Below are 287,731 nucleotides of genomic sequence, written 5' to 3' on the forward strand. Positions count from 1 at the left end.
TGATGCCACCACCTTGTAGTGCGGCTGGTACAATTGCAGCATTTAACAGGCTCCGGGTTTGGTACATGAATAGGAAGGATTTAGAGGGAAATGGACCAAATGCTGGCAAATGGGACTAGATTAATTTAGTCGAGATGGACCGAAGGGTCTGATTGCATACTGTACATCTCTATGACTATCTATGCAGCAGTGAGCCAGTCTCAAATATAATGAGTGTAACCAACTTATAAACTGTGCAAGGGACCCCACTTTGAAGAAGGCATACTGGACTCGAAAAGGTATCAACCTTGTTCCTCTTTCCACAGTTGCTGCGTGGTTTCAGCACTTTCTGTTTCTATTTCTGCTCTTTTCTTTCTGGGTTGATCTGGAGATTACTGTCAGTTTGTGTGTCTCTGTGTGTGGGAGGGTCTAATAAAAGAGTTTATCCTCCTTCAGGATCTGCTGTTCTGCCTGGAGCGTGGGTGCACTTTCCGCGGATTGTGTGAATCCTCTGCTGTTTGTGGGAAGTGTATATTTTTCCTGCTGCAGCCCCACATGATCCGGATGCGGAAGGTGAGATGAGTTCAGACGTGGTACTGGTCCTGGAAGCCGCTGATTTTGCAGCAAAAAAGCACAAACATCAGCGGCGCAAAGACCCGGAGGGGACCCCATACATCAACCACCCACTGGGTAAGGGCAGCTCAGAACCTGAGATCATATCCCAAAATTCAGTTCCAACCCCAAACCCAGCTCCAATCTTAAACCCAAGTCAAACCCTAAACACGGCACCACTCCCTAAACCCAGTTCCACTCCTAAAACCCAGCTCCACTCCGTAAACCCAGCTCCAATCCTAAAACCCAGCTCCACTCCCAAAACCCAGCTCCATTCCCAAAACCCAGCTCCACTCCCTAAACCCAGCTCCACTCCCTAAACCCAGCTCCACTCCCTAAACCCAGCTCCACTCCCTAAACCCAGCTCCAATCCTAAACCCAGCTCCACTCCCTAAATCCAGCTCCAATCCTAAAACCCAGCTCCACTCCTAAACCCAGCTCCATTCCCAAAACCCAGCTCCACTCCCAAAACCCAGCTCCAATCCTAAACCCAGCTCCATTCCCTAAACCCAGCTCCACTCCCAAAACCCAGCTCCAATCTAAAACCCAGCTCCAATCCTAAAACCCAGCTCCAATCCTACACCCAGCTCCACTCCCAAAACCCAGCTCTACTCCTAAACCCAGCTCTACTCCTAAACCCAGTTCCACTCCCTAAACCCAGTTCCACTCCCTAAACCCAGCTCCACTCTCTAAACCCAGTTCCACTCCCTAAACCCAGCTCCACTCCCAAAACCCAGCTCCAATCCTAAAACCCAGCTCCAATCCTAAAACCCAGCTCCAATCCTACACCCAGCTCCACTCCCAAAACCCAGCTCCAATCCTAAACCCAGCTCTACTCCTAAACCCAGTTCCACTCCCTAAACCCAGTTCCACTCCCTAAACCCAGCTCCACTCTCTAAACCCAGTTCCACTCCCTAAACCCAGCTCAACTCCCTAAACCCAGCTCCACTCCCTAAACCCAGCTCCACTCCCAAAACCCAGCTCCAATCCTAAACCCAGCTCCACTCCTAAACCCAGCTCCACTCCCTAAACCCAGCTCCACTCCCAAAACCCAGCTCCACTCCCAAAACCCAGCTCCACTCCCAAAACCCAGCTCCACTCCCAAAACCCAGCTCCAATCCTAAAACCCAGCTCCACTCCTAAACCCAGCTCCACTCCCAAAACCCAGCTCCGATCCTAAAACCCAGCTCCAATCCTAAACCCAGTTCCACTCGTAAAACCCAGCTCCAATCCTACACCCAGCTCCACTCCCAAAACCCAGCTCCAATCCTAAACCCAGCTCTACTCCTAAACCCAGTTCCACTCCCTAAACCCAGTTCCACTCCCTAAACCCAGCTCCACTCCCAAAACCCAGCTCCAATCCTAAACCCAGCTCCAATCCCAAAGCCCAGCTCCACTCCCAAAACCCAGCTCCAATCCTAAAACCCAGCTCCACTCCTAAACCCAGTTCCACTCCTAAAACCCAGCTCCAATCCTAAACCCAGCTCCACTCCCTAAACCCAGCTCCACTCCCTAAACCCAGCTCCAATCCTAAACCCAGCTCCAATCCTAAACCCAGCTCCACTCCCTAAACCCAGCTCCACTCCCTAAACCCAGCTCCACGCCCAAAACCCAGCTCCACGCCCAAAACCCAGCTCCATTCCCAAAACTCAGCTCCAATCCTAAACCCAGTTCCACTCCCTCAACCCAGCTCCACTCCCTCAACCCAGCTCCACTCCCTTAACCCAGCTCCACTCCCTTAACCCAGCTCCACTCCCTTAACCCAGCTCCACACCTAAAACCCAGCTCCACTCCCTAAACCCAGCTCCACTCCCAAAACTCAGCTCCAATCCTAAACCCAGTTCCACTCCCAAAACCCAGCTCCACTCGTAAACCCAGCTCCACTCCCTAAACCCAGCTCCACTCCGTAAACCCAGCTCCAATCCTAAAACCCAGCTCCACTCCCAAAACCCAGCTCCATTCCCAAAACCCAGCTCCACTCACTAAACCCAGCTCCACTCACTAAACCCAGCTCCACTCCGTAAACCCAGCTCCAATCCTAAAACCCAGCTCCACTCCCAAAACCCAGCTCCATTCCCAAAACCCAGCTCCATTCCCAAAACCCAGCTCCAATCCTAAAACCCAGCTCCACTCCTAAGACCCAGCTCCACTCCCAAAACCCAGCTCCACTCCGTAAACCCAGCTCCAATCCTAAAACCCAGTTCCACTCCTAAAACCCAGCTCCACTCGTAAACCCAGCTCCACTCCCTAAACCCAGCTCCACTCCGTAAACCCAGCTCCAATCCTAAAACCCAGCTCCACTCCCTAAACCCAGCTCCACTCCGTAAACCCAGCTCCAATCCTAAAACCCAGCTCCACTCCCAAAACCCAGCTCCATTCCCAAAACCCAGCTCCATTCCCAAAACCCAGCTCCAATCCTAAAACCCAGCTCCACTCCTAAGACCCAGTTCCACTCCCAAAACCCAGCTCCACTCCTAAGCCCAGCTCCACTCCCAAGCCCAGCTCCACTCCCAAAACCCAGCTCCACTCCCAAAACCCAGTTCCACTCCCAAAACCCAGTTCCACTCCCTAAACCCAGCTCCAATCCTAAAACCCAGCTCCACTCCCAAAACCCAGCTCCACTCCCAAAACCCAGCTCCAATCCTAAACCCAGCTCCAATCCTAAACCCAGCTCCAATCCTAAACCCAGCTCCACTCCCTAAACCCAGCTCCACTCCCTAAACCCAGCTCCACTCCCAAAACCCAGCTCCACTCCTAAACCCAGCTCCACTCCCAAAACCCAGCTCCAATCCTAAACCCAGCTCTACTCCTAAACCCAGTTCCACTCCCTAAACCCAGTTCCACTCCCTAAACCCAGCACCACTCCCTAAACCCAGCACCACTCTCTAAACCCAGCTCCACTCTCTAAACCCAGCTCCACTCCCTAAACCCAGCTCCACTCCCTAAACCCAGCTCCACTCCCTAAACCCAGCTCCACTCCTAAACCCAGCTCCACTCCCTAAACCCAGCTCCAATCCTAAAACCCAGCTCCACTCCTAAACCCAGCTCCATTCCCAAAACCCAGCTCCACTCCCAAAACCCAGCTCCAATCCTAAACCCAGCTCCACTCCCTAAACCCAGCTCCACTCCCAAAACCCAGCGCCAATCCTAAAACCCAGCTCCACTCCTAAACCCAGCTCCACTCCCAAAACCCAGCTCCAATCCTAAAACCCAGCTCCAATCCTACACCCAGCTCCACTCCCAAAACCCAGCTCCAATCCTAAACCCAGCTCCACTCCTAAACCCAGTTCCACTCCCTAAACCCAGTTCCACTCCCTAAACCCAGCTCCACTCTCTAAACCCAGTTCCACTCTCTAAACCCAGTTCCACTCCCTAAACCCAGCTCCACTCCCTCAACCCAGCTCCACTCCCTAAACCCAGCTCCAATCCCAAAACCCAGCTCCAATCCTAAACCCAGCTCCACTCCCTAAACCCAGTTCCACTCCCTAAACCCAGCTCCACTCTCTAAACCCAGTTCCACTCGCTAAACCCAGCTCCACTCCCTAAACCCAGCTCCACTCCCTAAACCCAGCTCCACTCCCAAAACCCAGCTCCAATCCTAAACCCAGCTCCACTCCTAAACCCAGCTCCACTCCCTAAACACAGCTCCACTCCCAAAACCCAGCTCCACTCCCAAAACCCAGCTCCACTCCCAAAACCCAGCTCCACTCCCAAAACCCAGTTCCACTCCCAAAACCCAGCTCCACTCCCAAAACCCAGCTCCACTCCCAAAACCCAGCTCCAATCCTAAAACCCAGCTCCACTCCTAAACCCAGCTCCACTCCCAAAACCCAGTTCCAATCCTAAAACCCAGCTCCAATCCTAAACCCAGTTCCACTCGTAAAACCCAGCTCCAATCCTACACCCAGCTCCACTCCCAAAACCCAGCTCCAATCCTAAACCCAGCTCTACTCCTAAACCCAGTTCCACTCCCTAAACCCAGTTCCACTCCCTAAACCCAGCTCCACTCCCAAAACCCAGCTCCATTCCCAAAACCCAGTTCCAATCCTAAACCCAGCTCCACTCCCAAAGCCCAGCTCCACTCCCAAAACCCAGCTCCAATCCTAAAACCCAGCTCCACTCCTAAACCCAGTTCCACTCCTAAAACCCAGCTCCAATCCTAAACCCAGCTCCAATCCTAAACCCAGCTCCACTCCCTAAACCCAGCTCCACTCCCTAAACCCAGCTCCAATCCTAAACCCAGCTCCAATCCTAAACCCAGCTCCAATCCTAAACCCAGCTCCAATCCTAAACCCAGCTCCACTCCCTAAACCCAGCTCCACTCCCTAAACCCAGCTCCACTCCCGAAACCCAGCTCCACGCCCAAAACCCAGCTCCATTCCCAAAACTCAGCTCCAATCCTAAACCCAGCTCCACTCCCTCAACCCAGCTCCACTCCCTCAACCCAGCTCCACTCCCTTAACCCAGCTCCACTCCTAAAACCCAGCTCCACACCTAAAACCCAGCTCCACTCCCTAAACCCAGCTCCACTCCCAAAACTCAGCTCCAATCCTAAACCCACTTCCACTCCCAAAACCCAGCTCCACTCGTAAACCCAGCTCCACTCCCTAAACCCAGCTCCACTCCGTAAACCCAGCTGCAATCCTAAAACCCAGCTCCACTCCCAAAACCCAGCTCCATTCCCAAAACCCAGCTCCACTCCCTAAACCCAGCTCCACTCCCTAAACCCAGCTCCACTCCGTAAACCCAGCTCCAATCCTAAAACCCAGCTCCACTCCCAAAACCCAGCTCCATTCCCAAAACCCAGCTCCATTCCCAAAACCCAGCTCCAATCCTAAAACCCAGCTCCACTCCTAAGACCCAGCTCCACTCCCAAAACCCAGCTCCACTCCGTAAACCCAGCTCCAATCCTAAAACCCAGTTCCACTCCTAAAACCCAGCTCCACTCGTAAACCCAGCTCCACTCCCTAAACCCAGCTCCACTCCCTAAACCCAGCTCCAATCCTAAAACCCAGCTCCACTCCCAAAACCCAGCTCCATTCCCAAAACCCAGCTCCACTCCCTAAACCCAGCTCCACTCCGTAAACCCAGCTCCAATCCTAAAACCCAGCTCCACTCCCAAAACCCAGCTCCATTCCCAAAACCCAGCTCCATTCCCAAAACCCAGCTCCAATCCTAAAACCCAGCTCCACTCCTAAGACCCAGCTCCACTCCCAAAACCCAGCTCCACTCCTAAGCCCAGCTCCACTCCCAAGCCCAGCTCCACTCCCAAAACCCAGCTCCACTCCCAAAACCCAGTTCCACTCCCTAAACCCAGTTCCACTCCCTAAACCCAGCTCCAATCCTAAAACACAGCTCCACTCCCAAAACCCAGCTCCACTCCCAAAACCCAGCTCCACTCCTAAACCCAGCTCCACTCCCTAAACCCAGCTCCACTCCCTAAACCCAGCTCCACTCCCTAAACCCAGCTCCACTCCCAAAACCCAGCTCCACTCCCAAAACCCAGCTCCACTCCTAAACCCAGCTCCACTCCCAAAACCCAGCTCCAATCCTAAACCCAGCTCTACTCCTAAACCCAATTCCACTCCCTAAACCCAGTTCCACTCCCTAAACCCAGTTCCACTCCCTAAACCCAGCACCACTCCCTAAACCCAGCTCCACTCTCTAAACCCAGCTCCACTCTCTAAACCCAGCTCCACTCTCTAAACCCAGCTCCACTCTCTAAACCCAGCTCCACTCTCTAAACCCAGCTCCACTCTCTAAACCCAGCTCCACTCTCTAAACCCAGCTCCACTCTCTAAACCCAGCTCCACTCTCTAAACCCAGCTCCACTCCCTAAACCCAGCTCCAATCCTAAACCCAGCTCCACTCCCTAAACCCAGTTCCACTCCCTAAACCCAGTTCCACTCCCTAAACCCAGCACCACTCCCTAAACCCAGCTCCACTCTCTAAACCCAGCTCCACTCTCTAAACCCAGCTCCACTCCCTAAACCCAGCTCCACTCCCTAAACCCAGCTCCACTCCCTAAACCCAGCTCCAATCCTAAACCCAGCTCCATTCCCAAAACCCAGCTCCACTCCCAAAACCCAGCTCCAATCCTAAACCCAGCTCCACTCCCTAAACCCAGCTCCACTCCCAAAACCCAGCGCCAATCCTAAAACCCAGCTCCACTCCTAAACCCAGCTCCACTCCCAAAACCCAGCTCCAATCCTAAACCCAGCTCCACTCCCTAAACCCAGCTCCACTCCCAAAACCCAGCGCCACTCCCAAAACCCAGCGCCAATCCTAAAACCCAGCTCCACTCCTAAACCCAGCTCCACTCCCAAAACCCAGCGCCAATCCTAAAACCCAGCTCCACTCCTAAACCCAGCTCCACTCCTAAACCCAGCTCCACTCCCAAAACCCAGCTCCAATCCTAAACCCAGCTCCACTCCTCAACCCAGTTCCACTCCCTAAACCCAGTTCCACTCCCTAAACCCAGTTCCACTCCCTAAACCCAGCTCCACTCTCTAAACCCAGTTCCACTCCCTAAACCCAGCTCCACTCCCTAAACCCAGCTCCACTCCCTAAACCCAGCTCCACTCCCAAAACCCAGCTCCAATCCTAAACCCAGCTCCACTCCCTAAACCCAGCTCCACTCCCTAAACCCAGCTCCACTCCCAAAACCCAGCTCCACTCCCAAAACCCAGCTCCACTCCCAAAACCCAGCTCCACTCCCAAAACCCAGCTCCACTCCTAAACCCAGCTCCACTCCCAAAACCCAGCTCCGATCCTAAAACCCAGCTCCAATCCTAAACCCAGTTCCACTCGTAAAACCCAGCTCCAATCCTACACCCAGCTCCACTCCCAAAACCCAGCTCCAATCCTACACCCAGCTCCACTCCCAAAGCCCAGCTCCACTCCCAAAACCCAGCTCCAATCCTAAAACCCAGCTCCACTCCTAAACCCAGTTCCACTCCTAAAACCCAGCTCCAATCCTAAACCCAGCTCCAATCCTAAACCCAGCTCCACTCCCTAAACCCAGCTCCACTCCCTAAACCCAGCTCCACTCCCTAAACCCAGCTCCAATCCTAAACCCAGCTCCACTCCCTAAACCCAGCTCCAATCCTAAAACCCAGCTCCACTCCTAAACCCAGCTCCATTCCTAAAACCCAGCTCCACTCCCAAAACCCAACTCCAATCCTAAACCCAGCTCCACTCCCGAAACCCAGCTCCACTCCCAAAACCCAGCTCCAATCCTAAAACCCAGCTCCACTCCTAAACCCAGCTCCACTCCCAAAACCTAGCTCCAATCCTAAAACCCAGCTCCAATCCTACACCCAGCTCCACTCCCAAAACCCAGCTCCAATCCTAAACCCAGCTCCACTCCTAAACCCAGTTCCACTCCCTAAACCCAGTTCCACTCCCTAAACCCAGCTCCACTCTCTAAACCCAGCTCCACTCCCTAAACCCAGTTCCACTCCCTAAACCCAGCTCCACTCCCAAAACCCAGCTCCAATCCTAAACCCAGTTCCACTCCTAAACCTAGCTCCACTCCCTAAACCCAGCTCCACTCCCTAAACCCAGCTCCACTCCCTAAACCCAGCTGCACTCCCAAAACCCAGCTCCACTCCCAAAACCCAGCTCCACTCCCAAAACCCAGCTCCACTCCCAAAACCCAGCTCCAATCCTAAAACCCAGCTCCACTCCTAAACCCAGCTCCACTCCCAAAGCCCAGCTCCGATCCTAAAACCCAGCTCCAATCCTAAACCCAGTTCCACTCGTAAAACCCAGCTCCAATCCTACACCCAGCTCCAATCCTACACCCAGCTCCACTCCCAAAACCCAGCTCCAATCCTACACCCAGCTCCACTCCCAAAACCCAGCTCCAATCCTAAACCCAGCTCTACTCCTAAACCCAGTTCCACTCTCTAAACCCAGTTCCACTCCCTAAACCCAGCTCTACTCCCAAAACCCAGCTCCAATCCTAAACCCAGCTCCACTCCCAAAGCCCAGCTCAACTCCCAAAACCCAGCTCCAATCCTAAAACCCAGCTCCACTCCTAAACCCAGTTCCACTCCTAAAACCCAGCTCCAATCCTAAACCCAGCTCCAATCCTAAACCCAGCTCCACTCCCTAAACCCCGCTCCACTCCCTAAACCCAGCTCCACTCCCTAAACCCAGCTCCACGCCCAAAACCCAGCTCCACGCCCAAAACCCAGCTCCACGCCCAAAACCCAGCTCCACTCCTAAAACCCAGCTCCACTCCTAAAACCCAGCTCCACTCCCTAAACCCAGCTCCATTCCCAAAACTCAGCTCCAATCCTAAACCCAGTTCCACTCCCTCAACCCAGCTCCACTCCCTCAACCCAGCTCCACTCCCTTAACCCAGCTCCACTCCTAAAACCCAGCTCCACTCCTAAAACCCAGCTCCACTCCCTAAACCTAGCTCCACTCCCAAAACTCAGCTCCAATCCTAAACCCAGTTCCACTCCCAAAACCCAGCTCCAATCCTAAACCCAGCTCCAATTCTAAACACAGCTCACCATACAAGAACAGAGATATTACTGATATTTATTAAAGTTTGTACAAAAGCAGATTTATTTTTCAAGCGGGATATATACAGGGCTATGGGCCAAGGTGCTGGATAATGGAATTAGAGTAGTTGGTGCTTGTATTTGACCGGCACAGGCATGGTGGGCCAAAGGGCCTTTTTCTATGTTGTAGATCTCTCTGACTTTAAGGTGTTTGGTCCATTCATTGTAGGACTGTTGAGTACTGCCTCTGCTGTTATCCCAGAATCTTACAGCACTAAAGGCAGACCTTTGGTCCATTGTGAATATGCCAGCCCAGTGAGAGAGTGCCAATTAGTGCCCACCGCATCCTGCCCCTTTCTCTGGCACTCTGCATGTTTTCAGCCTTTCAGCATTTATCCAGTTTCCTTTTGAAGATTGTGATTGAATCGGTTTCTACCATTCTTTCAGGCAGCACATTCCAGATCGTCATAACTTGCTGAGCCCTCAGACATTGTCCTCCACTCTAAACTGGTACTTATGGGCGGCACGGTGGCACAGTGGTTAGCACTGCTGCCTCACAGCGCCAGAGACCCGGGTTCAATTCCCGACTCAGGCGACTGACTGTGTGGAGTTTGCACGTTCTCTCCGTGTCTGCGTGGGTTTCCTCCGGGTGCTCCGGTTTCCTCCCACAGTCCAAAGATGTGCAGGTCAGGTGAATTGGCCATGCTAAATTGCCCGTAGTGTTAGGTTAAAGGGGTAAATGTAGGGGTATGGGTGGGTTGCGCTTCGGCGGGTCGGTGTGGACTTGTTGGGCCGAAGGGCCTGTTTCCACACTGTAAGTAATCTAATCTAATCTAACATCATCAGACATCAGTCATTACAAATAGTTGCTGCTGATTTCAAACATACTTTAAAACCTTTCTTTCACCAGGTTACCTCTATATGTTCCTAACTCCTGTCAGCCGAGTTCCCTCATTTGTCTTATCCACTTGTGTCTCTTTTTCCCCATTCTGAATTTCCTTGACATGAAGGATATTACATAAATATAAGTTATTGTTTTTGTGTGCTATAATGGACATTAGTTTTGCATTTGCTGAGTTTAAAAGTTAGAACATAAGAACTAGGAGCAGGAGTAGGACCTTCAGACCCTCGAGTCTGCTCCGCCATTTCACACGATCTCAGCTGATCTCATGTCAGCCTCAGCTCCACATTCCTGTCCCTTCCCATTACTGTTTAACTTGTTACTAATTAAATAATGATCTATCTCCTCCTTAAATTTAATCAGTGTCCTGGTGTCCACCCTCTGATTCCTGATCCTCTAAGAGAAGTAATTCCTCCTTATCCCTGTTTTAAATCTGCCACCCCTTGGCCTGAAATGATGACCTCTCGTTCTACTGTCAGAGTTATACAGCATGGAAACAGACCCTTTGGTCCAACTCGTCCATGACAACTAGATGTTCTAAATTTTGCCAGCATTTAGCCCAATAATTCTCAGTTGCCCCATAACGAGAAACATCGTCTCTATACCTGTTTTGTCATTTCCTTTTTAATATCTTATATATGTCAATTAGATCTCCTTTAATTCTTCTCAAGTTGATTGACATATGGACTCAGTGGGATTCATTGTTTTTCTGTTTGTTTAAAGGTGTTGCCCGAATTTTGGCCCATGAAGCTGGAATTACAGATGTGGTTGTCTTACAGGTAAAAATGGGGAGGGTTCTGATGTATCTGCATTGGGTTTATAACTGTTCAGTGTAACCAGTCTGCCTGTGTTTATAATCCATACATATTGTCTCCTACTCTGCACAAAAGCAAAATACTGCGAATGCTAGAGATCTGTGACAAACACCGATAAACTGGAGAAACTCAGCAGGTCAGGCAAGCATCAATGAAGAGAGAAACAGGTTTAACATTTCAGCTCAATGACATTTCATCTTACTCTTACTCACTATTCCAGCACAGCCCTTTAAAATTTTCACAAGGTTCAATCAGGGCATTTATAGAGTCCTAGAGATGTACAGCATCTTTCGGCCCAACCCATCCATGCCGATTAGATATCCCAACCCAATCTAGTCCCACCTGCCAGCACCCGGCCCATATCCCTCCAAACCCTTCCTATTCATATACCCATCCAAATGCTTCTTAAATGTTGCAATTGTACCAGTCTCTACCAGGAATTTGACAGTTCTTTGAAATGGAAGACTGTGCACCATGATAGAAAGTGGTAGGGGAATGGCATGAAGTGAATTGTTCATTCGGACAGCCAGTGCAGAAATGATGGGCCAAATGGCCCCCTTTCAAGCTGTAACAATTTTGTGAAATATCATTATGTGAGACACCAGCGCTGACCATGCTGCACTCCCTCAGTGTCACCTTAGATTGTGTGCTTGAGTCCTGAAGTGAAGTGTGAAAATTCAAAAGTGAGCCTTTATATTCAGAGCTGAGCATGTTAGCCACAGCTCACTGGAGCCAAAACAACAATTGAATCATGATGTGTGTAACAATTGAGATTTATCTTTCTTTTTCTTTCTGGCAAGGCCGCACTTCTGCACGACACTGTTGAAGATACAAACACTACATTTACAGAGATTGAGGAAAGGTTTGGAGAGAAGGTGCGGAGTATTGTTGCTGAAGTGACAGATGATAAATCTCTTCCAAAGGAGAAACGGAAGGAGTTACAGATCCAACATGCCCCTCACTGCAGTTACGAAGCTAAACTGGTGAAACTGGCAGATAAACTGTACAACTTGAGGGATCTCAAAAGCTGCACTCCAGCAGGTCAGCAATGCAATCCTTTTTATTTCTCTCCCATCAGGTTCCCAGCGCATGTCTGATTGTTATTGGGTTCCCAGGTTTCCAGTGTTTCTTCTTTAGCTGTCTCTGCAGGCAAGCACAGCCTGGTTCCCAGTCCCTCCCTGCACGTTGTGTGAGTTTGGGTTCAAAACCCAATTGAGCACACACCTAGACTGGCAACGCAGTGCACAGGTGGAGGAATGCTGCACTATCAGAGCTGTTGACCTTTGGGAAATGCACTCAGGGTCCTCCCTACCAATTATGGTGGCTCAGATAATGGTGATTAGTTAAATCCATGAGAAACCATAGGCATTATGTCTTGTGGGGAGGGAGAGAGAGAGAAATGGTTATATAGCACCATTCCACATCAAGGCAATGACCCAAAGCCTCCGTGAACTATCACAGCCTGCTAGGGAATTCAGCCTGTGAGGTTGGCACCAGTTAACAGCATGGAAATAGGCCCTTCGGCCCAACTTGTCCATGGTATCAAGCCAACTGAGCTAAGTAATCCCCACAATGGCTCAGATAATGTTGAAGACTCCGTGGTATTATTTGAAGAACCAAGATTAGCCCCAGGGACTGGGCTGAGGAATATAATGGGAAAGCTCAGAGGGTTAAGTAACCTCGTGGGAACAGGCCTGACCTTTGCTCTGTTGAATCCTTCCTCAGGATGGACGGAGAAACGCGTTGAACAGTATTTCATCTGGGCTTCCCAAGTCATTGCTGGACTTCGAGGAACGAATCAGACCCTTGAAAAGAGCCTGGATGCACTTTTCAAAGAAAGAAATATTCTTACTGGATAATGAGATTCTGTTTGAAAGAGATTAGATTTTGAGATGGAAGATCGAGCAGTACTTTACCATTGGGTCTATCAGTGTGAAATGAAGTTGTAAATGACAAGGTAACAATCTCTAAATTTAAATATTCAAGAATGTACTTTATGATCAGATTGAATTTCTGACATTTTCGTTGGAATGAATATATTTTTGCTGCTCATTTATCTTGTTTCTGTGAATTCCTCTCTGTTTTATTGTCTTGAAAATAAAGTGTTTTTGTCCTGTTGGGCTACCATTCTTGTATCATCATATTTTTAATTAATCTGACCTATTTTGCTTCTAAATGATTAACTTAGACATGTTTCAAATTGTATCTTGTAATTTTCATAGCAGGTACACTTTATAGGGGAGGGTATTTCTCAATTCTTTTAGTCCAACACATGGAAATCCATCTCCATGTTTGAGTCTTTACCTTGAACTATTAAGGAATCCACACAAAAAGAATTTCAGTTTGCCTGATATGACAGCACACTTATTCTGTAGGAAGACTCTGCACTGTACAAATTCAGAGAGCTTAGGCACCCTCTTAAAGATCCAAGGCCACAAGACCCTCAACCAACACACAAACACCTCAAGAGGCTAGACTCGTCCAGTTAAGTAGTAACGAGAGCTGCTAAGCCTTCTGAAAACCAGAATCTCACAACCCATTCTGGCAATGGCTTGCACAGTTCTGTTGAGGTAAATGATGAAAATCTCAGCTGCCACTGACAGGTTCACCAGGTTGAATTAACAGCAAGTCTGATTGGTCGTTAATACTCTGGAATGTCTGCCTGGCTCTCACAGGATCTCTACATGCAGATGTAGCATTTTGAACCTAAAAGGACATTGCTCACACATTAGCGAGTTTTGAGTAAGATTTGTAGCTCACGTTGAAGCGCTGGATGTAGGTTTGCTCGCTGAGCTGGGAGGTACATTTTCAGACGTTTTGACACCATACTAGGTAACATCATCAGTGAGCATCCATGAAAAACTGGTGGCATGACCCACTTTCTATTTATGTGTTTAGGTTTCCTTGGGGGTGGTGATGTTATTTCCTGTGGTGATACCATTTCCTGTTCTTTTTCTTAGGGGGTGGCAAATGGGATCCAAGTCAATGTGTTTGTTGATAGAGTCCTGGTTGGATCCAACCAGAACACATAAATAGAAAGTGGGCCATGCCACCAGTGCCTCATCCGGAGGCTCACTGATAATGTTACCTTCCAGCTCAGAGACCAAACTACATCCATTACTCACATATTTTTCTCAGCAAGGATATCTTCCCCTCACCATGGGACAGCACAATGCTCAGTGCGTAGCACTACTGCCTCACAGGGACTCAGGCGACTGTCTGTGTGGAGTTTGCTCGTTCTCCCTGTGTCAGAGTGAGTTTCCTCCGGGTGCTCCTTTTTTCTCCCACAGTCCAATGATGTGAAGGTCAGGGTGGATTGGCCATGCTAAATTGTCCATAGTGTCCAGGGATGTGCAGTGGATTAGCTATGGAAAATGCAGGGTTACAGGGCTCGGGTAGGGGCTGAGTCTGGATGGGTTGTTCTTTAGAGGGTCGGTGTTGACTTGTGCTGAATGTTTCCACACTGTAGGGATTCTATGATTCTAAGGGTAATGCTTAGTTTGAGTACTATTTGTTCCTAACAACAAGGAATCTATTATTTTAATTTACTCGCACCCCTTGCTCCTGGTGGCAACTTGCAATTTGAGGCAGTTTTTTCCTGTTATTCACCTCCATCTGTTTTTGTGCAGTGTCAGGGCCATTTTCTGTTATGATCAGTTCATTCCTCATATAGTGCATAAATATTCTAGTGATTAAGAGCAGCAAGAGCGGGAACAGGCAGCCTGAGGTGGCTGGCAGGAGCAGGAACAAACTGCACTGGGTGAAGTTGAGCCCAGAGCCAGATAGGTCGAGCCTTTGTGAGGAGTGCAAGCCCAGTATGGCCGGGCGCTTATGAAATGTGTTGTCGAACTGTTAACTGTGTTTCTTTGTTTTTCCACTTTTTAGTAAGAAAGACTGTAATGTTCAACTTTTAAATTTTGTTTTCCTTATTTTTCTGCTTTGTATCTAAGACGCTGTACCTAGGTACAGTCAGTTCTTCTTTCATGCGATAGTTATGTTCTTGTGCAACCCCTTATTGTTAGAAATATCACACTTTAGAAACAGCACTTAAAGTGTTATCACTGTAAGTGCATTACAGTCAACACAGGTTTTAAACATTTGCGCTATAGAAACAGCATCCCCAATTCGTCAATCGCATTACAGCATTGATGAAACACACATTGTAACAGAACAACCTGTATCTTTGTACCTAAGGTAGTGCCGTTAGTGGCGGCTTGTAAAGTTTTCACTGGACTCATGCGAGTACAAGTGACAATAAATATAATTCAATTCAAGCCTAGTCCATACCACAACTACCATCCCTACAAGGGAAGAAATACAAAAAACATGTTTTTCTCATGCAGACACATCAAAACTTTTCGTCAAATGATTGACCGATGCTTTCAGAAATTTGCAACACCAGTAGTGTAAAACTTCATTGAGGACAAACTGATGAACCATAACATGGTAGATTGGAATCAGGACACATCTGCGAGTCGCCTTAGAGTCATAGAGATATACAGCATGGAAACAGACCCTTCGGTCCAACCTGTCCATGCCGACCAGGTATCCCAACCCAATCTAGTCCCACCTGCCAGTACCCGGCCCATATCCCTCTAAATCCTTCCTATTCATATACCCATCCAAATGCCTCTTAAATGTTGCAATTGTACATTTAAGTCGGTTGTAACGGAGAGATTGAGGTCGAGTGCAAAACTGAAGAGGAGAAAGTGAGGTCTGCAAATGCTGGAGATCAGAGTGTGGGGGGTGGGGGGGGTGAGTGTGGGAGGGGGGTGAGTGTGGGGGGTGGGGGGGGGTGAGTGTGGGGGGTGGGGGGGGTGAGTGTGGGGGGTGGGTGAGTGTGGGGGGTGGGTGAGTGTGGGGGGGGTGGGGGGTGAGTGTGGGAGGGGGGTGAGTGTGGGGGGGGTGGGGGGTGAGTGTGGGAGGGGGGTGAGTGTGTGGGGGGGGTGAGTGTGGGGGGGGTGGGGGTTGAGTGTGGGAGGGGGGTGAGTGTGGGGGGGGTGAGTGTGGGGGGTGGGGGGGTGAGTGTGGGAGGGGGGTGAGTGTGGGGGGGTGAGTGTGGGGGGTGGGGGGGGTGAGTGTGGGGGGTGGGGGGGGGTGAGTGTGGGGGGTGGGTGAGTGTGGGGGGTGGGTGAGTGTGGGGGGTGGGGGGGTGAGTGTGGGAGGGGGGTGAGTGTGGGGGGGTGAGTGTGGGGGGTGGGTGAGTGTGGGGGGTGGGTGAGTGTGGGGGGGGTGGGGGGTGAGTGTGGGAGGGGGGTGAGTGTGGGAGGGGGGTGAGTGTGTGGGGGGGTGAGTGTGGGGGGGGTGGGGGTTGAGTGTGGGAGGGGGGTGAGTGTGGGGGGGGTGAGTGTGGGGGGGGTGAGTGTGGGGGGTGGGGGGGTGAGTGTGGGAGGGGGGTGAGTGTGGGGGGGTGAGTGTGGGGGGTGGGGGGGGTGAGTGTGGGGGGGTGAGTGTGGGGGGTGGGGGGGGTGAGTGTGGGGGGGGTGGGGAGTGAGTGTGGGAGGGGGGTGAGTGTGGGGGGGGGGGTGTGGGGGGGGAGTGGGGGGTGAGTGTGGGGGGATGAGTGTGGGGGGGGGTGAGTGTGGGGGGTGGGGGGGGTGAGTGTGAGGGGTGGGGGAGGCCTACCTTTCCTGGGGAAGCCTGCACTCAAGACTCGGGTCACCGGAAGCGCCGGCCGTGACCGCCGGAAGCGGTTGTCCCGGGACAAGATGGCGGGCCGCTTGGATGCTCCGGAGCTGCCGGATTTCGACATCTTGAAAAGACTGGCCCGGGATCAACTCGTCTATTTACTGGAGCAGGTGAGGGAGAGGCTGATACCCCCCCGGGAAGTGGGGATGGGGGGTTTTGGGGGGAGAGGAAGAGGAAGAGGAGGGGTGTGACCCCCTTCCCCGCCTCCAGAAGTGGTATTTTATGGAAATAAAAACACAGTGAACTGTGACAATTCCTTATTTCCATTTATTCTCCTGTTTAATGGAATTTCCATGTTGCCAGTTGCCGGGAAAGAAGGATTTGTTTATTGAAGCTGATCTGATGAGCCCTCTGGATCGCATCGCGAATGTCTCCATCCTGAAGGTCAGTTAATACTCACTTTATACTGTCCCTCAACCTATCCTGCCCATATCCTTCATCACCCAGGCCATGGCAGCATATTCCTCTCCCCTTCCTGCAGCCCTGAACACAAACGATCACATCAGGATGCTTTTATGGATCACCTTGGTGAGACTGCTCTGGATCCCATTCCTGTCTGCCTTATTGCACTCGACAGAACTCTAACAATGGAAATCTCTGTAGCTGCTACACTGTCAGCTTTCTCAATTCCTTAGGGCTCCTTCCTTAGCCAATATCCGAAGGCTCAAGCTCAGTTTCAACTCTCTATCCCATTACTCAATCTTGCAATTATCCTTCTGTTGGGAGGCTTCCCAGCTGTTAACAAGTCACGGCTGAGCAGGAATTTTCTTGTATTTGAAATTTGGACTAAATCATTCCTCACAGCTGCTGCCAGCATTTCTGCAGCCTTTGCACACCCATCAGATGCCATTTTTAATTGCTTGCTCCATTTGTACCTGTCAGCAGTGATTTGGGGGTTCTCTCCATCCCATGCTGAATTTAAAACCTTTCTTTCTATCTACTGCTAATACTTTATTCTAACCTGTCAACACCTTTCACCCTGAAGTGCAGCACTGAGGGAGTGCGTACAGTATCAAAGAAACCCTGCAGTGCAGATAAAAGCTATTTGATTCATCAAGTCTGCACTGACCCTCGGGAGAACATTCCACCCAGAAATTTCCAAGGATAACCCACTCGCCTGCACATTCCTGGACACTTCAGAATAATTTAGCAAGGCCAATCCACCTCACCTGCAAATCTTTGGAATGTGGGAGGAAATCCATGCAGACATGGAGAGAATGTGCAGGCAGTTGCCTGAGATTGGAATCAAACCTGTGTTACTGCTACCTTTATGAACAACAGTATTACATTCTCCACCTTTGTATAAAGTACTTTGATTGGCCTGATTAGTTTCTAACAATGCAGATACTTACTTAGACAGCTGAGAAGCTTGCATTTCAGCAAATTAGTTCTAATTTGTGAGTCATCTCCATCTGAAATATTTAATCTTTCTTCTCTTTTATTTCTGTATTTGCAACGTGTTTCTGGTTTTATTTTGATATGAATTTAGTTTATTACTGGCAATTTAATGCTGGTAGAATTAAGTATGCAGCAAGAAAGACTAACAATTATTATTCTGTTTATTTCACAGCAACATGATGTAGAGAAGTTGTACAAATTGGAAAATAAAATGGTTCAGGGAGTGAGTGACCAGTGAGTATTACTCAGTGGGAATGGGGAAAGGTCATTGTGTGAAGGAGAGAAGGATAATGAGCATTGTTCAACAGTGAGACAATGGATTTTGGGCAATTGCCAGGTATTGGAGTCTGTGGGTGATTGCCAAGGGGCTAGAGAGCCTGCGGACAATTGGCAGGAGAATGGAGTCTGCGGGAAGGAATGTAATGTGATGTGAAGTTTGATTTCTATTGATTAATGAATGGTTCCTGAGTGTTTAACTGGTCTTCACTACCTGTCTCCTTACACAGACTGTGTTTCCTGGTCCGACCTCGGATAGCCAGTGTGAAGCATGTTGCAGGTATGAGAGCTCACACACTGTCTTGAATATGCGTATGAGAGAGAGCGATTTTGCACAGTGAGTTGACCTGGAGTCCCCATTTGTGCATGACCACTAGCAAGTGTGAAATGATGTTAATCCCCACAGTTTCTCTCACAATCTGCAGGGAATCACTTGGTAATTTCCTCAGTCATGTCAGTTTGGTTGTTGTCTTGGGAAGTGTCAGATCTTCGCATTTACAGTACAACCAGAAGGTGGCGCAGCATGTTACTAACTCACCACCTCGCCTCCACAAACTCAACAATATACTCTGCAAAGTCACCTCTCCCTTCTAAAATGTTGATGTTTCTTGAGAGTGCTATTATCTAACAAGTCAGCATTTGCAAAAGCAATTCTGAAAATGAAATAAATAAAAGATCCCCATGATCCAGAATTATACATACGGCTTCAGAGTCTAGCCTTCAGTAAGGACAAAATTTGCAATTCTGTAGTGCCTTTCTCACACTTGCTGTGTTCCAAATTGCTTCACAATGAATTGCTTTTGCCATGTTATTATGTAGGAAATGCAGCAACCACTTTTCACATGTCAAGGTTCAACAAAGAAAATAAGATAATGAATTTTTGTTTAAAAATGAAGAATCATGGATGCTGGAAATGTGAAACAGAAATTGCTGGAGAAACTGACTGAAAGCGGGTCGCTGGACCCAAAACGTTAACTCTGCTTTCCCTCCACAAGTGCTGCTGGATCTGCTGAGTTTCTCCAGCCATTTCTGTTTTTGAATGAGACTAACAATAAATGGCTTGTTGTGATATTTGAGGGTTACTGGCTGGTTTGTCCAACAAACCCACCTGCATGCTTCAGTTAGTACCACTGAGTCTTTTAGATCTTCCTGATAGGCCTCACTGGGCTTTGGTATAACTTTCTTTCTTCTTTATTCTTTCAAATTAGATGATGAGGGTTTTTTCTCCATGTAATTATGTTTTCAGTATCCTTTACAATTGTTGTGGAGTTTTGCTTGACCCTATCTTCATGCACACTGCCTTACTGTTACATAAGTGATTCTTTCCTCCGTCTCCTTCCAGAAATCGTCAACGCAGACAAAGCTAGTGCAAGGCTGCGCAAATACAAAATCATATTCACTCCCCAAAAGGTGAGCAGAACACCCAGAGCTCAACATCATGGCTGTGCTGGGTTGATGAAGGTTGCAGCAGAGCTGTATATGATTGGGAAATGTAAAGGTTCAGACCGGGGCGCTTGAGGTTAAATTTCAGCTCAGACTAGCTAATTTCAGCCCCTTTGAGGAGCAAGAGAAAATTCCAACCAACTCCTTGCTCACAGTCTTTTTGTAGTGATGATTCCCAAATTGCTGCTTTTGGTTGTGAGTTGATGATTCAGGTTGCAGTGAGTGACAATATTTGGCTTCCTGGTACTGGCCCCCAACCGCATTTATCTTCTCATTTTTTTATCAACGCTAGTTGAAGATACAAGGCAAAGTTTGGTAAATCTATACAGAACAACCTCTATTATCTGCATGAGATGGGCAGGGAGCATTTTGTTCAGATAACTGATCCGATCATAAGCAAAGGAAGCATTTACTGGACCTTGATCTTGTTCGGATAATTCAAAATTCGGATAATTGATGTTCAGATAACCGCGGTTATTCTGTCATGCTTTCACAAGACATGCATTCCATGGATCTTTGCTGTCTCCAGAGAAAGTTGCTTTGGTTCATGCTTTTTATTTTTATTTATATTCAATCACTAGATGTAAGTGTTGCTGACTTGGCCAGCATTCAATGCCCATCCCTAATTACCTCAAGGATAGTTACAATTCAACCACATTGCTGTTGGTCTGGAGTCTTAAGTAGGCAAGATTGGGTAAAGATGTCAGATTTCCCTCCCTGAAGGCATTAGTGAACCAGTTGGTTTTTACAACAATCAGCTGTGGTTATGTAGTCGTCTTTAGGCTAGCTTCTTAATTTAGATGCGAGGTTTGGAATACTGTGATGGACAATCAGCAGGTCCTGGAGTCTGGGATTAGTAATAAACACTGGCCTTACCACTGAAATCCATGTTACTGTATTAGAAACCATGTTAGAATGTGAAGCTGGTATGTTTGAATGTCAGAGCTGAGTGTGTGTTAATGTGGAGATGGGAATAAATGTGTATGAACTAAGTATACATCACCTAATTGGCATCACAGAATCATGGTTGAAAGATCACAAAGGCTAGGACTTCAGTGTGGCAGGGGATTTGACATAATTGCATGACAGGAAGCAATGAAAAGGAAGCAGAGTGACGCTGTTAATTAAAAATAGCATTGGTTCAGACCTGAGAAATTAACTTGAAAAATCAAAACACAGAGTCAGTTAAAGTAGAGATAAGAAGTAGTAAAAGGTAAAAAATCACTTGTAGTTTTGAGGCCCCCTAAATAAGCTTTTATAAGTTTTTACATCTTGAGCATTTATATTGTGTAGTGACCTTTCTGGCTTTGTATCAAAAGCCTTCTGGATATTCAAATACAGTATAATGCATCCATTGATTTCCCATTTATCCATGGCACATGCTACTTCTTCAAAGGATTACAATAAATTGGTTAAACATGGTTTCCCTTTCACAAAACCATATTGACTCCTGTTCCTGAGTCCAAATTCCCATATTCCTGTGTGTTATAATCTCATAGAGTTACACATCATGGAATCAGACTCTTCATCCAACTCATCCATGCCAATCAAATATTCTAACCTGATCTAGTCCATTTGTCAGCATTTGGCCCACATCTCTCGAAGCCCTTCCTATTCGTGTACCCATCCAGAAACCTTTTAAATGTTGTAATTGTACCAGCCTCTACCACTTCCTTTGGCAGCACATTCCACACATTCACCATCCTATGTGTGAAAACGTTGCCTCTGAAGTCCCTGTTAAATCTTTCCACTTTTTTTTCCAGTTCTTCATGTGTGAGACTGTGCTTGAGGAGGAGGGGATCTTTGGAGGTAAGCAATTTCTCAGCCTACTTTGTATGTTAGAAATCTGACGTAGAATTGTTGGGGTCAAGCTCTTTGAACTCTAAGCTGACTCTCCAGTGCAATATTGAGGGAGGACTGAGCTGCTGTTTTTTTTCTTAGAAGATATTAAAGTGCCACCTAGTTTGACTATTCCTGTGATTCTGCTTTACAAGTACAAATGGTGGTGCTGGAAGAAGAGCAAGAAATTTTCCTAATGCCCCAATCAACATTGCACCTTTATTCAAAACCACCCAAAGAAAACTCAATAATGAATATATGATTATGCATCTCCTAGATGTTTGAGATTGTGCTGCTTGCTTCAAAATGTATTCTTCAGCTTTGTGATCAATTGCCACACAAATGCAAGTATTAACATGGCTTTCAAAAAGCCAACTCAAGGAGACAAAGTTTGGAAGCTCCTGAGCTTGGTTCATTTGGTTACAAAGACAGACGCCATGGCAACAGTTACATTTTCTCCAGGGTGGAAAAATAAGAAAGGAAGGAAAGAACTTGTATTTGCGTTGCACCTTTTGTTATTTTTGGGGCATACCAGATGTTGCAACGTAGGCAAATTTAGAAGCTAGTGTGTATGCAGCAATATCCATGCACAGCAATGAGATAAATGACCAGAATCCTTTTTTAATGTTGGTTGAGATGTAAAATTTGGTCAAGGCACTGGAGAGAAACTCTTTTTAGCTCTTTCTTCAAAAGGGGCTCCATACAGGTAGGCGGGGCCTTAGTTTAACATTTCATATGAAAGACATCACTTTCTGACAATGCAGTACTGCTTCATTACTAGTCTGGACATATCTGTTCAGTTTCTGGGTGCAGTTGAACCTGTAAGCTCTTTGACCTGGGAGAAAGTGATCCAAGGCTGATGTTTAATCTAGATACGGTGTAAAGTTTCCCTGTTGCCTTTTTCCATTGTAAGTTCCTATGTCCACATTTATAGCGCAGCATCACTTCTGGTGGAATGGTGCAGGTGCAGTGTGACAAGTTTACATAGTAAATTCCACGGCAAATGATGAAAAGTAAAGTAAGGTTCGAATGTGTTTCTTCAAAATGGAAATGGAATTACATCTGCAGGCCCAATTTGATTATATGCCACCCACAGTTTTACTTCCCCCGATGACTGCACATGGTTTTGACTCATTGATTGTAACACAACAGTTTAAAGTTAAAGAATATGAAAGCCCTGGGTTAGGGGCTTGGTGCTGTGAAAGGAGGAAGATGACTAAATTGATTCATACCATCTTTAATTTTGTGCTTTGTGTTGGGAAATTTCAGACGTAACCTTTGATGAGTGGGCCTTTTACCTGTTGCCTTTGGATGATGACATCATCAGCATGGAGTTGCCTGAGTTTTTCCGTGACTATTTTTTGGTAAGTGATAGGCTTTATGCTGAGGGCCTTCCAGGTCTTCCCAGCAAATATCTGCCTCGATAACAATTTCCATTTCTTGACGTAGGAATGAGGAGCAGGAGTAGCCTCTGGAGCTGGCTCGATTTGATCTAATTGTAGCAGCACATTTGTATTCTCACTTATGCCTGACAACCTTTCATCCCTGTGCTTACCAATTATTTTTCTACCTCTGCCTTAAAAATATACAAAGACTCAGCTTCCACAGTCTTCTCAGGAAGAATTCCAAAGTCCTCAACCCTCTATGAGAACACAATTACCTCATCTCCTTTCTCAAATGAGTGATCTCTGATTTCTGAATAGTCACCCCTAAACCTAGATTCTCCTACAAGAGAAAGCATCTGATCCGCATCATTCCTGTCAAGACCTCTCAAGGTCCCTATGTATTTCAATCAAATCTCCTCTTACTCACTAAACTCCAATAGATACAAACCCAACCTGTGTCACCTTTCATAATAAGGCAACCTGCCTATTCCAGATATTAGTGTGGTAAACCTTCTCTGAATTGATTCCAACACATTAACATCCTTTCTTCAGTAAGGAGATCAATACTGTACATGGTACTACAGATGAGGTCTCACCAGTACCCTGTATAACTGAAGTATCACCTCCCGATTTTTGTAATCGAGTCCCTTTGCAATGAATGATAACATTCTATTACTTACCTAATGACTTGCTGTACCCACTGTATACAAAGTTTTGCCATTCATGCTCTAGGACTCCCACGTTCTTCACCTCAGAACTCTGCAATCTCTCACCATTTAGACAATTTGCTTTTTGTTCTTGTCAAAATCGACAATGTCATATTTTCCCACATTTGCACCTTTAGCTTCACAGAATGTGCCAAGCCACTTTACAGAAGTAATATCAAACAAAATCTGACTCGGAACAGGTGACAAAAAGCTTTAATACTTGGGGGTTTGGGGTTTAAGTAACCTCTTAGGGGAGGAAATAAGGTCTTGAAGTGGTTTTGAACTATCTGTCTAAATGTAATGAAGTGTGTGGGTCAGTTGGTAAAGTCACTGTGCCAAGTTATTGAGCCACTCAATCTACACTAACTTGGAATTTACAGCCTGAAACGTGCCATTTGTCAAGATTTTATGTTCCATGTAAGCCTTCTCCTACCTTCCATCTCAATTTATAAGTTACTTTTTTTTTCTTCCCTCATGTTCCCTAAACTGGCCTCATTAGACACTCTGATATTAAATACAATGGTTCAAGGAGCTTCACCACATTCTGAAAGCAGTGAGGGATAGGAAAGTAATATCATAGTTCAAGGTTGCATTTTAAGATGGCTGTTGCAACTGGGGTCCAGTACCATATATTTCCATGTGTTTGCCCTCAGGAGGGTGACCATCGATGGATCTGTACGGTGGCAAAGGCTCTACACTTGTTGTACTCCCTGTTTGGACCTTTCATAAAGACGTACGGAATTGGCAGATGTGCGAAGGTAATAGAACATGAAATGAAAATGAATTATTAATTGGACAATTCATCTGATCACCTCTGTGGAACCATTAGTTTCCTAATGAAGAAAGGATGTGGAAAGTGGCTGGTTAGAATTACACGAGCCTATTCATCTTCTGAACCTTGTCATTTGTGTCGGTGAACTCGTTCCGTATTGAATTGTTACAGCCATCAGTCAGTGTTTCTTTGAAATCAAGGCTGCAGAGATGAAAGGTCACTATGTAATTTTGAGTTGTGTTCTTCCCTCCACACATGTACAGACGTAGCAGGGTTTGAGAATTGAACTATGACTAAAGTGCAAGTCCAGATAATGCGCTTTATTCCTGCACAGACTATAAAAAGGTAAAGGCGCTGAGTTAAGTTGACTGTGAGACCTTCTATTTTTGCGATATTGGCCGTATCTCCATCTCAGACTTTGGGAAGGAAACTTTCCTCTTGTAATTTATAAGGATGCTGCATGAATTCACTTTGAATGTGGTCTCTGACCGCTTCCTAGTGTTTTCAGGTCCACAGTATTCAGCATCTTTAATTCAGTCATCCACAGACATTTCTGAGTGGCTTGTGTGCAAAAGGGCCAAATGGCATATTGTTTTGAACTTTTGACTGAGTCTTGTTTGGATAAAATAAAGGAACACTTCTCTATCCAAGTTGCGATTTACTTAACCGTTGGAGTAATTGATGGAACAGTATAAAAGGAGCTTTACCATCCATATGATTCCATGCTATACCTCCCCTGAGAATGTTTAATGGGCACATTGTAGAGGGAACTTCCTTCTATGTCTAACCCAGTGCTGTAACATTTTCCCCTTAGGCTGTACACACACAAAACCATTCCAATGTTCCACACACAGTCATTGGTGTCAGCACCCCGCCAATGGCATTGAATTCTGGTTCCAGAATTCACTGCTGTGCATAGGCCTCAGAGTCCTACACTTGCCAGTCCTGGAAGCGTTTGATAAGACAGTGTAGAGGGATCTTTGCTCTGTTTAGCCTTGTGATATATCTGCCCTGAAGTACTTCACACTCAGCACATTCTTCCCCCATTTTGATGAATGCAAAATTACTATCAAACATGCAAAATTACTGTTTTGGTTTCTGATTATTTTAATCTCTTCCCTCTCTTTTTCCCTCTGGATTAGATGACCTATGAGCTCTGGAAGGAGATGGTGGAGGATTCAGAGAATGAAATTAAACCACGTCAGGCTGAGATTGGTCGAGTTTTCTTTCTCGACCGAGGTACTGCAATATAACAAAACTCAGCAATATGCAGAAAAGAGTCCTGAAATTGGAGCAATGATTGTCCAGTCAACCTGGGGCAGCTTGTTTGAGCGATGTATCTTCCTGCCTGTACAGCAGGCACTGACCATGGCTGAGATACTGTTCCACTGGCTCCTCTCTGGTATCTATTCAGGGACGTTGCTTGGGTATAAGGGTAGGAAGGCTGTCTGCCTGTAGTGAGAAAGCATTGTAGGTGCAGCAGACTCAGTATTCGGCCATTGTTCTAACACAGTGATTAGCATTGTTGCCTCTAAGCCAGAGAGCCAGCTCGATTCCAGCCTCTGGTGACTGTGTGGAGTTTGCACATTCTCCCCGTGTCTGCATGGGTTTCTTCTGGGTGCTCCAGTTTTCTACGACAGTCAAAAGATGTGCAGTTTAAGTGGATTGGCCAAGCAAAATTGCCCATAGAGTCCAGGGATATGAATGCTATGTAGATTAACCATGGGGAAATGCAGGATTACAGGATAGGGTTGGGGGGGTCACAATCTGGATGGGATGCTCTTCCGAACAATGGTGTGGACTCAATGAGCCAAATGGCCTGCTTCCACATGGTTGGGATTCTGTGATAAGTCAATAACACAGTGAGCAGTAGGGAAACCGACTGTTTCTCAACAGTTTTATGTTGCTGTTTGCGTTCTTTCACTTTTTTTCATTTAACCCAAGGGGCATAACCTTCTCACTTCCCTGCATGATTTGCTGGATAATCATCAGGTGCAGGAAATGTTGGTCCTAAGGGGCACCAAGGACAGTTGTGATGCATATACTTGCGCTTCTCAGAACATTTCTAATTCCCTGACTTGTCAGGTTCCTGTACACAATATTTTGGGGGTTACTATTGACCACAAACTGAACTGGATCAGCCATACGCGTACCGTGGCTTCAGGAACAAGCCAGTTACTGGGAATCCTGCAATGAGTAACCCGCGTCCTGACTCTTCAAAGATTCTACAGAGGGCAAGTCAAGAGTGTGATTGAATACTTCCCACTTGCCTAGATGAGTGTATCTCTGACATGTCTCAAGAAGCTCATCGAAAACAAATGAGTCTATTTGATTGGCACTTCCCACCTCCAGCATTCACACCAGCCATGTCTGCCATCCACAAGATACACAGCAGCAACTTGCCAAAGCACCTCCTTTCAAACTTACTCTACAGCTTCTTCTGATGAAGGGTCATTGTACCCAAAACATTAACTTTGCCTTCTCTCCATAGAGGCTGCCACACCAATTGAGTTTTTCCAGAAATTTCTATTTCTGTTTCACTCTAATAAGAACATAAAAACTAGGAGTAGGAGTAGGTCATCCAGCCCTTTGAGCCTGCTCTGCCATTCAGTAGATCATGGGTGATCTTCTTGTGGACTCAACCCCACTTACCCGAGCTCTCATCGTATCCCTTAATTTCTTTATTGTTCAAAAAACATCTACCTTAGCTTTAAAGATATTTGCTGAAGTAACGTCAACTACTTCACTGGGCAGGGCATTCCATAGATTAACAACCCTCTGGGTGAAGAAGTTCCTTCTCAATTCAGTCTGCTCCCTCTAATCTTGAGGCTATACTCTCTTGTCCTAGCTTCACCTGCCATTGGAAACATCCTCTCTACTTCTATCTTATGTATTCCCTTCATAATTTTATATGATTCTCCCTCATCTTCTGAATTCCAATGAATTCAGAATCAACCTAGTGAACTTCCTCTGCACCCCGTCCAGTACCAGTACATCCTTTCTCAAGTACTACATATTAGGACAAGCACAGCAGATACATGGGAACATCACTACCTGCAAGTTTCTTTCCAAACTACACATCATCCTGCCTTAGCAAGGCAACAGCATTATAGTTCTGTCATTGGGTAAAAATTCTGGAACTTCCTTCATCACAACCTTGAGAGTGTATCTGCACCACATGCTCTTCAGTGGTTCAAGAAAGGTGGCTCACCATTACCTTCTCAAGGGCATTTGGAGATAGAAAACAATGCTGTTATAGCCAGTGACTCCCAAATCCCACATTATACATGAAAAGAATCACAAGTCAGCATTTTAACCTGTTGAACCTGAATTAATACAGTTCCTGGTGTAGGTCTACCTGTAAATGGGTTATGTATCGATTATTATAGCCTTACTATACTTTGAATTTGAATCCATTTGCTTTGTTTGCAGATGTGGATTATGTGACTCCCATGTGTTCTCAAGTTGTATATGAAGGACTTGTGGATGATGTGTTCAGAATAAAATGCGGTGAGTGTCCACTTTATTGCTTTTATTGATGGTGTATTAACAGCAAATGTATTTTTAGAATTGACTAGAGCTGAAGGCAGGCAGAGTGGGAGTGAAATGGTAAATAGTGATCTTCACTTCTGGGATTTGTGAGAGTGATGTGCAGCCTTTTGCATCATTATAAGGTAGTTGTAACTATGGTTTAATGCCTCATCACAAAGGCTATAAAAACAAAGTGCTGCAGAAACTCAGTAGGTCTAGCATCATCTGTGGGGAGGGGAACGGAGTGAAGGTTACAAGTTTAATATAAATCTTTTTTGGAACTGAAGAGAGGTGGAAATGTGATGGGTTTTATACTTTTAGAGAAAAAGGAATGATCTGCTGAAAAAGAAGGAATATTGGGAATAATTGTGTGCTGAAGTATCTGTTTCGGGACTTGAACCTATGAGATTTGACTTAAGTCAGAATATTACCTACCAAACCAGTATGGTCGAACAGGCTATTAACACTACCGTGGTGATTTTATTGAAACACATATGATCCTGTGAAAGCTTGGTAGAATGAATGTTGGCATGACATTCCCTTTTGTGGTAGAGACCCGAATTAGAGGGTACATTTTAAGTACAGCAAACTTTGTTTTAACAGGCATCTAATGAACCAGCAGTTGCGACTAGCGGCAAAAATTATATATCTCAAATACTGGAAGATCTTCGTAATGTCCAAGTAGTCAGAGGGTGTGAATGAAAAGACTGTCTGCCGTTAAGTTTAATTGAAGGCAAAGTTGCATCATTATTAAAGTGATTTATGTGCTGTAAATAAAGTCTAACAGCAATACGTATACCCCCTGTATTATATTTTAATTACTTTGGGTGTGTTTTTGCATTGTGGACCTCTTGATTGACTGGAATATTTGATCAGCTGTCACACTTCTGGTCCCATAGGTGTCAGTTAATAAAACGTTTGCTGTATTAAAAATCTCCCTTTTTAAGATGGAGATGGAAGTTCTTTTCACAATGAGTTTTAAAATGTGTGAAGTTCTGTTCCCAAGAAAGCACTGAAGGCAGGGTAATTGATTTTATTCAAGGCGGGGTTTAATGGACTTTTGGTAGACAAGGGTTATAGCGGCAAGCAGGAAAGAGGAGTTGAGACAGTACTCAGATCTTTCATAAAACAAAACTGCAGATGCTGGAAATGCTAATGAAACAAAAGCAGAAATTACTGGAGAACGTCAGGTCTCTCAAGATCTGCGGAGAGAAAGAGTTAATGTTTCAAGTCCAAAGCTCCTCCTCCAGAATGGTTTATTGGAACATTCTGAAGAAGGATCAATGAGCTCGAAACGTTATCTCTTTCTCGCCGGAGACGCTGTCAGATCTGCTGAATTTCGCCAGCAATTTCTTATAATCTATCATGATCTTATTGAATGATAGAGCAAAAGTGAAACGTTAAGTGGCCTAACCCTGCTGCTAAGACCTACGTTACTATATTAATACAACACAAGATTAAGAATGGTCACTCAGGTAGCGTACTGGGACTCTGTTGAGGTGGAGAAAACCGTATCATCGCTCCGTCAGTGTTTTCTGGAGAACAGGAATACAAGAAGAATGTGTGATTGAAAGTAATTGATTTCTGAGTGTGAGACTATTAGGCCTTTGGATTGGTTACGATGGTGGACAGTTCGTTATTGTCCTTGATGCAGTCCCTCATTTTCAGCCTGCAGATGCATATAACTGGCCTCCTCTCTGGAGAATTAACTGTGGAATCTGGTAAATTTCAGGAAGTGTGGACTTTGGCTCAGAAGTGACTTCGTTGAATAAAAGTGTGAAAGTGTTGCTGAACTCTCAGGATAAGGTGAGTACAAAAGTGAAAAACCTTTCAGCAGTGAAAAAGGTCATTAATCGAACTAACGCAATCTCCAGAGTCTCTTATCATTTGTTTACAGTCTGAGCTGCTTTTTTTTTGTTTAGTAATGTGGCAAAAAAATCCCATTTTTCTCACTTCCCAGATTCTTCCTTTATTGTTTATAAATGTGCAAGGTGCAGTCTGCCAAATTTGTAATGGTTTTGTACTGTTAATTTGTTCTGATTGAATGTTGTCAGTGCAGGTGTTTAGCAATGACTAATGTTAGTGCCGTTACCTCATGAGAACAAATCCTAAATCACTTCTCCAGTTTGTAACAGCAACTTGTAGCCCACAAGATGATGTAGAGGAGTTGATAGCCTAGTTCGATTATCTCTATTGATCCAGAGAGATCTTAGGACCTGAGTTCAAATCTTGCCATGGCCAATGGGGGAGATTCGATTCAATTTTTTTAAAAAAGTCTGGAATTAAGAGTCTAATAATGAACTCACTGTTGATTGTTGGGAAAAACCCATCGAGCTCAACTAATATCTTTTAGGGAAGGAAATTGCCTTCCTTACATGGTCTGGGCGACATGTAACTCCAGACCCGCCGCAATGTGATTGGCTCTTAACTGGTCTGTGGGCAATTAGGGATGGGCAATAAATGAATGAATAAGAAAGCAAGTGCACTCTTCACAATGGTGGGGGAGGGGTGGGGGGGGGCGCGGATTTGAGATATAAAAATAGGCAGGATAGACTGGAGTTTACGAGGTTCAGGGGTGACCTTATGGAGGTTTATAAAATCATAAGGTGTATAGATAAAGTGAATAGCATGGGTTTTTTCCCTAAAGTGAGGAAGTTCAAAACGAAGCGACATATTCTTAAGGTGCGATGAGAGTTTTAAATAGGACATGTGGAGCGATTTTGTTTTACACACAGAGTGGTTCATGTGTAAAATGAACTGCTAGAGGAAGTGGTGGATGCAGATACAGTTACAACATTTAAAAGACATCTGGACAATTAGGAAAGGTTTGGAAGGATATGGACCAAGCACAGACAGGTGGGATTAGTTTAGTTTGGGAATGTGGTTGGTGTGGACTAGTTGAATTGAAAGGTCTGTTTCCATGCTTTATGACTCTATGAAAGTATTGCTGCAGCTGGTAGTTTGAAGCAAAGTGGAAAATGCTCAGAATACTTATCAAAATATGCTGGTGGCATCCATAGAGAGAGAAGCAAGTCTGTCGGATAACGGGCTAAGTATTTATACCAGCCAAGGGAGCTGATGGTGTGAAAGTCGATGAACACCACAGTATGTTGAACGACAAACAAATCCCCAGGCAATAATTTTCACATTTTGAACCGATGATTGTTAGGTTGATTGATATAATGTGTGTTAATTGAGGGACTGGTTTGGAAAAGAGCAGTCAACTGTTCGAAAAAGTTGCCAACTATGTATTTGAGAAGGGAGCTGAACATATTCTCTCTGGACATACATTGCATGGAGGGGAGATGGGGTTTTTGGGTGATGCTTCTGTCCAGTAACACTCATTTCAGACAGGAAATGTCTCAGTGTCTGTGGAACATTTATTCTGTGCATTTCTCTCCCACAGGAGTTTGCATGGGGCTGAGGGATTGTGAGGGGTAGGTTCAGACAGGGTCAGTGCTTCAGATGTGATGATGTTTTTATCAGCTGTTTATGAAGGTTTGTATTGACACAAGCATTACACTGACACCTAAAGTAGCAATCCCTAGTTAAGATGAAATTTCCAAAGAGGAATTAAATTGATTCCGAATTGTATAGATCTGTGAATTGGGCATACTTATGATGCTAAAAGCTATTCTTTATTTATGTTAATCTTTCCATTAATTTTCCTTTCCATTAATTTTCCTTTTCATTAATTTTCTCTTTTTTTTCTCTTCTCAAATTATCCTGTGTGTTTATTTATATTTTCTGCTTCAGCAGCCTCCTTGACAAATTATTCAATAACTCTATTACCCTTTGGTTACCCTAAGGTTGGGGTTCAGCAATCAAGCTGAGCAGCGTTTACTTGTGTGTTTTTAACTGTTGCAAGTAAATTGATTGTTTATATGTTGCTACTTTTACAGGTTTTCAAAGAGATTCGGAATGAGCATTTCTCCAATGTATTCGGTTTCTTAAGTCAGAAAGCAAGAAGGCTTCAGACACAGTATGATGTGAGTATCAATGAAAGATAGCTCTTCAATCATAGTAATGCCATCCTGTGCGAGGCACCTTTTGTCTTTTGAGAAATATTGTACAGATTACAATTGGTGGTATCCCTGCTAAATTATTTTAACTAAACTCATGAGTTAGCACCTTCAGGAAGAGAGCACAGAAAGATTTGGCACAAGTACATTGTGTTTACATGGGTGAATTGCCTAATTTCTTCTTTGTTCAGATCCAATAATCTAGATCCCAAGTTTGATTGATGGCTCAGTCAGTGCAGCACTGTCCTGTCAATGATGCAGAGCAGGCAATTGCAGCTAGATTTTTAGCCTTTCCTATTCATAACTGGGGGAGTGTTCAGCGCCATGAGTTAGGCAGGATGAAAAACAAGACAGGGCTCACAGTCCAGATGTGCAAGGAATAACAATAAGCCACACATCCCTTCAAGCCTGCTTTCCCATTCAATCACATCGTGGCTGATCTGATTTTAACCTCAACCCTACATTCCTGCACATCCCTTTGGTCATCAAGAATCTATCTACCTCTGCTTTAAGAATATTTAAAGCTTCTGCATTCATTGTCTTCTCAGGGAGGAAATTCCAAAGACACTCAGTCCTCTGAGGAAAAAAAATATTAAATGTTTCCTCACCTGTCTTAAATGGGTGAGCCCTTATTTTTAAACTATAACGTCTCAGATCTAGACACCTGCGCAAGAGGAAATATCCTTTTGACATACACCCGGTCAAGTTCTCTCAGGATGTTATATGTTTCACTTAAGTCACTCATGACTCTTCCAAAACTCCAGAGAATTCAGGCCTAGCCTCTGCGTCCTTTCCTCATAAAGCAATCTGCTCATTCCAGGTTTCAGTCCTGTAAAGCTTCTCTGAACCACTTCCAGCACTTTAACATCCTTCCGTAAGTACAGTGACCAGTGTACTCCGATGTGGTCACACCAATGCCCTATATAACTGAAGTGTAACCTCTCTACTCTTGCATGCCATTCCCGTCAAAATAAAACATAAAGTTCTATTATCTTTCCTGATTACTTGCCCTACATCCATACTAACCTTCTGTGGTTCATGCACTTGCGAGAGTCTGTTATTTGTGGACAAAATCGAGCTCGGCAGTGGTATCACTCAAGATCCCAAACTCGCTGACACCCTGAGTTCAGGTTCACTCTTGAAGAAGGGTCAATTTGTCTGCAGATCAAGGAGGCAGCTTCCCACTACCATCCTAAGGGCAAATATGGATGGGCAATAAAAGCTCCCCCTGTGGGTAATGCCAACATCCTGTGAACAATAAAGAGGTGTCTGAGGGTTTTTACTACAGAACTGCACCCCACAAAAACAACTTTAATTTATGTAATGTCTCAACATATTTATTTCCCCCTTCCCCAGATATATCACAGAGTTACAAAATGTGATTTGACACTGAGATATTAGAATGGGAATAGGATGTACAGTGGCAGTTTTTAAGGAGTATCTTAAAGCGTGAGAAACAGAGAGGAAATTCCATATCTACTATCGGTGAATGAGCTCGGGGGTTGATCAGAAAACTGGTCTTGGTGTGAGTTACTACAGCAAGATTCAGCATCTTCAGGAGAGGAGTTGAGAAAATCAGCAAAGAATAAGGGGCTATTTCATTGTAGGTATTACAGATCTGGCTGAGAGTGACTCCTTTTCACTATTGCATGCAGAAACGCCAAGGGATGGACATTAAACAGATGAAGGATTTTGTATCTCAGGAATTAAAGAACTTAAAGCAAGAGCATCGATTATTGAGTCTTCGTAAGTACCCGAGAGTCTAGCCTGGAGTTACATAAGAGAATTGTGCCACAGGTGATTAACTGCTGGTGGGATTCACACATCTGAGTCAAAATATTGAAAATATTGTGGCTTTAATCTTATTTGGTACTGGAGTACAAAATGTGGATTGAAGCACTATTAATTTGCTGAAGAAATGCTGCGTCATCAGAGGTGAGACATTAAATTGAAGTTCCATCTTCCTTTCAAGGCCCTTTCTTTATTTGGAGCGTAGAGAGTTCCAGCAGCCTCTTAGACATTTCTATTTGTTATATTGCTATGCACAAACTGGCTATTCTGATTCCCATATGGTAATAATTATCCAAGTTTCAAATGACTTGTATTTGAAGCATTTGGGATGCTGAGAAACATGAAAAAACATAATGGTCCAGGTTTTCCAATGGCCAGATACAAGTAATTCTCCTATAATGCCATAGTTGTGTTCCAGCGAACCCTTGCTTAATAGAAAATCACTTAATATAAATAATGGGGCCTGTGGGAAAAGTGGGGCTTGGGGCAGCCCAACAAAAAAATATCACTCATGATCGCTCAAAGATCACCCAAAAGCCTAACACAAAGTATAGCACAGCCTGAATGAATGTATAAATAATATTACCAACAAAACGAAAGTAAATTGAACACAGTACTTATATTGTTAATGCGGGGACAGAGGATCATCATTATAAGGTACACTCTCTCATTCCTGTTAAGCGAGCTATATCATATATTCTGTCCTTACGCTCAAAACGCTTTATAATATCTGGCTTCTCTTCCAGTGTTATAGCCTTTCTTTTGCATGCACCACCCGCAATTTTATCACCAGGACACTTCTTGCTAACATTCTTATCACTAACTCCCTCCACTTTTTCAAATAACCTAGGAGTACAGTCAGTCTGCTATAACACGGTAGTTCCGTTCTCAGGCAATCCCATGTTATAAGAAAATCACATTATAACCAATATCTGCTTTAAAGGTTCGTGCTTTAGAAACAGTGTCCCTATTTCATTAATTGTGTTATAGCAAATTCACATTAACAAAACATGCATTATAGCAGAACGACCTGTAGTCATTTCAGCAGCATAGGTGGGAGTTGTGTGTGTGGACCCTGCAGAATCCCTGATGTAGGGATTGCCTGGGAAGTTGATTCCGATTGGCATTCCGCTGTGTCTCGACCACTGTAAAAGAACTGTTTAAGTCAGCAAATTTGGCGGGTTCTTCTGCAGCTAAACAATTAGCTTCCAAGAAAGCTATTAAATATCCACTCCAACTCTTCAGTATGTACAGAGCCAAAAGACACCCGGACCTATTCCCAATACTTGACAAATGCGTACCACCACCTCCACAGACACACACACCTCTCCAGACACTCATGCTCACTCTCTCCAGTTGTTGGATTCTTTTCCTGAGGTTTCGCACACGAGATGCAAATCGCGCACATCAACATCTGCAAACTGTTAAAGTTTAATAAAGCTTGTACAAGCTGGGTGACCCCCTTTGGCCCTCTTCGCAGGCAAGCGAAATTGGGTCAAAGTGAAGCCCTGAACAAAGAAAATACATCCCCTTTATACAAGTCAGTTGGCAATGCTACAGATGCTTAGCCACTCCCTTATAGTCTCATGCCACTCAAGACAACCCCTCAGTCACTCACAGTCACATGTTACCCCAGGTACAATGGCAGGATGAGGTCATCTTCTGAGATAATGCAAATGCTAACACGCTAATCCTGAGGAATCCTTATGCAAACGATTTCCTGACTCAATGTTTCCCCAAGACAGTGCAGGTGCGACATACATTTGGCCAGAAAGCATTTCTGGATAGTAAAGATTGAATTGATAGTTTAACTTGACAATAGCAGGCGAGTAATAGCAAATGACTGTCTAAATGAAGTGTAAATTACAATGTATAGTCACCTGCATTCTGCATGCTTTTGTGAGACAGAGTGTCACACCCACCTACCTCCAGAATGTTCAGTTTTGTGGTCTAACTCTTTAATATTACATTAATGTCTAGAAAGATATTCCTATTTAATCTTTTAACATTACACAGTCACATCCTGATTGTTTAAATAATGGAATAGATTGAGGACTGCTGTGAAAAAGGAGCTGTGGTTTCCCTTCCTCTGACTATTTTGCTGTCTGAGGGACCTGTTAGATTTAAAGTAGAGTTCATGATTCTGAAGAAGCCCAGGTTGGAACCTCCTTTCAGAAATGTGGAGCTTGCTCTTAATGTGAAAAATTAGTAGAGTGGCAGCCTGACTGTGGTTACCACACCTGGGGAAATCTGGCTCATTAGAAATACAGATCTTTCCTTTAACCACTAGTTGAATCCATTTTGAGGGCATTTCCCAGCAGTGAGTATTCACATGGTATAGTAATGTCCCCTAGTGCCATTAGTTCCTTGGATTCCCGTCAAGATTTCAGCTACGAAAACGAGAACTGTCAAAAGAGTTTTTATTATTTTAAGTCATGATAGAAGTGTATGTTTCCTCACCTACTGTGAGGTCTGTTGTAGACAAATCAGTTGAGGTTGATTGCTATGATCAGTCAATAATTATGTTTTTGTTGCAGCTAGGAAGGTGTGAGGTTAACTAGATGAGCCTCAGCAGTTTTATTTTGTTCTTGGCACTTCTATGTTTGATTATACGTGATTTGGTACTGAGTGATAATGAGACCGGAGCATGGTCTGGTCATCCCTAGTCTCAATGAGGCTGTAATTAAAGGATTAGCCCAGACCTTCCCTGCTGCTCTCCTCACCTTCCCCCCCCCCCCGCCTCCCGCCAACCCTCCTGGTCAATGAGAAAGAACCTCTGCTGGAGAATTTACATAGGGGAGCTGAACCAGCAGAGCTTCTGAGGTGAATATTCGTTTTCAGTCTTATTGTTTTTAGGAGAGGCAAAGAGCAAGTTGGGACAGCTTGGGGCAGGCAAGATATACATGTGGGAAGCCACTGGAAATAATGATTTATGTCAGATGAATTAGACGTTACATTTTTGAATTGTTTTTAAGGTTCAGATTTTCTTTCTGCCCCTAAACAATAGGACCTCTAAAATAGCAGATGAAATAACCTCCTATATTTTATAATACAGGAATTGCTAGGCAAAAAAAACTAATATTCAACTTGTTTACCTTCCACCATCCTGATGATCACAGGATACAGTGATAATGGGAGTTATTGATCAAACACAGTGATCAGTATCTGTCAGTGAGTTTACATCAGACAAGAGATGAGGAAAATGCTAGAGAGATGTGGCAAGAATAAATTCAAAGTCATGTGTTCATCCTGAGCCTGTTGCCCTGCCACACATCATGACTCGAGTTGCTCATGTAATGGATCTCTGTGCCATTTCATGCAAGAAATTTACCTAATTTGAATGAATCAACACAAATTCCTTATGCTATGCCCCTAGGGAGATAGTTCTGTGAATTAACAACCTGCTTGCTAAAGTATTGTTCTTGCAGCATGTATGCTGTTCTTCTGTTCTGGACAAACTCTATGTCAGCGACTAATACTTTTTTGGTTTGTTTTTCTTTTAGATATTGGAGCATGTGAGTCAATTATGAAGAAGAAAACGAAACAAGACTTTCAGGAGCTGCTGAAGTCTGAACATGGTGTGGATCACAGAGAATTCTAACCAGTGGGCAGCAACTCAGTTACCACAGGACAGCTACTTTGTTGTAAATTAAGGATTCAAAGTCAAATGGTGGGGTCTGCAAAGTATCAAGATGGTGGCCAAAAAATAGAAAAGAAATAAAACAATTGAGGGAGCAGTGATTAATAAAGCATTTAAAATTGTAAATCAAAGATGAGAGAGAATTCCGCAGTCTGGAGTTTCCAGACAAAGATTGTGGGTCAGGCTGCAGTGTGACGAATCATAATTTCTGCATAAAATCACAGAGAATCTAAGAGACTTATCATTGTGTTGAAATTATTGATGATATTGTTAGTACAAAGGGGCAAACTATTATTTGGAACCGCATTTCACATATTAGGACAATTCTGGGAATTTCTTTATATCAGAAATTAATAGATTTTTAAAATTCCAATGGCAAATTGCCGATTGTATCATAGGAGGGACAACTTCTGATACCAGGAATGTCTCATTTTAGGAGGTAACATCAGGAAGCTATACAGATAACAGTGAAGACGTTTTGTTGTATGTCTGTGCCTTTTGCAAGCATTCTCTTGTCAAAGTGTATCCAGGTTTAACTTGCCTTTCGTTCGTTTCCTAGTTTTCTGAAATTCTTTCATGTGCTTTTCGTTGGTGTTTTGTTCATGGACTGACTTTTCCTCTACAGCGCTATTAGAGGGATTTGAGATCCGAGAGAGCACCAACTGTGTTGAGGAGCACATTAACCGGCAGGTACATTAGTATACAAGGTTTTCAGTCACTCATTCACCCTGAAGTGCAGCTATTGAGATTGAGGTAGTCGTGTTCAGAATATACAAGAAATTATGTGTGTGTAAAAGTGTATTGTAACAGTTGGAATGGGTATTATTAATTGTGAGTAATTATTGGATAATATACCAGTACTGGGCAGGTCACTTCATTTGCAGAGGCTCTGAGAAACATATTTCAGAAATGGTCATTCCTCACAGTAAAATAGCTATGATACTGTATTTTGTGGATTGCCTGTAATTGGTATTTCCATAGAGTGTACACTTGGAAAGTGTACTAAAAGTGTGCTAACAATCTTTTGCATAAGACCAAAACTTCAGTAACGATATGTTAGTGAAAGCACTGTTTAAGTAACTAAACAGACCAACAAGGTCCCAAGTTTAATTCCCATTCCATTGTGAGTTGCTGAGACAGGTGGTGAAAGTTGCAGTGCCATTGGAGAGATGTGAACCTGGCTGTGTTTTGCCCCATAATTAGCTCAATACCCAACCACCACTTGCGGTTAAGACGTACACACGTGAACGAACTACTGGAAGGCAATTTAGTTGATGTATGGTTGGTTGGGAGGCAAAAAAAGTGATTTGCAGAAGAATAACAAACTTCTGAGCCTGGTGTTTTATGTCTCCAAACTTTACAGGCAACTGTTACCACCCACATCCTGTTTATGCCTGAATCATTTTGATCTTTCAGATTTCGCCACTTGAGAGTCTTCGACTGATGTGTCTCCTTTCACAGACAGAAAATGGTAAGTTTGAAGTCTAAATGAGCACCCATGTCCGTCCAAATCTTAAAGACGAGTTAGAGCACAAGCAAATTATTTTGGACATTTCTTTTTAATTGGCCGTTTAAGTTTCCCTGCTTTATATATCTGGATCTTTTCTCTAATGAAGGATCCTTTCCTGAAACATTCCTCTATCCATTCTCATTCGAGATGCTGACAGGCTGTCTTGGCCATGTCACATTTTCTGTCTTCACTTCAGACTTTGTTGAAAATCACACAACACCAGGTTATAGTCCAATAAGTTTAATTGGAAGCACACTAGCTTTCGGAGCACTGCTCCTTCATCACGTGGTTATCGAGGACACAGTTGTAAGACACAGAATTTATAGCAAAAATTTACGGTGTGATGTAACTGAAATTATATATTGAAAAATACCTTAATTGTTTGTGGATTCATTCAGACTTTGCGTTTGCTATTTTTCTTCTGATGATTTTGTGTGTTTGTGTTATTTCCCCTCAGGATTGATTTCTAAGGATTATCGGTCATTGAAAACTCAGTATTTGCAGGTAGGCAAAGAAAGATATCACTGATACAGCAGTGATCATGAATGTGAGCTATTTGGATTACGTTTTGTCCTTGGGCTGTGGGCAATATTGAGACAATGATGGTGGGCCTTCATCCTGTTGTCCTCCACTTGAACATCAGTCTGGATTATTTGTTCAAGTTCCACTCCTGGAATTTGAATTGTCAACCTTTTGATCCACTACTGTGAATGCTTCCCACTGAGCTAATTTTGATGCTATGGACTGAGGGAAAAATATTTTCTATTATGCTGCTTAGAGGCTAAAAATCATAACTTTATCTTTTGTCAACTGTCCTTTCTTGAAGATTAGGAAGGAATTTTCACAAGCATAAGAGAAACACCTATGGATTAGGGGATTGGAGGAAAGCTAAAGATGGAGAGGTCACAGGTTGACAGCTAGAAGGTATGAAGTGATGACGAAAGGAGTGGAAGAGATCAGGAAGAAATGTTGCTCAACCTGACCATACAGTCATATCCAAAAAGACAGTGGTCTCTACCTCTACATTTGTCCTGCAGTAGCAATAATGGAGGATATATTCCTTTAAAGTTCTGGAGGCATCAGTATTGCAATAGGATCTGCTTCAATGGATCATGTTGACATAGTAGTTAAATCACAATTGTCTAGAGTACATTATGTAGAACTGCTGTATTCTATCAGTCCCAAAGTGGACTCCTCACTTTGCAGGGTTGCCAGTTCATTTATTCATGGCGAACTGATATATTAAACCAAGGGTGAACGTGATATCCACACCTAGAGTCTTTGATTGATTGATGCATTATATATCCAACTATGACATTGACAATGTGTTCTGACACCCAACCCAGGCTTAATGTGATTGAAGCAAGCAGTGATATTTACTCCACAGCCGACCTCCGTCACCATCCATTATTGATCACCTTGATATGGTGTAAATATATGTCAGCTCAAACTATCTTGTCTTCATTGACTATAAAGAAATGGGTTTTACAATTCCTGATTTTTTGAACTGGGACATGGTCTGTTAATAACACAAATTCATCAAGATCTTCATGATTGTGGGAAATTTGACTTCTGGTGTAATGCAGTGATCTCTGAAACCAGACTGAGTGGTATCTGATTGTACAAGGGACAATTTCTAATTAAAGCTTTTGTGGGATTTGTACCCTGACTGTACATTTTATTATAGTTGTGTACAGTATATCCAACCACAATTAACAGACCGCTTCCCTTTGGCACTTTACTCGCCTGATCTGTAACTCTGTTCGCATTTATTTCTGTTCAGAGTTATGGTTATGATCACATCCTTACGTTCGCCAACCTGAAACAAATTGGACTGTTAACAGAACAACAGCCTGGAGAGACATTGACTGCAGTGGAGAGCACCATGGGAAAGCTTGTGACGGACAAAGCAGTCGGTAAGGGGACACTGGAAACATAAGATGGTGATATACCAGACATTGGGAGATCATAACAGGATTATTTAATGATATTCTAAACTCTAAAAGACTAAGTCGTTTTATTACATGCAATTTAATGTTCTTCATTACAACAGCGACTGAATTGCAAACATGTTTCAGTGACTGTGAAATGTCTTGTAATCTCCTGAAACCAAACAGTGAAACGATTTACTTATTTTTACCTGTATGGCCATTGGGTGAAGTTAGGATTGGGCTTGTGGTGACTCTCATGATGAAACAACCCACCATCTCGCATGCTAAATGTATTCCATAGCTGTCTGTCTGTTTGGTTGCAAAATTCAATCTTGCCAATGACTACAAAGCTGTGAATAGTACAAGCTCAAGGCAGCTATAATCATTACATCACAGAAGTGTACAATACAAAAAAAAGGCCCTTTATCCCATCAGATCTGTGTCGGACAGAAACAACTACCTAACTATTCTAATCCACTGTCCCATTTGTGTCACCATACATTGTAATTCCAACACTATGTTCCTCTGGGTCCCATTTCTATTGCACGTATTTGCAGGTTTGTTTCTGTGGTAATTTTACATAATGACTGGAAATTAAATAGAATAATTTATTTTCAGGGAAATTGACTGATGCCTTTTCATCTCTGGCCAGGAAAAGTCATTTCAGAGCTTTGAGCAAACGACTGAATCTGGTAAGCACTAGAAGCTGGGGGAGGGGGGTGTTTCCCTGCTTTCTTGACCAATATTTATCCATCAATTAATATCGCAAAAATAGCTGGCCATCATTACATAGTTGATTTGTGAGCTTCCTGTCTACAAATTGGTTGTCAAGTTTCCTAAATTGCAATGGTGACCACACTTTGAAAATATGCAATTGGTAATAGGGAGCGTGAGATGTTCACTGGTTGTGGAAAATGCTAAATAAATACAAGTCTTGCATTTGTTTTCACTTGAGAACTGACCAATTCCCTCAGCGGGATTACGTTTGGTTTGGTTTGAGCTGAGTTGGGTGATACTTTATGCTATTAAGCTGGGAAGGTCACTGATCACTGTTCAACAATTGGATTATATACATGAGGATAGGGTTCAGCTTAGTTGTGATGTTCCCCATGGTGAAACAGCCTGACAAAATTCAGTGTGATTTCTTACTCCTTTAACTCATTAAATGGATTGAACAGATTTGATGATGGTTGTATTGCAGGGAGTGTATTTAATGAGTACAATGATTTTTTTCAATTTGATATTTTAAATCTACTTCTGACTGAGGAGTATAGCAGTTATTGTATTTCTGTTTACTTGTTTTATTTTCATTAAATTTGTCTGTGCTTCCACATTATGGGAAATTCACTGTACTCCTCTTTATTGACTTTTGTTTCTTTATTTTTTCATGGGATATGAATGTTGCTGGCAATGGCCCATCCCTGATTACCCTTAAAATGACATTAATGAGACATTGCAAAGGACAGTTGAGTGTGTGGATCTGGAGGCTGAGAAAGTTCCCTAAAGGACAGTGAACTGTTTTTTTTTAAAATGATGATCAATGATAGTTGTCATGATCATTGCTATTGAGACTATCTTTATATTCTAGATTTATTAATTTTAATTCAAAATTCCACCAGCATTAGTCAGGGACTGTGGATTACTAGTCCAGTGATTTTACTAATATGTCACAATCTAGAGCAAACATGGCATAGAATGAGCTGGTTAAAGGCCTCTTTCACTATTCTGATCATTTCAACTGACTTCCAGTGGAAGAAGTAATGGTTTAGCCCTGTTACTCTAATTATAAATAACAGATCTCCAAGACTCAAACGTGGATATGTTTAATGAAACTTGGTATACAGACAAGGTGTGGCTCACAAAGAACTCGTTAGCTTTTCTGAAGGCAAGCACCTAGGATCTGGGGATTTTTAAAGGATCCATTAAAGTTGAAAATTAGGGGGGATTGACTTTTTCCTTTTAGAAAATTTAGTTATTTAATTTAAATCCTGTTGATTAGTTTGGAATGTTATGGGTTTCTCAGCTGCTGTGGAGGATATTTTCACAGCTGTCAAAATGTGAGCAGAGTTTCAAAGCAAGTTGTTGGATGTAAAATTGAATGAAGTCTCCTCAGTGAAATGTAGGCTTACAAAAAAAACTTCTTTCTTCGACTTTGTAGTTACAGAGAATATACTCAGGCAGGGAAAGGTTTCAAAGAAGAGCTGAATAATTGTGATAATATTAAACTAACAGACCATGATAGAAATGTGCAGTCTACTGAGACCTGCTTCATTTTTTCCTCGTGTTCTCATGCTGTTGAATTCAGCATTTTCTGTCCCTTTCCAGATACCCCGCACTGAAGAAGAGTATGATTTGAAGGTTCCACGGGATATGGCCTATGTATTCAGTGGTGCATACATTCCATTGAGCTGCAAGATTATAGAACAGGTGAGTTATGTGCACTCTAATACATGACACAGAAATGTTAACGACTACACAGGAGAGAGAATAAACTCACTTGTCTTGTACTTGAGTGAGACTACAATGAAAAATAATCTATTTAACTAAATTTAAATGAAGCTGGGTATTTAAGCAATTTATTTGATTGTTGTTAAATAAGTTGATTTAGTGGGGTGTAAATATATTTTCTGAACATTGATTATAACAGCAAGCACAAGTTGTAAATAAAGAACTTAGTCGTGAGTGTACTTTTTGTATGTGTCTATGACCATCCTATTGCTAAATTACTTTGTAATACATTGTTGCAATATCATCCTCAGCTTCAGAATCAAGTGCTTTCAACTCGTGCGTTGGTGCACACTGTCAGAGGCATTGCCTTCAACCAGCATACCCTTCAACATGCTTTATCTCTCCCATCTTTTCCTCTGATGTCTAGTCACTTCCTTTACTTCTGACCAACATGTTGTTTCTATTTTATGCTGATCCTTGGAGTATTTTGCTGTGATGCAGGTGCTATATAAATGCATGTCATGCTGTTTTTCTCTCTGCCCCATGTTGTGTATGACAGCTCTTTATATTGCATCAGGTGCTAGAGCGTGACAGCTGGGCAGGAATGGAGGAGGTGTCACGATTACTAAACAACAATGAATTTATCACTATAGGTAAGACTATGAATGGTTCAGATTTGATGGCATGCTGTGCTCTCTCCAAAGTTCCATTAGCAATTGCATTGTCTTTTGTTCCTCCACCTTGTGGTCTCAGCCCTCTTCTGAAGATGCTGAGGGTTGCTGGACAGATTATTTTCTTTTTATCCATTTGTGAGATGTGGGCATTGCTGGTTGGATCAACATTTATCACCTTTCCCAAACTGACCTGGAGAGGTTGGTGACAAGCTGCCCACTCGAACTGGTGCACTCTGTGTAGGAAGACCCACAGTGCCTTAACAGAGAAAGTTCCAGAATTTTGATCCAGTAACAGTGAAGGAGCAAAGATAGATTTCCAAGTCAGGATGATGTGTGGCTTAAAGGGGTACTTGCAAGTGTCGGTGTCTTATGGACATTGACAGCCTTGTAACAGCTTGCTGAAGCTTTGTGTATGGGGATACCACAGGGACCGGATATCTGAGTATAGACTTGCATTTCCTCAACAGGAGAGTAACCTGTGATGATTTCCCAATCGAGGCTTGTACATAAATAATTAGTCATCATCTTTTTGTTCTTTCATAGGATGTTGCCAATTGCCATTGAACTGAGTGGCTTTCCAGGAGTAAATCAACTTGTTTTGGGTCTAGAGCCACTTAGAGGGAAAAGATGACAGATTTCCTTCCCCAAAAGGAAGTTAGTTAAGTGGATGGATTTTTACAACAATTAAGATAGTTGATTTGGTCATCCCTACTGAGATTAGTTTTATATTCAAGATTTTTAAAAATTAATTGAAGTTAAGTTCCACCAGCTGCTGTGGTGGGAATTAAAGCCATGTTGCCAGACCATTAACGCAGGCCTCTATCATTAGTCCATTGACAGTGGAATGGGCAGACAGCTGGCAGATGAAATTCAATGCAAAGAAATGGGAGGTGATTCATTTTAGTCAGGGGAACATGAGTAGATAACATAAAGGGTACTACTCTAATGGGGGTGTGGGTGTACATGCCAATAAAGGTGGCCAGACAGGTGGAAAGGGCAGTTATAAAACATATAGTATTCTCAGCTTTACTATTAGCAACATAGAAATTTCAATTGTGAAGATAGATTGGAGAAGTTAGGATTGTTTTCATTGGAGCAGAAAAGACTGAGATCAGGTCTGATAGAAGTATTCAAACACAGGACAGGACAATATAGTTAGGGAGAAACTTCCCACATGCAAACGGATCAAGAATGAGAGGGCAGCGATTTTAAATAAGTTGCAAAAGAAGCAAAATCAGTTTTAGAAAAAGCTTTTATCATGCAGTGAGTGATTAGTGTCTGGAGTACACTGGCTGAAAGTGTGGTTAATCAACGATTCCTTATTACCACCGTTTTCTCCCCTAGTGTAAATTACTGATAGAACTGTAAGGCATCAGATGCAGCGTCAGTTTCCAAATCAGCTGAGATTACCATGAAGCTTCCACCTTCTCAAGCTTACTCCTCATCTGAGATCTGTTGACCGTCAGGTTAAACAAAAACAGTCCTCTTTAATGAGAGGGCTGCTCTATTTTCCTCTGGGAACATGGCAACTTTATCTTTTACATTGAGAGATGGAAGGATTTGGAGGCAACATATACTTTGTAAGAAGTGTTGTGATATAATCCCAAGTTGTTGCACTGTTGATAATGTATTTAAAGTGCTGTTCTTGGTTTTTTAATAGAAAGATCCATGGACGCAGGGTATTCTTGCAATGCGCAACGAGTCATTCTTGTGGTGTTTCTTGGAGGCTGCACTTTTTCAGAAATTGCAGCGCTAAGGTTCCTGGGTAAAGAGAAAGGTAACACTAATTATCTGATATCATGAATTATTCCTGCACTTCTTCCAGTGACATTATTGTATGATTGTTCTCATGAAGCTGCATTTTAAATTTTAATACAAAAGCAAAATGCTGCAGGCTCTGAAGCTCAGATTAAAAAAAACAAAATGCTGGTAATATAGAAAGGAGCAGAATTCTGATGAAGCATCACTAATAGAAACATGCTGCATCACGAGCTCATTATTTCCAATATTTTTTGCTTTTATTTTAAAAATGTATTTGAAATATTGAACTTCTGTAATGGAGAAATGACAGCCTTGTCAATCCAAAGGGAATATACTTAGTGCCAGGATTGTCAGCAAGACCAAGAACTGACCTCTCCTGTTGGTTCATTGCACGATAAGAGCCAGAAACCTCTGGATTCAGTCTCTAGGCTGCACAGAATGAATTCATTTCAGCATGAAGAGGGATGTAATTGGCCATTTCCAGTGGCAGAGGCTTGGTTACCAGCAGGGCACAGATTATAGATAATTGCCAAAAGAGCTACAGACAGCATGAGGAAGTTTTATTTACATGTTGAGTTCTGTAGGGTTAAAGCAGATTCAGTAAGACTGAAAAGTGAATAAGATAATTAGATTAGATTAGATTCCCTACAGTGTGGAAACAGGCTCTTCGGCCCAACAAGTCCACACCGACCCTCCGAAGAGCAACCCACCCAGACCCATTCCCCTACGTTTACCCCTGACTAATCCACCTAACACTATGGGCAATTTAGCATGGCCAATTCATCTAACCTGCACATCTTTGGACTGTGGGAGGAAACCAGAGCACCCAGAGGAAACCCACGCAGACACGGGGAGAATGTGCAAACTCCAAAATGTTATATATCAATAAGAAAATTGATGGAAAGAAAAGATGCAGGAATTTGGGGAAAAAGTGGGATTAATGGGTAGCACTACAAAAGATCTAGAACAGACACAGTGTACCAAATGATCACTGTTCCTGGAACTGAAATAAAGTATGCCATGCTCCAACTCCTGAGGTGATGTTCAGCATCTCCCACTGGAAGATGTGCTGTGCATATTGGGTGTGGGTGAGTGCTATGTCTTCATGCATGAGAGAGGTGTGTGAGGGAAGGGCCATCTTACCTCTTATTTCCCTTGATGTCACAGCAGATAGCCTGTTAATGCTCACACTCATGTAACACATTTCAGACTGCTACAGCCAGTTGGCATTTTTAAAGTTTAGGCTTCGATCAGACCTGAATCGAGGCTTCAGAAGAGGAGCTGGAGAGCAAAATTGCATTTTGCTCAGTCACTTGTCAAGGGGTAGATAATATTTGACTCCAGCCAAACCTATTCTTTCTCTCTTTCTTTTCCCCACAGGATTCAAGTTTGTTTTTGTTACCACAGCAATCACAAACAGTTTTCGGATGCTGGAATCTCTGTTAGAATCATAAAAATGGAGCAGTGTCGTCAATATTAGAACTACAGAGCGATGAAACAAAATTAAACCTAACAGTAGACCCAAGAGAGGAATTTGCATTAATCTCACTGTAAATTAACTGACTGAAGTCTAATGGTGAAACACAGGAATCATCAACATCGAACAAAACCATGGCCACATTCTGAGATTTAAACCTTTTCCTGTGCTCAAAGTTTTTTGAGGTACTTAGCCTATAAAATGGCTATACACAAAATATGATTTGTGAACTGGGTCTGTCGAAATCAATCTCATGATTGCTCGGGCAAAGGAACTTGACTGTGGGGATAACTTTGATTTGGGGAAGGTCAGAATGGGTTCTAGCTTAAGAGGAAGAAGTAAAGAATGTTTAACACATTTGCCTTGGCAAGAGTTGAATTCACGTTGCATTGGATCAGTTTTGAGTTTGGAGATTAGAGGGGAAGAACTTGGTTTTATGCAACGCCTTTCATGTACCTGAAGCTTTTATTTTTACAGCTAATCACCTACTTTCAAAGTCTAATTACTTGCTGCTGAGAGGATATGGCAGTTAGTTTGTGTAGTAAGCTCCCACAAACAGCAACAAGATCATACCAAAATAATCTGACCTGGTATTGGGAATTCTGCATTAGATTCACTTCTCCCCATGACTAGCCCTCAGACAGCCAAGAACGTAAACCTTGTTCGTTAGTCTCCCATTCAGACCCAACCAGTTTGAGTGAAATATATTTGGAAAACCAGAATTAGATTTCTTAAGGAATTGTTAAATATTAAAATTGAGAGTCTTGAGAGAAACAGAAGCTGTATTAATAAAAGTAGCAATGTCCAGCAGCTGCATCTGAAGAACAAAAAAAAATTCATGTTTTGCATTGGGTGTCTGACAAAGGATTGGAAATGGAACATTCAGCATTTTCTTTTGAAATTGGATATGAGATTTGAAACTTCTTTATTGTGAGGAAATGTTTCTGCACAAGAGCAAAACTATGGTTCTGTGAATTGTGGAGAGTTAATTTTAATTCATTTTTATGATATGCCAAAAATGCATGATCTGTCGGGCTGGAACTATTCTGCCCTGAAAACACATGGAACCTCTGTAAATACCTGTGATTTGTGTTTGAAGGAACGCATTTAATTCAAAGACTCTAAAGTTTAAAATGTTCAACTAAAGTATATTTTAGATCTTGAACTTTATCCTCTACTGTCTCAAAAGCACTAATTCCTGGATTTTGACCTCTGGTTCCTCGATAAGTTGATATGGGGGCCTGTTAATGGCAAACATCAAGTATGATAATTTGAGGGGTGTAAGTGAAAAGAATTTAGCAAAGCCTGATAAACACCTGTCTGCACTCATTTTACATAGGATTGGTGAGACATAGTAGCAGACAGCCTGACTTTTTTCCTTTCCTGTGTCCTAGGGTGTTTGACATCAATGGGAATCTCCTCAGATAATGTCCTGACTTTGACCAGGTTACTCAGGGCAGTTTGAACATGAAAACTGGCTGATTGTGTTACAGAAAACCACAAAGGGAGAGGTTGTTTGTTCCATTTCACTGGTACTCTTCAACTGAAGCACTTCCCTTTTAATTTAATTTTCCTGCCCCTTGTACAGTATATATTTTTACATTCCTCTGTTTACAAGTTCTGTGTAATTTACTTTAATGTGGTATAATTGTAGGTACTTTAGTAACTAATGTCTGAAAGCCTTTTTGAGTTGGACTGTTGCAGTTCCTGGCAAAATCTTCAAGTATGTAACATTTATTACTAGTAATATTTGAAAGTTTTGGTTATTGAGGATGTGAAATTTCACCTGTACTGTGAAGATGTGCACTGTACATAATGTGTTTGTGTACATAATGTATAATAAATTTATTTTTAAAAGTGCACTTGTGCAGTTGTGATTTAACATCTGAAATTCAGGTTTTTTTAATGTCTTCAAGCTTTTTTTTTGTCTGCTCCAAAGCCATGGAGTGGAAACAGGCTGTTCGATTGCTGTGCACCTTATGTCTGATTTTACCCTCTGCCTAGTAGGTGTCATGGCTTAATGACCCATCCAAAGGACCATATATTGGAGACATGTAGGATTTGCTCAGTATGATGTGAAGCCTGGTTTCTGTGCTTAGCTTTCAAGAGTGAAACTTTGAACCATCTGACTCTGAGGCAGAAATGTCAGCACTGAGCTGATGGAGCTTAGATGTTGTCTGTCCAGACTACAACTCATGTACATTTCTATGGATGCTGGCTGCCCTCAAGAAAGGCCTTAGTCTTCAAATATTGGTCATAACCATTGCTATTGGTAGGCTATTCAACCACCATGATCCTTAAATCACTCAGAGCTACAAATAGCATCAGTTCTTTACAAAAAATCAAAATGTTCATGATGCATCTGTCATATTGCAGAAGACATATGAAAGATATCAATAAAGTACAACTAAACACTAGTTTTGGAGGTAAAAAGATTGAATAAATCTTTCCGGCTGGTCTCGCTCGTCTGGAAATAACTTGATTCCTCTAAGATGTTAGGCCAAAGACATACCAATCTGAAGCATCTTCTATAAACAACAGTAATTGATCTCAAGTTAATCTCTGCGTAAGTTCCCAAATGCAATTTTTTTATTTTAGTCACTTGTGGGCTTACTTTTTTCTGTAAATCAACAATAGTGAGTAGAGTGGGGTTTTTTTTATTATGTTTTATTAAGCTCTGTCTCTTGATTAAATTTTAAAAATATGAAATATAGGTATTTATTTAGCCTGGAGCAGTGTCTTTTTTGGAGCAGTAAGACTGCTGTTTTCTGGGTCTGTAGATTGTTAAAGTGCAATGATGGCCTTTAATAGAGTGGTGTGCTCTTCCAGGCAGATGTGGGAGATTAGGCAGAGTTTCCATGTTACTGACTATTATGTCTACAGGAAGTGTGTTTTGTTGCAAATCCTATCGGATCGCATAGATCAGTAGGAGCGGCAGTTAGAAGCAATGCGGAATTTACAGGAGCTAGGGTGCGTAATAGATGGCAGTTGCAGGGAGGGAGATAAACCGAAGATACAGTCAGGTAGCTGGGTTACCTCCGGGAAAGGAAGGAGAGGGAGGCAGGTTGTGCAGGAGTACCTTGTGGCTATCCCTATCTCAAACGAGTATGCTGTTTTGGAAAATGTAGGGGAATATAGCACAGGCAGCCAGGTTTCTGCTACTAAGACTGTCTGTAACGAGGCATATGTCAGGTTCCAAGCGATCGACCGTGATAGGGAACTCTCTAGTCAGAGGCAGAGACAGACATTTCTGCAGCTAATAGCAAGAAATCAGAATGGGGTGTTACTGCCCTTGTGCCAGGATCAAGGATATCTTGGGGAGGGTGGAGCATATTCTGAAAAGGGCAGAGGGACCAGCAGGAGATTGTTGTATACATTGGAACTAACAAAATAGGAAAAGGTTAATATTCTGAAGGGAGAGTAAAGGAAGTTAGGCAGGAATTTAAAAAGGAGGTCCTCGAGGGTAGTAATATCTGGATTAGTCCCAATGCCATGAGCTAGTGAAGGTATGAATAGGAGGATAGAACAGATGAATACATAGCCAAGGAGCTGGTACAGGGGTGAAGGGTTCACATTTTTGGATCATTGGAATCTCTTCTGGGCTTGAGGTGACCTTTATAAGAAGGACAGATTGCACCTGAATTGAAAGGGGACTAATATACTGACGGGGAGATTTGCTCGAGCTGTTCAAGAGGATTTAAACTAGTAGGTGAGTGGGTAGGACCCAGGGAGATCGTTAGGAAAGAGATCAGTCTGAGACTGGTACAGTTGGGAAAAGGAGTAAGTCAAACGGTCAGGATAGACAGGAACAAGCAGAGAACAAGGTAGGTCTGATAAATTAAACTGCATTTATTTCAATGCAAGAGGCCTAAGAGGTAAGGCAAATGAAGTCAGGGCATGGGACTGGGATATCATAGCAATTACACAGATGTGGCTCAGAGATGGACATGACTGGCAGCTTAATTTTCCAGGGGTATGGACACTATAGAAAAGTTGGAAAGGGGCAAGAGAGAAGCAGGAGTGGCATTTTTGATTAGGGATAACATTACGTCTTTACTTGGAGGATATTCCTGGGAACACGTCCAGGGAAGTTATTTCGGTGGAACTGAGAAATAAGAAAGGGATGATCACCTTATTGGGATTATACTATAGACCCCCAAATAATCAGGGGAAATTGAGAAACAAATCTGTAAGAATAATAGAGTGGTTATGGTAGGGGGTTTTAACTTTCCAAATGTAGACTGGGACTGCTTTGATGGAAAGGAATTTGTTAAGTGTGTACAATAATTTTTTCTGATTCAATATGTAGATATAGCTGCTACAGAAGCTGCAAAACCTGACCTACCATTGGGAAATAAGGCACAGTAGGTGACTGAGGTGTCAGTGGGCAACATCTTGGGGCCAGCGACAATAATTCTATTAGTTTTAAAATAGTGATGGTAAAGGATAGACTGGATCTAAAAGTTAAAGTTCTAAATTGATAGAAGGCTAACTTTGACAGTCTTAGGCAAGAACTTTCAAAAGTTGATTGGGAATGGATGTTCGCATGTGACGGAACAGCTGGAAAATGGGAAATCTTTAAAAATGAGATAATGAGAGTCCAGAGACAGTATGTCCCTGTTAGGGTGAAAGTGCTGGAAAAGCATAGCTGGTCAGGCAGTATCTGAGCAGCAGGAGAATCGGCGTTTCGGACATAAGCCCTTTCTGATGAAGGACTTATGCCCAAAAAGTTGATTCTCCTGCTTCTCAGATGCTGCCTGACCAGCTGTGTTTTCTCAGCACCAGTCTTCAACTCTGATTCACAGCATCTGTACTCACTTTCTCCCTGTTAGGGTGAAAGGCAAGGCTGGTAGGTGTAGGGAATGCTGGATAACTAGAGAAATAAGAATTTGGCCAAGGCAAAAAAGAGGAAGCATTTGTCAACTACAGACAGCAGAGATCAAGTGAATCCTTAAGAGTGTAAAGGCTGTAGAGTATACTTGAGGGAAATCAGGAGAGCAAAAAAGGGACATGAGATAAATTGATGACACCAAAATTGGAAGTGTAGTGGACAGTGAAGGAGATTAACTCAGAGTACAACGGGATCTTGGTCAGATTGGCTGAGTGGCAGCAGATGGAGTTTAATTTAGATAATTGTGAGATGCTGCATTTTGGAAAAGCAAATCAAGAATCTGGATGGGTATATGAATAGGAAGGGTTTAGAGGGATATGCGCAAAGTGCTAGAAATTGGGACTGGGTTAGGTTAGGATATCTGGTTGGCATGGACGAGTTGGACAAAGGGTCTGTTTCTGTGCTGTACATTTCTATGACTCTATTAGCCACCCTCCAATCCTCTTGCACCTACCCATGGCTGCAGATGATACAAATATCTCTGCTCGGGACCCCGCAATTTCTTTCCTAACATCCCACAAAATTCTGGGATACACTTGACTAGGTCCTGGAGATTTAACCACCTTAATATTTTTTAAGACCTCCAGCCCTTCCTCTTCTGTAGTGTGGACTGTTTTCAAGACATTATTTCCTCAAATTCTTTAGACTCCAATTCTTTCTCCATTGTAAATGCTGACGCGAAATATTTGTTTAGTATCTCTCCTATCTCCTGTGTTCCAACATGGATGACCTCATTAACCTTTAAGGGGTCCTATTCTCTCCCTAGTTATTCTTTTACTCTTAATGTACATGTACAATCGCTTTGGATTAACCTTAACCTTATTTGGCAAAGCTCTCATATCCCCTTTTTGCCCTCCTGATTTCCCTCTTAAGAAGGCTCTTACACCTTTTAAACCCTTCAAGAGATTCACTTACAGATTCATACAGTGCAGAAAAGGCCCTTTGGCCCATCGAGTCTGCACTGACATATCTACTACAAAAGGTGTGCTAATTCGAATTTTTTTCACTTGTTCAATATTCTTGAATGTTATGATATTTGAAGGTTATAAGGTTTCCGGCCTCTACCTTCCCAGCCAGTGCATTTCGGATTCCCACCACTCGCTGAAAAATAACTTTTTTTTCCTAAATTCCCTCTGAATCTCCTGCCCCTTACCCTAAAACTGTGCCCTCTCATGATTGATCCCTCAACCAAGGGGTACAGCTACTGTCTATTCACCCAGTTAATACCCTCAAAGTTTTATACACCTCCCCCCTCAATCTTCACTGCTCTAAAGAAAGATATCAAGGGTTAAGAGAATAATGTGTTAAAATGGTACTGCGGTAGATCAACCATAAATGGGAGGAATTGAATGGCCTACTCCTATTTTCTGATGGTCCTCATTTCTTACTAAAATTAGACAGTACCTTGAACATAAAGTCTGACTCTTCCCAGCTGCACCTGTACATGGCCTTGGTAACACCACACATGGAGTATTGTGTGCAGGTTTGGTTTGCTTATCTAAAAAAAATATGCTTGCCGTACAAAGAGTTCAGAAAAGGTTCACTCAACTGATCTGTGGAATAACAGGTTTGTCATGAGAGGACAGATTGGGTTGGCTGAATCTGCATTTACTGAAGTTTGTAAGAATGAAAGGGGATCTCATTGAAACTTTAAAATCCTCTCTGGGCCAAACAGATTAGATACAGGAAGTTTCTTTCCTGATGCCTGGCGTGTCTATAATAAGGGTCATGGCCTCAAGATATGGGGGAGACAATTTTGAACTGATATGAGGAAAATCTCTTAACTTGAGGTGGTGAACCTGTGAAACTCTGCAGCACAGAAGGCTGGGCAGACTGAGTTACTGAATATGTTAACAAAATAACATTGTGCAGACCAAAGGGGGCTGGAGGGAGGAATATGGTGTTGACATAATTCTAACTTCTTTGTTTCTCACTTAAATATAAATAGAAATCAACTCTGTCACGTGCATTTCTGATTCAAGACAGGTAAGATCATTGATGAGGGAGCTAATTACTGCAGACGCTGGAATTTGTACAGAAAACAGCCAATGCTGGAGATGATGTGGAGGAGCCAGTGTTGGACTGGGGTGAACAAAGTTAAAAATCACCCCAGGATATAGTCCAACAGGTTATCTAGAAGCACTAGCTTTTTCACCGCTGCTCCTTTATCAAGTAGCTGTGGAACAGGATCATAAGACACAGAATTTATAGCAAAAGTTTACAGTGTCATGCAACTGAAATTATATTTTGAACACACCTTGATTGCTGTTAAGTCTTTCATCTTTTAGAATGGGTTGCATGTTTCGATTCATTAATATGTAAATCCCACAATTTCTTTCAAGTCACATTCTCAAGATAACTTAAGGTTTTATAAAAAAAAAGGTTGACATCTCCGCTCAGACAATGCATTAAAGATGTGAGGTTAAAGTCTGTCTCTATCCCAATCTTGAGTCAGACTCAAGTTGGAATTTATAAATTTCGGAATTTATAAAATATTACTGGATTGACTGCCTGCTTTTTGAGCAAAATAGAATATTTCTGCAAATGTAAATTCACCCCAAAGACTTAGGTGTGCGTATATGTGCATGACAATGTGTTTGCGTGTGTGAATATTTGATAAAGTGTGACTATAATGGAGTATAAGCTTGTGAGAGGATGAGAAAGGGTCTGCGTGAGTGTGTATATAATGTAGTGGGGTCACCTGTAGTGTGACACGAACCCAAGGTTCTGGTCGAGGCCATCCTCATGAGTTCCGAATTTGGCTATCAGCCATTCTGCGTTGTTGCGTATCCCAAAGTCCACCTTGGAGGACGGTCATTGGGAGACCCGAGTGCTGGACATCCCAGCGTCGAAAGGGGCTGACTAAACTCCCGCCCCCCGACGGAGGGACCGCGCATGCGCCCACTCGTGTGCGCCTCATGACGTAACCTGTTATAGCCAATGGGAGCTTCCAGTGGGCTGGCGGTTGGAAAATTTGAATCGAACGAGAATAACGGCCGCAACGGTCTAGAAGCGAGCAGTTGGAGAGCCAGAGACACCGGAGGGTAGGGAGAGAGAAGCCCAGAGACACCGACACACCTAAGGGGAGAGACACTGGGACATCCAGAGGGTGAGAGCCTGGGAGGAGGACACCGTGATTTCCCGTTAAACTGACCTCCCGTTGGGGAGCGGACCCGGCAGAGCCGCGGGATGGTGAGAAAAAGGTAAGTGAGTGAGGGAGGGAGCCAGCACTCGCAACCCCCACCCGTTCTACCCCACTCCACTCGGTCCCCCAACCGGGCCCCCTAAAGCGGCCCCCAACCCCTCAACATACCCCCAGATGCATCCACCCCACCGATACCCCCAAGTACCCCATCCCTCCGTTACCCCCCAACGTACATCCTACCTCCCGATGCCCCCAAGCATCCCCTGCCTCCGATACCCCAAACCCCCCCCCCCCCCGATACCTCTAATCCCCCACAAATACCCCATCTTCACCTAACGTGCTCCCAATCTCCACCAATTCCACCCCCCCTTTTTTTTTGGTATTAATTGTTCTGCTCGCTACTGCTTTTACTGCAGCAGCATTTACATTTTGTTTTAACAGCATGTTCTCTCAAAGCTAAGTTGAATGCTGTACCTTAAGATTTCAGATGTAAAGTTGAACTTGGAGTAAAACTGGGTCTTGGTTTTTTTTTCGTACTGTTTGAAATGGAGTCTTACACTGTTGGATTGCAAATGGGATTATTTCAGCAGACTGTGACCTTGATGTCAGCAAGTAGAGTCCTGGCTTTATAAAAATTTAAGTTACAGGAAACAACAGTGTCTGGCATTGAACACCAGAGACTTGCCTTGTATTTGGATATGGCAGTTACAAAGTTATCGTCATTGTCAAAGTGCTTCAAGTGACTATCATTATTTTTATGATGTGGAGGTGTTGGACTGGAATGGACAAAGTTAAAAATCTCACAACACCAGGTTATAGTCCAACAGGTTTTTTTGGAAGTAGCTGTACTAGCTTTGGAATGCTGCTCCTTCAGCTACCTGATTAATGAACAGCACTCCAAAAGCTAGTACTTCCAAATAAACCTGTTGGACTATGTGTGGTGGTGTGTGATTTTTAACATTATTTTTATATTCACGAACTGGATGGCACCTGTGGTTTAGCATGAGCAGCAACTGTCCAATATCACCCTGTAATGTTAATTGGACAAGTTCTAGGGAACTGGAAATGTGTTGCTGGAAAAGCGCAGCAGGTCAGGCAGCATCCAGGGAACAGGAGAATCTGCAGACCTCACTTTCTCCTCAAGTTCTAGGGAACTGTAAAGTAAGCTTGGTGTTTTATGTAACCGCATGCAGCTATTGGTATTGAAATGTTTCAAATTCGACAGCAAAGAAGGTGTTTACTCATTTTAACTGTCTTTAGATTTAACATTTTGCATTGCTTTGCATGTCATTCTTGCAATTTAAAATTTTATTTATCAATAGTAAATTGTTTACATTTCCATGTTTCTTCTATAACATGTACCATATTCTCTAGAACATTTTATATAGTAATCAGCAATTTTTAAAATTCTGCTTCTAAGAATCAAAAATTCACAAAAAAAAGTCTACACCAAAGAGAAGATCTAACGGAAGCTATTTGACCTGTCATAAATTTAGTCTCAAGAACTGCACATGCTTTAAAAAAAAAAGGAGGGGTGGGAGGAAAGAAGGGAATGCGGGAGGGATGGGTTGATGGAAAGAGGCAGGATAGTGATGGGCTGAGGAGAGAGAGGGTGAGGGCATGGAATATAGGCACCTGTGTGGAGTGGGAGGGAGAGACTGGTACTGAGGGCATGGAGGAGAAAAAGCTAGAGGAAAATGATGATAGAGTGTATGCGGGGGGGGGGGGGGGGCGGGGGGCTGGTGACTTGCGGTGAGGTAGAGGGAGGAATGCATGGATAGGAGGGGGGTTGTCATAGAACATTACAGCGCAGTACAGGCCCTTGGACCCTCGATGTTGTGCCGACCCTTTTAGGAGTTTTAGGATCCCTACAGTATAGAAACAGGCCCTTCAGCTCAGTAAGTCCAGACCCATTCCCCCACCTCTCCATTCTATATTTGCCCCTCACTAATGCACCTAACCTCCACATCCCTGAACACTATGGGTGTTTTTTGCATGGCCAATTCACCTAATCTGCACATCTTTGGATTGTGGGAGGAAACCAGAGCATCTGGAGGAACTCCATGCAGACATTGTGAGAATGTGCAAAATCCATACAGACAGTCACCCGAGGCTGGAATTGAATCTGGGTTGCTGGTGTTGTGAGGCAGCAGTGCTAACCATTGAGCCACCGTGCCACCCCAATAAGGAAGAATGAGGGGAATTGAATGGTGGAGCAGACATCATGAGCCAAGTAATCTTCCCCAAATTTGGGTGGCCAATCTTTATATTAAAAATCAGCAAAATATGGTGTTTGCTTTTTTATTGTAATCCATCATTGTAATTAAACTCACGGTCATGGTTGTATATTTAGTAGTTTTAGCTCTTTTGCACTATTCCAACCATGTTTTGTTTGGCTAAATGTTCCAGCCAGTGAGATTCCTCTCTCTGAACTTGACGTTTCTTTCGAAAGCAATAGTGTCGATAAAACAATGCCTACAACTCAGGCTCTGCTTGGCAGCAACGTGTTTGCTTTTCTGACCTTAAGTCCTGCACTGAAATATAATGAGCACTGTTTTTCATTTGTTATAAGACTTTGTGTGTGCTTTTCTGATGATGCTGTTTTATTAGATTTTCTGTATTGATTTGAGATGTAAGTCAAGTTTATTGTACAAGTCACACTGGTATTTTGCTGTTCTGCAGTGATGCTCTGGCCACAGAGTCAGTGACATGTCTTAATGGAGCACTTGCCCATCTACGGAATATCTGGGAAGAGATAGGGATTCCAGAAGATCAACGATTACAAAGAACTGAAGTTGTTAAAAAGCATATCAAGGCAAGAGCAAAAAATTATCAGAATTAATTTTAGCTTTACTAAAACATAAGATGCATCCTTTAACTGTTCAAACCCAAGGAATTGTTGCAAATTTTTAATCTGCCTTTGTTGCATTCTAATTTCAGTATCCATTTACCTTCCAGCAGTGAGTTACACTATCACAGAATGGTCCTTCTGTGATTGTAGCTAATTTGTTTTGGCTCCTTTCCAATTGCTGATGAAAAGTTAGAAATGGACCAGATAAAAATTACACCGATTTCTTAAGCTGCTTTATTTTACAACAGCATGTAAATACTCAGATTATTGAGTGTTAGTAAATATTTGTTGGTGGGTTCTGGGCTTCAAGACTGATTTATCCTTTGCTGATCTTACTTGCTGTCCATAGTGAACTGATCAACCTGCATGTATTCTTTAATCTGTTAGATGCATCTTTTAATAAAACAGTTTTGTCAAAACGAATTGAACCCTCATTGTCCGCAATCAATTTCACCTCAAGTACAAATTGCAGCACGTGACTTGTACTCATTTTTCCATTTTCATATAGGGCTTATTGGATATGATGATTGCAGAGGAAGAAAACCTGAGGCAGAGGCTGAAAAAGAGTATCGATATGTGCCAGAAGGAACTCCACGCTGTGTGCCAGGAACTCAATTTGGCTGTTTACTTGGTAGGATAAATTTTACTACAAACCACTTCTTTGGACAAGGAAAAAGGATAGAAAGATAGCTTATTTTCCACTCTTCGCTAATTAATAGTTTAAACTTTGTATATGTCACAGCCAGAAGAAGATTGCACAATGCTGCAATTGGAGAAAGATCTGCGGACACGATTGGAGGTTCTTCTGAAGCAGAAGAAAGAAAGGATGCTGAAATTAAAGAGCCTTAAAGATCAAGATGAGGAACTTTGTGACATTCTCTGTGCAACAGCCTACCCCATTGATGCTGACGCTGTCCCTAGTCTTGAGCAACTTGATGCATTTCAAGAGCATATTGCTTCACTTAATGTAGAGAAGGTGAAGAGAAATTTAAGATCTTGATGCAGCTATCTCCTATATAAAATTAAAAATTGTTTTTCAGGCAATTTACTAAAGGCTTTTGAAGTATCCTATTCATTTCAATATAAATGAAGTGACGCCATTGAGATCTGAACTGTCTACCTTCTCAAACAGCTATGGATGTTAGATCAATTGAACCTCTCAACTGATTTACTTTCCCAAATTTGTTCCTAATTCTCTTTGCGAATGTGGTGAGCTGCTGTTTTGAGCATAGCAGACCATGTGGTGCAGGTACACTTAGTGCTGTCATGGAGGGAGCTGCAGGATGTTGGCATAGTGAGGGTGAAGACAATGATTATCGTTCCAAGTCAGAAGAGTTTGTAGCTTGGAGAGAAATGTGCAATTAGTGATTATTCTGTGGGTTGGGGTCTTGTCCTTTCAGCTCAGGCTTCTCTATTAAGGCCTGTGGGCCAGAGATGAAGAGCGCAAGGTGGATGCTCAAATGGCATTGATGGAGTTGCAGCAGGCAAATGATTTTGAGAAGCTCAGGTGGAGTTGGGGTTGCTTTGGGTATCCAAGCAGGGAGGGACAATGGGAGAAGCAGGTGAACCATGAGGGAAAGCTGGGAATTGAGAGAACGTGGTAAGTGTGAAACCAGGGGCACACACCCACCATTTCCCTTTTATAAAACTTGCATTATAATTTAACCTAGCTTACAAATTACTATCTGCCTATACCATATATGTTAAACTTGTATGTAGTTCAGGCAGAACACTGTTATGTTGAGTGATAGATGTGTTTTTCTTTCCGTTTTTAGGAACGTAGAAGAGCTGAGTTTGTTGAAACAAAGAGAAATATCATTCTTTGTATGGAGGAACTTGACCAACTGCCAGACACCAGTTTTGAAAGAGATATTGTGTGTGAGGATGAGGATGCTTTCTGTCTGTCCAATGAGAATATTATCGGTCTGAAAACACTTCTTCAACAAGTGAGTAAATGAAATTGGTTGTTCGTAGATGTAGTTCTTTCACACTTGTACTTTCATGACATCTGTGCTTTAGTGAATTATTCCTTTTTGAACGGTAGAAAATTGAGATCACCCAAAGTTCATCAGGTAACAGATGACTTCAGTGAAAACAATGCTTAAAAAACTTAGCAGGTGTCAGTGCCCTGTGCGTGGATTACATTTACCTTGTCAGTATGTAGTTCTCAATCCGGTCCTTCCGTGATTTGTCTTCTGCTAACTGTAGGTCTTTTATGTAAGCAAATCTGGGATGTTTTCCATCTTTGTCTGGACTCAGTTACAAAATAAGGCATTCCCTAATTCAACGTTGTGTTGACAATTTCTTAAGTTGCAAGAATGACTGGTATGTTAAATGAAAAAGTAAAGCAATTCAATTGCTCTTGTGTTGAATTCTAGTCACATTATCAAAATGTCTTCACTCTGCATCAAACCAGCAGCAGTGTCCTCTGAATACAACTCAAAAATGTTTAAAATTCAGATTTTTGCATTTAACTTGTTGGCAATGTTATGGATAAGGAATTAAATATGGAAATGTTGTCATCTAAGTCTCTGCTACATCTAAGAGCTTCTACGGTGGAACACAAATGATCTCTGGCAGCATCCAAGGAGCCGGAGAATCGACGTTTCGGGGTGGATGAAGGGCTCCACCCCGAAACATTGATTCTCCTGCTCCTCTAATGCTGTCTGACCTGTTGTGCTTTTCCAGCAACACACTCTCTCTATTCTGACCTCCAGCATCTGCAGACCTCACTTTCTCCTACCAATGATCTCAGTTGTGTCCTTGTGCCTGACAGGAGTATGCCATAATTAATTGTGATGTATATTTTTCCAGTTGGAGGTGAAGAGAAGTCAGAATGAGAGCAAATGCTCAGAGCTGAGAAATCAAATAATTAACCTGTGGGACTGGCTGCAAATTTCGCAAGAAGAACGTGATACCTTTTCTGCAAACATGGTTGGTTCCAGGGCTAAGACAATGCAGGCAGTAAGTGTTATGTTTGTGTGTGAGAGTGTGCATAGTTGGATATTGAAATTATGCTGAACATAGATAATAGGATGTCATTGCCTTTATTTCTTTAAACACAAATTCTATGTTTGAATGCAAATATTCAAAACTTGCTTTCTATGTTGTGCCACATTGTGAAAATGGCATATTGCTTTAAACCTTGCAGCAACTTCACAATGTTCATGTTAATGGTATCTTCACAGCAGATGAATTAGACCTATCACGAATACTTGCTTTAATTGGAAATAATCATATCAACCTCTGAGCTGTTAAAAATATGCCTAGTTCCTTTAAATTTTGAAGCTTTGAGAGATTTTATATGTCAAATTTGAATTTTTTTTCTTTTATTCAAACTTAGCTCTCATTTCTTCTATAATAGGTTTGATGTTGAACACCTTTCAAGATCCTCTCTTTTTTAAAAAATATTTCCTAACCTTTAAATCTCGTTCATTGCGCGCGCACACCCAGTGCATATAGTCCTAAACAATCCCATTTCACCCAGGAATCAGTCTGTTAAACTGTCTGTAAAATCTTCCAGGTGTGGTCTTACTACACAGATACAGCCAGATATCTCTGCTCCTGTACATTAATCCTTATGAAGACCAGCATGCTATTTGCCTTTACCACTTGCTGCATCTGTATGCTTGCTTCCTGTGACTGGGGTAAAAGAACACCCCAGGTCCTGTTGTGGCATTATGGAACTCTACCTTTTTTTTTGCTACTACCTAAGTGGGCAACCTCCCATTTATCCACATTATACTGTATCTACCATGTAACTGTCCAAGTCACATTGAAGCTCTTCTGCATCATTCTCGCAGCTCACTGTCCCACTCAGCTCTGCTTTGTGCAAACGTGGAGATATCCTATATCCACTAGTCACTGTCTGCCACTCAGACAAAGAGCTGTTTATTCTTACGTTTTGCTTCTTGTCTGCCAACTGATTTCTCAATATATTTCAGACCCATGTACTTTAATTTTACATACTACTTTCTTGTGTGAGACTTCTGTTCTTATCAGGTCTTATCAAAAGCCTTCTACCAGTTCAAATAAACTGCATCCATTGTCTCCTCCTTATTCACTCTACTGGTTACTTACATCCTCCAAAACAATTCTAGCAGAGGCAAGGATTAGTTAAGAACAGTCAGCATGATTTTAAGGAGAGATCATGTGTGAACAACTTGATTTGAATTTTTAAGAGATGACCAAGTGAGGGCAATGCATTTAACATAGTCTGCTTGGACTTGTATCAAAAGCCTTGCTGATGTTCTGCCTGGGAGATTGATAGCGAAGCTTGATGTCGTTAGGATCCAAGGAAACTTTGGTTATTTGGATCCAGAAATGGCTGAGTGGCAGGAGGCAGAGGGTGATGGTCAAGGGATATTTTGTGACTGGAAGTTTGTCTAATGGGGTTCCACAGGGATTAGTGTTGGGGCCTTTGCTGTTTTGTGATATGTATAAATGATTTAGACTTGAATGTAGGATCGTTGATTGGTAAGTTTGCAAACATGAAAATTGGTGGGGTAGCAACTTTATATGGAGGATAACCATGGAAGATATTGATGGGTTGATCAGTGGTGATTGCAATTCAATTCTGATAAGTGAGAGATGATGCATTTGGACAGCATCATCAATGCAAGGGAATATATGATGAATGGTAGAACCCTGGGAAGCACCAAGGATCAAAAAGACTTTGGTGTGCACATCCATTGTCCCTTAGGTAACACAGATGGATGAAGTGGTTAAGAAATCATATGGGATATTTGCCAAGTTGGTTAGAACACAGCTAGAGTATTGTATGCAGTTCTGGAATCCAAATTATAGGAAGGATGTGATTACTCTGCAGAGTGTACAGAGGAGATTTACTAGGTGTTGCCTGGTCTGGAGAGTTTATGAAGAGAGATTGGACTGGGGTGGTTTTCCTTGGAGCAGGTGAGATGGAGGGGATATAAAAATGAGATATATAAAAATTGAGAAGCATAGACAATGGTAGACTGGAAGGAATTTTTCCCCTCTGTGGAAGGATTAATGAGCAGAGACGTAGATTTAAGGAAACCCAAGGAAACTCAAACATATAAATAGAAAGCAGGCTATACCCCCAGTGCTTCATTTGGAGGCTTACTGAAGATGTCACCTAGTATGGTGACGAAACTTCTGAAAACTAACCTTCCAGCTCAGCGAGCAAACCTAAATCCAGTATATTTACAATGTGAAGGCATACACAGCTATGGGCCAAATGCTGGAAAATGGGTTTAGAATGGGTTAGGTACTTGTTTCTGAGTGCTGACTCAATGGGCTGAAGGGCCTCTGTGCTGTAGACCTCTGACTGAGAGTTGTCGGATATGACTGCCCCTTCCTAAAACCATGCTGACTCTGTCCTCTTTCATTCCTCTCTTCAAAGTGCTCTGCTATTCTATCTTTTTGTAATGGACTCCAGCACCTTTTCCAATCCTGATGTTAAGCTAACTGGTATATAATTTGTTGTTTTCTCTCTACCTCCCTTCTTAAATAGTGGACTTCCGTAGACTCTGGAGCAGAGTAGTAACGTAAGTTTGGAGGTGGCCACCATTTCTAGGACAACTTAAGTAAACTAGGATGCAGATTATTAGACCCTCAGGAAATATCTTTCTTTAATCTTAGTTTCCTCAGCACTGTTTCCTTAGTAATATTAATTTCTTTGAATTCCTCCTTTCCTGAGAACTCTCATTTTTGGGTTGTTATTTGTGTCTTCCTTTTTTTTTGAAGGCAGTACTGAAAAATATATTTCTGTTAATGCTAACAGAAGCCCTGCCCCCGTACTACAAAATCTAATCTTTTGGTATTTGGATCCTTAATACAGGTTGTTCTGTGATAACGTGTTTTGTCAACATGAATTTGCTATAATGCAATTGAATTGGGGACACTTTCTAAAGTGTGAACTTTTAGAACATTACCAACATTTTTAAGCACTGCTTCTAAAGCATGATTTTTCTATAATGCAAGGTTGTACAAGAGCATAACCATACTGCTATAGAAGAACTATCTGTATGCAATAACTTTGTTTGGGGAATCAGCTATTTCCAAAACTGTTAAGTACTTTGAAAGAAATTAGTAAATAAATTGCAGATATATAAGCACTTGTTGACACTTGCAGACTGAAATCTCAATTCCTTGCAGCTTTTAAATGTTTTTTTTCCAAATGTTCCCATTTAATGAACTTTTACCAAATTTATTGTCATATTATCCAGCAGGGTTCACTGGAATGTGACCAGGATTGAGACACTTGCCTCCTGTCTCAGTCTGTATTACCACACTGAATTATGCAGAATTTGTCAAGAAAATTGATCGAAGTAAAATGCAATAATGGAAACTCAAATCTTTAAATTCCATTCCATATTTTATTGAAGAGCAAACCACAGTATTGAATTAAATCTGATGTTATATAATGTATTTTGTGGTGCAGTTGCAGACAGAGTTGGAGCGCCTCGAGGTCCTGAAACAACACAACATGAAAAATGTGATTGAATCAGTCAGACGAGAGCTGGCAACACATTGGGAGAAATGTTTCTTTAGTTCTGCACAACGGCAAGAATTTGCTCCATACTATGATGGTTTGTTTAGATTTACACTTATTTCAAGTAAATAGATTTAATACCATGGCAGGGCATAGATGTGATGTCTCTTAAATGTTATAGTGCCTGAGATCTTTTCTGTTTGTGTTTCTATGAGCTGAGATTGTGCTACTTCCATTGATGGGTATTGCAATACTTGGTAAATGTTTTTTCTGTGCTAACTGCTATTTCTGGTTTATTTGTTCAATTCATAAGCTTTTTCTGAGTGGTAATCCAAGAGGTGATTGCAGCCATTTGATTGAAGGGTAGATCTTTCATGTACTTGAAGAATTTGCCTGGAGCCAACCATTTAATTCCAATTCTACATGTGATGTATATTTCAGCACTGTTCCAACCAGATTATTATGAATTAATAAGTGCTAAGTGGTTGGCTTTCATGAACTTTGCCACGTTAGTAGTTAAGGCGCTTTCCTGTTATGTTCTGTAAATTTTAGCATCGCTTCCAACTGGAACAGACACTGAAATACATAGAGCATAGAACAGTACAGGAATGGACCCTTTGGCCCACAGTGTTGTACTGAACATGACACCAAATTATACTGATCCCTTCAGCCTGCCCTTGGTCCATATTCCTCCATTCCTTGCATTTTCACGTGCTTATCTAAAAACTCCTTTAAATGCCCCTATGTATTTTGTAAGTTTGAGAGAGTAACTTGGTGTGGGGTTGTCCACTGATAATGGTAATGTAAACTAATGAGGCATTTGACACTCATTCCATTTCAGTTGGAGTTCAGCAGGGCAGAGTTGAACTGAAGCTGCAGTGTCCCTAGCCTTAACTGGATGGGGATTGAAAGAAGGGACACTATTTGAAAGGAATTATCAAATTTGTAAACATTAGACAATGGGTAACCAAGTTGAAACTGAAATCCAACACTCAAGTGGAAATTTAATTTTGTTTGTGTTGTAAACTTTGGATTTAATTTATATCTTGATTACAAAAAACCCTCCCTTTTCTGAAAAGAGGACTATACTGAGGAGTTATTGCAGCTACATAACCTGGAGCTTAATCGACTAAAGGAGTACTACCAAACACACCAACAACTCTTTGAGGGTATCTGGAAGTGGGAAGAAAACTGGAAGCTTTATCTGAGTTTTGAGGTGAGAAACCAAAACCCTTACACAGTACTACTTGGATTCTGTGATTTACGAACATTACACTGTGGTGCTGCTGTTACTCAAACTATACCACTGTTGAATTCTTGACCAAGGAACAAAATTAGGGGTTAAGTCAGTTCAAACCCATGGCTACCACTTTGAGTGGGGCACACTGTTTTAACTGTGTTGAGATGGATAGCAAATTATATGAAAATAATTTTTAAAAAATTTTTTTTACAGAAGAAAGCAGCAGACCCAAACCGGTTCACCAACCGAGGGGGGAATCTGTTAAAAGAAGAAAAGCAGAGAACAAAGCTTTGCAAAATGCTACCGAAAGTATGTAACTATGATGTGTGTCTGTGTTGAATGTGACATGTATAAAAGTTATGACTCTCAAATATTCCATTAATGATACTAATGACACATTTTTGTACCTAATTTTTAATGTTATAGCAATAGGATTGTATCACATCAGGTCTGTTACACACCCATTCAAAACCCTGTATAGGTTAACTGCTAAATTTAAGTTCTTTATGATTTAATATGACAATAATATGGAGTGTTTTTTTATGATAAATGAACTCTTTATTTTCTTGCCTGCTTACATCTAATTTCAAAAATCTGAGATAGTAAATGTAGGAGTTACTTCTATGATTTTAATTAGAACATGATTTTTTTTTTCTTGCACATGCCTTTGTCTATCCCTTTCAAATAAGTTCAACATAAATGGTAAAATTCTTTTCATTTGGTTCCATGCCCTTTTTTTTGTTTTCATTTTTCTTTTTGAAGCATTTCACCTTTCAACTGCCCCATTTTTATTTTGTTCTTGCTGATTTCCTTCTTGGCCAGCTTTAGTTTCTGTAGTTGTTCCACCTTGCTTTGGAGTACCTGCTTTTATATTGTGCCCTTTTTATCATTTTACGCACAGTCAGATCATCTCCAACCATGTAAACTCAGGTGACAGCAGCAGAGGTTCTTGCAACCTGTTCTCCATAAATCCTTTTAGCTTCAGTAATTTGCTAAATCTATGATGTAGTGCCTCAGAGGCCAATTTATGCTTATGTGGTGACTAGTACAGAATGCAATGCTCCACATGGAGTCTAAGCCTCTGTAAACAGAAGTAATTCCTTTTGTCTTCCAACTGAAATATTTCACTTTGCCAGTCTTGGATATAAAATACTTTTCCTCCATGGTGAAGTTGAATCCCAAGTCCAATAACAGTATCAGAAAGTGGAGGGTGGCAGAGGGGATGTTGTGTGGTGCTAGAAAAGTGCAGTTGGTCAGGCAGCATCTGAGGAGCAGGAGAGTTTAACGTTTCGAGCTTATTCTCGAAATGTTGACTCCTGTTCCTTTGGATGCTTCCTGACCAGCTGTGCTTTTCCAGGACCACACTTTCTGACTCTGTCCAGCATCTGCAATCCTCCCATTCTTCACAAGAGATGTTGTGTCCAATACTTCAAATATAAATCTGTGAAAAGCAATTTTACGTTGTTTCGGAAATGAAATTGCTGTCTATTTTAGCTGGAGGAAGAGTTGAAAATTCAGATTGCTGCTTGGGAACAGGAACATCATTCGCAGTTTCAAGTTAATGGACAAAATTTCATGGGTTACGTGACAGAACAATGGGAACTGCATAAATTGGAGAAAGAGCGAGAGAAACAAGAGCGGGTGAGGTCCAGCTTCAAGTTAACTTTCCGTGGTTGTACTGCAATATAGATTGTTACCTGAGTTATTCTTAGATCTCTGTTAATGTTCTGACTTAATTCACCTTTTTAAGAAGGGCTGCAGAGGAACAACATTCCTTTCCTTCTGCAAAAAAGAAATGAGATGGTTAATCTGCAATATGGGATGTACTAATATATATAGGTCTAATGATAACACATGTAATGGCTAACAATTTTGTCTTGCATGGGTTCATTGGATTGACTTGAGCTGCCGGAGGGGTTCAAAAGGTCCCTTTTCACAGGGCCTCGTATCTTTTCAATATCTTTTCACTTTCCAAGATGAAAAGAATCTGTCCTGTGGAAACATTTTCCCATTTGTCATCCTTTGTTATATCTAATCTAAAATTCAAAGATGATCAGGTTGTGTAAAAGTTCCCATCAACTGTAGTTGTCATACTGGGTGTTAAATGGATATTATCTGTATTGCAGCAACTGAAAAAGAACAAGTTAATTGAGGAGGAGATGCTGTATGGCAGTGCCCCCAAAACCCCAAACAAAAGAAGGCTTAATGCACTGAATACCCCAGGGAAATTGCGAAAGGTAAGAGTATTTGGCTACTGTTGGAGGTTGAACCCTTTCCCACCCCATCTATGCATTTTCATATACTCCTAAACCAAACACCTATGAATGCTGGCGTTCTGAAGCAAAAAGAAGTTGCAGGTCTGGCAGCATCTGAAGTGTCACTGGACCTGAAAGGTTAACTGTGCTCTCTCCCCACAGATGCTGCCAGACCAGCTGAGTTTCACCAGCAGTTTTTCATTCCACATTCTCTTCCCCCTCTCTCATAACTACAAGCCTGCTCTTAGCTTTGCTACAGCAAAGCTATCAGGAACAAAATATCTCCCTTAATGATGCTGGCAAAAATTCTGTATTTGCGAATACCTGTCTCAAACACTGAACTTGTTATTGGGTCAGTAAAATTGAGACATGCGTATTCTGATCGGACCCAAACCCATGAGATCTAGGGACTGAACTACATTATATTATTTGAATTACTCCACAATATCCATGAGCAAAAATGGTAAAGGTTAAACTTATTTATGTTTCACATAAATGTAACTAAAAAATCAGGTGTTGCATGTTCGAGAAATTGCATAGCTTGGATTATCCAAGAGCGCTGGTGCTGTTATTCTGCATTGCTTCTGCTGGGGCACAAATCTAAGCTTTGTGTGTGTTTATAACTATAAATTCCATGTTGTTACTAAAACCTAGTTCTGTGCTATTGCTTTTTTTTTTGCCCCACAGACCATACATTAACACTTCTTCCTTTTTCTGGCTTTGTCTTAGCTAAATGGTACGTCAATCGCCAATGCCACCCCAAACAGCACCCTTCGCTGTGCCATTGGCAGTAGTGTTTGTTACTCACCCATCTCCCGACCCCCACTATCAGGACACAAGGTCAGTCATCTGTCTGCATTGTTTTTTTTCTAGGCAAATGTGCAATTGGTAACTGTTTATGACTAAGCTTATAATTAAAGGAGTCAATTGTTAGGATGTATTTAATTGCTTTTAAAACAAAAAAATGACATCAGTTCCAAAAGCTTTTTGCCACTTTTTTTTTTAATGATTAATTTTTAATATATTCTTTGCTCAAAGTTCCTGACCGTATTCATTTAAATTTTTTTCTCATCCTGCCGTGAGGGTCCTGATTATTGCTAGGATTTTATTGCATAGAAATCAGATTTTTAAGCATATAACCTAAGTATTTTTCAATATATGAGGCTACTCAGTGCTGGTTCATTGTTTGGGAGTCGCAGTCAGGTCTGGTTGAACTAACTTTTTAGATTATAACACTGAAGCCGTAAGATTCTCTCTGATGTTAGCTGAGACATTGGAAGAATCCTATTTGAGGCAATCGTAACCTAGATATTTTTAATCTTGTGTTATGTAAAATCCTTATTACACAATCTGACCATAGTATAAAATTGACTTGTAAACTAGCTATTATAGTGTACAAAACAGAACAATTGCATAAGGATTGTGCAACTGCCTTTTGGCATTGTTTTCTTCTTCGTTACTAAATTTAATGACTGAAAATGCTTCAGTAAAGTAAATCTTGTCTGTTTTCAATAAAGTTGTCAAGTTTTCATGGATTATGTTTTGTGGCCTTGGTTAAATGCTTTTGATTCATTTTTATTTGATATGATCTATTGTGAAAAAAATATTCACGATTCTGATTGCTCTCAACATTTCGCCCTATTGTTACATCAGTTTAAAACAGTTTCTCCTGAAGTTTGGAAGATAATCATAATTTACCAGACAGCTTAGATGAACATGGTGGAAAAAATATTCAAGTACAAAAAAATGACTTTAGTGACCATCTGAGTAACTGTGCTACTAATGCTATTGATTTTAGTACTTCCACTCTAAATCTTTTTCTTTTTTTTTTAATTTTAAAGCCAGGACAACCTGTGCGCACACCAGGATATTCAGCTACAAAGCCCCCTCGTCTTGGCCTCGTTGAAAGGAATAAAGAGAACATTTCTCATCTCAATGCAACAGCAATGAGTGGTGCGTCCACCGTCTCCACCCCACAGCATAATCTCAGCATAAATTCAGTTGCCACCACATATTCTGAGTTTGCGGTAATTTCATTTTTGCAGTCATCTACCAATCGCTGTGGCAGCACACAGTTAGCAATGGAGGTCAAAGTAGAATAAAGCTTTCAATAACGCACATTCTTTTGATCCGTGTATAAAGGACACCTCCCCTTCCCTGTACAATTCTTTTGTATGCTTATTTTGAATCGCTAATAACATTAGTTTCCATAGCTATCAGCTGATTACCTTGGGAGTAAGGAATAATCTTGCATGTTGGATTTATATTGTGTTCTGAGAGAATGGAAATGCATTGTCCATTTAGCTACAGCTTTGGAGCAAATCATCGATTCCCCCCTGAACTTCAGCTCTGACTAAAGTGCAATATGTGTCAGGATTATTATGGAGTATGTGCTAGTGTACTTGTGTGCACATTTACTGCAGCCAGTTGGCATAAATCCCTGCTGAACCGTGTTAGTATGTTAAATTGATTTATTCTTCATTCTTGGGGAACCCATTGTTAATTTTTTTTTTTGCTAGATTTGTTTTAAGATGTCCAGTTGTTGGTAAATGATAGTGTAAAACATGTGTAACATTTAACTTTTAATTGAGTTGAGAGACTTGGGAAGAAGTTTATGCATTCCTCAAAGCAGTAAACTATCCCATTATTTCCAATGTTAGTTACTCTAGGAATCTTGATAACATATTTTATTCTGTGTTTGTAGATGGATTCAGCTCCACAGTAGGAGCCTGCACAAATGTACAGCAGCACCTTTTCAGGTCGGTACGGTAATCCACTATTGAGGATTCCAAACTCCATGTAGTGAGAGCAAGAGTATTAAAGCCATCAGTTGAACAGTTTTCGTAGCTCTCTAGATTCAATGTGTTCAATGTAATTAGAAAAGTTTTATGGATCTGAGTTCATGTAATTCTTAAGTTGAAGATCTGGCTCCTCAACTTGAAACACAACTAGAAGCATTAATACCCCGAAACTAACTCACAAAGTTTTTCTGTGTACAGTTACTCTAACAGCTGTTCTGGATGCTGCTTTCTAAAACTGTTTATTTAGAAATGTGCAGGTAAACCTTTCAATTTTAAGATTTATTTCCTAAATAATTTACTATGTTCCAACTAGGACAGTTGAGCATTCGGTTAAAGTTCATAGTTCCTGACTGTGTGCTGCCATTTTGTTTTATTTGCTGATTTTGTTTAAAACCTACTTGCATGAAAACTGTTTTTATTTGTATTGTTTGTATTTGCATATATAACTTTGCTGCCAATTTAGCATTCTTGTGCTGTGGCTATTCTTTTTTAAACTAATATATGCTGAAACAGTAGGAGTAAATATGCAATAATAACTTGGCCTGTCTTCATTTTTCATCCCTTTTCATGTAATTCCTATAATTGAGAAATAAGATAATCTGGTTTTAAGTGCTAATTAGCATGCACTGAGGGAAGTGAAAATTTACACAACCAGTCTACAATTTTGTGCAATGCATGTATCAGGCATGTATCTTTTTACAAATTCTCCTCAAATGTGCACTTATGCCTCTTTTGGGATAAGATCAGTGCACATTTCATATCTATACATGTGTATGTTCTTCCTCTTCATGGCAATCTTTTGTTTAACATACCTGTGTTTAACATCTTTAACATCTGGGTTCAACTCCGTGTGAACCCAGATGATTCTTGATGTGTTCTGACTGAATGCAAAGTGATAAGCTTTGTTCTTCCTTCTGCTTTGTTTCTTTGCTCTTCACCTCGATGGATTGGTTGTGTAGTGCTAGAGGAATTAATAGCTGCATACTAACCAATCTAACCACGCTAACAAATAGCTTTGTTTTGCCTTCACAATATGTCTCTCTTCTCATTCTGTGCACTGAGCATGTTAAGTCAGCAAAGCTTTTACTTAGGTTTCTTATTTCAATTAAATCAATTCAAATTTAGCACTTACCAAAGTTTGTTTTTTGTATTAGTACAACCATAGTAGTTAATTATCTGGAAACATTGCTCCCAACGATTGGTAGATGGTACTGCTTTCATAGTCATTTTGAATCCTTTACTTGTTTGGATAAGTTATGCACCTGCAGAGACAACAGTTCCTTTATTGTTTTCCAACGTTGCTTCACAACTGAATTATTGCTATTGGACTAATGCAAAGTGAATCCAGTGTGGCAAATGATTTTAACTACACTATATGATTGGGCAACTAAAATGTTATTGCTTAAAATATAGATAAAACGTGATCTAGGGTTGACACATACTTTTTAATGCTTCACTTGCTTGAGTCAGTGAGTGACTAATGCATATATTCCAGAAAGAAAGCAGTGAACTGATCTTAGTCAGCTTTGTGGTAAGGGTACTTTTATTGATGACAATCTTCTGCGTTAGAAAGTGAAAAATCAGCCTGAATTCCAACAGATGAATGTAGGGACATGATCAGGCATCCTTTTCAAGCCTATTTCGTGACTAAAATAGACCATAGCTGGTCTTTATCTCAACTCCATTTACCTTCCAGAGGTTTCCAATACTACTTAATGTGGGAGAAAAACTGCTCATTGATTTCAATCCTGAGGAGGGAAAGATATTCCTCCTGTAATTTTTAAGATTTATGCTCCCTTGTTAATAAATTGCCTGACCAGAGGAAATGTCTCTCTTTGTGTCTTTTCCTTCAAACCTCTTCTTTTCCAATATCTCCCATTTTATCATCCCTGGACCCAAAAACGCAATCCTAAGTTTTGGAAACCTGTCTGTATAATTTAACCTCTAATGTAATTCTAGTTAATCTGCCTGGTTTGCCCCTCCAGACCAGCCTACTGAGTCTTAGACATGCATGTCTCTTTCAGTTCAGGAAAGAATAGTACAAGGGAATGGATGGGGAGAGGATAAGAAATGAACTAGAATTATAATAGAAGTTCATTTCATTTTAGTTACCACAACTGAATTTTAATTAAGCAGGTGTCAAGTTTCAAACATTGAGCTCGCATTTTGTTTTAACTTGTCAATAACTGTGTATTTTCTACCATATTGTTGTCTGTTTGTTCTTGCGAAACTCATGCCCCCTTGTCCAGTGTAAAATGTTTTATAGTCACCAAGTCTCTTCCTACTAGAAGGAAAGCTTTTGACTCTAACACATTTTTGGTTTGGTTTAAAAACTATCCCACATTTGCCACTGTTCACTCAAACCTGATTCGTTCTCATATGTTGCAATATTGGGGGTATTGTTCCCAAGTAATTGCTTCAGATTAATTAATAGAAATTATGGGATTTTCTTTTAATAATTAAACAATTTAGTTACAGGCATTAACAATGTTTGCACACATGCTCAGTGCTAGAGCCTCTAAGGACATTCTTGGAAACTGACCTACACTGCCTAATGTTTCATGTTCGTATGTTTTTGGGTTATACCATTTGCTGTTCTGAACAAAACTTATTGCTATTCCCCACTTGTATTCACATTTGCTATCTTTTTTAACTTTTCTAATGCATGACATGAGTACTATCCAAACTCCACTCTATTGAAATGCTGAATCCTGTTTGGCATAACTGGAACGGTTTTGATGCTTGCTTGCTAAATGATTTATCTTAGAAATTTAGCAGAGAATGACCTGCCTTCTGAGCATGTTGTGCTTGTTTAATCTCTCAATCACATCTGCCTCTGCATCCCTTTTTCTAGCGAGAACTTTCAAAAGCTTCCAAATTTGACCATCAGTCACGAATTCTCAACTCTACAACCAGCAACATTCAAACCTGACCTGGCAGCAAGAAACCAGTGGGGAGTTGGACTACTCCAGAAATTACACCTGCATGTGCCTAAAATGAAGTCTGCATATACTCTGTATAATGTGTTGTGATCGAACTGGCATGTTAGGATGTATTACTTCAAACTCAAACCGAAAATGCAGATTATGTGAAAAATGTAGCAGATGACCACAAGTAATACAAATGTTTTCCTAAACTGTACATAGCTTAAATAAAAGTCATTGTCAAATGGGAATTAATAACCATGAGCATAATTTTTAGGTAAACTTCTAATGTGAAGAATTTCAAATTTTCCTATTGAATAACCCTCAACCATTGCACTACATTTGAAGATAAACTCAAAATATTAATATTCCAAATGTTTTAAGAAGTTGCTTTCTTGAAACACTGAAGGAGGTAGAAGGATAAGCAATTAGGAGATTTCAGAGCTCAACTGCAAAAGTATTTTTACCCACTAAACTATCTTGTCAAATTTCTGTTTTAATTACTGTACTAAAGTTGCATGCCAGTACTTTCTAAAGTTAGTGATCTATTTTTTTGGTCATCGATCTATCTAATCACTTAATTTGCAGTTTTAAAGTAGCCTGCAATAAATTACTTTTTAATTCTGTTGTTAATCAGAAAACCCCAAACCCTTTACGTTGGTACTAATTGTATTACTTTCCTAATTCACCGTGTTGTGTGTAATACTAAACTTAATGAAACCTTGTCAAGAACTTGATGGAGCCTGTAAATGTTTTCTGTCTTTAAACTTTTATATCACTGATAGCAAAAATGAACTCCAACAGTATAATTGACTATGCCAACCAAACAGTTGTGAATTAGATTAATGGAAAGTAATGACGTTGACATTAATGTTAGATCCCATGCAGATTAATATTATATATTGATACCTAATAGGCCGATAATTCTTAACATATCCCTGGTTCCCTGTGCTTGCATTTTTCACATAATCAGCTTTCATGATCCTTTTGTGCCTAGTTTAAAATAATTTCTGCAGATTTAGATTGTGTAAATATTATTTTATTAAGCTAATCATGAAGTTTTGCACCTTTTTATATTTTCTCTTATTTATTCATATTAACTTTCTTTTTAATAATTTACAAATTTTATGTAAAGTAGTTATGAGTGATGAGAAAAGTTTTTAAACACTAACGATAACATTAGGGGTGTCACAGCTGCAGAGCCGTTGCTGCCAAATAGTGTAATATTCTCTGGGATGGCATTAACTTATCTACTATTTGAGAAGATTCTCAGTTTTGCTGTATATTGCATATGCTTTTCTGTATTTGGTTGAATTAATTCATTAGTGTAAGTACAATTTATTGAATCTTGGGAGTGAACAGTCTTCTATCATAGAGGTTTTCATCTTCAGTTAACTTAAAGGGGAAGGAAAGCCTAGGTGGAGTTCTATATTTTTGAGTAATCTCTCACTTTAAGATTTTTAAAATATGTAAAAATCATTTATTTACCAAGTTTCGATGGAGCTGGTCTGGTGTATGCAATTACTGTTAAAGTATTCGGCAAATTGATAGAGGACAACCCTGATCCTGATGTATCTTGAGGCCAAAAGAATAATTGGATTTTTAAAAAATGAACTGGAATGACCTTAATATGTCACACTTGTCAGTTAATGTATAAATTGCAAATTAGGTTGCTTAAAACAAAATATTTATCTTGAATTCCATATTTTCTTAGCATTCCATCTGGAACTGCAGACAGGTCACAAGAGCTTCAAAGGATGTTGACCAATTTATTTTTGCCTTTCAGTAGTGCAGTCTAACTAGAAAATTCAGAGCAGCTCCATCAAAAGCTTTTGTCAAAAGGCAAGTTGGGTATTCACCAAGCCTTTTTCTTCAGATGCTGGTAAAACCAGTGATCAAAAATGTATCCCATTCTTGTTGAGTTATAATTTATATATCCCCATTATAGCAGCAAATATATAACATTGATGATTTAAAACCACTTTATATGAACAGATCCTTTGAAAAATTTACTCTCCATGAGAAAAGGATGTGGAAAGAGGTATTTGTTCATGATTTACTGAAAATGAGTCCTGTGCTCATCTGAAGAAAACCAAGGCAATTTTGAATAGTTTAATGATTTGAAAATTTCAGGTTCAGAGTTGACTGCCATGGGCAGAATCTGTAGGTAAGATGGACAAACAAAGTTAGTGCTTTTTTTTTGGAAATGTCTCCATGCAGCAATGAATCATGTGTCTCTGTTTTAATTCAAGATCCATTGAACTTTACAAATCATTCAGATATTTTTCTGCCAACCGTAGAAATTTGAGCAGTTCCTTTTTTGGTTTTGTAAAGACCATAAACATTTTTCTGTAAAATCTATAAACTTCCAATGAGTAAAGGTACCCAAGAAAAGTTAATGTAATTAAATCAAACTGGGTGCAAAGATGTGTACATATCATCTAAGATGGGATTGCACCCCACCATGTTTATACAGAACAACCTAAGCTACAGCAAGTACTTTGGAACTCTATGCCTGTAAGGACAGGGTGGGAAATCTTTTTTGTGACTTAATAAAGCTCTAAATGTTAGCAAATATGATGTCAGCATTGTATGACTACTGGTTTGAGCATACCTTTAAACTGTACAATGTCTTGAATAGTCAGTTAAACTGAAACTCATCATTTGCACATCTAAAGTCTTGTGTACTATTTATATCTTGCTTTTTCCCCACATCAGCCGAAAACACAGCAAATCAACTGTTGCCCTTATGCTTATTGTAGTAGTATTAATTACAAAAAGCTGAAATACTGTATCATTTGTAATATTGTCATGTGAGCCCAAACATGTAATCTATGTACTTGCATTTGAATGCAATTCAAGGCGGCTGCCCTGCTCTTTGAATTTCATTCAGCATTTCCCATCATTACTGTAATTTCTGAAGAGCTAACTTTCAGCACTAATTCACAATGCGTCAGTGTATGAAAAAACATCATTGAAATGTGTGGTGTCCTAATTTTATCTGTGCCATTCTGATGTAAATGTCAAATTATTTCTTGCCATTTCAGCAGAGAGAATAGGTGAAAGTATGCAAGTATTTAAAAGTTACAACAGTATACAGTAGGGACCAAGAAGTTTGCACAAGTATATAGGGAATAGAACTGTATGGATTATTGTAAACTATTTAACGTTTTCATTTGAGATGTGTACATTGCTGGTAACAGTAAATATTGTCCATCCCTAAATGCTTTTGAAATGGAATGAGCGAGTGATCACCTTGAGTCATTGCAGTCTGATGTAGGAACGGAGTTCAGACCCGTTTAAATGCCCATAAAGAGGGAGAGTCCACCACTGCTACTGGCAGGGCATTCCATGAACTCGCGACTCGCTGAGTAAAGAATCTACCCCTAAAATCTGTCCTATACCTACCACCCCTTAATTTAAGGATATGCCCCCTCGTAATAGATGACTCCATAACGTGGCAAAAGGTTCTCATGGTCAACCCTATCTAAATCCCTAATCATCTTGTACACCTCTATCAAATCATCCCTAAACCTTCTTTTCTCCAATGAAAACAGTCCCAAGTGCCTCAGCCTTTCCTCATACGATCTTCCTACCATACCAGGCAACATCCTGGTAAACCTCCTCTGCACCCGTTCCAGTGCCTCCACATCCTTCCTATAGTATGGCGACCAAAGCTGCACACAATACTCCAGATACGGCCGCACCAGAGTCTTATACAACTGCAACATGACCTCAGGGCTCCGGAACTCAATTCCTCTACCAAGGAAAAACCATTACGCCATATGCCTTCTTCACCGCATTATTTACCTGGATGGCAACTTTCAGAGATCTGTGTACATGGACACCAAGATCCCTCTGATCATCCACACTACCAAGTATCCGACCATTAGCCCAGTACCCCATCTTTTTGTTACTCTTACCAAAGTGAATCACCTCACACTTGCCTACATTGAACTCCATTTGCCACCTTTCTGCCCAGCTCTGCAACTTATCTATATCCTGCTGTAACCTGACACATCCTTCCTCACTGTCAACAACTCCACCGACTTTCGTATCATCCGCAAACCTACTCACCCAACCTTCTAGCCCCTCTTCCAGGTCATTTATAAAAATGTCAAACATCAATGGTCCCAAAACAGATCCTTGCGGAACACCGCTAGTAACTGCACTCCAAGATGAACCTTTACCATCAACTACTACCCTCTGTCTTCTTCCAGCCAGCCAATTCCTAATCCAAACCTCCAACTCACCCTCAATGCCATACCTCCGTATTTTTTGCAGTAGCCTACCATGGGGAACCTTATCAAACGCCTTACTAAAATCCATATACACCACATCTACCCTCCTTAGTCACCTTCTCAAAGAAAAATTGATTTAATAGTATTGGAGCAGCTTGGCTAGATAGAGGTGTTGCACAACAGAGTCTGGATTATTGTCTAATACATTTTGTTTGATGTAAATTTATTTTTTAATTGTTGATTCATCTTCATATGTGCTTTTCAATACATGGTTTTCTGATGAACTACCATGGAGTTAATCCTCTTAACTTCCAATAGTTTTATTCGGTTAATCTTCTCGGTTGGATTTTAGCAGTCAGATACAAAAGAGTTGGGCCCAAATATACAATCCACTTGATGAAGGCGCAGCTGTTTAAGCAGTCATTTCGAACTCTTATCAATGCTCATTTTATTAGGGCAAAAGTCTCCAACTCCGAAGGAAACACCTTACAGACATCCTGCAACTCTAATGTGTGATGGGTGTACTCTGGTTTTCTACGTTCCACTGTTGCCCAAACTAACACTCCCACTGCTCACAGCATGCTTCATGTGACATTGAGTCTCTGTTTCTCCCTACCAGTAAATCTGTTCCCTATAGACAGCCCCATTATTGTTAGCCCAACAAGATTCCAAACTTCCATTCTAATTTCTAAATGGTTGTAAAATGTTGCTCATTGTTGATCATAGAGAGGTAAAGGAGCATATGTTAGTTTAGATATTGATATATTATAAATGTAAGATAAAAGGAACAGTTTTTAACAAAGATTTAAAGGGTGTCTTAAATATTTAGCCAACTTAATTGCTGCTGTTTAATGGTCATCTGGGACAAGTTAAAAGCTTGCTTCTTTGAGAGTAATCATTTGGCAATGTCTGCAGCTGACAGCTTTTCAGCATATCATTATCCAAAGCCATCTGATCTCGGTAATGTAAGTGAAAAGCACCCAGATCTTGTTTAGTTTTCCTTCTTTGAGCTGTAATGTGAATCGATTAAAGCTGTTTTGTGGCATACTGGTGTGTGTGTGTCTCCTTTCAGTTAGCTGTGTATTTCCTTTTTAAAATCCACATTTTTAATCAGAGATTGGAATTCAATCTTGTTGGCAGCAGCATAGAAAGCTGTAATGTATCTGACTGAGGCAGAGAGGCAAAGCCCATCCAATGATATCTTCCTTCATGTCTTGTGAATGCAAGTTTATTTAAACCCTGCCCCAAAGCAATCAGCCAAATTTTCTTGGTGTTGGTAACAATGCAACTGTTATGTTGCTAAACTGAGTAACAATGTATGAACTAGGTGCAGGAGTTGGCAATTTAACTCCAAAGCCTGCTCTGCCATTTGATATGACGATGGTTGGTCTTCTCTTTCCTACATACTCTTAACCCTTCAACACATTGCTAGAATTCAAATTATTGTCACACACTCAAGTACAGGGATATAGTGAAAAGGTTGCAATGTCATTCACAGCACCATCTTAGGACAGCTACAAAATCTTTGGTAAAAATTAGAAAAATACATCTGTTAAAAGTTTGATGTAAAGTAAAGTAGTAAATTAGTCTTTTAGCCATGGGCTCCACACTCGGCTCAATCTCTTGATCACTCTGCTCTGTGCTACTGTCTCACCATCTGCTTCACCACAGCTGCCAGAGTTCAGCTCTAGTGCTGCTGTGGCCTCCCCAACCACTTCCATTATGCCACTGACTGCCAGAGTCCTGCTCTGTGTCACCTGCTTTTGCTGGCTCAATGACTAAGCTCCCTCCAGTAGAGAAACAGAAAAAAAACCCTAAAAGGACAGAAGAAAATTAATTGAAGTGATGAACTCTGGCACAGCAGCCTTACTCTGCTGTCATCTTGGACTTGGTTACTAATTTAAAAATCTGTCTCTCTCTTAAATTTACTCAATGTCCCAGCATCCACCACACTGTGGGAGTGAATTCCACAGATTCATGACCTTTTGAGAAAATTAATTTCTCCTCATCTCTGCTTTAAATCTGCTACCCCTTATCATAAAGCTATGACTCCTACTATCTCCCACGTGAGAAAACCACCTCTACATCTACTTTGTCAATTGCCTTTAGCATCTTGTGTTTGAATTAAACCTGAGGATCAGTGACTGTTATGTGGTATTTCTGGTGCTGGTAGCAAAAAAGCAGTGCTGGAAGGACATCATGGTGGCATCAAGGAGGGGTTAGTAGTGAGAGATGCAACTCTATTGGTGAGTCCAATAATGGTGGGGAAAAATTGCCCAGTGGTGAAAATTGGTGCCTGAATAGCAGCAACTTCAACTTTGGTTGGGGCAGGTGTAGGTGACAGTGAAGCCCACTTCTCCCCCCAGACACACACCCCTCCCACACCCTATGTAAGGGGACCAAAATTGTATGCAATACCCCTAGTTATTTACACTGTCCTGACTTGCATAGATACCAGCCACTTCATTGTCACTGAAGCAACATCTTGGAGCTCTCTCCTTTAATTGTACCATGGGTGCACCTGCATCTCTGGGGCTACAACAAGTCAAGAAAGTAATTCATCATCACCACCCCCTCAAGGGCAGCAAATGATGGCCGTTTCAGTGACACCCCCAAGTTTAAAACAAGGATGCTAACATACTAAACTCTTTTGAAGAAGCAGGAAGTTTCTGATAATATAAAATTATTTTGGTTAATAACCAGGTTTTCTTTCTCCATTTATCTACCCAAAAGTTGTTTTTTGGCAGACAGGAATGTCAATTTGCCATTATCTGTTTTGAAGTCAGCAAGACGAGTTGCCATCGTAGCTTAGTTACATTCATTGAATTGGATAATGAATAAGTTGGGTTTTAGATTCCTCATCTGTTGTTACTGGAGCCAGGTAGCCTTGTACGTTGACTAGTTCCTTTTGCATTATTGATCCAGGGATAATTCACTGCATTGTGCCTTGTACCTAGAAGTCTGGGATTATAAAATGATGAAGCTTGAGGGGCCTTTTGGTCAAATGTTCACAGACTGAAAATCTCAAGGGAATGATTTGGTGTGAGGTCTAAATTTAAAATTGTATTTTTAAATCCCAACAATGGGACTGGCTGCATTGATTAACCACAATCACTGTCATGAATGACATGTCTCTGAGTTTGGATTTTACTCTTTTTCGGATGAAAAGTCGATCAATAATCTCCTCTCTCACTCTGTGCAAATCACTCCTCAATGTTCTTGGATTAACAGTAGTTGGAAGAGAAAATCGCTCCTGCTCACTATACTTCCTGGTGAATTCACACACTGAGCAAGGCAAGTGACACTTGACTATAATGCACCACTTGATCGAAAAGCTCAGTGATGCACCTCGGCCAGTCTATGCTTGATGATCGAGTTGAAAACAACATGCCAGAAGACACTTTAGTGTGGAGACAGCACCTCCAAGGAAAGAAGTAAGGATAAATTGAACAGCGAGAAAAGAACAATTTAATTTAAATGTTGCTGACAGTAATTGTGTCTCATTGTGTCCCCTGAAAGTGGATGTGTGAAGTCTGACCTGAGCTGAAGCAACCTAATCCAAAAGGAGTTGTGGGCTCCCCTCAATATGAGATTCAGAGACAACCCTTCGATCATAGGGGAAACCATGAGTTTTCACTGAAGCTTTCAGGGATGATGTAGGACATTCTGTGTTTTAATATTCAAGGCTGCCCTACTTTGATGAATGTAAGAAAAGAGACTGTAAGTACAGACCACCTAGTTATGTTAATGCTAATGTTTTGTCATATCCATGTTAATTCAACATGTGTTATCTGTTTTTTTTCGTGCTGTGTAACACTTCAGGCTTTCCAGCATGAGTAACCTGACTGTTGTGTTATGAAGTCAGGCTCACCTTTGAGGTAAAATGCTGGAAATATTGATCGTTGTTTCAGCGTAGTGAACCTTTGTCATAACTTATTGAGTTTTGAGGTGCTAGTTCCAATTTCAGTCTATGAGCATTACCAGGTCTTGTTTAGGCTGGCTGTATGTGTATCAGAGGGTGTCATTCCTACAATATCAAGTGGGCTATCTATCTCTACTGGTGAAACACATTCCTCAACAATTCATCCGCATTGCTGCAGTCATTGACCTTCCTTCCCAAATGCCATGTTAAGAATCTCCAATATTCCCTTCTCCATTAAAGTGGGTTCAAGTGAGGCTATGCGTGATAGGGTGAATCAGCAAAGCTGAGTTGGCAGCTTTTTTTTCAAACCTCTCCAAATGTTTATTTATCTGTAACTTAACAGGAGAGATGGAACACAGGTTACTGACTCACTGCCAGCCAATTTATGCCGAAATCCCTTCTGACAATATCTCATCTGCGACTGAAACCCTGTTCAGGCTCATTTCCCATTTTGAATGTTGGCACCTTCAGAAGCCCTTTCGTTCCAATCCATTGGAACGATCCCAGAATTTAGCAAGAGGCTCACTCAACAGAGCCTCTGTTTCTTAGGCAATTCATCCCAAATAAAATCATCAGTCCTGATTATTTTGGCTTGAAGTGCTTTATTTAACGTGTTGTCCTGCACCTGAGTGTGCATGCATCTAGTATGACAACCCTAGATCATTAAGTAGGTATACTGTTTCTCTGCAGCTGCCGAACAGAAGGACACAGCTGAAAGATCAAGATCGGAGCTGGGATGATGTGAAACCTGTGGATTGAGGGCAGAATCCCCCTGGAATGGGGATAGGAGGAACAATGGCAGCTATATTGTCCCTTGTAGTCGCCTTTATGTTGCTGGTGAGCCCACCCAGTACAGGTAAGAGTTTGTGACTCAATGACTTAACCTGATCCAGCAAAGTACAATGATATACAGGCTGTTGGGATTTGAAATAACAATGTACATGTGTTCTTATATGTTTGTATATGTTCTCATGTTGTACACAAGTGTGTATTTTGTTTTTAAACAAGTGAAATTTTGTGGCGCAGCTCTGTTTAACTGTTAGTGGTCCCTAATGGGATCATCATTCAGAAAACAGAAGGTGGTAAAACTGGAGTGGGACAGTTATAATCATGTCGAGTATTGAATTGTCCTTTGAAGATTGGGCTACTTTGTCAAGTTAAGGATGACCAATTGGAAGTTGAAAGTGGGACGAAATGTTCACTTTGTTTTTCACTAAGTGTTCGCTGCTGAATGTTGAACTTTAAACTTGCAGGTAACAAGATGAACTTGTACGTGGAAGTGTTAAAGGATCTCACACGTTTATTAGGAGGAGGAAATACGGAAGGGAGAATGGAATCGATCGCTGTCCATGGGAGAGCTGGTATCAAAAGTTCCCAAAACATCCATGCTGTCATCTCCAGACTGATTGGAGGTTTCAGAACCTTGAGCACTTTACGTCAAAATAATCTGCCTGCTTTCCCTACCAAACGTACGCTGGATAGAAAGAGATTCTCTGCATTTCTGTATAACATCTCGTTATACTTGCAAAACAACAATCTCCAAGATCCAGCAGATGAAAACGTCATGTTGAATGGTCTTGACCTTGGCGAGCTGGAGGTTGACCCTCCACCCAGGGCCTTGCTGGAACTGAAGGACCTCTTCGTGTCATTGAGGGCCAGCAGGGACCTGGACAGTCTCATCGAGTTCCTGCAAATTATCTTGGATTTTATCACAGAGCATCACCTTTTCAGTTGGCTTTTCCAAAAGCAGAACTGGGAGAGCCTTATTGGTCTGATTGAGACAGTTTTCCAAACATTATTAAATGGGACTTATGAACAAGCCAGTGCTGGCATTCAGGAGCTAATGTGTTCACTAATGGGACAGGGTGACTGTGCCATTGAAATGGAGTGGCTCAAAAGTCTAGGCAATTTACTTGACCTGACCAACTGGAAGCCAGTAGTCAACCTCCAGTCCCATGGTCCACCACATAGGACTGAAAGATGGAACAGGTCTCCAGAGACCGGGAGCAGTAAGACTCCTGGCCCACAAAGCTTAAACTCAGCACAGAGTGTCAACAGCATGCACAGTCTCCTTCAGATTCTTTCCAAGCCCAGTGGCAGGAGGAGTGGGTCAGAAGGGCTACTTTCAGCCAATCAATCACAATCGATGTGGAGTGAGGACGTCCTGTGGGATGGCCTGGAAGAACTCAAACAGAACATTTTACAAAAGGTCGGGACATCCGTCTACACGAACTTTAAAAGGCAAGTGTCACGAATGACAGGTTCTTTGGCACAGGAAGTCACGTCTGTTATTGGAATGCCTCGAGCAGACCATGATGGGAAATGTTCTGTCGGTGAGTGACATGTCAGCAGAACTGGTGTTGTCATAGAATGCACACAGTCAGCTCTGAGCATATTCTGTTATTCTGTCTCCAGTTCCCTTTCTCGACAACTCACTCCTTGCCTCAATAGTCCCTTGTGAAAAAATATTCTGTGTCCTAATATTCAGAAACATTTCTCTAACTTTCCTCATCCCTTCACTGATGAAAGAAGGACCTGTATCTGTCAATCATCTCTCATGACCATTTCAACCTGTGATTCAGAAAAGTAGTTTTGATGAAGGGCCCTAAAACGTCAACCTTTTTTCTCTCTCCACAGATGCTGCCAAATCTACTGAGTTTCTCCACTTTCCGTTTTAAAGTTTAAATACCCACACTGTTGTAATAGAGGAAGCATGTCAGCCAGTTTCCACACAGCAAGATCCCATAAATGTGGGAAAAATAATCTGTTTTTGTGGTGCTGCTTGAATGATAAATTTAGGCCCAAGCACTGGGGAAAGCTCTCTTGCTTTTTGTAGTAACGTCATTGAGTGTTCTATATCCACTGAGTCAGGTCCTCCGTGTTATGCCCATTTGAAAGATAGCACCTCTGGCATTGCCTAACTCCCTCATACTGTGTTGTGAGTATTGGTCTGGATTAGAGGCAGGCTCTAATTTTCCTAAATTTATGTCTCCTTGCCGCTGGTTCACTTAATAGTAGGAATAGTTTATTATTGTTTGGCTTCTCTGATCGCGAGTAACCTCAACTCAATCCCACCTTTCTGACCCCACCGTTTTGATCTGCGCTTTGTAACTGTAATTTCTCATTCCCAGTACAATTCAAGGGAGTCCTTGTTGTCTCCTTTGCTCTGATGTTCTCCCTATATCCAAATGTGAGGTTTCAAAAAAATCTTAGCCATTGTACATTTGAATATTTCATGATCTGGACAAGCACTGCAACTAAAGCTTCAAATTTCTTGCTTCCTTTACAGGAGATCTAAGACAGCTTCTTTTATGGTAAGGTTTCTTCTTACGCTCTGTTTAGTATTTTAAAACAACCGCACAAACCTGACCTGAAAGTTCTCCAGCTACCTGTAACATACTTAAATGTTCCACAGCAACTCTGAATCTGAAGATAGAAACATGGGATTCACTGAAGTGAGAAGTTTGAAACATAAAATGGCAAACCACAAGGATCTCACTCTTTATTCCAGACCTGATGGGTTATATGGCCACAATCATATATCTCTGCTTCACTATCAGTCACGAACCCTGTTACATTCAATAGCCCTTGCAGTCTCTGATTCTATCTGTAACCACTCATGCCTTCAAGAACCTCCTTGAAACCTGCCTTCCTTAGCAGCTCCACACACCTTCCCCACAGTGACCCCCACATTTCTTGGGGCAAAAAGCCTTGGGATGTTTCATTAAATGAAGGTTGTTGCATTACCTCCAGTAATGACCTTCAGGGAAGGAAATCTGCTGTCTGTATGTGGTCTGGCCTACATGGGTCTCCAGACCCACAGCAATGTAGTTGACTCTTTAATTGCCCTCTGAAATAACTACTCAAGTTCAACTGCAATTAGGGATGAACAACAAATGTCAGGGACACCCACAACCCACAAAAGAACAAAGAGAAAAAGGTGGTAGCAGTTCAGTCAGACATCAGCCTTTCACAGGCTGACTGGAGAAAACACCAAGTTTCAATAAAATATTCCTGTCCCTGGCTAGGAAATGATTTCAGGGTGTGTTGACTCGCAGCCTCAACCAGTGGCTCAGAAGAAGTAAGTAAACTCCATGAGCAGATCAACTGCTCATTTGGCCTGGATCCAATGCCAATTTGTGATTGCTTGTGTGTTGAGATTTAGTAGATTTTTTTGGTTGGTATTTTAAGCTTGGAGTTGCTAAATATCTATATTTGCCAATGTCCTGGAAGATTTGTTGTTCTTCTTCCATTAACATTTGCTTGTGAATATTAATGACCAGTAGAGTGTTCATTTTGATTCTTGTATTCCTCTATTTCCATTGTGGCCACACCATTCACACCTTCCATTCTTTCATAGAGTCATACAGTGTAGAAGCAAACCCAACCAATCCATACCAAACATAACCCCAAACTAAACTAACCCCACCTGCCTGCTCCTGGCTCATACGCCTCCAAACCTTTCCTGTATCTTTTAAACATAGTTGTGCCCACATCCACCACTTCCTCAGGAAGTTAATTTCACATGGGAACCACCCTCTGTGTAAAACGTTTGCCCCTCATGTCTTTTTAAAATATTTCTCCTCTCAGCTTAAAAATTAGTCCCATTGTCCAGAAATTCCCCCGTCCTAGGGAACAGACAACTACCATTAACCCTATTCATACCCCTCACTATTTAATAAACTTCGATAAGGTCACCTCTCGACCTCTTACGCTCCAGTGAAAAAAGTCCAAGCCAATCCAGCCTTTCTTTATAACTCAAACCTTTCAAATTGGCAACATCCTGGTAAATCTCTTCTGAACCCTCTCCAGCTTAATAACATTCTTCCTGTAACAGGGTGACCTTATGCTGACCCATAGATGAACCCATTGTAAAAATGCCCCAGTGTGTTCCTCTTGGAGTGTTAGGACCTAGATCCTAGCTTGTTTTTGTTTTGTTTCAAATGCAGGGGGATCAGAAATAATATCTCCTGGAATATTCCGATACTGGGATTCAGCTCTCAAGGAGTTTTGACCGAGACACCTTTTTTAGCCTGTAGCCGCCTGAGTGACAAAGTCCGAGACATGCGAAGAAATTCCCATACAGTGTCCAAACGATCTGGGGAAACTGTTAAAGGTGACCATGACTTTCCTTACACCGGAACTTTGGAGGCTGCCTGTAACGACTCCATGCCCAGACTCCCAGGGATCTCCAACTTCACCATCTATCTCTACTGCAACCTCTTCAACCAGACCACAGCCGTAAGCCAGGCCCCACCAGACCTCCGGGCTGCCTGCTCAGATGCTGCCTGGTACTTCTCCGCAGTTCAGGAGGATCTTTACTGGGTTCAGGTCTGCCGCCAGTTTTACACCTCGGAGTTCAACTCCACTGTCTGCAGCAACGTCTCCCTGTTGAGCCGGCAAGACTTCAACCAGCTCTGTGCCAGGCTGCAGAGCGGGTCAAGGAAACATGGCACCTCTGCCAGGAATTGCGGCAGATTGTCAACCAGAGTGAGTGTAAGCTCAGAGGAGATCCAGGCCTGTCTGCTGGCCAAAGGTGCAGATTATATCCACAGACTTTGTTCGAATGACACTTTCCTGACCAGTGTGGTTGGTGACAAGAGGCTGATCATGAATCTTTGCAGACAGCGAAATGGACTGAAAATGGAAGCCATCTCTTTAATCATGGGTGATCAGAGTGGGACTGATTTTGTCAACTACCTTTGCTCCCAAATGAGATCCTTGAAGAATCTCAGTGTGGTTGAGCCCTGGATTATCCCAGTCTGTTCATGGCTCACTACTAACTCTGAAGAAATAAACATTGTCAATAGCGAATGTCACTATATATTTCAGAATTCCAGTATAGAAAAGACTTTGATTCAGGAGTGCATCCTTCACCTGGGTGTTGAGTATATCAGGGAGCTCTGCTTCAACAGGACGTTCCTGAAGGATCTGTCAGGAGCTGGTGCCTGGAGCAGCCTCGTCTGTGCGCACACCATCAGGAGCTTAGAGGGCCTGCAGCTTTCAACCAGCAAGTGTCACCGAGGGTTTAAAGTTCCAAATGCCACCATCATCGATTTGCAGGAGTGCACCTTAATGAGGGGAACAACTCTCATCCACGATATCTGTGCCAATGGAACATCTTTGAAAGTTGAGTGGACCGTGTCCTGGTTGATTCGTTTTTGCAACCTTTTTGATGAATTGAAGAGAGCACTGAATTCTTTACCTGTTGAAAGCCTTCCATTAAAATGTGATTACAAGACATGGTCATACGAGATGTTGATCAATGGCAGCCTTCTAGCAAGTTGTAAAGCCCAGGACAGCGAAGGTTTAAAGCAAATAATTTGCCAGAATGCCACTCTTTATGACATAATGTCACAGCTGCACCCTTGGGTCTTAAATTACTGTGTGGCCTCCAAAGAACCACAAGATGAGGAGTGTTTTGTAGGCCACTGGCTCGACAAACTTCCAATAGCCTTGAACCTCAACACAACTCAGCTGTGTCAAAATCCAACCGCTTTCCTGACTGACCTCCTCGATCGTCTCAACCAGTGTGATGACCAGGCCTTCAGCTGGATTTCCAACGCCAACTATATTCTCCAAGTCTTCAACTACATCCTGGACTTATCCAGCCTCAATCATAGGGAGAAGGAAGTACAAGAGGTTTTGAGTGAGGCCATTCTTCTCTCCAGCTTAATGGACAATGATTCTTTCTGGGAAGCCTTCAATCCCAATGCTTCCATCAGTATTTTACAGACTATTGACAGCTACTTAAAGGAAGAGACTGACAGAGCCCTTAAAAATGACCTTCTCAACTGCTTCAGTGTAAGCAATAGGGATATCAATGTGAGCACTACCTCAAAGGGGCTTTCCCTTACACTTCCTTGCTCTAAGGAGAATCATCCCAGCTCCTCTAATCTCTCCACAGCACTGAAGTCCTTCGTCAATGATAACATCCTTCTGTCGCAAATACATTATTTATGAAATTTGTTTTAAAAAATTACAGAACAGTTATCCTCACAAATAGCAGCAGTCACAAACAAAATTCAACTTGTCACAATTCACTTACTGCTCAGATATTGGTGTGGGAGAAATGGGTTTCAATTCATGGCTTATTGGGGCCGGTACAGGCGAGAGAGAGCTGTTCCCGAGGGACAGGTGGATTGGACAAGCAGGGTTGTAGATAGGGGTAGGATTAAAGGAGTGGTCAAAGACTTGGAGGATGAGTTCCATTTAGTAAACTGTGAGGTCATGCACTTTAGCAGGACGAATCAAAAGATAAGCTTTTGTTTAAATGGGAGAGAGACTCAAAATTTGCGCAGCGTGGCAGTCCCCGTGCATGAAACATGGAAAATAGCAAGAAATTAAGAATGGCATTTTGGCCTTTAATGCTAGGAGCTTGGAGTTTAAAAATAAGGAATTCTTATTACAACAGTGCAGGGTGTTGGGACCACACGTGAAGGATTAGGTACAGTTTTGGTCCCCTATATTTAAGAAAGGATGTGTGGACATTGAAGGCTGTTCAAAAGAGATTAACTAGGCTGATTCTTGTGTTGAAAGAGCTGATGTTTTGGAAATAGCTGTTCAGATTAGGCCTTTATTCATTAGAGTCTAGAAGAAATAAGGGTGAATCCACTGAAACATACAGGATTCTGAGGGTGGAGGCTTGACAGGGTCAATGTTTTTAATTTAAGGTCTTATTGGCTGATAGTTACATTCTGAGAGATGGTTGGGATGCATGTAGTAGGAATGTTGAGTCAGTCCTGAGCACCAGGCTCTCAAAAGGACAATGCAGAGGAGATTTCCCAGATTGTACCAATGACGTCTGTCCTTCAGCAGACCTGGGAAGCTGGGATTGTTCACAGCAGAAAAGGTTAAGGAGCTGTTTAATATTACAAGAGCATACAAACTGGAAGCAGGAGGAGACTGTATGGGTTTTCCCCCTTTTTACCTGCTGTTATCTGAAATAATATTTTCTCTAGCAAGAGGGTTCATAACCAAAGGATACAGATTTGACATAATTGACAAAATTGAATTATTGTGATCTGGAATCCACCATCTGCAAAGGTCATAGAAGCAAATTCAACCGTAACTTTCGAAAGGAATTGGATAATGTCTGAGATGAGGAGAATTCTTGTTTTTCCTGGAGGGTTGTGAACCTTTGGAATTCTTGACCCCACAGGGCTGTGGAAGCTCAGTCCTTATGTTTAAGGTAGAGATTGATACATTTCTGATTACCAATGACATATATGATTTTGGGGTTGGGTGGGTAACAGGCATTAAAGTGTTCAATCAGCCGTGATTGTATTGAACAGCAGGGCAGACTCGACAGACAGAGTGGCCTGTTCCTAGATATTTTCTAATCAACTGCTCGAAGATGTTATTATACACCTCTAGAGCAGATGGGACTTGAACTTGGATCTCTAGTCCAGAGGTAAGGGAACTACCACCGTGCCACAAGAGCTGCCATCTTCCCCCTGTTCCTATGTCCCTATAAATACTAAGCCTGGCAGATATGCCACAGAGGCAAGAGCAGAGGAAACAGAAGCAATTGGATCTAACTAACAAAACACTGATGCAGCCACAATGGGCTGCAAAATCTGCTGCACCGTAAGATTCTGTGAAATTCAGGCTCATAACCTTATGATCTGTCGTAGCAGCATATTGGGATATGCATGGGCTCCCCAACTTACCAACACTCATTCTTCTGAGCACTCTCTGATATGGGGACAATAATTTTAAAGATCTGACATACACACATTTCCTGTACTTTGGAACAGCTGCTTTACGTTGTCCTGCATTGTGTTCTGACTTGAACACAAACTGACTTGCGGATAGACTCAGGAATGGGGTCAATACAGAATAAAAGACTATCTCTACATCTGTATTCAGCTTGTGGTGATGCCAACAGTAACAATAATCTTTCCCACACATTTTCAAAAAAAAAGTGAAGGATTTAGTGCAAACTGGTAAAGCTTGAAGCAATTTGTGATATTTCAGTGACCTATAATAGCCTCAGTCTATGCACTGAATAATTACATGTACATAAATGAATAGTAGATATATCTTAACAACTTGTATCACCTCACTAATTGGACCAGCTCTGTCGAACATGGAACATACAATACCTGCAGAAGAGTGCGATAAATCTCATACAATAAAGTGTTCGAATTTAGACTAGTTCAACGGATTATGGAATTGAAATTAATAATTTTCTGAGTTGTGACCCATTTACTGATGTTGCTGTTGTGTTACCTGAGTGAGTTATAAACGCACACAAAAAGGAAGAGAGATTAACATTTATATAGCATTTTTACAATCCACTTGTTGAAGTGTAGTCACTGTCGCAGGAAACATGTGAATCAATTCAGACACAGCATGTTCCTGCAAACAGAAATATGACAAAGAGCAGATAAATTATTTTGATGATGTTGGTCAAATGTTAAATATTGGCCTCCTTTGAAATATTTCCATGCAATTGTGTGACTGTGAGAGTGCTTTAATCGCCTGTGCACGCTGCTTTAATATCCCATACACAGTTACTAACTCCTGCTCCTTCTAAAGGCATTGAATCCCACTAGGGTTTGGGGAATGTAGGTCAGCCTGCAACTCTTGTCCTGAATGCTAAAGTTTTGTCAATTACATCTGACTGTGCAATTCAACCAAGGCGGGGTGGGGGGGGGGCTGGTGAGGGGTGGGGGGGTGGTGGTGATGGGGGAGGGCAGGGGTGCAATCAGTCTTGTCACATCTGACCTTTGCAGTGGACCCTCTTGGGATATGTCTGGTGGTGGCAGTGAGGCTCCTGCAGCCAAATAGTCTGCTCATGTTTACCATCTAGTCTCACGGCTGGAGAATGGAGTTCCAGAAGATGACCTGGACGTAAACAGTACCATGAGATGCATCAGTATCCCCTGAAAGAACAAAATCAAGGGGGAGAAGTTGCAATGACTGATTAAAGGTAAATTCTGACACAATCTTGTTCTGATTTACCTCCACCTGCAGCCAGTTCTCTGGGCCATGTTACAGAATGAGGAGGATTCACCAGCCCTGAGAGATCTTTTTCAGGTAAGAGAAACAAAGAACTTGCATTTTGACAATCCCTTTTCACAACCTTGGGATATTTCAAAGCCTTTTACAGAAAATTGATGTCAGAAGTGTCGATGTTGTTGTAATGAGGACTTAGCTGGCAGGGAGGAGCCACACCCAGTCACCAAATAGCTCCCTCCGCTCATCTGTTTTTCTGTTGTGGATTCAGAAAGAATTATTGGCCAGGACTGGGGGGGGGGGAGAACACTGCTGCTCTTCAACCTCGTGTCATGAGACCTTTTATATTCATCTGATGGGGCCTCAGTTTAACATTTCACTTGAAAGACCAACCTGCAACAGTGCGGTGCTCCCTCAGTATTTGCCCCTCCAACAGTGTGGCACTCTCTCAACGCTGACCCTCCGACAGTGCAGCAGCCCCTCAGCACTGAACCTCCAACAGTGCAGTACCCCTTCAGCACTGACCCTCCAACAGTGCAGTACCCCCTCAGCACTGACCCTCTGACAGTGCGGCACCCCTTCAGCACTGACCCTCTGACAGTGTGGCACCCCCTCAGTTCAGATTGAGTGTGAGATTAATTATTTTGAGTGAACTTTATTAAATTAAAGTCTGACCTGAAGGTGAGAATGTTTGCAGCAGAAATTAGAATTGCAGAATCAACTGTTAATCAGTTCTTCAATGAAATCATTCTGTTGGGGATCTGAAAATGCTGGAGAAACTCAACAGGTCTAGCAGCATCTCTGGAGAGAGAAACAGTTAATGTTTCTAATCCAGTGAACCCTTCTTCATTCAACAAAGAATTATATCTGACTAGAAACGGGAGCTGTGTTTCCCTCTCTGCAGATGCTGCCAGACCTGCTGAGTTTCTCCAGCATTTTCAGATCTCCAATAGTATTGTTTTGTTAAAGAACTCTTTAACAGATGATTCTGCAATTCTGAGTTTCACCAGCAATTTCAGGTTTTGTTTCAGAAACAGGGGTACAGTTTAAGACACAGTTGAGAAGCATTGTTTTCTCTGAGGGGTGAGTGTCTGGGAACCGCAGTTCTGCAGAAAAGCAGTGGAGGCTGGGCCATGGAAGAGCTTCTGGGCGGATATTGGTATCTTCTTGACCAACCAGAGAATCAGGGTTACAATATCAGACATTAAAGTGGAGTTCATGCTACAATCAGATCAGACTCAATAATATCAAATGACAGAGCATTCTCAAGGGCTGAATGGTCTACTCCTAACTTCGAATGCTTGTTTGTACACACCTAAATGAGAACTCCTTGGTGTTCAAACGCTCAATGAAGTATTGAATATCTGCCTGTTTCATAAGACCCCACTAGCTGATTAAAATCACCTCCAGCAGCAGCCTGTCGGATGGTCACAAACCTCACCTTTAAGGAGCTGGGAAAAACTGCGTGGTTTAAGAATAAATCAGCAGCGTGAGTTTTTGCAAGTTTCCTTGAACACCGTCACCTCTTTCAGGGGAGTCTTGGTTATTGAAGGTAGGCTCTCCCTCCCTGGTTGGAGGGTGTCCCTTCAGGGTCTCCACCTGAGTGAGCACACAGGGCCTTGATTGAGCCTCTCAGCTGACAGTAGCATTGCAACTGTGCAGCACTCCCTCAGTCACAGGTCCCTGTGTCAGCCTCGATTCTCAAACTCGCTGGGTTGGCATTTACCGGTCTACGTGACTGACTCGGATGATGAGGATGTGGTTTCCCCCAAGACCCTTGAGACAGGGAGCTGGGGACAGGCAGTGTTCGGGCACCGTTCCAGTCCCTGCAGCGTCGAGTTCAGGACTGAAGACTGAAGGGAGAATGATGAAGCTATGACAATGATGCTGTCTCTGAGTATTTTCTCTCATTCCCAGGAATACCTGCTGATGCCCCGGGAGAATTTGCAGAAGATTCTGATGTCAGCTGAAAGTGAGAGTGTCAAGAAACTGCTCTCTCACATGCACCGGGCCTGGCGCCAACTCCAGGTGGGCACAGCTTTGGACACTGATACACTGGTACCCAGGCTGGCAACACGCTGATTTCACATAGCTCATCCGTATCTCAGCTGCCTCTGGTGTTGTCTCTCCCTCACTCTATAACCTCCTCCAGCCTCTGAATCACAGGCATGTTATAGTGCAGCCAGAGCCATTTGGCCCATAATATCCGTACTGGCTCTGAATGGGCATCATTACCTGGTGCCAATCTCCTGCCCTTTCCCCATAGCCCAGCACCTTGTTTCTATTTAAATAACATCCAATGCCCTCTTGACTGGTCCCACCACAATCCCAGATAGGGGACAGAGAGAATTTTACTCTGTATCTAACTCTGTGCTGTCCCTGTCCTGAGAGTGATGGAATTTGATGGAAAATTGAATCAGATACTTACATTAATATTCTGGATAATCTCAGTCACAAGTTGAGGCCTTGAACTTATCAAATGGATGGGCTGGCATTGAGGGGCTGAATGGCCTGCTCCGAGATTGTATGTTCATATCACCGCTGGACCAATGCCAGCATTGGGACCTCAAGCTGATGCACCATTCCCTTGTGTAGAAACTTTTATAATGCCCCCAAGATAGAATATTAGACTGAAGCAGTTTTTAAATGCATTGTATATTATCATCTCTGAATGTGGCTTGAAGAATGTTAAATCTTTCTGTCCTCTAGGTTTCTCAGAGCAATCGACCTGCCCTGGAAACGTTCACTGCTGCCTTCCTGCAGAAGTTTCCCCGAGTGACCCCTGACCTCTTTGTGGACCTGTCACAGTTCCTTCCTTTCATGAGTGTGTCGGATATTCATGGTTTCCCGGAGTCACTCCTTCTGAATGACAGCGTGTGAGTTCATTAGCAACAAGGATAAAAGCCTCACACTCTGCCTGCTTCCTGCACTTGATCAACATTTACTGTCCCTTTCTGCTGAGAATATAGGCTGCTCATTGGCTCGGGGTCACAGAGAGGAGAAAGTGAGGACTGCAGATGCTGGAGATCAGAGCTGAAAATGTGTTGCTGGAAAAGCGCAGCAGGTCAGGCAGCATCCAAGGAGCAGGAGAATCGACATTTCGGGTATAAGCCCTTCCTATCAAGCCCTTCCTGAAGAAGGGCCTATGCCCGAAACGTCAATTCTCCTGTTCGTTGGATGCTGCCTGACATGCTGCGCTTTTCCAGCAACACATTTTCAGCTCGGGATCACAGAGAGGCAGCTGTGGCTCGATGAGGGGCTCTCTCAGACTCACACAGCATCAGTACAGATCCCACTTAGAAATGAAACCCATAATTCAGCACATCCACCCACTGTTAGTGCTTAGGGAGCACCATGTTGTCAGAGGGTTAGTGCTGAGGGAGTGCCACACTGTCAGAGGGTCAGTGCTGAGGGAGTACCACACTGTCAGAGGGTCAATGCTGAGGGAGTGCCACACTGTCGGAGGGTCAGTGCTGAGGGAGTGCTGCACTATCAGAGGGTCAGTGCTGAGGGAGTGCCACACTGTCGGATAGATAGTGCTGAGGGAATGCCACACTGTTGGAGGGTCAGTGCTGAGGGAGTGCCACACTGTCGGATAGTCAGTGCTGAGGGAGTGCTGCACTGTCAGAGGGTCAGCGCTGAGAGAGTGCTGCACTGTTGGATAGTCAGTGCTGAGGGAGTGCCGCACTGTCAGAGGGTCAGCGCTGAGAGAGTGCTGCACTGTTGGATAGTCAGTGCTGAGGGAGTGCTGCACTGTCAGAGGGTCAGCGCTGAGAGAGTGCTGCACTGTTGGATAGTCAGTGCTGAGGGAGTGCCGCACTGTCAGAGGGTCAGCGCTGAGAGAGTGCCACACTGTCGGATAGTCAGTGCTGAGGGAGTGCTGCACTGTCAGAGGGTCAGCGCTGAGAGAGTGCTGCACTGTTGGATAGTCAGTGCTGAGGGAGCATTGCACTGTTGGATAGATAGTGCTGAGGGAATGCCACACTGTCGGAGGGTCAGTGCTGAGGGAGTGCTGCACTATTGGAGGGTCAGTACTGAGGGAGTGCCACACTTTTGAAACGAATGGTCTTTGGGTGAAATGTAAACTGTGACCTGAGATGTTGTCTGTGTTGATGTCGATGATCCTGTGAACACTATTTCAAACTAACGGGGATGGGGGAAGAAGGTGTTCCTCCCAAATGAATCCATCGTTTAGCGTCACCAGCTCCTGATCTCCTCGCTGTCAGGAATACATGCTGCTGTGTTTCTTACTTTACAAACAGACAGTCCATTGCAGAAAAGCATTTCTGAAGCTGTTTGAATATCCTGGTGTTGGAAGAGGTGTTATGGAAATGAAAATTTGCCATTCTTGCTGGATATGGTGCCCTGAGCAATGAGCCAAGCCACAGTCTCTGTCAGGGCCTGGGGGTCTGCTGCAGTCCAGTCAGAGTCTGGGAGAGTGAGCGGGAAATGAACTCTCTGTCCCCACAGTGACCCCCACCTCTGTCCAGCTTTGGCTGTGACCTTCGCTGGGGGTAGGGGGTTATCAATGAGGAATTCCCACCCAAACACAGGACAGGAGTGTCAGTCAGGCTTACATCTGAACAAAGAGCTGGAGAAAGCCATTCCCTCCGACAGGCCTGCTGCACCATTCATTAAGGTCATTGGATTGTATCCTCAAATCCACATTGCCTTCCTCTTACCCCCCGATAACCTGGGCAACAGTGGCAACCATTTTAGGGCTTGAGTCCCCTACCCTACGGCTAGAGGGTCACATGGTTTGCTGAGTAAGCTTACTAGGATTAAGACCATCAGCATTAGGGACAGGAGGAGGCCATTCGGCCCCTTGAGTAATGGGATCCTGGCTGATCTGACATTCCTAACATCCACTTTCCTGCCCTCTCCCTGTAACCTTTGATTTCCCTGACTGATCAAGAATCTCTCTATCTCAGCTTTAAATACACACAAGGACTCTGCCCCCACAGCTCTCTCTGTGGTAAGGAGTTCCAAACACACACAACCTTCTGAGAGACAAAATTCCTCCTCATCTCAGTCTTAAATTGCCATCCTTTTCTTCTGAGACTGTACCTTCTGTTCCTAAACTCTCCCATGTGGGAATCATCCTCTCAGCATTGACCCTGTCAAGCCCCTTAAGAATCCTTCCCACCCCTTCCCCCTCCCCCTCCCTCCGACTGAGTTGGCAGCTGGGCACTAGAACCCCTCACCCAGATGACCACACATCTCCAGCATGCTGGGCAGTGACCATACAATAAGCAAGACCTTGCTTAAGACATGGGCCCTTTCCCGTTCGTCCACTGAGTGCATTTCCTCCATCACATTAGACCAATTATGCCCTTTGTCCCAATCACTAGAGGAGACAGTAAACCACCCCAATCACACCAGCTTGCAAACACTGGGCATCAGACGCTCCTATGCCAAGATCGATTGCTGTGTGTGTGTGCTCCGGACTGGTATCCAGCAGCTCCTGCAGTGGGAGATTGGGTGATTCGGGGGGCCGAGTGAGAACGGCTCCCTGAATCAGTTAGGATGGATCCCCTGGGAAGCTATCCCAACAAGAGGGGAATGGGATTGGGTGTGAAGTGGATCTTTGGGGTGGGAGGTGGGGAGGGGGGTTTATTGTGGTTGGCACGTGGTGCCCCCCCCCCACCCCCACCCCATGCTGACCATTGCTTCGTATCTCGCAGGTTGGCGACTCTCAGGGAGCGCAGCTCGGATATGAGTGCCCAACAGAAGAGGGCATTTGCCAGGCGGCTGCTCAACACCAACCGCTTTGGGGCAGTCAGCTCTTGGAGCCCAGGCTTCCTGAACTCCCTGCAGCCTCTACTGCCCTTCTTACCCATCAGGCACTTCCAGCAGCTGAGGCCTGAGCAGGTTAGCACCACCAAGAGGCGGAGGTGGGAGCGGGGAGTGGGGGGGTGCTGGTGAGAGGGTATCTATGGTGGGGCCGAAGGGGAGGCTCCCCTGTGTTTCACCCCGATCCTCTTCCTTCAGGTGCTGACTGACCCACCTCCACCCGGCTTCCTGAGGGTTGGGGAGGACTCAGCCCCTTTGCACCACCCCCCTGCCCTTTCCCTTGCCCTTTCCTTCAGTGCATGGCCTTCCTTCAAGAGGAGACAAGAATTATCAGGTTATTTGACCTTCAACCCCAAACTCCCGCATACAGGAGTTGGGGGAAGGGGGGTTACCCAGATGGGAGCTAAACATTGCCCCTGGTTCACAGCCGGAAACAGAGTCTCTGTGGATATTGGAGGCAGATGTGATGCCTGCTACCGTTGATGAGCTGGTCAGCATAATCTCACTGAGTTCACATTTTCGAACCGTCTGGCTGAAGCAGTTGACATTAGCATCTCCGGGAGGAGGAGGGGAAGAGAGCGTGAGTGAGGGTTTCAGTGTACAGGAATAACTCTCTGTATTATTTGCAGCTCCTTTCAATGCTCGATGGGTTTGGAAACAACAGCTTGGACCCAGCTCACGGAAGGTACTCAATCCGCACTCTCCTGAACTCTAGTTGGAACCTGACCGCGGGCAACATCAGAAGGTAATAGTTCCCAGGATTAGACTTTCCTGTAAACCCTCGTTGATAGTGACCCCACACCCCTCCCTATCTCTATAACCTCCTCCAGCCCCTACACCCCCCTTCCTATCTCTGTCACCTCCTCTGGCCCCTACACCCCCTCCTTATCTCTGTCACCTCCTCTGGCCCCTACAGCGCCTCCCTATCTCTGTCACCTCCTCTGGCCCCTACACCCTCTCCCTATCTCTGTCACCTCCTCCAGCCCCTACACCCCCTCCTTATCTCTGTCACCTCCTCTGGCCCCTACACCCCCTCCCTATCTCTGTCACCTCCTCTGGCCCCTACACCCCCTCCCTATCTCTGTCACCTCCTCTGGCCCCTACACCTCCTCCCTATCTCTGTCACCTCCTCCAGCCCCTACACCCCCTCCTTATCTCTGTCACCTCCTCTGGCCCCTACACCCCCTCCCTATCTCTGTCACCTCCTCTGGCCCCTACACCCTCTCCCTATCTCTGTCACCTCCTCTGGCCCCTACACCCCCTCCCTATCTCTGTCACCTCCTCTGGCCCCTACACCCTCTCCCTATCTCTGTCACCTCCTCCGGCCCCTACACCCCCTCCCTATCTCTGTCACCTCCTCTGGCCCCTACACCCTCTCCCTATCTCTGTCACCTCCTCCGGCCCCTACACCCCCTCCCTATCTCTGTCACCTCCTCTGGCCCCTACACCCCCTCCCTATCTCTGTCACCTCCTCTAGCCCCTACACCCTCTCCCTATCTCTGTCACCTCCTCTGGTCCCTACACCCTCTCCCTATCTCTGTCACCTCCTCTGGCCCCTACACCCCCTCCCTATCTCTGTCACCTCCTCTGGCCCCTACACCCTCTCCCTATCTCTGTCACCTCCTCCGGCCCCTACACCCCCTCCCTATCTCTGTCACCTCCTCTGGCCCCTACACCCTCTCCCTATCTCTGTCACCTCCTCCGGCCCCTACACCCCCTCCCTATCTCTGTCACCTCCTCTGGCCCCTACACCCTCTCCCTATCTCTGTCACCTCCTCCGGCCCCTACACCCCCTCCCTATCTCTGTCACCTCCTCCAGCCCCTACACCCCCTTCCTATCTCTGTCATCTCCTCTGGCCCCTGCACCCCCTCCCTATCTCTGTCACCTCCTCCAGCCCCTACATCCCTCCTGGTCTAGTGCCAATGCCGCATACACAGTGGGAGCTAGCCTTTGTGGTCAGGCTGAGCCATGGTCCCAGAGTCCTGCTGCTGGATGATGGAGGATCCCGTGTCCCAGTGGGAATTTACTCCCGGAGAAGAGAAATCCCAGCTGGAAAGCTAATCTTTTCCCAATTGTCACTTCCTTTCCAGACTCGGAAAGCTGATATGTTTCGCTAGTGAAGAGGATCTCCAGCTCATGCTGGCTGCCCCGTCTCACTCGGACCACATCACCTCGGCTCTTTTGGGATGTGTCTCCGACCGGACAATCGATACTGACGGACGGGTGAGTTCTCGAGATTCCGACTGATTAGCAGCTCCGAGACTGTTCCCAACTGGGATAGAAATCGCGACAGGTCAGTGAATTCAGTCAAGAAAGCTTGGTCTTTGTCACCCCTCCATCTGGTTTTGATGGAGGTTTGCAACTTTTCCTTGGTGTTACCTCAGAGGCAGGAGGGAGCTGTCTGAAGATCATGCTTTGTCATTGCAAGTGAGTCATTGCTTCAAGGACCAAACTGTCCCTGTTTGGGATTTTCACCAGATTCTGAGTCAGTATCTACAAAAGCCACTCAAAATGGACATGGTCCATTCCATACCAGTGTAAATGGTTTGTCTTGAGCAGATGTATCGAGACTTGCTACAGCTCGGGGTGCATGGGTTAGGAGGTATGGACTTGAGCAAAGAGTGTAAGAGCTAGCAGCAGGAGTAGGCCATTCAGCCCTTCCAGCCTGCCCCTCCCTTCAGTGCGACCTCATCCTGGCCTGACTTTCCTGCCTGTTCTCCATAACTAATTAAAAATCTGTTTATTTCCTTCTTAAATTTAAATTTAGATGCTACAAGAAAGGTAGAAAGGGAGGCAAGAGATGAAGGGGAGTGACGTTTTTGATTAGGGAAAGCATGACTGATGTACTTAGACAGGATGTTCCTGAGGGGTGGTCCAGTGAGGCTATGTGGGTGGAAATAAGACATAAGAAAGGGATATTACCTTAATGGGATTGTACTGTAGGCCCCCAATAGTCAGCAGGAAACTAAGGAGCAAATACGTAGAGAGTATTCAGACCATTGAGTATAAGAGTTGGAATGTCATGTTGCGATTGTACAGGATGTCGGTGAGGCTACTTTTGAAGTACTATATACAGTTCTGGTCACCCTGCTAGAGGAAGGATATTATTAAATTGAAGAGGGTGCTGACAGTTTACAAGTATGTTGCTGAGACTGGAGGGTTTGAGTTATAGGGAGAGGCTGTTGGGCTGGGACTCGTCTCCCTGGAGCATAAAAGGTTCAGGGGTGACTTTATAGAGGTGTATGAAATCACGAGGGGCATGGGTAATAGCAAAGGTCTCTTCCTTAGGGTAGGGGAGTTCAGAACTAGAGGGCATAGTTTTAAGGTAGAAGGAGAAGATTTAAAAGGGACCTTATGGACAACGTTTTTTTACACAGATCGTGGTTCATATGTTGAAGGAACTGCCAGAGGAAGTGGTAAATGCAGGTACAGTTACAACATTTAAAAGACATTTGGACAGGTATATGGATATGAAAGGTTTAGAGGGATATGAGCCAAATGCAGGCAAATAGAACTAGTTTGGTATGGGAAAGTTGGTCGGCATGGACGAGTCAGACTGAAGGGTCTGTTTTATGCTGCATGACCATAACTCTATGTCTCAATGACTTTGCATCCACCGCACTCTGGGAGTAGAGTAGCCTTTCATTTGTCTTTTCTGCCAGATACAACTGATAGAGTAAAAACGAGACAGTATTTCTCCAGGACTGAGGGTGCTACATGGACAGCACAAACTACACACATGTACACAGCAGAAAGTACATAAGAAATGCAAAATATGCAAGTTACAGTGTGATCGAAGAATGATAAATAATAAACATTTCCCTAGCAGCAATTCGAAGTTGTGCAAAGAATTTCAGATGGAAGAGAGTCTGATCATGCTGTGTTAAGGAGCCTGATGACCTGGGGGAAGAAACTGTTGCACAGTCTGGCCATGAGAGACCGAATGCTCCGGTATCTTCTGCCAGATGGCAGGTGGGAGGAGGGTTTGAGTGAGGGGTGTGTGGGGTCTTCCACAATGCTCTTAGCCTTTTGGATGCAGCGTGTGCTGTAAATGTTGATAAATGTGGAATGCATTCCAGAGATTCATGACCCTTTGAGAAGGGTAATTTTTCATCATCTCTGTTTTAAATCTTAATCTAAAATGATGACCTCCTTCTAGATTGCCCCATGAGGAAACAGTCTCTTTATGTTTACTTTGTCAATCCCCTTTAGAATGTAATATCCCACAATTAAATCTCTTGTTCTTCTAAACCCCAGAGAGTATAGGCCTAAACTGCTCAATCTCTCTTCATAAGACAAGCTCTGGATTCAATCTAGTGAATCCTCTGTGAACAGTCTCCAGTGTAACTACATTCCTCCTCAAGTAAGGGGACCAAAATTGTATACAATACCCAGGTGGAGTCACACTACTGCCTGGTATAGCTGCAGTAATAGCTCTCTACTTTCATACCCTATTCCTTAAGCAATAAATGCTAAAATTCCATTGACCTTCCTAATTCCCTTCTGCACCTGCATACTGCTATTCTGCAATTCATGCACAAGGACACCCAGATCCCTCTGCATCGAAGCACTCTGAAGTTTCTCTCCACTTAGATAATAAGTTGCCTTTCTATTCCTCTGATCAAATTGGATAACCTCTCACTCATCCACGTTCATGAATTATTTCATTCTGCAAATAAACGGACGATTGAGTTAAAAATTGTTGCTGGTTTCATCCTCGCTCTACATGCTTTTGAGACTCAAACTATCGTCACTGGGACCTTTCTTCTCATTCCCCCTCACTCCAAACGCAAACTCAATGGAAGCTGTCCCCTTTGGGAGGGATAGTCTGGAAAAAGTGCAGTGTAACCTCACATTTAGAGCTGGATCATCTCGGAGCGATGTCAGGAAGCCAATGAAGGGGACTGGAAATCTGGAGCTCTCTCTCTTTCTCACTGAGTCATGCGTTGAGGTTAGGGTCAATTAAAAGTTTCAAAATGGAGGTAGTTTTCTTTAGTTGAATTGAGTTGAATTTATTGTCACGTGTACCGAGGCACAATGAAAAGCTTTGTCTTGCGAGCAATACAGGCAGATCACAGAGTTAGGTAGTGTAGACAGTAAATAATAGGTAAACAGCGGCAAAGACAAAAACACAGGGACAGGCGAATGTTAAGAGTTTGTGAGTCCATTCAGTATTCTAAGCTAGTTTTGAGGATCGGAGGTGTTTCAAACCTGTGAGTTTAGATAAAACAGAGTTATTAGTAATTTTTAAAAGCATGCAATTAAGTTTAAAGAGTGTAGAATGATTGTAGGAAATAAGAAGTTGACCATACCCAGCATTATGCCATGTAATAGGGTTGAGATGCAGATCAACTGTGGATCTGTGACCTTAATAGGCGGCACGGTGGCACAGTGGTTAGCACTGCTGCCTCACAGCGCCTGAGACCCGGGTTCAATTCCCGCCTCAGGCGACTGACTGTGTGGAGTTTGCACGTTCTCCCCGTGTCTGCGTGGGTTTCCTCCGGGTGCTCCGGTTTCCTCCCACAGTCCAAAGATGTGCAGGGTCAGGTGAATTGGCCATGCTAAATTTCCCGTAGTGTTAGGTAAGGGGTAAATGTAGGGGGTATGGGTGGGTTGCGCTTCGGCGGGTCGGTGTGGACTTGTTGGGCCGAAGGGCCTGTTTCCACACTGTAAAGTAATCTAATCTAAAAAGTTATCTAATCTTTAATGAATGAAGAATGTGTTCAGAGCGAGCTAAGTGGCCTCCTTCTCAGGAGCTTCTGCTATAACACGGCTGGTCCCCATCCCTGCAACCTCCCCATGTCCCAAACTACTTCCATTGTGCAAACCCTCGGGAATAGTCAACAAGAGAATTCAAATGCAGATCTCGGAGGGTCAAATGTGTTAAAAGCCTTTGTACACCCTCAATGGAGATATATGAATAAAGACATTTAAAAGCAGCTAGCTGTGTGGTGCTATCTGCAATGAAGGTAGAAATCACACAACACCAGGTTATAATACAACAGGTTTATTTGGAAGCACTAGCTTTCGGAGCGTCACTCATAGATACATGATTAAGCTGCAGTGCTCTGAAAGCTACTGTTTCAAAATAATCCTGTTGGACTATAACCTGGTGTTGTATGATTTTTAGCTTTGCCCCCCCCAGTCCAATACCGGCCCCTCCACATCATGTACTGAAGGGAGGCAGTGAGGCATCGCAATCTGCATGCAGTAACATGATGGACTGAATAGCCTTTCTTTCCCGATTTGTCCATATTTTGTGATCAGGTTGCACTGCTTTTAGCAACTCACCTGCGGAGACAGAACATGAGCACTGTGACCCAGTGGGATTTCCAGCAGCTTGGCAGCCTCCTGCCAGTGCTCGGGGTCAGCTTCCTGAGAACGCTGCCAGCTCATCAAAGGTCAATCATCATCTCCAGTATTGGGTCCGTGCCATTCTCCAGAGCCCAGGTAGGTTCCTGTACCATGTAGCTAGGAGCAGAGGGTGGAGCAGAGGGAAATGGCAGCACATGGCAGTGGAAGGGAGGAAGGAATACGACCAATCATTGGTCACTACCAGGAGAGATGGGAATGTATTTGTGCACAGCAAGATCCCACAGTATGTTGTGGAATAACATGGGTCGGAATGTTGCCCTTGTTCAAGACAGTGCCATTGATTCTATTCCATCCCCTAAGAGGTGAGTCAGAGCCCTGCTATAGAGTCACCCAGCTCTGGGCCATCATGTTGTCATTGTATCATCCTGAAAGACAGCACCAGGAGTGTCACTCTGCATCATCATGGATCTGAATTGAAACCTGAGCCCATGTTCTTCCACACTGAGGGGAGGGTGCCACTTTGTACAGAGATCACTTCCTATCAAACAATTACTCAGGTTCCTTATCAAGAGAGGCAGTAGTTCCTTCTCCTGAATGACATGATTGTTTGCTGTGTGTGTGCGTGTGTGGTATGGAAGAGTTTGTGGTGTGTGTGTGGTGTGGGAGTGTGTAGAGGGGTGGGAGAATATGTGGGGTGGGAGTGTGTATGTGCTTGTGTGTGTGTGGGGGGGATGGGTGGGAGCTTATGTGAGGTGGCAGTGTATGTCTGTGAGGGGGGGCGGGAGAGTATGTGGGGTGGGAGTGTGTGTGGTGTGGGGTAGGTGGGTGGGTGCATGTGTGGGAGTGGGTGGGTATGTGTGTTTTGGTGTTGGGTTGGGAGTGTGTGTGTAGGGGAGTGGATGGATGTGTGTAATATTGTCTATGGCAGTGGGGGTGTGTTTGGGGGTGTGGGAGTGGGGGTGAGTGTGTGGGGGTGGGTGCATGTGTTGGGGGTAGGGGTATGTGAGTGTGTGCGTGTGGAGATATTGTGTAGGTCAGTGTGTGCCCAGATGTAGAGCTCCTCTAGTGGTGAAAGGGGTTACAGCAATTACAATCCGGCCTTTACAGTAACAGAAGCCAAGTGGAGCAAGGGTCTACAGTGAGAGTACAATTATCTCCAGTAACAGTCAGTTCCTTCGGAGGGGAGAGAGGGGAGCAGAGGAAAATGTGACATGATTAACAGCTAAATGCTAACTGAGAAATGAGAAGTATAATGGACTGTTAGTAACACAGATATTAATGTTTTTTGTTAACCCTTTAAAGGTTCATCAACTTGTGACTGAGATTATCCAGAATATTAATGTAAGTATCCGTTTCAACTTTCCATCAAATTCCATCACTCTCAGGACAGGGACAGCACAGAGTTAGATACAGAGTAAAATTCTCTCTGTCCCCTATCAAACACTTCCAGGGTAATGAAATTATGGCTGTTCAGTTTGTCTGATTAATAAATTGGTTATGTGTTGATTTTGTTATTTCTGGTTAAGTAGGCAAACTAACAACAGTTGTGGAAAAGGAGTTCTCAGAGGTTCTGTCAGTGCCAACACAGAATGCAAGTTGTAAATACATAGTTTACATGGAATTCCCACAATAAAAATAGAAAGAATTTATATGAAGAGATCCTCTCAAAATATGACCAATGTGCAATGATGGATAATGTATTTTAGCTTTACACTTATAACATAATCAGTGGCAACCTCCAAGTGAAGTGAAGCTGTTGTCTCCTGCTTTCTATTTATATCTAAATAGATAGAAAACAGGAGACACCAGCTTCGCTTCACTTGGAGGTCGCCGCTGATGATGTTACCGAGCCAAGTAATGAAACGTCTGGATATCAAACCTACAGCTCAGCGAGCAAACCTACACCCTAAACCTCAACCTGAGCTACAAACCTTCACAAACCTTGTGTTATAACATATGTGTCATTATTTCACAAGAACTGCTTCTTGTATATTTCTAGGTGACTGTGGATATAATTTGCCAGTTTGCTCATTTTCTGCCTGGCTTCAGTCCCTCGGTGCTGAGAAATATTTCAGCCTCCGTTGTAGCCAGTGCGTGTCCGTGTTTCACCCCGTTCCTGTCCCAGCTGACTGCGACTCAGAAAGCTGTCATACTGGAAGCTGTGCGGGTAGGTGCCAGCTCTTTGTCTGACTCTGTTTCATTCACCTATCCCCACCTCACCACCCTGCCCCTGCCACCGCCTTTATCTGCAGCTCCCTTTACACCCACCTGTAGTCCTGAAGAAGGGTTACACCCGAAACATCGACTTCTCCACTTCCTGATGCTGCCTGGCTTGCTGTGTTCTTCCAGCCTCCTGCCTGTCTTTTTTGGATTCCAGCATCTGCAGTTTCTTTGTCTCTGGTCAAGGTGAGGGAGCAGGATGGTAATGAATGGGGCCGGACCTCTTTCCATTTTTTTTCTTTATTTGTTCACGGGATGAGGGCGTCCCTGGCTGGGCCAGTATTTATTGCCCATCTCCAATTGCCCAGAGGGCAGTTAAGAGTCAACCACTTTGCTGTGGGTCTGGAGTCACATGTAGGCCAGACCAGGTAAGGATGACAGATTTCCTTCCCTAAAAGATGTTGGTGATCCAGATGGGGTTTCCCAACAATGGCCACTTGGTTGCTATTTATTTCAGATTTTTATTGCTTTCAAATTTCACCCTTTGTCACGATGGGATTCAAACCCTTGCCCCAGAACATTAGACTGCATTCTCAGTTATTAGCCTGGTGACATTACCTCTCTGCCACTGCCTCTGGTAAAGAATTGACATGAATGAGGAGCAGAAACTCACATACAATCTGAGAACCCCAACACTGATTTATGTCTGTTGAAGGGCTTGTGCTCGAAACGTCGAATCTCCTGCTCCTCGGATGTTGCCTGAGCAGCTGTGCTTCTCCAGCGTCAGACCTTTTGACTCTGATTTATTTTTATTCACTCATGGGGATGTGGGCATCACTGGGCCAGCACTTAATTCCCATCCCATAACTGCCCTGGAGAATGTGGTGGTGAACTGCTGCCTTGTACGGTTCCGGTCCGTGTGGTGTAAGAGCACCCTCAGTCCTGATGACACCAAGCTCCTTGCTCAGCCATTTCAGAGTCCACCACATTGCTGTGGATCTGGAGTCACATATAGGCTTGACATAGTAAGGACAGCAGATTTACTTCCTTTGAGGACATTAGTGAACTGGGTGAGTGTTTCCAATAATCATGTAGTTTCATAATCATTGTTAATGAGACTAGCACGTTTTCCAGATGTAATAGTCATTTGAATTTAAGAATTGCCATGGTGGGATTTGAACTGGTGTATCTCGGGCATTAGTCCTGACAGTACTACAACATCATTAGGTTGCACTCTATTTGGATTGTTGAATTTGAAGGATTATGATGTGTTATACATTGCTCTGTCCCCATCTCCCTCTGTACCCATCTGCGCATGTCTTTCTATTTGTGTCTCTTACTGTATCAAGAGATTTTTAAAAATAATCGTCATTCTCCAATGTAATTTTATTAAAGTGACAGTAAGTGCTTTACTTTATTGACCTTTTTTCCAAAGTGAAGACCCAAGCTTCAGATCAGATTGAAATAAACTGAACGACTATCCAACTCTAAATTAATGTTACCAAGAATTTTTATTCTACTTTTGGGATTTTTACCCAAAAGTCCCCATGTTACTTGAAAATGACACAGGTTCTCCAAAAATTCCCTTTTGAATTAACCTTTGTTTGTTTTGCTTCATTTACACTTTGTCAGTTATTGAACCAAATGTCTTACACTTTTAATAATAAATATATATTTCTGTTATGTTCAGTCTCTCAGCAGTCAGAACACATTTCAAAATTAACAGTAGCAAACATTAATTGAACAAAGTTTCACATCATATGAACACACACTGGTGAGGGAACAAGCTGTCCACTAATATAGGGCTTTCAGTGCTCCTGTGCCTGTTGGAATAGCTCTGACTCCATTGTGCACACTTGTTCTCACTCTCTCTCTTCACCTTTCTCTGTGCCTTCCCAGCATGAAAAGCCATAGCTTAGCAGATGGTAAGAGACCATGAGAACTGCAGGGAAAGATATGAGGGGAAAGGGAAGGAGGAGGGAATGCTGAAGGTACATGGTTCTGGAGTGCCTCACACTGCAGGTTTGCTGACTGTATTAACAGCAGCAGTAAACCTACTTGCTTCTTTAACAAAAATGTTGGTGTTTTTTTCCCAGACTGTGAACAGGGATGATGGGAGCAAGCTGGCCCAGTTTGGCTGTCTGGTTCCATTTATCCCATTGAAAGACCTGGTGTTTGATTCTGAATCTTTCCTGAGAAACCTCAGCCTCTTTAAGAACTGGGCATGGTCACCACAGCAGGTCAGTACGAGTGGGAGCTCCAGAACACCATTCTCCTCCTCTTACAGAGTGCCAGAGATCTCTTGATAAACCCAGCTCTCTCTGTTTATTTCATTCAATGATGTGGGTCAGCAGAAGACTAATGGTATTTGTGATAACCCTGACAATGTTCATGGGGCATCATGGATTAATCTCCCTGTGGAGCTGGTCGAGTTGGAGTTCCCATGGTAACAGGCAATGGTCTGTCTGGCTGGAACTCCACACCTGAGCTCTTGTGGTGCCGTGGTAGTGTCCCTACCTCTGAACCCGGAGACCCACATTCAAGTCCAACCTGTTCCAGAGGTGTGTAATAAAATGTCTGAACAGGTTGATTAGAAAAATAGGTGAAATTAAAAAAAGAATAAAGCCAACCCAGGGATAGTCTGCAGAACTGTCTGCCTGAGGCTGGGGCTAAGTTACCTACGTCTTGTGTATGGCCCTATTTTGGTGTTTAACAATAAACATAGTGTTTTTCCAGTTGGATTTCCTGCATTATTACAGCATGTCTATCTTTTAAGGACGTCAGGTCATACAGTGGATAGCATCCCTGCTTCTAAGCCAGAAGCTCTGGGTTCAAGTTCCAATCCAGCACTTCACGGCTAAGTTCATACCAGTCAGGCAAGTTGAGGGTCAAATTGTAAATCCTTCCAAAGCACACCAATGGTAGACAGTAAGAATGGGAGAGGTTCCTGGGTGGACACGGTGGCTCAGTGGTTAGCACTGCTGCCTCACAGCGCCAGGGTCCCAGGTTCAATTCCACCCTTGGGCGACTGTATGTGTGGAGTTTGGATGTTCTCCCCATGTCTGCGTGAGTTTGCTCTGGTTTCCTCCCTCAGTCCAAAGATGTGGAGGTTAGGGTGAATTGGCCATGCTAAGTTGCCCATAGTGTTCAGGGGTGTGTAGGTTAGTTACATTAGTCATGGGAAATGTAGAGTAATGGGGTAGGGGAATGGGTCTGGGTGGGATACTTGTTGGGAAGAATGGCCTGTTTCCACACTGTAGGGATGCTATGAGATTAGGAAGAAACATTGGAGCGTCTACCATTACCAATGTGTACTGCCTCAGCAATTCCAGCTCCTTGGTTAGTTCAGTTAGCTGGATGTCTGGTGTGAATCTAATTGGTGCCAATAACATGGTGTTCGATCCCCAGTTCCAGTCTGGGTTGGATTTGGAACCTGCTTCAGGCAGAGAACTCAAGGAGATGTTTGTAATTGGATCTTAATTCTTCTTTTCCTCCTGTCTGTTTCTTTCCTCATTCCTCTATTCTCTTTCCAAAGTCACATGAGATGGTGAATGTGTGGCCCTCGGCGAGTTATCCCACCTCTCAAAGATGATTATTAGAGTGGAACAAAGATGGTTTCCGAATCTCATTTGCATTAGAAGGATGGAGAGGAAATTTGCAAACCTTTTCCCTCATTAACCCAGGTTTTTAAACCTGTTTTTTATTAACCTTTCCTGAGTGATTCACTTTTTTTTGGATGGGTGCTCAGTGTCTCTAATGTGTCCTGTGGTTATTGGACATGAACTGTGTTAAGTTGCTGTTCAGAATAAGCACCTATAATATTTTCCTTTATTCCAGGCTCAATTTATTTTCAAAAAGATTCAAGCAGCTTCAAACATAACTGAGTATTCCTTTCAGTGAGTATAACTGGCTGTGAGTGTTTGTAAGAAGGATTTATGTTATAGAACATAGAATGTTACAGCGCAGTACAGGCCCCTCGGCCTTAGAGGTTGCAGTTATGATCAGTTATGATCAGTTATGACTGGTCAATTGCTGAGACCTTGCCCTGTCTCACATTAGCCAGGATTGTGGGTTCAGAGAGGGTACATTTTGCTCTAACGGAGCAGCTTTATAATGTCACATGGAAACTGTTCCTCTGATAGTGCAGCACACTCGTGGTCACATTAGAATGTCTCCACAGAGGCAGACTTGAACTCTCAACTCAACTGCTTCCGAGTGATCCACTTGTTGCCTTCAGGACAGGGTGAGGGATTAAGCCCCGCCACAGAAAAGCTGTCTCCAGCTGTGCTCAGTGTTGCTGGGAAGGTGATGAACAGGACTTGAGACCCTACCCTAATGCTGCCTTCTCTTCCTCATTCTCAGCTCTTTGGGAAATGTGGCCTGGGGTGCAGATTGTGCTACTCTCCGAGAGCAAACAGCAGATTTGGCGTTTCTGGAGCTGATCCGTTTTCTCAGTGAGCTGCCTGGTGGAATCAGACAATCTCTGGTACGATTAAAACCTCTGCTTCATGTGTTCTGATGATATCCAGTCATGTTACCATCCTGATATATAAGCAATCAGCTCTTCCTATCGGTTCACTGAGTAATTAGACCAGCCCACCGTGGGTACCTCAGCTTTTGCCCTTTGAGGCATTTCTGGTTAAAGTGAAGACAGTTGTGTGTTTACTCCCTGGCTGTTTTGTCCAGTTTAGATCTCATGGGCTCCTGCATGATTGGAAAGGACTGCTCTTCAGGAAAGAGCTACCCTCATGTAAATTTACATGTAATGGAAACATGAATAGACCATTCGGCCCATCGAGTCTGCTCCATCATTTTGTACGACCGGGGATAATCCTGAGCTTCACCCCCACTTTCCTGCCCACTCCCCACTTCCTTCGATACCCTGAGAGACCAAAAATCTCTTTGTCTCAGCCTCAAATATCTTCACCGACGGAGCAGCCACAGCCGTCTGGGGTAGATACTGCCAAGGATTTGTAATTGTCTGTGTGAAGAAGTTCCTCCTCATTCTCAGTTCTGAATGATTTGCTTCTCATCATGAGACTGTGTTTTCGGTTCCCCGGCCAATGGAACTGATCTCTCAGCATCTACCCCTTTCGGAATATTTTATAGTTCAGTGAGATTCCCTCTCATTCTTCTCGATTCCAGACAATATCAGCCCAATATAATGCGCATTTCTCCCAGAGACCAATCCCGCTGCACTCCCTCCAGTGCAAATACATCCTTCCTTAACCATCAAAACAAAAACTGTACTCAGTATTCCAAATCCTAACAGGATGGAGACACAGGGCCTGTTCTCCTTGGAACAGGAGGGTTTTAGGTATTGAAAAAACTTATTTATAAATCAAATTACATAAGGAGTTTAATGGACTTGATAAGGGCAAATTGCTTCCAGTAACCAGAGAGACTCAGAGATTTCAGATCATTGTCAGAAATAAAACAGCAGGGTGCTAAGTTGCTTCAATGTTCTGATTTGGATCGTGCTGCCTGAAGGGATGGTGGAAACTAATTCAATAATTAATTTCTGAGTGAAATTGGTTCATTATTGGATTGCTGGGCTGTGGGAGAGGAGACGCTGAATGGTCTGACAAGGCACTTGGTTTCAAGTCTCACGTCTGAGAGTGCAGCACTCCCTCGCCTGCGCTGGAGGGTTAGTCCGTATGTGACACTTGGAGCTTTAAAGGGAGAATTTAACCCCAGTCTCTGGGGTTCGAGGCAGAGGTGTTACCCCCTCAGACCTGGGGGTACGAAGCCAGTGGCCGTCATCTTCAGGAGGGGCTTGTAAAGGGCAGCCCAGCAATTTGATGCAGGTCCTGGTTACTTCCTCCCTGTCTCCCTCCAGGAATTTCTGATAATCTCTCTTTCCTTGTTGTGTCTCTTTCTAACCAAATGGCTTATCGTTATGCTTTACCTTTCCAGCGAAAATGCATTGTCAAGGAGCTAGATCTCAGGCCAGGAATATCCCAGAGCGATATCCTCCTCATGGGTTTGGAGATGGTAGTCAATTTACCGTGAGTGGCTGTGTATTTTGTTCTCCCTTCTCGATGCCCTTTACATCTCTGGACCTTTCTAACTCTGTCTCAATGATCTCTCAGACCCACACTGACACTGTCTCCACAATCTGCATCTTCCCAAGTAAACCTGTCCTCTCACAGATCCTTCCCACCCCATCGTGCGTTGACCAAGCTCCGTCTTGAAGCTGTGTTTGTGTCAGTATCACTAGTTTCTCATATGAAAGTGTTGGTGTTCAAACTGCCCCTCAGTGTGGGGAACATTGTTGCAAACCACCTTATTTATTGTACTTTATGATGTTGAATATGATCCACTCAGTGGTTATGGTGAAAAAGGTGTTGGCTTTCACGTGTGGCTGAGTAAGGAGGGAGCTTCGAGGTGGTTGTTGGTCTCAATGGGAAGGTTGGGTGAGGCAGTGATATATAAATGCAGACTTTCTAAAAACATATAGAACAGAGAACAGTACTCAGGAACAGGCCCTTCAGCCCACCTGGTCAGCACCAACCACGATGCCATTCTAAACTAATCCCATCTGCCTGCACGTGGGGTATATCCCTCTATTCCCTGCTGGTTCATGTGTCTGTCTAAATGCCTCTTAAATGTTGCTGTTGTCTCTGCTTCTACCACCTCCCCTGGCAGATGTGTTCCAGACACCTACCACCCCCCTTGTAAAACACAAACTTGCTTTACAAACCTCTCATAAACCACTGTGCACGGTGGCACAGTGGTTAGCACTGCTGCCTCACAGCGCCAGAGACCTGGGTTCAATTCCCGACTCAGGCGACTGACTGTGTGGAGTTTGCACATTCTCCCTGTGTCTGCGTGGGTTTCCTCCGGGTGCTCTGGTTTCCTCCCACAGTCCAAAGATGTGCAGGTCAGGTGAATTGGCCACGCTAAATTGCCCATAGTGTTAGGTAAGGGGTAAATGTAGGGGTATGGGTGGGTTACGCTTCGGCGGGTCGGTGTGGACTTGTTGGGCCGAAGGGCCTGTTTCCACACTGTAATGTAATCTAAATCTAATCTAATTCCCTATCTCACATAAATCCCATGCCCCAAGTATTTGATATTTCCACTGTGTTTCCAATTCAAGCACATCTCAGTCACACACCATCTCCCCCGCCCACCCCGGAGTGGATGGTGTGATTAGGGGATCTGGGGAAAGGCGGGAGGTGTTTGGGGGTGTGGGCGGGAGGGGCATGGTGAGGTGTTTGGGGGTATGTGGGGGGGAGGGGCAGGGAGAGGTGTTTGGGGGTATGTGTGGGGGAGGGGCAGGGTGAGGTGTTTGGGGGTGTGTTGGGAAGGGGCAGGGTGAGTTGTTTGGGTGTGTTGGGGAGGAACAGGGTGAGGTGTTTTGGGGTGTGTGGTGGAGGGGCAGGGTGAGGTGTTTGGGGGTGTGTGGTGGAGGGGAAGGGTGAAGTGTTTGGGGGCGTGTTGGGGAGGGGCAGGGTGAAGTGTTTGGGAGGTGTTTGGGAGGTGTTGGGGTGGGGTGGGGTGGAGGAGGGGCAGGGTGAGGTGTTTGGAGGTGTGTGGGGGACAGGCAGGGTGAGGTGTTTGGGGGTGGGGTGGAGGAGGGAAGGGTGAGGTGTTTCAGGGTGTGTGGGGTAGGGGCAGGGTAAGGTGTTTGGGTGTGTTGGGGAGGGGCAGGGTGAGGTGTTTGGTGGAGGAGGGGCAGTCTGAGGTGTTTGGGGGGGTGTGGGGGAAGGGTAGGATGAGGTGTTTGGGGGTGGGGTGGAGGAGAGGCAGGGTGAGGTGTTTGGGGGGGTGTTGGGGAGGGACAGGGTGAGGTGTTTGGGGGTGTGTTGGGGAGGGGCAGGGTGAGGTGTTTGGGGGTGGGGTGGAGGAGAGGCAGGTTGAGGTGTTTGGGGGTGTGTTGGGGAGGGACAGGGTGAGGTGTTTGGGGGTGTGTTGGGGACGGGCAGGGTGAGCTGTTTGGGTGTGTTGGGAAGGGACGGGGTGGGGTAGCGGAGGGGCAGGGTGAGGGGCAGGGTGAGGTGTTTGGGTGTGTTGGGGAGGGGCAGGGTGAGGTGATTGGGGGTGTGTTGGAGAGGGGCAGGATGAGTTGTTTGGGTGTGTTTGGGAGGGGCAGTTTGAGGTGTTTGGGGGTTTGTGGAGGAGGGGCAGGGTGAGGTGTTTGGGGGTGGGGTGGGGAGGGCAGGGTGAGGTGTTTGGGGGTGGGGTGGAGGAGGGGCAGTCTGAGGTGTTTGGGGGGGTGTGGGGGAAGGGTAGGATGAGGTGTTTGGGGATGGGGTGGAGGAGAGGCAGGTTGAGGTGTTTGGGGGGGTGTTGGGGAGGGACAGGGTGAGGTGTTTGGGGGTGTGTTGGGGAGGGGCAGGGTGAGGTGTTTGGGGGTGGGGTGGAGGAGAGACAGGTTGAGGTGTTTGGGGGTGTGTTGGGGAGGGACAGGGTGAGGTGTTTGGGGGTGTGTTGGGGACGGGCAGGGTGAGCTGTTTGGGTGTGTTGGGAAGGGACGGGGTGGGGTAGCGGAGGGGCAGGGTGAGGGGCAGGGTGAGGTGTTTGGGTGTGTTGGGGAGGGGCAGGGTGAGGTGATTGGGGGTGTGTTGGAGAGGGGCAGGATGAGTTGTTTGGGTGTGTTTGGGAGGGGCAGTTTGAGGTGTTTGGGGGTTTGTGGAGGAGGGGCAGGGTGAGGTGTTTGGGGGTGGGGTGGGGAGGGCAGGGTGAGGTGTTTGGGGGTGGGGTGGAGGAGGGGCAGGGTGTGGTGTTTGGGAGTGTTGGGGAGGGGCAGGGTGAGGTGTTTGGGAGTATGGAGGAGGGGCAGGATGAGGTGTTTGGGAATTTTGGGGAGGGGCAGGGTGAGATGTTTGGGGATGTGGATGAGGGGCAGGAAGAGGTGTTTGGATGTGTTGGGGAGGGGCAGGGTGAGCTGTTTTGATGTGTTGGAGATGGGTAGGGTGAGATATTTGGGGTGTGTGGGGTAGGGGCAGGGTGAGGTTTTTGAGGGTGTGTGGGGGAGGGGCACAGGGAGGTGTTTGGGGTGTGTGGGGGAGGGGCAGGGTGAGGTGTTTGGGGTGTGTTGGGTTGGGGCAGGGTGAAGTGTTTGGGGTGAAGGGGAGGGGCAGCGTGAGGTTTTTTGGGGGAGGGCTGGGGAGTGGCAGGGTGAGGTGTTTGGGTGTATTGGGGAGGGGCAGGGTGAGGTGTTTGGGGGTGGGCTCGGGGAGTGGCAGGGTGAGGTGTTTGGGGGTGGGGGGGGGGGCAGGGTGAGGTGTTTGGGTGTGTTGGGGAGGGGCAGGGGGAGGTGTTTGGAGTGTGTGGGGGAGGGGCAGGGTGAGGTGTTTGGGGGAGGGTTGGGGAGGGGCAGGTTGAGGTGTTTGGGGGTGGGGTGGGGGAGGGATAGGGTGAGGTGTTTGGGGTTGGGGTGGGGGAGGGGCAGGGTGAGGTGTTTGGGGGTGGGGTGGGGGAGGGATAGGGTGAGGTGTTTGGGGTTGGGGTGGGGGAGGGGCAGTGTGAGGTGTTTGGGGGTGGGATGGGGAGGGGCACGGTGAGGTGTTTGGGGTTGGGGTGGGGGAGGGGCAGGGTGAGGTGTTTGGGAGTGTGGTGGAGGGGCAGAGTGAGGTGTTTGGGGGTGGGGTGGGGGAGGGGCATAGTGAGGTGTTTGGGGTTGGGGTGGGGGAGGGGCAGGGTGAGGTGTTTGGTGGGGTTGTGGGGAAGGGGCAGGGTGAGGTGTTTGGGAGTGTGGTGGAGGGGCAGGGTGAGGTGTTTGGGGGTGGGGTGGGGGAGGGGCAGGGTGAGGTGTTTGGGAGTGTGGTGGAGGGGCAGAGTGAGGTGTTTGGGGTTTGTGGGGAAGGGGCAGGGTGAGGTGTTTGGGGGTGGGGTGGGGGAGGGGCATGGTGAGGTGTTTGGTGGGGTTGTGGGGAAGGGGCAGGGTGAGGTGTTTGGAGGGGGGCAGAGTGATTGACTCTGTCTCCTGCCCCACAGCCTGAGGTCTGCACCCGGAGGGTCAGTTTGGATGCTGTAGTCCAGGCAACAAAGTGGGTCTGGAACCCATAGCCTCTGACTCTGAGGCAAGCGTACTATCCATTAAGACCCAGACACTGGGCAGCTTGTCAAATGCAGAGGCCCCTGTCGAGCCAGGCTCGGCATTGGCCCTGGTTAGCACAAGATGGTCCCTGCACAGCTGGATGTACTGACTTACCCAGATACAGGCTCCAATCACAGCTAACAGAATCCCTCTCTCTCTGCCCGTGGTTTCAGCCTGAAATTCTTCACCAGTTTTCCGAATGACTCCATACAAACCATCCTGGATCATGTGACAAGACGTACCACCCGCCTGCTCACCCTGCGGCCTCATAAACGCAGCTTTCTGGCAGAAAAGGCTCTGCAGCTTCTGGTAAGTTCCTCTCATCCCCTCCTTCCTGGAAGCATTGTTGACTGCTTTCTCTGTGCTTTATCCCACTTCTGCCCCCCTCTCAGTATCATATGGTAGAGTCAGTGATGGGGGAGAGTGTGGGAGAAATGGGTAACTCTTCTATTCTTGTGTCAAGATTAGGGCAGCATGGTGGTTCAGTGGTTAGCACTGCTGCCTCACAGCGGCAAGGACCTGGGTTCAATTCCAGCCTTGGGTGACTATGGAGTTTGCATGTTCTCCCCGTGTCTGCGTGGGTTTCCTCCGGGTGCTCCGGTTTCCTCCCACAATCCAAAAATGTGCCGGTTAGGTGAATTGGCCATGCTAAATTGTGCATAGTGTTCAGGGATATGTTGGTTGAGTGCGTTAGTCAGGGGTTAAATGTAGGGGAATGGGTCTAGGTGGGTTATTCTTCGGAGGGTCAGTGTGGAGCCGTTGGGCTGAAGGGCTTGTTTCCACACTGTAGGGATTCTATGATCAATTTATGCTGCTGGATATTTGAACCTTTGATTAAAATGTCTGTTCGCTCATTGACAGGGGATTGGGCCGAGTGATGAAATTTCAGGAGAGACTCTGGATAGCCTGGGCCCCCTGGTTGCCTTTATTGATGAAACATTGATCAAACAAATCAACCCCCAGGAGCTGGTGCTACGGCTGGATGAGGTCAAAGGTTACTGTATCCCTGAGGAAAATAAGAACGCGTTTGGTTGGATGTTGACCAGGAGTGAGGTGCTGGGGTAGGTGACTCAGAAAAATTAAATTGAAATGTGAGCAGTCACCGAGAGCATGGATTACAGCTGCTGGAGCCTGTGAAGGAGGCTCATGTCCAAGGAGACTCTCAGTCTTTGGTTTTCAAGTCCATTGCTGAGGCCAACACTGCAACAACATGCATTTGCGTAGCACCTCTTACACCTTGAACAGCCTTAGAGGACTGGGTTCTCAACTGTGTCTGAGCCCCATGTCACAGGTGACCAGAGGCTTAGTCAATGGGATTTTATGGAGAGGAGCCTAATGAAGGAAAGAGGGATGGGGAGAGTTTTGGGAGAGGATTCTAGGGCTGGGGTGCAGACACCTGAAGGCATGTCCACCAAAGATGGAGTTTTTAAAATCGGAGAGAGTACAAGATGCTGGAATTGGAGGAGTGCACGGAACCTGGAGGGTTGTAGAGACAGGAGGAGGCTACAGAGGTATGGAGGGGTGTAGGGGCTGGAGGAGCTAACAGATGGAAAGATTTGAACCCAGACCCTGACACTATTGTGTTTTGTTTTGTAGGGCTGCTCCTGGCTGGACTGTGCAGCAGATGGAGTCCGTGGGTAGACTTGTCTTCTTCCTCTCACCTGATGATATTCACAAACTACCAAAGGTAGAGGTCACTAAGCCTGGCTCCCTGGGATAGGAAGGATAAAAATGGTTTGATTTTAAGCTGAATTTCAGGTCTTTCAATAAACCAACTTCAACAAGTACTCCCTCACCACCATGAGTGGTGGTGGCGTTTGTGCCATCTTTTTAAAAATATGGAATATGGGCATCAATGCCATACCAGCATTTATTGCCCATCCCTAATTGCCCAGAGGGCAATTAAGAATCACCCACATTGCTGTAGGTCTAGAGTCACATGTAGGCCAGACGAGGTAAGGATGAGACAAAAGAACTGCAGATGCTGGAATCCAAGGTAGACAAGCAGGAGCTGAAAATGTGTTGCTGGAACAGCGCAGCAGGTCAGGCAGCATCCAGGGAACAGGAGAATCGACGTTTCGGGCATAAGCCCTTGAGGCTGGAAGAACACAACAAGCCTGGCAGCATCAGGACGTGGTGAAGTCAATGTTTCAGGTGTAACCCTTCTTCAGGACTGGGGGTGGGTGTAGGGGGAACACCCTAACACCCATCCCCAGTCCTGAAGAAGGGTTACACCCGAAACGTTGACTTCACCACGTCCTGATGCTGCCAGACCAGGTAAGGATGGCAGATTTCCTTCCCTAATGGGAGGGGAGAGTGTGAGTGAACCAGGTGAGTTTCTGTGACCCTCAGTCAAGGTTATATGGTTCCCATCAATCTAGCTTTTAATTTCAAATTTTACCATCTGCCCTGGTGGGGTTTGAACCCAAGCCAACCCAGAACATCAGCCTGGGGTTTTGGATTATTAATCCAGTCGTATTACCACTACATGACTCACTGCAGTAACTCACCAAGGCTCCACTGATAGCACTTCCTATGACCTCTACCAACTAGGCCAGAGGATAGATAGAACACCATCCCCTGTGATTTCCCCTCCATGCCACTCACCACACTGACTTGGAAATATATCACTGTCCCTTTAGTGTCACTGGGTCACAATCCTAGAACTCTCTTCCTCGTGAAAATTTCCTGAGTCCCAGACATTAATGGGCTGCTCACTCACTAGACAGAGAGAGTGAGAGTGATGACTGGTGATGAGGTTAACCTCTGGTCACCATGCCTCAGGCAATGCAGGAATTGAACGTGCACTGACAATGTCCCTCTGCATTACAAAGCAGCCATCCAATTAGATGGCACAGGTTTAAGGTGAGATGGGGAAGATTTACAAGGGATCTAAGGAGTAACGTTTTCACACAAAGGCTGGTACGTGTATGGAATGAGGAAGTGGTGGAAGCTGGTACAATTACAAAATTTAAAAGGCATCTGGATGGGTATATGAATAGAAAAGATTTAGATGGAAATGGGCCAGATGTTGGCAAATAGGACTAAAATTGTTTAGGATATCTGGTCAGCATGGACGAGTTGGACCAAAGGCTCTGTTTCTGTGCCGTACATCTCTGACTCTATAACTGGCTAAGCTAATCTAGGGAGGAGAAAGGGAGCACTGCAGATGCTGGAGATCAGAGTCAAAAAGTGTGGTGCTGGAAAAGCACAGCCAGTCAGGCAGCATCCAAGCAACAGGAGAGTTGATGTTTTGACCATGAGCTCTTCATTCCTGAGCTAACCTAGTCCTAACAGCACTGTGACTGTACCTAACCTCCATAGTATCTAATGGTTCAAGAAGGCAGCTCAACACGGCCAACTCGCAGGCAATTTTTAAAAGCTTTTTATTGTGTATTTGTGAGCAGCCTGATGGCAGCTGTTTGAACTCTGGGTGTGAGCAATACCGACAGAGGTCTGAGGACTGCTGCAAGGGCAGATTGCCTGTGTCTCTCTCTCTCTCTCTCTCTTCCTCTCTCTCTCTCTCTCTGCGCTCCTTCAAGATGCTTTTTAAAGCTTATCTATTTGACAAAACATTTGGTTATCTTCACACCATACTCAGTGTTAGATTTTGTTTGATAATTGCTGCTGTGAACGAGGGTGATTTTTTAACAATAAAGGCAGGATTTTATGGCAAGTTAATGCTGTTTTAGGAGGTGAGTTTAAAATCCCTTGCAGTGGCATTTGGTAGGTGTGTGGGTTTGTTTCAAACAAAGACACCCCAGAGTTTATTTTTAGTCTGATCCATGTTGGATTTGGCTGGCACCTGGTTTGGTGGGGGCACAGTTTGTTTTTAGGCCCTGGACGTTATTTCCTACCCTGATTGATACCCATCAGCAACCACCCTGCGTGTGACTACTTCCCCCTGTATGTAACTTCCTCCCAGTACCCTCCTCCCCTTTGGATCATTGAGGAGAAAGTGAGGTCTGCAGATGCTGGAGATCAAAGTTGAAACTTTTACACCCCGTCCACCTGGACACCCCGTGCTGGCCTCCTACCTGCCCTCGACCTCTTCATAGCAAACTGCCGCCGCGATATTAACCGCTACCTGAACTCCCACACCCCTCCCACCCACTCCAACCTCTCACCCTCGGAACGCGCAGCCCTCCACTCCCTCCGTTCCAACCCCAACCTCACCATCAAACCAGCTGACAAGGGAGGCGCGGTAGTAGTTTGGCGCACTGACCTTTACACCGCTGAGGTCAAACGCCAGCTCGCAGATACCTCCTCCTACTGCCCCCTTGACCATGACCCCACCCCCCACCACCAAACCATCATCTCCCAGACCGTTCATAACCTCATCACCTCAGGGGACCTCCCATCCACCGCCTCCAACCTCATAGTCCCACAACCCCGCACCGCCCGTTTCTACCTCCTGCCCAAAATCCACAAACCTGACTGCCCCGGACGACCCATCGTCTCAGCCTGCTCCTGCCCAACCGAACTCATCTCGGCATACCTCGACACGGTCCTGTCCCCATTAGTCCAAGAACTCCCCGCCTACATTCGTGACACCACCCACGCCCTCCACCTCCTCCAGGATTTCCGCTTCCCCGGTCCCCAACGCCTCATCTTCACCATGGACATCCAGTCCCTGTACACCTCCATCCCCCATCACGAAGGACTCAAAGCACTCCGCTTCTTCCTTTCCCGCCGTACCACCCAGTACCCTTCCACCGACACCCTCCTTCGACTGACCGAACTGGTCCTCACCCTGAACAACTTTTCTTTCCAATCCTCCCACTTTCTCCAAACAAAAGGAGTAGCCATGGGCACCCGCATGGGCCCCAGCTATGCCTGCCTCTTCGTAGGATATGTGGAACAATCCATCTTCCGCAACTACACTGGCCCCACCCCCCATCTTTTCCTTCGCTACATTGATGACTGTATCGGCGCTACCTCGTGCTCCCACGAGGAGGTTGAACAGTTCATCCACTACACTAACACCTTCCACCCCGACCTCAAATTCACCTGGACAGTCTCGGACTCCTCCCTCCCCTTCCTAGACCTTTCTGTTTCTATCTCAGGCGACCGAATCAACACGGACATCTACTACAAACCAACCGACTCCCACAGCTACCTGGACTACACCTCCTCCCATCCTGCCCCCTGTAAAAACGCCATCCCATTCTCCCAATTCCTTAGTCTCCGCCGCATCTGCTCCCAGGAGGACCAGTTCAAAATACGTACAACACAGATGGCCTCCTTCTTCAAGGACCGCAATTTCCCCCCCGACGTGGTCGACGATGCCCTCCACCGCATCTCCTCCACTTCCCGCTCCTCCGCCCTTGAGCCCCGCCCCTCCAACCGCCACCAGGACAGAACCCCACTGGTCCTCACCTACCACCCCACCAACCTCCATATACAGCGTATCATCCGCCGTCACTTCCGCCACCTCCAAACAGACCCCAGCACCAAGGATATATTTCCCTCCCCTCCCCTATCAGCTTTCTGTAGAGACCACTCCCTCCGCGACTCCCTTGTCAGATCCACACCCCCCACCGACCCAACCTCCACTCCCGGCACCTTCCCTTGCAACCGCAGGAGGTGCAACACTTGCGCCCACACCTCCCCCCTCACTTCTCTCCAAGGCCCCAAAGGAAACTTCCATATCCGCCACAGATTCACCTGCACCTCCACCCACATTATCTACTGCATCCGCTGCAGCCGGTGTGGCCTCCTCTATATTGGGGAGACAGGCCGCCTACTTGCGGAGCGATTCAGAGAGCACCTCTGGGCCACCCGGACGAACCAACCTAACCACCCTGGAGCACAGCATTTCAACTCCCCCTCCCACTCCACCGAGGATATGCAGGTCATTGGACTCATCCACCGCCAAACCACAACAACGCGACGGTCAGAGGAGGAGCGTCTTATCTTCCGACTGGGAACCCTCCAACCACAGGGGATGAACTTGGACTTCACCAGTTTCTTCATCCCCCCTCCCCCCACCTTGTCTCAGCCGAATCCCTCCAGCCCGGCACCGCCTTCCTGACCTGCAGTCTTCTTCTTGACCTCTCCGCCTCCATCCTACTCCGACCTATCACCCTCACCTTGACCTCTTTCCACCTATCACATTTCCAACGCCCCTCCTCCAAGTCCCTCCTCCCTACCTTTTATCTTCGCCTGCTGAACACTCTCTGCTCATTCCTGAAGAAGGGCCTGTGCCCGAAACGTCGAATCTCCTGTTCCCTGGATGCTGCCTGACCTGCTGTGCTGTTCCAGCAATAAAGTTTCAACTCCCCTTTGGATCAGCCAAGGCTCATTGACTCACCCTCTTAGCGAGTCAATAGTTTGTAAGTTCAATTCCAGACTCCAGAGATTTGAGCTCAATATTCAGATTGAAACTTCCAGAGCAGTCTTGAGGGAGTGCTGCATTGTCGGAGGTTCAGTGCTGAGGGAGTGCTGCATTGTCGGAGGATTAGTACTGAGGAAATGCCATACTGTCAGAGGGTCAGTGCTGAGGGAGTGCTGCACTGTCAGGGGGTCAGTACTGAGGGAATGCTGCACTGTCGGAGGGTCAGTGCTGAGGGAGTGCCACAACTGTCAGAGGGTCAGTACTGAGGGAGTGTTGCGCTGCTAGAGGGTCAGTGCTGAGGGAGTGCCGCACTGTCGGAGGATTAGTACTGAGGAAATGCCATACTGTCAGAGGGTCAGTGCTGAGGGAGTGCTGCCCTATCAGTGGGTCAGTACTGAGGGAGTGCTGCACTGACAAAGAGTCAGTGCTGAGGGAGTGCTGCACTGACAAAGAGTCAGTGCTGAGGGAGTGCTGCATTGTCGGAGGGTCAGTGCTGAGGGAGTGCTGCATTGTCGGAGGGTCAGTGCTGAGGGAGTGTTGCGCTGTTAGAGGGTCAGTGCTGAGGAAATGCCGTACTGTCAGAGGGTCAGTGCTGAGGGAGTGCTGCACTATCAGTGGGTCAGTACTGAGGGAGTGCTGCACTGACAAAGAGTCAGTGCTGAGGGAGTGCTGCATTGTCGGAGGGTCAGTGCTGAGGGAGTGCTGCATTGTCGGAGGGTCAGTGCTGAGGGAGTGCTGCACTATCAGTGGGTCAGTACTGAGGCAGTGCTGCACTGACAAAGAGTCAGTGCTGAGGGAGTGCTGCATTGTCGGAGGGTTAGTGCTGAGGAAGTGCCACACTGTCAAAGGGTCGGTACCAAGGGAGTGCTGCACTGTCAGAGGGATGGTACTGAGAGAGTGCCGCACTCTCGGAGGGTTGGTACTGAGGGAATGCCACAGTGCCGGAGGGTTAATACTGAGGGAGTGCCACACTGTCAGAGGGTTAGTACTGAGGGAGTGCAGCACTGTCATAGGGGTTAGTACTGAGGGAGTGCTGTACTGTCAGAGGGTTAGTACTGAAGGAGTGCCGCACTGTCAGAGACCTGACCAATATCTATTCTCTAAAATTGTTGCCAACAAAATATTATTATTTGGTCATGATCACATTGTGGATGTTGGGATCTTGCTGTGCGCAGGCTGCTTGCTATATTTTCAACTCTGCAAGAGTGGCTGCACATCATTGTCTGTGAAGAGCTTTGGGTTGTACTCTGATTGGGAAATGCTCTGGAGATATCCATGTTCTTATTTTTAGATTTGAGGTTACCATAGTAACTGGTCTTCACTTCCAAAGGACTGGAATTTAAAGGGAGTTGATGGCCTATGGTGTTATTGCTAGACTGTTAATCCAGAGACCCAGATAATATAAAGGGACCTAGCTTTGGATCCTGCTGTGGTAGGTGTCAGTATGTGAATTCAATAAAAATCTGGAATTAAGACTCTAATTGTTGATTGTTAGGGGAAAACCCCATCTGGTTCACTATGTCCTTTAGGGAAGGAAACCTTATTTAATTTGGCCTAGACTCCAGAGCCACAGCAACTCTCAACTGCTGTCTGGGCAATTAGGTTTGGGCCAATGATGCCCACACCCAGTGAAAGAATGAAAGAAGCAGCTATCCTTGACAGTTCCCTCTCTTTCCCAACAGGAGGTGCTGACAGCCAAAGTGGTGGAGCTGGTCCTCCTCAGTGAGGGCCGGTGGGGAGTGAGTGACATTGGCAGGGTCTGTCAGGAGCAGCAGAGTCAGTCTGCACACACAGCCCTCCTCAGCAAGCGGCTCAGCTTGGTAACCACGGCAATCAAGAGCATCACAAAGAAGCGAAGAGGTAAAGACGCAACCACTGTACACCCCAAAATGCTGAGACAGGCACGGTGCCTGTACCCGCCCAGGGGCCCTGAGATAGGTGTAGTGCCTGTACCCGCCAGGGGCCCTGAGACAGGCACAGTGCCTGTACCCACCCAGGGGCCCTGAGACAGGCACGGTGCCTGTACCCATCCAGGGGCCCTGAGATAGGCACAGTGCCTGTACCTGGTAAAAACAATGACTGCAGATGCTGGAAACCAGATTCTGGATCAGTGGTGCTGGAAGAGCACAGCAATTCAGGCAGCATCCGAGGACAGGCAGTGCCTGTACCTGCCAGGGGCCCTGAGGCAGGCACGGTGCCTGTACCTGCTCAGGGGCCCTGAGATAGGCGCAGTGCCTGTACCCTCCCAGGGGCCCTGAGACAGGCATGGTGCCTGTACCCACCCAGAGACCCTGAGATAGGCGCAGTGCCTGTACCTGCCAGGGGCCCTGAGATAGGCACGGTGCTGTACCCCCCCCACCCCGGCAATAGATTTCCAAGACAGGATGGTGAGTGGCTCGGAGGGGAACTTGCAGGGAATGGTGTTCCTGTGTATCTGTTGCCCTTGTCCTTCCGGATGGCAGTGGTTTTTAAGGTAGTGCCTGGGAAATCTTGAGACATGAAAAGCTGATTTTCCCTGTGCTCCCATTGTAGATGGTATCCCAAACTGCATTGACATCAGAGCCACGTTTCCAATGGCCTGGAGCAGCAGTCAGCTTGCTGCTATGGCTGACAATGAATTTGCCGACTGTTTGGAAATTCTCACTCGCGATCGGGATCTGTCGGCAGAGCACCTGAAAATCCTGCTCACAAAGACCAAGCAGGTAAGTGGAGAATCCACAGAATCTAGCAGTAGCTCAGAATCCATACTAACAGGGGATTGAACAGGAGGAACAGGCCATGCAGCTTCTTTAACCAGTCCTACCCCCCCCCCCCCCCCCACCAAACTCTCCCAAACCTTCCCCCCCTCCCCCCCACAAACATTCAATCAACTTGTAGCTTTTTAAATTTAATCATTTGTGGGAGGTGGGCATCTCTAGCTGGTCCACCATTTTTTTCATATAGATATTTTTATTAGAAATTTAACATTTTTACAAGTTTACAAAAATAAACAAAACTCTCAGATATAAACATTGATATACAATTAGCTCAAATATACAATAGCCAAAATTTAATAAAAAAACAAAAAAAAACGGAAAAGAAGGGAAAAAAAACAAACAAAACTCAACTATCTACTAATCTAACCTACAACTAACCAGAGTGTGTATTTAAGTCTCTTACATGCTCGGAATGTGTTAACATCAGATGTAATAAAACCCGTATTCGTGCGGGATTCCTACCCCGAGGGGCCCCGGACCAGCCAGGTTTGTAATCTCAATTAAATAAAAGCCCTTGTTAGGATAGCCGAAATATCTGTATTTATGTAATTCAGGAAGGGAGCTGGTCCACCATTTATTGCCCGTCCCTTGTTGCCCCTTGAGAAGGCGGGGGTGAGCTGCCTTCCTGAACTGCTGCAGTCCATTTGCTGTAGGTAGACCCACAGTGCCTTTAGGGAGAGAATTCCAGGATTGTGACCCAGCGACACTGAAGGAACGGTGATTTATTTCCAAGTCAGGATGGTGAGGGGTTTGGAGGGGAACTTGCAGGGGGTGGTGTTCTCATGTATCTGCTGCCCTTGTCCTAAATGGAAATGGCTGTGTGTTTGGAAGGTGCTGGCTGAGGATCTTTGGTGATCCTTTGGCTGATCTGATTGCAACCTTACCTCCACTTTCCCAGTATCCTTTGAATAATCAAAAATAAGATAATGTTTATTTCATTATGGTCTGAACACCACTCTATCCCCCGCCATCTCCCTATACGCACATGTGTATATATGTATATATTTTACACACACACATACACCCACCCACCAGCGATAATGGTGGGAGTTGACCCTGTATCCTGAGAGTGTTAGCCTGGATCTCTTGGACCCAGTGACTTTACTAATAACTCAGTGTTTCCACTTCATTGAGGTGAAAATGTGTTGCTGGAACAGCGCAGCAGGTCAGGCAGCATCCAGGGAACAGGAGAATCGACGTTTCGGGCATAAGCCCTTCTTCAGGAATCTGCTGCGCTGTTCCAGCAACACATTTTCAGCTCTGACCTCCAGCATCTGCAGACCTCACTTTCTCCTTCATTGAGGTCCTTGGTGGAGGAAGCAAGTTTTGAAAGGTAGGTGTGTGGAGGAGCTTTGCAGTGAATGTGAGAGTCTCAATCGCAATCAAGGTCAATGTGCTAAAGGTTGCTGGGTGAGGGGAGGGGGAATGTGCCCCTACTTGACAGAGAATGTAATTGCATTGGGGGTAGCTCAGCGAAGGGACACTGGATTAATTCCAGAGATGAAAAAATGGTCTTGTGAGGAAAGATTGAGCAGTTTAGGCCTGTACTCTGGAGTTTAGGAGAATGAAATGAAATCTAATTGAGGTCTGTAAGATGCTAATGGAGCTTGGCAAAATAGACATAGAGAGGATGTTTCCTCATGTGCGGCAATCCACAACTAGAGGTTATAGTCTTAGGATAAGGGGTGGCAGATCTAAAAACGATAGGGAGAAATTACTTCTCTCAAAAGGTCGTGAATCTGTGGAACTCATTCCCTGAGACTTTGTGTATATTTAAGGAGGAGACTGGGGCAAGAAATTGGAGTTGAGGCCGAGACATGATCAGCCTCAATTGGCAGAACAGCAACGATGGGCTGAATGGCCTACTGCTGCTCCTAATGTTTATGAACCGAGCAAGGGAGGACATAAGAGGCAGGAGCAGAGTTTGGCCATCTGCTGACTCGAATGTGCTCCATTACTCGATAAGACTGTGACATTGCTCCCAGCTCCTGCACTCACTCACCCTGGCATCATTATCACGTACTGGCTCCGTGTTGGACACAGGGTCAGTGCTGTGGCTGTGACAGTGAGATTGAGAGATTTCACTGTTCGTGCAAAGTGTCCAATTTCTTGAAACCAAAAGCGCAAATATTGACTTTTCAAAATGACAGGAAGTCCAATTTGAATCCATTATCCTGTGATTCCTGGTGATAAACTGGCGACAGTGATCCTCAGGAATGTCGAGATAGGAGCATTTCCAGGGAAACCCTTCTCTCTCCCCTGAAGGGAGAGGCTCGATTTATCAGACAGCCATTGGCTGTTTTGTGTCGAGGGGCCTTGAAGAGGAGGAATGTTTACACAAAATGTTGTGCTTTAGCTCTAACAGTTTATATTCCTAAAGTACTGAGTAGTTTCATTTTAAGAAGCAGCAGGTAATCTTTTCATTAACTGGGGCCTAATGGATTTCCAGTGTAGCACAAACCTGAAATAGTGTTAGCCAAACAGAGATCCAATGGATGATACTGAGTGAACATTGTAACAGTTAGGAAAGGTCAGTGTTACCCAACCAGGAGCCACTCCATTGACTCCAGTCCATGACGGAACCAATATCCCAGCTGCTACCTTCGTTGTGCCTCATGGGCACAGAACCCAGTGGAAGTGATACTCCAGTTCTGTCTGGCTCACCTCACTCAGGGGTAGATTGGTCTTTGAGGGGGTGCAATGAACACTTACCAGGAAAACCAAGGGTTAGTGTCCTAGGGCAAGTTGCATGGACTTGCAGAGTTTCCTCGGATATTCAAGGTGAATGCATTTCAGTTTAAATTATTAAAGGAGTAGATGCGAGGTGGATAGACAGAAGCTGTTTCCTCAGGCAGGTGTACCCCATTATAGGAGGGGGTCCAGAATGCTGATGCTTGGACTATAACCTGGTGTTGTGTGACTTGTGAGATTTTGAAGCAGTGTCAATCGAGGACATAGTCAGTACACAGTCTCCAGATCAGGACGGGGGAGTGACCCCGAATGGGAGATTAGTGTTGCTGCCTTGCAAAAGCTGCCAGGGGGTTCGCAGTCATCAGGAGGTGCTGTTGATGAACTGGAAAGTGAAACTGACTCTTTTCTCTCTCCCCAGTTGTATGGCTCTCTAAGACTAATGAAACTGTGGCAGCTCCTGCAGATGGGCCGCGCTGTCACCCAGCTCAGTGATCGAGATTTCCAAAACCTGGATCTCTCCGACTTGGCAGTTTTGGCCTTCCTGGGAGAGGTGGGCGAATGGAGTGAAAAACAGGTAGGGTTAACCTTCTCTTTTGCCCTCTCTCCTCCCATATCTCAGGAAGGAAATACTAGCCCTGGAGCGTGTTCAGAGGAGGTTCATGAGAATGGTCCCAAGAATGAAAAGCTTAACATATAAGGAGCGTTTGAGGACTCTGAGTTTATACTTGATGGAGTTTAGAAGGATTGAGGGGGGGGATCTAATTGAAACTTGCAGAATACTGAATGATCTGGACAGAGTGGATGTTGGGAAGGTGTTTTCATTGGTCAGAGAGACTGGGACCCAAGGAAGGAGTCTCTCACAGTAAAGGGAAGACATTTTAGAATGGAGATAAAGAGAAACTTCTTCAGCCAGGGAGTGGTGAATCTATGGAATTCATTGTCACAGAAGGCTGTGGAGGCCACGCCATTGAGTGTATTTAAGACGGAAATAGATAGGTTCATGAGTATCAAGGGTTATGGGGAGAAAGTGGGAGAATGGCTTTGAGAAGCTTATCAGCCATGATTGCGTGTCGGAGCTGAATGATCTAATTTCTGCTCCTGACAGCGCTCTTGTGTTTCAGTTAAAAGCGTTGAAAAATATGGTGCTGGAAAAACACAGCAGGCCAGGCAGAATCTGAGGAGCAGGAGAATCGACGTTTCGGGCATAAGCCCTTCTTCAGGCAGGGCTTCTCCATTCCTAAAGAAGGGCTTATGTCCGAAACGTCGATTCTCCTGCTCCTCGGATGCTGCCTGGCCTGCTGTGTTTTTCCAGCACCACATTTTTCAACTCTGCTACTCCAGCATCTGCAGTCCTCACTTTCTTTGAATTAAAAGCCTTTGGGTCGAGATCTTAAACCAGGACTTGAGAAGCTACCCTGAGGGAGTGCTGCATTGTCAGCGGCCATTGTGAATCAGACTGAGATGTTCGACTGAGCCCCTGTCTGCCTGATCAAGTGAGCATTAAAAATGCTGCCATGTTATTGAACAGACTAGAAGCTATTCCTGGAGTCCTCACCAAAATTCCCTCCTGCAACCAACATCACAAAGAAATCATGAAGTTGACCATTCGTAGACTCATTGAACTGTCCAAACAAGGCCCTTCAGCCCATTGAGTCTACACTGACAAGAAAATTTCTAAATCCAGCATGTGGCCCACAGCTTTGAATGTTATAACATTACATGTGCTCATCCAAGTATTTTTTAAACGTTGTGATGTTTCCTGCCTCAAATCCCTTTCCAGGTAGTGTATTCCAGATCCCCTAACACCCTCTGGGTGAAAGCAATTTTTTTTTCTCAAATCCCCTATAAACTTTCTGCCTTTCACTTTAAAATTATGCTCCCTTGTTATTGGCCCTTCAACTAAGGGAAGAAGCTGCTTTATATCCCCCCCCCCCCCCCCCCCCCCATCGATGCCTCTCATCATCTTGCACACCTCTATCAGAATCCCCCCCCCAACCATCTCTGCTGCAGATAAAACAACCCAAGCCTATCCAGCCTCTCCTCCTAGCTCCAGGTTGATTCTCGGATCTTGCTGCACTCGACATGACGGCTACATTTGCCTCGATTGCAGATGTTTCGTTTCGAAGCTAATTAATTGGATTTGCAATGCTCCGAGCTGTTTGTGAGGGAGGTGATAAGCTGCTGTTTCGTTTCAGATCCTGCCTGACTGGAGCCAGGAGAAGGAACTGGATACAGTCCAGCCATTTCTGAGCTCCTGCTGCTGAGCAAGAATGGAAAGAAAGGGTTTGAACGGGACATTTCCTCCCCCGAGAGCATTTATACAACCCATGAAACCCTGTTGAGGTGTAGACCTCATTGTAAAGCAGGAAACCCAGCAGCCAGCTGGTGCGCAAGGAGATCCCACAAACTGCAATGATGAGATACCCTGGTATTGGTTGAGGCATTAAATTTGGCCTGGATGTCAGGGAGACCTCCCCCGCTGTTTTTCAGAACAGCACCATGGGATCATACCTGCCACCTGAAAGGGCGGAAGGATCAATGGATGTGAAGCTGGAAGGGCACAGCAGGTTAGACAACATCCGAGGAGCAGGAACGTCAACATTTTGGGATGAAATCCTTCATCAGGATGAAGGGTTTTAGCCCAAAATGTTCTCTTTCCTGGTGTTCAGATGCTGCCTGCCCTTCCAGCTTCACATCTATTGAGTCCGACTTCATGTATCCACAGTCCTTACTGTCTCCAGGGTTGAAGGTTCCCTGGTTTATCACCTCAGCTGGAGGATGGTACCTCTGGCAGTGCAGCACACTTGCAGCATGGCACTGACAGAGTCATCCCCTGGATTGTGGGGTCATGTCCCAGGAGATGGACCTCCTGGCTGGATACTTCTCACCGAGCTGCAGCTGACAAAAACACCTCCTCCCGGCAGGAGCCGGCTTCAAGCCTCGCGGTGACAGAGTTTATACACAGCTTTGGGTTTTAAAACAAACTGGCGGAGGCAGCCCTTATGTCACAAACTCAAATGCCAGCTCTTGCCTTCTCAGGGGGTGAAGCACAATGTTTGATCAGTTGAACGCTGCACCTGCTTGTGTTTTCTAGAGAAGGGCAGGATTTAGCAGCTTCCTCCGACGGGGAGGGCAGTCCGTGTCAGAGCTCGATGCCACGACCCTCACCGCACTGGGACATTTGATCTGTGGGATGGCAGTCACTGAGATCGAGAGGATCAATCCTGAGGAGTTCAGGTCAGGAAGAAGGGAACGGTGGGGACCATTATCCAATTCATCATTTCAACTTCAATTTCCTCACTGGATGGAAGGGATTTTTTTTTTGTTGTTCTTTTCAATCTTCTTTCCACGACTGTCTGCCCTCTGGGGTGAAGGGTCACTCAGCTGAGAGAGCTGAAAGGGAAGTTTAACAGATTAACCTGTTCTCCACAAACTGCGGCTGGGATTGGGAGGGGCAGGTAAATACCAGACGCCCCACATTGTTCATGGCTGCAACATCACATCCATCCCCTCTGGATCAGCACTGAACACACCAACCAAACTCTTCCTTTCCCTTGAACTGACACCAAGCTCCCATTGCCCTGTGGCAGTACACTGCTGCAGAATTGAACACCAACCACACTGGGAACAAAATATCCAATCCTGCTGCAGCAGTGTTTGATGGGGAACAGTGTAGAGGCAGCTTTACAATGTTTCTATCTCCATGCTGTCCCTATCCTGGGGGTATTGATGGGGAACAGTGTAGAGAGAGCTTTACAAAGTCTCTAACTTAATGCTGTCCCTGTCCTGGGGATTTTTGATAGGGAACAGTATAGAGGCAGCTTTACAATGTCTCTAACACCATGGTATCCCCATCCTGGGAGTGTTTGACGGGGACTTTACTCTGTATCTAACCCCGTGCAGTCCCTGTCCTGGGAGTGGGGAACAGTAGAGGAAGTTTTACTCTGTACCTAACCCTGTGCTGTTCCTGTCCTGGGAGTGTTTAATAAGGCACTGAAGCTTGAAAGTGAGATTTTAACCACTCCTCATACCCCTCACCTTGATTAGCTCTTAACAAAATGAGTAAAGTTTGATGTTGGTGAAATTTTAATTTGAGTGAATTAAAACAGGAAGATGCTTTGTCTGGCTGGCTCACAGGCTGCTTCTCTTCATTACAGTAAGGCCGTCTTGTTCCTTGGGGGTTTGAAGCTGAGTTGCTCTGAAGCCCAGCTGGAGGCCCTGGCCCATCTCACCACCCTGCCCCAGGCTTTCGGGCTGGTCAGCAACTGGGGCCCTGAAATCTTCACCGAAATTGGCTCCATTGCAGGTAATGGGATCAATGTCTTCATCCTATTGGGAATGGAGCCTGAGTTTGGGAAGGGCCCCGCTCAGTTCTCGTCATTGAGGGGGTGGCCAGGGCCTGGTAATAGAGTGAAGCTGCTTCCCTGATACTGGACGGAGCAGTGGGAATCTGAGGAGGAACAGGATAAAGCTTCACGTTGTCCATTTCAGACACCTCCCAGCTGGAATCTTATCCATTTCTCCTGTTGTGGAATGTGGATGTCATTGACAAGGCCAGCACTTGTTACTCATCCCTAATTGCCCATGAAATGGAGGAAAGATTGATGGGGGGATGCAGGAATGTAGAGTTGAGGTTAATATCACATCAATCCTGCTTTTATTGTGTGGCCTGTTCCTCTTTCTGGAATGGATGATGGTGTGTTTGTGTGGATTAGTTGCTGGGCTGCAACAAGTTGAACTCTGACACTGTGTCATCAGGGTGATCTCACAAGGGGTAGTGGTAGTGGTATTACGTCTGGGCCAGGAGGCCCGGTTCAAGTCCCACCTACATCATGAACGGGTTGATGAGAAAATATCTACAAGACTTACCATGGTGAGGCCAACATTGGGAGGATTTGTCAGAGAGAAACGAGCTCTTTCTGAGCTGGTTTCTGCTGCTTCAGCCTCAAGTCCCACTGCTTTCTCAGTTTGAAATTGCTAAGGGCAAGCATCTATTTGAAAATATTTGAAGGAGGAAATGGAACAGCTTGCGTTTCATATCCTCTGGGCATCCCAAAGTGATTTCCTTCGGTTACTTTGGAAATGATCATTTTGTTGCAGCAGCCTATTGGTGACTAGGGACTTGGCGGGATGGGGGTTACTTGTTCACAAAACCCAGAAAGCTAGCATACATGGACAGCAGGTAAACTGGACGGCCAATGGGCTGTTGGCCTTTATTTCAAGGGGTTGGAGGGTAAGAATAGGGAACTGTACAAGATACTGGGGAGACCATAGCTGGAGTATTGGGAGTAGTTCTGGTTGCCTTATTTAAGAAGATATATTAGTTCAGAAGAGACAGTTCTGACAAGGATCACTAGAATGATCCCTAGTATGGAGGGGCTCTGATAAAGAATTACTGGACTTGAAGAGCTAACTCTGCTTTCCTCCCACTGATGCTGCCAGACCTGCTGAGTTCCTCCAGCAATTTCTGTTTTTGTTTCAGATCTCCAGCATCCACAGCTCTTTGTTTCGTTATCCTGGTCTGGAGGGATGGTTTTATGAGCAAAAGCCGAACAGGTTGACACTAATAACTAGAATTTAGAAGAATGAGAGGTGATCTCATTAAAATGTATCAGATTCTTAAGGGGTTTGACAGGGTCAATGCTGAGAGGGTGCTCCCCCTCATGGGAGAGTCTAGGACCAGAGGGCACAGTCTCAGGATAAAGGGGCACCAATTTAAGACTGAGGTAAAGAGAAATTCCTTCTCTCAGAGGGTTGTGTGTCTTTGGAACTCCTTGCCACAGAGAGATCTGTGGGGGTAGAGTCCTTGTGTATATTTAAGACTGAGAAATTCTTGATCAGTTGAGGCATCAAGGGTTACAGAGGAAGGAAAATGGATGTGAGGGATGTTGGATCAGCCATGGTGCTGTTGCGTGGCTGAGTTGGCTCAAGGGGCTGAATAGCCTTATCCTGTCCTTATTTCTAATGGTTTATGGTGCATGGCAAGCACAGACACACAGACAGACAAACTGATACACACAGACAGATATGGACAGACACACACAGACACACGCACACTGACACATAGACATACAGACACATTCAGAGATACAGACACACACAGGCAACACACATAGACAGATGCACACGCAGACACAGACGCACACACAGACATAGAGGGAGACACACGCTGACACATAGACAGGGACACACACACAGACAAACAGACAGATACATAGACAGACAGATAGAGAGACACACACACACACACACACCCAGCATAAGCTCTTCATCTCACACACATACAGACACACAGACAGACACACAGACAAACATAGACACAGACACATACATACACAGACACACAGACATACACACACAGCTTATCTGATTTATGATGTTCATTGTTGTCAGTCCAGTTCATGGGCTGTGTGTTGTATGATACTATGCAGTGTCTGAGAAAACCCATTGGATCATTTTCTCTCACAGCTGGACTACCTGACGTCACATTGTCATCGCTAGTGGAGCAACAGATTGAAGGACTCACACCTTCAGCCATCTCGCTCATCGTCCCGAGCAAATTTGCAGTAAGTCTTCAAATGCTAAACTCGCTTTCCATTGCAATAACATTGGGTACAGAGAGCAAAAGAGGATACTTGCATTTATTTAGCCCCTCGTTTGGTGATGTTAGGATACCACAAATTGCTTTACAGTCAATGAAGTCCTTTTGAAGAATTGTTGCTGTTGTATTGTAGGAAATGCAGTAGTTAGTCTAGCACACAGCAAGATCCCACAATGTGATAACAAACCAATGACATCTTTTTAAGTGATGCTGCACGTGAACAAAAATACAGAGTGAAGCCGGGGGGAGGGGGCAGCCTGAGTCCACTATTCCAGAAAGTCATGGCCAATCTAACTCCGTTGTTTCCTGTCCTATTGCTGTATCGCCTGATTTCATTCATGCCCAACATTTCTCTCAACCTCCATGTTGAATGTACTCCATAACTGAGCTCTCTCGGGTGGGGAATTCTGAAGATTCTCAATCCTCTGAGAGAAGAAATTCCTCATCTCTGTACCAAATGGCTGATCCATTCATTGGTAACTTGCAAAAGAATGAGAGGTGGAGGTGACAGTGATTCTTTGATCTATACAGCATGTTGCTGCATTCCTGAAAGGGCAGTGAAAGCAGATTCATTAATAACTTCCCAATGGAAGTTGTATGCATTCTGGAAAGGGGAGAATATGCAGAATTATAGAGATAGAAGCAGGTGTGGGTATGGAAATAACTGGATAGATCTGTCAAACAGCCAGCATTGGCAATCTGGGCTGAATGGTCTCTTCCTGTGCTGATTGATTGTGAGCTTCAAATTCCAAGTTGACAATCATCTCCAGTCGCCTCCCACGCCCTGTCTGGTGATGAATACACAAACGGTTTCTCAGTTGTCTCTTCCCCCAATAGGTTGTATTCAATACCGATCAGCTGTCATCCCTGAGCAGTGCCCAGGCATCCGCTGTGACCAGCAAACAGTACGAGAAGCTGAGCCCAGAGCAGAGGCGAGCTGTCAGCACTGCACAGTATGATGGGGAGATCCACCAGGAGCAGAGAGGTACATCTGAGTTAACAATTCACCGCTAGCTCAGGCACATCCTCTTTAAGCTCATTCTCACGATGTGGCCATTGCTCCTTGCCAAAGCCAGTATCGTCGGTTGGTGGGGTTGGAGTGAAGAAGAAAGAATTTTGAGCTAAACATTACCTCTCTTTGAACTTTCAGGCAAGAATCATGCAGTGCTATCAGCCTGGCCCCAGGTGGCTATCCTGTTCTTGGGTCTATCTATTACCTATCACCTCGTGGAGAACTGGACCTGAACTCTCTCAAGTTGGATTGACATCGGTTTTAGATCCTAGTATTTTATTTGTATTTGAAAGTAAATAAAAGTTGTGATTGAAGAGTTCAAAAGTTGATGTTTTTTTATTCACGGGATGTGTGTGTTGCCAGCTAACCCAGTGTTTATTGCCCATCCCTAATGGTCCTGGAGAAGGTGGTGATGAGGTGCTACCTTCAGCCTCTGTAGCCCTTGGGTAGAAGGAGCACCCACAGTGCTGCAGGGGTGCCCCCAGGATTTTGAACCAGCGACATTGAGGAAGTGGCAATATATTTCCAAGTCTGGATGGTGAGGCACTTGGAGGGGAACTGGCAGGGGGTGGTGTTCCCACGTATCTGCTACCCTTGTTTTCTAGATAATAGAGGTTGCTGGTTTGGAAGGTGCTATTGAAGGAGTCTTAGTGAGTTGCAAAAGTTCACCTTGTAGATAGGACACGCCTGTGTTTCGGTGCAGTGGGACTGAACATGGAAGATGATAGATGCAGTGTTGATCAGGCAAGTTTGTCATTGATAGAGTCAAGAGTGTGGTGCTGGAAAAGCACAACAGGTCAGGCAGCATCTGAGGAGCAGGAGAGTCAACATTTCGGGCAAAAGCCCTTCATCAGGAATGAGGCTGTGAGCCAAGGGACGAAAGGAGTAGCCATGGGGACCTGCATGGGCTCCAGCTATGCCTATCTCTTTGTTGGTTTCACAGAACAGTCCATCTTCCGGAGTTACACCGGTGCCATTCCCCCCTTTCCCTCAGCTACATTGATCGGTGCCACCTCGTGCTCTCACGAGGAGGTTGAACAGTTCATGAACTTCACGAATACATTCCACCCCAACCTTAAATTCACCAGGTCCATCTCAGACACCTCCCTCCCCTTCCTGGACCTCTCCATCTCCATCAACAGTGACTGACTCAACACAGACATCTTCTACAAGCCCACCGACTCCCACAACTACCTGGACTACACCTCCTCACACCGTTCCTCCTGCAAAAACGCTATCCCTTATTCCCAATTCCTCCACCTCTGCTGCATCTGCTCCCAGGAGGACCAATTCCACTACAGAACACACCAGATGACTTCCTTCTTTAAAGATGGCAATTTTCCTCTTCCATGTGGTTGATGATGTCCTCCAGCACATCTCATCCACTTCCCACACCTCTGCCCTTGAACCCCACCTCTCCAATCGCAACAAGGACAGAACCCCCCTGGTCCTCACCTTCCAACCCACCAACCTCCGTACACATCGCATCATCCTCCACCATTTCCGCCACCTACAAACCTACCCCACCACCAGGGATATATTTCTCTCCCCATCCCTATCCGCTTTCCATAAAGACAATTCCCTTCGCGACTCCCTGGTCAGGTCCATGCCCCCTCCCCCCACCAACCCACTCTCCCCAGCAGGCACCTTCCCCTGCCACTGCAGGAATTGCAAAACCTGTACCCACACCTCCCCCCTCACCTCTGTCCAAGGCCCCAAAAGAGCCTTCCACATCCATCAAAGTTTCACTTGCACTTTCACACGTATCATTTACTGTATCCGTTGCTCTCGATGTGGTCTCCTCTACATTGGGGAAACAGGACGCCTACTCGCAGAGCATTCCAGAGAACATCTCCTGGACACCCGCACCAACCAACCCACTTCAACTCCCCCCCCCCCAGTCCGCCGAGGACATGCAGGTCCTGGACCTCCTCCATTGCCATTCCTTTACTACCCGACACCTGGAGGAAGAATGCCTCATCTTCTGCCTCAGAACACTTCAACCCCAGGGCATCAATGTGGATTTCACCAGTTTCCTCAATTTCCCTCCCCCCACTTTACCCCAGTTCCAACCTCCCAACTCGGCGCCATCCCCATGACCTGTCTCACCTGTCCATTTTCCTCCCACCTATCCGCTCCACCCTCCTCTCTGACCTATCACCATTACCCCCCACCTCCATCCAACTATCGCACTCTCAGCTGCCTTCCCTCCCTCCCATTTCTCTCTCCACCCCTTTGGCTGACAGCCTCACTCCTGTTAAAGGGCTTTTGTCCGAAATGTCGATTCTCCTGCTCCTCCGATGCTGCCTGACATTCCAGACTGCAGTCTCGACTCTAATCTCTAACATCTTCTGTCCTCACTTTAGTGCTGTCATTGATAGAGTTGAGTGTTGTAGGGGCTTCACTTATCCAGGCAAGTGGGGAATATTCCACCTCAGTCCTGACTTGTGCCTTGTCGATGGCTGGCAGGCTTTGAGAATTCAGGAGGTGAGCTACCCATTACAGAACGTTGTAGCCATTGTATTTCTGTAGTTGGCCAGGTTTCATTTCTGGTCTGTTGTACACTCCAGGATGTTGATGGTAGGAAATTCAGCGAAGGTAAAGACATTGTGCATCAAGGGGCAACAGTGAGATTCTCTCTTGTTTGATGGACTCATTGTATGGTGCCAATGTTATTATTACTTAATCTCCCAAACCTGGATGTTGTCCAGGTCTAGCTGCATTTAGTGCCTCAGTATCTGAAGAGTTGCAAATGGTGCTGAATATTGTGCAGTCATCAGCAAACATTCCCACTTCTGACCTTATGATGGAGGGAAGATCATTGATGAAGCAACTGAAGATGTTTGGGACTACCTTGAGGAACTGCTGCTTAGTGTCCTGGAGATTAGGTATGACTCCAACCAATGGAGACTTCACCATCTGAATCCCATTGATTCCAGATAACCTCGGGCTCCCTAATGCCACACGCAGACAAATGCTACCTTGATACCAAAGGCAGACCCTCCTGTTTTGCTTCTGGAGTTCAACCTTCTTGTTCATGTTTGCACCAAGGCTGTAATGAGGTCAGGAACTGAGCAGGCAGGACAGGAATCAAACAGAGCATCAATGTACCAGATGTTGCTGAGTAAGTGTCACTTAAAAGCACTGTTGAATGATCTCTTCCATCACTTTACTACTGATTGTGAGTAGACTAATGGGCATTAATTGACTGGAACAGATTTACTCTGTTGTTTGTGGACAGAACATACATGAACAATTGTTGGGTGATTGCGAATATTGTAGCTACGCTGAAACAGTTTGGCCAGGAGCAAGGCTCAGGACTTTCACTCACTGTCTGCGACTGGAGATCGCCAGTGCCATGGGCTAATGGGCATAAGGTCAGTAGATTGAATATATGGCCAGAGAACTGATAAGGTGGGGGAGAGCATCAGATATCTGAGGCATTGAGTCTAGTTCTGGGACAGGTTACATCTGAACAAGATTGGAACTAATAGCTTCACAGGGAGGTTTTCTGGTGCTGTTGCGGTGGGTTTAAACAACCTGTCAGGGGGATGAGAACTTGAGGAGTAACGCCAATTGAAAGGAAATTAAGTTTAAATTGTGAGGTAATGCACTTTATCAGGGAGAATGGAAGAGCCGGATGTTATTTAAATGGGGAAAGACTGCAGGAAGCAGCAGCACAGACAGCCCCGGTCCTTGGCAGTTTCAACAGCCCCTGGTCCTTGGCGGTTTCGACAGCCCCTGGTCCTTGGCAGTTTCAACAGGTCCCCGGTCATTGACAGTTTCGACAGACTCCGGTCCTCAGCAGTTTTGACAGGCCCCCCCAGTCATTGACAGGTTCGACAGGCTCCACTGGTCATTGACAATTTCAACAGGCCCCTGGTCCTTGGCAGTGAAACCAAGAGGTTGTGGAATGAACAAAAAATAATATTTGTCTTAATTTTGTCTATTTTTTAAAGTGTATAATTTAGGTACTTAAATGGTGTTGTTTTGTGGCAAATTGTACACGTTTTATTATATTTTCACACGTACAAGTAACGTTAAATTTCTGTCTATCTACCTACCAACCAGGTCATTTTGCTCATCTACACTTCCCAAGTTCCCTCTCTTTAAGAAACTGTGGGGAATGGGGTGCTGTCTTCCTTTGTTCCTTGCTCTGAAGCATAAATGCGACATTCTGGGTTTTGATCAGTTTGTTGACAAGATGGGTATCACTGGCTGGTGCAGTGTTTTATTCTCCAAGCCTAGTTACCCTGGAGAAGCTGGCGACGAACTGCTTCAGTCCCTGGGCTGTAGGGACACACACACACAGAAAATACTGTTTGAGTCCACAGCCCTTACAGAATTCTAATCAGGTTTTGTTTATATTTCAGCATGATCAGATGCTAAGTAAATGCTTCAAAAGTTATGGCTGTTGTTCTGGGGTAGTAAAGGTGTTGGCATTGAAGCCATTATGCTGCCTTTTACCTTCAGCTGCTGACAGCATGTTCTGGTTTGCCAGAGGAATTCCTGTTTTATTTTCTAATCCTTAAGTTTTGGTGAATTTTCTGCATTTGTTGCTTTGGAATATTGTTCTTAGTCACAGCTGGTGACCTTGTCATCTGTGTGACACATTCCCAGTGCTCAGGCACATGTTAATCGCTGGGCCAGAAAGAGCCAGCAACAACAATGATATGCTGCATTTACATACCACCTACAATATAGCAAAACATGTCAGACATGCTTCATAGAGGCATAAATCAGACAAGATTTGACATCAAGTCACATCAAGCAATATTAGGGCTGGTGTACAAAAGCTTGGTCAGAGAGGTCCATAAGCATCTCGAGAGAGACAGACGTTTAGGGAGGGATTTCTAGTACTTGGAGCCTAAGCAGCTGAAAGCATGGCCATCAATGACAAAGAGGTTAAAATTGGAGCAATGCAGAGAGGGTTGCAAGGCTAAAGGAGTGGTAAGGAGGGCTAGGTGAGGCCATGGGTGATTTTGATAATGAGGATGAAGCTATTGAACTCAGCGTTAGGTTCTGAAGGCTGAAAGGGCCTATGCAGAAAACGAGGTGCTGTTCCTGCATCTTGCATTGGACTGAAACACTGCAACAGGCCCAGCCCAGCTCTCACTGTCCTTTTGGAAAGAGCGGCCTTGGGGTTAACAGCAGGGGCTGGCCAGAGTTGACCAGGGCCGACTGTCCCGCTGGTGCTAACCGCTTGCTTTTGGTGTTTGAGACGCACCTTAAGCAGCGTCGGAACTGAGAACAAAAGGAACAAATCCACCCTTTCCCGCCTGCCCAGAGAAAGCTGTTTGTCATGGGGGAGTGGGGGCGGGAGGGGATAGAAACCAAAGATTCAAATAAAGGAAAGGCTGAAGAAGCCAGACCAAGCAGGAGCTCAGGGGCTGGGTCCTTTCCAGAAAACACTGATAGATTTCCCTGGAGTCTTACAGGAAATTCTAGAAACAAACAGCCAGACTGCACTCCAGCTGCTGCTGGGAGCTGGTCACAGGGGGCAGAGTAAATGTGAAAAATACCAGGGAGAAGCTGGAGGAACATAAACACATGCAGGCAGAGACAGAAATGCACAGGAAGAGACAACAGCAACAGAGGGGAAGAGAGAGAGAGAGAGATGGGCATACACACTCATACTCAGAAAGACATACAGATGTTACAGACCAGCGGAAGTACAGATGCACATAGACAGCTAATTAAACACACACAAACAACCATACAGTCTGAAATATATGCTCATAGGCAAAAATGTACAAAATTGAAAACCCATGGGGACACGTAGCATGAGAGATATAGCTACTGAGTTTCTCCAGTACCCACTGATTTGATTTCAGCAAACCGGTGTCTGCTGGACATTGTGTGTTGCCTGTTGTCATTCTGATGGTTAATAAGCCTGGCTCAGTCCCATTATAGCCTGACACCCACTTCCTCCAGTCACCTGATCAGAGCCAGGAGTGAGAGCTGACTTTATTTTGAACCCTTTCCTTCTGCAGGGAAGGAGAACTTTGAGACTTGGCCAGGTTCAGGCACTTGCTGAGCTGATGTCAGCCCACTTCCTCCGTCCGGAACAGAAAGCGTGTCATTTCATATCAACAAACAGCAGCCTGCCTCTCACAGACTGCAAACCAACACTGGAATAGGAAAACTATTCCTGAATAAAATACCCATTTCACAGGCTCAGTGTGTTCACCAGATCCCTGCACTTTACATAGTGACGGATTCTCTCTCTCCAAGGTAATTATGTTTTCTGTGTTCTCCAGTATATCTGTGCCTCTGAATTTCTGTTTTTCTACCACTGTGTTTGTTACTTTTTGCTTTTGAGTGTGTAGCATGTGTCTAGTTCTTAACTGGCTCCTATATATTTATGATTTTCTGCTTGGTCCGTGACAGTCTGGGTTCCTCTCTCTCTCTCTGTCCCTTTCCCTTTCTCTGGCCAACTGATTTTTAACAGCAAACCGAGGGTGAAGTGGGATTGTCCAAAGCTAGTTTGATAAAGGAGCCATGGGACAGAGACAGGAAACTCGCCACTTCCTTCAATGGGAGCGGTGGAGTTTAACTCAGCCTCAGTGAAACAGACGCCTGCATCTTCAAACAGAATGTCTGCACTTTGAGGAAGACGACAGAGGCAGAGGTGAGAGTCCCAGCGAGAAACCCGAGGCGAAACGTGGAGCAGAGATTCCCCTAAAACCCAAGTGAAGGTGAACTTCGTGTTTCTGACAGTGTGGGAGATCCCAGTTGTTGTGAAGTGGAGTCAGTGACGTTGAGCTGGTAAGGGCACAAACGACTTGGATTTATTTTGAAGTGAACTCTTTTCTCCAAAGAATTATGTTTTTGAAAGTCAAGGATTCAGGAATCACCTCGTGTTGGGACATTTAAATGAATAGATGATAGATTCCCTTTAGTTATATTCAGCAAACATTCTGTAATGTTTCCAAAGAATTGATCAGTGATGCCTCGGGGGAGGCTCCCACTTTCTCTCCCCGGGACCAGATGTGAGTCATGTTCCCAGCTTCTGTGGGGTGTGTACATTTGGATTAATTCATTGCCCCCAGTCCTTCATTGAAACGCACGGGTAAGGCATAACACCCAGTGCAGTCTCGGTGGGGTTGTGATGAGTCCAAGATGCCCGGTGTGGGTGAATGGGACTGGAGTTGCCACTTGTGTGCCAGGTTCAGTAAGCAGCTGCCTCAGGCCTATGGGGTGGCAGTGCCTCTGGGCAGTGTGGGTCATTGTCTGTCACGGCTGGTTCATTATTGACCACAGACTCTGGATAATGTTGCTTTATCCAGTGGCCTAATGGATGCTTCCTTCTGGTTGGATAAGCAGTGGGAGATTGAGCTGCACTTGGCTTCAGGGTTAACCCTTTCCTTGCTGCACCGTGGGACATGTCATCTGTCAGTGAGACATGGAACCTAGGCTGAAAGTGAGGGGGGGAGTCTCTTCATTGTCACTTTGCAGGATGCAAGTCAATCACCTTACGGAACCTCTTTGCCGTTGACCCTGATCTTCTGCCCACTTGTCATTTCAATGCACTTTGCTGTGACACTCACACCTCTGTCCTCAGTCAGCTCAATGAAGCCCAACACAGGCACGATCAGCACCTCCTTTTCTCATCAGACGCTTGGACATAACATTGGTCTGAACAATGTCAGAAAATAAACTCTGTTCCCCCAGTTTGCTTTCTTTTTATAGATTCATAGAATCCCTACAGTGTGGAAACAGGCCATCTGGCCCATTGAGTCCACACTGAGCCTCCGAAGAGCATCTCACCCAGATACACCTCCTACCCTATCCCTGTAACTCTAAATTTCCCATGGCTAACCACCCAGCCTGCACATCCCTGGACACAAGGGGCAATTTCCCATGGCCAATCCGCCCCAAAATGCACAGTTTTGGACTGTGGGAGGAATCTGGAGCACCTGGAGGAAACCTACACAGACACAGGGAGAGTGTGCAAACTCCACCCAGACAGTTGCCCGAGGCTGGAATCGAACCCGGGTCCCTGATTCTGTGAGGCAGCAGCACTAGCCACTGAGCCACTATGCCAAATGTCAGATTGTGGCATGTTTTCCTGATTTGTTTTTGTGCAAAGCTGCCTTTATTCTGCCATTAACACCTACTTTAGCAAATACTTTGTTTCTTTCCAACAACCTTGACCATTTGAGCTTTATGTGGCGACATATTATAATTGTGAACAGCACATTTCATTATGAATACAATGGGCCTATCTCTGTTAATTAATTTTGCCCACCCTCTGACCTGTAACCCAAACCTCACACTTTGTGCTCGCTCCCCCTCCCTCTTCCTCTTTATATGAACAAAAGGGGCAAAGGTTTTCCATCCTCTCAGACTTGCTCTGTAAGATTGCAGCTGATGTGACTGTAACCTCAGATCCACATTTCTCACCCCTTCCACCCCACCGTGCTCTGTCCTTCAGCCTTTCTGCTTCTGCCGCCTTCCAGATGGAGAGTACCAAAGACTCACGACCCTCTGAGAGAAAGAGATTTTACAGAGTAAATGGGTGACCCTTGATATTCAGACAATGATGTCCAGTTCATGATATCCCCACAGGAGGAAACACCCTCTCCACATCTCCCCTGTCAAGACCCCTCAGGATCTGATACATTTTTAATCAAGTTGCCATTTATTCCTGAAACCTCCAGCAGATACAAACCGAGCCTGTCTAGCCTTCCCTTTCCACCCATTCCAGGTATTGAACAGTAAACATCTCTGAGCTGATTCCAACATATTTACAGCATTTACTCAATTAGAGGACCTATACTGTACACGGCTGTCCAGATGTGGTCTCACCGGTGCTCTGTATAACCGGTGCCTTTTCATTCCCTCTGCAATGGATGGTGTGGAGATGGGGCTGGGCTGGGTCTGACAGTGACGGGAGGAGGGAGGGGCTCACAGCTCCATGTAGCCACCAGGATGTTGGGGTTGTGTCTGTGAGAGTAATTCCCCCCCCACCCCACCCCGACTCCTCGCCATTCATCATTTTGAAGTGTTTATATCATCATAAATACACTGTCACAAAATCAAACTGAAGACCTTTGCCAGTCACTGATCATTCCTTAGTTGGAGCAGCTTACTGCGGATGTGGGAATCTGTACTGAAAATCAACAAAATGCTGGAGATCCCAAAGGAGTCAGGCAGCATCCATGACGAGAGAGCATCCAACATTTCCAATATAGATGACTCTGCATCAGAGCTGGTGAAGTGTGGACGGGACTGCATTTATGCAATCGTTTGGTGGAGGGTGGGATAGTGGGTAGTGGTGCTGATGGAGAAAAGATATTCTTAGTTCAGATTAAGTGATCTTTCCATCCTGGATATTGGGATAAAAATGTCTCCCAATTTCCTTGTCCTGAGCAGGAATGTTAATGATGGAACTACAGATGCCCACATTTCTTTGTATGTTTTCTGGTTGACAGGAGCCAATTGTCTCCCGAGGCTGGTCATCGGCTGCTGGAACTAAGCTGCAGGATCAGCGGGACCATCTGAAATCACTGACTGGTGACCAGTGACTGGTGACTGGGACCTGGTGCCTGGAGGGGTGGGAGGAATCCCTTCAAGAACTGCATTGTTCACTGAGTGAGGTTCGGAAGGAAAAGGAGAGACTGAGCTCAGCATTTCTCACCAGCTGCCCCACAGAATTTCATAGCCAATGAAGCGTAATCACTGTCGTAATGAAGGAAATAGAGCACAGCAAGATCCCACCAACAGCAATGCGATAATGACCAGAAAATCGTTTCCTTTTGTGTGATGTTAACCGAGGGATCAATATTGGCCGGGACAGTGGGCAGAGATTCCCTGCTCCTCTTTCAGATGATGCCATGTTACCATTTGCTACACTGAGAGCTGAGCAGTCAGTTAGAGCCTTGGATTAACCTCGTGTCCACAGGGCTGCCCCTCCGATAATGCAGCACTCGCTCAGAGCTGCCCTGCAGTGTCAGCTTTAATCTCTATGTTCAGACCCTGATATGGTATTTGAATCTGGAATGTCGTGATTCTGAGGGAGGTTTGTGGGCAGTAAGCTTTTCTGTCTCCATCCTACAGTTAGTTATTTGCAAAAGGTTACAGCTGACCAACTCATTCCACTGGGAAAGGATGAAGGTAACTCCAACGGAATGACTGTGTGTTACTCTCTCTACAAGTGAAGCTGACGATTATGACTTGAGCCCCCAAGGTTACTGGGAATCAGGGAGCTGACTGAATTCATGAAAGTACTAGTTTTGAATTGAATACTCCCAGTGACATTAAAGATGAGCAATCTTCACAGTGGGATCCCATCAGGGTTTGGATCCAACAGCAGTGGACAACCTCGACCATTATTGGCAGAAACCGCCACCCAGGCAATTCTCTATCTACTCATCCTAATCATTGGCCTTCCGTTGAACACCCTGGTCCTGCTGTTGGTCTACAAGTGTCGAGCGTTGAGGAGCATCACCAATGCATTTGTGACCTCCCTGGCCCTGGCTGATTTTCTGATCACTCTTTTAGGCCTGCCTGTCATTGTCATAGCAACCATTGCCCAGAGTTGGCCTTTTGGTGGGACATTTTGCCAAATCTCGGGCTTCCTAACCTTCTCATTGAGGAACGTCTCCATCCTGTCGGTGGCTGGCATTGCAGTGGACAGATATTATGTAATTGCGAGGCCCTTCATCCTCACCATAACCCGGGACAGAGCTCTCAAGACGATTGTCTTCCTGTGGTGGAGTGGGCTGATCTGTGGAATCCCACCACTCTTTGGCATTGGGCTCTATAAGTTTTCTCCCACCAGGTATTTGTGTGACTTCAGTTGGCCTGATGGAGGATCCAGTCTGGCGTATGGGATCTACCTCTTCATTTGGATCTACCTGACCTCTTTGCTAATAGTCACCATCTCCTATTACTTAATCTACCAGGTCACCCGTGACCACATGAAGTATAAAGCCCAGCGTCTCGCCAGCAGCCTGTCCCCTGGGTCAGGAGACGGCTCCATTCCCAGTGAACTGAAGTCTTTCAGGCTGTTGCAGGCAAGTCTTTCAAGGAAGTGGGCGAGCTTCATGTCTTCCAGTTCGACGTTTAATCTGAACGCCAGCAGCCCTTCCGATGTAGCGATGGAGTCCAAGACAGCGAAAACCATAGTTGCTGTGATAACAACCTGCCTGGTTACCTGGCTTCCCTACTTCGTTCTGAACTTTCACTGCAGCTCCCTGTCGGACAGTAAACCTCCCAGAATGCTGGACTTCCTGGCCACTTGGCTGACCTTTGTGAACTGTGCTCTGAATCCCGTCCTCTACGCTCTCCTGAACCGCCAGTTCAGGCACTGTCTCAGGGAGAACATGCGCCTCTGGTTTCGACTCTCCGCTCAACAAGCTTCGGAAGATGCCCCAAGGCTGGCTGGCACCACCCACAATGGGGGCATCGCCAGAAGCCAGGCTGATGTTGGCGATGGCTCAGCCCCTTTCTCCACTCGTCGAGGTAGCTCTGTCCCTGTTTGATTCTGAGTGTGGGGCTGGAGCCCAAGTCCACCTTCAGATAGTTTCACATTTCTGACAGAAATGAGCAAGAATCTGAGTCGATGCAGCAGCACCTGACTGGTTTATTCTGCAATCGATGCGTCCGGATTTAAAGGGAGGGTGGTGACTTAAGTTAGGGGATAGGTCAGCCATTGGCTTCCGCACAGAATCACTGAAATGTACAAAGCAGGAGGAGGCCACTCAGCCCATTGGATCTGAACCTGCTCTGCGGGTGTCATTCAGTGCCGTTCCCCCCATTGTAAGCCGTGACCCTGCACATTTTCATCCTTTCCAGATATCCCTCAAGTTCCCTATTGGAAGTCTGGATTGACCCATTGTCTCCATGCTCCCAGGAAGTGCTTTCCAGCTCCAGCTAGTTGCTGCCTCCCACTCCTGTAGAGGGCATCCAGACATCCTCTATTCAGACAATTCCCACATGTGGTGAGCAGAGCACTGGCTTGGAATTAAGGATTGTCATCCGATGGGATAGTTGTCCCTGTTGGGTGTGGAGAACCCCTCTTAATTGGAATAGCCCCATGCCCCCATCAGTTGGAGACATCTTGATAGCAACTCCTAACTCTGACTGAGAGTGTTATGGATCAGAGCAAAGCCCTTCAAACTGTATCCAGATGATAGTCTAGACCCTAATATTTTCTCATTTTAAAGGCAGGTGCTGGACATTGCATTCCAGATGCAATTTGATTGGTCAAACTGTTCGGCATTAAGGAAAGCACTTTATTCATCTACTCTAGTTAAAATAAAAGAAAAGAAAGATGAAGTTGGGAAAACTTAACTCTATTGGAAATCTTAACGGAATAATAGATTATTTAGCTACTAAATGGTAACCGTTCCAATGCAGTAACATCCCACAAATGCCCCCTTGACAAAGGCAAATGCAGTAAAATACATTGTCTCACAGATGATTCTCCAGTCCAAAAGGGAAAACATGAAGACAAAACCCTGAGAGGAACAGAGAGAGAGAGAGAGAGAGAGAGAGAGGGAGAGAAGCAGGCAGAGATGTACTGCAGCTTCCAAGCCCAGTTTCAATTCCCCAGCTCCTGAGAAACTAAACCTAAAAATCCTGGTTCCGTGGGAGGCTGCCTTTATTGTTCCAAATTTCAAAGAATAAACTCCAGGCCTCACAAGTGTTTTGTTTTATGGGCTTCAGTAATCAGCTCTACACCTCTGTCTTAAAACCTCTCTTCAAGGGGAAAATCCTCACAGGGGGAAAATACAGAAGCCATAAGATAGAGAGCCCCCCCTCCTCCCCCACCCCATGTAACATGTGGCTGTATTGGGTAAGGAAAAAGTGATAACTCCACTCACTGCTGTCTCCACACAATGCACACAGAGTGGGGGGGGGGGTCACTATGTGAAATATGACAATAGGTCCTGTAGCCCAACAGAGCGACGGCACCTTCCAGGACAGGGCAACACTATATTGTTCTCATCCACTTGGTTCCTCCCTTCCTACTCTGTTTCCTCCCTAAGCTTCAAACAGCTCCATTGCACCTTTATTCATCTACCTAGGCCTTGATAATCCCGGACAAGGATATGATAGCTGCAGGCTCGGAATATAGAAAGGAGAGCGAGAAAAGGGGAATCAGCTCAGAACAGCAAGGAAAGGAGAGAAACACTGAAAGAGGGAACGAGAGAGGCAGTGGGGAAGGACGTAATAATGAGAGGGAGGGAATGAGAGAGGCAGTGGGGAAGGATGTAATAGAGAGAGAGAGAGACGGAATGAGAAAGGCAGTGGGGAAGGATGTAATAGAGAGAGAGAGGGAACACGTTACAACGTAAAGTAGGCTGGATCAGGTTTAACAATGTTTACTCGTTCTAAACCCAACAGGTTGAAGAGTAGGAGCTGATGCAGATGGTTTGTTGTCTCTTTTTCTTGTTGTAGATTTGCCAAAGCCAGCATCCCGAGTGTTCCCTGTGGATTCCTCACTCTTCAGGAATCCTCTGGTGAGGCCACGATCAGCATCCTTCCAGCAGAGAACAGTTCCTGCTCAGAGGCATAACAGTCATGCAGCACTGTGAGGCTGAGTCCAATACCAACCTGATCCTGCAAATGGTCACTGAGCCTTGGCAATGGACTGGAATCCCTGGGAATGGTCAGTGAGCCCTGGCAACAGAATGGAATCTCTGAGAATGGTCACTCAGCGTTCATAGTGATCAGTGACTTCTCTCCCCAGTGGCAAATGTCACTGACCAATGGCCAGTGACCATCCAGTAATGGGCATTGATCACCAACAATGAGCATTAATCACCAGTAATGAGCATTGACTATCAATAATGGGCATTGATTGCCAACAATGGGCATTAATCTCCAACAATGGGTATTGATCATCAATAATGGGCATTGCTCATTAATAATGGGCATTGATCACCAGCAATACACCAACCAGCAATTGGTTTTCTGATATTGAAACACTGGGATCATTTTAATTGACAGGTAACAGGAGATTATCTGTATGTGAAAATACAACAAGACCTCACCGACCAGGACATGTCCAAGTCAGAAAGGGAATGGCCTAGAATTCCAACAGATTGTTCACTGCTGTATCTGAACTGTTTCCCAGTGGCTGCGGTTAAGACATTATTTCTAATCTGATAGTTCAATCCTCCTGAAAGAAAAATGTTGGCAGCACAAGGCTTGGTTCAACAGATCGACCTGACAGACACGAGACCCAATATCAGGGATACGTGGACATTAACTGCAAAAGAAATATCCGCTCTGGTCAAAGCATGTGAATTATCAAATGAAAATGCTCAGCCTATAACAACCAATTGTTGGTAAATTAAACTTTGATGCTTCCTAATTTACCAAAAACATTTCTTACCATTCCTGCAGATTGTTAATACTCTGAATGAGGGGTTGGTACTCTGAATGAGGGGTTGGTACTCTGAATGAGGGGTTGGTACTCTGAATGAGGGGTTCTTTGGGTGACTGGAACCTACAGCATAGAGTCAGGGTCATCGAGATGTACAGCATGGAAACAGACCCTTTGTTTCAACTCGTCCATGCCGATCAGATATCCCAATCTAATCTAGTCCCATTTGCCAGCATTTGGCCCATATCCCTCCTAACCCTTCCTATTCACATACACATCCATATGCCTTTTAAATGCTGTAATTGTACCAACCTCCTCTGGAAGCTCATTCCATACACGTACCACCCTCTGTGTGAAAAGGTTGCCCCTTAGGTCTCTTTTAAATCTTTCCCCTCTCACCCTGAACCTATTTCCTCTAGTTCTGGACTCCCCCACCCCAGGGAAAAGACCTTGTCTATTTATCCTATCCATGCTCCTCATGATTTTATAAACCTCTATAAGGTCACTCCTCAGCTCCAATGCTCCAGGGAAAACAGCCTCAGCCTATTCAGACTCTCCCTATAGCTGAAACCCTGATAACATTCTTATAAATCTTCAGTCCCAGAACTGATGAGAAATTGAATAAATGATCATCAGACTCAAACTATGAAGCCAGGATTGTGTTGTTAAATATGTTGACGTTGGAAATCTGCTCCCCCCTCAGTCTTTGCAGCCCGACTCCAGCCTGCTGTTTCCCTTTGGCTCTGCGATTTCTCGATGTTGAGAATTTGTTAAGGTTAAGATTCAAGTGATTTTTCTCCTGGGGGCAGTGTTCAGATGACTTAGTCAGGCTTGATGCCAAGTGTTTGCAAGCTGATAGGCTATGGGAGGCGTCACATTCCCTCACTGATGTGCCGAGTCTCTCTAGTGCAAGCACAGTTAGGGCAGAGTGACGGAAACTGTTTTATCTTCTATAATCAAACATATTGTTGAACTGGAGTCTTTATCTATAATTCCCCAACACGGTGAAGGGACAGGGGTCTGTGTCTGTGATTCTCCCACACAGTGGCAGAATGGGGATCTGTGTCTGTGATTCCTCCAGACAGTGACAGGGAGGGGGGTCTGTGATTTCCCCAATGGTGATAGGACGTGGGTCTTTGTCTGTGATTCCCCCACATGGCGATGGGACGGGGGTCTGTGTCTGTGATTTCCCTACACGGTGATAGGACGGGGGTCTTTGTGATTCCCCCACATGGTGATGGGACGGGGGTCTGTGTCTGTGATTTCCCTACACGGTGATAGGACGGGGGTCTGTGTCTGTGATTCCCTCACACAATGATGGGACAGAGTATAATAGGGAAAGGCACAATTACCATATTTTACTTCAGGATGCACTATCACTTGATAAGGTTGACAAAGAGTCAACAGCATTTTGTAGTTCACATGGTCAGGGTGTTTATTTATCAGCTTCATAGGTGCAAGGATTACCAGATTCAGAACATGTTTCATGTGACATCAGCCTCAATGATGCCTGTTTGAGTACAGGGGATTTAACGTCGGCTCTGAGCTATAGGTGCCGGAATTTTGATATCTTGTCCACGCTGGAGTCTCTTCTCACACTCAATTAAATAGTTGACTCCATCAACCACCAACTGAACCAACTCCACCTGGAGAAGGAAATTCAATATTCCTGTTTAATCTTTTATATTTGAACAAAGGACACACACAACAGTTTGACCATTCTGCTGGAAATAAAACTCATCCCATTTCTCTGCCGTGTCCCTTAACCTCCAACCTGCCCCTTCCCCTCCTGCCTCGCAACGCCCTTCCACAGCCAAGTCCCTGACTTGCCTCACCCTACCCTGTCCTTCCCCACATTCTGAATACGCCCAAATCCCCTCCTGCTCTCCCCCAATCCTCTCCTCTGAAGAATCCTATCCCTTTCCCCTTCCGCTCCCACAAATTCTCTAAAGTATGGAACTCTTCTCAAGGAGCCTGACTTGCAAAATCCAAACGAAACATCTCCTGTTAAATCTGGTTTTGTGCATAGACAGGAAATGCCACAGAAGGCTGTGGAAGTGAAGTCATTGAGTATATTTAAGACTGAGATACAGAGGTTCTTGAGTATCAAGGCGATCAAGAGTTCCGGGGAGAAAGTGGGAGAATGGGGTTGAGAAACTTGTCAGCTATGATTGAATGGCTGAGCAGATGTGATGGGCTGAATGGCCTAATTTCTGCTCCTGTGTCTTACGTTGATTAATCCTGAGTGCACCAATAGCTCAGTTAACAACCAATTTCCATATTCAAGCAAGTTCGTAACATGGCTCCTTTAGATTTGCTTGAAGTTAAACACATTCTCTGCAAACAAAAGCAACATGTTTGCCTTCTATCCTTTTGCAAATTACCCAGGCACTGAGGGTCCCTATAATTTAGAGTGATGCTGGAAAAGCACAGCAGTTCAGGCAGCTTCCGAGGAGCAGTAAAATTGACATTTCGGGTAAAAGCCCTTCATCAGGAATACCTTTTGCCCGAAATGTGGATTTTCCTGCTCCTCGGATGCTGCCTGAACTGCTGTGCTTTTTCAGTACCACTCTAATCCAAACTCTGGTTTCCAGCATCTGCAGTCATTGTTTTTACCTGGGTCCCTATAATTATCTATTTGCTACACCACTGTCATAAAGAAAGCAATCAGAAATACATGCCAAATAATTGGCACTGTTTTCTCCAGAAAAGCTGCACATGTCTATTCAACCAACCTCTCCCCTCCAGTCTTTCCCTATCCCCTCCGCATCAGAATCCCCTTCCTGTCCTCTCTCCCACTGCCTTTCTCTCAACCATTCCCTTCCTTATCCCACCCCTCTGGCCTGGCCTGTCTTCCTGTCTCACACACAGGGACATTGCTGGTAAGGACAGTTACTCACCTCAGATTTCCCCAGTCGGTCCAGGTTCGAGATGTCAAACACACTGCCCACAGCCGCAGTGTCCACACCCCCTGTCCCTCGTTTCTGCAGACGAAGGTTCTCCAGGATCTTTGAGAAGCGAGGATCCTGAATCAGAAAAACAAGTTAGATAACAAGTAGCAGCTTCTATCGAACAGAAAACTGTTGGTTAAAATCCAAACATAGGGGTTTCTCATGCTTTGGCCAAGTGATGAAGGGCAGGAGTTGGAATGATAATGCTGATGTCGAGGTCTCAAGGAAAGGAAGATGTGGTTTTTATAGAACAGTTCACAGAGCGCTCAAATCAGGATTACAATATTTTTCCCCATTTGTTAAGGGAGAGATTGTTCGAAGAGACCAGCCATTTTGAAGGCCAGATTGCCAAGTCAACTTGGGCAACATCGTGGAGATTTTATCATGTGACCTCCTCTCTCTAATCAGCTTCCCTGGACAGTCTCACTATTGGTCAGTTGATGTCCATCTTCATCACACTGTCTCACAGCCAAACAAGAAGGAGACAGACTCTTCTCTCTCAATCTAAATAAGGAACAAACTTCCATCTCCATCATAGACCTTAATTTTTTAAAACAACCTGTTGACGCATATCTTGACGCATGACTGGGGGAGGTGGGATTTGAATCCAGACCTTCTGGTCCAAACACTACCACAGTGCCACAGGAAGATACCATTTCAGGAACAAGGGGGTTCACTCACACCAGGACCCAGTGCCCCGAATGAGCTGCTCTATGTAAGGACTCTGGTTATTCTAGTTAAGACTCTGCTGTCAGTTGGGAACTGCATAGAGATGGTGAATACTCCGTACCCATCACATTACCTCAGGCCACAGCTTGCATTTACTTCCTGACTGAAGCTGGTCATTTGTTTACTGAAAAACGAAGGGGATGAGTAAATGGCAGTGAGCTGATAGGACCTGCACGGTCACCTGAATATTGACAGGTTTCAATTTCTTCTCTGCATCTTGTGTTCATTACAGCAAAATGTCCAACTTTAATTTCAAAAGCTCATAGGGCAGGTTAGAGACACAGTGAGACTCACTATACACTGTGCCCATCAAACACTCCCAGGACAGAGCCAGCACAGGATTAGATACAGAGTTAAGCTCTCTCTACACTGTCCCCATCAAACATTCCCAGGACAAGGATAGCATAGCACTAGATACGGAGTAAAGCTCCCTTTACACTGTCCCCATCAAACACTCCCAGGGCAGGGACAGCATGAGATACAATGCACAGTAAAGCTCCTTCTGCACTGTCCTCTTCAATGATCCCCGACCCTTACTCCAGTAGAACTCCTGTAAAATCTTTGTGATCATAGATAAGCTGCAGAGCTGGGCTGAGAGGTGGCAAATGGAGTTTAATGCGGACAAGTGTGAGGTTATTCACGTTGGTCGGAGTAACCGGAATGCAAAGTACTGGGCTAATGGTAAGATTCTTGGTAGAGCAGAGAGATCTCGGTGTCCAGGTACACAGATCCTTGAAAGTTGCTACCCAGGTTGCCAAGGTTATTAAGAAGGCATACAGTGTTTTAGCTTTTATTAATAGAGGGATTGAGTTCCGGAACCATGAGGTTATGCTACAGCTGTACAAAGCTCTGGTGCGGCCACACTTGGAGTATTGTGTACAGTTCTGGTCACCGCATTATAAGAAGGATGTGGAAGCTTTGGAAAGGGTGCAGAGGAGATTTACTAGGATGTTGCCTGATATGGAGGGAAGGTCTTACAAGGAAAAGCTGAGGGACTTGAGGCTGTTTTTGTTAGAGAGAAGAAGGTTGAGAGGTGACTTAATAGAGACATATAAGATAATCAGAGGGTTAGATAGGGTGGACAGGGAGAGCCTTTTTCCAAGTATGGTGACGGCAAGCACGAGGGGGCATAGCTTTAAATTGAGGGGTGATAGATATAGGACAGATGTCAGAGGTAGTTTCTTTACTCAGAGAGTAGTAAGGGTATGGAATGCTTTGCCTGCAATGGTAGTAGATTCGCCAACTTTAAGTACATTTAAGTCGTCATTGGACAGGCATATGGACGTACATGGAATAGTGTAGGTGGGATGGGCTTTAGATTGGTATGACAGGTCGGCGCAACATCGAGGGCCGAAGGGCCTGTACTGTGCTGAAATGTTCTATGTTCTATTTCTTAAACCAGCTAACCTGTGGGCTGTTCATGTCAGGTTCTGTTTAGTCCTGCTCCATGTTAAAGCAGCCTCTGTTTTGTTTCTTGTGAGCAGGAATCCCTGTGGAATCTCAGCCCCCTAATTTGTCACTTAATTTCACAAGGAGTTCTATCATCGTCTAAAGGAGAGAGGCCTACCTTATTCCCTTTCCTTTCACTGGTATTCTCAGCATGTAGTTTGCGAATGTTTTGTGTATCAGGACTAACTGATTTCAGCGTCATGTACAATGGAGAGTAAATGATGTCCATTAGAATTGAAGCCCAGTTGGAAAATGAGATTGAGCTGGTACCTTGCTGAGCATGGGTAGTTTGATGTGTACCCCAGCTCGGAGTCCAGTGCCCAGGTTTGATGGGCATGTCAGGATGTAGCCAAGTCTCTCATTCCACATAAACTCCCAGCCTTTCTCAGCGATCAGTTTCTCAACCTGGAAAAAACATTTTTGTTTCAAATCTCAGCATTGTATTCTGTTTTTCTAACAGTGGCAAGGATGAATGGAGTCATAGAGTTACATTGAGTGTACAATATGAAAACATATTGCAGCTTATTGTCTACACCAGCCTTCCCCAGCCCCCTTACACTAACCCCATCAAGATAACATTTGCCATTCCTTTCTCTTCAGTTTGTTCACCCAGTTTCCCCGAAATGTAATCTATACTATTCACCTCAACCACTCCATATGTTAGTGAATGCTCAACATTCTCATCAGGCTCTGGATAAATGAGTTGACCTCTCGTAAAATGTAGTAATGGTGACTAAACCAACAAGACATCAGTTTCAGTTCTGCTCAGACAGTAGCATCCTCGCCTCTGGGAACACGTTGTGGCTTAAATGCCACATTAAGTGATAATATAGATGTAAGTCTCATGCCATATTGAAGGAGTGAATTATCATCGGTTTCTTTGTCTTAACGTTTAGATGGATATTAGCAATATAACATTGACCTGGAAGACATTGAGTGGTTCCTATTGATTAGGAAATATTTCTCTTGTTTTCTTCCCGGAATATTTCCCCTCATGAGCCTTCAAGTCAATTCGAAATTGATGCCAGCCAATGGGTGATTTACATAAGTGATTCCACTCACAACAGCACCTTGCATTTATATAGTTCATTTAACATGTTAAAACGTCTCATTAATTCACAGGACAATTAACGACACAATAACAGTTGGAAACCTGCCCCAATAACAGCTAGGACAGGTGTTCAAAACCATTGGTACCTTACAGGAGGAGATAGATAGGCAGACAGACAGACAGACGGATGGATAGATAGACAGATAATTTCAGAGGGAGTTCAGGCAGCCCCCTTTCACCTAACCCCATCAAGATAACATTCTCCGTTCCAGAGTGTAAGCTAAACACAGCTGAAGGCGCAGGCAACAATATAGGTGCAAACGAGAGGGGGGTCCACAAGGTCAGAATTGGAAGGGTGCAGCTGTAGGGTTGGCAGTGTGACCAGAGCCAGGGAGAAGCAAACCATGATGTGGGAGTCTGTATTGGTCCGGCATATGGCGGTGATGCATGAACCGGACTTGGGAATGGGCAGCAGGATTTCAGATAAGTTGCATTAATGGAATGTGGATAATGGGGGCTGACTAAGACTGTTTTGGAATTGTCAAGTCTGGAGATATCAAGGACATGGATGAGTTGTCACTTCGTGAATTCAAAGAAGAGGGTTCAGTGCCTGTATACTGTAGCCCAGTGTGAGTCAGCATCATTTACGTACAGGGGAATGAACTGAAGAGGACTACTACTCCAAGTGACCTCTGTGATACTGTTCTATAAGGAAAGCTTGATCATAATGATGAATTCATTATAAAAATCTATTGTAAACTGGTGCACTCATCCTTGAGATGTTTAGAAATTCCCAGATACGGTGCAGTGTTTATTTTTATTGGTGTTAACTTGCTGAATTTTCAAATACTGGTGATGGTAAGGTTATTTTTGTGAAAAGCCCAGATTAAAGATGGAACATTACAGTAAGATTTGCTTTGATTTATTATTGTCACATGTACATGGGTACAGTGAAAAGTTTTGTTTTGCAGTGCAGTACAGGCAGATTATACCATACAAAAAGCATTAGGGTCATAGAACAGAGTGAGGAATACAATGTTACGGCTGCAGAGAAGGTGCACAGGGAATGAGATCAACATTAAATTTAAAATCTGAGAGGTCCATTCAGAAGTCTAATAACAGTGGGGAAGAAGCTGTTCTTGAACCTGTTGGTAGATGTGTTTGAGCTTTGTATCTTCTGCCTGATGGAAAAGGTGGGGAGAGATTATAACTGGGGTGGGTGGGGTCTTTGATGATGTTGGGCTGCCTGCCCAAGGCAGTGAGAAGTGTAGATGGAGTCAGTGGGTGGGAGGTTGGTTTGTGTGATGGTCTGGGCTGTGTTCACAGCTCTCTGTAGTTTCTTACGGTCCCGGCCAGAGCGGTTGCTGAACCAAGCTGTGATGCATCCAGATAGACTACTTTCTAGTGTGTTATTCCATAAAGAGTCTTTTTGGAGATTCCAAATTTCCTGTACATGAGTCCTCTTCAATGGTTAAAACAAACAGGGCCAGCTTTGTTGCAATAGCTTTGCTCCTGTTTAAATTCAAAAATGCGCGTGCAAAACAAAAGTGCAGTCTTTCCCACCCACAGTCTGACCAACAACGAGGCACAGAAAGGCCAGGATGAAATGGTAAACAATTCGGATCAAAGGTGACAGAGAGGCGGGATGAATTGAAATTTCAAGAGCAAACGACTGAAACAAAAGGCAACTTGTAAAAGTGAGGAGGAGGCAGTGGAGAAATGCCATTCCAGTGGGAGGTGGATAAAGGAATGCAGGGGTAATAGGGGACAGTACCATGAGAGGTATTGACACCATTCCCCACACAAAGATTGTGAGTTTAGACACTGCAATGCCTGCCTAGTGCCAGGCTGTAGTAGATCTGCTAAGTGCTGGACAGGATCTTACAGGGGTGGGGCTATGATCAAGTCAGTGTGGTCTATGAACGTATCAATGACGTAGGTAGGACAAAGAAGGAGGTTCAACGAGGTCAGTCCAAGCAGCTCAGTATCAGCTTAAGAATCTCAAAGATCACAATCTCTGCATTATTATCTGAGCCATGTGGCAGAGAGCATGCCATCTCAGAGGGAGATAAATGCATAGATCAAAACCTGATGTGGGAGAAGTTCCTCTTTTTGTTACTTGCTTTTCCCAGCCTCATAACATTTAAGAAATATTTGAATGAATGAATGAATGGTTTTATTGTCACGTTATCTTACAATGAGAATACAACAAAATACAGAGAAAAGCTTTCAGCTGTTGTCATGATTCAGCGCCATTTTGAATAATTTAAGAATAAGGAAAAGAAAGATTTAGCTTAAAGAGAGTCTGTCAGTCCTGAGACAGCTCATCACCATCAATGATATCTGTGTTGCCGTTCCCTCCTGCACTGCCTCACCGCCATCTGCACCAGACCCAACCAATGTCAAAGTCGCCAATTCTTGGGCACCATCTTTAGTTGCTGGGTCAATTCTCCTCAGCCACTGTCTCACTGCCACCTGGACTGGACCAACCAATGTTGGAATCTCGCCTCTCATGCTGGGCCCACCTCCTCACTGTGACTGGGATGCCCTCCTACAGCTTCGTCACTGCCAGCACCAGACCCAACCAACAGAGAAGTCAACGGTCCTCTGTACTATCTTTTGCTGCTGGGCCTACTGGTGCCAGGCTCTATGTTTGCTGCGGAAAGTAAGTAAAGGCCCACTTGAGGTCCGCACTGGGCCCATCTGAGTTATTAGATGTGCAATGCCAAGGTATACAAGGCAACATGCCAAGTGCTGGAAAATAGGGTTAGAATAGCTAGGTGGTTGTTTCTGACTGGCACAGACTCAGTGGGCTGAAGGGCCTTTCTCTGTGCTGTCGACCTCTCGGACTCTAAGTGTGTTTCGATTCGTGTGGCACTCGCATCAGAACTGGGCAAAGTAGAAACTGTATGGATGTGTTAGTCTCCACCTGAACTGACAGTGTTCTTGCAAACTGCATATTGGGAAATAGAGAGGATTTGACACAAAGTAGTGGGGGCAAGGGATTAAATTTGGGAAGACATGGTAAATCAAAGAGGAGAGTGAAGGAAAAAGATAAATGGATGAATACGTGAAATGATAAACAGATCAGGATGGGATAAAGGCAGCAGATAAGGGTAAATGTTACAAAAATAATTAAAAGATAAAACAAAACCTTCTGTATCTGAATGCATTCAAAGCAAAGCAGGTGAACTGAGCACAACAATAGGAATAAATCGGTACAACTGAATACTCACTATGGGGACATGGCCACAGGAATTGGTTCCTGAACATTGAAAGGATATGTTATATGGGGTAGTTTATCAGGATGGGTAAAAGATTGTCTAGTTAATGGGAAGCAGAGGCTGCCATAAATGGCTTTAATTTCTGGTTAACACAATATAACAAATGGAATACCCCAGTGAGCAGAGCTGGACTCTCAGCTTTTTGCAGTTTATACAAATGACTTGGAGGTGGGGCTGGAAAGTACACGCGCCAAACTTGCTGATGACAAAAACATGTCTTGAAGGTAGGACGGTAAGTTGTGAGGAGAACACAAGAAAGTTAGAAAAGGACATTGATGTGTTATGTGAGTGGGAAAAGATCTGAGTAATGGACTGAAATGTGGGAAAGTGGGAAAATGTCCATTTCGGCAGGAAGATTATAGGAAAAGAAGCAAAGCATCTAAATAGTGAGAGATTGCAAAGCTCTGGGATGCAGAGGGATCTGGGTGTCCTAGTGAGTGCATCCCAAATGCTTAGTTTGCAGGTACAGCAAGCATTTAGGAAAGCAAGGAAAATGTTCTCAGTTACTGTAAAGGAGAATTGAATAAAAAAGGTTGGGAGATTATGCTTTAGTTACAAAGGGCACAGGTGACACTACATGTGGAGGAGTGTGTACAGAGTTGGTCTCCTGATTTAAGGAAAGATGTAATCCATTGGAAGTCATTCAGATCAGGGTTACTTAACTAATAACTGGAATAGGTTGCCTCATGATAAAAGAATCGATTGGCTCGGTTGGAGTTTAGAAGAATAAGAGGTGATTTGATTGAAATATAACTGCTGGGAGGGGCCAGTAAAGGATGTAAACAGGATGTTTCCTGTTTTCAAAGAAATCAGAATAAGGAGTCACTGTTTAAAATAAGGGGTTGCCCATTTAAAACAGAGGTAAGGAGAAATGCTCTCAGGGAGAGGGAGGAAAGTCTTTGGAACTCTCTTCCTTGAAAGGAAGTGTAAACAGAAACTTTTTATGGCAGAGGTTGATCAATTCTTGTTAAGCAAGCCAGGGGGTGAAAGGTTAGAAGCAGAGTCAGCAGTACTTCAGAGTTTCTTAGGATCAGTAAACTGCACACAGTCAGGAAGGAGAGATCACACCCAGTGTGAGACACAGTCCAAGTGAATACACAGTTCAGGGAATCTAGAGGCAATGTGGGAAAAGAAATGGTAAATCTTTCTTTTCTTTCCCCATCTTAACAGTTTAAATTTTAGTCGTCTGGTTGAAAGGTTAATCCAGTGACTGAGGTTCCTTATCAGTCGATCACCTGCAGTAAAAGTTATCTCAGCTCTGTTTAAGAAAGTGTGACCAGGAAGCTGTGCCTGGGCAGGAAGGAGAGATTACATCCAGAGTGAACGATGAGTGCGTGCATTATTTGGGGAATTTGGAGGCACTGTAGGAAATCAGCGCAGAGTAGAAGAGGTGCTATTTGCTTGCTTATTTTTGGCTCATGATTTGTAAGGTGTAAGGATAAGTTGCAGATAAGAGTGACACAGGTAAACTGTAATTTCATTGGTTGGTATTTGCTGCTACTTTGACCATCTATTAAAGGTTACTTTCAGACTGAAGGTAAATAGGGGAAATATTTACAGGTTACAAAATAAAAGACCAGTGGGACATTTTTAAAAATAAAATTAAGACCTAACTAAATAAAACATACATGCAGGACCAAGAGATGTGTCGTACCTGTGTGATGTTGGAGCTGCTGGACCCCACTGTGGTTCAGAGTGACCACATCTGTAGCAAGAGCTGGTTGCTGGAGGAAATGCTTGATGAGCTGGAGTCTGAGCTGATTCATTAAAGAATGGGGAGAGTTACCTGGACGCCATGTTTCGGGAGGTAGTCGCACCCCTTTAATTAACTACCTTGAATCCGGCCCGTCATCAGGGACAGGGGTGTGCCTCCGAACGAGGCTGGTAGAGGGATGCAGGTGGTAGTGCTGAGGGAGCCTCAGCCCTTGAGCTTATCTAACAGGTTTGAGATTCTAGCTCCCTGTGTGGATGAGAGTAGGGGCTGTAGGGAAGATGAGCAAACTGACTAGAGAACCATGGTGTAGGTGGCCATTCAAAACTGGCGGGAGAAAAGAGAAATGCATTTGTAATCAGGGATATCATAGTCAGGGGAACAGACACTTCCCTGGGACCAGGATTGAGAGTCCCGAAGACTGTGTTGCCTGCTTGGTGCTGGGGTTCAGGATATTTCATCTGGGCTGCAGAGCAGTGGGAAGGGAGATTCCAGTTATCTGGTCCATGTAGGTACCAACAGTATGGGTAGAAAGAGGAAAGAGGTTCTGGTGAGGGAGTATGAGCAGCTAGGAGTTAAAGTATAAAGCAGAACCAATAGGTAATAATCTCAGGATTGGAGAGCAACTAGCAACTTGGAGGGACAGATCGTGTTGAGGAAGTGGGGAGGCTGCAAGAAGGATTTGGACAGGCTGGGAAAGTGGGCAAGGATGAGACAGATGGAATATAATGTGGGAAGGTGTGAGGCTATAGACTTTGGTAGGAAGAACAGAGGTGTAGACTGCTTTCCAAATGGGGAAAGGTTTTGGAAATCGGAAGCACAAAGGGACTTGCCAGTCCTAGTTCATGACTCTCTTAAGGCTAACACAGAGGGCCATTACACAGAAAGGCAATTACAATGTTAGAATTCATTTCAAAAGGGCCAGAATATGAGGGCAGAGATGTCCTGCTGAGGCTGTATAAGACTCTGGTCACACTGCGTTTGGAATATTATGAACAGTTTTGTCCCCGGATCTAAGGAAGGATGTGCTGATGTTGGAGAGGGTCCAGAGGAGGTTTACAAGAATAATCCCAGGGATGAAGGATTTGCCATATGAGGAACAGTTGAGGGTCTCTGGGTCAGTACCCAATGGAGTTTAGAAGGATAGGGAGGGGATCAGATTGAAACTTACAGAGCCCAGATTGAACAGACATAGAGAAGATATTTAGGAGAGATTAGGATCAGAAGGCATGGCCTCAGAATGAAGGGATGACACATCAGAATTGAGATGGGGAGGAATTTCTTCAGCCAGACAGGGGTGAATCTGTGAAACTCATTGCCAAAGAAGACTGTGGAGGTCAAGTCATTGAGTGTATTTAAGAGAGGGATAGATAGGTTCTTGATTAGTAAGGGGAGGAGGCAGGAGAATGAGATTGAGAAACCAATCAGAGTCGAGAGTGTGGTGCTGGAAAAAGATCAGGCAGCATCCGGAGAGCAAGAGAATCAACGTTTCAGGCATAAGCTCTTCATCAGGAATTCGGCTTGTGCCCAAAATGTCAATTCTCCTGCTCCTTGGATGCTGCCTGACCTGCTGTGCTTTTCCAGCACCACACTCTCGGCTCTGACTTCCAGCTTCTGCAGTCCCCACTTTCTCCTGAGAAACCTATCAGCCATGATTGAATGGTGGAGCAGACATGATGGGCCAAATGGCATCATTCTGCTTCTATATCTTATGGGTAGCTGGAAATATGGAGTAATCAGATAATCCATGACCTTATTCACTGACAGTGCAGGCTCAAGGGGCTGAGTGGGCTACTCACTTTCCTTATTCATATGTTCCCCTTGAAGCAGGTTTGAAATTTCCCAATCAAAATTGGACTTGTGCTAAATCAGGGTTCGGTTTAAGGGCTCTGGAAAGTTAGGGATTGTTGGATTACTAGCACAACATTCTTAATGAGCCAGTACAGGCACATTGGGCAGAATGGTCTCCTCCGATGCTACAAGAAATGTATGACAGTGGAGGCAGGATCCTAGTGGATTGAAACTATTTACCTCTTTGAGACCCCGGCAGAATTTGTCAAACACCCTCTTCATGTTACCTCCTTTCTCCATGGAGATAATTCGAGTGTGGTCCTCTTCATTGACCCAGATTAAGAAAGTCTTCTCATTATTGTGCCTGTAGATAAGTGGGAACAAAATGGTTTAAGTTGGTTATTCTTCTTTGATCTGTGTTGCTTCTAGATTTCCTGAACACAGGATTCTTCCTGGTCTTATCCTATATCTGCCATCTCTGGGAATTCACACAATAAACTCTGAGCTGCATGGTCCTCTTCAAGAGAGACCTTAAAACCCAGGATGTTAATCCAGCTTTGAGTCACCTCCACCCCATCACCCTCACAGCTCATTCCTTAAGTTTGACAGCCATATTTTTAAATTTATGTGAAACGCAGAGGGATATTTTCCAACATCAAAGATGCTGTATAAAAAATGGAAAAAGTCACTTGTGGATCTATAGAGGACAAAAACAGGCCATTCAGCCCATCATCTCTATCACAGTTCTTTGGAAATGCAGTCTAATTAGCCCCACTCCCCAGCTCTTCTAGCACAGCCCTGCCAATGTTTTGCTTGTTCCAGAGTTCATTGAATCATCATTTGAAAATTACTACTCAACTTGTTTCCATCCCTCATTTTCAGATCATCACAACTTGCTGCTCAAAAGAAAATTTGCTCTTTTACTCTAGTTATAGAGTTATAGAGGTATACAGCACGGAAACAGGCCCTTCGGCCCAACTCATCCATGCCGACCAGATTTCCTAAACTGAACTAGTCCCATTTGCCTGCATTTGGCCCATATCGCTGTAAATCTTTCCAATCCATGTACCTGCCCAAATACCTTTAAATGTCACTTCCCCTACAGCTCGTTCCAGATATGCACCACTGTCTGTCTGGAAAGGATCCCCCTTAATTCTTTCCACTCTCACCTCAAACCTACAGCTTCTAGTTTTAGACTCCTTTCTATCCATGATCTTATTATTTTACATATACAGATGAGACCAGGAGCAAGGGCTCAAAACCGATACCAGGTGAATTTGGTAACAGGAAGATTTTGTTCTTTCGTAGATAATAAATAGTGATTGATGGAAAAGGAGCCCATCCTTACCCAGGTTCTAAACTTTTATTCATGGTCATGTACATTAAAAACATGGACCTCCAAACTCAGCAATCACTATTTCAGTCTGTACCTCAGTTAGTGCTTACCACCTGAGGATTATTACATACTCATCAGCTTTACCACTAACAGTTCTTCATACAGCGACCACGATGGGGAAAAACTCCCAAATAGAATAACGAGGATGAAAATCGGGGAATTATTTTAAAAATAAATGAAAGCTGCTGGGTGGGGAGGGATGGTGAATGGAAGGGCCTTTTCTCATGGTATTCTGCCTTAGTTTATCTGCTTTGCTGAAGTTCTCATCTGGGTCTTTGTTACTTCAGACTATTCTAAAGCACTCCTGACTGACCTCAGTCCTCCACAAACCCGAATTTACCCTAAATTCTGCTTTTAGAAATAGAACTGTACAGCACAGGAACAGGCCCTTCAGCCCCCAATGTGCCGACCATTCCACCAAATTAAACTAATCCCTTCTTCCTGCCCTTGGGTCCATAACCGCCCCCCCCCCAATTCCTGCATATTCATTGGCACCCCTCTCATATCTGCTTCCACCACCTCCCCTTGGCAGTGTGTTCCAGACTCGTAGCTCTCTCTGTGTAAAAACATTTGCCCCTCACATCTCATTTGAACTTTCTACCCTCACCTGAAATGCATACCCGAGATATTTCTCTGGCGAACAGATTCTGACCATCAACCCTATCTATGCAGCGCAATTTTACAGACTTCTATCAAGTCTCCCCTCAGCAACTGCCGCTCCAGAGAAAGCAACACAGGTTTTTCTAGCCTCTCCTTATAGCTCATATCCTCTAACCCAGGCAGCGTCCTGGTAAATGTCTTCTGCACCCTCTCCAGAGCTTTCTCTTCCTTCCTGTAATGTGGCAACTAGAATTGAACGTAGTACTCTAAGTGAGGCTGAACCAAAGTCTTATAAAGCTGCAAAATGACATCCTGACTTTTGTACTCAATTCCTTGACCAATAAAGGCAAACATGCCATACAGCTTCTTTACCACCCTAACTACTTGTGTGGCCACTTTCAGGGAGCTATGGATTTGAACCCCAAAATCCCTCTGTAGATAAATGCTGTTCAGGGTCCTGCCATTGACTGTATACCTTCCTTCACATTTGATCTCCCAAAGTGCCGCACCTCGCACTTACCTGGAATAACTTCCATTTTCCATTTTTCAATCCATATCTGCAACTGATCTATATCCCACTGTATCCTTTGACAACTTCCACACTATCCACAGCTCCACCAATCTCTGTATCATCTGCAAACTCACTAACCCACTGTCTACATTTTCATCTAAGTCATTTATATATATCACGGTTAAAAATCACACAACACCAGGTTATAGTCCAACAGGTTTAATTGGAAGCACTAACTTTCGGAATGCTGCTCCTTCATCAGGTGGTTGATGAAGGAGCGATGCTCCGAAAGCTAGTGCTTCCAATTAAACCTGTTGGACTATAATCTGGTGTTGTGTGATTTTTAACTTTGTAAACCCCAGTTGAACAGCGACATCTCCAAATCATATATATATATATATATCACAGACAGCAGGGGTTCCAGTATGGATACCTGCGGAATACCACTAGTCATGGACCTCCAGCCTGAAAAACACTCTTGCACCGCTACTCTCTGCCTTCTGTGGGCAGACCAATTCTGAATCCATGTGGCCAAGTTACCATGGATCCCATACATCTTAATTTATGGATAAGCCCACCATGAGGGTCCTTGTCGAACGCCTCTGTTTACACTGAGCTCACACTGACTCCTCACAAGACCACTACCCCTCCCTCCCATTCTCTGCAATGTTCTCCAGCACCTTGACCCACTGAGATATTTCTCCTCTAAATCTGGGCACCTTCCATGTTTCCTATTTCAGCCGTTTCACCAGCTTGGGCTGTAAAGTTCAGGAATTTCCTTGCTGAAACTCCCTGCTTCTCCCTCCTCCTTGAAGCTAACCCCTTGGATGAAGCTTTTGGCCAGCTGCCTTAGGGCTGCTTTTGAGGCAAATTCTTTGACAGATTTTTGAGTTCTTAAGTCATTATTCAATGCCAGCTTGCTTTTTCTCGCAGCTGGTTCCTGCCTTACTGTGTGTTTCCTTCAGGTTGTTTGAAATATGAATCTCTTGGCTTTGGGCCATTGTTTATCCTGTGGCCTTGCTTCAATGTAATGATAATTGAACAGACTCCACTCCACCAGACTAATACTGAGCCTCCACTAATCCAATCTGAGTATGGCTGACTGGGGATTAAACAGATCTGTTATGGGTAAGGCTTACCCTGCATAGTTCTGCAGTCTGTTGTCATGTTGCCTGGAAACACTATTCGGTAACGATGGAAACTGGGATAAGTGATTATGCAAACGGACAAAGTCAAACTCCAGCCTCTGACGTGAGATTTAAAACACAGATATTCAGCCGATTTGCAGACATTCACTACTGGCTCTCAATTTTAACCCACACTACTCTTTCAAGCTAAAATGTTAAGTGTGGTTTTGTGCTTGATACATGAAGTTGGTCAGTCTGGTTGGAGCTATTTATGGAGGTTTGTCCATGTCATGTTCTGATCACATAACATGGAATTGTGCAATACCTGATTACATGCTCCTGCCTTAATATGATTTTTATAAATGTTGCATTTATTTGATGAAGCTCAGATCCCCTTTGTCCTCAGGTCTTTTTGCTTATGACTTTGCATTGATAGCCATTGCAGAGAAAGTAACAAGATCTGTCCACCAGGGAACTGGGGAATCTGGGGGAGACAGGATAAACCCTGGTGTAATGATTGTAATGAGGCCAGCCAGCTGGACCTCACAGAAAATGAGTTCTCTGATTGAGGCTGTTATTCTGGTTCAATCAGTGAACCCGGGCTGACAGATATAAATAGGAGTGTTCCCCCTCCAACTCTATTTTGATTTAGTCCCTACCCTCCCCTTCACTGTTTGATCACACAGCATTGCCCTTCGATGTGAAGGGCACTGTTTGTCACTGGCCACCCGGGTGTTCTCCTATCTTCCTGGTGGTGGAGTTTGAATAAAGATTGGTGCACTTTGTGTCTTTCACTGTGTCTCCCACCTGCACACACACGCCATGGGTGTTGGGAAAAAAAATAAGCACTACCGCACTTAGGTGGGAAAAAAAGAAAAAAAAAAGAAAAAACAAAAAAAAAAGAAAAAAGAAAGAAAATAAATAGGAGTGTTCCCCCTCCAACTCTATTTTGATTTAGTCCCTACCCTCCCCTTCACTGTTTGATCACACAGCATTGCCCTTCGATGTGAAGGGCACTGCTTGTCACTGGCCACCCGGGTGTTTTCCTATCTTCCTGGTGGTGGAAATTAAATAAAGATTGGTGCACTTTGTGTCTTTCACTGTGTCTCACACCTGCACACACACACCATGGGTGCTGGGGAAAAAATAAGCACTACCGCACTTAGGTGATAGTGTGGGGGTTAAATTATTTTAAAAAAAATAAATAAATAAATAAATAAATAGGAGTGTCAGACACCTTGTTCACTCTGAGAGCTGGCTCTGAGGGAGCTGGATCAGTGTTAAGGACTCTCCATGTGTGAATAAAGAGTGACTTGGTGTGGGAAGACTGACCTCTATGCAGTTATTTTACCCCAGATCGGGGGAGGGGGGAAGATGGAAACCAATGCATTTCTTGCTATCAGCTTGACTGAAAATATTGAGACCGTTTCCCCTCACTGGAATCCCAAGCTCTGAACTTAAAGGTATCAGAGATTTCTATCCTGGAATCTGGGCTGAATTCAAGACCATTTTCAAAATGGAAGCCACTGTACCAGATTCCTCTCGCGTTCTGTGAATCTATGAATTAAGATTAAGTGTTCAGTGTCTTACAGTGAGTTGCTCCTGCTCTGTGTCTGTCGTGTCAACCAAGCTAATATCCTCCAATCAGACTTCTCTCTAAACCACCCCACCCACCCCCCACAACAACACTTCAACATTCTATCCTGGTTCTGTAAACCCCCCCCCCCCCCCCCGTCTGTCAAAGATTAATCAATCTCAAGTTGGGAATGTTCAGTCGAGCTCCCTCCCTCCAATGTCATTATCCTTTGCCCAAAGTAGGCAGTCCTGATGTGTTCGCTGAAAATGTGTTGCTGGAAAAGCGCAGCAGTCCTGATGTTATACCTCAAGGCTAGATTTCAGGGCTCCCACTGTTAGCCCTTCACACCTAGAATTAGGGCAGGATGATGGGATAGGAGTTATACTGATTAACTCACCAGATGCCGCGTGCATCAGGCCAATCCCTCGCCATACCTGCAGCAGTCAGCAAAGGTGACACTGGTTTGTCAAACAGGAAATGATCCTTTGGAAAAAAGGAATTACATTCATTCAACCTGTTTACTCAGGGACCGAGCAGAGCAACACACAGGCAGCAACCAGTGACAACTCGGGCTCAGTGATTGCACTTGTGTTCACTGAGACACAAAGTGATTTGGGACTTGAGTTTCTAACTTTCACTATCCCCCATCAAACATTCCCAGGACAGGGGCAGCACACCGTTAGATACAGAGTAAAGATCCCTCTACACTATCCCCATCAAACACTCCCCCCATCAAACACTCCCCCCATCAAACACTCCCAGGACAGGGACAACATGCCATTATATACAGAGTAAAGCTCCCTCTACACAGTCCCCATCAAACACTCCCAGGATAGGGGTAGCATGGTGTTAGGTACAGAGTAAAGCTCCCTCTACATTATCCCCATCAAACACTCCCAGGAAAGGGACAACATGCTATTAGCTACAGAGTAAAGCTCCCTCTACACTATCCCCTTCAAACACTCCCAGGACAGGGATAGCATGGGGTATTAGATACAGAGGAAAGCTCCCTCTACACTGTCTCCATCAAACACTCCCAGGACAGGGGCTGCACGGTGTTAGTTACAGAGTAAAGCTCCCTCTAACTATCCCCATCAAACACTCCCAGGACAGGGACAGCATGGCATTAGATGCAGTGTAAAACTCCCTTTACACTGTCCCCAACAAATACTCCCAGGACAGGAGTAACATGGATTAGATATAGAGTAAAGCTCCCTCTACAATGCCCCCATCAAATACTCCTGGGGCAGGGGCAGCATGGATTTGCTGACAGAGTAAAGCTCTCTCTGTACTAACCAACAATGTCCCTCAAACTCAGACTGAGAGTAAGTCTCCAAACACTCTAATTGTGATTGTCAATTCGCATAGAATGAGGGACAGTGCGATACTGCAGGGTCCCAGGAGCTTGGTGAATATTTAACAAAATCTTACAATATTGAATCCTTGCAGATATAAGAAACATTCAGGACACATTGGAAATGCTAGTGTGGAAGCCACTGGTCACTGCACCAGCCAGTTCCTTCTAACCAAGATGAATTGTGGTTCATTGTCTTACATCAATGAGCTGTTGCTGCTCTTTATCTGTCATACTGCTCAGACTGTAGTATTTTCCAGCTAGATCTCCCTTTAATCCAGCTAATGCCTCAACAGTCACCCTCTCCACCTCTCTCCTCTCAGCCCGAGTGCAGGCAGGAGGCATGCTGAGTCCTCGAATACTTCGACCAGTCCTGACACGTGAGGAAAGAACATAGTTTTCATCAAACTGTCCATTCCTAATCTGTAAAGGAAACAAAGATAGGAAACTTCATAGTTTGTGCTTAACTAGGAAGAGTAGACAATAGTGAACCTTACCTGATTTTTATTTCCACTGTTCACCCATTTAATCCCCTCTATTTCCACATTTAATCCCCTCCCACAGCAGCCCCCACCTCCATACATTCTCGTCCCATTCTCCCCCACTGTCTCTACCCATCCATTAAATCTCCCTGTTCCCCAGCCCATGTACACTCTCCCCCGTCACCTTGGAACATTCTACCATGTTAAAAGATATTTAGCCTCAGCCATTGCTCAACAAGTTTGTTTTTTTTCTCTATTTTATGTTAGTATATATTTGCTGCTCACTTTGCTTGCATCCAGATCTGTGGGGTGTTTCATGGTCCTAGGATCATATCCATTGTGTCTTTCCATAATCACAGGGTCAAAGATATCAGCAAAGACCTGCATAATGTGAACAGACATCATTAGGTAGTATTCCCTGAAGGTAAGGTCAAGCAGCATCAAAGAGTACAGCACATTAAAGGAGTGGGATACTGTTGAGAGAATGTGATGAACTCATTAAGAAGAGTTTTCAGAATGGGTACAAAGAAATGTTTCCTTACAACTGCAGAGAATTTCATCAACATTTCCAGGTCAGGTATAGCACGGAATCAATTACAGAGTAAAACTGCCTCAACTCTATCCCATCGAATACTCCCAGGACAGTTTCAGCTTGTGTTAGCTACAAAGTAAGGTTCACTCTACACTGTCCCAATTGAACATTCCCAGGGCAGATACAGCACAGTGTTGGATACAGAGTATAGCCCCCCCCTACATTGTCCCCATTAAACACTCCCAGGGCATGTTCAGCATGGGGTTAGATACAGAGTAAAGCTTGCTCTATACTGTCCCCATCAAACACTCTCAGGCAAAGGTAGCACAGGGTTAGTTACAACGTAAGACACTCTGTACAGTTTCCTCAACAAACACTCACAAGATTGGTACAACATAGTGTTAGATAGAGTTGAGTTCTTTCGACACTGTACCCATCAAATGCTTCAACATTGAGATTACTGTCACCCATTTCATATTCAGGTTTCTCCTTGTAATTAGAGTTGTCATTGATGTCAATAGTCTGGGTTGGATGTGACCCGCAGTACCAATGTGAAATGTCAATGTCTAACTCATTCTTATCTAAACTCTCCCCACTACTGATGTAGCCTATTCACCTTTGTAACAACTACTGTGTGATATGTCTGGTCTCTGTTAGAAGAGTCTGGTAATACATTCATGTGATGTGAGTGATTTCGTTTTTGATATCCAGCCGTGGAAACTGCAATGAAATCAATGTCAAATAGTTAAAACAGTCTAGTTGTTGAAATACTGAATCACTGGTAACACACCCAGTTCAGGATGTAACTGATTTACAACGCTGATGTGAAAATTACATATTAATATTTCATCTTGGATAATAAGCACCTATCATCCTGCTGGCAAACAGTACAGATTGGAACCTCTGTTTGTTTAATCTCTGGTTAGATTAATCATTTGCTCATTTTATTGGCTTTAATATGCTTTCAGTTCATATTATGAAAGATGCAGGTCTGAGATAATGTGCTCCACTTCACAGAATCTCACTTGCCTGCTCATAATTCAGGCACTTTTGATAAGGTCGTTCTGCTATCAGGCCACAGTAACGTCCCCTTGCAACCTTGCGCTATAGAAGATCATCCTATGAAAAGTGTTGTAGAAGATTGCTATAGAAAATCGTTAAAGAAACAGTGTTCACAATTCTTCAATTGCGTTATAGCCGATTTGCATTGGCAAAATGCGCGTTATAACAGAATGCTCTTATTCCAATGATTCAAGCCTCCTTTGTGACCCTTCGCCCCTTAGTTGTGACTGAATTATCAATTCCAAAGAAATGCAATACATATTGGTTGTGAGCTACTGTTCTGTGGATCATTCCAACCCCTCACCAGCAACACCCCCCTCCCCAGTAACTCATAGAAGAGACAAAATGCCTTCTATTGTGGCTGGTGTGGAGCATAAAAAAGGGATCCATTTAAATATTCATATATTCCCAAATGAGGGTTCAGGGATGTGCTGAGGTCAGGAGGAGTGTGAAAGAGAACAAGTCAACAGAAGTGGACATGCTTGTCGAGCACAAGTCTGGGTTTTCAGAGTCTAGATTAATGCAGAAAAGAGAGTTTTTGCTGAAACATTTCATTTTGCACTCAGCGGGACAAATGCAAGAAATTCAAATTTTCAGATGATCACAACAATTCATACTACAAGAGGAATGGGTGCTGATTGGTTGCAAAGTAAATTTGGGATGCTTTTTTTCAGGTGAAGCCTTGGCAACTGGGGATCTAAAGGCTTTCCAAAGGTACTGGGTAATTCAAAAACATTGCAAGGCTTAAGGATACTTCTTTTGTCTTCAGAGACTGGATCCCTGCATACGAATGTAAGTTGCTTCTAGCAAGTGTAAATAAACCACATTACAAGCTCAACTGATTATCTTAACCTGCTTCTTATTGTAACCCTGAGCATATACAGGTAACATCAGGACATCACTGATAGTCAAGCGCCTGCATCAGACCATAAATGCATTTTGTAATAAATGAGCCCCTTCCATGTTTCCTCTGTATCTATAATCATTCCCTGGCTTACTTACCTCATAGGATTCTTCATCCCCTGCAACCATGCCCACAGTCTTTATGAAAGGGTGCCCGGGATTGTCCACTCCGGTCTGGATGGACTGATCCAGTGTCCAGCCACTGGGTGTAGTCTTGTCTCGAAGTTTGGCATAGATGGCCGGGGTCAGGCAAGATGACATGCAGTTGTTGTGCTTTCGAAGGTCAGGGTAGTCAGCGCTGAGAATATAAAGCAGAATGAGTGTATGCCTGCGATATTGACTGAATTTATATAGTGCCTTTAATGTGGCAAAATAAAAGGAACTTTGAGAAACATAATCAGAACAAGAACAGACATTGAGCTAAAGAAAGAGCTGTTAGGATCAGCAGAAATAAATTGTCAAAGAGATAGTTTTTGACAAGTGTCTGAAATGAGGTCATGAAGCCTTATTGACTAAGGACAGCTTGGAGAGATGAACCTATGAGCAAAACTGCAGTGAATTACCCCCGGCAGTTGATGTATGTTCAGGTGAAATCACATTTCACAGGTGACATCTAAACTCAATCCCATCTCAACTGACAGATCATACACAGACCAAGTGTCAAGTTGGTGGATGATAATATCGAAAGCAATGTCCACAGGAGATATTTCTCCTCATAGACAATCGGAGCAGACAGACCATATGGACATTCAATACAGACTGTATAAGCAGAAAGCAGGATATACAGCAAGTATTGATACTAATGTGAGAACTGTATCTAAACGCTGATATCACAGTTGCATTAATAAAGCTGGTAGTGTTCTTATTTTTTAAAAATTACATTAGCTTGAGAAGAGTGCTTTGTGTACCTCGTGACACCAAATTAGTTTTTAATAATTTAGTGAAGGTGATCAATGGGCATTTGTGGTTTTATCAAAAATTGCATGGGATTGACAATGAATGTTTTAATTCCCCAAATATTTCCTCCTATATTGATTTAACTTCCAGTGTACTTGATCAGTACATCCAACACTATTTTATTTGGAGGACTTACCTAATGCCTGTGGAAAGTTTCACTGGTCTAAATCTTAGGTTTCTGTACAGTCACAGGTGGATATTAGATTTATGTTTGGCACCATGCCTGAGTCACAGCTGGTGGATTTAAGCCCTACTCCAAGTACTTAAGCACCATATTCTAGGGCAAGACTGCCAAAGCGGTACTGAGAGAATGCTGTACTGTCAGAGGTATTATCTTTTACATTAGGACTTAAACTCTTTTTCATCCTTCATATTATATGTTCAGTACATACAACATTCATTTCCTTCACAAGTACAGTAGCTGAATCATTAAATCATCACATTTTCTCTGCAATTTTAATACAAGGAGGATTTTGTTTCTCTTTATTCTTTGCAGATACAATTGCTCTCGTTTGCACAAATCCAACCAAAAACTGTCTCCTGTTTTATTTTCAGATTTTACTTTAAAGTCCAGTTGTATCAAAGCTGGACATCGCCTCTGCTTTGAAACTGACAGAAAATATTTTCCCATTTGTTAAAGAAACACCTTGTTTCCCTCTAGTAATGTTATGTTTACAAAATTATGAGGGGTGTGGATAGGATAAACAGACAAGGTCTTTTCTCTGGGGTTGGGGAGTCCAGAACTAGAGGGAATAGGTTTAGGGTGAGAGGGAAAAGATATAAAAGAGACCTACTTTTTCACAGAGGGTGGTACGTGTTTGGAATGAGCTGCCAGAGGAAGTGGTGGAGCCTGGTACAATTGCAACATTTAAGAGGCATTTGGATGGGTATATGAATAGGAAAGGTTTGGAGGGATATGGGCCGGGTGCTGGCAGCTGGGACTAGATTGGGTTGAAACTGGGTCAGCATGAATGGGGTTGGATCGAAGAGTCTGTTTCTATGTTGTACATCTCTGTGACTCTATGACTTATTTATTCCAAAACAAAAATTGGTCCAAGATTTCAATCTTGTTGACATTATTTGGAATTTGGATCATTTTCAAATCTTGGACTAAACACTAAAAATAGTTTATGTCTTGGCAGGTAATCATTCTCTTTCCTTTCATCTTTCAAGATTGCTATTGCAACACTTCTTGTCTCTGTTTTGCCTGTCCTGCTATCACCCACATTCTGGACTTTACTCACATGTTTCACGAGAAAATTTAAATAAGGTATCTTGCACTCTTTTTACCTTTTGTGGGGTTGCACTGCAATGAAATTAATAGTTGGCTCTTAACTGTTGTCTGAGATGGCAGATCAAGCCATTCATTTGTGTCTATCACTACAAAGTCTCAGCAAAGAAATGAAACCCGGCAGACTACTTGGCATCGATCTAGGCACCAGAAAAAGGACAAAAACAGCCCTGTTGACACTGTAAAGTCCTCCTTACCAACACTTGCACCACAAATGCCAGACATCTCCAACAAGAGACAATCTTGCCACCACCCCTTGACACTTAATGGTGTTACCATCACTGAAGCTCACACTATCAATATCTTGGGGTTACTATTGGCCAGAAACTCAACTGGACTCACCATATAAATACAAAGCAAGTAAGAGGCTAGGACTATCACACTGAGTAATTCACATCCTGACTCCCCAAAGCCTGTCCACCATCTACAAGGCACAATTCAGGAGTGCAAACATAGAACATAGAATATTACAGTGGAGTACAGGCCCTTCTGCCCTCGATGTTGCGCTGACCTGTGGAACCAATCTGAAACCCCATCTATTCTACACTATTCCATTTTCATCCATGTGTTTATCCAATGACCATTTAAATACCCTTAAAGTTGGTGAGTCTACTACCCTTGCAGGCAGTGTGTTCCATGCACCTATTACTCTCTGAGTAAAGAAACCACCTCTGACATCTATCCTATATCTATCATCACTCAATTTAAAGCTATGTCCCCTTATGCTAGCCATCACTATCTGAGGAAAAAGGTTGTCAATGTCCACCCTATCTAACCCTCTGATTATCTTATATGTCCCAATTAGGTCACCTCTCAACCTTCTTCTCTCTAACGAAAACAGCCTCAAGTCCCTCAGCCTTCTCTCCATACCATGGAACATCCTGGTAAATCTCCACTGCACCCTTTCCAAAGCTTCCACATCCTTCCTATAATATGGTGACCAGAACTGTATGCAATACTCCAAGTGTGGCTGCATCAGAGTTTTGTACAGCTGCAGCATGACCTCATGGTTCCAAAACTCAATCCCTCTACGCGGCACGGTGGCACAGTGGTTAGCACTGCTGCCTCACAGCGCCTGAGACCCGGGTTCAATTCCCGCCTCAGGCGACTGACTGTGTGGAGTTTGCACGTTCTCCCCGTGTCTGCGTGGGTTGCCTCCGGGTGCTCCGGTTTCCTCCCTCAGTCCAAAGATGTGCAGGTCAGGTGAATTGGCCATGCTAAATAGCCCGTAGTGTTAGGTAAGGGGTAAATGTAGGGGTATGGGTGGGTTGCACTTCGGTGGGTCGGTGTGGACTTGTTGGGCTGAAGGGCCTGTTTCCACACTGTAATGTAATCTAATCTAAATCAAAAAATCTACCAATAAAAGTGAACACACTGTATGCTTTTTTAACAACCCTGTCAGCCTGGGTGGCAATTTTCGGGGATCTATGTACATGGACACCGAGATCTCTCTGCTCATCTACACTACCAAGAATCTTACTATTAGCCCAGTGCTCTTTATTCCTGTTGCTCCTTCCAAAGTGAATCACCTCACACTTTTCCACATTAAACTCCATTTGCCACCTCTCAGCCCATCTCTGCAGCTTATTTATGTTCCTCTGTAACCTGCAACATCCATTAGCACTATCCACAACTCCACCGACCTTAGTGTCATCCAAAAATTTACTAACCCATCCTTCTACGCTCTCATCTAGATCACTTATAAAAATGACAAACAGCAGTGGCCCCAAAACAGATCATTGCAGTGCACCACTAGTAACTGAACTCCAGGATATCCCATCAACTACCACCCTCAGTCTTCTTTAAGCTAATCAATTTCTGATCCAATCCGATAAATCACCCTTAATCCCACGCCTCCATATTTTGTGCAATAGCCTACTGTGGGGAACCATATCAACCGCTTTACCCTCATCCACCTGTTTGGTCACCATCTCAAAGAACTCAATAAAGTTTGTGAGGCACGATGTACCCTTCACAAAACCATGTTGACTAGTAATCAACTTATTCCTCTCTAGATGATTATAAATCCTATCTTTTATAACCTTTTCCAACACTTTACCCACAACTGAAGTAAGGCTCACTGGTCTATAATTACCAGGATTGTCTCTACTGCCTTTTTGAACAAGGGGACAATATTTGCTGTCCTCCAGTCTTCTGGCACTGTTCCTGTAGACAATGATGACATAAAGATCAAAGCCAAAGGCTCTGCAATCTCCTCCCTAGCTTCCCAGAGAATCCTAGGATAAATCCCATTTGGCCCAGAGGACTTAACTATTTTCACACTTTCCAAAATTGCTAACACCTCCTCCTTGTGAACCTCAATCCCATCCAGTTTAGTAGCCTGTATCTCAGTATTCTCCTTGACAACATTGTCTTTTTCCAATATTAATACTGACGGAAAATATTCATTTAACGTTTCTCCTTGGACTCCATGCACAACTTCCCACTACTATCATTGATAATAATTCTCTAGTCATTCTTTTATTCCTGACATACCTATAGAAATCCTTAGGGATTTCCTTGATCCTACCTGCCAATGATTTCTCATGTCTCCTGGCTCTTCTTAGCTCTCTCTTTAGGTCTTTCCTGACCAACTTGTAACTCTCAAGCACCCTAACTGAGCCATTGCATCTCATCCTAACATAACCCTTCTTCTTCCTCTTGACAAGAGATTTAACTTCTTTAGTAAACCATGGCTCCCTTGCTCAACCACTTCCTCCCTGCCTGGCAGCTACATACTTATCAAGGACACGCAGTAGCTGTTCCTTGAATACGCTCCACATTGCAATTGCGTCCGTCCCCTGCAGTTTCCTTCCCCATCCTATGCATCCTAAATCTAAATGAGAGGGGAGACCTACAAAATACTCTAAAGGATAAAGAGGATAGATGGGGGTGAGATTTTTCCCCTGGTTGGGGAACCAGAGGGCACCATTTACAAATTAGGGGAATGCCATTTAGGACTGAGATTAAGATAAATTATTTGACTCAGAAGGCTGTGAACGTTTGGAATTCTCTATAACCAGATGTGGTGGAAGCCCAGTTTTTGAGAATGTTTAGAGATCATAGATTTGTGATTACCAATGATGTAAAGGGTATGAATAGTCTGGGTAAAAGGCATTGAAATGTTTAATAACCGTGGTTGCATTAACAGACAGATCAGGCTTGATGGGCTGAATGGCCAACTCCTGAGACTTTGCTGCAGGTATATTGATCATTTGACATCAATCTGTGTCTTAATCAGGCTCCCTGCAGTTCCTCAGGAGGTACAGTCAATAATCCTCAGTTAACTCAGGCATGGTGTGCTTCATTCAGCATTTAGTACATTGTCACAGGTCACAGTATGTTATTTGTTGGTAAGTCAATTATTGAGATCGGCAGGTGGTCATCCAGAAATCAATATGTTATTCAATGTGACTTGACTTTGCTCAATTTAATTGTAAATGTGTAACTTCCAGATAAACTAGCAAGATTTTCAGTTTAGCCCCTTAGTGAAGAAGATGAGACAAAATAAGGAGCGTTGGAGTCAGATGAAATGTTAGTTTTCTATGAACAGGGAGATGAGGGAGGTAGGATGGGAAATAGCAAAACAGTTGCTTTTTTCTCTCTCATGGGGCATGAGCATCTTGTTGGTCAGCATCTATTGCTCATCTCCGGCTGCCCCTTGAGAAGGAGATGGTGAGCTGTCTCTTTGAATCATTGCAATCCACATGTTGTAGGAAGGTCCACAATGTGCATTTCCAAGACTTTGACCCCGTGACAGTGAAGGAACAGTGATATTTTTCTAAGTCAGGATGGTGAGTGTCTTGGAGATGAACTTGCAGGACTGGTGTTCCCAAGTATCTGCTGCCCTTGGCCTTCAGATGGAAGAGGTCATGGGGTTGGAAGGTGTTATCTAAGGACCTTGGGCAAATGTTTGCAGTCTCTCTGGTTCTAAACTCTCCAACAGGGAAAAAAACTCACCCCCCATCTATCCTTTTTATCCCTTAAAGTATTTTGTAGGTTTTCCCTCTCATTGTTCAAAACTCTAGAGAATACTGACACTGTTTGCCTAATATCTCTTCAACAGGCCAGTCCAATATCCTGGGAACAAGTCTGGGGAAACTTTGTTGCATTCCCTCTGTGGCAATAATATCTTTCCTAAGATAAGGAAATCAAAATTGCACACACAGTACTCTAGATGCAGTCGAACCAAGCTTAAGTACAATTAAAGCAAGACTTCACTACTCCTGTTCTCAACCCAAATTGCAATAAAGGCTAATTTTTCATTATCCTTTCTAGCAGCTAAACCTACACCTGCATGTTAGCTTCAGTAGAGGATACCTCGGTCCCTTTATATATCTACATTCTCCAACCTCTCACCATTTAAGAAGTAGTTTGCACATCCATTCTTTCTACTAAAGTGGATAACCTCACAATTTTCCACATTATATTCTATCTGCCTTGTTCTTGCCTGCTCACTAAGGCTGTTAAAATCCTCCTGAAGCCTTTATCTTTTCCAAAACATACATTCCCCTTTGTATCTTCCACAAATTTGGAAATATTACATTTGGTCCCCATATTCAGATCATCGGTATAAATTGGGAACAGCTTGGACCCAAGTACTGATACTTCTTGCTATTGTGACAATAGCCCAATTCTGTTTTCTGTCTGTTAACCAATCCTTCATCCATGTCAGTAAATCACCTCCCTCCCAGGGGCTTTCATTTTGCTAACCAACCTCCTGTGGGGGACCTTAGCAAAACTCTTGTGAAGATCCAAGTGCACTACTTCCACCAACGTCCTTCTGTCAATTTTGTGAGCAAAATCCTCAAAATACTCAAGAACACCAAACTTTATTTCTTATTCACAAACCCATGCCGACTGTACTCAGCCAGACAATTATTATCCATTTATCCCATTCTTTATAGTAGATTCTAATAACTTCCCTACTTCTGACCTAAGGCTCCCTGTTTACTCTCTCATGTCGTCATAGAGCTGTACTGCATGGAAACAGATCCAACTCATCTATGCCTCTCATTTCCTCCTTAAATAGTGGGGGGACATTGCTAGCTACAGGAATTGTTCCAGATTCGGTAGAAGTTTGTAAGGTTATCAGAAATACATTATCTCTGTGGCCACTTCTTTCAACACTCTGCAATATCACACTAATCAAGGCATAGTTCAAATGACATTTCTTCTGACATCTTACATGAGAAGTTCTAAAAATGAACTTTGGATTTGATAATATGTAAAAACAGGCTGTGAAACTTTACAGTTTTCACTTGTATTGTAAAAAAAAGTGAGGTGTAATTACAGACAGCATCCTGTGAATTCTGTTTTGAAAAAAGCTTATGGATTGTATTATCATTATCATGAGAGACCTGTAGGTGTTTCATTAGTCATGAGAATCATCAGAAATGAGTTACAAAAAATGCCAACCAATATTACATTGCAATATTCGCAATACTGAATGGTTTTACACCCTAAATAAACCCCAGGACAATATAGCACCTTGCTCAATTTTCTACATCTGACTGATATTTATAGCAGGTAATCTAACCCACGACTTACTCCAGATTGCAAGGTTTAATACCAGGTTAATGCTGGTATGTCAGATTTAAACCAATTGATCTGTAAGGAAACAGATGGCCAGAAGGTTAATTATCGACATTTTAGTCTAAACTCACTGAAGTTTCTATTTGATGCTCTTTCTGACACCCAAATGTTACAATTGGATTTCCAGTATGTAAAATTTCAGCCCTCCTTTCTGGCATTGCAGAACCTATTTACTGATGCCCGTGGCAGCTCGGTGTGCTGCACTTCTGTCCCTAGCTCTGTCCGAACCACGGGAGGTCTCCTAACAACGTCAATCATGAGATGTTAAGGCAGAGCATTGGGACAGTCCTCCCAACGGCAAACAGTCAGCACCCACTAAATAAAGAAAGATCCGGTGGGCTAAATCCACGCCATGATTTGTTTTAAAGAAAAGCTTTAATTCAGAAGTCAGCAATGGCCAATGTTCAGAGTGTTTTTCTGTTTGGATCTGGGGTTGGCGTGTTGTAGTTAACACTCTGACAGATAGATTCTCGGATAAGAATTGGAAGGTGGTTAAACATGGCTGATTCCAGCCGACACCGAACCGCGGTCTATTAGCAGCTCAGAAAGTTGCCGCTGATGAAACCAGTTAGAGATGCTGGGTGGTCCCCAAACGTGAGACCTCAGGGCCTCGATCAGGGAGGGCTGGGGTGGGGGTGGAAGGGGGGCGGGTGTGGACAGGAAAGTAGCGCTGGCTGGTTTGCTGCATTATTTGATTGACCTTGAGGTCACCCGCCTCAAGAATTTAGCAAAGATACAGTTTTGCAACGCCAGGACAACGACCAAAAATTCCTTTCCAGCAATCGAACATCGACCCAGAGGAAAGCATTTTGCCAGCAACTTGTTGAAATGGTTTCGAATAATCAATTGATTCATTCCATTGCAAACGGTTACACTCCTCTCCCCCCGCCCCAAGATGAGAGCAGTTGGTTTCGGCCATTCTTACCTGGGGGGGTACAGTTTCCTCTGTTTGCTCCCCGCTTTCACATAATCCCTGGAGAACAGAAAACCCGCGGCCAGGGATCCGGCCCCCACCAGCGTGAGGATACCCCGGGTCTTCCTGCTGGTCAACAACCGGGACAAAGTGCTGGCCATCTTCAGAGCGAGCCCGAGGAACCTGCGGGGAGAACGGCAGCGAGAGGATTGAGGGCAGAAGGACGGAACGTGATGTGAATCCCGGAGCAAGTGAAGTGAGCACCGGGCCGCCAGCAGCAGCAGCAGCAGCAGCGTGCGCGCTCAGAATGCCGCAGTGAACGCATTCCTTAAACCCTCGCCAACTAAAGCGGCTGGCACTGGCACTGAATGCCAGCCTCGATACACACACACACCCATCTACCAGTGCACCACATCAAATAACTCTTTTTTTTTACTCGATGCGATGCTAATATGTCCTGGGTTCGCCTTCCCTGGGCTTTTCCAAAACGAATATAACTTGCCTCTTGTCACACTAATCCTCTCATTAACCCCTTCTCCTACCAATGAGCTCCTACTGACCCGCAGCGATCAATACGATCGCATTTCCCCCACCCCTTTATGCACGTAGTAAGTTATTGTCAGCGGAATGTTGTTTGCAAATTTATAATCCTTTAATTTGAATACGTTGGTTTATTTGTTGTGTGGGTGGTACTCAAAGTACATTCCAAAAAATGACCTGTGTAGTGGCAGCTTGAGGTAAAAACAATGACTGCAGATGCTGGAAACCAGATTCTGGATTAGTGGTGCTGGAAGAGCACAGCAGGTCAGGCAGCATCCGAGAGGCAGTAAAATCGACGTTTCGGGCAAAAGCCCTTCACAACGTCGATTTCGCTGCTCCTTGGATGCTGCCTGAACTGCTGTGCTCTTCCAGCACCACTGATCCAGCTAGTGGCAACTTGAGGTCTGGAAAGCACCGCTCCCTCCAGCCTAGCTTTCAGCACCGCGGCATCTGGACAGCTCCCAGCGTCCGCCCGCTGAGCTTTGATGATCGGTTGGAGAGTTGTTCAAGTATGCTGAGATTGTCGACAAATATTCTCATTTCTCACGCACAAACAAAGCCCCAGAAATTGCTGGAAAAGCTCAGCAGGTCTGGCAGTACCTGTGGGGAGAAATCAGAGCTAACGTTTCGGGTCGAGTGACCCTTCCTCGGAACCCTTTGTCTCTGATTTACAGCATCCGCAGTTCTGTCGTGTTTTTTTTATCTTTTCAGCCCTGCTAGTCTGCGCCCTCCAACACACAGACACACATATATACACTGGACACTCCCCAAACCAATCCTAACACTAACCCGACTCAAATCATCTCACGGTGAGGCGGTGAATCGTCCAACTAACGGCAGGCGACTCCTTTAATTGGCAACAGTTCTATCTCCTCTAGGTGCAATACAACAATTCACGGAAGTGACTGCCCCCACATGCTCTGCCTTCAACCCCAAGACCTCCTCTTACCGACAACACAAGCTGAGTCAGGATAAAATACAGGATAACACGCCGGCCACCCTCAATCCCAAAATGTTACACCTCACCAGTACGCTCTCCGCTTGAGTGCATCGGTACTGCTGTCTTTCAATTCTCTGTACAACATGGAGCCTGATATCCAATCGTTCCCTTCAACAGACACGAAGCTCTCCAGTTATTCAAAGCTCTGCAAATATACAATAGCGATTCCCCCTAACAAAGGCCACATCATTTACCCGAACTCCCTCTCCTTCCCGGTGTCCTACACCACCCAAATATCCCTCCACTCCAATTTTATTTTCTGCCACTACCTCCTCCCAACACCAGCTGTGTCCACCCGGAATGTGCAATATACCGGTGTATGGAGTAGTTGAGGTGAACAGCACAGGTATATTTAGGGGGGATGTAGATAAGTATATGAAGGAGAGAGAAATTCAAGGTAATACCGATGAATTTTGATGAAATAAGCTGGCAGGAGGTTGGTGTGGAGCATAAGCAAAACATTGACCAGAGAGGTCGAATGGCCTTTGCTGCCTGTAGATCTTATGCCATTTTATTGAAACCTAACAGCAGGTAAAATGTAGGTCTCCCTTCATACACCATTATATAACAATTAAACAACAACATTGAAATCGCTCAATCTAAATCCCATACAAGATGGAGGCATTATCCATTCAGACTTAATGCTCATCCCATTTCAGAACACATTCACCCCAAGCCATTCAATGACTTTCTCTCTTTTTCTGTCTGTCTTACTTGAGATGCAAAAGTACCTCTATCCCAACATGGTAGGTCCTTAATTGCAAAGCTTTTTCTGCTAAATAATGACAGTCCACTTAGTCCCTTCCACCTTTCTTCACCTTGCCAGTACTCCCATTATTCAATCACTATACAACACATCCAACAACTAACATACTCTACAGTCTAAAACAACAGCCACTCACATTTCTAGTGCCTTTCACATAACAAATCATTGCAAGTTGAGTGAGTGAGAGGCTCGGCCAAAGAGATAGATTTTTTGGCAAGTATTAAGGGAAGAAAACATTAAAGAGGGGAAGAGGTTTACGGAGGGAATTCCTAAGTCAGGATTCAGGCAACTGAAGATGTCTTCACCATTACTGGAGGGATTATAATCAGGAGTGCTTTGAAGACTAGATTTTGAGCAGTGCAGAGATTGTTCAGGATTGTTGAGTTGAAGGAGGTTACAGAGAAAGGGAAGGGAAATATTATGGAGTTCCTGATCATGTTGTATTCTCTCCCACAGGGCAGCGAAGATCAGATTTAGCCTGGTGTGGAGTCTCCTCCCCAGTAGCAACTCTGCTGAACATATCCCTGTTGTTGCATGAGGGCTGGTCTTATAATCAAATAGGAACCGGGGCAGTTTGGTATCTAGTGAAGCTGTATGCTGTCTCTTTAAGCCTTCAAAGTTTGGACTGCTCCTTCTGTTTGATGATGGATGGTATGCAATTGTCTTTATGTGTTGAATACCATTCAACTTTAGGAAATACTCAAATTCCTTGCTGGTAAACGATGGTCCGTTATCTGTGACCGACACCTCCAGCAGTCCATCTATTGCAAAAGATGCATGCAGTTTTTCTATCATCATCCCCGTATTTGATAAATGAAGACTGATAAATGGGACAACACATCTATCCTGGGACAGGCTAAGCAAAGACATGCCAGAGAATTCCTAGAGGCATGGCACTCCAACCACAACGCCATAAACAAACACATAGATCCAGATGCCATCTATCAACCCCTCAGAAAATGAACAGGAAATGACATCACCACAAACCCCAGGAACCCCATCCAGGAGAAAGATATAAATAGAAAGCAGGAGACAACAGCTTCGCTTCACTTGGAGGTCGCCACTGATGATGTTACCTAGCCCGGTAATGAAATGTCTGAATAATAAACCTACAGCTCAGCGAGCAAACCTACACCCTAAATGAAGACTATGCACATCCAGCTACTTTGAGTGGCCGTCCACAATGGCTAAGAACATTGAGTCCATGAAAGGACCTACATAGTTGATGTGTAACTGAGTCCAGGGATTGCCTGGCCATTTCCATGGAGCTCCTGGCAGTAATTTTTGTCTTTATTGGCACCTTGGCATTGCCCCACCAACATGGCAATCTGCATCCAATTCTGGCCACCAGACATAACTTCTCACAATATCTCCACTTTGGAAGTCCCTGGATGATGCTGGTGGAGTTCAACCAGTATCGTCAGTGACCTTTGCTCATGACATTCACTCTTGCTCCCTGTAATAATATGCCATCCTCTGACTTGATCCAAAAAGACTCCAATTCCGGTTGTAATGGCCCCATTGCCATCAGCTGCTTCAGTTTTGCCAGCATTGGATCATTCTGTGTCCAAAGTCTAATTTTAGCAGCTGTGACTGGATTACAGGAGAAAGGGAGGACTGCAGACGCTGGAGATTAGAGTTGAAAAATGTGGTGCTGGAAAAGCACAGCCCATCAGGCAGCTTCCGAGGAGCAGGAGAATGGACATTTTGAGCATAAGCCCTTTATCAGGAATGAGGCTTATGGCCCAAGAGATAAATGGGAGGAGGGTGAGGTTGGGGGGGGAAGGTAGCTGGGAATGTGATAGGTAGGTGAAGATGATAGGTCGGAGAGGAGGGTGGAGCAGAAAAGTGGGAAGGAAGATGGACAGGTAGGATAGTTCGAGAGAGTGGGTGCCGAGTTGGAAGGTTGGATCTGGGATAAAGTGGGAGGAAGGGAAATGAGGAAACTGGTCAAATCCACATTGACCCTGTGTAGTTGAGGGATCCCAAGGCGGTAGATGAGACGTTCTTCCTCCAGGCATCAGGTGGTTAGGGTTTGGCGGTGGAAGAGGCGGAGGGCCTGCATGTCCTTGGTGGATTAGGAGGGGGAGTTAAAGTGTTTGGCCACATGGCAGTGGGGTTACTATGTGTGTGTGTGTCCCAGAGATGTTCTCTGAAATGTGCCAGAAGTTTGTGTCCTGTCTCTCCAATGTAGAGGAGACCATATTGGGAGCAATGAATACAGTAGATGATGTGTGTGGAGGTGCAGGTAAATCTCTGTCAGATGTGAAAGGATCCTTTAGTGTCTTGGATGGAGGTGAGGGGGGGAGGTGTGGGCACAGGTTTTGCACTCCCTGCGGTGGGAGGGGAAGGTGCTGGGAGGGGAGGGTGGGAGGCATGGACCTGACAAGAGAGTAGCGGAGGGAATGGTCTCTCTGGAATGTGGATAAGGGTGGGGAGGGAAATATATCCCTGGTGGTGGGATCTGTTTGTAGGTGGCGTAAATGCAGAGGATGATGTGATGTGTACAGAGATTGGTGGGGTGGAAGGTGATGCAGGAAGTGGAGGAGATGCACTGGAGGGCATTGTTGACCATGTGGGAGGGGAAATTGCGGTCCTTGAAGAAGGAGGCCTTCTGGGATGTTCATGGTGGAATTGATCCTCCTGGGAACAGATGCAGCAGAGGCAGAGGGGTTAGGAATAAGGGATAGCAGTTTTACAGTGGGCAGGGTGGGAGGAGGTGTAGTCCAGGTAGCTGTGAGAGTCGGTGACTTGTAGAAGATGTCTGTGTTGAGTCAGTTGCCGGAAATGGAGATAGAGAGGTCCAGGAAGGGAAGGGAGGGGTCGAGATGATCCAGGTAAACCTGAGGTCTCCTTGGGCCACAAGTCTCATTCCTGATGAAGGGCTTTATGCTTGAAACGTTGATTCTCCTGCTCCTCAGATGCTGCCTGATCGGCTATACTTTTCCAGCACTACACTTTTCGACCGTGACCAGAATATGTCCAGAAAATTTAAGAGACCATTATGGACTCTTCCAGTGGTGCACCTGTCATCAGTTTCCTGTGTCTGTCAGCGGGAGGCAGATTAATACATTCGCATTTGCTACTTGGCCTTCCAGATGGTGTTCCAACTTGTAATTATACACACTTAGAATTCGAGCCCCCTGCTGAAATCGACCTGAAGCTATGGGTGGCACTGCCTTGGCCTTTTTAAGGACACCTGACAGGAATTCGCAATCCATTATTATTACAGATTGATGCCCGGAAAGGTATTGGTGGCATTTCCTGACTCCAAACCTATCTTCTCTATCTGGATGTACTTACCCTCTGCATTAGCCAAAGTTTTGGATGCATACGCTATTGGGCGTTCCTCTCCATTGGGCCAACTATAAGCTAATAACCACCATGATGCCGTACGGGGAGGCATCGCATGCCAATACCAGATCTCGCTTGGGATCATAATGTCTCAGCATCCTAGAGGATGATTAGATTAGATTGCTTACAGTGTGGAAACAGGCCCTTCAGCCAAACAAGTCCACACCAACACACCACCCACCCATACATTTACCCCTTTACCTAACATTACGGGCAATTTAGCATGGCCAATTCACCTGACCTGCACATCTTTGGACTGTGGGAGGAAACCGGAGCACCCGGAGGAAACCCACGCAGACACAGGGAGAATGTGCAAACTCCACACAGTCAGCCGCCTGAGTCGGGAATTGAACCCAGGTCTCTGGCGCTGTGAGGCAGCAGTGCTAACCACTGTGCCACCGTGCCGTGATAGCTGGTCCTTCACTTCTCTGAAAATTATGGATGGCTACATAACCATTCCCAAGGCCGACCCCTTTTTAGAAGTTGGTGCAAGGTGTAAGGATGGGGGCCGGTTATGTGTGAACTTTCCGTAATAATTCACCAGCTCAAGTAAAGACCTAAACTCTATTAGAGACATGAGATCGGTGGCACTTTTGATTGCCCTCATGTTATCTTCCAAGAGGTGTAATCCAGTCTTGTTAAAACTACTTTAGCCCAAGTAGCATGTCATCTTGAAAAATGGTGACTGGGGTAGACCTTGTAAAATGTTCTTTATCACCCACTGAAAAGTTGGACAGGCTGATGATACCCCAAATGGCAATCTCATTATTTGGTACAAACCCTTATGGGTATTAATTGTAGCATACTTCTGGGAATCCTCATCTAACCACACTAGCAAGAACACAAGGCCCATGTCCAGCTTCATGAAGACAGATCCCCCCGCCTCCCCACTCCCCCCCAACCCACCCACCACCACCACCACTGGCTTTGTGTATAAATCCTCTATGCAAGGGATTGGATATTTATCCAGCTGTGAAAGGCAATTTACCATTTGTTTAAAATCCCCACCAAGGCAAACCAACCCGTCAGGCTTCACAGTCGGTATGACCGGTGCTGCCCATTCCGTAATCTGTTCTGGTTTGATGGTTCCTTCCCTTTCCAGCCTTCTGATTCCTGCCTCTACTTTGGCCCCTGAGGCAAATGGCAATGCGTGGGCCTTATTTCCTGGTCAAGATGCAAGGTGGCCTTGGCTCCTTTGATAGTTCCTCAACCTTCCTGAAAAATGTCTGGGTATTTAATTAGGACATAACTCAGGCAGCCATTTTCTAATTGGAAAGGTGAATGTTTCTCAACCAATTTTGCCCCATCAAACTTGGGTCCAAGTCTTTTACTGCAATCAGTGGTAACTGAACCAGTGTTTCTCATAAGTAGTCCCCTTAATCTGTAAAAGTTCCCTGATATAGTCTGGTTGAGGTCTTGTGCAAACTTAAGGATTGGAGTCCAAAAGTGAATTTGGTTAAAGACTGGTTCTGTAATCACTGTAATGGCTGTACCAGTGTCGATCTCCCTTTGAACTGGGTGACCAGTTAATTCGATTATTTTGATTGGTTCTGTTTGTATATTGCTAAGCAATTTAACTGATCCAAGCCAGATCTAGGTGGACTTTCTGAGGTGTACACTCTCCTGAATACCAGCTTATGAGTTTTCTGATTCAATTTAAGTCTAGTGGGACTCTTTTGCTGTCTCGAGTCTGCACACAGGCAGCAACTCCAATGGCTTGCTGGCCTCGATCCTGAAGAAAATTTTAACCATTTGGCCGAGGGCTGGCTTTGTTTTGGGGTTTTGGTGTGAGCTGACCTGGACTCCCTCTGTTCAGGATATGTCCTGAGTGAGGCTGTGCAATTGCCTTTTCTCAAGTGGTGTTCCCCAAGCTTACTTTCCATTGGAATATCCTACAATTCTATAGCTCCACTTGCCGCATTTTCAAATGACAAAGCCAGTTTAGTGCCTGTTTGAAGTTCAGTTGAGCTTCAGCTGGTAGGCGCTTGTACATGGTTACATCATTAAACACATTCTCGTTGTCATTGAAATTACTCCAGAGAGGCTGGCATCCCGTCACCAAGTTATCCCTTAGTTACACGTGGAAAGTCCTTGACTCAGGAACAGCCTTGTTAGAGTCAATATCCATGATGCTTTTATCTGTCAGCCAGGGCTCCCTGATTGAACGAGGTTAACAACCCCAATTAGGGAACTTATATTGTATGAGACCCTCATGACAGGAATAGGACAGTGGAGGTGCGGGTTGAGGATGGGGTTTGGGGATGGAATACATGGAGTGGGAGCTGGAGAGAGCCCTTTCACAGGACAGGCTTTGGTTGCTCCTTCACTCAGGCAGGCACAGAGTATCTGAGGATCCATGAATCTGGGCCCTCTGGCCTGACTGTCTTCAGCTCTTAAAGTGGCCCCACGACCTGCTGGAAGCTGAGGCTGCCTGGAGAATTCCTCAGCGAGTGGATTAAAGAGCCAGTCTGCTCCTCACAGTACTCAGGCTGACAGTCTGGTCAGTCCTCACCTTCTCTTCTGTAGAAATGGTTCATAGGTGGATGGAGTGAGGGAAGTTGCAGACCATTCAGTGAGCCCAGTCACCTCTGATAAATCTAGCCCTGGACTTTAACCTTCCACATTCCAGCAGCAATCATTTGTTCAGGAGGTGAAACCTTTGCAGTTTCAATTTCAGCTGTCAAACCTTTCGCAACATAACCGTTGAGCTGTACAACACAGAGTGCAAACAAAGGAGTGCCAGTTTGGATAATTCCTTCCGGATACTTGCCAGTTCCCAGCCACAAGCTAGTTTTTAAATTCCCTACAGAGATTTATAAAATCATGAGGGAATAGGTAAGGTGAATGGCATGTGTCTTTTCCCTGAGATGGGGGATTTCAAGACTAGATGGCATATTTTATAGTGAGAGGAGAAAAACGTAAAAATGACATGAGAGGCAATGTTTTGACACAGCGAGTGGTTCATGTGTGGAATAAACTTCCAGAGGATGTGACAGATGCATTTAAAAGTTACAATGTTTGAAAGACATATTTGAATATTCAGTAAGCACACAAATAAACATTTGGAGGGATACGGGCAAAGTGTGGATTGGTGGAACTGGTTTAGTTTTGGAATACGACCAGCATGGACTGGTTGGACCAAAGAGTGTGTTTCCATGCTGTATGACTCTATGACATGATTTAAAATGCAATCAAAAATCTATATGACTTTTAAAAAATTGCCAAAGCTTCAGGAAGTTTAAACACAGAAGTAAATCAGAGGAAAATAACCAGAAGGAAATATTTGTTAAATGGATTTTGAAGTTGATGTGCCAATTAATTTGGAATTAAAACGTTTACAAATATCTTACAACCCTAAAACATTTATAAATTAATGATAAAGCTTTGATTTCGTATGTTTCTCTCTTTTCCTTAATGTTTGAGTACAAGGAACAATAATGTTAAAAGAATTAAGCAAATATGGTAAACAAAGTACTTTGATTACAAAGCAGGAAGAACGTAATGAGAATTAAATGAATTTGAAAGTAACAATGTTCCAGTCAGAACACAACACCACAATAAGCCAAGGATCATCAGACAGAGGGTGTATTAAGTTTTAAAAATGATTGACCGATTTAATTAAGATAATCTCTCACCTTAATCAATGTTGAGTCGCAGTTGCTGAGGTGGACAGAGTAAAGAATCGAGAGGACGCGAAAAATTGTTGAGGCGTTGCAACAACTTTGCTGTAACCTGATTGGATCCACATTACCAAATTCCAACAGGTAATCTATTTAACAGTGAAACTCTATTGTTGTGACTGATGGAACAAGGAACCAACTTTGCTGGCATAAACTTTGTGGCTATAGAGAAGTTTGAATTTTTTTTATCAATAGGAATACTGTAACAATACTCTTTCTGATCCTCCTTCCAAAAAGCTCTGCAAGCCAAGCTCTTTCAGCCTCAAGCCTTTGTATTTTCATTATTCTGTTGTACAAAGGAATACTTTAAAACACTTTTCTGTTAGAATATTGCGTGCAATTCTGGTCTCCTTCCTGTTGGAAAGATGTTGTGAAACTTGAAAGGGTTCAGAAAAGATTTACAAGGATGTTGCCAGGGTTGGAAAATTTGAGCTATAGGGAGAGGCTGAACAGGCTGGGGCTGTTCTCCCTGGAGCGTTGGGGGCTGAGGGGTGATTTTATAGAGGTTTATAAAATCATGAGGGGCATGGATAGGATAAATGGACAAGGTCTTTTCCTTGGGGTGGGAGAGTCCAGAACTAGAGGGCATAGGTTTAGGATGAGAGGGAAAAGATATAAAAGAGACCTAAGGGGCAACTTTTTCATACAGAGCGTGGTACATGTATGGAATGAGCTGCCAGAGGAAGTAGTGGAGGCTGGTACAATTGCAACATTTAAGAGGCATCTGGATGGATATATGAATAGGAAGGGTTTGGAAGGATATGGGCCAGGTACTGGCAGATGGGACTGGATTGGGTTGGGATATCTGGTCAGCATAGACGAGTTGAACGAAGGGTCTGTTTCAATGCTGTACATCTCTATGACCCTATAATTGCAGATTGACCTGAATTCCATCAACTTCAAAATCAATAATTTAACAGGAGTCCTCTGTTGGATTCTATGTAATTTACACTGTGCTCAGACAAGCTAAAGGTTTGCTAATTTAGTATTAAATGATGTTGCACCTCACTGGGGTAGCGCACTGGAAACCAAGCCTCACTATTCCTGGGGTCATCACTGAAGTTAAAGATTTTAAAAAGCACATAAAGTTTCCCAATTGACGATCATTCTAGACCCAGGTTTACAGAAAGCCTAATCCTGAGGTATCTGTGCTTAACAAGGGTTACTATTTGTTATAAATAAATAGAATTTAACTACAGATAAATGATTATGAACAATCCATATAGACTCTGCTAGTTATAACTCTAATCCTCCTATAACCCTCCCCTATATTCATACAGAAAATAGAACATACAACAGAGAACAAGAAAGAAAGGTCCTTTGGCCCTCGATGTTGTGCCAACCTGTGAACTATTCTCAGCTCGTCCCCCTACACTATCCCAAAATTATCCATGTGCTTATCTAAGGATTGTTTAAATCTCCCTAATGTGGCTGAGTTGACTACATTGGCAGGTAGGGCATTCCACCCCCTTACCACTCTCTGCGTAAAGAACCTGCCTCTGACATCTGTCTTAAATCTATCACCCCTCAATTTGTAGCTATGCCCTCTCGTACAAGCTGATGTCATCATCCTATGAAAAGGTCTTTCACTGTCTACCCTATCTAATCCTCGGATCATCTTGTATGTCTCTATCAAATCCCCTCTTAGCCTTCTTCTTTCCAATAAGAACAGACCCAAGTCTCTCAGCCTTTCCTCATACGACCTTCCCTCCAGATCAGGCAACATCCTGGTAAATCTCCTCTGCACCTTTTCCAATGCTTCCACATCCTTCCGGTAATTGGGCGACCAGAACTGTACACAATATTCCAAGTGTGGCCGCACCAGTATTTTGTATAGTTGCAACATGATATTGCGGTTCCGGAACTCAATCCCTCTACCAATGAAACCTAACACACCATATGCCTTCTTAACAGCACTGTCCACCTGGGTGGCAACTTTCAGGTATCTATGTATATGGATTCCAAGATCCCTCTGCACATCCACACTACCAAGAATCTTTCCATTGACCCAGTACTCTGCTTTTCTGTTATTCTCCCCAAAGTTCATCACCTCATATTTAGCCGCATTGAATTCCATTTGCCACCTCTCAGCCCAATTCTGCAGTTTATCCAAGTCCACTGCAACATTCTTCCACACTGTCCACTACTTCACCGACTTTAGTATCGTCTGCAAATTTACTAATCCATTCACTTATGCCTGCGTCTAACTCATTATAAACATGACAAACAGCAGTGGTCCCAAAACAGATTCTTGTGGCACACCACTAGTAACTGGACTCCAGACTGAATATTTTCCATCAACCACCACTCGCTGCCTTTTTTCAGAAAGCCAGTTTCTAATTCAAACTGCTAAATCACCCTCAATGCCTCTGCATTTTCTCCATCAGCCTACCACGTGGAACCTTATCAAAGGCTTTACTGAAGTCCATGTATACCATGTCAACTGCCCTAACCTCATCCACATGCTTGGTCACCTTCTCAAAAAAGTCAATGAGATTTGTGAGACACGACCTGCCCTTGACGAAACCATGATGACTATCTGAAATCAAATTGTTGCTTGCAAGATGATTATAAATCTTATCTCTTATAATCCTTTCCAAAATCTTTCCTACAACAGAAGTAAGGCTCACTGGTCTATAATTACCTGGGTCATCTCTGCTGCCCTTCTTGAACAAGGTCACAACATTTGAAATCCTCCAGTCCTCAGGTACTAAACCTATAGACAATGATGACTCAAATATCAAAGGCTCGCTATCTCCTGAAGAAGGGCTTATGCATGAAACGTCGATTCTCCTGCTCCTTGGATGCTGCCTGACCTGCTGCGCTTTTCCAGCAACACATTTTTCAGTTCGCTATCTCCTCCCTAGCTTCCCAGAGAATCCTCGGATAAATCCCATCCGGCCCAGGGGACTTGTCTACTTTCACTCCTTCTAGAATTGATAACACCTGTGCGTAACTAACCTCGATCGTTCCTAGCCTATTATCTCATACCTCATTCTTCTCCTCTACAATATTCTCCTTTTCCTGAGTGAACACCGATGAGAAATGTTCATTTAGCACCTCTCTGCTCTATACAGGGTCCACACTCAATGTCCCACTTCTGTCTGTGATTGGCCCTATTCCTACCCTAATCAAACTTTTAGTCCTCACATACCTATAGAAAGGTTCTCCTTTATTCTATTTGCTAAGGACTGCTCGTGTCCTCACTTTGCTCTTCTTAACTCTCTCTTTAAATCCTTCCTAACTGATCTGTAACTCTCCGTCACCTCATCTGAACCATCTTGTCTCATCAACACATAAGCCTCCTTCTTCTTAACAAGAGATGCAGTTTCTGTAGTAAACCACAGTTCCCTTACCTTATCACTTCCTCTCTGCCTGACAGGGACATACTTATCAAGGACACACAATATCTGTTCCCTAAACCAGCTCCACATTTTGATTATCTGCATCCCCTGCATTTTGCTACCCCATTCTATGCATTCTAATTCTTACCTAATCACATTATAATTGCCCTTGCCCCATCGATAACTCTTGACCTGTGGCATGTACCTATCCCTTTCCATCACTAAACTAAACGTAACTGAATTATGGTCTCTCTCTCCAAAGTGCTCACCTACAACTAAATCAAACACCTGGCCTAGTTCATTACCAAGCACCAGATCCAGCCCTTCGACATACTGTGTCAGGAAACCTTCCTGTACACATCAGACAAAACCTGATCCATCCGACATACTAGAGCTATTACATTTCCAGTCAATGTTGGGGAAGTTAAAGTCCCCCATAATGACCACCCTGTTCCTTTCACTCCTACTCAGAATAATTTTGTTAATCCTCTCTTCCACAAGAAAGACACAAGAAAATAAGGGTGTCATGAGTGGAGAGAAAGACTGGGAAAACAGGCCAATGGAACCTGTCTACAGCATTGCTGAGATGATCCTTTTGGCTTACCAGGGCACTGATCCTTGACCTTCCTTCTTCAGGCTTTTTCACTTGCCTGCAGGAGCCACAGGGCAATTGATTCACAACTTATGAAGTCTCTGACTAGTTAAGAGCCACATCTTACAGGGTGATGAGGGAAAATATACTAGCCTCCTTCAGCTTGAGGGTTTTACACTCCTTCCTTCTTGGGGATTTGATGGCTTTTGAGTGAATACATGAGTTATTCAATGACCTGGGAACAATCACAAACGCAGAAGCCTTTGTCATTGACAACTGCTCAGTACTCCACAGACCAATCATTTACTTTTTATCAGCCAAATTTCCATTGTACACACTATTCCTCAGCTCCAGCTCATTTGCAATAAAGCTCCTCCATAACTCCTTGAACAAGCAATAGTGTAAGCATCACTGACACTGAGTATTGGGAAACTTGCTTTTAAAAAGTGCAGCAATCCTTTCCACAATCCTGTATTTTTAAAACAGTCTGTTTGCCACTTCAGTCCACAATCAAACATACAGAAAAATAATAACATGCGATCTTTATTCTGAGTTTCTAATTATATTGCTGTCTGAACTTTGAATTTGTGTTTCTTCTCAGTTCTCCTCAGAATTGGTATTTCTAGGTACTCGCTTTGAGCATGTCAAATTGCCAAGCTGATACAAAGATGGTTTTATATGAACCTCATAAAGTATGGATTTTTGAGAGTGCTGAAATGTTGACTCACTGAAGTATTGAATGCTTCTGAAAAGTAATCATGACAAAATCCATTCTGGGTACTGTTGAGGGAGACGACCTACCAGGGGAAAGCCACAGTGGCCAGGTTTCTGGCACTGAGCCTGGCTCTGTGGCTCAGAAGGGAAGGGGAGAGAATAGGAGAGCGATAGTGATAGGAGATTCAGTGGTGAGAGGAGCAGACAGGAGATTCTGTGATTGTGAGTGAAACTCCCAGATGGTATGATGCCTCCTGGGTGCCAGGGTCATGGGTGTCTCAAATCGAGTCTACAGGATTCTTAAGGGGGAGGGAGAGCAGCCAGAAGTTGTGGTACACATCGGTACCAATGACATAGGTAGGGAAAGGGATGAGGATCTGAAAAGTGAATGTAAGGAGTTAGGTTGGAAGCTAGAAGGAAGGACAAGCAGAGTAGTAATCTCAGGATTGCTACCGGTGTCACGGGTTAGTGAGGCTAGGAACAGAGAATTTGTGCAGATTAATACGTGGCTACAGGACTGGTGTAGGAGGGAGGGCTTCAGATGGGTGGATCATTGGGATATCTTCTGGGGAAGGAGGAACCTGTACGTGAAGGGTGGGTTGCACCTGAACTGGAGGGGCACCAATACCCTGGGCAGGAGGTTTGCTACAGCTCTTCAGGAAATTATAAACTAGATTAAGAGGGGAGTGGGAACCTGAGCTATCGATCAGATGATGAAGTAGGTAGTGAACAGCCAGATACAGTTTGTAGAGAGTCTATGAGGAGGGAAAGGCACTTGATAGGGCAAAGGTGCAGTCAGTGTGATGGGTTGAAGTGTAATGCAAGAAGTATCAGGAATAAGGGTGATGCACTTAGAGCATGGATCAGTACTTGGAACTATGTGGCCGTTATGGAGACTTGGATTTCACAGGGGCAGGAATGGTTGCTGCATGTTCCAGGATGTAGATGTTTCAAAAGGAGTTGGGGGGGGTGGGGGGGTGGGGGGGGGGGGTGGGAGGAATAAAAGAGGTGGCAGAGTGGCATTGCTAATCAGAGATAGTATCACTACTGCAGAAAGGGAGGTCGCCGAGGAGGGTTTGTCTATAGAGTCGGTATGGGTGGAAGTCAGAAACAGGAAAGGAGCAGTCACTTTGTTGGGGAGTTTTCTACAGAACCCCCAATAGCAACAGAGACATGGAGGAGCAGAGTGGGAAGCAGGTTTTGGAAAGGTGCAGAAGTAACAGAGTTGTTGTCATGGGTGACTGCAACTTCCCTAATATTGATTGGAACCTCCTTAGTTCAAGTAGTTTGGATGGAGCAGTTTTTGTCAGAAGGATACAGAAGGGTTCCTGATTCAATATGTAGATAGGCCAACTAGAAGGGAGGCCATATTGGATTTGGTACTTGGCAGCGAACCAGGCTAGGTGTCAGATTTCTCGGTGGAAGAGCATTTCGGTGATAGTGATCACAACTCCCTGGCCGTTACTATACTTACAGAGAGGGATAGCAGCAGACGGTATGGGAAATTATTTAAGTGGGTGAGGGGGAATTACAATGCTTAGGCAGGAATTGGGGTGCCTAAACTGGGAACAGATATTCTCAGGGAAATGCATGATAGACTTGCAGAGGGTATTTAGGAAGCAATTGCAGATAGTGCTGGACAGGTTTGTCCTACTGAGACAAGGAGGGGATGGTAGGTTGAAAGAACTTTGAGTAACATGGGATGAAGAACGTCTCATCAAGAGGAAGCAGGATGCCTACTTAAGGTTAAGGAGGCATAGAAGAGACAGGGTTCCAGAGGGTTACAAGGTAGCCAGGGAGGAACTGAGGAGAGCTAGAGGGCAGGCATGAAAAAGCTTCAGTGGGTAGAATCAAAGAGTCATAGGGATGTACAGAAACAGACCCTTCGGTCCAACCCATCCATGCCGACCAGATATCCCAACCCAATCTAGACCCACCTGCCAGCACCTGGCCCATATCCCTCCAAACCCTTCCTATTCATATACCCATCCAAATGCCTTCTAAATGTTGCAATTGTACCAGCCTCCGCCACATCCTCTGGCAGCTCATTCCATACACGTACCACCCTCTGTGTGAAAAGTTTGCCCCTTAGGTCTCTTTTATATCTTTCCCCTCTCACCCTAAACCTATGCCCTCTAGTTCTGGACCCAGGGAAAATACCTTGTATATTTATCCTATCCATGCCCTTCATGATTTTATAAACCTCTATAAGGTCACCCCTCAGTTTCCAATGCTCCAGGGAAAACAGCCCCAGCCTGTTCAGCCTCTCCCTATACCTCAAATCCTCCAACCCTGGCAATATCCTCATAAATCTTTTCTGAACCCTTTCAAGTTTCACAACATCCTTCCGATAGGAAGGAGACCAGTATTGCACGCAATATTCCAAAAGTGGTCTAACTAACGTCCTGTACAGCCACAACATGACCTCCCAACTCCTGTACTCAATACTCTGACCAATAAAGGAAAGCACACCAAACGCCTTCTTCACTATCCTATCTACCTGCGACGCCACTTTCAAGGAGCTATGAATCTGCACTCCAAGGTCTCTTTGTTCAGCAACACTCCCTAGGACCTTACCATTAAGGTCTAAGTCCTGCTAAGATTTGCTTTCCCAAAATGCAACACATCGCATTTATCAAAATTAAACTCCATCTGCCACTTCTCAGTCCATTGGCCCATCTGATCAAGATCCTGTTGTAATCCGAGGTAACCTTTCTCATTGTCCACTACGCCTCAAATTTTGGTGTTATCTACAAACTTACTAACTGTACCTCTTATGCTCGCATCCAAATCATTTATATAAATGACAAAAACCGGTGGACCCAGCACCAATCCTTGTGGCACTGCACTGGTAGCAGGCCTCCAGTCTGAAAAACAACCCTCCACCACCACCCTCTGTCTTCTACCATTGAGCCAGTTCTGTATCCAAATGACTAGTTCTCCCTGTATTCCATGAGATCTAACCTTGCTAATCAGTCTCCCATGGGGAACCTTGTTGAATGCTTTACTGAAGTCCATATAGATCACATCTACTGCTCTGCCCTCATCAGTTCTTCTTGTTACTTCTTCAAAAAACTCAATCAAATTTGTGAGACATGATTTCCCACGCACAAAGCCATGTTGACTATCCCTAATCAGTCTTTGCCTTTCCAAATTTATGTACATCATGTCCCTCAGGATTCACTCCAACAACTTGCCCACCGCCGATGTCAGGCTCACTGGTCTATAGTTCCCTGGCTTGTCTTTACCACCTTTCTTAAATAGTAGCACCAAGTTTGCCAACCTCCAGTCTTCCGGCACCTCACCTGTGACTATCGATGATACAAATATCTCAGCAAGGGCCCAACAATCACTTCTCTAGCTTCCCACAGAATTCTCAGGTACACCTGATCAAGTCCTGGGGATTTATCCACTTTTATGCATTTCAAGACATCCAGCACTTCCTCCTCTGTAGGTATGGACATTTTAAGATGTCACCATCTTTTCCCCTACTTTCTATATCTTCCATGTCCTTTTACACAGTAAACACCGATGCAAAATACTTATTTAGTATCTCCCCCATCTCCTGTGGCTCCACACAAAAGCCCCCTTGCTGATCTTTAAGGAGCCCCACTCTCTCCCTAGTTAACCTTTTGTCCTTAATGTATTTGTAAAAAGTCTTTGGATTCTCCTTAACTCTATTAGCCACAGCTATCTCATGTCCCCTATTTGCCCTCCTGATTTCCCTCTTAAGTATACTCCTACTGATTTTATACTCTTCTAAAGATTCACTTGAAACATCCTGTTTGTACCTGACATATGCTTCCTTCTTTTTCATAACCAAACCCTCAATTTCTTTAGTCATCCAGCATTCCCAATACCTACCAGCCTTCCCTTCCACCCTAACAGAAATATACTTTCTCTGGATTCTAGTTATCTCATTTCTGAAGGCTTCCCATTTTACAACCGTCCCTTTACCTGCAAACATCTGCCCCCAATCAGCTTTTGAAAGTTCTTGCCTAATACCATCAAAATTAGCCTTCCTCCGATTTAGAACTTCTTTAGATCTGGTCTATCCTTTTCCATCATTATTTTAAATCTAATAGACTTATGGTCGCTGGCCCCAAAGTGCTCCCCCACTGACACCTCAGTCACCTGCCCTGCCTTATTTCCCAAGAGTAGGTCAAGTTTTGCACCTTCTCTAGTAGGTACATCCACATACTGAATCAGAAAATTGTCTTGTACACACTTAACAAATTCCTCTCCATCAAACCCTTAACACTATGGCAGTTCCTTTCTATGTCTGGAAAGTTGAAATCCCCTACCATAACCACTCTATTATTCTTATAGATAACTGAAATCTCTTCACAAATTTGTTTCTCAATTTCCCGCTGCCTATTAAGGGATCTCTTATACAATCCCAATAAGGTGATCATCCATTCCTTATTTCTCAGTTCTACCCAAATAACGTCCCTGGATGTATTTCCGGGAATGTCCTCCCTCAGTACAGCTGTAATGCTATCCCTTATCAAAAACCCATTTCCCCCTCCTCTCTTGCCTCCCTTTCTGTCCTTCCTGTAGCATTTGTATCCTGGAACATTAAGCTGCCAGTCCTGTCCATCCCTGAGCCATGTTTCTGTAATTGCTATGATATCCCAGTCCCATGTTCCTAACCATGCTCATCTGCCTTCCCTGTTAGGCCCCTTGCATTGAAATAAATTCAGTTGAATTTATCCATCCTGCCTTGCTCTCTGCTTTGTTCCTGTCTGCCCTGACTGTTTGACTCACTTATTTTCTCAACTGTACCAGTCTCAGATTGATCTCTTTTCTCACTATCTCCCTGGATCCCCCCCCCCCCCCCAAACCCCCCCCCCCCACCCACCTTACTAGTTTAAATCCTCCTGGGCAGCTCCCAGCCAATATACTAGCCCCCTTCCAATTCAGGAGCAATCTGTCCTTCTTGTACAGGTCACTTCTACCCCAGAAGAGATTCCAATGATCCAAAAATGTGAATCCTTCTCCCATACACCAGCTCCTCAGCTATGCATTCATCTGCTCTGTCCTCCTATTCCTATCCTTACTAGCCCGTAGCACCAGGAGTAATCCAGATAGTACTACTCTTGATGATTTCCTTTTTAAATTCCTGCCTAACTTTCTATAATCTCCCTTCAGATCTCATTCTTTTTCCTTCCTACGTCATTAATTCCAATGTGTACAATGACCTCCTGCTGGTCCCTCTCCCCTTTGAGAACATTCTGCACCCTCTCTGAGACATCTTTGATCCTGGCACTAGGGAGGCAACACACCATTCTGATATTTTGCTGCTGGCCACAGAATCATCTGTCTGTGCCTCGGACTAGAGGGTCTCCTAATATGATTGATTTCTTGGAACCCAACATACCCCTCATTACGTTAGAGTCTGTCTTGATACCAGAAACTTAGCTGCTTGTGCTACGTTCCCCTGAAAATCCATATCCCCTACATTTTCCGAAACAGCATACTTGTTTGAAATGGAGATAGCCACAGAAGGCTCCTGCACTTCCTGCCTAAATTTCTTAACTTTCCTGGAGTTAACTCATCTATGTGACTGTATTGGCGACTCTTTTCCCTTCCTATAACTGCCATCCATCACGTCCCCTTGCACTTGTAAATTCTTCATTGCTTCTGAATGTTGCTCCATCCGATCCATTCGATTTGATAGGATTTGCAACCAATGGCATTTATTGCAGATATAATTCTCAGTGCCACGTAAACTCTCACTCAACTTCCACATCCGACAAGAAGAGCACATCACTCTACTAAGGGCCATTTTTGCTTCTTCAAATCTGCAGACCCAAAAAATAGCGCCGTGTTATTCCTCTACAAAACAATACTCCAGGCTAACTTCACACTTATGGTTTATATTTTTAGGTTTAATCAAAAGACAGATCTCAATAAAATATATAATCAAGAAAGCACCCATCTACTCAATACAGCAGACTTACAGCAAGGCCACCCTTAAAAATATTTACTTATGTGTTTCTGTGCTGTGACCTCTCCTAAACAGGTTCCTCCAAGGTCAGTTGTGAATTTCACTGTTGGTTAATTTTCCCAAACACACTTCGATATCCAGCGATGCAAGAATTCAAACAGCAAAGGCAGTAACTGCGCAGGTTCACTGCTGTGTCAGTTAGCAGTGTGGGTGTCTCTCTGCACAGACCAGGTGCTGCATTTGTCTGTTCCTCTCCATTTTAAAAGTGCTGTTGATTTGACTGATTTTTTCTCCAAAGTTCCAAAATAATGCAACAGCATATAAAACAGGAATTGCTGCTCCTGGAATTCGAGGAAATCACATCCAGCACCTAAAATACGTCAAAAAAAGAGCAGCCTGTTACACCCAGACATTTTTCCCATCCTCCATCTTGAATTACTCAGAATCAAGGATTAACAAAAACCCTAATGCTTTCTACCCTTAAGTGAGGAACAAGAGGATGGCCAGAGTGAGGGTAGGGCTGATCAGGGAGAATGGAGGGAACTTGTGCCTGGAGTAGGAGGAGGAAGGGGAAGACCTTAATGAATACTTTGCATCAATATTCACTACTGAGAGGGACCTGACGTTTCTGAGGACAGCATGAAACCGATTGATATGCTCAAACAGGTTGATGTTAGGAAGGAGTATGCGCTGAAAACTTTGAAAAACCTAAGAATAGATAAATAACCTGGGCCGGATGGGATATACCCAAGGATAATGCAAAAAATGAGGGAAGAGATTGCTGTGCCTTTGCGTTCTCACTGTCTATTAGAGTAGTGCCAGATGATTGGAGGGTGGTAAATGTTATTCCCTTGTTCAAGAAAGGGAATAGGGATAATCTTGGGAATAACAGACCAGTCAGTCTTACATCAGTGGTGGGCAAAATATTGGAGAGGATTCTGAGAGACAGGATTTATGATTACTTGGAAAACCATAGTTTGATTAGAGATAGTCAGCATGGCTTTGTGAGGGGTAGGCCATGCCTCACAAACCTTATTGAATTCTATAAGGATGTGACAATAAACATTGATGAAGGTAGAGCAGTGATGTGGTGTACCTGGATTTTAGCGAGGTATTTTATAAGGTTTCCCATGATAGGCTCATTCAGAAAGTAAGGAGGCATAGGATACAGGGAAATCTGGCTGTCTGGATACAGAATTGGCTCACCCATAGAAGACAGAGGTTGGTGGTATATGGAAAGTATTCAGCCTGGATCTCAGTCACCAGTGGTGTTCTGCAGGGATCTGTTCTTGGGACCTTTGCTCCTTGTGACTTTTATAAATGACTTGGATGAGAAGGATGGGTTAGTTTGCCAATGACACAAAAGTTGGTGGAGTTGCGGATAGTGTGGACAGCTGTTGTAAGTTTCATTGGGACATTGACAGGATGCGGAACTGGGCTGAGAATGATTTGGAGATGCCGGTGTTGGACTGGGGTGTACAAAGTTAAAAATCACACAACACCAGGTTATAGTCCAACAGTGAAAGATAGTGGGCTTCCAATTAAACCTGTTGGACTATAACCTGGTGTTGTGTGATTTTTAACTTTGGCTGAGAAGAGGCAGATGGAGTTCAACCTGGAAAAGTGTGAAGTGATTCACTTTGGAAGGTTGAATTTGAATGCAGAATACAGAGTTAAAGGCAGGATTCTTGGCAGTGTGGAGGAACAGAGGGATCTTGGAGTCCATGTACGTAGATCCCTCAAAGTTGCCACCCAAGTTGGTAGGGTTGTTAAGAAGGAGTACGGTATGTTGGTTTTCATTAACAGGGTGTTTGAGTTTAAGAGCCACAAGGTTATGCTGCAGCTCTATAAAGCCCAAGTTAGACCACACTTGGAATATGGTGTTCAGTTCTGGTCACGTCATTATAGGAAAGATGTGGAAGCTTTAGAGAGAGTGCAGAGGGGATTTACCAGGATGTTGCCTGGACTGGAGGGCATGTCTTATGAAGAAAGGTTGAGGGAGCTAGGGCTTTTCTCATTGCAGCAAAGAAGGATGAGAGGCAATTTGATCAAGGTGTCCAAGATGATGAGAGGCATTGGTAGAACGGATAGCCAGAGACTTTTTCCCAGGTGAATATGGCTATCACGAGGAGGCATAATTTTAAGGTGTTTGGAGGAAGGTTTAGGGGCGATGTCAGAGGTAGGTTCTTTACACAGAGAGTGGTGGGTGCCTGGAATGCACTGCCAGCAGTGGTAATAGAGTCAGATACATTAGGGACATTTAAACAAATCTTGGATAGGCACATGGAAGATAGTAAAATGAAGGGTATATAGGTTAGTCTGATCTTAGAGTGGGATAAAAGGCTGATACAACATTGAGGCCCAAAAAGCCTGTACTGTGCTGTACTGTTCCATGTTCTATAAAAGCTAATTTGTTTGAATTTGCATGAGTTTATTCCATAATTTGTGTCCCTAATAAACATCTTGACCTTCTCTTACTTAATGCGCCCTCCCCTGAAATTGGAGTTATTGAGTTTTAGATTGTGTCAAGTGGAAGGGCAATGGGAACAGATTCAATCAGACCTTCCAAAAGGGAATGGGCTAAATATGTGACAAGGCTAAACATTGTGGGCTATGCAGAAAGAGCAGAGAGAGTGGGACTGATTGAATGATTCTGTTAAACAACTGGTACAGGTATGATGGACCAAATGGCCTCCATTTTTGTTGTAAGCTTTGAAGTCTTTCTTATGCTCAAAAGGATAGAGCTCAAGTGTAATACCTGAGTCACCTCCACAAATGGGATTGACCAATTCAATAGGTCCGAGATTGAACCGGAATCTCCTGCTTCCCATGACTGGGCACCACATCCAGCATGACCCACAGAAACCATCAGGGTGTTGAATTATGTGTTTATAATGTGAAATTCCACCAGGTTTACAATAAATTGCTTTAAAATAGAACTGAAAGAATTTTCCTTTTCTTTAGGAAAGGCAGAGCTTCTTGTTGTATTTACAAAGTAGGTGAAGGCGTGCATTAACTGGTTACAATCTTTGCATACCAGATGTACTTTGACCCTGAGTATACAATTTTATCACCCTTTCAACTATACAGTAATCCATTTTATCACTGCCATACTGTCGCTCTTTGTAGATTTGATTTTACTTATTGTAGGTTCCCTGTATTCTTAAATTTCACCCACTCATTGATCCTGGCCCTGCCAAACTCGGGTCATCTCCAGCGTATGAGTTCTGAGCAAAAGTCAAATCGTATTTGAAGCATTAACCCTGTTTTTCTCTCCCAAATTCTGCTAGACCTGCTGGGTTTCTGCTTTTCTGCTTTTATTTCAGCAATTCGGAAAATATTCCGTGCAGTAAAAACACTTCAAGCCTGAAGATGTGTGTATTTCCCCTCGTCACCTGTCAGTTGGGGCTCTTAACCAATTGAGTTTGTTTGGAAAGGGGGAGCTCAGAAAAAAACATTTTAGTTTCAGCAACAGAAGACTAAGCTAACTAGTCACACGCCTGTTACTAGTGCACTGTGGAAAACAAAAGCTCCTGCAGAATTTTGTCACATGAATGATAATTGAGAACAGAGCTCCAGAACAGATTCTTAGGAAGTTTGACAGGATGGATGCATACAGGCTGTTAGAGTCGGGGACAAGAGGACATAATCTCAGAGTAAGGGGTTGCTCAATCAAGACAGAGATGAGGAACAGAGGGTTGTGAATCTGTGGAATAATTTTACCACGGAGGGCTGCAGAGGCTGGGTCACTACGTACATTCAAGACTAAGATAGATTTTTAATCAGTAATGGAATCAAGTGTTATTGGGAAAAAGCAGGAAGGTGGAGTTGAAGAATATCAGATCAATCACGATCATATTGAATGGTGGACTACGCTGATACGCTGAATGGTCTACATCTGCTTTTACATCTTATGGTTATCAAACTCATGAGAGACGTTGTGATTGAGGTGTGGTATTTGATGGATAGAGACCTATCTCTGACCCCCTTAAGATCTCGGATTTCCAAATGTATTGCCCATCTCTTACCAATTTGTGATCTCTTAAAAAGATCAAGATGAAAACCTAACTCAAATGTTGTTTAAATAATGCATTTAATCCCTTATTTATGTTCTGCTTTGGACTAATATTTAAGCCTTTTCTCCCTCTCTGTCTTGAACATACTGATTCTGGCTGGAATGCATTTCCATGCGTTCGCTGCTCCTCTGCTATCTCATAGGATCTTATCAAACGTGGCCCTAGAGATGGTGGAGGGATGGGGCAAAAATACAGCAAATTTAACAAAAATGATCACTGCACCTGATTCCATCAGTTTCTCAAAGGGCAGCCCAGGGTACTGAAGGATGTGGATACTTTGGAGAGGTACTTAAAAAAGGTTTTTCAGGATGTTGCCAGGTATGAGGGATTTTGGCTATGAAGAAAGGTTGGAAAGACTGGGTTTGTTTTCACTGGACCACAGGAGGTCGAGAGGCAACCTGATAGAAGTTTGTTAGGTTGTAATGGCATGGATAGAGTGGAAAGAATGAGGCTGTTTCCCAAGGTGGAGGGGACGATTACTAGGGGACACAGGTTCAAGGTGCGAGGGGTAGGTTTAAAAGAGATGTGAGAGGCAAGAATGGTGAGTAGCTGGAACATGCTGCTGGAGGAGGTGGTGGAAGCAGACTCAATAGCAGCGTTCAAGAAACACCTGGACAAACACATGCACAGGTAGAGAATAGAGGGATATGAATCCTGTAAGAGAAGACAGTTTTATTATGCAAAATATGTTGGCGCAGGCCTGAAAGGCTGAATGGCCTGTTCCTATGCTGTTTTGTTCTTTGTAGATACAGAATGTCATTTGGGGCACCTGAGGTGACGTTAAACAGGTAAATTCCGGGCTTTCTTCATTGAGTATTCCCAGTCAGGGTGCTGCCTTCTGCAGATATCAGGCACAGGAACCCAGGTGGCTTAATATTCTCTCTCACCTCGACCAATGGCAAATGTCTGCTCCCACCTTAAAGGGATCAGTCAGCAGGATATATCAGGCACTGGACTGTGTCTTCAGCTGGACAGTTGCTTGTCCGTTTAAACCAGCCTTCATAAAAGTCTGACCAGTTTGTCTAATTGGTTTTGCACTTTAAACACGTTCAGCTTCATTTCCCAGGTGCCAGCCTTCACCATGATACCCGATAAGATAAGGGTGCGATTTGTTTGGAAAGTATCATAGAAACACAGCCCAAGCCTTTGTAACTGACTACATGCTACACAATGGGAGCTGTAAATGCTTCATGAGGTGTGCCGGGCACTAAGGTCACAATTTAGGAACTTCTATTTGAACAGTTCTAGCCTCTCAGATTCCAGAATTGTCCTGCCCTTTCCAGGCTGGCTTTCACTAAGCAGTAAACACCCAAGTATTTCTCAACTCAGTAATTAAACAATTCAAATAAATGATGGTAATGCATAGTTTTGTCCTCAGTTCTGGATTTGACACCCCGGATATTTTTTTTCCTGAGCTGTCGAAATATGTGGGCAATTGTGATGATTTCTTCAGGGAGACTGACAGGCTGGGAAACCTTTAATCACTTACACTGTAGGGGCAGGGGCATGGCCAGGAACAAGATGCTGGTCAAAGCACTTCTTCTCTCAGAGACTGTTAACAAGTGATAAGTCATAGTCGACTTATTGAAGAGGCACCTCATTGGTCTTACATATCGTTCATCTTCACCACATTGGAACTGCAGGTTATGTCATCCCAGATTCCATCTCTGCTGTGGGTCTGGAGTCACACGTAGGCCAGACCAGGTGAGGATGGCAGTTTCCTTTCCTGAAGGCCATTAGTGAATCAGATGGGTGTGTTTGACAATTGACAATGGTTTCATGGTCATTAGTAGATTCGTAATTCTAGATTTTGTTTTACCGAATCCAGCTGCCATGGCAGGATTTGAAACCAAGTCCACAGAACATAAGCTGCATTTCTTGGATAAATAGTCAGAGAGAATACCACGAGGCACCACCTCCACTGAGATGCCAGGTTTGTGACTATATTTGGGATTCTGGGCTGATGCCAGGTTTGTGACTGTAGTTGGGATGGTGGAGTGAGGCCAGGTTTGTGATTGTATTTGGAACTCTGGGCTGATGCCAGGTTTGTGACTTTAGTTGGGAATGTGGGAATTTGTCAGATTTGTGACTGTAGTTGGGACTGTGGGCTGATGCCAGGTTTGTGACAGTAGTTGGGACTCTGGGCTGATGCCAGGTTTGTGACTGTAGTTGGGACTCTAGGCTGATGGCAGGTTTGTGACTGTAGTTGGGACTGTTGGCTGATGCCAGGTTTGTGACAGTAGTTGGGACTCTGGGCTGATGCCAGGTTTGTGACTGTAGTTGGGACTGTGGGGTGAGGCCATGTTTGTGACTGTAGTTGTGACTCTGGCTGGATGCCAGCTTTGTGACTGTAAATGGGACTCTGGGCTGATGCCAGGTTTGTGACTGTATTTGTGAGTCTGGGATGATGCCAGGTTTGTGACTGTAGTTGGGGCTGTGGGGTGGGGCCAGGTTTGTGACTGTAGTTGGGACACTGGGCTGATGCCAGGATTGTGACTGTAGTTGGGTCTGCGGGGTGAGGCCATGTTTGTGACTGTAGTTGAGACTCTGGGTTGATGTCAGATTTGTGACTGTAGTTGGGTATGTGGGGTGAGGCCATGTCTGTGACTGTAGTTGGGAATCTGGTATGATGCCAGGTTTGTGACTGTAGTTGGGTATGTGGTGTGAGACCAGGTTTGTGACTGTAGTTGGGACTCTGGTATGATGCCAGGTTTGTGACAGTATTTGGGACTGTGGGCTGATACCAGGTGTGTGACTGTATCTGGGACTCTGGGCTGACACCAGATTTGTGACTCTAGTTGGGCCAGTGGGGTGAGACTAGATATGTGACTGTATTTCAGACTCTGGAGTCATGCCAGTTTTGTGATTGTAGTTGGGTCTCTGGGCTTTTGTGAGGTTTGTGACTCTAGTTGGCACTGCGGGGTGAGGCCATGTTTTTGACTGTAGTTGGGATTCTGGTATGATGTCGGGTTTGTGATTGTATCTGGCCCTCTGAGCTGATGCCAGAATAGTGACTGTAATTGGGTCTGTGGGGTGAGGCCAGGTTTGTGACAGTAGTTGGGACTCTGACATGGTGACAGGTTTGTGACTGTATTTGGGACTCTGGGCAGATGCCACATTTGTGACTGTATTTGAGACTTGGGCTGATGCCAGATTTGTGACTGTATTTGGGATTCTGGCCTGATGCCAGGTTTGTGACTGTAGTTGGGCCTGTAGGGTGAGGACAGGTTTGTGACTGTAGTTGGGACTCGGGTATGATGCCAGGTTTGTGAGTGTAGTTGGGTCTGTGGGCTGATGCCAGGTTTGTGACTGTATTTGGAACTCTGGGCTGATGCCAGGTTTGGTGACTGTAGTTGGGACTATGGGAAGTTGCCAGGTTTGTGACTGTAGTTGGGACTGTGGGGTGAGGCCATGTTTGTGACTGTAGTTGGATCTGTGGGGTGAGGCCAGCTTTGTGACTGTATTTGGGACTCTGGGCTGATGCCCGGTTTGTGAGTATAGTTGTGTCTGTGGGGTGATGCCAGGTTTGTGACTGTAGTTAGGACTCTAGTATGATGCCGGGTTTGTGACTGTATTTGGAACTCTGGGCTGATGCCAGGTTTGTGACTTTAGTTGGGAATGTGGGAATTTGTCAGATTTGTGACTGTAGTTGGGACTGTGGGCTGATGCCAGGTTTGTGACAGTAGTTGGGACTCTGGGCTGATGCCAGGTTTGTGACTGTAGTTGGGACTCTAGGCTGATGCCAGGTTTGTGACTGTAGTTGGGACTGTTGGCTGATGCCAGGTTTGTGACAGTAGTTGGGACTCTGGGCTGATGCCAGGTTTGTGACTGTAGTTGGGACAGTGGGGTGAGGCCATGTTTGTGACTGTAGTTGTGACTCTGGCTGGATGCCAGCTTTGTGACTGTAAATGGGACTCTGGGCTGATGCCAGGTTTGTGACTGTATTTGTGAGTCTGGGATGATGCCAGGTTTGTGACTGTAGTTGGGGCTGTGGGGTGAGGCCAGGTTTGTGACTGTAGTTGGGACACTGGGCTGATGCCAGGATTGTGACTGTAGTTGGGTCTGTGGGGTGAGGCCATGTTTGTGACTGTAGTTGAGACTCTGGGTTGATGTCAGATTTGTGACTGTAGTTGGGACTGTGGGAAGTTGCCAGGTTTGTGACTGTAGTTGTGACTCTGGCTGGATGCCAGCTTTGTGACTGTAAATGGGACTCTGGGCTGATGCCAGGTTTGTGACTGTATTTGTGAGTCTGGGATGATGCCAGGTTTGTGACTTTAGTTGGGGCTGTGGGGTGAGGCCAGGTTTGTGACTGTAGTTGGGACACTGGGCTGATGCCAGGATTGTGACTGTAGTTGGGTCTGCGGGGTGAGGCCATGTTTGTGACTGTAGTTGAGACTCTGGGTTGATGTCAGATTTGTGACTGTAGTTGGGTATGTGGGGTGAGGCCATGTCTGTGACTGTAGTTGGGAATCTGGTATGATGCCAGGTTTGTGACTGTAGTTGGGTATGTGGTGTGAGACCAGGTTTGTGACTGTAGTTGGGACTCTGGTATGATGCCAGGTTTGTGACAGTATTTGGGACTCAGGGCTGACACCAGATTTGTGACTCTAGTTGGGCCAGTGGGGTGAGACTAGATATGTGACTGTATTTCAGACTCTGGAGTCATGCCAGTTTTGTGATTGTAGTTGGGTCTCTGGGCTTTTGTGAGGTTTGTGACTCTAGTTGGCACTGCGGGGTGAGGCCATGTTTTTGACTGTAGTTGGGATTCTGGTATGATGTCGGGTTTGTGATTGTATCTGGCCCTCTGAGCTGATGCCAGAATAGTGACTGTAATTGGGTCTGTGGGGTGAGGCCAGGTTTGTGACAGTAGTTGGGACTCTGACATGGTGACAGGTTTGTGACTGTATTTGGGACTCTGGGCTGATGCCACATTTGTGACTGTATTTGAGACTTGGGCTGATGCCAGATTTGTGACTGTATTTGGGATTCTGGCCTGATGCCAGGTTTGTGACTGTAGTTGGGCCTGTAGGGTGAGGACAGGTTTGTGACTGTAGTTGGGACTCGGGTATGATGCCAGGTTTGTGAGTGTAGTTGGGTCTGTGGGCTGATGCCAGGTTTGTGACTGTATTTGGAACTCTGGGCTGATGCCAGGTTTGGTGACTGTAGTTGGGACTATGGGAAGTTGCCAGGTTTGTGACTGTAGTTGGGACTGTGGGGTGAGGCCATGTTTGTGACTGTAGTTGGATCTGTGGGGTGAGGCCAGCTTTGTGACTGTATTTGGGACTCTGGGCTGATGCCCGGTTTGTGAGTATAGTTGTGTCTGTGGGGTGATGCCAGGTTTGTGACTGTAGTTAGGACTCTAGTATGATGCCGGGTTTGTGACTGTATTTGGGACTCTGGGCTGATGCCCGGTTTGTGAGTATAGTTGTGTCTGTGGGGTGATGCCAGGTTTGTGACTGTAGTTAGGACTCTAGTATGATGCCGGGTTTGTGACTGTATTTGAGACTGTGCTGATGCCAGGCTTGTGACTATATTTCAGACTCTGGAGTGATGCAAGGTTTGTGACTATAGTTGGGACTCTGGGCAGATGCCAGGTTTGTGACTGTAGTTGGGACTGTGGGGTGAGGCCATGTTTGTGGCTGTATTGTGACTCTGGGTGGATACCACATTTGTGACTGTATTTGGGATTCTGGGTTAACGCCAGGTTTGTGACTGTATTTGTGAGTCTGGGATGATGCCAAGTTTATGACTGTAATTGGGACTGTGGGCTGATGCCAGGTTTGTGACTGTATTTGGAACTCTGGGCTGATGCCAGGTTTGGTGACTGTAGTTGGGACTGTGGGAAGTTGCCAGGTTTGTGACTGTAGTTGGGACTGTGGGGTGAGGCCATGTTTGTGACTGTAGTTGGATCTGTGGGGTGAGGCTAGCTTTGTGACTGTATTTGGGACTCTGGGCTGATGCCCGGTTTGTGAGTGTAGTTGTGTCTGTGGGGTGATGCCAGGTTTGTGACTGTAGTTAGGACTCTAGTATGATGCCGGGTTTGTGAATGTATTTGAGACTCTGGGTTGATGTCAGATTTGTGACTGTAGTTGGGTATGTGGGGTGAGGCCATGTCTGTGACTGTAGTTGGGAATCTGGTATGATGCCAGGTTTGTGACTGTAGTTGGGTATGTGGTGTGAGACCAGGTTTGTGACTGTAGTTGGGACTCTGGTATGATGCCAGGTTTGTGACAGTATTTGGGACTGTGGGCTGATACCAGGTGTGTGACTGTATCTGGGACTCTGGGCTGACACCAGATTTGTGACTCTAGTTGGGCCAGTGGGGTGAGACTAGATATGTGACTGTATTTCAGACTCTGGAGTCATGCCAGTTTTGTGATTGTAGTTGGGTCTCTGGGCTTTTGTGAGGTTTGTGACTCTAGTTGGCACTGCGGGGTGAGGCCATGTTTTTGACTGTAGTTGGGATTCTGGTATGATGTCGGGTTTGTGATTGTATCTGGCCCTCTGAGCTGATGCCAGAATAGTGACTGTAATTGGGTCTGTGGGGTGATGCCAGGTTTGTGACTGTAGTTAGGACTCTAGTATGATGCCGGGTTTGTGACTGTATTTGGAACTCTGGGCTGATGCCAGGTTTGTGACTTTAGTTGGGAATGTGGGAATTTGTCAGATTTGTGACTGTAGTTGGGACTGTGGGCTGATGCCAGGTTTGTGACAGTAGTTGGGACTCTGGGCTGATGCCAGGTTTGTGACTGTAGTTGGGACTCTAGGCTGATGCCAGGTTTGTGACTGTAGTTGGGACTGTTGGCTGATGCCAGGTTTGTGACAGTAGTTGGGACTCTGGGCTGATGCCAGGTTTGTGACTGTAGTTGGGACAGTGGGGTGAGGCCATGTTTGTGACTGTAGTTGTGACTCTGGCTGGATGCCAGCTTTGTGACTGTAAATGGGACTCTGGGCTGATGCCAGGTTTGTGACTGTATTTGTGAGTCTGGGATGATGCCAGGTTTGTGACTGTAGTTGGGGCTGTGGGGTGAGGCCAGGTTTGTGACTGTAGTTGGGACACTGGGCTGATGCCAGGATTGTGACTGTAGTTGGGTCTGCGGGGTGAGGCCATGTTTGTGACTGTAGTTGAGACTCTGGGTTGATGTCAGATTTGTGACTGTAGTTGGGACTGTGGGAAGTTGCCAGGTTTGTGACTGTAGTTGTGACTCTGGCTGGATGCCAGCTTTGTGACTGTAAATGGGACTCTGGGCTGATGCCAGGTTTGTGACTGTATTTGTGAGTCTGGGATGATGCCAGGTTTGTGACTTTAGTTGGGGCTGTGGGGTGAGGCCAGGTTTGTGACTGTAGTTGGGACACTGGGCTGATGCCAGGATTGTGACTGTAGTTGGGTCTGCGGGGTGAGGCCATGTTTGTGACTGTAGTTGAGACTCTGGGTTGATGTCAGATTTGTGACTGTAGTTGGGTATGTGGGGTGAGGCCATGTCTGTGACTGTAGTTGGGAATCTGGTATGATGCCAGGTTTGTGACTGTAGTTGGGTATGTGGTGTGAGACCAGGTTTGTGACTGTAGTTGGGACTCTGGTATGATGCCAGGTTTGTGACAGTATTTGGGACTCAGGGCTGACACCAGATTTGTGACTCTAGTTGGGCCAGTGGGGTGAGACTAGATATGTGACTGTATTTCAGACTCTGGAGTCATGCCAGTTTTGTGATTGTAGTTGGGTCTCTGGGCTTTTGTGAGGTTTGTGACTCTAGTTGGCACTGCGGGGTGAGGCCATGTTTTTGACTGTAGTTGGGATTCTGGTATGATGTCGGGTTTGTGATTGTATCTGGCCCTCTGAGCTGATGCCAGAATAGTGACTGTAATTGGGTCTGTGGGGTGAGGCCAGGTTTGTGACAGTAGTTGGGACTCTGACATGGTGACAGGTTTGTGACTGTATTTGGGACTCTGGGCTGATGCCACATTTGTGACTGTATTTGAGACTTGGGCTGATGCCAGATTTGTGACTGTATTTGGGATTCTGGCCTGATGCCAGGTTTGTGACTGTAGTTGGGCCTGTAGGGTGAGGACAGGTTTGTGACTGTAGTTGGGACTCGGGTATGATGCCAGGTTTGTGAGTGTAGTTGGGTCTGTGGGCTGATGCCAGGTTTGTGACTGTATTTGGAACTCTGGGCTGATGCCACGTTTGGTGACTGTAGTTGGGACTATGGGAAGTTGCCAGGTTTGTGACTGTAGTTGGGACTGTGGGGTGAGGCCATGTTTGTGACTGTAGTTGGATCTGTGGGGTGAGGCCAGCTTTGTGACTGTATTTGGGACTCTGGGCTGATGCCCGGTTTGTGAGTATAGTTGTGTCTGTGGGGTGATGCCAGGTTTGTGACTGTAGTTAGGACTCTAGTATGATGCCGGGTTTGTGACTGTATTTGGGACTCTGGGCTGATGCCCGGTTTGTGAGTATAGTTGTGTCTGTGGGGTGATGCCAGGTTTGTGACTGTAGTTAGGACTCTAGTATGATGCCGGGTTTGTGACTGTATTTGAGACTGTGCTGATGCCAGGCTTGTGACTATATTTCAGACTCTGGAGTGATGCAAGGTTTGTGACTATAGTTGGGACTCTGGGCAGATGCCAGGTTTGTGACTGTAGTTGGGACTGTGGGGTGAGGCCATGTTTGTGGCTGTATTGTGACTCTGGGTGGATACCACATTTGTGACTGTATTTGGGATTCTGGGTTAACGCCAGGTTTGTGACTGTATTTGTGAGTCTGGGATGATGCCAAGTTTATGACTGTAATTGGGACTGTGGGCTGATGCCAGGTTTGTGACTGTATTTGGAACTCTGGGCTGATGCCAGGTTTGGTGACTGTAGTTGGGACTGTGGGAAGTTGCCAGGTTTGTGACTGTAGTTGGGACTGTGGGGTGAGGCCATGTTTGTGACTGTAGTTGGATCTGTGGGGTGAGGCTAGCTTTGTGACTGTATTTGGGACTCTGGGCTGATGCCCGGTTTGTGAGTGTAGTTGTGTCTGTGGGGTGATGCCAGGTTTGTGACTGTAGTTAGGACTCTAGTATGATGCCGGGTTTGTGAATGTATTTGAGACTCTGGGTTGATGTCAGATTTGTGACTGTAGTTGGGTATGTGGGGTGAGGCCATGTCTGTGACTGTAGTTGGGAATCTGGTATGATGCCAGGTTTGTGACTGTAGTTGGGTATGTGGTGTGAGACCAGGTTTGTGACTGTAGTTGGGACTCTGGTATGATGCCAGGTTTGTGACAGTATTTGGGACTGTGGGCTGATACCAGGTGTGTGACTGTATCTGGGACTCTGGGCTGACACCAGATTTGTGACTCTAGTTGGGCCAGTGGGGTGAGACTAGATATGTGACTGTATTTCAGACTCTGGAGTCATGCCAGTTTTGTGATTGTAGTTGGGTCTCTGGGCTTTTGTGAGGTTTGTGACTCTAGTTGGCACTGCGGGGTGAGGCCATGTTTTTGACTGTAGTTGGGATTCTGGTATGATGTCGGGTTTGTGATTGTATCTGGCCCTCTGAGCTGATGCCAGAATAGTGACTGTAATTGGGTCTGTGGGGTGAGGCCAGGTTTGTGACAGTAGTTGGGACTCTGACATGGTGACAGGTTTGTGACTGTATTTGGGACTCTGGGCTGATGCCACATTTGTGACTGTATTTGAGACTTGGGCTGATGCCAGATTTGTGACTGTATTTGGGATTCTGGCCTGATGCCAGGTTTGTGACTGTAGTTGGGCCTGTAGGGTGAGGACAGGTTTGTGACTGTAGTTGGGACTCAGGTATGATGCCGGGTTTGTGAGTGTAGTTGGGTCTGTGGGCTGATGCCAGGTTTGTGACTGTATTTGGAACTCTGGGCTGATGCCAGGTTTGGTGACTGTAGTTGGGACTATGGGAAGTTGCCAGGTTTGTGACTGTAGTTGGGACTGTGGGGTGAGGCCATGTTTGTGACTGTAGTTGGATCTGTGGGGTGAGGCCAGCTTTGTGACTGTATTTGGGACTCTGGGCTGATGCCCGGTTTGTGAGTATAGTTGTGTCTGTGGGGTGATGCCAGGTTTGTGACTGTAGTTAGGACTCTAGTATGATGCCGGGTTTGTGAATGTATTTGGGACTCTGGGCTGATGCCCGGTTTGTGAGTATAGTTGTGTCTGTGGGGTGATGCCAGGTTTGTGACTGTAGTTAGGACTCTAGTATGATGCCGGGTTTGTGACTGTATTTGAGACTGTGCTGATGCCAGGCTTGTGACTATATTTCAGACTCTGGAGTGATGCAAGGTTTGTGACTATAGTTGGGACTCTGGGCAGATGCCAGGTTTGTGACTGTAGTTGGGACTGTGGGGTGAGGCCATGTTTGTGGCTGTATTATGACTCTGGGTGGATACCACATTTGTGACTGTATTTGGGATTCTGGGTTAACGGCAGGTTTGTGACTGTATTTGTGAGTCTGGGATGATGCCAAGTTTATGACTGTAATTGGGACTGTGGGCTGATGCCAGGTTTGTGACTGTATTTGGAACTCTGGGCTGATGCCAGGTTTGGTGACTGTAGTTGGGACTATGGGAAGTTGCCAGGTTTGTGACTGTAGTTGGGACTGTGGGGTGAGGCCATGTTTGTGACTGTAGTTGGATCTGTGGGGTGAGGCTAGCTTTGTGACTGTATTTGGGACTCTGGGCTGATGCCCGGTTTGTGAGTGTAGTTGTGTCTGTGGGGTGATGCCAGGTTTGTGACTGTAGTTAGGACTCTAGTATGATGCCGGGTTTGTGAATGTATTTGAGACTCTGGGTTGATGTCAGATTTGTGACTGTAGTTGGGTATGTGGGGTGAGGCCATGTCTGTGACTGTAGTTGGGAATCTGGTATGATGCCAGGTTTGTGACTGTAGTTGGGTATGTGGTGTGAGACCAGGTTTGTGACTGTAGTTGGGACTCTGGTATGATGCCAGGTTTGTGACAGTATTTGGGACTGTGGGCTGATACCAGGTGTGTGACTGTATCTGGGACTCTGGGCTGACACCAGATTTGTGACTCTAGTTGGGCCAGTGGGGTGAGACTAGATATGTGACTGTATTTCAGACTCTGGAGTCATGCCAGTTTTGTGATTGTAGTTGGGTCTCTGGGCTTTTGTGAGGTTTGTGACTCTAGTTGGCACTGCGGGGTGAGGCCATGTTTTTGACTGTAGTTGGGATTCTGGTATGATGTCGGGTTTGTGATTGTATCTGGCCCTCTGAGCTGATGCCAGAATAGTGACTGTAATTGGGTCTGTGGGGTGAGGCCAGGTTTGTGACAGTAGTTGGGACTCTGACATGGTGACAGGTTTGTGACTGTATTTGGGACTCTGGGCAGATGCCACATTTGTGACTGTATTTGAGACTTGGGCTGATGCCAGATTTGTGACTGTATTTGGGATTCTGGCCTGATGCCAGGTTTGTGACTGTAGTTGGGCCTGTAGGGTGAGGACAGGTTTGTGACTGTAGTTGGGACTCAGGTATGATGCCGGGTTTGTGAGTGTAGTTGGGTCTGTGGGCTGATGCCAGGTTTGTGACTGTATTTGGAACTCTTGGGCTGATGCCAGGTTTGGCGACTGTAGTTGGGACTATGGGAAGTTGCCAGGTTTGTGACTGTAGTTGGGACTGTGGGGTGAGGCCATGTTTGTGACTGTAGTTGGATCTGTGGGGTGAGGCCAGCTTTGTGACTGTATTTGGGACTCTGGGCTGATGCCCGGTTTGTGAGTATAGTTGTGTCTGTGGGGTGATGCCAGGTTTGTGACTGTAGTTAGGACTCTAGTATGATGCCGGGTTTGTGACTGTATTTGGGACTCTGGGCTGATGCCCGGTTTGTGAGTATAGTTGTGTCTGTGGGGTGATGCCAGGTTTGTGACTGTAGTTCGGACTCTAGTATGATGCCGGGTTTGTGACTGTATTTGAGACTGTGCTGATGCCAGGCTTGTGACTATATTTCAGACTCTGGAGTGATGCAAGGTTTGTGACTATAGTTGGGACTCTGGGCAGATGCCAGGTTTGTGACTGTAGTTGGGACTGTGGGGTGAGGCCATGTTTGTGGCTGTATTGTGACTCTGGGTGGATACCACATTTGTGACTGTATTTGGGATTCTGGGTTAACGCCAGGTTTGTGACTGTATTTGTGAGTCTGGGATGATGCCAAGTTTATGACTGTAATTGGGACTGTGGGCTGATGCCAGGTTTGTGACTGTATTTGGAACTCTGGGCTGATGCCAGGTTTGGTGACTGTAGTTGGGACTGTGGGAAGTTGCCAGGTTTGTGACTGTAGTTGGGACTGTGGGGTGAGGCCATGTTTGTGACTGTAGTTGGATCTGTGGGGTGAGGCCAGCTTTGTGACTGTTTTTGGGACTCTGGGCTGATGCCCGGTTTGTGAGTGTAGTTGTGTCTGTGGGGTGATGCCAGGTTTGTGACTGTAGTTAGGACTCTAGTATGATGCCGGGTTTGTGAATGTATTTGAGACTCTGGGATGATGCCAGGTTTGTGACAGTATTTGGTACTGTGGGCTGATGCCAGGTTTGTGACTGTATCTGGGACTCTGGGCTGACACCAGGTTTGTGACTGTAGATGGGTCTGTGGGGTGAGACCAGGTTTGTGACTGTAGTTGGGACTCTGGTATGATGCCAGGTTTGTGACTGTATGTGGGACTCTGGGCTGACACCAGTTTTGTGACTGTAGTTGGGTCTGTGGGGTGAGACCAGGATTGTGACTGTATTTCAGACTCTGGAGTGATGCCAGATTTGTGATTGTAGTTGGGCCTCTGGGCTTTTGCGAGGTTTGTGACTGTAGTTGGCACTGTGGGGTGAGGCCATGTTTGTGACTGTAGTTGGGATTCTGGTATGATGCCGGGTTTGTGATTGTATCTGGGACTCTGAGCTGATGCCAGGTTTGTGACTGTAATTGGATCTGTGGGGTGAGGCCAGGTTTGTGACAGTAGTTGGGACTCTGACATGGTGACAGGTTTGTGACTGTAGTTGGGCCTGTGGGGTGAGGACAGGTTTGTGACTGTAGTTGGGACTCGGGTATGATGCCAGGTTTGTGACTTTAGTTGGGACTGTGGGAAGTTGCCAAGTTTGTGACTGTAGTTGCGACTGTGGGGTGAGGCCAGCTTTGTGACTGTATTTGGGACTCTGGGCTGATGCCAGGTTTGTGAGTGTAGTTGGGTCTGTGGGGTGATGCCAGGTTTGTGACTGTAGTTGGGACTCTAGTATGATGCCAGGTTTGTGACTGTATCTGGGATTCTGGGCTGACAGCAGGTTTGTGACTGTAGTTGGGTCTGTGGGGTGAGACAAGGTTTGTGAATGTATTTCAGACTCTGGAGTGATGCCAGGTTTGTGATTGTAGTTGGGCCTCTGGGCTTTTGAGAGGTTTGTGACTGTAGTTGGGATTCTGCTGTGATGCCAGTTTTGTGACTGTATCTGGGACTCTGAGCTGATGCCATGTTTGTGACTGTATTTGAGACTCTGTGCTGATGCCAGGCTTGTGACTGTATTTCAGACTCTGGAGTGATGCAAGGTTTGTGACTATAGTTGGGACTCTGGGCAGATGCCAGGTTTGCGACTGTAGTTGGGACTGTGGGGTGAGGCCATGTTTGTGGCTGTAGTTGTGACTCTGGGTGGATATCACATTTGTGACTGTATTTGGGATTCTGGGTTAATGCCAGGTTTGTGACTGTATTTGTGAGTCTGGGATGATGCCAGGTTTGTGTCTGTAGTTGGGACACTGGGCGGATGCCAGGTTTGTGACTGTAGTTGGGACTGTGGGCTGATGCCAGGTTTGTGACTGTATTTGGGACTGTGTGCTGATGCCAGGTTTGTGACTGTAGTTGGGACTCTGGTATGATGCCAGGTTTGTGACAGTAGTTGCAACTGTGGGCTGATGCCAGGTTTGTGACTGTATCTGGGACTCTGGGCTGACACCAGGTTTGTGACTGTAGTTGGGTCTGTGGGGTGAGACCAGGTTTGTGACTGTAGTTGGGACTTTGTGTTGATGCCAGGTTTGTGACTGTATTTGTGACTCTCGGCTGATGCCATGTTTGTGAATGTATTTGAGACTTCGGGCTGATGCCAGTCTTGTGACTGTATTTGGGACACTGGGCTGATGCCAGGTTTGTGACTGTATTTCAGACTCTAGAGTGATGCCAGGTTTGTGACTGTATTTGGGACTGTGGGCTGATCCCAGGTTTGTGACTGTAGTTGGAACACTAGGGTGATGCCAGGTTTGTGACTGTAGTTGGGTCTGTGGGGTGAGACCAGGATTGTGACTGTATTTCAGACTCTGGAGTGATGCCAGATTTGTGATTGTAGTTGGGCCTCTGGGCTTTTGCGAGGTTTGTGACTGTAGTTGGGATTCTGCTGTGATGCCAGTTTTGTGACTGTATGTGGGACTCTGGGCTGATGCCAGGTTTGTGACTCTAGTTGGCACTGTGGGGTGAGGCCATGTTTGTGACTGTAGTTGGGATTCTGGTATGATGCCGGGTTTGTGATTGTATCTGGGACTCTGAGCTGATGCCAGGTTTGTGACTGTAATTGGATCTGTGGGGTGAGGCCAGGTTTGTGACAGTAGTTGGGACTCTGACATGGTGACAGGTTTGTGACTGTATTTGGGACTCTGGGCTGATGCCAGATTTGTGACTGTAGTTGGGCCTGTGGGGTGAGGACAGGTTTGTGACTGTAGTTGGGACTCAGGTATGATGCCAGATTTGTGACTGTAGTTGGGCCTGTGGGGTGAGGACAGGTTTGTGACTGTAGTTGGGACTCGGGTATGATGCCAGGTTTGTGACTGTAGTTGGGACTGTGGGAAGTTGCCAAGTTTGTGACTGTAGTTGCGACTGTGGGGTGAGACCAGCTTTGTGACTGTATTTGGGACTCTGGGCTGATGCCAGGTTTGTGAGTGTAGTTGGGTCTGTGGGGTGATGCCAGGTTTGTGACTGTCGTTGGGACTCTAGTATGATGCCAGGTTTGTGACTGTATCTGGGATTCTGGGCTGACACCAGGTTTGTGACTGTAGTTGGGTCTGTGGGGTGAGACTAGGTTTGTGAATGTATTTCAGACTCTGGAGTGATGCCAGGTTTGTGATTGTAGTTGGGCCTCTGGGCTTTTGCGAGGTTTGTGACTATAGTTGGGATTCTGCTGTGATGCCAGTTTTGTGACTGTATCTGGGACTCTGAGCTGATGCCATGTTTGTGACTGTATTTGAGACTCTGTGCTGATGCCAGGCTTGTGACTGTATTTCAGACTCTGGAGTGATGCAAGGTTTGTGACTATAGTTGGGACTCTGGGCAGATGCCACGTTTGCGACTGTAGTTGGGACTGTGGGGTGAGGCCATGTTTGTGGCTGTAGTTGTCACTCTGGGTGGATATCACATTTGTGACTGTATTTGGGATTCTGGGTTAATGCCAGGTTTGAGACTGTATTTGTGAGTCTGGGATGATGCCAGGTTTGTGTCTGTAGTTGGGACACTGGGTGGATGCCAGGTTTGTGACTGTAGTTGGGACTGTGGGCTGATGCCAGGTTTGTGACTGTATTTGGGACTGTGTGCTGATGCCAGGTTTGTGACTGTAGTTGGGACTCTGGTATGATGCCAGGTTTGTGACAGTAGTTGCAACTGTGGGCTGATGCCAGGTTTGTGACTGTATCTGGGACTCTGGGCTGACACCATGTTTGTGACTGTAGTTGGGTCTGTGGGGTGAGACCAGGTTTGTGACTGTAGTTGGGACTTTGTGCTGATGCCAGGTTTGTGACTGTATCTGGGACTCTGGGCTGACACCAAGTTTGTGACTGTAGTTGGGTCTGTGGGGTGAGACCAGGTTTGTGACTGTAGTTGGGACTTTGTGTTGATGCCAGGTTTGTGACTGTATTTGTGACTCTCGGCTGATGCCATGTTTGTGAATGTATTTGAGACTTAGGGCTGATGCCAGTCTTGTGACTGTATTTGGGACACTGGGCTGATGCCAGGTTTGTGACTGTATTTCAGACTCTAGAGTGATGCCAGGTTTGTGACTGTATTTGGGACTGTGGGCTGATGCTAGGTTTGTGACTGTAGTTGGAACACTAGGGTGATGCCAGGTTTGTGACTGTAGTTGGGACTCTGGTATGATGCCAGGTTTGTGACAGTATTTGGGACTGTGGGCTGATGCCAGGTTTGTGACTGTATCTGGGACTCTGGGCTGACACCAGGTTTGTGACTGTAGTTGGGTCTGTGGGGTGATACCAGGTTTGTGACTGTAGTTGGGACTGTGGGCCGATGCCAGGTTTGTGACTGTATTTGGGACTGTGGGGTGAGGCCATGTTTGTGGCTGTAATTGTGAGTCTGGGTGGATACCACATTTGTGACTGTATTTGGGATTCTGGGTTAATGCCAGGTTTGTGACTGTATTTGTGAGTCTGGGATGATGCCAGGTTTGTGACTTTGGTTGGGAAACTGGGTGGATGCCAGGTTTGTGACTGTAGTTGGGACTGTGGGCTGGTGCCAGGTTTGTGACTGTACTTGGGACTGTGGGCTGATGCCAGGTTTGTGATTGTATTTGGGACTGTGGGCTGATGCCAGGTTTGTGACTGTATCTGGGACTCTGCGCTGACACCAGGTTTATGACTGTAGTTGGGTCTGTGGGGTGAGACCAGGTTTGTGACTGTAGTTGGGACTCTGGTATGATGCCAGGTTTGTGACAGTATTTGGGACTGTGGGCTGATGCCAGGTTTGTGACTGTATGTGGGACTCTGCGCTGACACCAGGTTTGTGACTGTAGTTGGTTCTGTGGGGTGAGACTAGGTTTGTGACTGTATTTCAGACTCTGGAGTGATGCCAGGTTTGTGACTGTAGTTGGGACACTGGGCGGATGCCAGGTTTGTGACTGTAGTTGGGACTGTGGGCTGATGCCAGGTTTGTGACTGTATTTGGGACTGTGGGCTGATGCCAGGTTTGTGACTGTAGTTGGGACTCTGGTATGATGCCAGGTTTGTGACAGTAGTTGCAACTGTGGGCTGATGCCAGGTTTGTGACTGTATCTGGGACTCTGGGCTGACACCAAGTTTGTGACTGTAGTTTGGGAATGTGGGAAGTTGCCAGGTTTGTGACTGTAGTTGGGACTCTGGTATGATGCCAGGTTTGTGACAGTATTTGGGACTGTGGGCTGATGCCAGGTTTGTGACTGTATCTGGGACTCTGAGCTGACACCAGGTTTGTGACTGTAGTTGGGTCTGTGGGGTGAGACCAGGTTTGTGACTGTATTTCAGACTCTGGAGTGATGCCATGTTTGTGATTGTAGTTGGGCCTCTGGGCTTTTGCGAGGTTTGTGACTGTAGTTGGGATTCTGCTGTGATGCCAGTTTTGTGACTGTATGTGGGACTCTGGGCTGATGCCAGGTTTGTGACTCTAGTTGGCACTGTGGGCTGATGCCAGGTTTGTGACTGTATGTGGGACTCTGCGCTGACACCAGGTTTGTGACTGTAGTTGGTTCTGTGGGGTGAGACTAGGTTTGTGACTGTATTTCAGACTCTGGAGTGATGCCAGGTTTGTGACTGTAGTTGGGACACTGGGCGGATGCCAGGTTTGTGACTGTAGTTGGGACTGTGGGCTGATGCCAGGTTTGTGACTGTATTTGGGACTGTGGGCTGATGCCAGGTTTGTGACTGTATTTCAGGCTCTGGAGTGATGCCAGGTTTGTGACTGTATTTGGGACTCTGGGCTGATGCCAGGTTTGTGACTGTATCTGGGACTCTGGGCTGACACCAGATTTGTGACTGTAGTTGGGCCTGTGGGGCGAGGACAGGTTTGTGACTGTAGTTGGGACTCGGGTATGATGCCAGGTTTGTGACTGTAGTTGGGACTGTGGGAAGTTGCCAAGTTTGTGACTGTAGTTGGGACTGTGGGGTGAGGCCAGCTTTGTGACTGTATTTGGGACTCTGGGCTGATGCCAGGTTTGTGAGTGTAGTTGGGTCTGTGGGGTGATGCCAGGTTTGTGACTGTAGTTGGGACTCGAGTATGATGCCAGGTTTGTGACTGCATTTGGGACTCTGGGCTGATGCCATGTTTGTGAATGTATTTGAGACTCTGGGCTGATGCCAGTCTTGTGACTGTAGTTGGGACTCTGGGATGATGCCAGGTTTGTGACTGTATTTCAGGCTCTGGAGTGATGCCAGGTTTGTGACTGTATTTGGGACTCTGGGCTGATGCCAGGTTTGTGACTGTATCTGGGACTCTGGGCTGACACCAGGTTTGTGACTGTAGTTGGGTCTGTGGGGTGAGACCAGGTTTGTGACTGTAGTTAGGACTGTGGGCTGATGCCAGGTTTGTGACTGTATTTGGGACTGTGGGGTGAGGCCATGTTTGTGGCTGTAATTGTGAGTCTGGGTGGATACCACATTTGTGACTGTATTTGGGATTCTGGGTTAATGCCAGGTTTGTGACTGTATTTGTGAGTCTGGGATGATGCCAGGTTTGTGACTTTGGTTGGGAAACTGGGTGGATGCCAGGTTTGTGACTGTAGTTGGGACTGTGGGCTGGTGCCAGGTTTGTGACTGTATTTGGGACTGTGGGCTGATGCCAGGTTTGTGATTGTATTTGGGACTGTGGGCTGATGCCAGGTTTGTGACTGTATCTGGGACTCTGCGCTGACACCAGGTTTATGACTGTAGTTGGGTCTGTGGGGTGAGACCAGGTTTGTGACTGTAGTTGGGACTCTGGTATGATGCCAGGTTTGTGACAGTATTTGGGACTGTGGGCTGATGCCAGGTTTGTGACTGTATGTGGGACTCTGCGCTGACACCAGGTTTGTGACTGTAGTTGGTTCTGTGGGGTGAGACTAGGTTTGTGACTGTATTTCAGACTCTGGAGTGATGCCAGGTTTGTGACTGTAGTTGGGACACTGGGCGGATGCCAGGTTTGTGACTGTAGTTGGGACTGTGGGCTGATGCCAGGTTTGTGACTGTATTTGGGACTGTGGGCTGATGCCAGGTTTGTGACTGTAGTTGGGACTCTGGTATGATGCCAGGTTTGTGACAGTAGTTGCAACTGTGGGCTGATGCCAGGTTTGTGACTGTATCTGGGACTCTGGGCTGACACCAAGTTTGTGACTGTAGTTTGGGAATGTGGGAAGTTGCCAGGTGTGTGACTGTAGTTGGGACTCTGGTATGATGCCAGGTTTGTGACAGTATTTGGGACTGTGGGCTGATGCCAGGTTTGTGACTGTATCTGGGACTCTGAGCTGACACCAGGTTTGTGACTGTAGTTGGGTCTGTGGGGTGAGACCAGGTTTGTGACTGTATTTCAGACTCTGGAGTGATGCCATGTTTGTGATTGTAGTTGGGCCTCTGGGCTTTTGCGAGGTTTGTGACTGTAGTTGGGATTCTGCTGTGATGCCAGTTTTGTGACTGTATGTGGGACTCTGGGCTGATGCCAGGTTTGTGACTCTAGTTGGCACTGTGGGGTGAGGCCATGTTTGTGACTGTAGTTGGGATTCTGGTATGATGCCGGGTTTGTGATTGTATCTGGGACTCTGAGCAGATGCCGGGTTTGTGACTGTAATTGGGTCTGTGGGGTGAGGCCAGGTTTGTGACAGTAGTTGGAACTCTGACATGGTGACAGGTTTGTGACTGTATTTGGGATTCTGGGCTGATGCCAGATTTGTGTCTGTATTTGGGACTTGGGCTGATGCCAGATTTGTGACTGTAGTTGGGACTGTGTGAAGTTGCCAAGTTTGTGACTGTAGTTGGGCCTGTGGGGTGAGGACAGGTTTGTGACTGTATTGGGACTCGGGTATGATGCCAGGTTTGTGACTGTATTTGGGATTCTGGGCTGATGCCAGATTTGTGTCTGTATTTGGGACTTGGGCTGATGCCAGATTTGTGACTGTAGTTGGGACTGTGTGAAGTTGCCAAGTTTGTGACTGTAGTTGGGCCTGTGGGGTGAGGACAGGTTTGTGACTGTATTGGGACTCGGGTATGATGCCAGGTTTGTGACTGTATTTGGAACTTTGGGCTGATGCCAGGTTTGTGACTGTAGTTGGGACTGTGGGAAGTTGCCAAGTTTGTGACTGTAGTTGGGACTGTGGGGTGAGGCCAGCTTTGTGACTGTAGTTGAGACTCTGGGATGATGCCAGGTTTGTGACTGTATTTGGGACTGTGGGCTGATGCCAGGTTGGTGACTGTATCTGGGACTCTGGGCTGACACCAGGTTTGTGACTGTAGTTGGGTCTGTGGGGTGAGACCAGGTTTGTGACTGTAGTTGGGACTCTGGTATGATGCCAGGTTTGTGACAGTATTTGGGACTGTGGGCTGATGCCAGGTTTGTGACTGTATCTGGGACTCTGGGCTGACACCAGGTTTGTGACTGTAGTTGGGTCTGTGGGGTGAGACCAGGTTTGTGACTGTAGTTGGGACTCTGGTATGATGCCAGGTTTGTGATTGTAGTTGGGCCTCTGGGCTTTTGCGAGGTTTGTGACTGTAGTTGGGATTCCGCTGTGATGCCAGTTTTGTGACTGTATGTGGGACTCTGGGCTGATGCCAGGTTTGTGACTCTCGTTGGCACTGTGGGGTGAGGCCATGTTTGTGACTGTAGTTGGGATTCTGGTATGATGCCGGGTTTGTGATTGTATCTGGGACTCTGAGCAGATGCCAGGTTTGTGACTGTAATTGGGTCTGTGGGGTGAGGCAAGGTTTGTGACTGTAGTTGGGACTCTGACATGGTGACAGGTTTGTGACTGTATTTGGTACCCTGGGCTGATGCCAGGTTTGTGTCTGTAGTTGGGACTGTGGGATGATGCCATGTTTGTGACTGTAGTTGTGACTCTGGGCTGATGCCAGGTTTGTGACTGTAGTTTGGAATGTGGGAAGTTGCCAGGTTTGTGACAGTAGTTGGGACTCTGGGCTGATGCCAGGTTTGTGACTGTAGTTGGGACTCTAGGCTGATGGCAGGTTTGTGACTGTAGTTGGGACTGTTGGCTGATGCCAGGTTTGTGACAGTAGTTGGGACTCTGGGCTGATGCCAGGTTTGTGACTGTAGTTGGGACTGTGGGGTGAGGCCATGTTTGTGACTGTAGTTGTGACTCTGGCTGGATGCCAGCTTTGTGACTGTAAATGGGACTCTGGGCTGATGCCAGGTTTGTGACTGTAGTTGGGTCTGCGGGGTGAGGCCATGTTTGTGACTGTAGTTGAGACTCTGGGTTGATGTCAGATTTGTGACTGTAGTTGGGTATGTGGGGTGAGGCCATGTCTGTGACTGTAGTTGGGAATCTGGTATGATGCCAGGTTTGTGACTGTAGTTGGGTATGTGGTGTGAGACCAGGTTTGTGACTGTAGTTGGGACTCTGGTATGATGCCAGGTTTGTGACAGTATTTGGGACTGTGGGCTGATACCAGGTGTGTGACTGTATCTGGGACTCTGGGCTGACACCAGATTTGTGACTCTAGTTGGGCCAGTGGGGTGAGACCAGGTATGTGACTGTATTTCAGACTCTGGAGTCATGCCAGTTTTGTGATTGTAGTTGGGTCTCTGGGCTTTTGTGAGGTTTGTGACTCTAGTTGGCACTGCGGGGTGAGGCCATGTTTTTGACTGTCGTTGGGATTCTGGTATGATGTCGGGTTTGTGATTGTATCTGGCACTCTGAGCTGATGCCAGAATAGTGACTGTAATTGGGTCTGTGGGGTGAGGCCAGGTTTGTGACAGTAGTTGGGACTCTGACATGGTGATAGGTTTGTGACTGTATTTGGGACTCTGGGCTGATGCCACATTTGTGACTGTATTTGAGACTTGGGCTGATGCCAGATTTGTGACTGTATTTGGGATTCTGGCCTGATGCCAGGTTTGTGACTGTAGTTGGGCCTGTAGGGTGAGGACAGGTTTGTGACTGTAGTTGGGACTCGGGTATGATGCCAGGTTTGTGACTGTATTTGGAACTCTGGGCTGATGCCAGGTTTGGTGACTGTAGTTGGGACTGTGGGAAGTTGCCAGGTTTGTGACTGTAGTTGGGACTGTGGGGTGAGGCCATGTTTGTGACTGTAGTTGGATCTGTGGGGTGAGGCCAGCTTTGTGACTGTATTTGGGACTCTGGGCTGATGCCCGGTTTGTGAGTGTAGTTGTGTCTGTGGGGTGATGCCAGGTTTGTGACTGTAGTTAGGACTCTAGTATGATGCCGGGTTTGTGACTGTATTTGGGACTCTGGGCTGATGTCATGTTAACTGTATTTGAGACTCTGTACTGATGCCAGTCTTGTAACTATATTTCAGACCCTGGAGTGATGCAAGGTTTGTGACTGTAGTTGGGACTCTGGTATGATGCCAGGTTTGTGACAGTAGTTGCAACTGTGGGCTGATGCCAGGTTTGTGACTGTATCTGGGACTCTGGGCTGACACCAGGTTTGTGACTGTAGTTGGGTCTGTGGGGTGAGACCAGGTTTGTGACTGTAGTTGGGACTTTGTGTTGATGCCAGGTTTGTGACTGTATTTGGGACTCTCGGCTGATGCCATGTTTGTGAATGTATTTGAGACTTAGGGCTGATGCCAGTCTTGTGACTGTATTTGGGACACTGGGCTGATGCCAGGTTTGTGACTGTATTTCAGACTCTGGAGTGATGCCAGGTTTGTGAATGTATTTGGGACTGTGGGCTGATGCCAGGTTTGTGACTGTAGTTGGAACACTAGGGTGATGCCAGGTTTGTGACTGTAGTTGGGACTCTGGTATGATGCCAGGTTTGTGACTGTAGTTGGAACACTGGGGTGATGCTAGGTTTGTGACAGTATTTGGGACTGTGGGCTGATGCCAGGTTTGTGACTGTATCTGGGACTCTGGGCTGACACCAGGTTTGTGACTGTAGTTGGGTCTGTGGGGTGAGACCAGGTTTGTGACTGTAGTTGGGACTGTGGGCTGATGCCAGGTTTGTGACTGTAGTTGGAACACTGGGGTGATGCTAGGTTTGTGACTGTAGTTGGGACTCTGGTATGATGCCAGGTTTGTGACAGTATTTGGTACTGTGGGCTGATGCCAGGTTTGTGACTGTATCTGGGACTCTGGGCTGACACCAGGTTTGTGACTGTAGTTGGGTCTGTGGGGTGAGACCAGGTTTGTGACTGTAGTTGGGACTGTGGGCTGATGCCAGGTTTGTGACTGTAGTTGGAACACTGGGGTGATGCTAGGTTTGTGACTGTAGTTGGGACTCTGGTATGATGCCAGGTTTGTGACAGTATTTGGTACTGTGGGCTGATGCCAGGTTTGTGACTGTATCTGGGACTCTGGGCTGACACCAGGTTTGTGACTGTAGTTGGGTCTGTGGGGTGAGACCAGGTTTGTGACTGTATTTCAGACTCTGGAGTGATGCCAGGTTTGTGATTGTAGTTGGGCCTCTGGGCTTTTGCGAGGTTTGTGACCGTAGTTGGGATTCTGCGGTGATGCTAGTTTTGTGACTGTATGTGGGACTCTGGGCTGATGCCAGGTTTGTGAGTGTAGTTGGGTCTGTGGGGTGATGCCAGGTTTGTGACTGTAGTTGGGACTCGAGTATGATGCCAGGTTTGTGACTGTATTTCAGGCTCTGGAGTGATGCCAGGTTTGTGACTGTATTTGGGACTCTGGGCTGATGCCAGGTTTGTGACTGTATCTGGGACTCTGGGCTGACACCAGGTTTGTGACTGTAGTTGGGTCTGTGGGGTGAGACCAGGTTTGTGACTGTAGTTAGGACTGTGGGCTGATGCCAGGTTTGTGACTGTATTTGGGACTGTGGGGTGAGGCCATGTTTGTGGCTGTAATTGTGAGTCTGGGTGGATACCACATTTGTGACTGTATTTGGGATTCTGGGTTAATGCCAGGTTTGTGACTGTATTTGTGAGTCTGGGATGATGCCAGGTTTGTGACTTTGGTTGGGAAACTGGGTGGATGCCAGGTTTGTGACTGTAGTTGGGACTGTGGGCTGGTGCCAGGTTTGTGACTGTATTTGGGACTGTGGGCTGATGCCAGGTTTGTGATTGTATTTGGGACTGTGGGCTGATGCCAGGTTTGTGACTGTATCTGGGACTCTGCGCTGACACCAGGTTTGTGACTGTAGTTGGGTCTGTGGGGTGAGACCAGGTTTGTGACTGTAGTTGGGACTCTGGTATGATGCCAGGTGTGTGACAGTATTTGGGACTGTGGGCTGATGCCAGGTTTGTGACTGTATGTGGGACTCTGCGCTGACACCAGGTTTGTGACTGTAGTTGGTTCTGTGGGGTGAGACTAGGTTGGGACTGTATTTGGGACTATGGGCTGATGCCAGGTTTGTGACTGTAGTTGGGACTGTTGGCTGATGCCAGGTTTGTGACAGTAGTTGGGACTCTGGGCTGATGCCAGGTTTGTGACTGTAGTTGGGACTGTGGGGTGAGGCCATGTTTGTGACTGTAGTTGTGACTCTGGCTGGATGCTAGCTTTGTGACTGTAAATGGGACTCTGGGCTGATGCCAGGTTTGTGACTGTATTTGTGAGTCTGGGATGATGCCAGGTTTGTGACTGTAGTTGGGGCTGTGGGGTGAGGCCAGGTTTGTGACTGTAGTTGGGACACTGGGCTGATGCCAGGATTGTGACTGTAGTTGGGACTCTGGGCTGACACCAGGTTTGTGACTGTAGTTGGGTCTGTGGGCTGAGACCAGGTTTGTGACTGTAGTTGGGACTTTGTGTTGATGCCAGGTTTGTGACTGTATTTGGGACTCTCGGCTGATGCCATGTTTGTGAATGTATTTGAGACTTAGGGCTGATGCCAGTCTTGTGACTGTATTTGGGACACTGGGCTGATGCCAGGTTTGTGACTGTATTTCAGACTCTGGAGTGATGCCAGGTTTGTGACTGTATTTGGGACTGTGGGCTGATGCCAGGTTTGTGACTGTAGTTGGAACACTAGGGTGATGCCAGGTTTGTGACTGTAGTTGGGACTCTGGTATGATGCCAGGTTTGTGACAGTATTTGGGACTGTGGGCTGATGCCAGGTTTGTGACTGTATCTGGGACTCTGGGCTGACACCAGGTTTGTGACTGTAGTTGGGTCTGTGGGGTGATGCCAGGTTTGTGACTGTAGTTGGAACACTGGGGTGATGCTAGGTTTGTGACTGTAGTTGGGACTCTGGTATGATGCCAGGTTTGTGACAGTATTTGGTACTGTGGGCTAATGCCAGGTTTGTGACTGTATCTGGGACTCTGGGCTGACACCAGGTTTGTGACTGTAGTTGGGTCTGTGGGGTGAGACCAGGTTTGTGACTGTAGTTGGGACTGTGGGCTGATGCCAGGTTTGTGACTGTAGTTGGAACACTGGGGTGATGCTAGGTTTGTGACTGTAGTTGGGACTCTGGTATGATGCCAGGTTTGTGACAGTATTTGGTACTGTGGGCTGATGCCAGGTTTGTGACTGTATCTGGGACTCTGGGCTGACACCAGGTTTGTGACTGTAGTTGGGTCTGTGGGGTGAGACCAGGTTTGTGACTGTATTTCAGACTCTGGAGTGATGCCAGGTTTGTGATTGTAGTTGGGCCTCTGGGCTTTTGCGAGGTTTGTGACCGTAGTTGGGATTCTGCGGTGATGCTAGTTTTGTGACTGTATGTGGGACTCTGGGCTGATGCCAGGTTTGTGAGTGTAGTTGGGTCTGTGGGGTGATGCCAGGTTTGTGACTGTAGTTGGGACTCGAGTATGATGCCAGGTTTGTGACTGCATTTGGGACTCTGGGCTGATGCCATGTTTGTGAATGTATTTGAGACTCTGGGCTGATGCCAGTCTTGTGACTGTAGTTGGGACTCTGGGCTGATGCCAGGTTTGTGACTGTATTTCAGGCTCTGGAGTGATGCCAGGTTTGTGACTGTATTTGGGACTCTGGGCTGATGCCAGGTTTGTGACTGTATCTGGGACTCTGGGCTGACACCAGGTTTGTGACTGTAGTTGGGTCTGTGGGGTGAGACCAGGTTTGTGACTGTAGTTAGGACTGTGGGCTGATGCCAGGTTTGTGACTGTATTTGGGACTGTGGGGTGAGGCCATGTTTGTGGCTGTAATTGTGACTCTGGGTGGATACCACATTTGTGACTGTATTTGGGATTCTGGGTTAATGCCAGGTTTGTGACTGTATTTGTGAGTCTGGGATGATGCCAGGTTTGTGACTTTGGTTGGGAAACTGGGTGGATGCCAGGTTTGTGACTGTAGTTGGGACTGTGGGCTGGTGCCAGGTTTGTGACTGTATTTGGGACTGTGGGCTGATGCCAGGTTTGTGATTGTATTTGGGACTGTGGGCTGATGCCAGGTTTGTGACTGTATCTGGGACTCTGCGCTGACACCAGGTTTGTGACTGTAGTTGGGTCTGTGGGGTGAGACCAGGTTTGTGACTGTAGTTGGGACTCTGGTATGATGCCAGGTTTGTGACAGTATTTGGGACTGTGGGCTGATGCCAGGTTTGTGACTGTATGTGGGACTCTGCGCTGACACCAGGTTTGTGACTGTAGTTGGTTCTGTGGGGTGAGACTAGGTTTGTGACTGTATTTGGGACTGTGGGCTGATGCCAGGTTTGTGACTGTAGTTGGGACTCTGGTATGATGCCAGGTTTGTGACAGTAGTTGCAACTGTGGGCTGATGCCAGGTTTGTGACTGTATCTGGGACTCTGGGCTGACACCAAGTTTGTGACTGTAGTTTGGGAATGTGGGAAGTTGCCAGGTTTGTGACTGTAGTTGGGACTCTGGTATGATGCCAGGTTTGTGACAGTATTTGGGACTGTGGGCTGATGCCAGGTTTGTGACTGTATCTGGGACTCTGAGCTGACACCAGGTTTGTGACTGTAGTTGGGTCTGTGGGGTGAGACCAGGTTTGTGACTGTATTTCAGACTCTGGAGTGATGCCATGTTTGTGATTGTAGTTGGGCCTCTGGGCTTTTGCGAGGTTTGTGACTGTAGTTGGGATTCTGCTGTGATGCCAGTTTTGTGACTGTATGTGGGACTCTGGGCTGATGCCAGGTTTGTGACTCTAGTTGGCACTGTGGGGTGAGGCCATGTTTGTGACTGTAGTTGGGATTCTGGTATGATGCCGGGTTTGTGATTGTATCTGGGACTCTGAGCAGATGCCGGGTTTGTGACTGTAATTGGGTCTGTGGGGTGAGGCCAGGTTTGTGACAGTAGTTGGAACTCTGACATGGTGACAGGTTTGTGACTGTATTTGGGATTCTGGGCTGATGCCAGATTTGTGTCTGTGTTTGGGACTTGGGCTGATGCCAGATTTGTGACTGTAGTTGGGACTGTGGGAAGTTGCCAAGTTTGTGACTGTAGTTGGGCCTGTGGGGTGAGGACAGGTTTGTGACTGTATTGGGACTCGGGTATGACGCCAGGTTTGTGACTGTATTTGGAACTCTGGGCTGATGCCAGGTTTGTGACTGTAGTTGGGACTGTGGGAAGTTGCCAAGTTTGTGACTGTAGTTGGGACTGTGGGGTGAGGCCAGCTTTGTGACTGTATTTGGGACTCTGGGCTGATGCCAGGTTTGTGACTGTAGTTGGGACTGTGGGAAGTTGCCAAGTTTGTGACTGTAGTTGGGACTGTGGGGTGAGGCCAGCTTTGTGACTGTATTTGGGACTGTGGGCTGATGCCAGGTTTGTGACTGTATTTGGGACTGTGGGCTGATGCCAGGTTGGTGACTGTATCTGGGACTCTGGGCTGACACCAGGTTTGTGACTGTAGTTGGGTCTGTGGGGTGAGACCAGGTTTGTGACTGTAGTTGGGACTCTGGTATGATGCCAGGTTTGTGACAGTATTTGGGACTGTGGGCTGATGCCAGGTTTGTGACTGTATCTGGGACTCTGGGCTGACACCAGGTTTGTGACTGTAGTTGGGTCTGTGGGGTGAGACCAGTTTTGTGACTGTAGTTGGGACTCTGGTATGATGCCAGGTTTGTGATTGTAGTTGGGCCTCTGGGCTTTTGCGAGGTTTGTGACTGTAGTTGGGATTCTGCTGTGATGCCAGTTTTGTGACTGTATGTGGGACTCTGGGCTGATGCCAGGTTTGTGACTCTCGTTGGCACTGTGGGGTGAGGCCATGTTTGTGACTGTAGTTGGGATTCTGGTATGATGCCGGGTTTGTGATTGTATCTGGGACTCTGAGCAGATGCCAGGTTTGTGACTGTAATTGGGTCTGTGGGGTGAGGCAAGGTTTGTGACTGTAGTTGGGACTCTGACATGGTGACAGGTTTGTGACTGTATTTGGGACCCTGGGCTGATGCCAGGTTTGTGTCTGTAGTTGGGACTGTGGGATGATGCCATGTTTGTGACTGTAGTTGTGACTCTGGGCTGATGCCAGGTTTGTGACTGTAGTTGGGAATGTGGGAAGTTGCCAGGTTTGTGACAGTAGTTAGGACTCTGGGCTGATGCCAGGTTTGTGACTGTAGTTGGGACTCTAGGCTGATGCCAGGTTTGTGACTGTAGTTGGGACTGTTGGCTGATGCCAGGTTTGTGACAGTAGTTGGGACTCTGGGCTGATGCCAGGTTTGTGACTGTAGTTGGGACAGTGGGGTGAGGCCATGTTTGTGACTGTAGTTGGGACTGTGGGCTGGATGCCAGCTTTGTGACTGTAAATGGGACTCTGGGCTGATGCCAGGTTTGTGACTGTATTTGTGAGTCTGGGATGATGCCAGGTTTGTGACTGTAGTTGGGGCTGTGGGGTGAGGTCAGGTTTGTGACTGTAGTTGGGACACTGGGCTGATGCCAGGATTGTGACTGTAGTTGGGTCTGCGGGGTGAGGCCATGTTTGTGACTGTAGTTGAGACTCTGGGTTGATGTCAGATTTGTGACTGTAGTTGGGTATGTGGGTTGAGGCCATGTCTGTGACTGTAGTTGGGAATCTGGTATGATGCCAGGTTTGTGACTGTAGTTGGGTATGTGGTGTGAGACCAGGTTTGTGACTGTAGTTGGGACTCTGGTATGATGCCAGGTTTGTGACAGTATTTGGGACTGTGGGCTGATACCAGGTGTGTGACTGTATCTGGGACTCTGGGCTGACACCAGATTTGTGACTCTAGTTGGGCCAGTGGGGTGAGACTAGATATGTGACTGTATTTCAGACTCTGGAGTCATGCCAGTTTTGTGATTGTAGTTGGGTCTCTGGGCTTTTGTGAGGTTTGTGACTCTAGTTGGCACAGCGGGGTGAGGCCATGTTTTTGACTGTCGTTGGGATTCTGGTATGATGTCGGGTTTGTGATTGTATCTGGCACTCTGAGCTGATGCCAGAATAGTGACTGTAATTGGGTCTGTGGGGTGAGGCCAGGTTTGTGACAGTAGTTGGGACTCTGACATGGTGATAGGTTTGTGACTGTATTTGGGACTCTGGGCTGATGCCACATTTGTGACTGTATTTGAGACTTGGGCTGATGCCAGATTTGTGACTGTATTTGGGATTCTGGCCTGATGCCAGGTTTGTGACTGTAGTTGGGCCTGTAGGGTGAGGACAGGTTTGTGACTGTAGTTGGGACTCGGGTATGATGCCAGGTTTGTGAGTGTAGTTGGGTCTGTGGGCTGATGCCAGGTTTGTGACTGTATTTGGAACTCTGGGCTGATGCCAGGTTTGGTGACTGTAGTTGGGACTGTGGGAAGTTGCCAAGTTTGTGACTGTAGTTGGGACTGTGGGGTGAGGCCAGCTTTGTGACTGTATTTGGGACTCTGGGCTGATGCCAGGTTTGTGACTGTAGTTGGGACTGTGGGAAGTTGCCAAGTTTGTGACTGTAGTTGGGACTGTGGGGTGAGGCCAGCTTTGTGACTGTATTTGGGACTCTGGGCTGATGCCAGGTTTGTGACTGTATTTGGGACTGTGGGCTGATGCCAGGTTGGTGACTGTATCTGGGACTCTGGGCTGACACCAGGTTTGTGACTGTAGTTGGGTCTGTGGGGTGAGACCAGGTTTGTGACTGTAGTTGGGACTCTGGTATGATGCCAGGTTTGTGACAGTATTTGGGACTGTGGGCTGATGCCAGGTTTGTGACTGTATCTGGGGCTCTGGGCTGACACCAGGTTTGTGACTGTAGTTGGGTCTGTGGGGTGAGACCAGGTTTGTGACTGTAGTTGGGACTGTGGGCTGATGCCAGGTTTGTGACTGTAGTTGGAACACTGGGGTGATGCTAGGTTTGTGACTGTAGTTGGGACTCTGGTATGATGCCAGGTTTGTGACAGTATTTGGTACTGTGGGCTGATGCCAGGTTTGTGACTGTAGTTGGGACTCTGGGCTGACACCAGGTTTGTGACTGTAGTTGGGTCTGTGGGGTGAGACCAGGTTTGTGACTGTATTTCAGACTCTGGAGTGATGCCAGGTTTGTGATTGTAGTTGGGCCTCTGGGCTTTTGCGAGGTTTGTGACCGTAGTTGGGATTCTGCGGTGATGCTAGTTTTGTGACTGTATGTGGGACTCTGGGCTGATGCCAGGTTTGTGAGTGTAGTTGGGTCTGTGGGGTGATGCCAGGTTTGTGACTGTAGTTGGGACTCGAGTATGATGCCAGGTTTGTGACTGCATTTGGGACTCTGGGCTGATGCCATGTTTGTGAATGTATTTGAGACTCTGGGCTGATGCCAGTCTTGTGACTGTAGTTGGGACTCTGGGCTGATGCCAGGTTTGTGACTGTATTTCAGGCTCTGGAGTGATGCCAGGTTTGTGACTGTATTTGGGACTCTGGGCTGATGCCAGGTTTGTGACTGTATCTGGGACTCTGGGCTGACACCAGGTTTGTGACTGTAGTTGGGTCTGTGGGGTGAGACCAGGTTTGTGACTGTAGTTAGGACTGTGGGCTGATGCCAGGTTTGTGACTGTATTTGGGACTGTGGGGTGAGGCCATGTTTGTGGCTGTAATTGTGACTCTGGGTGGATACCACATTTGTGACTGTATTTGGGATTCTGGGTTAATGCCAGGTTTGTGACTGTATTTGTGAGTCTGGGATGATGCCAGGTTTGTGACTTTGGTTGGGAAACTGGGTGGATGCCAGGTTTGTGACTGTAGTTGGGACTGTGGGCTGGTGCCAGGTTTGTGACTGTATTTGGGACTGTGGGCTGATGCCAGGTTTGTGATTGTATTTGGGACTGTGGGCTGATGCCAGGTTTGTGACTGTATCTGGGACTCTGCGCTGACACCAGGTTTGTGACTGTAGTTGGGTCTGTGGGGTGAGACCAGGTTTGTGACTGTAGTTGGGACTCTGGTATGATGCCAGGTTTGTGACAGTATTTGGGACTGTGGGCTGATGCCAGGTTTGTGACTGTATGTGGGACTCTGCGCTGACACCAGGTTTGTGACTGTAGTTGGTTCTGTGGGGTGAGGCCAGCTTTGTGACTGTATTTGGGACTGTGGGCTGATGCCAGGTTTGTGACTGTAGTTGGGACTCTGGTATGATGCCAGGTTTGTGACAGTAGTTGCAACTGTGGGCTGATGCCAGGTTTGTGACTGTATCTGGGACTCTGGGCTGACACCAAGTTTGTGACTGTAGTTTGGGAATGTGGGAAGTTGCCAGGTTTGTGACTGTAGTTGGGACTCTGGTATGATGCCAGGTTTGTGACAGTATTTGGGACTGTGGGCTGATTCCAGGTTTGTGACTGTATCTGGGACTCTGAGCTGACACCAGGTTTGTGACTGTAGTTGGGTCTGTGGGGTGAGACCAGGTTTGTGACTGTATTTCAGACTCTGGAGTGATGCCATGTTTGTGATTGTAGTTGGGCCTCTGGGCTTTTGTGAGGTTTGTGACTGTAGTTGGGATTCTGCTGTGATGCCAGTTTTGTGACTGTATGTGGGACTCTGGGCTGATGCCAGGTTTGTGACTCTAGTTGGCACTGTGGGGTGAGGCCATGTTTGTGACTGTAGTTGGGATTCTGGTATGATGCCGGGTTTGTGATTGTATCTGGGACTCTGAGCAGATGCCGGGTTTGTGACTGTAATTGGGTCTGTGGGGTGAGGCCAGGTTTGTGACAGTAGTTGGAACTCTGACATGGTGACAGGTTTGTGACTGTATTTGGGATTCTGGGCTGATGCCAGATTTGTGTCTGTGTTTGGGACTTGGGCTGATGCCAGATTTGTGACTGTAGTTGGGACTGTGGGAAGTTGCCAAGTTTGTGACTGTAGTTGGGCCTGTGGGGTGAGGACAGGTTTGTGACTGTATTGGGACTCGGGTATGACGCCAGGTTTGTGACTGTATTTGGAACTCTGGGCTGATGCCAGGTTTGTGACTGTAGTTGGGACTGTGGGAAGTTGCCAAGTTTGTGACTGTAGTTGGGACTGTGGGGTGAGGCCAGCTTTGTGACTGTATTTGGGACTCTGGGCTGATGCCAGGTTTGTGACTGTAGTTGGGACTGTGGGAAGTTGCCAAGTTTGTGACTGTAGTTGGGACTGTGGGGTGAGGCCAGCTTTGTGACTGTATTTGGGACTGTGGGCTGATGCCAGGTTTGTGACTGTATTTGGGACTGTGGGCTGATGCCAGGTTGGTGACTGTATCTGGGACTCTGGGCTGACACCAGGTTTGTGACTGTAGTTGGGTCTGTGGGGTGAGACCAGGTTTGTGACTGTAGTTGGGACTCTGGTATGATGCCAGGTTTGTGATTGTAGTTGGGCCTCTGGGCTTTTGCGAGGTTTGTGACTGTAGTTGGGATTCTGCTGTGATGCCAGTTTTGTGACTGTATGTGGGACTCTGGGCTGATGCCAGGTTTGTGACTCTCGTTGGCACTGTGGGGTGAGGCCATGTTTGTGACTGTAGTTGGGATTCTGGTATGATGCCGGGTTTGTGATTGTATCTGGGACTCTGAGCAGATGCCAGGTTTGTGACTGTAATTGGGTCTGTGGGGTGAGGCAAGGTTTGTGACTGTAGTTGGGACTCTGACATGGTGACAGGTTTGTGACTGTATTTGGGACCCTGGGCTGATGCCAGGTTTGTGTCTGTAGTTGGGACTGTGGGATGATGCCATGTTTGTGACTGTAGTTGTGACTCTGGGCTGATGCCAGGTTTGTGACTGTAGTTGGGAATGTGGGAAGTTGCCAGGTTTGTGACAGTAGTTAGGACTCTGGGCTGATGCCAGGTTTGTGACTGTAGTTGGGACTCTAGGCTGATGCCAGGTTTGTGACTGTAGTTGGGACTGTTGGCTGATGCCAGGTTTGTGACAGTAGTTGGGACTCTGGGCTGATGCCAGGTTTGTGACTGTAGTTGGGACAGTGGGGTGAGGCCATGTTTGTGACTGTAGTTGGGACTGTGGGCTGGATGCCAGCTTTGTGACTGTAAATGGGACTCTGGGCTGATGCCAGGTTTGTGACTGTATTTGTGAGTCTGGGATGATGCCAGGTTTGTGACTGTAGTTGGGGCTGTGGGGTGAGGCCAGGTTTGTGACTGTAGTTGGGACACTGGGCTGATGCCAGGATTGTGACTGTAGTTGGGTCTGCGGGGTGAGGCCATGTTTGTGACTGTAGTTGAGACTCTGGGTTGATGTCAGATTTGTGACTGTAGTTGGGTATGTGGGGTGAGGCCATGTCTGTGACTGTAGTTGGGAATCTGGTATGATGCCAGGTTTGTGACTGTAGTTGGGTATGTGGTGTGAGACCAGGTTTGTGACTGTAGTTGGGACTCTGGTATGATGCCAGGTTTGTGACAGTATTTGGGACTGTGGGCTGATACCAGGTGTGTGACTGTATCTGGGACTCTGGGCTGACACCAGATTTGTGACTCTAGTTGGGCCAGTGGGGTGAGACTAGATATGTGACTGTATTTCAGACTCTGGAGTCATGCCAGTTTTGTGATTGTAGTTGGGTCTCTGGGCTTTTGTGAGGTTTGTGACTCTAGTTGGCACAGCGGGGTGAGGCCATGTTTTTGACTGTCGTTGGGATTCTGGTATGATGTCGGGTTTGTGATTGTATCTGGCCCTCTGAGCTGATGCCAGAATAGTGACTGTAATTGGGTCTGTGGGGTGAGGCCAGGTTTGTGACAGTAGTTGGGACTCTGACATGGTGATAGGTTTGTGACTGTATTTGGGACTCTGGGCTGATGCCACATTTGTGACTGTATTTGAGACTTGGGCTGATGCCAGATTTGTGACTGTATTTGGGATTCTGGCCTGATGCCAGGTTTGTGACTGTAGTTGGGCCTGTAGGGTGAGGACAGGTTTGTGACTGTAGTTGGGACTCGGGTATGATGCCAGGTTTGTGAGTGTAGTTGGGTCTGTGGGCTGATGCCAGGTTTGTGACTGTATTTGGAACTCTGGGCTGATGCCAGGTTTGGTGACTGTAGTTGGGACTGTGGGAAGTTGCCAGGTTTGTGACTGTAGTTGGGACTGTGGGGTGAAGCCATGTTTGTGACTGTAGTTGGATCTGTGGGGTGAGGCCAGCTTTGTGACTGTATTTGGGACTCTGGGCTGATGCCCGGTTTGTGAGTGTAGTTGTGTCTGTGGGCTGATGCCAGGTTTGTGACTGTAGTTAGGACTCTAGTATGATGCCGGGTTTGTGACTGTATTTGGGACTCTGGGCTGATGTCATGTTAACTGTATTTGAGACTCTGTACTGATGCCAGTCTTGTAACTATATTTCAGACCCTGGAGTGATGCAAGGTTTGTGACTGTAGTTGGGATTCTGGTATGATGCCAGGTTTGTGACAGTAGTTGCAACTGTGGGCTGATGCCAGGTTTGTGACTGTATCTGGGACTCTGGGCTGACACCAGGTTTGTGACTGTAGTTGGGTCTGTGGGGTGAGACCAGGTTTGTGACTGTAGTTGGGACTTTGTGTTGATGCCAGGTTTGTGACTGTATTTGGGACTCTCGGCTGATGCCATGTTTGTGAATGTATTTGAGACTTAGGGCTGATGCCAGTCTTGTGACTGTATTTGGGACACTGGGCTGATGCCAGGTTTGTGACTGTATTTCAGACTCTGGAGTGATGCCAGGTTTGTGACTGTATTTGGGACTGTGGGCTGATGCCAGGTTTGTGACTGTAGTTGGAACACTAGGGTGATGCCAGGTTTGTGACTGTAGTTGGGACTCTGGTATGATGCCAGGTTTATGACAGTATTTGGGACTGTGGGCTGATGCCAGGTTTGTGACTGTATCTGGGACTCTGGGCTGACACCAGGTTTGTGACTGTAGTTGGGTCTGTGGGGTGAGACCAGGTTTGTGACTGTAGTTGGGACTGTGGGCTGATGCCAGGTTTGTGACTGTAGTTGGAACACTGGGGTGATGCTAGGTTTGTGACTGTAGTTGGGACTCTGGTATGATGCCAGGTTTGTGACAGTATTTGGTACTGTGGGCTGATGCCAGGTTTGTGACTGTATCTGGGACTCTGGGCTGACACCAGGTTTGTGACTGTAGTTGGGTCTGTGGGGTGAGACCAGGTTTGTGACTGTAGTTGGGACTGTGGGCTGATGCCAGGTTTGTGACTGTAGTTGGAACACTGGGGTGATGCTAGGTTTGTGACTGTAGTTGGGACTCTGGTATGATGCCAGGTTTGTGACAGTATTTGGTACTGTGGGCTGATGCCAGGTTTGTGACTGTATCTGGGACTCTGGGCTGACACCAGGTTTGTGACTGTAGTTGGGTCTGTGGGGTGAGACCAGGTTTGTGACTGTACTTCAGACTCTGGAGTGATGCCAGGTTTGTGATTGTAGTTGGGCCTCTGGGCTTTTGCGAGGTTTGTGACCGTAGTTGGGATTCTGCGGTGATGCTAGTTTTGTGACTGTATGTGGGACTCTGGGCTGATGCCAGGTTTGTGAGTGTAGTTGGGTCTGTGGGGTGATGCCAGGTTTGTGACTGTAGTTGGGACTCGAGTATGATGCCAGGTTTGTGACTGCATTTGGGACTCTGGGCTGATGCCATGTTTGTGAATGTATTTGAGACTCTGGGCTGATGCCAGTCTTGTGACTGTAGTTGGGACTCTGGGCTGATGCCAGGTTTGTGACTGTATTTCAGGCTCTGGAGTGATGCCAGGTTTGTGACTGTATTTGGGACTCTGGGCTGATGCCAGGTTTGTGACTGTATCTGGGACTCTGGGCTGACACCAGGTTTGTGACTGTAGTTGGGTCTGTGGGGTGAGACCAGGTTTGTGACTGTAGTTAGGACTGTGGGCTGATGCCAGGTTTGTGACTGTATTTGGGACTGTGGGGTGAGGCCATGTTTGTGGCTGTAATTGTGACTCTGGGTGGATACCACATTTGTGACTGTATTTGGATTCTGGGTTAATGCCAGGTTTGTGACTGTATTTGTGAGTCTGGGATGATGCCAGGTTTGTGACTTTGGTTGGGAAACTGGGTGGATGCCAGGTTTGTGACTGTAGTTGGGACTGTGGGCTGGTGCCAGGTTTGTGACTGTATTTGGGACTGTGGGCTGATGCCAGGTTTGTGATTGTATTTGGGACTGTGGGCTGATGCCAGGTTTGTGACTGTATCTGGGACTCTGCGCTGACACCAGGTTTGTGACTGTAGTTGGGTCTGTGGGGTGAGACCAGGTTTGTGACTGTAGTTGGGACTCTGGTATGATGCCAGGTTTGTGACTGTATCTGGGACTCTGGGCTGACACCAGGTTTGTGACTGTAGTTGGGTCTGTGGGGTGAGACCAGGTTTGTGACTGTAGTTGGGAATGTGGGCTGATGCCAGGTTTGTGACTGTAGTTGGAACACTGGGGTGATGCTAGGTTTGTGACTGTAGTTGGGACTCTGGTATGATGCCAGGTTTGTGACAGTATTTGGTACTGTGGGCTGATGCCAGGTTTGTGACTGTATCTGGGACTCTGGGCTGACACCAGGTTTGTGACTGTAGTTGGGTCTGTGGGGTGAGACCAGGTTTGTGACTGTATTTCAGACTCTGGAGTGATGCCAGGTTTGTGATTGTAGTTGGGCCTCTGGGCTTTTGCGAGGTTTGTGACCGTAGTTGGGATTCTGCGGTGATGCTAGTTTTGTGACTGTATGTGGGACTCTGGGCTGATGCCAGGTTTGTGAGTGTAGTTGGGTCTGTGGGGTGATGCCAGGTTTGTGACTGTAGTTGGGACTCGAGTATGATGCCAGGTTTGTGACTGCATTTGGGACTCTGGGCTGATGCCATGTTTGTGATTGTATTTGAGACTCTGGGCTGATGCCAGTCTTGTGACTGTAGTTGGGACTCTGGGCTGATGCCAGGTTTGTGACTGTATTTCAGGCTCTGGAGTGATGCCAGGTTTGTGACTGTATTTGGGACTCTGGGCTGATGCCAGGTTTGTGACTGTATCTGGGACTCTGGGCTGACACCTGGTTTGTGACTGTAGTTGGGTCTGTGGGGTGAGACCAGGTTTGTGACTGTAGTTAGGACTGTGGGCTGATGCCAGGTTTGAGACTGTATTTGGGACTGTGGGGTGAGGCCATGTTTGTGGCTGTAATTGTGACTCTGGGTGGATACCACATTTGTGACTGTATTTGGGATTCTGGGTTAATGCCAGGTTTGTGACTGTATTTGTGAGTCTGGGATGATGCCAGGTTTGTGACTTTGGTTGGGAAACTGGGTGGATGCCAGGTTTGTGACTGTAGTTGGGACTGTGGGCTGGTGCCAGGTTTGTGACTGTATTTGGGACTGTGGGCTGATGCCAGGTTTGTGATTGTATTTGGGACTGTGGGCTGATGCCAGGTTTGTGACTGCATCTGGGACTCTGCGCTGACACCAGGTTTGTGACTGTAGTTGGGTCTGTGGGGTGAGACCAGGTTTGTGACTGTAGTTGGGACTCTGGTATGATGCCAGGTTTGTGACAGTATTTGGGACTGTGGGCTGATGCCAGGTTTGTGACTGTATGTGGGACTCTGCGCTGACACCAGGTTTGTGACTGTAGTTGGTTCTGTGGGGTGAGACTAGGTTTGTGACTGTATTTGGGACTGTGGGCTGATGCCAGGTTTGTGACTGTAGTTGGGACTCTGGTATGATGCCAGGTTTGTGACAGTAGTTGCAACTGTGGGCTGATGCCAGGTTTGTGACTGTATCTGGGACTCTGGGCTGACACCAAGTTTGTGACTGTAGTTTGGGAATGTGGGAAGTTGCCAGGTTTGTGACTGTAGTTGGGACTCTGGTATGATGCCAGGTTTGTGACAGTATTTGGGACTGTGGGCTGATGCCAGGTTTGTGACTGCATCTGGGACTCTGAGCTGACACCAGGTTTGTGACTGTAGTTGGGTCTGTGGGGTGAGACCAGGTTTGTGACTGTATTTCAGACTCTGGAGTGATGCCATGTTTGTGATTGTAGTTGGGCCTCTGGGCTTTTGCGAGGTTTGTGACTGTAGTTGGGATTCTGCTGTGATGCCAGTTTTGTGACTGTATGTGGGACTCTGGGCTGATGCCAGGTTTGTGACTCTAGTTGGCACTGTGGGGTGAGGCCATGTTTGTGACTGTAGTTGGGATTCTGGTATGATGCCGGGTTTGTGATTGTATCTGGGACTCTGAGCAGATGCCGGGTTTGTGACTGTAATTGGGTCTGTGGGGTGAGGCCAGGTTTGTGACAGTAGTTGGAACTCTGACATGGTGACAGGTTTGTGACTGTATTTGGGACCCTGGGCTGATGCCAGATTTGTGTCTGTGTTTGGGACTTGGGCTGATGCCAGATTTGTGACTGTAGTTGGGACTGTGGGAAGTTGCCAAGTTTGTGACTGTAGTTGGGCCTGTGGGGTGAGGACAGGTTTGTGACTGTATTGGGACTCGGGTATGATGCCAGGTTTGTGACTGTATTTGGAACTCTGGGCTGATGCCAGGTTTGTGACTGTAGTTGGGACTGTGGGAAGTTGCCAAGTTTGTGACTGTAGTTGGGACTGTGGGGTGAGGCCAGCTTTGTGACTGTATTTGGGACTCTGGGCTGATGCCAGGTTTGTGACTGTAGTTGGGACTGTGGGAAGTTGCCAAGTTTGTGACTGTAGTTGGGACTGTGGGGTGAGGCCAGCTTTGTGACTGTATTTGGGACTCTGGGCTGATGCCAGGTTTGTGAGTGTAGTTGGGTCTGTGGGGTGATGCCAGGTTTGTGACTGTAGTTGAGACTCTGGGATGATGCCAGGTTTGTGACTGTGTTTGGGACTGTGGGCTGATGCCAGGTTGGTGACTGTATCTGGGACTCTGGGCTGACACCAGGTTTGTGACTGTAGTTGGGTCTGTGGGGTGAGACCAGGTTTGTGACTGTAGTTGGGACTCTGGTATGATGCCAGGTTTGTGACAGTATTTGGGACTGTGGGCTGATGCCAGGTTTGTGACTGTATCTGGGACTCTGGACTGACACCAGGTTTGTGACTGTAGTTGGGTCTGTGGGGTGAGACCAGGTTTGTGACTGTAGTTGGGACTCTGGTATGATGCCAGGTTTGTGATTGTAGTTGGGCCTCTGGGCTTTTGTGCGGTTTGTGACTGTAGTTGGGATTCTGCTGTGATGCCAGTTTTGTGACTGTATGTGGGACTCTGGGCTGATGCCAGGTTTGTGACTCTCGTTGGCACTGTGGGGTGAGGCCATGTTTGTGACTGTAGTTGGGATTCTGGTATGATGCCGGGTTTGTGATTGTATCTGGGACTCTGAGCAGATGCCAGGTTTGTGACTGTAGTTGGGTCTGTGGGGTGAGGCAAGGTTTGTGACTGTAGTTGGGACTCTGACATGGTGACAGGTTTGTGACTGTATTTGGGACCCTGGGCTGATGCCAGGTTTGTGTCTGTAGTTGGGACTGTGGGATGATGCCATGTTTGTGACTGTAGTTGTGACTCTGGGCTGATGCCAGGTTTGTGACTGTAGTTGGGAATGTGGGAAGTTGCCAGGTTTGTGACAGTAGTTGGGACTCTGGGCTGATGCCAGGTTTGTGACTGTAGTTGGGACTCTAGGCTGATGCCAGGTTTGTGACTGTATTTGGGACTGTTGGCTGATGCCAGGTTTGTGACAGTAGTTGGGACTCTGGGCTGATGCCAGGTTTGTGACTGTAGTTGGGACAGTGGGGTGAGGCCATGTTTGTGACTGTAGTTGTGACTCTGGCTGGATGCCAGGTTTGTGACTGTATTTGTGAGTCTGGGATGATGCCAGGTTTGTGACTGTAGTTGGGACAGTGGGGTGAGGCCATGTTTGTGACTGTAGTTGTGACTCTGGCTGGATGCCAGCTTTGTGACTGTAAATGGGACTCTGGGCTGATGCCAGGTTTGTGACTGTATTTGTGAGTCTGGGATGATGCCAGGTTTGTGACTGTAGTTGGGGCTGTGGGGTGAGGCCAGGTTTGTGACTGTAGTTGGGACACTGGGCTGATGCCAGGATTGTGACTGTAGTTGGGTCTGCGGGGTGAGGCCATGTTTGTGACTGTAGTTGAGACTCTGGGTTGATGTCAGATTTGTGACTGTAGTTGGATATGTGGGGTGAGGCCATGTCTGTGACTGTAGTTGGGAATCTGGTATGATGCCAGGTTTGTGACTGTAGTTGGGTATGTGGTGTGAGACCAGGTTTGTGACTGTAGTTGGGACTCTGGTATGATGCCAGGTTTGTGACAGTATTTGGGACTGTGGGCTGATACCAGGTGTGTGACTGTATCTGGGACTCTGGGCTGACACCAGATTTGTGACTCTAGTTGGGCCAGTGGGGTGAGACCAGGTATGTGACTGTATTTCAGACTCTGGAGTCATGCCAGTTTTGTGATTGTAGTTGGGTCTCTGGGCTTTTGTGAGGTTTGTGACTCTAGTTGACACTGCGGGGTGAGGCCATGTTTTTGACTGTAGTTGGGATTCTGGTATGATGTCGGGTTTGTGATTGTATCTGGCCCTCTGAGCTGATGCCAGAATAGTGACTGTAATTGGGTCTGTGGGGTGAGGCCAGGTTTGTGACAGTAGTTGGGACTCTGACATGGTGACAGGTTTGTGACTGTATTTGGGACTCTGGGCTGATGCCACATTTGTGACTGCATTTGAGACTTGGGCTGATGCCAGATTTGTGACTGTATTTGGGATTCTGGCCTGATGCCAGGTTTGTGACTGTAGTTGGGCCTGTAGGGTGAGGACAGGTTTGTGACTGTAGTTGGGACTCGGGTATGATGCCAGGTTTGTGAGTGTAGTTGGGTCTGTGGGCTGATGCCAGGTTTGTGACTGTATTTGGAACTCTGGGCTGATGCCAGGTTTGTGACTGTAGTTGGGACTGTGGGGTGAGGCCAGGTTTGTGACTGTAGTTGGATCTGTAGGGTGAGGCCAGCTTTGTGACTGTATTTGGGACTCTGGGCTGATGCCCGGTTTGTGAGTGTAGTTGTGTCTGTGGGGTGATGCCAGGTTTGTGACTGTAGTTAGGACTCTAGTATGATGCCGGGTTTGTGACTGTATTTGGGACTCTGGGCTGATGTCATGTTAACTGTATTTGAGACTCTGTACTGATGCCAGTCTTGTGACTATATTTCAGACCCTGGAGTGATGCAAGGTTTGTGTCTATAGTTGGGACTCTGGGCAGATGCCAGGTTTGTGACTGTAGTTAGGACTCTAGTATGATGCCGGGTTTGTGACTGTATTTGGGACTCTGGGCTGATGCCATGTTTGTGACTGTATTTGTGACTCTGTACTGATGCCAGTCTTGTGACTATATTTCAGACCCTGGAGTGATGCAAGGTTTGTGACTATAGTTGGGACTCTGGGCAGATGCCAGGTTTGTGACTGTAGTTGGGACTGTGGGGTGAGGCCATGTTTGTGGCTGTATTGTGACTCTGGGTGGATACCACATTTGTGACTGTATTTGGGATTCTGGGTTAACGCCAGGTTTGTGACTGTATTTGTGAGTCTGGGATGATGCCAAGTTTATGACTGTAATTGGGACTGTGGGCAGATGCCAGTTTTGTGACCGTAGTTGGGACACTGGGCAGATGCCAGGTTTGTGACTGTATTTGGGACTGTGGGCTGATGCCAGGTTTGTGACTGTAGTTGGAACACTGGGGTGATGCAAGATTTGTGACTGTAGTTGAGACTCTGGGATGATGCCAGGTTTGTGACAGTATTTGGGACTGTGGGCTGATGCCAGGTTTGTGACTGTAGTTGGAACACTGGGGTGATGCAAGATTTGTGACTGTAGTTGAGACTCTGGGATGATGCCAGGTTTGTGACTCTATCTGGGACTCTGGGCTGACACCAGGTTTGTGACTGTAGATGGGTCTGTGGGGTGAGACCAGGTTTGTGACTGTAGTTGGGACTCTGGTATGATGCCAGGTTTGTGACTGTAGTTGGGACTCTAGGCTGATGCCAGGTTTGTGACTGTATCTGGGACTCTGGGCTGACACCAGTTTTGTGACTGTAGTTGGGTCTGTGGGGTGAGACAGGATTGTGACTGTATTTCAGACTCTGGAGTGATGCCAGGTTTGTGATTGTAGTTGGGCCTCTGGGCTTTTGTGAGGTTTGTGACTGTAGTTGGGATTCTGCTGTGATGCCAGTTTTGTGACTCTATGTGGGACTCTGGGCTGATGCCAGGTCTGTGACTCTAGTTGGCACTGTGGGGTGAGGCCATGTTTGTGACTGTAGTTGGGATTCTGGTATGATGCCGGGTTTGTGATTGTATCTGGGACTCTGATCTGATGCCAGGTTTGTGACTGTAATTGGATCTGTGGGGTGAGGCCAGGTTTGTGACAGTAGTTGGGACTCTGACATGGTGACAGGTTTGTGACTGTATTTGGGACTCTGGGCTGATGCCACATTTGTGACTGTAGTTGGGCCTGTGGGGTGAGGACAGGTTTGTGACTGTAGTTGGGACTCGGGTATGATGCCAGGTTTGTGACTGTAGTTGGGCCTGTGGGGTGAGGACAGGTTTGTGACTGTAGTTGGGACTCTGGGCTGATGCCAGGTTTGTGACTATAGTTGGGACTGTGGGAAGTTGCCAAGTTTGTGACTGTAGTTGGGACTGTGGGGTGAGGCCAGCTTTGTGACTGTATTTGGGACTCTGGGCTGATGCCAGGTTTGTGAGTGTAGTTGGGTCTGTGGGGTGATGCCAGGTTTGTGACTGTAGTTGGGACTCTAGTATGATGCCAGGTTTGTGACTGTATCTGGGACTCTGGGCTGACACCAGGTTTGTGACTGTAGTTGGGTCTGTGGGGTCAGACTAGGTTTGTGAATGTATTTCAGACTCTGGAGTGATGCCAGGTTTGTGATTGTAGTTGGGCCTCTGGGCTTTTCCGAGGTTTGTGACTGTAGTTGGGATTCTGCTGTGATGCCAGTTTTGTGACTGTATGTGGGACTCTGGGCTGATGCCATGTTTGTGACTGTATTTGAGACTCTGTGCTGATGCCAGGCTTGTGACTGTATTTCAGACTCTGGAGTGATGCAAGGTTTGTGACTATAGTTGGGACTCTGGGCAGATGCCACGTTTGCGACTGTAGTTGGGACTGTGGGGTGAGGCCATGTTTGTGGCTGTAGTTGTGACTCTGGGTGGATATCACATTTGTGACTGTATTTGGGATTCTGGGTTAATGCCAGGTTTGTGACTGTATTTGTGAGTCTGGGATGATGCCAGGTTTGTGACTGTAGTTGGGACACTGGGCGGATGCCAGGTTTGTGACAGTAGTTGCAACTGTGGGCTGATGCCAGGTTTGTGACTGTATCTGGGACTCTGGGCTGACACCAGGTTTGTGACTGTAGTTGGGTCTGTGGGGTGAGACCAGGTTTGTGACTGTAGTTGGGACTCTGGTATGATGCCAGGTTTGTGACAGTAGTTGCAACTGTGGGCTGATGCCAGGTTTGTGACTGTATCTGGGACTCTGGGCTGACACCAGGTTTGTGACTGTAGTTGGGTCTGTGGGGTGAGACCAGATTTGTGACTGTAGTTGGGACTTTGTGTTGATGCCAGGTTTGTGACTGTATTTGGGACTCTCGGCTGATGCCATGTTTGTGAATGTATTTGAGACTTTGGGCTGATGCCAGTCTTGTGACTGTATTTGGATCACTGGGCTGATGCCAGGTTTGTGACTGTATTTCAGACTCTGGAGTGATGCCAGGTTTGTGACTGTATTTGTGAGTCTGGGCTGATGCCAGGTTTGTGACTGTAGTTGGGATACTGGGGTGATGCCAGGTTTGTGACTGTAGTTGGGACTCTGGTGTGATGCCAGGTTTGTGACAGTATTTGGGACTGTGGGCTGATGCCAGGTTTGTGACTGTATCTGGGACTCTGGGCTGACACCAGGTTTGTGACTGTAGTTGGGTCTGTGGGGTGAGACCAGGTTTGTGACTGTAGTTGGGACTGTGGGCTGATGCCAGGTTTGTGACTGTAGTTGGAACACTGGGGTGATGCTAGGTTTGTGACTGTAGTTGGGACTCTGGTATGATACCAGGTTTGTGACAGTATTTGGTACTGTGGGCTGATGCCAGGTTTGTGACTGTATCTGGGACTCTGGGCTGACACCAGGTTTGTGACTGTAGTTGGGTCTGTGGGGTGAGACCAGGTTTGTGATTGTATTTCAGACTCTGGAGTGATGCCAGGTTTGTGATTGTAGTTGGGCCTCTGGGCTTTTGCGAGGTTTGTGACTGTAGTTGGGATTCTGCTGTGATGCCAGGTTTGTGACTGTATGTGAAACTCTGGGCTGATGCCAGGTTTGTGACTCTAGTTGGCACTGTGGGGTGAGGCCATGTTTGTGACTGTAGTTGGGATTCTGGTATGATGCCGGGTTTGTGATTGTATCTGGGACTCTGAGCTGATGCCAGGTTTGTGACTGTAATTGGGTCTGTGGGGTGAGGCCAGGTTTGTGACAGTAGTTGGGACTCTGACATGGTGACAGGTTTGTGACTGTATTTGGGACTCTGGGCTGATGCCAGGTTTGTGTCTGTATTTGGGACTTGGGCTGATGTCAGATTTGTGACTGTAGTTGGGCCTGTGGGGTGAGGACAGGTTTGTGACTGTAGTTGGGACTCGGGTATGATGCCAGGTTTGTGACTGTAGTTGGGACTGTGGGAAGTTGCCAAGTTTGTGACTGTAGTTGGGACTGTGGGGTGAGGCCAGCTTTGTGACTGTATTTGGGACTCTGGGCTGATGCCAGGTTTGTGAGTGTAGTTGGGTCTGTGGGGTGATGCCAGGTTTGTGACTGTAGTTGGGACTCGGGTATGATGCCAGGTTTGTGACTGTAGTTGGGACTGTGGGAAGTTGCCAAGTTTGTGACTGTAGTTGGGACTGTGGGCTGATGCCAGCTTTGTGACTGTATTTGGGACTCTGGGCTGATGCCAGGTTTGTGACTGTAGTTGGGTCTGTGGGGTGAGGCCAGTTTTGTGACTGCATTTGGGACTCTGGGCTGATGCCATGTTTGTGAATGTATTTGAGACTCTGGGCTGATGCCAGTCTTGTGACTGTAGTTGGGACTCTGGGCTGATGCCAGGTTTGTGACTGTATTTCAGACTCTGGAGTGATGCCAGGTTTATGACTGTATTTGGGACTCTGGGCTGATGCCAGGTTTGTGACTGTATCTGGGACTCTGGGCTGGCACCAGGTTTGTGACTGTAGTTGGGTCTGTGGGGTGTTGCCAGGTTTGTGACTGTAGTTAGGACTGTGGGCTGAGGCCAGGTTTGTGGCTGTAGTTGTGACTCTGGGTGGATACCACATTTGTGACTGTATTTGGGATTCTGGGTTAATGCCAGGTTTGTGACTGTATTTGTGAGTCTGGGATGATGCCAGGTTTGTGACTTTGGTTGGGAAACTGGGTGGATGCCAGGTTTGTGACTGTAGTTGGGACCGTGGGCTGGTGCCAGGTTTGTGACTGTATTTGGGGCTGTGGGCTGATGCCAGGTTTGTGACTGTATTTGGGACTGTGGGCTGATGCCAGGTTTGTGACTGTATCTGGGACTCTGGGCTGACACCAGGTTTGTGACTGTAGTTGGGTCTGTGGGGTGAGACCAGGTTTGTGACTGTAGTTGGGACTCTGGTATGATGCCAGGTTTGTGACAGTATTTGGGACTGTGGGCTGATGCCAGGTTTGTGACTGTATCTGGGACTCTGCGCTGACACCAGGTTTGTGACTGTAGTTGGTTCTGTGGGGTGAGACTAGGTTTGTGAATGTATTTCAGACTCTGGAGTGATGCCAGGTTTGTGATTGTAGTTGGGCCTCTGGGCTCTTGCGAGGTTTGTGACTGTAGTTGGGATTCTGCTGTGATGCCAGTTTTGTGACTGTATCTGGGACTCTGGGCTGATGCCATGTTTGTGACTGTATTTGAGACTCTGTGCTGATGCCAGGCTTGTGACTGTATTTCAGACTCTGGAGTGATGCAAAGTTTGTGACAATAGTTGGGAGTCTGGGCAGATGCCAGGTTTGCGACTGTAGTTGTGACTCTGGGTGGATACCACGTTTGTGACTGTATTTGGGATTCTGGGTTAATACCAGGTTTGTGACAGTATTTGTGAGTCTGGGATGATGCCAGGTTTGTGACTGTAGTTGGGATACTGGGCGGATGCCAGGTTTGTGACTGTAGTTGGGACTGGGGGCTGATGCCAGGTTTGTGACTGTATTTGGGACTGTGGGCTGATGCCAGGTTTGTGACTGTAGTTGGGACTCTGGTATGATGCCAGGTTTGTGACAGTATTTGAGACTGTGGGCTGATGCCAGGTTTGTGACTGTATCTGGGACTCTGGGCTGACACCAAGTTTGTGACTGTAGTTTGGGAATGTGGGAAGTTGCCAGGTTTGTGACTGTAGTTGGGACTCTGGTATGATGCCAGGTTTGTGACAGTATTTGGGACTGTGGGCTGATGCCAGGTTTGTGACTGTATCTGGGACTCTGAGCTGACACCAGGTTTGTGACTGTAGTTGGGTCTGTGGGGTGAGACCAGGTTTGTGACTGTATTTCAGACTCTGGAGTGATGCCAGGTTTGTGATTGTAGTTGGGCCTCTGGGCTTTTGTGAGGTTTGTGACTGTAGTTGGGATTCTGCTGTGATGCCAGTTTTGTGACTGTATGTGGGACTCTGGGCTGATGCCAGGTTTGTGACTCTAGTTGGCACTGTGGGATGAGGCCATGTTTGTGACTGTAGTTGGGATTCTGGTATGATGCCGGGTTTGTGATTGTATCTGGGACTCTGAGCAGATGCCGGGTTTGTGACTGTAATTGGGTCTGTGGGGTGAGGCCAGGTTTGTGACAGTAGTTGGAACTCTGACATGGTGACAGGTTTGTGACTGTATTTGGGATTCTGGGCTGATGCCAGGTTTGTGTCTGTATTTGGGACTTGGGCTGATGCCAGATTTGTGACTGTAGTTGGGACTGTGGGAAGTTGCCAAGTTTGTGACTGTAGTTGGGCCTGTGGGGTGAGGACAGGTTTGTGACTGTATTGGGACTCGGGTATGATGCCAAGTTTGTGACTGTATTTGGAACTCTGGGCTGATGCCAGGTTTGTGACTGTAGTTGGGACTGTGGGAAGTTGCCAAGTTTGTGACTGTAGTTGGGACTGTGGGGTGAGGCCAGCTTTGTGACTGTATTTGGGACTCTGGGCTGATGCCAGGTTTGTGAGTGTAGTTGGGTCTGTGGGGTGATGCCAGGTTTGTGACTGTAGTTGAGACTCTGGTATGATGCCAGGTTTGTGACAGTATTTGGGACTGTGGGCTGATGCCAGGTTTGTGACTGTATCTGGGACTCTGAGCTGACACCAGGTTTGTGACTGTAGTTGGGTCTGTGGGGTGAGACCAGGTTTGTGACTGTATTTCAGACTCTGGAGTGATGCCAGGTTTGTGATTGTAGTTGGGCCTCTGGGCTTTTGTGAGGTTTGTGACTGTAGTTGGGATTCTGCTGTGATGCCAGTTTTGTGACTGTATGTGGGACTCTGGGCTGATGCCAGGTTTGTGACTCTAGTTGGCACTGTGGGATGAGGCCATGTTTGTGACTGTAGTTGGGATTCTGGTATGATGCCGGGTTTGTGATTGTATCTGGGACTCTGAGCAGATGCCGGGTTTGTGACTGTAATTGGGTCTGTGGGGTGAGGCCAGGTTTGTGACAGTAGTTGGAACTCTGACATGGTGACAGGTTTGTGACTGTATTTGGGATTCTGGGCTGATGCCAGGTTTGTGTCTGTATTTGGGACTTGGGCTGATGCCAGATTTGTGACTGTAGTTGGGACTGTGGGAAGTTGCCAAGTTTGTGACTGTAGTTGGGCCTGTGGGGTGAGGACAGGTTTGTGACTGTATTGGGACTCGGGTATGATGCCAAGTTTGTGACTGTATTTGGAACTCTGGGCTGATGCCAGGTTTGTGACTGTAGTTGGGACTGTGGGAAGTTGCCAAGTTTGTGACTGTAGTTGGGACTGTGGGGTGAGGCCAGCTTTGTGACTGTATTTGGGACTCTGGGCTGATGCCAGGTTTGTGAGTGTAGTTGGGTCTGTGGGGTGATGCCAGGTTTGTGACTGTAGTTGAGACTCTGGTATGATGCCAGGTTTGTGACAGTATTTGGGACTGTGGGCTGATGCCAGGTTTGTGACTGTATCTGGGACTCTGGGCTGACACCAGGTTTGTGACTATAGTTGGGTCTGTGGGGTGAGACCAGGTTTGTGACTGTAGTTGGGACTCTGGTATGATGCCAGGTTTGTGATTGTAGTTGGGCCTCTGGGCTTTTGCGAGGTTTGTGACTGTAGTTGGGATTCTGCTGTGATGCCAGTTTTGTGACTGTAGTTGGGACTCTGGGCTGATGCCAGGTTTGTGACTCTCATTGGCACTGTGGGGTGAGGCCATGTTTGTGACTGTAGTTGGGATTCTGGTATGATGCCGGGTTTGTGATTGTATCTGGGACTCTGAGCAGATGCCAGGTTTGTGACTGTAATTGGGTCTGTGGGTGAGGCCAGGTTTGTGACTGTAGTTGGGACTCTGACATGGTGACAGGTTTGTGACTGTATTTGGGACCCTGGGCTGATGCCAGGTTTGTGTCTGTATTTGGGACTTGGGCTGATGCCAGATTTGTGACTGTAGTTGGGCCTGTGGGGTGAGGACAGGTTTGTGACTCTATTGGGAGTCGGGTATGATGCCAGGTTTGTGACTGTATCTGGGACTCTGGGCTGACACCAGGTTTGTGACTGTAGTTGGGTGTGTGGGGTGAGACCAGGTTTGTGAATGTATTTCAGACTCTGGAGTGATGCCAGGTTTGTGATTGTAGTTGGGTTACTGGGCTTTTCCGAGGTTTGTGACTGTAGTTGGGATTCTGCTGTGATGCCTGTTTTGTGACTGTATGTGCGACTCTGGGCTGATGCCATGTTTGTGACTGTATTTGAGACTCTGTGCTGATGCCAGGCTTGTGACTGTATTTCAGACTCTGGAGTGATGCAAGGTTTGTGACTATAGTTGGGACTCTGGGCAGATGCCAGATTTGCGACTGTAGTTGGGACTGTGGGGTGAGGTCATGTTTGTGACTGTAGTTGTGACTCTGGGTGGATACCACATTTGTGACTGTATTTGGGATTCTGGGTTAATGCCAGGTTTGTGACAGTATTTGTGATTCTGGGATGATGCCAGGTTTGTGACTGTAGTTGGGACACTGGGCGGATGCCAGGTTTGTGACTGTAGTTGGGACCGTGGGCTGGTGCCAGGTTTGTGACAGTATTTGGGACTGTGGGCTGATGCCAGGTTTGTGACTGTATCTGGGACTCTGAGCTGACACCAGGTTTGTGACTGTAGTTGGGTCTGTGGGGTGAGACCAGGTTTGTGACTGTATTTCAGACTCTGGAGTGATGCCAGGTTTGTGATTGTAGTTGGGCCTCTGGGCTTTTGCGAGGTTTGTGACTGTAGTTGGGATTCTGCTGTGATGCTAGTTTTGTGACTGTATGTGGGACTCTGGGCTGATGCCAGGTTTGTGACTCTAGTTGGCACTGTGGGGTGAGGCCATGTTTGTGACTGTAGTTGGGATTCTGGTATGATGCCGGGTTTGTGATTGTATCTGGGACTCTGAGCTGATGCCAGGTTTGTGACTGTAATTGGGTCTGTGGGGTGAGGCCAGGTTTGTGACAGTAGTTGGGACTCTGACATGATGACAGATTTGTGTCTGTATTTGGGACTTGGGCTGATGCCAGGTTTATGAATGTAGTTGGGCCTGTGGGGTGAGGACAGGTTTGTGACTGTAGTTGGGACTCGGGTATGATGCCAGGTTTGTGACTGTATTTGGAACTCTGGGCTGATGCCAGGTTTGTGACTGTAGTTGGGACTGTGGGAAGTTGCCAAGTTTGTGACTGTAGTTGGGACTGTGGGGTGAGGCCAGCTTTGTGACTGTATTTGGGACTCTGGGCTGATGCCAGGTTTGTGAGTGTCGTTGGGTCCGTGGGGTGATGCCAGGTTTGTGACTGTATTTGGGACTCTCGGCTGATGCCATGTTTGTGACTGTATTTGAGACTCTGGGCTGATGCCAGGCTTGTGACTGTAATAGGGACTCTGGGCAGATGCCAGGTTTGTGACTGTAGTTGGGACTGTGGGGTGAGGCCATGTTTGTGGCTGTAGTTGTGACTCTGGGTGGATGCCAGGTTTGTGACTGTATTTGTGAGTCTGGGATGATGCCAAGTTTGTGACTGTATTTGGGACTCTGGGCTGATGCCAGGTTTGTGAGTGTAGTTCGGTCTGTGGGGTGATGCCAGGTTTGTGACTGTAGTTGGGAATGTGGGGTGAGGCCATGTTTATGACTGTAGTTGAGAATCTGGTATGATGCCAGGTTTGTGACTGTAGTTGAGACTCTATGGTGATGCCAGGTTTGTGACTGTAGTTGGCACTGTGGGGTGAGGCCATGTTTGTGACTGTTGTTGAGATTCTGGTATGATACCAGGTTTGTGACTGTATCTGGGATTCTGAGCTGACGCCAGCTTTGTGACTGTAGTTGGGTCTGTCGGGTGAGGCCAGGTTTATTAATGTATTTAGGACTCTGGGCTGATGCCAGGTTTGTGACTGTAGGTGGGACTGTGGGGTGAGGACAGGTTTGTGAGTGTCGTTGGAACTGTCGGGTGAGGCCATGTTTGTGAGTGTAGTTGGGATTCTTGTATGATGCCAGGTTTGTGACCATAGTTGGGACTCTGGGCTGATACCAGGTTTGTGATTGTGTTTGGGACTCTGGGGTGAGGCCATGTTTGTGACTGTAGTTGGGATTCCGGTATGACGACAGGTTTGTGACTGCAGTTGGGACTCTGGTCTGATGCCAGGTTTATGACTTTAGTTAAAAATCACACAACACCAGGTTATAGTCCAACAGGTTTAATTGGAAGCACTCTAGCTTTCGGAGCGACGCTCCTTCATCAGGTGGTCCGAAAGCATCGCTCCAAATGCTAGTGCTTCCAATTAAACCTGTTGGACTATAACCTGATGTTGTGTGATTTTTAACTTTGTACACCCCAGTCCAACACCGGCATCTCCAAATTCATGAGGTTTATGACTGTATTTCTGACTCTGGGATGATGCTAGGTTTGTGTCTGTAGTTGGGACTGTGGGGAGAGGCCAAGTTTGTGACTGTATTTGGGACTCTGGCCTGATGCCAGGTTTGTGACTATGGTTGCGACTCTGGGCTGATGCCAAGTCAGTTATCATGCAGTTACCACTCCTAGCCACTAAGCAGCAGTGGCACTATTTAACCAAGTCGCAGGTGCTGATTAACAGGTAACATCACAACATGGCCCCATCCATCCCCACACGAAGTTTCCTGGCCGCTCTCAGGTTTGGATGTCATGCTGGCAGCACGCAACTTCCGGTGTCAGGTTCGGTTGGCTGGGAGTTTTAAAAGGTGACATTGTCTGAGCTGAGCTGTCACCTTTTCTTCTATAAAACCTTGTTATCTCTGGAAATATCACTTGAAAGAAGTTCTGGGATTTACATAATCATGAATCGAAACCTGCAACCCATTCTAAGTGATTAAAGACTTAACAGCAATCTAGGTTTGTTCCATACATCACCTCAATTGTTTGACACTTTGATCTTTTACTATAAATTCTGTGTCCTATGATCCACTAGCTACCTGACAAAGGAGCAGTTCTCTGAAAGTTAGTGCTTCCAATTAAAGCTGTTGGACCATAACCTGGTGTTTTAACTTTGTCCACCCCAGTCCAACACTGGCACCTCCACATCATACTTATTGGTAGTTTAGGAATAAAGTTGAGAATGTGGTGCTGGAAATGTCAGGCAGCATCCGAGGAGCATGAGAATCAGATCCTGGGACTCCTCCATTGCCACTCCCTAACCACCTGACGCAGAGAGGAAAAACGCCTCATCTTCCATCTCAGGAGCTTTCAACCCCACAGCGTCAATGTGGATTTCATCAGTTTTCTCATTTCCCCCTCCCCCACCTTATCCCAGTTCCAACTTTCCAACCCAGCCCTGCCCTCAAGACCTGTCCTACCTGTCCATCTTCCTTCTGACCTATCTGCTCCACCCTCCTCTCTGACCTATCACCATTACCCCCCACCTTCATCTACCTCTCGCACTCTCAGCTGCCTTCGCCCCCAGCCCTACCTCCCCTCCCATTTATCTCACCAGCCCCTCAGCTCACAGCCTCATTCCTGATGAAGGGCTTTTGCCTGAAACGTCAATTCTCCTGCTCCTTGGATGCTGCCTGACCAGCTGTGCTTTTCCAGCACCACACTCGACTCTAATCTCCAGCATCTGCAATCTTCACTTTTGTCTAGTTTAGGAATAAAGTCTATTTTTGAGATAAAATAAAAATCCTGTGGTGAGTATCTAAGATTTAAAAACAGATATAGCATTATTATTTCAAACAAAGAACTGCAAATGCTGGAAATGAGAAACAGAAATTGCTGGTGAAACTCTACAGGGTTGGCAGAGTTTATTCCTGCAGTGACTGGCTCCAGAATTTTAACTCTGCTTTCTCTCCTCAGATGTTGCCTATCATAGAGTTACATAGTATGGAAAAACATACCCGGCAATTTTTGTTTATGTTTTAATATTATTATTTTCCTGGATACACAGTGGAAATATTTTGAATTGTGAATAGGACAGTGTTGAACATCAACAGGGTTTTTGACAGATAGTTGGCATGGGGTAGATGTGTAGGTGATACAATTTCATTCAGGGTTTATTGGGTCCTGGACTTCTGAAATTGATATCTCCTTCTGATGGAGTGACTGAGAGACTTTCTTCCCTTTTAAAGTCAAACACAGTGTGAAGAACTTGGTGTGTGTGCATGGTTCCCCCACATGGTGGATGCCTTTAGCACAGATGAACATTTAGCCCTTTGTGTCTGTGCTGGCTTTCTGAATGACCAGTTCACTCTGTGCTATTCAGTCCTTTCCCTCCAAAGAGCCCTTCATGTTCATTCTGTTCATACAACACTCTGACTCCCTGTAAAATGTATTGTCAGCATCTGTCTCCTCTACACTCTCGGGCAGTATATTGCAGCCTCTGACAATTCGTTGTGTGAGTATATTTACAAGTGTACAAATTTGAACCAGGAATGGTTTGCTTTGAGCCTACTCCATTCTTCATGGCTGATTTGATTCCTCCTCATTCCCACCCACCCCTAATAAACATGCACCCCTTTGCTTATCAAGTGAGTCCATCTCTGTCTTAAAAATATTCAAAGCCTCTGATTCTAACATCTTTGGGAAAGTGAGATCCAGAGACTCATGACCCTCTGAAAAAAAGTTATTTTTCCTCTTTTCAGTCTTAAATGGATAACCCCTTTACTTTTAAACCATGACTTCTTCTTTATCCTCCCACATGAGGAAATATACTTTCCACATTCACCCTATCAAGACCCCTCAGGATCTTATCGTTTTAAATAAAGTCGCCCTCTTACTCTTCGAAATTCCAATGGATACAAGTCTAGCCTGTACAACCTTTCCTCATAAAAGAATATGACATTCCAGGAATTATTCAAATAATTGTACTGTTGGGGAAGGCAATAAACAGGGAGTTAGAGATGCAAGCAATAAAAGTATATCTCTAATTATGGGTGACTATAATCTGAAAAAGATTGGATCAGTCAAATCAGTAACAATACTTTAGGAGGAATTCCTGGAGTATGTACAGGATGGTTTTCTGGATTAATAAATTGAGGAACCAACTAGAGAAAAGATCTGATGAAGGAGCGACGCTCCTATAGCTAGTGCTTCCAATTAAACCTGTTGGACTATAACCTGGTGTTGTGTGATTTTTAACTTTGTCCACCCCAGTCCAACACCGGCATCTCCGAATCAGAGAAAAGACCAACTCAGACTGGGTACTGTGGAATGAGATTGGAATAATTGGCAATCGAACTGTATGAAGCCTCTTGGGGAAGACTGACCATAATATGATAGAATTCTTCAGTAGGATGGAGAGTGACTCTGGGACTAGAGTCCTGAATCTGAATGCAGAAAAGTATGATGCATGAAGCACGATCTGGCAATGATAAATTTGGGGATGCCACTTAAAGGAATGATGGTGAATCAGCAATGGTAAATATTTAAAGAGCACGTGGATGAACTGCAACAAATGTTCATTCCTATCTGGCATAAACAGAAAACAGAAAGGGGGGCCCAATGATGGCTGGCAAGGGAAAGTAGGCTTAGTATTAGATGCAATGAAGGGGTACAAATTGGCCAAAACCAGCAGTAGACTTGACAATAGGTTGCATTTCAGATTTCAGTAAAAGAGGACAAAGGGATTTATTAAGAAACGGAAACTAGAGTATGGGAGTAAGCTTATGGGGAACATACAACCACCTGATGAAGGAGCGGCGCTCCAAAAGTTAGTGCTTCCAGTTAAACCTGTTGGGCTATAACCTGGTGTTGTGTGATTTTTATCTTTGTACACCCCAGTCCAACACCGGCATCTCCGAATCAGGGGAACATACACACTGCTTGTAAAAGTTTCTATTGGTATGTGAAGAGGATAGGTTTAATGACAAATGTAGGTCCTTTAGTATCAGAAACAAAGCCAGTTATGATGGCAGCCCAATTCAATACATACTTTGGATTTATCATTACAAAGGAGAACACAAATAATGTCCCAAAAATTGGGGAATACAGGATCCAGTGAGAGGGAGAAACTGAGTCAGTCTTGAAGAAGGGCTTATGCCCGAAACGTCGATTCTCCTGTTCCTTGGATGCACCTGACCTGCTGCGCTTTTCCAGCAACACATTTTCAGCTCAGTCTTAGTAGGGAAAGTGTGTTGGGGAAGTTGATGGGATTAATGGCTGATAATTTCCTCCAACTCTGATAATCCACATCTCAAAGTATTTAAAGAGGGTCCTGGATAAAATAAATGCACTGGTGGTCATTGTCAAGATCCTCTGGAATGGTCCTTTTGGAGTGGTTAGCTGATATAAAACCACTATTTAAAAAAAGGTAGAGAGGAAACAAGGAATTAGTAGACTGGTTAGCCTGACATTGGTAATGGGGAAAATGCTAGAATTCATTGAGAGTATTGTGGACGTGATCTATATGGACTTCAGTAAGGTGTTCTACAAGGTTTTCCATAGGACACTGGTTAGCAAGGTTAAATCTCATGGAACACAGGGACAACTAGCCATTTGGATACAAAACTGGCTTTAAGGCAGAAGGTGGAGAGTTGTTTTTCAGACTGGAGGCCTGTGACCAGTGGAATGCCACAAGGATCGGTGCTGGGTCACTACTTTTTGTCTTTTACATAAACAGTTTGGATGTGAACATAGGAGGTATAGTTAGTAAGTTTGCAGATTATATCAAAATTGGAGGTGTAGTGGATTGCAAAGAAGGTTACCTCAGATTACAATGGGTTCTTGATCAGATGGACCAATGGGCTGAGAAGTGGCAGATGGAGTTTAATTCAGATAAATGCAAGGTGCTGCATTTTGGAAAAGCAAATCCTAGCAAGACTTTTACACTCAATGATAAGGTCCTAGAGAGTGTTGTTGAACAAAGAGACCTTGGAGTGGAGGTTCATAGCTCCTTGAAAGTGGAGTCACAGGTAGATAGGATAGTGAAGAAGGTGTTTGGTATGCTTTCCTTTATTGGTCAGAGTATTGAGTACAGGAGTTGGGAGGTCATGTTGCGGCTGTACAGGACATTGGTTAGGCCACTTTTGGAATACTGCGTGCAATTCTGGTCTCCTTCCTATTGAAAGGATGTTGTGAAACTTGAAAGGATTCAGAACGGATTTACAAGAATGTTGCCAGGGTTGGAGCATTTGAGCTATAGGGAGAGACTGAATAGGCTGGGGCTGTTTTCCCTGGAGTGTTGAAGGTTGAGGGGGGACCTTATAGAGGTTTATAAAATATTGAGGGGCATGGATAGGGTAAATAGTCAAAGTCTTTTCCCTGGGGTCGGGGAGTCCAGAACTAGAGGGCATAGGTTTAGGGAGAGAGGGGAAAGATATAAAAGGGACCTAAAGGACAACATTTTCACACAGAGGGTGGTGTGTGTATGGAATAAGCTACCAGAGGAAGTGGTGGAGGCTGATACAATTGCAACATTTAAAGGCATCTGGAAGGGTTTATGAATAGGGTATGGGCCAAGACCTGGCAAATGGGACTAGACTAGGTTAGGATATGTGATTGGCATGGACGAGTTGGACCAAAGAGTCTGTTTCCGTGCTGTACATCTGTATGACTATGACTCTATGTTTAATGAGATATACATCTCAATGGTAACTGTTTATGCGTAGGGCGGGTGGGATTTGGATATCGTGACTTTGCTGGAGTCTCTTCTCACACTCAATTAAATAGTTGACTCCATCAATCACTAATTGAACAAGCTCCACCTGAAGAAAGGAACAAGACATTCAAGATTAGACTTTTACATTATCAAAAGGGGGAGGGAGAATCCTATTTTTGTTTTGGAAAGATAATCCCCTCTCCATGCCTCTTTTCCCGTCCAATTGCCATGCTTGATCCTTCCTTCACTTCCCAAAGGAAATCTATCCCTGAACTGATATCCTCCCCTTCTTCTGTTCCAATTTCCCTGTATTCCCCCCTTCACTTCCCCAATGAATCCTGACCCCTCCCACAAATTCTCCCTTTGTTATCTCGAGATCCCTTCAAGGAAACCTATTCATGTACACTTTTCTCTCCCCTACTGCCCCCTTGTGCCTTCCCCATTACATAACCACTGTATAATAAACTGTGGGAACTCACCTCAGATTTCCCCAGACGGTCCAGGTTTGAGATATCAAACACGCTGTCCACAGCTTCGGTGTCCTCTCCCCCTGTCCCTCGTTTCTGCAGTCGCAGGTTCTCCAGGATCTTCGGGAAGCGAGGATCCTGAATCAGAAATTAAAGATAACAGGGAGCTTCTATCAAACAAAAAGCTGTCTGTTAACATCCAAATTAAAAATCACACAACACCAGGTTATAGTCCAACATTGTTAGATTAATACCGGTATTGCAGTTGTATTAGAACAGTATAGCTACAGGGTATGCCACATTTTGGAGAGTAAATCTTCAGTACTAATATTGAAATATTGTCAGCACCCTTTGCAGTATTCAGTGTCTTCTGCCTTTCCTTGATATCAAGTGGAGTGAATTGCATTGGCCAAAGACTAAGTTAAGATTGTTGTGGCTGCCTCAGCCTTATCCTTTGCAATGAAATGCTGGGGTCCCCCATTGTTAAGAATGGGAATATTTGTGGAACCTACTCCTCTATTGAATTGTTTAATTGTCCACTATTTGCAAATGGATGTGGCAGAATTGCTGAGCTTAGATCTGACTTGTTGATTGAGGAATTTGTTAGCTTTGTTTATCACTTGCTGCTTATGCTGTTTGAAAGGCGAAACAGCCCTCTTTGTGGCACCATCAGATTGACACCTCATTTTTGGTTATGCCCGATAGTATAGAGTCATAGAGTTGTACAGCATGGAAACAGACCCTTCGGTCCAACCCGTCCATGCCGACCAGATATTCCAACCCAATCTAGTCCCACCTGCCAACACACGGCCCATATCCCTCCAAACCCTTCCTATTCATATACCCATCCAAATGCCTCTTAAATGTTGCAATTGTACCAGACTCCACCACATCCTCTGGCAGCTTATTCCATACATGTACCACCCTCTGCGTGAAAAAGTTGCCCCTTAGGTCTCTTTTATATCTTTTCCCTCTCACCCTAAACCTGTGCCCTCCAGTTCTGGACTCCCCCACCCCAGGGAAAAGAATTTGTCTATTTATCCTATCCATGCCTCTCATAATTTTGTAAACCTCTATAAGGTCACCCCTCAGCCTCCGATGCTCCAGGGAAAACAGCCCCAGCCTGTCCAACTTCTCCCTATAGCTCAAATCCTCCAACCCTGGCAACATCCTTGTAAATCTTTTCTGAACCCTTTCAAGTTTCACAACATCTTTCCGATAGGAAGGAGACCAGAATTGCATGCAATATTCCAACAGTGGCCTAACCAATGTCCTGTACAGCCACAACATGACCTCCCAACTCCTGTACTCAATACTCTGACCAAGAAAGGAAAGCATACCAAATGCCTTCTTCACAATCCTATCTACCTGCGATTCCACTTTCAAGGAGCTATGAATCTGCACTCCATGTCTCTTTGTTCAGCAACACTCCCTAGGACCTTACCATTAAGTGTATAAGTCCTGCTAAGATTTGCTTTCCCAAAATGCAGCACCTCACATTTATCTGAATTAAACTCCATCTGCCACTTCTCAGTCCATTGGCCCATCTGGTCCAGATCCTGTTGTAATCTGAGGTAACCCTCTTCGCTGTCCACTACACCTCCAATTTTGGTGTCATCTGCAAACTTACTAACTGTACCTCTTATGCTCACATCCAAATCATTTATGTAACTGACAAAAAGTAGAGGACCCAGCACCGATCCTTATGGCACTGCACTGGTCACAGTCCTCCAGTCTGAAAAACAACCCTCCACCACCACCCTCTGTCTTCAATCTTTGAGCCAGTTGTGTATCCAAATGGCTAGTTCTCCCTGTATTCCATGAGAACATCCGGCAACTCCTTTCACATTTTTAATGGAACAAACTTGGTCCTGTAGCTTGATAGTAATGATACAGTGAGGGATCTGCTGGACTATGAGGTTACAGATTATGTTTGAGTGCAGTCCTGTTTTTGCTGATCGCCCACAGTCTCATAGATGCCCAGTCTTGAGTTACTAGACCTCTTCCACCCCAGTTATAAAGGTGATAGTGCCACACGGCATGATGGAGTGTATCCTCAAAGAGAAGACAGGAAATGGTGTCCACAAGCACTGTGCATTGGTCACTCCTACCATACACCCTTTATACTGTGGTACGTGTAATGTAATTGCATCTATGGCAGTCCTTCTACTCTACTAGTCAACATATACCATCGGCTCTTCTAATTTTGAGAGTTTTTTTTCCCTGTGTGGGTTTTCTGCTCGTTACAGCAAGAGGCTTCACTACCAGGTAAGAAAAATTTTTATTTCAATAACTCCCAAGACAACTTGGACATAGTAAAACTCCCTCTCTACTGTCTTCATTAAACAGGGACAGCGCTGGGTTAGATACAGAGTAAAGCTCCTTTTACACTCCCAGGGCAGGGACAGCATGAGATACAATGCACAGTAAAGCTCCTTCTGCACTGTCCTCTTCAATGAGCCCCAGCCCTTACCCCAGTCAAACTCTTGTAATGTCTTTGTGATCATTACCATTTCTTAAACCAGCTAACCTGTGGGCTGTTCATGTCAGGTTCTGTTTAGTCCTGCTCCATGTTAAAGCAGCCTCTGTTTTGTTTCTTGTGAGCAGGAATCCCTGTGGAATCTCAGCCCCCTAATTTGTCACTTAATTTCACAAGGAGTTCTCTATCATCGTCTAAAGGAGAGAGGCCTACCTTATTCCCTTTCCTTTCACTGGTATTCTCAGCATGTAGTTTGCGAATGTTTTGTGTATCAGGACTAACTGATTTCAGCGTCATGTACAATGGAGAGTAAATGATGTCCATTAGAATTGAAGCCCAGTTGGAAAATGAGATTGAGCTGGTACCTTGCTGAGCATGGGTAGTTTGATGTGTACCCCAGCTCGGAGTCCAGTGCCCAGGTTTGATGGGCATGTCAGGATGTAGCCAATTCTCTCATTCCACATAAACTCCCAGCCTTTCTCAGCGATCAGTTTCTCAATCTGGAAAAAACATTTTTGTTTCAAATCTCAGCATTGTATTCTGTTTTTCTAACAGTGGCAAGGATGAATGGAGTCATAGGGTTACATTGAGTGTACAATATGAAAACAGGGCATTTGATTTTGTGCTGCAGCTTATTGTCTACACCAGCCTTCCCCAGCCCCCTTTCACCTTCACCTAACCCCATCAAGATAACATTCTCCATTCCTTTCTCTTCAGTTTGTTCACTCGTTTTCCCCGAAATGTAATCTATACTATTCACCTGAACCACTCCATATGTTAATGAATGCTCAACAATGAGGCACAGAAAAGCCAGGAAAACATGGAAAATTCAACAATTTTCATCAAAAGTAACAAAGAAGCAGGATAAATCAAAGTTTCAAGAGGAAGTGACTGAAACAAAAGGCAGCTTGTAAAAGTGAGGAGAAGGTAAGGTGTCTAGTGGAGAAATGTTTCCTTCTGAAATAGGTCTTATTTTTATTCTGTTAAAATTGGAGGTACATTTGAAAGGGGAAAATTTACAGGGCTGTGTGAGGAGGGAGTTAGGATGAGGGGCTTCAATATTAGGACTAACAGCATAACTTTCTCAAACAGCCCGGACAGATATGTTGGGCTGAATAGCCTGCTCCAGATTGTGCAACAGTGGCGGGAGGATCCTAATGGATCGGTTGCTCTTATAACTGTTTACCTCTTTGAGACCCCGGCAGAATTTCTCAAACACCTTCTTCATGTTACCGCCTTTTTCCATGGAGATAATTCGAATATGGTCCTCCTCATTGATCCAGATTGAGAAAGTCTTCTCATTATTATACCTGTAGATACGTGGGAACAGAATGGTTTGGTTATTTTTAAAACATCACTTGTATTTAGACCCAGAAACACTCATCTTGGCATGATCATTTTCCTGCACCACCTTGTCTCTGCTGACCTGCATTACTTTCAGATCTCCAGATGTTTTGGAATTCAGTATTGCAAACTTCATGTTTACCTTCCTTCCTGGCCACAATCCTCTCCTTTTTCCTGAATCCAAACTTACCAAATGCCCCGAGCATCGGGCCAATCCCTGGCCATCCCTGAAGACAAGTGGAAAGGTGATGCTGGTTTGTTAAACAAGAGGTGATCCTATAGAAAGATATACAACATGAGATTAAGATATAGAGTAAAGTTTCCTGTACACATGTATAAAGACTGCATTTTTTTTTGTGTAACGATATATAAAGGTACAAGGTAAAGTTGCAATAGTCCCAAAGGACCATAGTCTTTCTCTCTCATTACATAGAGACAACTAGTGGTGGTTTAACCTGAGAGTCAATATATCTCAGGCAAGGAACGCGTTGGAGAGGATGGACCTTCATGATGACCTCTGCAGGTGTGGGAATTGGAGACATGTGGAGGCCGCATCTTATTATTTCTCTGACTAATTGATTGTGATCTAAAGTAGAAAATAACTATTTCTAAAGCCAATGACTAGGGATGAATTGACACAGGAACCAAAGGTTTTAAGACTGGAAGAAGCAGGATATGTCCATATCTCTCTGTAGCCAAATAACTCAAACTTTAAGATTGTCAACTATTCTCTCCTCTCATTTACTGTCAGTTGTTTCCTCTAACTGTGAAATTAACAATTGAAGTGTAAATCCCCTGTGTCTGTGACAAATAACTGAGAATCTGGAAGGAAGGAATTAGCAGAAGAGAAACACTTGGGAAGAGAAAAGGACTGCATTCTTGACGTCTGTCGACCAGGAAAATTAAACTGTGATTCCAATTTTTTTTCTTTGTTTGTCCCACTCTGTGTATGGTGGGTGTAGGGGTTCAAAAAGGGGGTTAGAATTGATAGCTCATAATTTGGCTAAAACATATCTTTTTGAAATAAACTGTAGTTCGCATTAAGTGCCAGATCCTGATTCCTCCAGGCAGATATTTTGGGACTTTTCCTACTTTGATTAAATCATTAATTGTTGTGGTGACCCTGAAAATAGTGGGGCTTGAGAATCAACAGACTTTCTTAAGTGGGTCATAACAACTGTTTCCATCAAATACTTCAAGGTTAGTTAGACCAAAGCTAGACAGAGTAGAGCTCTATCTGTACTGACCAACAGTGTTCTGAATGTTTTTTGTCAATTCGCATAGAATGAGGGACAGTGCGATACTGCAGGGTCCCAGGAGCTTGGTGATTAATTAACAAAATCTTACAATATTGAATCCTTGCAGATATAAGAAACATTCAGGACACATTGGAAATGCTAGTGTGGAAGCCACTGGTCACTGCACCAGCCAGTTCCTTCTAACCAAGATGAATTGTGGTTCATTGTCTTACATCAATGAGCTGTTGCTGCTCTTTATCTGTCATACTGCTCAGACTGTAGTATTTTCCAGCTAGATCTCCCTTTAATCCAGCTAATGCCTCAACAGTCACCCTCTCCACCTCTCTCCTCTCAGCCCGAGTGCAGGCAGGAGGCATGCTGAGTCCTCGAATACTTCGACCAGTCCTGACACGTGAGGAAAGAACATAGTTTTCATCAAACTGTCCATTCCTAATCTGTAAAGGAAACAAAGATAGGAAACTTCATAGTTTGTGCTTGACTGAGCCAGTTTTTTTGTGACACTATTCCTCAGTGTTGAAATAAAAACAAGAAGTGCTGGAAAATACAAGTTTCGTAGCAACACTGAAGAGAGAAACGTTGTTAATGTTGGCTCAAGACAAGTTGTATCAGACTCAAAAATGTTAACTGTGTTTTTCTCTTCTTAGACACTGCCAGACCTGTTGAATTTCATCAACACTTTCTGATTTAATTTCAGATCTCCAACATCTGCTGTGTTTTCCTTTTATTCCCTCAATATTAGAGTCATAGAGTTATTGGCACGGAAACAGACCCCTGCTGCTCAACTTGTCCATGTCAACCAGGTTTTCAAAACTGAACTAGTCCCGTCTGCTTGCATTTGGCTCAGATTATTTTATACCTTTCCTATCAACATACCTATCCAAGTGTCTTTTAAATGTTGTAATTGTACTCACCTGTACCATGTCCTCCGGCAGCTCATTCCATAGACACACCACCCTCTGTGTGAAAACGTCCCTCGTGTCCCTTCTAAATCTTTCCCCTCTCATCTTAAACCCTATGCCCTCCAGTTTTGGATTCCCCCACCCTGGGGAAAACACCTTTATCCATGCTCCTCATGATTTTTTAATAAACCTTTACAAGGTCACCCCTCAGCCTCCTATGTTCCAGGAAAAAAAGCCCCAGCCCATTCAGCCTCTCCTTATAACGCAAACCCTCCAGTCTCAGAAACACCCTTATAAATCTTTTTTGCACCATTTCCAGTTTATTAACAGGCTTTCTATATAGTTGAGCCTGGAATCTTTACAAAGTCTGCCTCTGGGGGGTAGATTTTAAAATTATTTTTAGAGATTCATCGCTCACAAGTAATTTCCCTTGAAATGAATGGTTTGCCTTCCAGAGGGCAGGTAAGATTCACTCACGTTGTAGTGGGTCTGGGATCACATGTCGGATTGCTATCGCTAAAACTAACTTTCTATTCTGGATTCTGCAGCTGCCATTGATCCTATAACTGAAGCAATAGCCTGGATTAAAATACAGTGAATTGCCATTACCCACCTGTTTCCCCTTGACTTTGCTCAATACCTAACAAAAAAAAATACAGTCAGCATTTCATGTTTTATCTGTAAATTTTTATTTCCACTGTTGGTCCAATTGATTCCTTCGTACAAATCACGTACAGACTTCTCAATAAGATCATGGTTGATCTGATAATCCTCAACTCCACCGTCCTGCATTTTCCTTATAACCCTTTATTTTCTTATGGTTAAAAATCTGTCTATCTCAGCCTTGTTTATTAGTAACCACCATAGAGCCCCAACAGCGCTCTATGGTAAAGAATACCTACTCTCTTCGAGAAGAAATTCTTCTTATCTCTTAAATGGGTGATCACTTACTGTGAAATTATGCTCTCTGGTCCTAGACTGTTCCACAAGGGGAACAACTTCACTGCATCTATTCTATCAAGCCCCTTAAGAATTTTATATGTTTCAATAAGGCCACTTCTCATTCTCTTAAGCTCTAATGATTACAGGTCTAACCTACTCAACCTCTTGTAAGAAGGAATACCGAGAATCAACCTAGTGAAATTTTTCTAGACTGTTTCCAATGCCAGTGAATCTTTCTTTACAGAGGGAACCAAATCTGTTGACAATATCCTGTGGTGTAACTAGTGCCTTATATAGCTTTAGCAAGATTTCGTTATTTTATGTACCACTTCCTTTGAAATAAGGCCAAAATTCTATTGCCTTCCCTATTACCTTCTGATCTTGGATGATAGCCTTTTCTGAGTTATGCATGAGGATTCCCAAATCCCTTGGTTATGCAACTTTCTGCAGTGTTTCTCCATTTAAATAATATTCTGCTCCTCTATTCTTCCTACCAAAGCACATTGAGAACAATGGCTAAGCAGCCAAGCTGTTTCAAGCTTCCACTATCTTGGCTGCTTCCATGTTATTTTGGGGTGCAAGTCCATAGCTTCCTGCAAGTGGCAACACAAATGGATAAGATGACATATGGCATATTTGCCTTCATCACTTGGTACTTTGAGTATAAAAGTTGGCAGGTCATTTTGCAGCTGTATAAAACTTTAGTTAAGCTACATTTGGAGTGTTGTGTGCAGTTCTGGTTGCTGCAGTATGGGAAGGGTGTGGAGGCTTCAGAGAAGGTGCAAGGGGGTTTACCAGGCGTTGTCTGGATTGGAATGTATTAGCTATCAGGAAAGATTGGACATACTTGGATTATTTATGCTACAGCATCAGAGGCTGAGGGCCAACTTATTAGAAATATATAAACTATGAGAGGCATGAATAGTTGGAGTCTTTTTCCCAGGGTAGAAATGTCAAATATTAAGGGGCAGAGATTTAAGGTGAGGGTGGAAAATTTAAATGAGATGTGTGAGTTAAGATTTTTACAAAGAGGTGCCTGACAAGCACTGTCATGGGAGGTGATAGAAGCAGATACAATAGCAATGTTTAAGAGGCATTTAGATAGACACATGAACAGGCAGGCTAAAGAGGGATATGGATCATGTACAGGCAGATGGGATTGTGGTGGGCTGAAGAACCTGTTTCTGTGTTGTACTGTTCTGTCATCTATGTTCTGTTTTCCAGTAATGTTAGCTTTGCAGACAATGCTCTGTTTTCAGAAACTGAATACCAATATAGCAGTTTGGCTTCTACTCACTTTACTTGCATCCAAATCTTTGACATGTTTCATGATCTTCGGATCGTATCCATTGTGCTTTTCTCTAATCACAGGGTCGAATATATCAGCAAAAACCTGCATGGTTGGAGGTGACATTGTTAGCAAGTGTTAGCAGCACCAAAGAGCTCAGCATGTTCAGTGGAGAAAGAGGTGTAAAACCTGTGTCCACACCTTCACCCTCACCTTCATCCAAGGCCCCAAAGGATCCTTCCACATCTGACAGACGTTCCTGTACCTCCACATACATCATCTACTGTGTCCCTTGTTCTTGATGTCTTCTCCTCTACATTGGAGAGACAGGATGCCAACTTCCAGAACGTTTCAGAGAATATCTCTGGGACACATGCACTAAACAACCCCACCGCCCTATGGCCAAACACTTAACTCACCCTCCCACTTCGCCAAGGACATGCAAGTCCTGGGCCTCCTCCACTGCCTAGCCACCCGATGCCTAGAGGAAGAATGCCTCATCTTCCACCTTTGGACCCTCCAACTATACGGGATCAATTTCACCAGCTTCCTCATCTCCCTTCCCCTCCACCTCATCCCAGATCCAACTCTCCAACTCAGCACCACACTCTTGGACTGTCCTACCTGTCCATCCTCCTTCCCGAAGTCCACCTTGGAGGATGGTCACCCGAAGGTCCGACGCTGAATGTCCTGGACCACGAAGTCCAAGGTGGACTTCAGGACAGGCAGCAGAGGAAAGTGGCCGAGCAGAGGCTGATAGCTAAGTTCGGTACCCATAGGGAGGGCCTCAACCGGGACCTTGGGTTCATGTCACATTACAGGTGATCACCATTGCACTACACACACACACTCTCACATACACACGGACACAGGTACACACAGACGCGCACACAGACACCCACACACACCCTTATAGACACACAGATCCCACACATGCACCCCCTCACAGACTTAAGACACTCTGCACTCACTACACACACACACACACACACACACTTTCTCACACTCACAACCCCCACCCCAGACAGACAGACAAAGACCCACATGCACACATATATTTTGTGTGGTGAATTTTTTTGGTACTTTCAGAGTTATATTGCACTTTGCTCAAAAACCACATGCATTCATGTAGAACTCTGAGCTCAAAAACTGCATGAATTTATGTAAAACTCTGTTATCTCACTTTTTAGATTGGAATTAATCTAAACATCAGGTCATAGACAGAGAACACAGGGGGCTAACACCTTCAACATATTGTCTAGCTATCACCATTGTTAACAGCTAACCCGAGAATGCAACTTTTAAAAAAAGGGTTTTGTGATTTACACATGAAAGAAGTGAAACTATCACTGTATTCTAACAGATGAAAGGCTTAACAGACAATCAATTCTTCAATGTATAATTTCAGTTACATCACACTGCAAATTTTTGCTATAAATTCTGTGTTACGATCGAGCCCTCCACAATCACCTGATGAAGGAGTGACGCTCCGAAAGCTAGTGCTTCCAATTAAACCTGTTGGACTATAACCTGGTGTTGTGTGATTTTTAACTTTATACCCTTCATGATTTTGTAAACCTCAATCAGGTCCCCCCTCAATCTCCTTTTTTCTAGTGAAAATAAACCTAATCTACTCAACCTCTCTTCATAGCTAGCACCTTCCATACCAGGCAATATCCTCGTAAACCTACTCTGCATCCTCTCCAAAGCGTCCACATCCTTTTGGTAATGTGGCGCCCAGAACTGTACACAGTATTCTAAATGCAGCTGAACCAACATCTTGTACAATTTTAACATGACTTGCGAGCTCTTTTACTCAATACCCCGTCCAATGAAGGCAAGCATACTATATGTCTTCTTGAGCACTCTATCCACCTGTGCAGCAACCTTCAGGGTACAATGGACCTGCACTCCCAGATCTCTCTGCTCATCAACTTTTCCCAAGGCTCTTCCATTCATTGTATAATTCACTCTATAATTAGACTTGCCTAAATGCATCACCTCACATTTGTCTGGATTGAAAGCCATCTGCCACTTTTCCGCCCAACTCTCCAGTCTATATTCACCTGTATTCTCTGACAGTCCCTGATGCTTTCTGCTACTACACCAATCTTTGTGTCATCTGCAAACTTGCTGATCATACCAACAGTGTCCCCTTCTAGATCATTTATGTATATTACAAACAACAGTGGCCCCAACACTGACCCCTGTGGAACACCACTGGTCACCTTTCTCCATTTTGAGAAACTCCTTTCAACTACTACTCCCTATCTCCTGCTGCTCAACCAGTTCTTTATCCACCTCGCTAGAACACCCTGCACACCATGTGACTTCACTTTCTCCATTAGTCTACAATGGGGAACCTTATCAAACGCCTTACTAAAGTCCATGTATATGACATCAACAGCCCTTCCTTCATCTAACAACTTGGTCACTTCCTCGAAGAACTGTATTAAGTTGGTAAGGCATGAACTCCCCCGCACAAAACCATGTTGCCTATCACTGATAAGCTCATTCTTTTCTAAATATAAATAGAGCCTATCTCTCAGTCCCCTCACCAGCAATTCCCCACCACTGACGTCAGGCTCAATGGTCTGTAGTTACCTGGAATATCCCTACTACCCTTCTTGTACAGGAGGACAACATGAGCAACCTTCCAGTCCTCCGGCACCTCACCTGTATTTAAGGATGCCACAAAGATGTCTGTCAGGGCCCCAGCAATTTCCCCTCTCATCTCCCTCAGCAACCTGGGATAGATCCCATGCGGTCCTGGGGATTTGTCCACCTTAATATCCTCTAGCATACCTAACACATCTTCCCTACTTATGCCAACGTGATCCAGACTAATCAAACTTCTATCTCTAGTCTCAAGATTCATCATGTTCCTCTCCTCAGTAACACTGATACAAAGTAATCATTCAGAATCTCACCCACTCTCTCAGGTTTGGCACACCGGGATGGCACCATTCGCCACAGCAGATTCGCCGCCGACGATTAGCCACTGCCCATTGTTCACCGAGGACGCTTAGCCACCGCCCATTGGCCACTGAAGACGATTCGCCACCGCAATATTTTGAATATTGGTGGTAGCGTTTACTTGTTTTAATAACCATTTATTTTTGTTAATAGATTTTTAAAAATTTTACAAAGTTTAAAATGTTAGAGAACAAGCATATCTAAACTATATAAAATTGTCATTATATTGGTTAAGGTAGTGTTTGCGTTGCGTTGTTCTTGAATATGGTGAAAGAGATTGTTTGGAATATCTTAGAGGAATAGTGCATAACTATCAAATGAACTGAAATTTCATTGTTTAATATTAATGTGAGATTTTACTGCCATTATAAAGATTTTTAAAATATATTTCCTTTTTCTGGTTAAAGTTTGTAACTCAATTTTATATATAAACCAATAAATGATATTTATTTTATCTCTTTGTTATCAATACGTAGTATGTAATTGTATAAATAAAGGGGACTGAGAAGTATGAAAGAACAGGCAGGAGGGAAAACAATCACTACATATATATATTTCCAGTAGCAAATAGTCTCCAGAGGTCAAACGACCCCAGTGGAGAAACGCTGGTGGAGAACTGGCAGTGGCTAATCATCGGCAGCGAATCTGCCATGGCGAATCATCACCAACCCTTGGCACACAGCCTTCCTTCATTATCTTTTAGTGGACCAATCCTTTCTCTAGTTACCCGCTTGCTTCTTATATAAGAATAAAATGCTTTGGGATTTCCCTTAATTCTGCTCGCTAAAGCTATTTCATGACCTCTTTTAGCCTGCTTGATTCCTTGTTTAAGACTTGTCCTACTCTTCTGATATTCCCCAGGGCCCGTTCTGTTCTTAACTGCCTAGACCTTATGTACGCTTCCCTTTTTCTCTTGGCTAGTCATACAATTTCTCCTGTCATCCACGGTTCACGAATCTTGCCTTTCCTATCCTTTGCCTTCAATGGGACATGCCTATCCTGCACTACCGTTAACCTATCTTTGAAAGCCTCCCACATCTCAAATGTGGACTTCCCTTCAAATAGCTGTGTCCAATCCACATTTTCCTGCTCCTGAAGTTATAGAATAAAGGTGAGCCATTCAGCTGTAGTGTTTTTCTCCACAAAGTCCACCTGATCCAGTCTAACCTCCTGCTGATAATCTATTGTAATATTATATTACTCTATAACATTATTCTTATACATTACTCTTACAGTATTATGATATTTACAGCAATAATTTATTCCCTTTTACATCTAGAGCCTAATGCAGCTTGTGCTCCTTCACCTCTCTGGTGCTACTGAATTATATTTTCTAAAGGATTTTGATGCACATTGGTTATGAACTAATTTCCTGTGGATCAGTTGCCCACCCAGTGACTCACAGAAGAAAAGAAATGCCTTGTGTTCTGGTCAGTGAAGAGTGGGATAGGTTTGATGATCCATTTGTCAACTTTGGATATCCATATGTTTCCTCAGAAACCCAGGTGGAGGTCATAGTTCAGGGTAGCTTTGCTTTCAGGAAGAGTGCAAACAACAACAAGGTAAGTGAAGCAATCATGGCTGGCTAACACAAGGCTGAGTTTATCCAAATATGCTCCCCTGGAATAGACAGATTTTGTTGTGCACTATGTGAGTATTTTCTGTGTATTTTCAGTGGCCATATTCACAGTACAGTTATACTTACTGCATATGATTCTTCATCTCCTGCTATTATTCCTATGGACTCTCCAGGATTGTCCACTCCAGTCTGAATGCACTGATCCAGTGTCCAGCCACTGGATGTAGATTTATCATGAAGTTTGGCATATAAATCAGGGGTCAGGTAAGTTGCCATGTAGCTGTTGTGCTTTTGGAGATCAGGATATTCTGCACTGAGAGCATAATGTAGAATAAATATACACCCACAACAATATTTGTATTTCTATAGCACCTTTAATGTATAGCACCTTTAATGTGATACAAAAGGAGACTTAATGGGAATGTAATCAGTGCAAGATTTGACAATGAGTCAAAGGTGATGTTAGGATGGGTGGGAAATATCTTTGTTAAAGAAGTAGGTTTTAAAAATGGGGGTAATTTTTTTACTATTGTCAAAATACAACATGCAATGCAATAAATGTTATTATTAATGATCTCAAATATTTATTTCCATGTTAACTGGCAGTGTGCTCAATCTGTAATTCTGAAATTCAAAGTTTTTTGTTCCCTGGAGAACTGGCCAGTAGCTGTAGAAAGTTTCACTGACCAAAATCCCACATTTTTGTTCTATAGGCCTAAACTTGGTCCTTACACCTGAATCCCAGGATTATGGATTCTAGGATTTGAGCACATAATCTAGGATGATTTGGAGACGGTCACCATAGGTGACCTCCATTGCACTATATACACACACACATACACACACACCCTCTCTCATACACTCACACACACATCCTTTCACAGACTTAAACCCCTTTACATTCATACTCACACACATACATACACCCTCTCACAGACACTCATAACCACCTCCACCCCCACCCCCCACTCCTCCACACCCACATGACACATACACATATAAGTTTGTGGGGTGAATTTGTACTTGCAGAATTACATTTTACTTTGCTCAAAAACTGCATGAATCCATGTAAGATTCTGTAAATCTGATTTTTAGATTACAATCAGTCTGACCATTGTGGCACAGACAGCCTCACAAGGAGTTAACACCTTCAATACCTTATCTGGGCTGACATGACACCAATTGTTAAAGTGCACTTGAGAATATAACTTGTAAAAAAAGTTTTGCGATTTACATATGAAAGAACTGAAACCAACATGGTCATTCTAAAAGATGAGAGACTTAACAAACAATCCGGGTCTTTTTCAATATATAATTTCAGTTAAATCACACTGTAGACTTTTGCTATAAATTCTGTGTCTTACAATCTTATTCTCCACAATCACCTGATGAAGGAGCAGCGCTTTGAAAGCTAGTGCTTCCAAATAAACTTACTGGACTATAACCTGGTGTTGTGTGATTTTTTAAAACTAGGATGATACTGTCAGAGCAGTAGTGAGGGGTACTGCACTGTGGGAGAGGCATCACCTTCATGCAATGTTAAACCAAGGCTATATCTGTCAGCTTAGATATAAACGTTTTGTGGCACTATTTTGACAAAGAACAGGTGAGTTTTTCAGAGTATCCGAGCAAATACCTATCTCTGAATCAACATAACAAAAACTAATTGCCTTCTCTTTAGCACCTTGCTGACTGGAGTGTGATTAATGCTGCTGTGTTCGCTACACCACAACAGTGACTATATTTCCAAATACCTCATTTAGTGTAGAGTGCTTTGAATCATTCAGTTATCGAAAAAAAACTATATAGATGTAGTCATGATCACCTGATGAAGGAGCGTCGCTCCGAAAGCTAGTGTGCTTCCAATTAAACCTGTTGGACTATAACCTGGTGTTGTATGATTTTTAACTATATAGATGTAAATATTTTTCTTACCTGGGAGGATACAATTTCCTCTGTTTTGCCCTTGCTTTCATATAATCCCTTGTGAGTAAGAACCCATTGGCCAGAGAGCCAGCCCCCAGTAACATGAGGGTGCCAATGGTCCTCCTGTTGGTTAAAAAGGAAGTGCTGGCCATTTTCAGAACAACCTGCAGGAAGAACAGCAGCAAGAAGACTGAAGGTAGAAAGATGTGAATGATGTGAGTTCCAAAGACAGGGAAGTGCTGTGAGTCCTAAGGCATCCACTATTCAAAGATATTGCTTACTTGATTTTATCTTTTCAAAAGGTCCCTTTGTTTGCCACTCTGACGTCTTATGCTTCTGCTCACCCTCATCAGTTCTCAATTGCATTTTTCTAATTTGCATAAAATAGTGTTGAGACTGGTATGTTATTAGTAGTTCATAAGAATTTAATTAGAATGTGGCATGCATTGGAATACTTGCAAGCTGAATACTGCTGGAGATACATTCCAAAACTTGATTGTGCAATGAATGTTTAGTGGTTTTAAAAGTTTAATAAAGGTTGTAATGAATAGTGACCTTGGCACACAGACTGAGCCCTGGTTTCAGCACCATGTTGGTTAGACGTTACATAGATCCTTCAGTCTCTTGGATCAGGGTTGTGGGTCAGGCACATTTGCAAGTCAGGTCGATACCAGTGAACAAAACAGATGAATTAAGGATTCACAAGATTTGTTCAAGAGTGCTGGATGTGACAGGAACATTTTCAAATCCTGTAGAAAATTTTTACAATCACTTTTCTGTTACCCGAAATCAGACCAAATGCTGATATTAATGTGGCTGGGAGAGTTGGAAGGGGGAACCATGAGGACTTCAGAAGTCAGGGTTTAGCAGAAGAGAAGCCATAATGAACTTTCTTTCTATATGTAGTAGATGAGAATGAATCGAGATGAGAGCAATCCCCACCGCCTCCCTCCCCCCCACAGTTTGCCAATGGTGGAGAGGCTTTGGAGGAGAATGATACACTCAACTGTGTCAAAAACTGCAGACTGGTTGAGAAGAAATAGGATCAGCCATGATCTTATTGAATGGCAGAAGTGATTCGAGACACTCAGTGGCCTATGTGGAGGGTCCACCCACATCCCAAATGTCTGTCGGATGTGAAAAGATTGCAGGATCTCCTCCATTTCCCGCACCTCCACCCTTGAACCCCACCCCTCCAATCACAACAAGGACAGAACCCTCCTGGTCCTCACCTTCCAACCCACCAACGTCCGGATACAGTGCATCATCCTCCGCCATTTATGCCACCTATGTCCAGACCCCACCACCAGAGATATATGTCACTCCCCACCCCTTTCAGTATTCCGCAGAGACCATTCCCTCCGCGACTCTCTTGTTAGGTCCACGCCCGCACACCCCCTGCCCCCCCCCCACTAACCCACCCTATACTCACTGACCTTCCCTTGCTGCCGTAAGAGGTGTAAAACCTGTGTTCACACCTTCACCCTCACCTTCATCCAAGGCCCCAAAGGATCCTTCCACATCTGACAGAGACTTTCCTGTACCTCCACATACATCATCTACTGTGTCCCTTGTTCTTGATGTCTTCTCCTCTACATTGGAGAGACAGGATGCCAACTTCCAGAACGTTTCAGAGAATATCTCTGGGACACATGCACTAAACAACCCCACCGCCCTATGGCCAAACATTTAACTCACCCTCCCACTCCGCCAAGGACATGCAAGTCCTGGGCCTCCTCCACTGCCTAGCCACCCGACGCCTAGAGGAAGAATGCCTCATCTTCCACCTTTGGACCCTCCAACCATATGGGATCAATTTCACCAGCTTCCTCATCTCCCTTCCCCTTCACCTCATCCCAGATCAAACCCTCCAACTCAGCACCACACTCTTGGACTGTCCTACCTGTCCATCCTCCTTCCCAATTATCCACTCCACTCTCCACTCCGACCTATCAACATCACCCTCCATCTTCATCTACTTACCGCATTCCCAGCTACATTCCCCCTAGCCCCACTCCCCTTCCCAGTTATCTCTCAGCCCCCTTGGCACCCCCTGCATCCTCCCAATTGATGAAGAACATATGCTAAAAACATCAGTCCTCCTGCACCTTGGATGCTGCCTGACCGGCTGTGTTTTTCCAACACCACACTTTTTTTTAACCCACATTCACCTTATCTATGCCCCTCATGATTTTCAAGACTTTTATAAGGTCATCCCTCAACCTCTTATATTCCAGTGAAAAAATCCCAGCCTGTTTTTATAAATCAAACCCTCTATTCCCAGCAACATCCTGGTAAATCTTTTCTGAACTGTCTCCAATTTAATCATCTCCTTTCTATAGCAGGGTGACCAGAACTGCATGCTCCAGAAGACATCTTGCCAACATCCTATTCAACATGACATCCCAACTCATATATTCAAAGATCCGAGCAACGAAGGCAAGCGTGCTAAACACCTTTTTAACCACCCTACGACCTGTTATGCAAATTTCAAGGAATTATGTACCTGAACCGTAGGTCCTCCCTTCTACAACACTACCCAGGGCCCAACCATTAACTGTAAAAGTCCTGCCCTTGTTTGCTTTACCAAAATACAATACCTTGCTTTTTTCCAAATTAAACTCCATCTGCCATTATTTAGCGCATTGATCCAATTGATGAAGATCTCTTTGTACTCTTAGATAACCTTCTTCACTGTCCACTACACCACCAATTTTGGTGTCATCCGTAAACTTACTAACCATGCCTCCTATATTCTCATCCAAATTGTTTATATAAATGACAAACAAAAGTGGACTCAGTACCAATCCTTGTGGAACACCACTGGTCACAGGCCTCCAGTCCGAAAAACAACCCTCCACCACCACCCTCTGTCTCCTACCATCCTCTGTCTCCTTGGAAACCATGCATCCTTCTGGATAAAATATCGAGTTCAATAATTTTAAGACTTGAGTTCTCCCATGTCCTTCCCCCAACACTCACACACCGGGCTTTGATATCACATTGTCTGTTGTTACACATAATGCAATTTTAGCCACTAACAGTTCCCGTTAATAGCTATTCACTCTCGTAGCCTGGTTGTTATCCACCCTTTTGTCTGTCAAGCTGCTCTTCTCTCTCTATGAGCTGTATCCCCACCTATCATTTACGCATTCTCCCAGTGTCTGCGTGGGTTTCATCCGGGTGCTCCGGTTTCCTCCCAAATTCCAAAGATGTGCAGGTCAGTGAATTGGCCATGTTAAATTGCCCACAGGATTAGGTGCATTAGTCAAAGGGAAAATGGGTCTGGGTAGGTTACTCTTTGGAGGGTCGGTGTGGACTTGTTGGGCCGAAGGGCCTGTTTCCATACTGTAGGGAGATGGGTCACTGGACCTGAAACACTAACTATAATTTCTCTTTTCAGATGCTGCCAGACCTGCTGAGCTTTTCCAGTAATTTCTAGTTTTGTTTCTGATTTACAGCATCCACAGTTCTTTCAGTTTTTCTCTAGAACATAACCTGGTTCTCTCTCAAGGTTTATATGTCCGGTGTCAATGCCTCTGGGCCATTGCCTCCTCCCAGTTCAAACTTGCTGCCTAGTTATAACAGAGGCCAGCTGCCAGTAGTTGGCAAATTGTTTACAGACTAACATTGTGAATGCAACTGTACATAAAGTCTAAAATTAATTTAATAAGCTCAATAGAAAAAATCAGATCAACCATGAAAATTCCTCTACTCACCAAATTCCCCAAATTTAGTGTTCTACATTCCTTTGGATCCAATGAAGGAAGTCAAGAGGGGAACCGGATATTTGGGAAGCCCAGGATCACCATTAGTTTTGCCCAGGTTTGTACCTGAGAGGGGACTCTGCAATTCTGCTGAACTCTAGAATTGACCACGAAGACATAAAATATTGTCTCTGAGACAACTGATTGCCAAAGAGTATTCTTATTAACAGTGTCCTGCGCATTTACAGAAGTCCCATGCTTATGTGTTATGAAGTTGAAGGTGTGTATTATAGCTTTAAGAGAGTGAATGCTGTTTTGCACTGACAGCTTACAAGCTTACTAGTCATATGACTAGTTAGCAGCCTCAGAGTGTACTAGAAAATTGAAAACATGTAACATTTGGCTGTGAAATAGATACCTGAGTTGGTTACTTTTTTGACAACAATTTGAATTTAACCAATCATTTTAAATTATGCCCCAGCATTCTAAAACCTAATCGAGTTTGAATTTACTGTTTGAGCCAATCTCGAACCAATGAGATGATCCAATGTTTGGGGTATAAAAAAGAGCAGGAACTTTGAAAGTTAGATAGAGAATGACCGTCATCCAAAACACTCTATCAAAGGTACCCTTTTCATATGAAGCATCTTTACAATAAAAGACATAAGATGACTCAGAGAGACCTTCAGCTGAAAGGAGAAAGACACCAGAGATGACAGCTGCTGACAGGTTTTGAAATTAGGTTGATGTAATTTTAATGTGGGTTTTTATTGGAACAGTATATTGTTACAGAGTTGGAGGCAAATAACAAGCAGTTAAGAGAAAGGGGGTTTAGAGTTGTGAATAGTTGTTGTTTAATGTTCACATTTAGAGTTAAGTAATAAAGTGATATTACTATGCAAGGTTTGTGATATTACTTTCTTTAAATGGTGGAATTTAGGAGTTCTCTGTCACTCATACTTTAACAGATTACGTGTCGAGGTGAGCTTTTCTGGTTGTTTGGTTTAATTAACAGATGGGTTCATGGTTTGTCGTAACATATGCCATCACAAATTCCAAAGATTTGAATTGGCCATGATGAAAAAATACTGGTTTGAACTGGTCTTTTTTAGTAACCAGAATAGCACCTCTTCCATCATCCACTGAAATCCTTCACTCATCAAATTCCCAAATCTGGAATGTATTAACAGCATTGTTTCTTAAAGTTGTATTTTGAGTTACTTCCCCATATGTTAACATAAGTATCCTGTATTTATATGAGCAAACTATTCCAAATATATTATAGAATCCCTACAGTGTGGAAGCAGGCCATTCAGCCCAACAAGTCCACACCGACCTTCCTAGGAGAAAGTGAGGACTGAAGATGCCGGAGATCAGAGCTTAAAAATGTGTTGCTGGAAAAGCGCAGCAGGTCAGGCAGCATCAAAGGAACAGGAGAATCGACGTTTCGGGCATAAGCCTGAAGAAGGGCTTCCTGAAGAAGGGCTTATGCCCGAAACGTCGATTCTCCTGCTCCTTTGATGCTGCCTGACCTGCTGCGCTTTTCCAACAGCACATTTTTACACACCGACCCTCCGAAAAGTATGCCAGCCAGATCCATTCCCCTACCCTCACACTCTACATTTCTCCTGACTAACGCCCCTAACCTACACGTCCCTGAACACTATGGGCAATTTAACATGTCCAATTCACCTACCCGCACACATTTAGACCGTGGGAGGAAACCGCACCGCCTGGTGGAAACTCACGCAGGCATGGGGAGAATGTGCAAACTCCACACTGTCGCCCGAGGCTGGAATTGAACCAGATCTGTGAGACAGCAGTGCTAACCAACATGTCTGAATTAGGAAATATGGTGAAACGTAGGCAAGGGGAGTTAGATTTCTTGTATCAAAAATTCTTGTTCTATTCTTAAAACTTATTCCATTCTTGAGATAAAGGCAACATTGTCTGGAAATGTTATGCATAATATCTCTCCACCCTTCAGGCACTCTGCCTGTACTCCTGATGAAGGGCTTTTGCCCGAAACGTCGATTCTCCTGCGGATGCTGCCTGAACTGCTGTGTTTTTCCAGCACCACTCTAATCCAGAATCTGGTTTCCAGCATCTGCAGTCATTGTTTTTACACAATAGCTCAGCAGTAAAACATGACAAATTAGTTAACCAGTTAAACCAGCATCTCAGCTTAAATCTAATGAGTAGATAAAATTGAGGTACACAGGAGCCGAACTTCTCCATATTCTTTCCTCTATTTAAATCGAAAAGGATCACCAAAATTAACTTAGACACCAAAGAAACAGGAGATAAAGATCCAACATTATTTATATTCACTATCCAAGAGTGCTCGAGCGATGAGCAGGATGAATCTTACCTTTATCCAGCCAGGCTAAAAGAAGCTGAGATCAAAAGTTCTGCTTCAGTCAAAGGCTCGTCAAAAGTCTTGTACAGATAGATTAAACAGAAAAACAATTAGCACAAAATGTAAGAGTCAACTAGTGGACTTAATAGTGTTTGCCAACAGAATATAGCATGATTTGAAAGATGCAAATTAGAGAGTGGCTAAACCTGTAATGTGGCATTTTGGACAGATTCATTTTGCTTTTTTTTGTAAATATTAGTTTGGCCAATAACAGCAGGGGGACAGCCCATGTGGTTTGCATTATCCATGAGAAACCAGCGATAAGAATGGTCATGTTAGATTACTCTTTGTGTCCGTCAAATTAATTATACATTTTGACTGGAATTTACAAAAACGTTGTCAACAACTAAAATCCTGAGATTCCCTGCTGCAAATTTGTTGCAAACTGGGTTAAAATTAAATATTTTTAAAGATATTTTCTGAAATACAGTACTGAAGTTAATAAAATGTATTAAAACGAAACAAAATATTTGTGTTTTCCACTACTTTCTTCTCTGAAAATATTTTATGTTAGTGAGCTGTAATCAGGATTATAAACCCAAGTTTTTTCATATCCTTATTCTACATTTGTGAAGAGTTGGGTACAGGGAAGAAACCTCTTCTGTATAGCACAGTTTCAGTGTACTTATGCTATTCAGCTCTTTTGTCCATATATGAACCAAGGTTGCAAGAGGGTCAGGAGAGGAGTGGTTCTAGCTTGATCGCACTATTGATGACACCTTCCGTCACTTTACTGACGATCGAGAGTAGACTGATTGGGTGGTAATTGGCTGTTTTTCAGAGTAGAAGATATGCTTGGACATGTTGGCACCCACATCAAGATGGAAATGTTACAGGCTTGGCTAGGGGTGTGTCAATTTCTGGAAGAGACATTTTCAGTAATAGTTTAATCTTTTGAATTACAAACACTACCATATATGACCAAAACTGTTTGTAACCACGCTTTTCTTGGGGCAGTCACCGAACATTCAGAATTTGTTAATGTATCTCACCATTCTGAAATTTTAAAATATGTTTTAAGATAAATTTCAAAGTTTATAATTTTCAAAGTTTATGAAATGTTCAAAGATGTTTAACCATATTAAAAAAGTTAACAAATGTAATAGTATTTAGATAAAACCACTGTAATAACACATGACAGAGAGGCAGCAGTAGACCATTCAGCCCATTGAGCTTGCTCTGCCATTCAATGTGATCATGGCTGATTGTGGGCTTCAACTCCACTTTTCCACCTGCTTCCTATTTCCCTTGGTTCCCAGAGAGATCAAAAATCTGTCTGTCCCACCTTAAATGTATTCAACAATTAAATATTAAACAATGTATTCAACAATTAAATAGCCACAACTCTCTTTGGAGAGTTCCAAAGAGTCACAAATCTTGGAGAGAGAAATGTTGGATCGCCTGCCATCAAACTGAGGACCGACCTCAAACAGTTTGTCTTTTGCTTATGATTTCATTCGAGATATGTAGTCGCTGTAAATACACTATGCTTTTGTCCCATTACTCCATGGATTGCAACATTAAATGAAAACATTTTATTTTTATGCGGGTAGGGTATGTCTTTGTGATTTGTTTGCAAAGCAGCTGAAGATATACATTAACTCGTCAAATTCTTTGCATATTACCTGTGTTTTGCACTGAATATGAAAGGATTTCCCAATTCAACATCAAAATAATACATTTCATTATGGGTATATCATCCCCCTTTCTAGTTTTGGTTTTACTGATTGTTGATTCTCAATATTCTTAAAACTCATCCTCTCCACTGATCCTGGCCACATCAAACCTCAGGTCTTGTCCAGCAGTTGGGTTTATTTGGAAAGTGTAGGAGCTCAGGGAAAGGAACTTTAATTTCGATAGCAATTCTGGAATAGCACAATGTGTACCCAGGGCTAACCTTTTGTCAGTAATGCCAGAAATTGATATTTCACTTCAAAGATTATGACAGTTTCCCTATTTGGTCATCATACATGTGTTGGGTAATACAAGCTGTTACAGATAAATGATCACAATTAGCAGCTTCACTGGAACAGTCATTTCAGCGATTCCATACTGGTTTATCATACATGCTTAAATGATAGATTTTCAGAATGCTCTTGTTGTTACTGTTGCTCTAAAATACCCAAATTACCTTTTCCTTTTGTGTCTAAAGGATCATAATGTCATTTGCTTGTTCATTTTATTGACAAAGTGGAATCTGTAGTGAAATAGTGACAGTGAGTAGATGAGACAACATGCATTTCCAAGCTCTATTCTAAAATAATTTTATGAACCTCTGCAGAAGTGCAGATCAACCCGTTACACCCTCGTTAACTGCACTCTATGGAAAAGAAGCTCATGTAGAATCATGCAGCATGAATGATCATTGAGAAGAAATTCTTTAATTCCAGAACAGATGAAGCACCCTTGAAGGAAGGCACTGATTTTCAGCTATCACTGCAGCTTTGACAGCACTAAGTAGTGGAGTCAACTTTTATGTCTCACAATTGGACATGGCGACTATTGACAGCTGAGTGCACCATCAGGAGGGGGACAGTACTGACCAGGAATGGCAAATAAGAAACACATGGTACATCTCTCCACCCTTCAGGCACTCTGCCTGTTTTCCTGATGAAGGGCTTTTGCCCGAAACGTTGATTTTACTGCTCCTCGGATGCTGCCTGAAATGCAGTGCTTTTCCAGCACCACTAATCCAGAATCTGGTTTCCAGCATCTGCAGTCATTGTTTTTACCTCCTATGTATACTAGAGCAGCTACTAAGGGACTTCCAAAAGAATGGAGGAGAGCTTGAGTAGGATCAAACTTAGGAGAGAATCTGTAACTGAGACGTGGTATCTGATGAAGAGAGATCGGTCTACCGAGTCTCTTAAGCTCACGGGTTCCTAAACCACAAGGTTATGCCATTTGGCCATAAACTACAAACAATAAAATGCATCAATCCCATTGTTGGTTGAAGAGCTAAGTGGTAGTGTCTTAACTAAAATGGAGCAAATCAGTGTTATGAGTGAGGCGGAAGGAGTGTACTGTTGCTGTAGTCCCACTACTCCATGGATTGCAGCATTAAATGAAATTACTTTTTCCAGTTACCTGAATAATTTTGTTAAAAAGTTTACTCTTGGGATGTAGACATTGATGGCTGGCCAGCATTTATTGTCCATCTCATTGCCCATCTCTAATTGGCCTTGAGATGGTGAGCTGCCTCTTGACCACTTCAGTCCATATTGCTGTAGGTTGACCCACAATGAGGGTGGGAATTCCAGGATTTTGACCCAATGACAGTGAAGCATTAAATATTGATAACAGCTTTTAAGCAAGATCTATCAATCAGGATTCTTAATAAACACAATGGTTCATTATCAAAGCAAAATTCATTCAATAAAGATTAAAAAATTGGTAAACATACACAGTAACATAGAAGTATAATGTTTATCCCTCGAAATATCACCAAAACACACATTAACACATAGGCACTCATGAAATGAAAAAAACCCTAAACTTTCCCTGCAAAAAATTGCTTTTTGAAAAAAAAGCTATTAGCAATAGATTGTTCTTGAAGGCAAAAGGGTAAAATGTAAAATGTTTTGGAGTTTGTTACTTTGATCTATATCCTGTTTCATCCTCAACAAACTCTGGCGAACAATGTCATATCATTACTCATGCGTAGTTGTCTCTGAAGTCTTACAGACAATCTTTAGATGTTCTTTCAATCACGCTTTCAAAAGCATGATAGATTTCACCTTGAACTTAACAAAATGTGTTTCTTTCCAGAATGGGAGGGATCAGCTGGGTAGCTTGTTCTGGGCTTACTTTCCTCCAACTGAACAGATAAAAGCAAGAACCTGTACAAACCGGTTACTGTTCAACCCAGTCCACAGGAGAGCTCAATGCAAAACAGGCAGTTAAAACCAGTTATGTGATTTGCAGCATGCTGTGTTAAAACAAAATCCTGAAGCCCACAGTAAACTTTAAAGAAACCGCCCCAGATATTTTCGCAAAACTTGAAATAAATTCATTTTCTACAATCCTTCAAAACTTAAGTTATCCAAACAATATTTACTATAAAATGTCTTTGTAATAAGAGGAACTCTATCTATTCACATACATGATGATGGGGAGTTTGGAACAAGCGAAAATCATTGCAACTAATCAAAGAGAAAATTGAGATTACAGTTCATCTTTACACTGAGTGGTCAACAGAGGAAAAAGATAGGAATACAAGAATTATTTTTCAAAACAATGGAATACTGCAATAACGTAATTTTTCAGAGAAATAAAGTAAGCCTGGCTCAATGGTTTCCTCATATGTTAGTATTTTGTTATCTAAGCAGTCACTTGATGGTAAATATTGCTGACAAAAACATATTTTGTCAAAGGTTTTCATCCTGGAATCATTAGGATGATTTTCAAAAATTACCAGTGTAGAAGAAAAACAACATATATATTTAAAATTCAATTCCTAGGATGAGGAGTGGGTTGGCTTGACCAGCATTCATTGCCCTTCCCTAGATGTCTTTGAGAAGGTGCTGGTGATCTGTTTTCTTGAACTGTTGCAGTCTATTGTGGTGGATTTTGACCCAGAGACATAAAAAGAATGGCAATACAATTCCAAGTCAGGATGGGTGCACCTTGGAGTGGAACTTGCAGGTTATGGTGTTACCATATATCTGCTGCCCTTGGGTTATTTTAATATGCTGTAAAGAGCCTTGGCGAATTTCTGCAGTGTATCTTGCAGATGATATGCACTGCTGCTACTGAGAATTATCAGTGGAGGGAGTGAATGTTTATGAATGTGTTGCCCATCAAACGTGCCGCCTTTTCCTGGATGGTGTC

At 45.1% G+C, this 287,731-nt stretch overlaps 7 protein-coding genes across 20 annotated transcripts; 5 read left to right on the plus strand and 2 right to left on the minus strand.

Moving 5' to 3' along the window:
- The first annotated feature begins 422 nt into the window (after positions 1-422).
- Positions 423-12,950, plus strand: hddc3 (HD domain containing 3). The gene is made up of 4 exons (XM_043680472.2): positions 423-669; positions 10,732-10,787; positions 11,624-11,864; positions 12,549-12,950. Exons 1-4 carry the CDS (start codon positions 558-560, stop codon positions 12,680-12,682), a joined length of 543 nt encoding a protein of 180 aa, XP_043536407.2. The 5' UTR covers positions 423-557; the 3' UTR covers positions 12,683-12,950.
- Positions 12,951-16,470: 3,520 nt separating this feature from the next.
- Positions 16,471-48,976, plus strand: vps33b (VPS33B late endosome and lysosome associated). 5 transcript variants are annotated; one of them, XR_015754147.1, is made up of 24 exons: positions 16,471-16,621; positions 16,815-16,895; positions 18,082-18,143; positions 18,416-18,465; positions 19,528-19,595; positions 21,392-21,437; positions 22,737-22,831; positions 24,213-24,317; positions 25,474-25,570; positions 27,764-27,841; positions 29,595-29,668; positions 31,765-31,851; positions 33,540-33,630; positions 37,179-37,253; positions 37,941-38,005; positions 38,732-38,786; positions 39,283-39,329; positions 40,609-40,741; positions 41,375-41,448; positions 43,082-43,183; positions 43,782-43,857; positions 45,539-45,655; positions 47,020-47,301; positions 48,511-48,976. XR_015754147.1 is itself a non-coding variant. In XM_043680467.2 (23 exons), the coding sequence occupies exons 1-23, from the start codon at positions 16,532-16,534 to the stop codon at positions 47,091-47,093; spliced, it is 1,842 nt and encodes a 613-aa protein (XP_043536402.1). In that variant the 5' UTR covers positions 16,471-16,531; the 3' UTR covers positions 47,094-48,976. The 5 variants fall into 5 exon arrangements, 4 of the variants coding, with proteins under 4 accessions (XP_043536402.1, XP_087838235.1, XP_087838236.1 ...); XM_043680467.2 differs by having other exon boundaries at positions 47,020-48,976; XM_087982109.1 differs by lacking the exon at positions 47,020-47,301.
- Positions 48,977-55,043: 6,067 nt separating this feature from the next.
- Positions 55,044-78,984, plus strand: prc1b (protein regulator of cytokinesis 1b). Of its 4 annotated transcripts, XM_043680453.2 has the most exons (15): positions 55,045-55,210; positions 57,835-57,967; positions 58,512-58,634; positions 58,746-58,979; positions 59,779-59,949; positions 60,818-60,967; positions 64,428-64,575; positions 65,558-65,694; positions 65,932-66,027; positions 67,213-67,359; positions 67,845-67,955; positions 68,703-68,813; positions 69,815-70,000; positions 70,678-70,732; positions 73,629-78,984. In XM_043680453.2, exons 1-14 carry the CDS (start codon positions 55,197-55,199, stop codon positions 70,696-70,698), a joined length of 1,782 nt encoding a protein of 593 aa, XP_043536388.1. In that variant the 5' UTR covers positions 55,045-55,196; the 3' UTR covers positions 70,699-70,732; positions 73,629-78,984. The 4 variants fall into 4 exon arrangements, with proteins under 4 accessions (XP_087838346.1, XP_043536388.1, XP_043536387.1 ...); XM_087982220.1 differs by lacking the exon at positions 70,678-70,732 and having other exon boundaries at positions 55,044-55,210; positions 69,815-69,926; positions 73,253-78,984; XM_043680452.2 differs by lacking the exon at positions 70,678-70,732.
- Positions 78,985-82,656: 3,672 nt separating this feature from the next.
- Positions 82,657-135,852, plus strand: LOC122542427 (stereocilin). Its single transcript, XM_087982015.1, has 27 exons — positions 82,657-82,717; positions 83,115-84,194; positions 85,151-85,175; positions 86,811-88,665; positions 91,843-91,905; positions 93,742-93,852; positions 94,534-94,700; positions 97,509-97,695; positions 98,247-98,362; positions 99,709-99,841; positions 103,886-104,068; positions 105,236-105,274; positions 105,933-106,100; positions 108,190-108,333; positions 110,451-110,579; positions 112,010-112,101; positions 116,312-116,447; positions 117,000-117,199; positions 117,735-117,825; positions 124,158-124,335; positions 125,008-125,177; positions 128,341-128,496; positions 131,017-131,159; positions 132,080-132,228; positions 134,391-134,488; positions 135,361-135,508; positions 135,674-135,852. Exons 1-27 carry the CDS (start codon positions 82,657-82,659, stop codon positions 135,766-135,768), a joined length of 6,117 nt encoding a protein of 2,038 aa, XP_087838141.1. The 3' UTR covers positions 135,769-135,852.
- Positions 135,853-141,606: 5,754 nt separating this feature from the next.
- LOC122542563 (G protein-coupled receptor 161-like) lies at positions 141,607-151,313 on the plus strand. 2 transcript variants are annotated; one of them, XM_043680450.2, is made up of 4 exons: positions 141,607-141,769; positions 141,987-142,303; positions 144,973-147,004; positions 148,946-151,313. In XM_043680450.2, the coding sequence occupies exons 3-4, from the start codon at positions 145,804-145,806 to the stop codon at positions 149,080-149,082; spliced, it is 1,338 nt and encodes a 445-aa protein (XP_043536385.2). In that variant the 5' UTR covers positions 141,607-141,769; positions 141,987-142,303; positions 144,973-145,803; the 3' UTR covers positions 149,083-151,313. The 2 variants fall into 2 exon arrangements, with proteins under 2 accessions (XP_043536385.2, XP_043536386.2); XM_043680451.2 differs by lacking the exon at positions 141,987-142,303.
- Positions 151,286-190,554, minus strand: LOC122542559 (creatine kinase U-type, mitochondrial). 2 transcript variants are annotated; one of them, XM_043680441.2, is made up of 10 exons: positions 190,437-190,554; positions 181,154-181,324; positions 172,485-172,683; positions 170,174-170,269; positions 169,608-169,829; positions 168,450-168,535; positions 163,083-163,206; positions 155,276-155,410; positions 152,777-152,902; positions 151,286-151,522 (listed from the first exon to the last, which is right to left on the minus strand). In XM_043680441.2, exons 2-10 carry the CDS (start codon positions 181,300-181,302, stop codon positions 151,406-151,408), a joined length of 1,254 nt encoding a protein of 417 aa, XP_043536376.1. In that variant the 5' UTR covers positions 181,303-181,324; positions 190,437-190,554; the 3' UTR covers positions 151,286-151,405. The 2 variants fall into 2 exon arrangements, with proteins under 2 accessions (XP_043536376.1, XP_043536375.1); XM_043680440.2 differs by lacking the exon at positions 190,437-190,554 and adding an exon at positions 182,708-182,821.
- Positions 190,555-258,549: 67,995 nt separating this feature from the next.
- On the minus strand, positions 258,550-283,538 carry LOC122542561 (creatine kinase U-type, mitochondrial-like). Of its 5 annotated transcripts, none has more exons than XM_087982104.1 (11): positions 283,467-283,538; positions 282,854-282,921; positions 276,785-276,939; positions 274,976-275,162; positions 270,304-270,399; positions 267,378-267,599; positions 266,097-266,182; positions 265,749-265,872; positions 264,928-265,062; positions 262,096-262,221; positions 258,550-261,722 (listed from the first exon to the last, which is right to left on the minus strand). In XM_087982104.1, the coding sequence occupies exons 3-11, from the start codon at positions 276,925-276,927 to the stop codon at positions 261,603-261,605; spliced, it is 1,239 nt and encodes a 412-aa protein (XP_087838230.1). In that variant the 5' UTR covers positions 276,928-276,939; positions 282,854-282,921; positions 283,467-283,538; the 3' UTR covers positions 258,550-261,602. The 5 variants fall into 5 exon arrangements, with proteins under 5 accessions (XP_087838230.1, XP_087838231.1, XP_043536383.1 ...); XM_087982105.1 differs by having other exon boundaries at positions 276,785-276,898; positions 283,467-283,536; XM_043680448.2 differs by lacking the exon at positions 283,467-283,538 and having other exon boundaries at positions 282,854-283,024.
- Positions 283,539-287,731: the final 4,193 nt, after the last annotated feature.

Source organism: Chiloscyllium plagiosum, unplaced genomic scaffold (assembly GCF_037043375.1).
Source record: "Chiloscyllium plagiosum isolate Xiang-an unplaced genomic scaffold, Cpla_swu_hap1 HiC_scaffold_42, whole genome shotgun sequence".
NCBI lineage: Eukaryota > Metazoa > Chordata > Chondrichthyes > Orectolobiformes > Hemiscylliidae > Chiloscyllium > Chiloscyllium plagiosum.

What these genes read in the sequence shown, in the direction of transcription:
- LOC122542559 (XM_043680440.2), bottom strand. Translation starts at nt 182,766, where the DNA reads ATGTTGTACAGAGAATTGAAAGACAGCAGTACCGATGCACTCAAGCGG. An exon ending in CTCAAGCGGAGAGCGTACTG is followed by an intron (nt 181,325 to 182,707) that starts GTGAGGTGTAAC and finishes TTCTCCCCGCAG; the next exon opens with GTTCCTCGGGCTCGCTCTGA. An exon ending in CAGATCTGGATGCAAGCAAA is followed by an intron (nt 169,830 to 170,173) that starts GTGAGCAGCAAA and finishes TTTCCTTTACAG; the next exon opens with ATTAGGAATGGACAGTTTGA.
- prc1b (XM_043680452.2), top strand. An exon ending in GGGCTAAGACAATGCAGGCA is followed by an intron (nt 60,968 to 64,427) that starts GTAAGTGTTATG and finishes TTTGTGGTGCAG; the next exon opens with TTGCAGACAGAGTTGGAGCG. An exon ending in CCCCAGGGAAATTGCGAAAG is followed by an intron (nt 67,956 to 68,702) that starts GTAAGAGTATTT and finishes GCTTTGTCTTAG; the next exon opens with CTAAATGGTACGTCAATCGC.
- vps33b (XM_043680467.2), top strand. Translation starts at nt 16,532, where the DNA reads ATGGCGGGCCGCTTGGATGCTCCGGAGCTGCCGGATTTCGACATCTTG. An exon ending in AGTTTTCTTTCTCGACCGAG is followed by an intron (nt 25,571 to 27,763) that starts GTACTGCAATAT and finishes CTTTGTTTGCAG; the next exon opens with ATGTGGATTATGTGACTCCC. An exon ending in TGTGACGGACAAAGCAGTCG is followed by an intron (nt 40,742 to 41,374) that starts GTAAGGGGACAC and finishes ATTTATTTTCAG; the next exon opens with GGAAATTGACTGATGCCTTT.
- LOC122542427 (XM_087982015.1), top strand. Translation starts at nt 82,657, where the DNA reads ATGGCAGCTATATTGTCCCTTGTAGTCGCCTTTATGTTGCTGGTGAGC. An exon ending in GGGCCTGGCGCCAACTCCAG is followed by an intron (nt 93,853 to 94,533) that starts GTGGGCACAGCT and finishes TCTGTCCTCTAG; the next exon opens with GTTTCTCAGAGCAATCGACC. An exon ending in GATCCACCAGGAGCAGAGAG is followed by an intron (nt 135,509 to 135,673) that starts GTACATCTGAGT and finishes TTGAACTTTCAG; the next exon opens with GCAAGAATCATGCAGTGCTA.
- hddc3 (XM_043680472.2), top strand. Translation starts at nt 558, where the DNA reads ATGAGTTCAGACGTGGTACTGGTCCTGGAAGCCGCTGATTTTGCAGCA. An exon ending in ATACATCAACCACCCACTGG is followed by an intron (nt 670 to 10,731) that starts GTAAGGGCAGCT and finishes GTTTGTTTAAAG; the next exon opens with GTGTTGCCCGAATTTTGGCC. An exon ending in CAAAAGCTGCACTCCAGCAG is followed by an intron (nt 11,865 to 12,548) that starts GTCAGCAATGCA and finishes ATCCTTCCTCAG; the next exon opens with GATGGACGGAGAAACGCGTT.
- LOC122542563 (XM_043680450.2), top strand. Translation starts at nt 145,804, where the DNA reads ATGAGCAATCTTCACAGTGGGATCCCATCAGGGTTTGGATCCAACAGC. An exon ending in CCCTTTCTCCACTCGTCGAG is followed by an intron (nt 147,005 to 148,945) that starts GTAGCTCTGTCC and finishes TTCTTGTTGTAG; the next exon opens with ATTTGCCAAAGCCAGCATCC.
- LOC122542561 (XM_087982104.1), bottom strand. Translation starts at nt 276,927, where the DNA reads ATGGCCAGCACTTCCTTTTTAACCAACAGGAGGACCATTGGCACCCTC. An exon ending in AGGAAATTGTATCCTCCCAG is followed by an intron (nt 275,163 to 276,784) that starts GTAAGAAAAATA and finishes TTATGCTCTCAG; the next exon opens with TGCAGAATATCCTGATCTCC. An exon ending in ACCGTCTGGGGAAATCTGAG is followed by an intron (nt 261,723 to 262,095) that starts GTGAGTTCCCAC and finishes TCCTTTCTTCAG; the next exon opens with GTGGAGCTTGTTCAATTAGT.